Source organism: Falco biarmicus, chromosome 12 (genome assembly GCF_023638135.1).
Source record: "Falco biarmicus isolate bFalBia1 chromosome 12, bFalBia1.pri, whole genome shotgun sequence".
In the NCBI taxonomy this organism is placed as follows: Eukaryota; Metazoa; Chordata; class Aves; order Falconiformes; family Falconidae; genus Falco; species Falco biarmicus.
The window spans coordinates 598,737-840,045 of record NC_079299.1 but is presented as its reverse complement, the minus strand read 5'-3'; the positions used below and the strand labels follow the sequence as shown (position 1 = coordinate 840,045).

At 46.7% G+C, this 241,309-nt stretch overlaps 4 protein-coding genes across 13 annotated transcripts; 2 read left to right on the top strand and 2 right to left on the bottom strand.

Moving 5' to 3' along the window:
• The first annotated feature begins 35,590 nt into the window (after positions 1-35,590).
• On the top strand, positions 35,591-41,422 carry CST7 (cystatin F). 2 transcript variants are annotated; one of them, XM_056357169.1, is made up of 4 exons: positions 35,591-35,776; positions 40,029-40,201; positions 40,490-40,606; positions 41,091-41,422. In XM_056357169.1, the coding sequence occupies exons 1-4, from the start codon at positions 35,704-35,706 to the stop codon at positions 41,166-41,168; spliced, it is 441 nt and encodes a 146-aa protein (XP_056213144.1). In that variant the 5' UTR covers positions 35,591-35,703; the 3' UTR covers positions 41,169-41,422. The 2 variants fall into 2 exon arrangements, with proteins under 2 accessions (XP_056213144.1, XP_056213143.1); XM_056357168.1 differs by having other exon boundaries at positions 35,604-35,779.
• A 9,371-nt stretch (positions 41,423-50,793) lies between these two features.
• On the bottom strand, positions 50,794-66,245 carry APMAP (adipocyte plasma membrane associated protein). Of its 2 annotated transcripts, XM_056357167.1 has the most exons (10): positions 66,084-66,245; positions 62,247-62,363; positions 59,043-59,158; positions 57,174-57,266; positions 55,154-55,270; positions 53,998-54,172; positions 53,406-53,540; positions 52,836-53,028; positions 52,474-52,583; positions 51,603-51,745 (listed from the first exon to the last, which is right to left on the bottom strand). In XM_056357167.1, exons 1-10 carry the CDS (start codon positions 66,173-66,175, stop codon positions 51,739-51,741), a joined length of 1,155 nt encoding a protein of 384 aa, XP_056213142.1. In that variant the 5' UTR covers positions 66,176-66,245; the 3' UTR covers positions 51,603-51,738. The 2 variants fall into 2 exon arrangements, with proteins under 2 accessions (XP_056213141.1, XP_056213142.1); XM_056357166.1 differs by lacking the exon at positions 52,474-52,583 and having other exon boundaries at positions 50,794-51,745.
• A 4,360-nt stretch (positions 66,246-70,605) lies between these two features.
• ACSS1 (acyl-CoA synthetase short chain family member 1) lies at positions 70,606-109,245 on the bottom strand. Of its 2 annotated transcripts, XM_056357093.1 has the most exons (14): positions 108,914-109,244; positions 104,989-105,085; positions 94,252-94,451; positions 92,585-92,760; positions 89,766-89,918; positions 87,895-88,042; positions 87,462-87,599; positions 86,817-86,909; positions 82,212-82,324; positions 81,216-81,342; positions 79,112-79,239; positions 77,609-77,672; positions 76,912-77,030; positions 70,606-75,122 (listed from the first exon to the last, which is right to left on the bottom strand). In XM_056357093.1, exons 1-14 carry the CDS (start codon positions 109,203-109,205, stop codon positions 74,949-74,951), a joined length of 2,022 nt encoding a protein of 673 aa, XP_056213068.1. In that variant the 5' UTR covers positions 109,206-109,244; the 3' UTR covers positions 70,606-74,948. The 2 variants fall into 2 exon arrangements, with proteins under 2 accessions (XP_056213068.1, XP_056213069.1); XM_056357094.1 differs by lacking the exons at positions 81,216-81,342; positions 82,212-82,324 and having other exon boundaries at positions 108,914-109,245.
• Positions 109,246-117,639: 8,394 nt separating this feature from the next.
• TTBK1 (tau tubulin kinase 1) lies at positions 117,640-240,600 on the top strand. Of its 7 annotated transcripts, XM_056356924.1 has the most exons (17): positions 117,640-118,003; positions 130,180-130,448; positions 131,174-131,275; positions 135,916-136,074; positions 144,466-144,613; positions 159,613-159,686; positions 163,204-163,344; positions 164,615-164,719; positions 181,589-181,654; positions 183,185-183,277; positions 184,010-184,135; positions 195,023-195,177; positions 196,126-196,345; positions 200,001-200,176; positions 202,920-203,478; positions 230,013-231,619; positions 232,769-240,600. In XM_056356924.1, exons 3-17 carry the CDS (start codon positions 131,273-131,275, stop codon positions 233,193-233,195), a joined length of 4,059 nt encoding a protein of 1,352 aa, XP_056212899.1. In that variant the 5' UTR covers positions 117,640-118,003; positions 130,180-130,448; positions 131,174-131,272; the 3' UTR covers positions 233,196-240,600. The 7 variants fall into 7 exon arrangements, with proteins under 7 accessions (XP_056212899.1, XP_056212900.1, XP_056212901.1 ...); XM_056356925.1 differs by lacking the exons at positions 130,180-130,448; positions 131,174-131,275; XM_056356926.1 differs by lacking the exons at positions 117,640-118,003; positions 130,180-130,448; positions 131,174-131,275 and adding an exon at positions 118,343-118,403.
• The last annotated feature ends 709 nt before the right edge of the window (positions 240,601-241,309 follow it).

Genomic DNA, 241,309 nt, shown 5'->3' with positions numbered 1-241,309 from the left:
CTTCAGTCTTTGAGCCAAGGGTCAGAAGTTCCCAGCAGCCCCCATCTCTTGCTGTCTTCTCCTGTCCCTTGGAGTGCTGGCTGAGGGACAGCCCGGTCCAGGGGATGTGCACCACTTCACAAAGTGCTATCCCTGCTTTCTGCTCCCTTTGCTTCTGCTATTCCTGCCCTGAGCATTCGCTGTGCTACATGAGAAGAGCTCCTTCTCCTAGCAACTCCCTCTATGCAGCATGTTGTCTGTGCTGGGAAGTGCTGGAGCCCAGTATCACAAGTTGGGGACCTGCAGATATCAACAACTAACCCCAAATCCTCCCAAGGCAGCAGAAGGAGAGGTACCTCAGCTCTTCAATCCATCCGGCTCATAGCAGTGTTTCAGGATACTTCAGCATGCATCTGGATATTTGTTTTACTTATGCAAAGAAGTGAGAGGAAGAAACTTGATACTTTTGGAAAGAAACCAGTTTTAATCAGAGCTAGCAGGCACTATTGGAATCATCCAAATGAACTGCAAGCCATTAGACAATTAAAGTGAAGGTCACTAGAAGTACACACTAAGCAGCCATCCTGACAGAGCATTTAAGTACAGGAGAGCTGGATACCGCAATTAAAACAGTCTGTACAAACACAGCTCTGTTGGATTAGGGACTGACTTCTCTGAACCCTACAGGAACAAATCAACAAGGCAACAGGATTCACACTGGTCACACTCAAAAGACAGATTCCTTCCCCACTGTGGCTAACAGCAGGTCTAGAATTTAGTGGATTTGAGTGTCATCAGCTTCTGCCCCCTCAACACCACACCCCCAATTCCTGCACAGCTGGAACATCATTTCCTATCTGAGAACCCTGCCAGAGCAAGAGGGATTTTTCCTTTCTCAGTTAACCAGGCCTATTCTACCACGTGGAAGACCAAGGTGGCCTTTCAAAAAAGGGAAGATGTGGGCGTGGGATGCAGACGTTAAGGAGATGCTTCATGAAATCAAGGCGATGTCCCACACATAAGACTAGCCCAGGAAGGTCTCTCTTCTCATCCTGCTCCGAAGTGCGTGGCTTCATGCACTCCCTGGGAAGAGTGCAGCCTACTTGCCTCACATGCTGGGATTACGTGGAAAGACTGACATGTTGCAGGAGCGGGACTTTCGGCGTGTTCTGAGAGACACAATTTGTCCTGTCGTACTTGGGAGCTGTGCTACCGCACCGCTCACCCACACCACTGAAATGCTGCTGTGCACTGTGCAACATCCAGTTAGTCATGGCAGAAGGTTAACTGCAAGGGGCACTGAAAGGGCTTCATCCTCAGAAGGGGGATGAGCAAAGAAAACCTGAGAACTCATTTGACAGCAGAAAGGTGCCTAATTAGTCTGCAGTACCGACACTGGGAAAAGAGGCTGGGCTGCATTTTCTAGCCTTGTGTACCAGGGCTGCATGATAATCCTGATGGCTCGTTTAGCTGCTAGCCAAAAGCCAGACCATGCGGGAGCTGGTGGGTCAATACTTCCGCTCTCCACTCTCAATGGCTGTGGGACATACGATACTACCTGAGGGGTAGAAAACATCTCATTGTCATCCCATGCCTTTGCCTCCCGAGACTACTGGAGCCACTGCTGGGGGAGCAGGAAAGCAACATCTCGAGGACACTGCTGTCACTGTGGGATGGTAGGAAAAGTGTATTTCCACAGCTCCCACTAACTTCTGGACCCTGCATTGTCCACTTGAGCTGGACTTACCCAAATTACTAGAAACAAGTAATTCCTTCATCTTCTCAACGTCATGGAGAAATGCCCCTCCAGCCTCCACTCCTGCTGATGCCAGCCAGACCCTGAACTACCGCAGAGGATTTCGGACTGTAAGGGCACAAGTTGGGCTCCTTGCAGGAGGACCAACTTCTGTCAATTTTGTCCCAGCCCTGGCTCTCAGCAGCAGAAATAAGCATCTACTAAATCCCTCTCCTACACTGCTGTCAGGAGCTTCCTGTGTTCAAAAGGAAAAGTAAGACACTGAAAGAAAGGACAACAGGAAGATTAGGGAAGCTCTCATTCCAGCGTGACCTCAGTGTCTGAATCAAAGAGGCAAGGAGGAAAAGACCCCAGGATCCCTGGGCTGATTTTTTCAGCCTCTACATCCTGGAAAAATTGTGCATGATCACAGGCCAGTCTCAGAGGGCAATCCCAGGCCAGTGAAGTGGCTGCAGAACTGATTGCTATCACCAGGAGTGCAAAGTCAGGGCAAAAGTAAGGCCAACAACGTTGAGACTTTAGTAGCTTAAGTGTGGATGCTCTTGCTTTTCCTCAAGCTGTCTTACCCCTTCCATCCAAGCAAGCAGGATGTGGGGATTGCATTTTGTTAGGGCAGCAAGGCTGAGAGGTTGATCTGTTCTGATCAAGCCTGGGACACCTAGGGAGTGCGTTTGCTCCTGCTGCTGAGAATGTGAACTCCAAAGCTTATGGGTGCTTGGAGGCCAACCCTTGCTAACAGTGGGATCCCCAAAGGAAATAATCACAGCTAGTCCCTCCTGGCTTGCCCCAGGAGACAGCTATGGGTGGAAGCCTCTAAAGAAGTTCCCAACCACTACAACACATAAGAGGAACAACAGCAAAACCCAGTCTGACTTTTCACCCGAATATAAGGGGAAGGAGATAACACTCAGGCTGTAAAGCAGTAGAGGTGAGTAGAGCAACAAGTCCTAGGAGAGAGAAGAGAGCAATGCTGGATGATTGCTGGAGGAGCAGAACCAGCAAAGTGCTAGCATTGAAGAAACAGCCCCCAAAGCAAAAGGTTTGGAAGGGAGAGCAGTTTAGCACCACTGTCTGAGCCACACTTGGCAGCAACAGGCTCAGGGAGAGTCATTTTGGGAGGTTGTATCCGTTCTACCCCATGAAACCAGCCTAGCCCATGCCCACATCTCTGGTGTAAGGGCTGCAGTTCTGCCCTTTCACACCCGTGTACACCCCACACCCAGCTGAGGTGCAGGCAGACCCCAGCAGATGAGCTACTTGCCTTTGCTTGTGGTATCTCCTATCTCACAGCCTCTGTTCTTGCCAGCATCTCTTCCTTCGCCAGACCTTCCCCTTCTGCTCCAGACCCAGAAAGGTGACTCAGCTGACAAATTCAGCGCCGGCAGCCTGTTCTCCTGTACCCTTATGCTGCCCTGCACTGCTCTTTAAAAGGCCTTTTTTACTCTACAACTGAAGTATGAAAAAAGGGGCTCTCTAAACAGTGCAATAAGCATCTTTTCATCCAAGCTTTCCTGGTGAAACACCAAGCATAGCTCAAGCTACTGTGCCCAGTAATGACAACAGAACTGGCTTAGGTTTTAGGCCTTTCTGCAGTTTTTCTATCATATACCGTGTCCTGAACATTAGTATAAGTGGGTTTGTTAAAAAGTTGTCTTCAAAATCTGCATGTCAAAACCAATCTGTAATTCTTCCTCCTTCCCCACTTCTTGTTGTACTTCAGGCACCTTCCAAGTTTGCTTTTTGTTGCAGTGTCTTTTTTGCAGACCTGTGGTAACTGGAAGGGAGGGCAGTGTAAGGGGATTTCTGGGTAATTAAAGCTTTGATAACACACTATGTAACCAAACACTGAGCCACAGAAGAGAATAACAGACTAAAAAGGAATGCATTCATTGAATCTCAGGTAAAACTCAACCATTCAGTGGTGTGTGCACACGACAGGAGTACTTCAGAAAAACAAATTAAACAGGAGTCAGTGCAAAAACTATAGATTTGTTCCTTTCACAAAAATATATACCTTGGTTTCCCAAAGAAAAGTTCTCTTCACAGTTGCAAGTCACCCAGGCTAGCCTCAGGCACTGGGAGCATAAATCAGGTTTTCTCCACTTCCAGGGCCCACACTCTTGGAATAGCTGGATCTAGTGGCTAATCCTTAAAGCAACCTTATACATTTCTCTTGGGACACATCATCACAAATTACTTTGGAGCGAAAGAGAGAGCAACTAAAATAAGCAAAGCCCCACTTTGGTAAACTGCCAAATGCCATTACCATTACACTGATCTACGAACATGAGTTTCCAGCAGTACCACGACAGTAACCTCATCTTCACCTGTTTTGTTCCACCTCCTGGCTTTCAAGGACAACCCAAAGTAACTCACAGAAATGGTGATGGAGGAAGAAATACTGAGCTACAAACAGATGGTAGACAAGCAGGTTTTTCTGGGATGCTAAGACTCTTCAGCTCAACCGACTTGGGATACGACCCCAGTAAGACCTGCAGTCCACTTACTATGCAGACAAGTTTCACAACCTTGTTCCTTCATTGCCACACCTCCAAAGCTGCCCCCTGTGCTACAGCAGCTCCAGCCTTTCCTTACCCTTTCACCTTGCACACACACGAGTCTGTGTCAGGCACCGTGGACATGGACCCCATGCCCACCACACAGAGGGGACCACTCCCCAGGCTCCATGGAGGACCATGGTCTCCAACACGCACCGACACCAAGCCTCAGCTTTGGGACTCCTGCAAAAGGCTTTTACCGTTAACTTCTAGAGTTAACTGGGCATGAATTGTCCCTGCAGGAATCACCAAGGAGCAGATGTCAATGGAGAAGGATGAGGCCAGGCTTTGGCATACATTTGCACCTTTGCGCTCACTCTTAGGCACCACAAAGTGGAGATAACGAAGCTGTTGTCCCACTCCGGAGACCAAAGGAGAGGAAGAGTGTGATCATACGCTCACAGAAGCGTTGGTGGGAAGGACCTCTGCAGGTCCATCACCTCTCTCAAAGCAGCACTAGCACCAAAACTAGATTAGATCAGTTGCAGCTTTGCCTAGCAGGGTCTTGAGAACCTCCAAGGACGGAGATACTGCCCCCCTGCCCACAGTGACCTGCCCCAGGGCTGCCCCTCAAACTGACCAGCCTCCCACACCTCAGCCTGGGGACACTCCAGGTTTTCACGTTGGCTAGCACTGCCTGAACAATCTAGCCTCATCATCCACACAACAGCCCTTCAAGTGTCCAGTGGGGAAATAAAACAGCAATCAGAAACTGATGCATATTAATAATCCTTATTATCATCAATAAACCATTCTTCACCTGTCACAGGTGAAAGTAGGGCAGGGGTCAGGAAAAAAATTAGTCTTTAGTGACAACAATTTAAAGTAGCCAAATATTGTGACAGGCAATCTGCATACACACCAAGTATTTTGTATGTATGTATTCAAGCATCAACTGTTGGAAAACAGCAAAGTCTCATTTTCTACACAGGAGGAAGAAAAGGTAAAACCTGTGCAGTCTGTTAAGCACCTCCATTACAGCACGAAAACAGCACAGCAAGAAAGCTTGTTTATTTAAAACAGCTTAACTGTAACATAACACCCAAATCTTTTTAGCTGGTAATGGAAATGGTTTGAGCATGAATATCCATTTTAAACATGTTTATGTCACACTTCACAGAAAGGTCAAAATTAATGTTATACCAAAAGAATTTTTCAAAGTACAATTATCTTGACTCTTGGAGCAAAGAACATTCCTATTAGGTTTACCACCTGGGGTTTAAATTTCACATTTTTTATATTGCTTGTTTTTTTAAAACTAGGTACCTCCCAGATTATACTGGGAGCTGCATTAAAGACATCTTATAGCTACAAGCTATAATGCGCACTAGCTTCCTTTCCCCCACTAACCCATCAACCCTGACTCTCTGGGGGTTCACAGGTGATGGCTCCAGAGACTGGGGGGAAGCTATTTTCTTGCCTGATCAGCTTGCCAGTCTCATTGCCATGCTTCTCTCACTTCAACTCCAGGACTCATCTCTCCTCTTGTAGGCATTTCCCCAGAGACAGTGGGAAGGGAGCCGATTAAAAAAACAAACTAACCACTCTCATGAATGCAAGTCACACAGTAAAATCATCATTTTCCTACACCCTAGAGCTCACTATTTCCCTCCTCATTTTCACAAGCTCCTCAAGCCTATTTGTTGACATTCTTACAGCGATCCAATGCTCTCTGTGAGCAGATGGCATCCAGCTCTGGAATCTTATACATGCCATGTTACATTAGGCCCTGGCTGACTCGAAGCTATTCCCAGCGTGATATTATTGACTTTCTTGAAGTAAGTAGTAAACCCATCTTCAGAGTTTTTCAGGCCGTTGTACTAGCAAGAGCAAGCAGGCGCATAAGGCAGATTTTCTTAGATGCTTATCTGTTTACAGAGAACGTATCTCAACATCTTACTTCTTCAAAGTGTGGTTCAGAGGGAAAATAGTTTATCTGCTGATTCCAAGCCTGTTTTTCCATTCAGTCCTCTGCCCAAAGAGTACAGCTACAATCACGCTGTGCTGGACCTGATGAGCCCTGGCCAAGGCTTTGTATGACAGAGAAGCATCTAGGCCTGGGCTTTTATCAGCTGCACTGAAGTAGAAGTGATGCAAAGGTGGTGAAGCTCCATATAGAGGGATCTATGCAGCCAGGAGGAGGCTGGAGAAGCAGGAACCTGTGCTTTGCAGGTGTGCCCTTAGAGTCTTTCTCCTGCTCCACGATTGCCATGCTCCCGAACTTGGGAATAAGAAAGGCTTCGCATCTCCACCACTTGGAGTTTGCACTGGGTCACATAGTGCCAAAAATTGGTCTGTGCTGCTGTAACAGAAGGTGCAAACAGATGCACCAGTTTGCACAGAAGAGCACACAGAGGGGAGCCAGACGTGCTGCTGAGGATAGTGTCTGTGTGCTCAGCGTTGGTGGCGACACACCACAGGTCCCGGTCCAACATCAACAGCAGCAACTACTCCTGACACATCAGAGGCCTCAGCACAGGCTGAGCTCCTGAAGAAGGATGCAGCACTGCAGGACATGCCTGGGTCCCTCAGTGAGGCTGGGACAAGGGAAATGGTCTTTGTGCCTGCAGAAGGTGAGCGTTTGTTGAGGAGCTGCAGGAGGAGGTGGGAAGTCTGCACAGCATCAGAGGTTGATACGAAAAAGAGGACAGGTCCTTCTCCAAGACCCTACAAGAGCATGAATGCTCAACTGCACAGACAGAGGACCATTCAGGGTCTGTACTTGTTGGGTGAGGAAAAGGAGATTCCCACAGTGGAAAAGCCTGGAAGCTGGTGGTGACTTCTGGCACCAGGCAGAAGCCTGCTGCTCCACCTGCACATTGACAACTACAGATTAGATTTGGTGCCATGGTACGGATGAGGGGCTGGGAGCTCTGTTCAGAGCAGCATCAGAGGCGACTGAGCCTAAATCACATGGCAGCAGGAGAAAGTGGTAATAGCAATAGGAGACAGCTTGCTGTGTAGGAAAGAGACCCCCATCCGCCAGCCCGGTGCTACCTAGGGAGATCTGGTAGGACCCAGAACAGTGAGGATAGTCTGAAGGCTAGAAAAGCCTCAGAGGTCTGTTATCCCCAGCGGCTCATTCATGTGGCCACCAACAGAATCGCCTTTGGAGACTTGGAAAGCATCAAGCAGTACTACATAGGTTTGAGGATGATGGCCAAGGACATGGGTGCCCAAGTGGAATTGTCCTCAGTCTTGCCTCTAAAAGGGAATGGGAAGGCTGGGGCGGTGGGTGGGGGGGTGGGGGGGTGCGGGGAGAAGCTTGAGGAAGAATGGATTGATTTCTGCACATCAGCAGCTTGTTGCAAAGCTGGAGATGACAACAGGGCTGTTACCATCATGGACCCTCTCTGAAGATCAAGGGCTGCTAGAGGGAGCTTGAATCCACCTAAGTGCAAGAAAAGCAGCTGTGCCAACAGGTTGGCAACCTGGTGAGGAGAGCTTTAAACTAGGAAGGATCAGGGCAGAGAGGTGTGACAACCTCCAGCTGAGCAAGTGGTGTAGTGGATTGACAGCAAAGTCTGCGGGGCGATATGGAAAAGAAAGACCTCATCATCATCAACGGTGCAGGGCTGCACAGGGCCCAGCCCCAGAGTATGCACACAGTTACATATCTGCCTACAGGGTAGGAAATCATGGGGAAAGCTCTCACACATTCTTCCCTGAAATCAGCAGGGAAGAATCTTCTTCTCTGAAGTGCCTGGACACCAATCCAGGCAGCATGGGGAACAAACAGGAGGAACTGGAAGGCTGTGTGCCATTACAGGGCTATGGTCTCATCTGGATCATGGAGACATGGTGCCTCATGTGGTGCCTCCAGGCTGGAGGACTGTGATGGATGGGTACAGCTCCTTAGGCAGAACTCGCTGGAACAGCAAAGAAGGTTAATGGTTAGACTCGATGATCTTAAAGGTCTTTCCCAACATAAACAATTCTATGATTCTATCGTTCTGTGAGGGGGAGTTGCCTTTTGTATGAGAGAGAAGCAAGAATGTGTGAAGCTTTGCTTTGGGATGGATCATGAGTCAGCTGAGAGCTAATGGGTCGGGCCCTGAGCAGCATGCTCTGGCTGATGCTGTTCTGGAACTTGACCTAGGTAGTCTTCAGAGATGCCTTCTGTGACTCTCTGATCCATCAGCACAAATTCCTGTGTATTTGTCTAGGAGAAAGGCCATAAACAGAAAAGAAGACTTAGCTTCCCCAAAATACAGCACATGTGAACCTCAGCCTCCTCTTCTCCCCTTGTTCATATGCTTTTTCTTCTCTTCGACTCCTTTCTGCTCAGAAAGGGAGAAGATTAAAGAACATGCCATACCTGCTGGAAGAGAGGACTCCAAAGAACTCATCAACCACCCAAATATAGGCATCTCATATAGAGTTCTGCAAATGACAAAAGATGATGCATGTTCAATTAATTTGATCATAGTCTCAGAGTGTTCCAACACAACACAAAGGTGAGGGCAAACACATCATTCTTAACCATGTGCATGTGTAAACAATACTGTCTACTAGTTACACAAATCATGCACACACCTGCAATTTTACAGAAAGTTTTCAGAAGCCATATTTTGTGGTGTCTTCCAAGAGATCTTTGTAAGTGTATCCTTTACACACCAGCTGTTATTGTCTGGCTAATGGACCATAAGAGTTGTTTAAAGATTGTTCTTTGCTACTTCGGGCTTGGCTTTTACATGTACAGTATGTACATTTCCAATGTACATGGAGCATGTTACAGTAAAGCTAACTCTCCTTGTCAATAATGAAGCAGAGAAGTCAGCTAGCAAATCCTGTTCTCCAGAGGTATTCAAGTAAATTTCTTCCACCTGACAGCTTTTGGACAAAATAAACCAAAAGGAACAAAATCACCAACCCACAGTTCAGATCCAGAAACTTAGCACAGGTGGATATTTTAAGGAAAGCTTTTAAGATTTGGGGTTCAGTGAAAAACAACGATGCAATATTTGCTGTTTGGACCATTTAAGCTACTAGCCCAGCACACTCACCTCACATAGACTGGCAGGAAATCTGTCTGTGGAAAAAAATGAACCAAAATGAACCTTTAAATTCATGACAGAGGTGGGGAAGGGGACTTAGTTATTTGGCACACAAAGGTCTACTGTACTCACTGTGCTGAGAGAAGGTAGGCTCATGAATGCCTGCCTGATCAGCTGTACCTTCAGGCTCCCACCCTAACTGCCAGAAGCTGGGAAGGACCTCCAAAGACAAACAACCGCTTGTGCACCTCATTTCTTCTGGCCACTACCAGAAAGACAAATCCACAAGATCCTTTTTTTAACAACTAGGACAGTCCCACAGGACCTGAAGGAGGAGAGCAGCACACATCCAGTGAGAGCAGCCATGGACACCAGGCATGTCTGTAGTGATGGGAGAGGCTCAAGGTCAAGCAGGGATGCGAGGTCAGGATCGGCAAGGTACAGGACCAGGCGTGGGCATACCTACAGCACAGCTCAGGGAAGGGACAAGGCAAAGAGCCTGAGCTTAAATGCAACTGCTAGACCGCGGCTGCGATCCTAGCAGCGTGGCCCCAGGTTGCAGCCACACTGCACCGGAGCTGCCCTTCAGGACAGGCCGTCACGCTCCCAGGAGGGGCTGCAGAGTCTGCAGAGCCCATTTCTGTTTGGTCAGGTCCTGACAGCACCAGAAGCAACAGAAAGTTACAGGCAACATTATGCAGTGACAGGTAGGAGCCATTCTGCAGAGGTGCGAGTGAGCCCAGATCTCCCAAATCCTGATTCTGTGCCCTGCCCGGAGCCTCTCCCACAGCACGATCCTGGACATCTTGTATAGCTTAGAGAGAAAATAGTGATGGTTCTTAAGACAAAGAAGTCTGGGGAAAAAATTTGCCTCACATGTCTTGTCCCACCTCTTCCCAGGGGCGTGACGTTATCCCGATCTGAACAGGAGAAATGATACTTTGAGAATGCTTTGAGGTTCTTTTATTATTAATGTATCAAAAAAGAAGTGCAAGAACTTCAAAGAAAGAAGACTGCAGGGCTGAAGGAACTAATTGGAGACAGACGGTCAAACACAGGCTCTTAAAAACATGAAGATCAGTTAAGAACATCAGTCTTTCATCTGAAAAGATCCTGAAACACTGAAAGAAGGCAATCACACCTTCCACTGTCACTTCCTTGGACCCAGCTGCAATCTCCAGTCATAAAACGCAGTGCAGCCCAGTAAATACGAATTTGGTCCTAACTAGCACAGGACCACAGACTTCATGTTGACCTGCCAACACAGGGTCTCAGCAAGAAATCTATGAAAGATTCAGCTGCTGTTGCTATTCCCTGCTTCACCCCACCACTGCCACTTCTGCCTGTACACTTACAATACCCACCTAAGACTTTCACTTTTCTTTCACAGTTAGTTTTTTCATCCGGATCTGTTCAAAACAGCTTTAAAATCTTAAAAATCTTTAAAAAAAAAAAAACAAAAAACAAAACCAAACACAAAAAAAACCAACCAAAAGCTGCAGACTCCCACCTCCTCTGAGCCATGTCACAAGGTGGGGGGAGCAGGGGATGGGGGGAGTCACCTGAAAAAGCAGCCGGCCGTGAAGTAAGGCCCAGCCGCCTGGCGGTGCGTGGCAGCAAGGCTGCCTCCAGCATGCCTCACAATAGCCTTGGCACCAAATCTGGGCCTCCTCCGGCTCAGAGTTAACAGAAGGGCACTGCTTCAGGCCTCACATTCTTAATCTGCTGTCACATGAACTCGCTCTCTCCCAGGGATCCCAAAAACTTGCCCTCTTAGTTAAAGGCAGGGACAGCCAAAGGACATTGTGTGGCTTTCTGGGTCTTGGAAACCAGTTAGACACAACTCGGCACGCTGGCTTTTCATTTAGCTATAAATTCTCCATGCACTTCTGTTCTCCTGCATGTAACCCTTCTTATTGTGGGACTCAGTTAACAGAAATACTTCAGGACCATTTGGCAGAAGCACAGAAGACCAGTGTGAGATGTCCATGAGAAGTATTCAGCCACTGGGACTGTGGTGCTGAGCCTTTCAATCCCTGATGCTCTGTGCTTTCCCAGAGAGCCCAGCCCTGCAGCAGGTCACAGTTTTCTCTCTCTGTCCGTATCTCCTCCTCAGCAAAGCTGCACCCTGCTACATCCCACCACCACCCCCCTCATGGCCTGATCTGAGGGGTCTGCTCAGCCTTTACACGTGGGATGACACCAGGTCAGCGTTGACTCACCATCCACCAGCCAAGGGAAGGACTTCCCAGGTGGATGAAGACCCAGCCCCACAGGCAATACAGTGTTGTGTGGAGGCTGTGATAGCCCCCACCAGTGACCCCATCACCTCCCTGCCCCAGTTACCCTTCTGGTCCCAACCACGAGCAGAAGGCTAGTGCTGCATTGAGGCAGCCATGCAGTCTGGGAGATGACACGGACTCACTCCTCCAGAGAAAGGTCTGGACTGCGCCCTCCACCCCCAGCCCTGCTGCTGCTCCATGCAGACAACACCCGTACAGGACTGGGACTGCACAGCTGCCCACAAGGGATCCCAAACTGCGTGATTCTCACTTGCACTCAGTCACAGAGCCACAGGAGAGGGCTGCAAGTATCCCAGCAGGCAGCATGGGAGGCAGCGGGCTGCCCATGTCCCCAGCACGGTGCTCAGCTGCGGGAGAGCCGGCTCCCCACCAGCGTTTTGCTGTGCCAGCAGCTGCCTGACAAACCCATGCTGGCGGCAACCCCAGGCGGGGCAGACCTTCACTGCTGCAAATGGCACTGATCTTTCATGCTGTGAATAGGACAATCAATCTTGGGCTAATGCGGCTTGTTAAAGCAGCAGCCATCCCTTTGATGAAGCAGCACAGCTTGCATCCTGAAAGGCTCCCAGTGAGAATGTAGCTTCCTAGCTGCCGCGTTTAGGGGGATGAGCCCAGAGGTCCCAGATAACCCGCTATTATAGAAATCTTAGACAGGCCTTACCCCAGTATCCCTGCCGATTCCAAAGTGGTTTTTCCCTCTACCCTAAATTTCCTTAGCATGTTCTGTACACATGCTGTACTCCCTCCTTCCTTCTTGTGTTCCGTACAAAGGGCTTTGTACTCCATCCCAGAAGTTCAGAAGCAGCACACACATGTTAAGTTCACAAGTCAAATCCACCCTGGTGGAAATCCAGCTCTCTGTGGCACATCAGACATCCTATGCATAAAACTAACCCAGTTATCCCAAACCACTCCGAATTTAGGGAAGTGATGCTGATCCTTTGGAGCTGGGAGAGTGAAGACCCAAATATGAGAAAGACCACTTTCTGGGAGATACTACCGCAGCACAGGCAGGGGGTGAAGCCAGAGCAAAGGCTATTTCGACACACAGATAGATCTGCTCTTTCTTGGTAGGGACACTCTGCCTGCCTGGTGCCAATGCCTCTGCCATCCAAGATTTCTCTCCCCTCTCTCTCCTTCTTCAATGTTTTCCTTTTGTTTGAGATACGCTGCCATCAGATACAGCGTGAATTCCTTCCCAAACACTGCTTGTCATGCTTCTTTTTGAATCTGCTGTTAAGGCTGTGACACAGCTCTGAACTTCTTCTTTTCTTTTGGGGGTGGGGGTTAATCATCAGATTTCAGACCTTTGCTATTAAAATTCACCAGACAACAAAGGAATCTCAGTAATGAGACAAGACTGTCACTTTGTATGAAATCAATGTCATGGTTTTTCAGAAGCAAAATCCATTTACCATTACATTACAGGAAAGAACATACCTGGTCCGCTTATTTCAGTGTTGGCAATGCAAAACATTGCCTCCCTGAGATACACTGCGGGTATATGGCATGTGCAGAAGGTGGACATGAGCACACGTTTTAGGTTTGGAAGATATGGTGCTACAGTGCACTTCCCAAGATTTTCAGATGAAGGCTTCCTGTTTTTTGAAGTTTACCAATCACATTCAAAGTTCTAACTGGAAATGGTCCATGTTTAATCTGGTTCCACAGATTAGCTGGACTCGCTACTTTGTCCCATAACTACAGCAAGTTGCTGACTCCACCTTGGAAACGCCTGTTCTGCTGAAACCTGCAGTTCTTGCAACAAATCCTCCATGAAAGCCATTACGGTACCAGGCTGAAATACATTTCCCTAGGGAGCAACAGCATTTTCCAAAGCTGATTCTAAAAAGCATCACATTAGGAGAAGCTGAATCCAGTGGGCTTGAAGACCTAAGGAGTCTCTCCTCACCAGTCTGTTTGCCACTTTTCCGAATGTGTGGGTGTCTCCACACAGCAAGTCCTATGTCCCAAAGGATGCAGATGCACACAAAACACAAGCAACTGGGCAGACCAGCACGGACAAAGAGCAAGGCCTTTGCTGGCCCCCACAAAACCATCAGCAGCACTCAGATGAACATGAACAGCACGAGCAGCCCCACCTGTTCCCCCCCTTCCCCTCCAGCTGATCAGGACTGAAGGTCACCAGCAGACACACACAGTTCACCACGCTCCCCTTCCACAGACCTGCACACATGCACCAGCAGAAACCCCCACCCCAGGTACCCACTCCATCCGACCCCATGCCAAGACCGTGAGTCTCACTGACTCTGTGTCCAGCCTTGGGCTTTCACACTCTGGTCTGCCACCCACCCACTAGCTGGGCCTGAGCCTTGCCAGTGAACATACGCGAATTCACATGCACTGAGACAGAGGCAGAAAGAAAAAGACCATGAATCAGGTTTAATGCGAGGCCAGGCCAAGCTGATGCGCAGGCACGGGCTCACCCAGCTCAGCACCACCGCCAGCAGCCAGCTTACACACAGCAGGGCCCTCATCCCCTCTCCCACCCATTCTCCCATGCTGGCTCCTCCCCAATTCACTTTGATCCCCCCCTTCCCTGACTCTGGCCCTTCCATTAAAAATCCCATAAGGTTTTGTATATTCATACAATCCCCTTTAAACATCTGATAAGAAGCTTTACACAATCCCACAAGCCTCCTGACACGTCCCATCACAGGTTTGCTCTTTCCATCAGACCCATGATAATCTTCTTCCCCCTTTTTTTCAGTTACCAGGCTCACAACTGAGACTTAAGCATTAGGTTGGCCTTGGTCAAAAACCATATTGGGAATATTAAAAATGTAATAGTAACAGTGACGTGAGAGTGCCTGGAAGCATTCCCTTGCATTGTTTTGTTTATCACCCTGCCTAGGGTCCCTGTGCCTACAGCAGCATGGAGTTCCACCTCTCAGTTGAGCTGGGAGGCAGCGGGTGTGGATGGCCACCAGAGAACTTCCAGCACCACTGAGGGCGGCAGGCGCACTCCTGTGTCACCGTAAATCAGCGTAGCCCCACTGGAATCACGGAGCAAGCTCTGGAGCAAACTGGTGTGTCTGGGCACCAAGCCCTCAGCTGCTCTGTAGCCCAGCTTGCCCTCCTGCCAACGCTGCAAGCAGAGGTACCCCGGTGGGGGTGGCCATCCACAGCTGCCCCCTTCGCCCGGCCCTGCAGAAGGGCAAAGCATGTTCTCCTGTGTCACCAGCCACAAGGAGCAGAGTTCCCAAACCCACAATCCGCGAAAGGGCATGGTACAGCTCATTATTCCTAGGACACCCCACTATTTCCCTGCAGCACAATCTTTCTAGCTAGTAGGATGGTTTTGGCTGGAGTCCCCCATCCCAGTGGCTGGTGCAAGATGTTGTGCAATCTGGGATTCAAGAGGTGGTTGCAGACAGGCTGAGCAAAGGCAGAAGTGGTGGCTTTCAACCTGCTGGGCATCGGCTGCCTCTGTCACCCAAACAGACACAGTGTGCCAAGCAGAAAAAGTGTTTCTTTCCTTCCTGCCTTCATTCCCAAAAGTGACAACCACCTCGGGACATCCCCAGCTTCACGGCCCCTGGGCATCCATGGTTCAGCCAGCATGCTCCTCCAGCAAAGCTGCCTTGACCTCAGTACGCACCATGGAGAACACGAAGCCCAGAGACACACTCGGGACAGGCAAAAGTCCCAAATGCTGACACTAAATCTCCATCCTGACAATAAACCACAGTTCATCCACCTCTCCAGCAGCCTGCCTTGCTTTTCCAGTCTCACAGTACAGCCTGCTGTCTCCCATATCCATCAAATTTAACTGCTTGAAATTCAGCCACAGCTGACAGGAGGAGATGCTGTCTGTGCACATGGATCCCAGGCTTGCAGTTAATGGCAGAAATTGTTGCCACCTGTCCCTCTTGCTGAGCGAACCCAGTCAGAAAGCTGCAAAAGGGCTATAACTCTGCAGGCGTACCCTTCGCAGAGCCTGGCATTTGGGTTCTCCTGGTCTCCTCCTAGCAATGGTGGAATAGTAGTAGATGGCTTAGTTCAATGCCATACAAGTGCCCCACTGTTTGCTTAGCTCCCTGCCACCCATTTGCAGTCTTCTTTGGTAGCATGGAGTTCATGCCTGTTTTGCTACAGGAGCAACCAGAAAGAACCTTTGGCAGTCCAGAACAGGGCTCAGGGTCTTTTCCTCCTTTAGATTTATTGTTGCTGTCATTGCTTCGCTTGTTTTATTTTTCCAAGTCAAATATCCACTAAGAGATAATCTCAGTGCTTTGTGGCAGCATGTGGTTTTTTGCAAGCCACCTTTAAAGTTAAGCCTCTAGAGCTGGATGCCTACCCTCCACCTGCCTGCACACCTACAGCCAGGCTCACCAGATGGCCTGTGAAATGGCCTGAAAAAATGTGCAAAAGCTCTTTTGGTTATTAGCCACATTATGATGGGAGTCTAACAGCCGGGGTCAGGAACCGTTTGCCACTTCGGAGAGCAAAGACAACATTATTGCAATAGTCAGTAACTGCAGCAGCACCGAACATGAGGCTGTCTGTGCCCTGCATGCTGTGGCAACCAGGGAGGCTAAATCTTCGGATGCTGATGCAGACAAAATCCCAGCAAATGGCAGTGTGCAGGGAAGCATCCCATCTTTTCCCCAGCCTGGTCTGCTGCTGGGCTGAAGCCTGCAGGAGAAGATTGCCATTTCACAGAAGGGAAACTGAGGAAAAAAGTGCGATGGTCTCTCCCCCTCGAGGTACACACAGCAACTTTATCTTAGACCTTATTCACCAAGCACCCAGCATGCTCTGCCCAGCCGAGGTGACAGTGCTTGGTGGGTGCAGAGCAGCTGGGACCTGGCCGAGAGCAGCTCTGCATGTTTGATGTTTAAAACCAGCTTCTTCCTGAAAGTCCCAGTTACCCGGAGCCTCCTGTTAAGGAGGCTTTGCTTTTAGCAGCTTTTGGAAAAGACCCTGTTGACCTGAGCTACAGCCATCAGCCCAAAGAGCATACAACATTCAGAAGGACTGTACAACAGCTCTTTCTTGAGCCACACGGATTGACTTAGTGTAAGCACTAAGAAACACAGCTACTTCTCTGCAGCAGTATTTCGGACCCATGCTTTGGCTTAATCTCTTTGGAGAATGCACAGAATCATTAAAAACCCAGACACAAACCCCACAGCCAATGCAAAGAGTTCAGTATCTTTGATGTAGGTCAGGCTGAAGGAAACTTTCCCTGCTGAGACCTTCTGAGCATCCTCTGCCCAGGCACAGACAGTACGTAAGGGCATGTCATCAAGGTAGGTGTGTGCATTAGGATTAAACTCAGGATAGAGTCCCGACCCGTAAGCTGCCTCATACAGGCAGGCTGCTGACCCTGTCCAGAGCCCACTGCAGGATCGGGTCTTCCTTGCGCAGCCAGATGAACCAGTTCAGGAAGAAGACCCAGACCCGTTGTCACCACTCATGTCACTGTTTGAGGACCCAGAGGCTGTATGTCCTCCCTGTTCCAGCAAATTGCTCTCAGCAGCCCACGTCCAGCACACCCCATGCACCTTCTTAACTCTGAATGATGCTGTTTGTTTTTCTAGCAAACATTCACGGTCCTCACACTTCCCTCGCCCAGGGCTTTGCACCACAGCTGAAATTAGATCAACTGCCTGCCACGATCAATGAGTCAAACTAACCACTGCTGTCCCCCTGGACTTCCCTTCTGTCAGCCTGCTGGCTGCAAGGAAGTCTCTTCGGGCCAGATGCTGATGTGTTTATTCATGGCCATTTCCCCTCCCCACAGCTTGCTGCAGGCACAGTGTAATACCTGCTTCTGCTTCTGCACCTCCAACAGCATCTGACTCACTTACAGCCCAAATGAAACCTTGGGGTCTGCTCGTGCAGGGAAGTCCCCCAGAAAGCTGAGTAAAGCCCCGCACAGGCTCATGCAAGCAAGCTGCCCTTCTCCTGGAAGGTAATGGTAACGGGATCTGCCCCTCCCTGTGAATCATGTGTCCCCAGTGCCGAATCTGCCTGTATTTAACTTCCCAGAACTGTGTCATCATGCCCCCTGTCCTCAGAAGCTGCCTATATGTCACCTACAGGCACAGAACCGTTTAGATGCTAATGGAAGCAATTTCTGCCTCCCCGATGCCGACGTTCCCCCAGCCACAGGCAGCCCGAGGCTCTGACAAAGCCACGCTCCTTCACAACTGCCCCAACAGAGCAGCACCCACATGAACTGAAACACCCCCAGGAGTTTCCCAGATAAATTTAATTAGTGCAGAGCAATGACCCAGAATTATTGGCTGAGCTGAAGGTCTTCAAGGGTCAAAGACCTACCCCTGTCTACACAGACTGCTGTGTTTGCAGCAATGCCTCCATGCTCGGCTCCAGTCTGAATGTCCCCTGTACAAACATCTCCTGTCCATCCTCTTTCACACTCCTCCAGGGTGCTGTCTGCATTCATCCTAGCAATTTGTTCACCCCAGGAATGTCTAAATAAATAGCTGTGTCACCCTCACCTCACTAGCATGACTTCCAAATGCAATGTGGAAGCTGGAGATGCTCAACATGTGAGTGAGGAGGCTGGTTGCCTTTTCCATGCCCTCTCCAGGGAGGGAAAGGCAGGCACCTTTCAAGAACAAGCCACAGGAAAGGCACGAGTCTGGAGGGACCCCCCCTCTCCCCACCAGTGATAGCAGGATGCCTGGGGCAAGGCTTTGCAAATCGGCACTGGAACAGGTCTGGGTTTACCACTTTAGCATCAGTTGCACCATTGGCATTGTGGTCCCCTTCTGTTCCAGGAATTAAGAGTCTTTTCAGACCCACCATCCTAATGAGATGGAGTTGTCCAAGAACAATCACTATAGCCGTTCTCTCAGCCAGCAGAAACAGCAGCAATTCTCTGTGCACCCCACTTTACCCGTGCTAAAGGGCTCATTTATGGCCCAAGTGAGTTGGAAGAGACTTCATATTCTCCTCCCCTTGATTAAGTACTCCTCTTGAAAAGCAGGGTTAAGTGTTTATGAGCAGCACAGGACTTACTTAAACTATTTCTCACATTCTACTACACTTTACGGCTTCCTGGACACAGCCAGAAGCAGCAATAAAAGCAAGGACCCTATAGGAAGCATTCCTGCCAACAGCAGAGACCATACACAGAATATTGTGCCCAAACAGACAACGCACGCTCGCGCAGAGTCCAACTGGTAAATTGCTAGTGCTGTCCCCAGCTTTGGCATGAGGCAAGTGACGGTGCCAGACAACCCAGCGCATGGGGCTCGCAGGACCCTGCGTGTCCCTCTGTAGAAACCACTACCAGGGAACAGAGGTGGCAGGGAAATGTACGTGATTTGCAAATAAACACCTCTCTGAGATTCAGTGACCCCAATATGTACCTAACCACTGACATTTTAAGAGGCACTATATAACTAGTGAGTAAAAATAACTTCTTTTAGGTCTATTACCATGAAAAATGGTAACGGACTTTATTGACTGGTAATTAAAATCTTATCCCTTTTCGTAGCATATGGCAACCACGGAACAGGCATTTTTGTTAAGGGTATAGAAGCCAAACTGCACTAGCAATAACTGTGTTTTATCTTCCTGGGAATGCACAATAAAAGATTCTAATCTTATAGCTGAACTTTGTAAAAGGCACCAGTAATCAAAAGTCAGCAGAGAATCTTATCAAGCATTCATTTTAAAGCTGCTAATATTTAAAGACCTGCTTTTGTGTCTGTCATTTTTACTCTGAGATGTTTTACTTGTCTCATTTTAATGACCTGATGGTGAAATGGAGATGAAAATGGAGATGAAAATTACCCAGCGTTTCTCTTGAAGTTTGCTCAGAGAGACTATCACAAAGATGCTCTGTGCTGCATGGGCATGTGGGTCCAAGTGAGTTCGGGGCGTTTGTTTGTTCTTGATGTGGATAGATCAAAAGATGAGAAAGAAAACTGCGGCAGGGACAGAAAAATTACAATAATAACCAGTGCTCCCAGTGCCATGCTCAGTTTGAATGAGGAAATTTTACATCAGTAAGAGCCCACTCCAAAGGTCACCAGCGCAACGGCTCCCGCAGCACTGGAAGGGAAGTTCACAGCTGGGTTGGAGCAGCTGCTCATTGCAAGGCTGAAATAGCCACCACGTTTGGCCTTTCAGGCTCTGAGTCTCATTCCAGCTGTGCTTTTCGAGGCATCATTCAGCTGATCAGATGCCCTAAACCTTCACAGAGAGAAGGGTTTCATCCGGCTCTCCGTCCCCTACAGCCCCTCATGGCCTTATTGAGGAGTGAATTCTGACATGTCCAGCCAAAAAAGAGAGATCTCTGCTGCTAATTTAAATATTCCCAAATGCATTTTTACTGTTATTAAGCAAGCCTTTCCTAAGACACTGCCAGAAGAGTCCAGACCTTGCATTCGTAAACCTAAGATATTGCTACCAATAAAAATAAATAGATGGCAATTACTAAGGAATTACATTTAGACCAAAAATGACTGAATTTACCACCCTCTGAATGTGTGCAGCATAAAATGCAGCAATACAGAAGTTTAAGGAGAAGAGGTGGGCAAAGAAACTTCTCTTTATTTTTAATGGTGTAGCCAGGCACAAGCCAACTCTATAACTAAAATCCAAAGCTGTAAAGTGAAGAGCACCCCTAAGTGCAGAGCTCGTGTACAGGTAACAGAGCAGTTCAGCAAGCGGTGCAACACGAAGAGACCAGAGACAACTACCCATTAAATGAGGACACCAGGTTGGGAGAGATCCTGCTGGAGAGCTGCCTTCTCTTAAATGTTATGCTCTATAGCCAACAGGCTTTATCCAAAATCTTCTGATGCTCTTTCCACTAACGTACCCAGGCTTTGGCTATGAAGCCTCGTCACAGGTCAAAGCTCTGTGCTTTGCCTATTGCGTGTAATTCACGTGGGATGCCCTTGACGGGTGGACAAGGTTATCAAACCCACAAGCACTTCCAGGGGTATATGGGTCCCTCCACTTCAGGAGGCACTATCAGCCCGTCCTGGTGTAAAAGGACTCGTGCATTTTCACCACCACATTCCTGCCTGTGGGCACTGTGCTGTAACCAGCAACGTGAACCAGGCAGTGGGGTATGCTCCCACACAGCACATTCCTACAATACTGTAGACATAATTCTATGTCTTCTTCTAAAAGCTGGGACATTTTAGATGACACTTCCTATAGGTTCTCTCTGAATGTGTACTCTCTCAAAAGCCCATCTGACTACCATGGACATACAAGGTAAGATAAATATTCCTCTAAAATAAGAATGGTTTCCTGGTTGGAACTGGCAGTGGCAGTGCATTAGCTTACAAAAGACACTCTGAAACAGCTTCCAGTATGGAGATGTCCTTGAAAAATGAAGAACTGTCCAAAAACAAAGGTTGCACAGATTATCTTACATCTGCCCCTTTGACTGACCTTGCATCCACCCACCCTATGCAATGGCTACATTAAGCCATCTGCTGGATAATGGTGACTTTCAATGAATCTAGCAAACTCTGGCTCAGGCCCCCAGCTGGGAGTGGGAAATGCCATTATCTTCACTGCTCAGCAGGTTCAAGAAAAGTTTTCATTTTATCCAGAACGAAAATTATTTTCGTGCAATAAGGCATTCAGGCAAGGAGTTGGACAACCAATTCCTCACACTGCTCTGCTAACAGCCTCCTCTGCCCTTGCTCCCACTCAGCTTATCCAGGGAGATGGCCCTGGGGGAGCTTGGTGTGCAGGTCTTCGGCTGATTTATTAAATGCCCGCTGCTCAGCTTGCTCGCCAACTTGGTCCTGTCAGTCCTTTCTCTTCCAGATATATCCAACCCAAAATGAGCTCTGTCCTAGGAGCACTGCTGAAGAGATGCAGCACTCCCCACACATGCACGCAGCCTGACTCCTTGGTCCCCTTGTATCTAATGCCCTTGCACAAAGTCCTAAAATTCTTCTGCCATGGTGCCTGCAAGTTGTTAAAGTCATGTCCCCTTAATTTAAAGACTCGTAGTGATGGAGAATGCAGCCCATTGGCAATCAGTCTCAGTGGCTGGATTACTCTCACTTAAAAATCTACATTGTATCTCCAGGTTGATTTTTGCTTACTTCCATTTCCAGACACTGCCTATTTCATCTTTCCCTATTAAGAAGCCCTCTGAAATCTCCTCCCCCTGGGCAGTCATTTCATCAGACTTCTTTTTGACACAGTATTATGGGCTTGCAGTGCCACTTAGGCACCACAACGGAGCAGGGTCCCTGTCCTGGCCCTGCTGCTCCTGCCCCTGTAGCTCTCCCGTAGCTCCAGGAAAATATCTAGCTCCCATTTGGCAAGGACTAGCGCAGAAAAGGCCACGTGGAATACAAATTAACCACAAAAATATGCTTTGTAATCAGCCCGTTATTTCCCTAGAAGCGCCTGGTTTTATATGAATATTGTGAGTTCTACAGGAATCGTCTGTAAGGGAACAGCTCCCACTGTGGCAACGGGAACACAGCAGTATGGATGGCCTGGAAGTCACCTACAGACCTGACCTTCTCCCAGGGAGATCCTGGGGTTCTGTGGGTGGGTTGGGTATTTTTTTTAAGAGGGAGAGGGACCTACATGCGTTGTGACCATGGGTCTGTTTAGCTGATACAGAAGGCAGGTGAGAGCTGTGGTTTCCATGAAGGCAGCCTGTCTTGCCATGCGGATGCAGCCAAAGGTGCTCGGGTAGTGCAGTACTTACTTTGCCTCCAGCCCCCAAGGCAGAACTGCACACCTTGCCTTCCGCAGGCAGGGTGTGCAGTGTGTGTCTGGGGGGGGGGGGGGGGGGGCAGTCAGCTCCTCTGGCCACCACACCTCTAATGCCCTGTGCTGGGGACCTTTGCTCTGATGTCCTGTACACAGCCAGAGCCTTGAAGAAAGGCTTTCTTCAAGGCCTGTGGAGCTCTGGAACTCAAAAGGTATGACAAGTTCTTCATGCACCTAATGAAAAGTCAGTATTTGGCTTTGGCTACCTACCCACCATCTTAACCTGCTCTCCCCAAAAGTGCCTCAAGCCACCTAACTACCCTGACATCTCTATAAATGCAGATAACTCTAGCTCCTCCTGGACTGGACAGCTTGAGTCCCTGTTCCAGTACCCCCCATCATGCTGCAATGAAGTGGGGTTTGAGGGCAGCGTCTGCAATAGCATGATCAGGATGTGCTTACAGACAAGGACCAACACACGCAGCCAGTGAAAAATGCTTGCTGGGAACACCGTGCCCCATTGATTCAAGCTGCAGTGGTACTGCAGGCTCCAGATTTCCTCCCCTGTGGGCATCTCTGCACAAACTCAACCCATGTTCAGCCCCTCTGACTTTCCAAAGATTGTCAGAAAGACTTGTTCACCACAGGGTCAGGAGGGTGGAAAGTGTTATTAGAGGCTTGCATGGGTATTCACGGTGTCCCCACAGCCTGTGTCAGGGAGCAGCAAGAGGGGGGCTGTTCCCTGAGAGAAGGGGAGCTGGGACTCCAGGGTAAGACAGAGCAGTGTCTTCACCAAGCAGGGTGCGGTCCCACAGTGCCTGAACACAGAGAGCAGAGCAGGCACAGTGACATGACCCAAGGTAATGCCACAGTCCAGCACTCCCCGGAAAGGTGGGTGGTGAAGACGCAGGCTGGCAGTCAAGCTGGGAAGCCACATCACAAAGCAACACAAAGTTCAGCAAGGTACAGGGCCAGGCACAGGCACACCTACAGCACAGCCCAGGCAAGGACCAGAGTCAGGTCCACGGGAGGTCCACAGCCAAGGAGAGGAGACGCCAACAAGGCTTCTCACCATTCCTTCTCACACAGCCCTCTCTCACGTCTTGTTTCCTCAGCCTGACCCCAGGCTACAGCAGCACCAGATCCCATCTGGCCTCAGCACCGCAGCCAGAGCCCTCGGAGGGGCAGGGGATGAGGCTGCCCAGCCACAGTGAGGCCAAATGGCCAAATCCTGCTGAGGCAAGAGCCATGCAGCCCCACTGCTCCTGCGGCCACAGGCCAGCCTGTGCACCAAACCTTCCCGGCACGGTGCCGGACACACGCACTTACCAGACCCAGCGCTCTGGCTGCCCTCCCGTGATCCAGCAAGGCTCTGCTGGCCCCCTCCAGGACCACCAAGCTCAGAAGGCCCCCAGATACGCTCCAGCTCTTCCTTCAGCCATGACACCCTCTCTGTGGATCCAGCCTTCGACTTCTCTAAATCAGCGTGCTCCCCCATTCCCACTTACACTTCACGCAGATTTTCTGGGCTCACCTTGCAGCTGGGGTTTCTGCAGTCAGACCCGCTGCGGGCAGCGCCATCCCTGCGCTGGGGCACAGCTCACAGCCGGCCCGGCGGGAGCCCCTGGAATAGGGGGAGCTGGGGAGAGACCCCTCGCTGCCCTCCGCAGGGGGGGAGGGGCGGGCAGGAGACGCAGGCACGGCACGCGCTCGCCCTGCCTGCTCGGCGCGCTGGGCTGGCATCGCCTTCTCGGACGGACGGCCCCGGTGCGGCTCCCCGGCCGTGGGGGGGTCCCCAGCGGTGGGGGGGTCCCCGGCCGTGGGGCCGTGCCTCCCCTCCCGCTCCAGCGCGCAGCCCCTCCCGCCCGCCGGGGCCGCGCTGGCCGCGTTCCGGGTGGGTCTGGCCCCAGCGCCCCCCGCGCCCCCACCGGCCTTGCAGCCCTCCGGGCCGGAGCCGGCGTTTGCGCGGTCTCGGTGCTGCTCTGGGGCCCCTTTTCCCCTCTTGCTTGGCCCTTGGTGGTGACAGCGACCTGCAGCTCTGCCCAACCTCCCCCCACACCCCCCACACCACCCCCGACGGCGGAGAGCAGGCTTATCGCCACCCTTCCCAGCCCAGGCGGTGCTGCCTTGGCTTCACCCCTTCCAGGCGAGCACACCGGGGGACAGGGTGCACTGCCACCCCCAGAACCCACCCGCTCCAGCCCCACAGATACCCCTGACCCGCTGCCACCTGGGCATCTCTGCCCTGCCGGGGAGAAGGTTTTCAAGCCTCACCCAGTGCCAGGGCAATGGGCAGTTGCTGATGACGGGCTCAGGCTGTCTGCAACAGCTAGTAACAGAGCTCAGGGCCCTGGACGGGTTCTGTGTGTGGCAGGGCTGACACACCGGGCACCCCAGCACCCTGACTGCCACCTGCGCGATTCCCAAAAGCTCCTCAGTAACGGCTGCACTTTCTGCGTAGCAAAACGAAACAAATCCAAAGCAAAGCAAAAAGATTTCCTGTTCATGCATGCATGCAAGAGCATTTAGTGAACTCACTTTCAGTACTCAGTTGCTTCTCCCATTTAAGCTGATTACAGAAGACAGACAATAAAACAGAATTAAATAGGTGCTGACTTACAGGTCACAGGCCCGGTAAATCAGGAGGAAGCCCTCCTAGTTACTGGCTCGGGCTTTCTTGCAGGTCTGCAGAGTTCAACAGTGTGGTCCCAGAGCTGAGGTCAGGCAGACACACCAAGTTATCAATGATGATTTACCATTTTATGTTAATTAGATCTAAAGGAAGCTCTAGGATGGAAACTGCATTTGCATCAACCAGACTGCACCAAGCGCTTGCATGACTGATGCCGTTCCCATTCCATGCCCAGGAGTCCAGAGGGAGGGATATGGACCCTTTGGTTCTGGCTGAATCCAGAAAGGGTCTAGCCTTCTGTGCCAAGCTCTGCCTGCTCCAAGGTCAACGCACGTCATCTTTTATCATCCCCAAGAGGGACCCCCGTCTGCGGTGCACCATGGGGCACACAGGGTCCTGGACCCTCAGCCCCGTTCAGAGCAGGAGTGCAATTTACAGACTCTTGAGTTCAGGTCTGCTCCACCTTGTAGTTCTTACCCTGCTGTTTTACAAAGAAAAATATATTCACACAAAGGAAAAAAGATTAAATCTTCCCAGTTTTTCAGTGACACAACTGCTTCCCTGAGTTTTCACACAAACGCCTTGGTTCCTTGGCTTTCTGAATGATGTCTGCCCACAAGTAAGCAGCTCTTGGCAAGAGAGCATGTGTTCGAGTTCATTGACAAGGCCTTTCATTAGGCAAAGCCATGTACACCCTGTAGGCTGAGGGTACCTATGGCAAAAGACATTTATATTTCTGCAGGCCAAAGTTACTCTTTCCTAAGCCTCCTTAATCCTTGTAAACCTACCCTGTAAATCTCCAAGCTCGCTGGGTTTTTTTCTCCAAGGTATTGCTGGACAAATTGGTGGCTGCATCTTGCTGCCCTTCCAGTGGCAGATCCCTTAACTCTGCGGTCCCTCAGCTTCACAAGGTATTAATGATGGGCAAATCCTTTCCTCTGTCAAGATCTTCAGCTCAGGGGCCTTTCACCCAAATGTGTGCTGATCGCACCACGACACAACACTTGTTCAGTCCCTCAGACCCAGCTGGCACTCCCCTCACCTTTATCCCCGGTGCCCGCAGCCACAGCCATGACATTGTCCTGAGCCTGAGTTCCTTCTGGGCAGTGTAAGTCCCACTGGCTGCCCACCCATCCCCTTTGCCAGCTGAACACTGCTGGCACAAGCCTGGTGAGAAAGAGATGGGGACCAAACCACTGGTGTAAGGCTGAGAGAAACTGCTGCCTGGTGGAAGTGTCCCATGGCTGTTGTCCCCAGCTTCTCTGGCTCTTTAGGATGCTGAGGTGGAGATGCTGGGATGCCCAGCAGTAGCAGGGAGAAGAGCAGCAACCTCTCTGAGCATCTAGGGGATTTTTCTTACACCTCAGTGTTCACTTGAAATTCTCCAGCTCCTTCTGCCTCGCGCAGAAACTCTGCAGGGTCTCCATCTCACTTTGCCTCGCCACATCACTCATGCTGGCAACGGGTCTTCTCAGGCAGCTTGTGAGACAATAGTTAAGTTCTGCAGGGAGAAGCTGGTTTTGACAGAGAAAGCCACACAGTGATCTCTGCCGAAACTCTCTAAGCCTGACATCCCACTGTCTCAGAAAGGTCAGCAGTCTGGAGAAAGAAAGATAAGTCCTGATGCCCACAGCTGCTTAGAAGGTCAGAGAAGGTGAGCTTCAAGATCTGCTCCCCTCCTGCAGCTTTGCTCCCATTGCCAGGGGTGTCTCCTCACCTTTTAGCACCTTTCACTCTCAAACACAGCCCAGCAAAGCCAATTTGAAGGACCATAGGGCAACACACCCACTACCAACACACAGGTTCCCACCACATCGATCTTCTACAGGAGAGGCGTCCTTGAGCCAGGGGCTCTGGTCGTGGGCCTGGGAGGGAGCGATGGAGCTGGGATGCACCCAGGGCACACACTGCAAACCCAGTACTGCCGGTGTGCTGGGAAACTGAGACAGACCCAGAGGGATGTCAGTGTTAACACACAACTTTACCCCTTTCCCCATGCGCTGCTTTCTCCGCCGGCACGCACACGGCATGTCTTGTTGCAGCAGCCCTGTTTAACAGCAGCGCAACCCAAAGCACTCTGGTTTCCTCTGGGTTTATATTTCTGGGGGAAAACAGAAAAAAACCACCTAAGGTACCTGAAAGAGCTCAGTCCACAGGAATATATTCTGGCACTGCAAAGAACATTTTTCACAGACCATTCCCAACCAGTGTCTCCAGCATGGCTGAATTCATTTTGGCAGTCTACAACAGCAAGCAGCACTTGCTCCTTCTGAGAAAAGTGCAGAAATCCCACGGGACCTGGAGGTGGGGTAACCAAGCATCACATTGTCCCCTGACCATCACTGCTCAGCTCATATGTACCCTGAAGCACGGAGGCTAGGGCCATTTCTGGATTCTTTTATAAAACTTAAGCACAGTTATTCCATCCTTGTTAATTACCTGGGTTGCTTCATCAGCACTAATGAAGCTGTCATAACTGTCATCCCAGGTGGAGCGGTTTTTGAGAACTCCCTTTTGTCTGCAGACAAGGGCCTTGAAGATTTGGTTTGGCGCAAATGATCAAAAACTTCCTCAAACTCTCCTCCATCTCCCACTTCTAAAGGCAGTGGATGGCCCAGGCTGTACCAGCAGCCCCACAGCGCTCCTCTTTCCCGGGGAAGGATGCTGATGTTCATTCACACATCCTCCCCAGACTCTCCAAACACCACCAGTGCAGAACCAACAGTTTTGCTATATGTGAGCCACACTTTTTTTTTTCTTTCCCTTTTTCTTTTTCTTTTTTTTTTTTCCTCAAGGCAGATTTCTCCCCCTTAAGGCTCTGTTGTGTTGTAAGGACAATCTTTTCTTTATTAAGCTGATTATCTGGTGTTAAAGGGAAAGAAAAGCTGAATGCAGGAAAAGGCTTGTGCTACCTTTCAGACGGAGTGGAAGGGCAGGGATGTGAATTGCTGTGAAACTGCTGTTGTGTTCAGCTCTTGTTTCATTCCAGAAAGATAATTAAGCTCTGATTGATTCTTCACTTTTGTTGCTATAGAACTGGCTTAACCAAGTTTCTCAGTGATGGATTTCAGTAGGTAACACTTGTGTGGCTTTTTGGCCTCTGCCCAAACTGCAGGGAGATGCAGAGCAGCTGGGAAGGAAGGGAGGAGGACTTCATCTGCTGCCCAGAGCCTGGGCACCCCCAGGTACTGCTCACAGGAGAGGGGCAGCACAAAGCTGTCCCCCTGCCTAGGTCCATTATCGCTGTAATGGACACCTCTCTGCTTCCTTTAAATTAGATTCAATTTTCTGCTCTCTTTAGGAAAACACCTGCAACACTATCTTCCTAGCCCTGGGAGCATTTTGTACATGTTGGTGTTGCCACCTGCATATGAAATTATAGCTTAGCCCTGCCTCAAATCAGCTTATGGTTGCTCCTCAGGGTTGTGAAGCACCAGGTCAGAGCTGGCAGTGGTGGTAACAGGCGACACAGCAGAGCAGAGGCAGACTGGGGCTGTCAGATCCAAGTCTCAGCAGTGCTGAGTACCTGGGTACCTGCCAGATGGAGAAGCTCCACAGAGTTGTGAATGGGATTTTTAAACACAGCTAGAGAGCACAGATTTGTCTCCTTTCATACCGGGAGACCTGCAGCACGCACTGCATTGCAGACCCAGGCGTACATTGCAGCACCACCATGCCTCACCCATTCTTGCACTTGCTTTTTCATGGCTTGTGCCCAGACTGAATATAGAAAACGCGTTGTTTATCTGAAACGTATCCCTTGACCACTGCCAGCCTGAGACAGCCTCTCACTGCAAGCCCTGCTTTGGCTACCCAAACGGCTCCTCAGCAGCTCTGACCCTCTTCAGCTTCCCCACATCCCTGCCCGCAGGACACCATGGCAAATACTTTCAATGTACCCAGAGCTGTGAGGTCAGTCAATTTGCCCCACAGAAAAGAAGTGATCATCCTGTTTAAAAAGATGCAGTGAGTGTGGCACACGCTGTCTTTGGTGACCCCTCTGCCCCAGAGCAATCGCTCCCACCAGCCGTGTTTCTGAGCAGGGCATGCAGCACAGCACAGGGACCCCGCATTCCAGCACCCCGTCCCAACACCCTGTTCTTATCCCGATCACAACATTTGCTGTTCTCTTGTCAAAAGCATCTGCCCTGTCTAGAGAGAATTATTAAATATGAGAGTGAGCAGTAAGAATGCCAGCAGGTGGTAAAAGTGAGTGCAAACAGAGCGGGGAGCCCAGTGGTGTCCTGGACAAAGGACCAACTGGTCCCGAGTACCCAGCACATGCTGTATCGTTTCCACAGGTCCAGCGTAGGCTGGGCAAACACACAATGAATTAATTTGCAAGACATCTGGGAAAACAAATACCAAATTACTTGAGGCCACTCCTATCCTGAAATGACAAGAAGGGGCTTTCAGAGCCTCTTTGGGCCACTGCCTTTGAACAGGTTTATGGGCAAGACACAACAAATCTACATCTGCACTTGTGTGCATCGCCATGCAGATGCACCTGGATGCAAAACTCAAGCAGACCACATTTCCCTTTTCCAGCATTACCCACCCCTCTTGAGATTATATACCACCACCCAGCCTCCCCCCTCCCCCACCAAGACAGCCCCTTCTCGCTTTGCAGAGGAACAGGGGCTTGCTCCCTCCAGGGTGACAGGATGGGAGGAAAAGCAGCTGTAATCAGCAGCTGCGAGTGCTTGCATCGGTGACCTAGCCAGAGACTTGCTAACTAATTGCCCACTGTGGTAGCTGGTGTCTAACAGAAAGAGCTCACGAGTTCATTTGGTGGGTGCTTTCTATGGACCTCCTGCACGACAGACCCTTAGTCCACAGCAGGGACCTCCAGCACTACTGAAACACAATTAGCAACATTAAGCGTCTACCTAAGCCTGTGGCTATTCCCAGGGACTTTCCAAGATGATAAGAAAAAGATCTATTTGACCAGGTTGGTCTCCTCTGAACAGGTCCCCAGGCAGCTGGCTGAGCCAGCACTTCTCTCCGTCACATTTGCTAAGAGGTTTGCAGGGGCTTGCACTGGTGTCTGACCACACTCAGCACCATGCAGGGTGGGGGGGTTAGCAGAGTGGGGAGAGAAGCCGCTGTATGCAGGCTGACATTTGAGAAAGCAAGGTGCCACAGGGGCAAAAGCTGAACTGGCAGCGCTTCATTGTTACTCGTCTCAAGTTATGATCTTACCAAGAGGCTCTGTCACAAAGCAGGCTCTGATGAGGTGGCCACTGTAAAACCAGCAAAATATAGAAAAAGTCAGTGGGGGAAACTGAGGCAGGGAACATCTGCAGGGTCATCAGCCTCTCCCCATCAGTAGTTCCCAGCAAAAGCGTGGTCCCCAAATGGGATTGAGAACAAGGTGATTTGAAATACTTGCAAGGTAGTTTAGAACAGTAATGGTCCCCTCCAGGCTGTGCTCCAAGAGAAGGTTCAGGGCTAACAGGACCTTTGCCCTGGGCATCTGTATGTCATGTTACTGTTAGAAACGGAGGATTTGTTCTTACTGAGATAATGGGGCTCTAGCTGATTTTAAATTCAAGTAGCAAACCTTGGATGCTGTAGTGGGAACAGCACCGGGAACTCAGCAAAACATGTACCTCCTTCCTCACTGCAGCGGTTGTAGGGAGGAGCAGGTTTGTCCTAGGAGTGAACTAATTCAAATCTGCAGGTGGAGAGGGAGGGGGTACGAGGTTTCCTCATCTCAAAATTAACAGAATAGCCCCAAGGTAAAATATGGAGGGGTCTTTACATACAGCCATCCCTTATAAATATGCTCACAGTGCAATCTATAGGCAATCTCTGCACTCAGCTGACAGTGTGGCTGGCAGATAGGCTAAACATCACAGTTGCGCTCCCCAACCCCACCTCAGCCCACCCATCAGTTTGGTTCTTTCTTCTCTAGAAATGTGTGTTAACCAGATAATCCCCAGGTCTTCCAGCCTGCCTTTGTATTGGATTGAAATTCATCAGTTCAAAAGTTATAGCTGGTAGAAAAACAGATGCAACTGCATGAGCCTTGGAACTGCATGGCAAAATTAGTTTCGCAGTGGAGGCACAGGTGTGGTGTTGGAGCTACAGAGCATCTGACAGAAGACACAAGGGAGCACAAGGAGACACATACCTGGGGTGAGGCCAACCCATCCAGTGTCAAACCCAAGTTTCTCCTCTGCATCCTATTGCTACCAAGTACACAGACCCATAACCCCGACTGTGGCCACCATTGGTGACTTAATCCTACGTAGGCACACGTGCTGTGAACCATTTTCCTCCTTCCCTTGTACCTCATCAAACCTCAGCCACATGCCTGCTCCAAAGGGTGTCAGCATCCTGTAGCTTGTCCATGTGACCCTGTACCGCAAAGCTGCTGCTGTGAGCCGCATGGTTCTCCACTTACAAAAGACGGGCTGGGAAGGTGTCCCTGCTATAGGAAGGCAGAGGAGCAGCTGAGTCCTCACCTGAATTCTTTATCCTGGTCCTTCCTCCTCAGACCATCCTTTCTCTGCACCTCAGCGTATTTCAGCATCTGCAAAGTGCAGGTCTCCGGTGTGGAAGATGACATCGTGCCACCTCTTTCACCTCTGAGGCTCAAAGCCTGCTGTTGCCACTCTGCCAAAGGGACACATGTTTTCCCATGTACTATTCTACTAAATGGTGAAATACAGAGATTTCTTTATTCCAGCTGAGAGTCAAAAAAGCATCCTCTTGCTCATATCCTTCATTAAAGCAAAGCCAACTAAATTAGTTGCCCTGGGGATCAGATGAAGGCCTGGAAAATGTAAAAAAGTTTAAAGGGAAAAAAAAAATCACCCAACTATTGACACCAGTAAATATGTCTTAATTAAAACTTTTGAAAGCACGATTCAAACACACTCCAATCATCCTCCAAAAGTTAATGAGATAAATTTTTCTTACAGTTCCCCATTGATCCGTGAAGTGCCAAAAGGGAGTCAGAATGGATAATGAAATGCTGTGGGTGCAGGGCTAGATGCTGATTGCATTTATAGGTGTGTAATTCCAACTTGACCCCTTGCAGACCCCACTGGCATTATTCCAGGAAGCCACGGTAGCAACTGCTGGGTTATGCTACACAAAGGTCTGAGTTGAATGGCAGAAGCAAAAAAGCGATGCTGAAGAAGCCTACCTTGTTCATGAAATGCCAGGGGCGGGGGGGGGAAATCAAACTTCAGGTACTGTGGATTTTGCTTCTTCAATAGAAAAGGCGGATATAATTATATTTGATTTTTGTATAATAAAAGTTGTTTGGTTTCTTTTATTTTAATCAGAAACATCTCCACAGTTGCACTGTTTCCAAAGCCTCCAGTAACCCAGCCTGAGAGAAGAGACTCTGCAGATTCCCTCGCCGGGAAAAGCAGACAATGTCCCATGACTTGTGATAAACATCCTCTACTCACGCGAAGACGAACATGAGGATTCTTCACACGTGCAAGTCTTTTAAGATCTATTTAACCTGGCTTAATGCAGAAAGATCACAAGCTTGATTTAGACTGAGTCAGGGCTAGCTATTTGCTTAAAGCAAATGCTCTGTTTACCCTGGGATAATCAGCGAGCCTTTCCTTGCTCATGTACTCTCATCCCTGCTCAGGATTTCTGCTCACAAAGGAACAGCCACGTAGTGGGGAGTTTATAGAAAGTGTAAACTACCTCGCAGAGCATACTGCATGCCCGTGCTGGTGCAGCAGGTGGTCTGCACCTGCATCCCAGAGAAAGTGGGTGAAATTCCCATCAGTGACCGAGGGGGCTTCAACGAGAAGAGGATCTGACTTGTTTTCCAAGGTTGGATGTCAGACAAGACATCACACTGCTCCACTCGTCCCACAGAGGGATTTGGGGCACAGAGCAGTGTCCCGGGAGATGGCAGCTGCTTGGAATGACACATGGCAAAGGGGCAACAGTTCCAGTCCCAGGTTCCTTCATGGCACAAAAAAATCCCAAAGAAAAACATCATATATTTGCCTACTGGGGGCTTGGAGGAGTTTGATGTTGTTTGTCAGATACTGGGGGGAGGGAGTTTTTTGGTGAGGTTTTTGGCGTTCTGTTGTTCGGGGGTTTTTTTACATAACAGTACCTGGCACTATTAATATTAATGCTCGTTAGCACTCTGTTACTTCCTAGGGGAAAAGAAGTGGAAAAACTTCCTCACCAGAATCATAAAAGTTTTTAGAAAAAGGAAAACTGATTTGGAAGAGCTGTAAACAAGCAATTTTATGAAAAGGGGAGAGGGAAGAAGGCAAAAAAAAAAAAAAGGTGCCCTCTGCAAACACGCGCTGCTTGCTTTAAGTCACTGTCTGGCTTTACAGACCCTGTTCAGAGTGAAGGGTGCTCCTCAGCAAAGAGTGGGTGCTGAGCTCCCCAGGACAGATGCCACCGCAGTGGGATGGCAGAAGGTGGCACAAGCCAGGTTCGCACCAGACCACACGCATGTGCCCTCTGCCCCGGGGCACCCACCGGCCTCCCAGGGGCTGGTCCCTCAAAGCCACCCACCGCCTCCGAGGCATCGCTGGGTTTGGCTGAGACTGAAACAGGGCCACTGCCCCTGGGTCTGTCCCCACTCCGCTGGGGACAGCTCTGCCCTGAGGTCTGCACTCGCCTTTGGCTGCTGTGCGGAGGAAGGGGCTTCCAGGAGGGCCCCCCAGCCCCCCCAGCCCTCAGGTCAGAGGTAAGGCAGCAGCGGGGGCTCGGGATGCTCTGCGGGAGCCGGGACCACCGGGAGGGCCCCCCAGCCCCCCCAGCCCTCAGGTCAGAGGTAAGGCAGCAGCGGGGGCTCGGGATGCTCTGCGGGAGCCGGGACCACCGGGAGGGCCCCCCAGCCCCCCCAGCCCTCAGGCGCGGCGCGCGGCGGTTCAGGGGGCTCTGCTGGGGCCGGGACCGGGCACAGCCCGTTGCCTTCTGGCGCCCTCTAGTGGCAGCGGCCTTGCAGCTGCGGCACGCGCCGCCCTCCCACCCGGCTCGTGCACCTCCGCAGCCCCGCCAGCCAGTGTCCCCACTGCCACCAGACCCCTCCCGAGGGCTGCTGCTGCTGTCCCGGGGCGCTTGTGTTAAGTAAGGAAGGAATCTACACTCCAAGAAAGATCCCCCCGCCCCCCCCCAGTCGCTGACACTGGGGTCCCTTTCAGCTCGAATCCGGGGGCTGTGAGCTCACCAGGAAGCAGAGGGAGAACAGGTGGAGGTCCCGCAGGGAGGCTGAACCCCCTTCTGGTGCGTCATGTGGCAGGGTGACAAACAGGCTCTTGCAACACGCAGGAGATGTGTTGGGATCTGATGACGAGGGTCCCAGCCACCTCCTGCTTGAATGCTGGGGGGCTCGACTAGAGCCTTCCCAAGACGCTCCCCCAGAGCCTCTCAGTGAAGTGGGAACTGCAGAGCACAGTCCTCGAGAGAAAGGAAGAGCTGAAGATACCTGAATCAGCCTCTGCCTGTGCCTCTGTTGAGGGACAGGCCACTGTGTGAGCTCAAAAAAACCAACCAGCCAACCAAAAGAAAAAAAAAAAAAAAAAGGTGGCAGCACAGGGGCAAACCCCACCCAGCATAGTCCCTCTCATTCTCTCAGTGTTTTCCACAGGCTTTGGAATCTGATTCAGAAGCTCTGTGCACGTAGGACGGATGATAAATGCAACTTTCCATGCTTGCCTCATTCCTTCTTGGTGGGGATATTTCAACAGAGGATTTACCTAATCCCTTCCCACAAGGAAGCACTAAGATTATTTTCCTCTACCTTCTTACGCACCACCCACACTGCCCTGTTAGACCTTTCCTTCAGGCCATGAGATGTCTTTGCTCCAAAGGGAGCTCAGCTGGGTGCTGGGGCGAGTGCTCCACCAATGCCTTGCTCACCTGAACCAAATGCACAGACTGAGGGCCACCACTCCCGGCCCTCCAGTGAACGTCAGTTCATCTCCCACTCTCCTGAATCTGGCAGCTGCTTATTCCAGGTGCATCATAAGGTCTGGAGACCAAACCCTTTTCCCACACTTGTGAGGTCCTCGGCACAGGCCAGTGCTGCCCAGAGAGGAGCTCTTTGCAGGCTGCGTACTGACACGGGGGGACCTGACCCCAGAGCTGGAAAGCTCTGCGAACCACAGAGCGCCAAACCACCCCTTTCCACATGCTTCTGTTGCTCTTTGGAGAGCCCCTGGAGAAAACCTCTCCTCTGAGCCCAGTGCAGCCCTTTCCTCCTGTCAAAACACACAAACGTGGGGCATGGTTCTCCTCTGCCACCAAAACCAAAATCCTCTTCCCGTGGCTCTGCTCCACACAGCCCCCTAAACCCCCCGGAACCCCCTTGTCTCCCTCACCCGAGCCCCACATCTCCATGTCAGGGGAAGCATCGCCTCTGTCAGGCTTCTCCCCATGCAGACGCCCCCGTACAAGTCAGGAGCTGCCCCCCCATGGCTCACTGCCCCTTCCTTAGGGATTAATTTCCCCATGAACGTTAAAGCCCATGACTGTCACCCTCCTCGCGCCCACACCATGTCCCAGTGCCCACTGCACGCACCTGCCCGTGCTCCTGCAGGGCACAGCCCCCAGCCGAGGCAGGGCTGTGCCACCACCACCGAGGCAGAGCTCTGCAGATGGGCTTGCAGGCACGTGGCCATCAGCAGGAGAAGCCCGCATCAGTGTGACGTTCAGGGGTTTTCGGGTGACTTTTTTCTGCCCTGGCAGCCAATGAGCGCCCCGAGGGAGCGCATCTTCCCCCGCAGGAAGCGGGGCCCCGGCCGGCTCCTCGTTGGACGCGGTGGAGATGGCAGCCAACTTCACCTGCAGCTTCGCCACACTTTGCTGTTTAGCAGTCTGGGGCTTCTCCAGGACTTCAGGTGGTAAGAGCAGGAAATAATTTCCATCTTCCTTGTGCTTTGGGTCCTACAAGTGCTGCTTCCTAACGCGCTGGTAAATAACAGCCCTGCGGCTGCTGCCCGTGCTGGCTCAGCGCTGCAGGGTTCAGGCTGCAGCTGGAAATCAACTGCATAAAAGACTTTCTCCCCTTGCAGGGAACCACGTTATCCAGGGACATCATCTAAGGATTTTAAAGTCAGCTCACAGTTTTATTTGTCAGTGTTTAAACTCTGCATGACCTTGACTATTAAATCACAAGACTGTGGGTAACAATTTGACTGCTAACTACAGATGGGCGCTGCAGCACCGATTAACTGACTTTTACTCCATATAATTTCTTTCTTTGCTGAGCAAGGAGACTCTCTTGATTGCAGCTGGCCTTAAATCTTCGGAACGGGAGCTGCAGGCAGGGGTGTTTGCTCTCTGAAGGTTTTAGTTCTACTTCAGTTTTACTTTGGCTGCCGTGCGCAGTGCTAACGCGCCCAGGGACAGGGCTCGGCCAGTCAGCAGCTTTCTGCTTCAGCTGTGGTTTCCTTTGGGGGTTGCAGGGGCGTGCAGGAACTTTGGTGCATCTTACACGTAAAGATAAAGCCTAGTCTTGTTCCTAGTAATGGGGAGGAGTTTTTGAAAGCACTTTCTAAAAAAAAGGCAACTTGTTGCAATCTGCCTATTTGCTTCACTACAGGCTGGGAGAAAGGATCCATGGGATTGCTCTCTCATGCTGCAGGAACAGGGCTCCCAAATTATTCCTCAATGAGGAATGGGCAAGAGAGAGCTGCTTAATACAACATTCAGCTCTTTCCTGCAAGAACAGCCCTCTCTTGCTTAATAACGGCAGTTGCTTTTGAACTCGGAGCAAGAGAAGCCTGCTCTACTACTGCCCAACAGGATGAGGAGAAGGAAGGAAGAGGAGGAGGAGGAGGGCAGACGGGTTTTTCCCCTCTCCACATTTCCAAACGCAGAAACAAGGACAGAGTCTGAAATACAAACGCTCTGGCCCTAAGCATCTCCCTGTAGAGCAGAAAAAGGTTTTTCCCAGGCCATGAGATGACATCCTCCGGGACCCTGAGCATCGTCGGTGCCTGGCCAAGTCATGCGGTGCTACTGCTCCCAGCTGGCTCTCAATGAGGAGCCTTTCCCCAGTACCGCCATGCCCAGAGCCCTGCACCGTCCGGCCCTCTGGCCATTTTGCTTTGCTCCTGGCACGGGGCCATCACCTTACACATGTTCAGCTTTTTAGGGTGATTACTCTTAAGGGCCAAGCCAGGGAAGAAGCTGTCAGGAAACGTGGTGAATAACATCAGAACTACAAGTGCCTCACACCAGAGTTTCGAGGTTTTGGAAATGCAGTGGTGCTCACTATTCCAAACAGTGACGGCTGTTTCAGACCAGCATGTGTGCCATGCAGTGACCTGACTAAGAATCAAAGCACATAAAGGAAAAAAAATCCTAGCCTTGAGGAATCTGGGTCAACAGAGGAAAATGGGGGCAGGGGAGGGTAAAATTCTTCCAAAAAGACTCACTTTGCACCCACTTTGCTCTGGTATGAGCAATTTTCAACACCAAGCTGCAATGCGTAGAGATGAAGTGCCCAGTACCCCGGTGAAAACTGGAGTGAAAATATACTAGCCTGCCACCTGCCTACAACACATGGTGTAGTACCAGCCCGCTACTCATTCACAACACACAGTCCAGCTTGCCAGGCCATAATCCTACCTCCCCACATGCCACGTGTGACGCTGCTGGATCTGCCAGGCACTGGAGTCAGGAACAAAGGCACTTGGGGGCCTTGACTCTTGCTTTGAGCAACACACTTCATAGTTTTCTTCCCATACGCACAGTGTGACTCCAGCCAGCCTCCTCACCCTGCCACCCCATGCCTGGCAAAGACGTCAGCATGACTCAGGAGGTGTTGAGGCCTATTAAACCACAACAGGACCTGGTGCTAAGACAGAAAAAGCCTGCACTTACCTCCTACTACTACAAGGGACAGTATCGGCTGTCAAATCCCCATCACTGCCACATCTGACTTTCCAGCAGGCATAAGAGCACAGATTCAGGCAAGGTCCTGGAGAGCAGCCAGAGGAGCCCAAGCCAGTGACCTGCTCCCAGCCTGCTCGATTGGTAGGTGAGCTCAGGAAAGAGCTAGTTCCTATAAGCCATCGGGTTAGTGTTGATGGCACAGGAAAAGGCAGGGCATCCCCTAGGAGGGGGACAGCTGGCCTTATGGGCAAGACCCAACAAAGATCCTGCTCTGTACCAAACTTCCTTTCTGACTTCAGGCAGGTCCTGCATGACCCTCACATCATCCACGGGTCCCACCACCTTAACACCCAAGCAGAATCTCTGTTCAGGACAAGAGGACTAACAGATGCTTCAGAAAGTTTTGCCCATGAGCTGAGCACTGGATAAGATCTGCTGCCTGAGAAATAGCTTCAGCCCTAGGCTGCACGGTCGTGAGTTTCTGTGACTCTTGAATCCCACCCTTGCTGCCATGGGAAAGTATCACCACTGCCGAGAACAGTGTCAGGACCTACAGTGGATTCTGGGCTGTTAGGCAAAAAAACCACTGCCAGGTTGCCCAGCACTGGCTGCACACCCAGTCCCAACGCAGATCAGAGATGTGGGACAGGAAAGCTTGTCACCTCCACACTAGACAGAAAGCTGCTTACAGAACATCCGCTCCTCTCAGACATGTGGCCTGGGTCTCACAGCTCCCACCTGCAAGAAAATGTGATGGTCATTAAGGTAGCTGGGGTGTAAGACATGAATTTGGACATCCTTGGGTTGAGGAGGGACGTGGAACTGAGTCTCTCCTTTGCAGGTCAACACTTGAATCCCTAAGCAGTGTTACAAGGGGGTGCAGCAATTAGCACCTGCAGGGGAGGATGTGATAGTGTAACTAGGATGCACGTAATCAACCTGAAAGTTGAATTTTTGCAGCCTCCTGTGCAGATGATGGCATATAATGCTATTTATTTGTTGGGTTTTTTTAATATAGACTCTGGATCATCAAGTCGTCCCTCTCTCCCCTATTGGGGTTTCTCAGTACAAACTGGCTTAAATACAGAGTCTGCTCTGTGCTTGGCTGTGAGATCTAGCTGTGAAAAAAAAAGCTGGAGGTGATAAAAAGCATGACTTTCACAGCAAATTTGGTACAAGCTCTGTGTGCACATATTCGTGCACATGCACACGCAGGCTCACTGCCTACACACAGAACGCGAGCTCTGAGGGCCACCTCCTGCACTGACAGGTCTCAGCGTCAGCCCTGGCTGCATGGCAGCTTGCATGGGTTGAGGATTTTTTCCTTGTTTGTATTTCAGAAGCAGGAAAATGGAGGGGAAGGCAAATGTAAAAAGGGGAGGAAGTAATAACATCAACTGTAAGCTTTGAGCTGCTTTTAAATCACTGAAACAAAGAAGGATGTGGGGAAATGAGCTACACAACCAAGAATATATAGTAATAAAGGCTGCGTAGAAAGACGTGCTCAAATTTGAAAGCTGATGGGCTCCCCCTCCACCCCCCAGCCTCCACTTCCTACACACGTTTCTCCTCCATGGCTGTGAAAAAATGGTCCTTGGCATGTGGGCCAGGGCAGCAGCACTTCAGCAGCCAAAGCAGCCTGTTCTGCAGGACACCAGGGAGCTGGCTGAAGTTCTGCCCCTGCCCAGCTGAGAACATAGACACCCTCTCCTTGGTCAGCATCTGTCTTCCCCTCACCTTTATCACCACCTAAATCCCCCTAAAACAAAAACCTCAAGATGCCATCAAAGGATTAAAGGAGTGTGGGAAAGACGTCTACAAGTTAAACCTGGCGTGCCAACTAAGGGCAGCAGGACCCTGCAGCCAGTGTTTGACACGTTATCAAAATCATTCCGTAGTCTGAGCAGCACAATCTCCCTTTATGACTAGATTCAAAGTTGGGCCTTCTGTGAGCTGGGAATTGTAGCAGAGACATTCTAAATGATATTTGCGATGCCCTGGTTTCTTCTAAGTCAGTTTGAGCTCTGCTACTACACCTAGCCATGTCGTTTCACGTCACTTCTTTGCACAGGATTGTTTTCCTGTTTCAGACACACGAAGGACAATTTCTCTGTGTGGGTGCGAGCCAGGTCCTTCTGAAGCGCAGGTGCATGGACAAGCAGGAAGGTTCAGCACTGGTTCAGCGTGCTGAAGCTTCCACCGTTTCAGGCATCGGCCGTGTTTCTGCACTCACGTTTTGTGTTGTTTCAGCTGCCTACATACCACCACCACATTCAACCACGAAACCTGGCTTCCCTGTCCCGGTGAACACCAACAACCCTGGCGTGCGCAAGGCAGCTCGCTTCGGGGTTTACAGATACAACAACAGTTCCAACGACCTCTTTCTGTTCAAGGAATCACAAATAAACAAAGCCATGGTACAGGTAAGAGCAGCTCGGGCTCCTGATGGCCCTCCAAACCACTTACCAACAGACACCTCTACAGAGCACCCAAGACATGGGAGCCCGGATCCTCCTCAGGACTGCGATACACGTGATAAGTGGTATGGTCCCTCCAGCCCACCCAGCTGCCCCAACCCCAGTAACGCAACACAAAACACGTCAACCCACAACGCTGCACACAATTCACAGATGTAGCACTCTATGCCCAACCAAAATGTTGGCATCCCTGTCCCCTGCCCTTACTTTAAAGGAGGAAATTGCTTTCTCTAGATTGTCAGAGGGCTGAAATACATGCTGCACGTGGAAATTGGACGCACCGTGTGTGAGAAGAGGGAGCACTCCAGCCTGGACAGCTGTCACTTCCAGAGGAAAAAAAACCTGCAACGGGTACGTGTCCAATTCCTTTGGGGCACCCAGGAACTGCAGGTGATTCTTGGCCAGCTCTGGCTGTATAGTCACCTTCAGAGCAGCTCTGCCATCTTCCCATAGATGTACAAGCCTCCCCCGTGCAGAGCCCGCTGGGGTGCCGTGGGGTCACCAGTGTAAGCAGCACAGCACCTCTCATGCACCCAGCGCCAGCCCCTGCCTGCCAGGAGCCGAGCCAGGCACAGCCATCCAGCCTGTGTGCCCGGGTAACTGAGTGAAAGCATGCAGAAATAGAGCAGGTGCTAAACAGAGATTTCCTGGGTTAAAAAAAAAAGCCTTAACGGGTTTTCCCACTAAGATATGATTACTTAGCAAACAGTACTTTTCCTAGGATAAAGGGGGCAGACAAAGAGATGCTGTTCTCTCCAGCCCCATCACAGCCCACAATGCTGAGAGCAGCCAGCAGCCACCCAAACTTTGTCACCGATTCATCTTTTATTTGCAGATGCTGAGATGCTATTTTGAGGTCTGGATAATGCCTTGGTTACATAAAGCTTATGTCCCTGTTTCTCTTTGTCACTGACTCACCTTTCCCCACGAGAACCTCACTTACAGGGGATCTACCAGCATGAGTTTCTCCTTACCTGGACTATCAAGGCCAAAACTGAAGCGGGGAACGGCTGTACAGAACCACCACAGAGCTTTTCTCTCAAAGCACACCATTATTTTCCCCCTGAGAAAGATGCTTAAAAGTGACAAAGAAAAGACCCGCCTTCACCGACTTTATTGCTGTCCAAGTTTTGTATCTGTTTTTCCAAAACTAAACTGCAGACCAGAGCGTGTTGTCGTTCATTCTGTAGAGAGCCATCCATGCTCCAGCTGAATGCCCAGGCGGTGCGAACACACTCAGGAGGCTCGGTTGGACTTGCTTTATTGTGTGATGAAACTTCATACACCTATGATGTAAACCACAGCACATGTGACTACAGCACTGAGGAAAGGTTTACAATGATAGGATAGTTTGCATGGGGATACACACACACACACACACACACAAAAAGAATAGTCTGAAGAGTCTCCAGCGCTAGAGAACAAGTTAGATATAGCTGTCAGGAAGGTGTGAGGCCGTTGTTCTTTCTCCAAGAGAAGAGCATGGATAAAGCTGTCTGGAAACACACCCACAGCCCCGACACCTTCTACTTTAACCAAAAGCTAATCTATAGTGTGAAGGGGCATCATTGCAAATGCCAAGATTTATTCCGCATTATAATTCCAAATAAACCAAATTTATTCCATATTCCCAAAGCATATTTTGTCTGAGGCTGAACAATGTCGTTCCATTCAGGTTAATACCAGACATGCAATCTCTGGCTGACCACAGCTTATATTCAAGTTTAGTAGAAAGATGGTCTTCTTTACGTGGGCATCTACCATTCCTTCAGCCTTCATTCTTCATGCATGAGTAATCATTGCTTACACTAAAATTCAGAAGGATTTGGGTAACTGCAGCAATGAAGTCTGAGCCCATGTTCGTTCATGCATAGACCAGCACTTATAAATGCGTAGGGCCTGACCTAAGCTGCAAAGAACACTTCCTTCCCACAGACATCCCTTTGCTTCTGATGGCTGCTTGTCTTTCTGCAGCAGTATTAGCAGTGACACCCCCACATTCAGCCTTTATAACAAGCATTCGGCCAGGAAAGGCTAGTGAAGGGCTCCAGGCCAAGGTCCAGAGACCTTAAGACAGAGGTATCTTGTTAAGGAGCTGAGGTCTCTGCTCCAGGTAATCCCACAGCAAACATTTGCAGGCTGGGCGAGTCCCAAGCTCTGCTGCAGAAACATGGTTGTGATGAGCAGCTGCCCCAGCAGCAGCTCAGCCCCAGCACCCAGTGCTGGAGAAGCAGCTGGGCTGCACCTCATCTTTGGGGGCAGCAGTCTCATAGCTGGGAAAAGAAAAAGAAGTGCTCAGAAGAAACCTGCAGAAGGACCACAGATGGATGCAGTGTGCTGCTACACTCATCCATTGCACAAGCCACGGCTGCCAGCCTGATGCCAAAGGCAAGGAAAAAGAAAGGCAGCTATGCCGACTCGAGCTGTCCACAAAGCAGGAAAGCCAAGCCACAGCTAAGTTTGTAAGAGGACAAGAGGAGCCATCTCTGAACCACAAAAAGGTTAGAAATGGTTTCAATCCCTCTTCCACTCAGCTGGGTGCTTCACACAGTGCCAAGGGCTTCCAACTGGGCTGCCAGCTCCAGAGCAGGCCAGACAGATCCACATGTCTCCCTTCAGCTGGCAGGACAGCTTGGTGCTCAGCAACGCAAGCCTTCAGCCATTCCACACGCCACAATGGGGGCAAGGGGGCAGGACACAGCGTGCGCCTGTGCAGGGATGCAGGCAAGGGAGCACGCCACCGAGCAGCTGAGCCTCCTCACCCATCACTTCCCCCGTTTGTCAAAGGAAGGATGGTTAAAGCCCGGGAAGCTGGCTTTAGGCAGGCTGACAAACCCAACGTGCTCTTGCTGCTGCCTCAAGAAAAATGCAGCAAGACGGGTCAGACCTCTTTATCCAAACGGGCTTGTTTGGAGCGTGTTTTACATGGAACCGCTGCCAGAATTTACTGCAACACAGATGAGCTCACTGCACCCAACACAGTGGGAAAGGAGACAAGCACCTTCTGAGAAAGACAGATCAGCCTTATGTTTACAGCTGCAGCAAAGTGTTTACTGTAACATTACAACAGGAAGGCACACTGGAATAGCAGCATCCATCATCTCCCCAGGCAGATAAAAAGAGTTATCCATGAGCACCAAAGAAAGAAGCAGAGCTAAATTCAACTGTGCTGCTCGTACCACTCCAGAGCACTTCGCTCAGGAAGGATTTAGGCAATTAGAGTCCTGCATCAGGAGGACACTGCTAGCGCTGACCTAAGAACTGCACCCAAGTACCATTTAATCACGATTACACACAGCAGTCAAAAAGCCAATGTCTCTGCATCTTTGCTAGAATTTACAACAAGGTTCACCAATTCACTCCAGGGAGTTCATACCCTTGCAGAGCTTGCTGAGGCTCTGACATCTATTCCAGGCTACAAAGGCAATTAAATAAGTATTTCTAGTAAAAATTTAGGGCATAAGGAGAGAAGGGAAAGTTGTTCCTGCCAGCCCCAGATGCTGAAGAAAAAGAAACAATCCCAGCAGCGATGTCAAGAGCTTCTGGGACAACCAAAGTTGTTCAGGGGTACAGGTCCATGCAGGAGTGCTACAAACAAGCTGAAGGAGCAGCTTCCTTCAGGTTCAGATCTCTCTCCAGTATGCTGGAAGCACTGGGCTCAGTGCATGACATACCTTCTTGGCTCATCTGCTTATGAGGATAATCAGCCTCATCGGAACAAGAGTTCCCCAACAGTCAGCCACAGGGAGGGACTAGCTGGGGAGACCTGCATGCACACAGTGCTGCTCAAACCGAGCTTGCCTGAGCTTCACCATGCCCAGTGATCCCCCGACAGAGATCTGCATTTGCTCAAAAGCTTTGCTATGCAAATATTTCCTCTCACACTCCCACTTTTTAAATGCATAGGAAACAAGGGCCTGCCACCCAAACAAAGCATCGCTGCTCACTTTGCATTCTCTTCCCATCAGTAGCTCCATGTTAAGGACCTGGAAGGCCTTTCTACATCAGTTGTACCCAATTTCACAACCTGACTGACTTCCAGGACCCACTGACAGCTGGGGAAGTCATGCATGCAGCTGCACAGAACAAGACAAGGTTTAACTGGCAGCAGCTAGATAAGGAGACACGACTTCTGCTGGCTGGGAGGGGGAAAAAAAAAAAAAAACCAAACAAAAAACCACCAAAAAACCAACCCCCCAAAACCCCAGAAAGCCCAGCCTGTATATAGCTAACTTCAATCACTTACTGCTAAATTTTTCAGTCCCTACCTCAAAGCAAGCAGCAAAAAAGAGCAGCCCTGTGTGCTTATGCTTTTGCAGCATTCCGTTTTGTAAGCAAGCTAGATGAGAAGGTCCAAGGGTCAGCACCCTCAGATCTCTGTTGTGATCACCGAGCAGACAGACCCAGGAGCTTTAGGAGTTCATTAGTTCATCTACAAAGGCTACTGCCACAAAGCAGACGCAGATTTAAAGGAACCAGATTTACACTGAGGCTTTGCAGCCACTTTCATCGGCTGTTTATACTGAGATACCAACCTTTGCATAAAGGTGTCAGGGGCACGCAGGAGCTCTCTCCCAGCAGTTCTACTATAGAAGTTTGCTCCGGCAAAGGGAAAAGGCAGTTAGCTGTGGAGCAGCATTCTAGACAGCTTCAGCAAAATCTTCTTGGTACTTGTGCCCTTTAGAAACATGTGTTCCACCAACAAGGCAAAACAAAACCCATCTTTAAAGTGCACAGCTTAATTCCCTTTCCTTAAGCCATTTTACTTGCAGGGCTTTATGCTAAAGCAAAGATTTCCCCAAGCCCTTCAGGAGACAGCGCAGTATTCTCCCACGTGCCATAGTCTGTCCCAAAAGCAGCTTGTGTGAGGCATAGGCGTCACCCTCGGGCTCCTCTGGGAGCTGTGCACAGAGGGCTTCCTCCCCTTTTGGGGAACCCCAGCCCCTTTCTCCTGCCACCAAAACACAATCTTGCTCAGACAAGATACTGCTCCTGCTTCTTCCTATGTGTTCACACTGGAGAAAAGCCAGCCTCAGAGCTGCAAAGTGTCCTGTTGCCGCACCAATACCGTCAAGAGAGAAAATACACCTGCTTTTTTCCAAGCTTGACTTGTTCCAGCTTTCCTCGATGCTCCAGGCAGGTGTGTCATTGCCCACCTGGAACTGTAACATGCCATTGACATGTGCAAGGAGCCCGTAACAGCAGCAACAGTCTGCACAAGAGCTGCGGCCATTTACACCTGTTTGTGCATTCCACAGTGTATTGGGCTGGCGTGGCAAGGTTTTGGTAGCAGGGTGGGTGTGCTACGGGGGGAGGGGGCTTCTGTGAGAAGCTGCCAGAAGCTTCCCCCATGCCCAACGGAGCCAGTGCCAGCCGGCTCCAAGAGGGACCCCCCGCTGGCCAAGGCTGAGCCCACCACTGACAGTGTCTGGGACAGCACAGCTAAGAAGGGGGGGGAAAACCCAACCCTGTGCAACAATTACAGCAGAAGTGGGGAGTGAGACTGTGTGAGAGCAACAGCCCTGCAGCCCCCAGGTCAGTGCAGGAGGGGCACCGGGCACCAGAGCAGAAATTCCCCAGCAGCCTGGGAGGAAGACCATGGTGAGGCAGGCCATTCCCCACGGCCCTCATGGAGGTCCATGGTGGAGCAGATCTCCACCCACAGTCCAGGGAGGGCAACAGTAGAGGAGATACCCACCTGCAGCCTGTGAAGCCCACAGGGGAGCAGATCCCCACCACTCCCACCCCCAGCCCAGGAAGAACCCCACACCGGAGCAGGGGGATGCCCAGAGGAGGCTGTGACCTGTGGGCAGCCCACGCTGGAGCAGCTCCTGGCAGGACCCGTGGGGAGAGGAGCCCAGGCTGGGGCAGGGTTGCTGGCAGGGCTTGTGACCCTGTGGGGACCCAGGCTGGAGCCGGCTGTGCCTGAAGGACAGCACCCCGTGGGGGGGACCCATGCTGGAGCCGTTCATGAAGGCCTGCAGCTCGTGGGAAGGACTCATGCTGGAGAAGCTTGTGGAGAACTGTCTCCCATGGGAGGGACCCCACACTGGGCCAGGGGCAGAGTGTGAGGACCCTCCGCCTGAGAAGGAAGGAGTGGCAGAGACAGCATGGTGGTGGACTGACCACAGCCCCCGTTCCCCATCCCCTGCGCTGCTTGCTGCAGAAGAGGTAGAGAATTCAGGAGGGAAGTTGAGCCCGGGAAGAAGGGAGGGGTCAGGGGGAAGGTATTTCTAAGTTTTGGGTTTATTTCTCATTATTCTACTCAGATTTTAATAGTAATAAATTAATTTCCCCAAGTCAAGTCTGTTTGGCCATGACTGTAATTGCCAAGCAATCTCCCTCTCCTTATCTTGACCCATGAGCTTTTCATTATATTTTCTCTCCCCTGTCCAGGTGAGGAGGGGACTGACACAGCAGCTTTGGGGGGCACCTGGCATCCAGCCAAGGTCAACCCACCACACACAGGTATTTTAATGCTACTGCATTATTCTGGGAAGATCGCATTCTAGGAACAACCAGGGATTAAAATCACCTGAGCATCTATGAAAATACTGTTCTTAAGCAACCATTACACTGAGTAACGAAAGAGCTGTGTGTCAGTCAACCTGTTTCATCCGGATTCAACAACATACCACCCTACTTCTGCATATTAAGGATGGACTACCAGGATTCGGCACAGCACCAGGAATGGGAGCCACCACCACCTGAGCTCAGGAAAGGCACCCCTTCCAGCCTCTGCAGGCTTTGGGTCTCCTTGCACTGGAGGTGTGCAGACTCTGCATTCAGATACATGTCATAAGATCCTTCAACTGCACAATGACACCTCTACCTGGTACTGCGATTCCACGCTGGTCCCCCACCAACATAGCAGCCATCATAACAGTAATTGGCCTCCTTTCAATTTGAGTAGCCATGGAGGGATCAGCAGTCTTGGGCCAGACATCTCTCTCACCAGGAAGAGCCAAGCATACTGACTTTCTCCTAGACCTTGGTGCCTCACACGCCGCCATCCTGCTCTGCTTCAGGCTGAGCTCTTAACTTGCAGGGCCAAGCACGGTGCTGAGAAACCTTGCAGACAAGTTCCAGGCCACTATCAAGACACAGGAGACAGCCAGATCCCCTCTCTCTGAGGAAAAGACCAACCCATATTTACGTCCGTGAAGCTCCAGCTAAAATGAAATGTTAAGATTCTTATGACAAATGAAGTAGCAATGGCCTGGTTAAGCAGCCTGTGACCATACAAAGTTTGTTGCTTAGAACGATAAAGTTGTGCCACCTACCACAGTTTACATTCGGTGCTTTACAGACTTCAGGGGTCTTTATTTTATTTTTTTTTTAAAGGGAACTGCTGACTGACCAGACGTGTACCTGATGAACTCTATTTGTAGAGGCTGGACAGACAGGCTTTATTCATTCAGAAAAATTAAATTGAAAGAACTGCACATACTGTCCACAGGCTTAACCTTTAGACAAACCCATTTAGACTGACAGGTATTCAGCCACTTTCTAACAAAGCACAGACAAGAACAATGACAAATTTCTATTGCCCAGGGCATACAGGACAGGCAGGGCAAGACATCAGAAACTATAAAGACTTTTATGAGTACAAATTCCTGCTTGCCCCTGAACCCCAGAATTCACCTCCTGCCCTCAGTGCAGAGCCTACCTTTTGTCTGCCTGCAGTTATTTCTAATGCAGCTGTAGCTAAAAGGCCCACTCCTTACAGCTGGCGAGGTCTGGCCAGCAAAGAACCCGCACCACCAGCCAGAAAAAGTAGTCACCAAACTCTCATGAGATGCCAGGGTCAGGAAACCCAACTGCCCAAGGCATCAGCTCAGCTTCCTCCATGCTACAGCACCAGCCTTTACCACCGACTTGCTGCATTTTATAGGTAAATTGCTCCCCACAGGGTGACTCTTGCGCAGGCAGCTCCAGCATCTTCATGGTATGCAGCCTCCTTTCCTGACTGTGGCACCTGGCACAACAACTCTTCCTGCTAGCCTGCTACCACAGGATTAAGAGAAGAGCTCAGAAGCCAACAGCCCTGATGATTAAGGGCATTAGCAATCTTCGTTTAGAGGAAGCTGCTTCTGGCCTTCAGTTCTGCCATGAAGATTAACCATTTCTAGTGGTTTTGCACCTGCCCCGAGATACTTTTGCCCGGCCACTGTCTGACAGTATCCTGGCTTCAGCTGGGATAAAGTTAATTTTCTTCTTAGTGCTGTGGTTTGGATTTAGTATGAGAATAATGCTGATAACACACCGATGTTTTAATTAGTATAAATATTACTTAGCAACAAGTCAAGGACTTTTCAGTTTCCCGTGCGCTGCCAGTGAGCAGGTACACAAGAAGCTGGGCGGGAGCAGAGCCAGGACCTGAAGTAGCCAAAGGAATATTCCATACCATTGAGTGTCACGTTCAGTATATAAACCTGGGGGAGTTGGCTAGGAGCCACTGATCGCTGCCTGGGGACTGGCTGGGCATGGGTCAGCAGGTGCTGAACAGTCATACTATGCATCACTTGTTTCTTGGGTTTATTCCTCTTCTTCCCCCCTGCCCCTTACAATTATATTTTACTTTATTTCAATTATTATTCTTATTTCAATCTACAAGTTTTACCTTTTTCCAATTCTCTTCCTTATCCTACCAGGGCCGAGGGGGGGGGGGGGGGGGGGGGGGGGGAGTGAGCAAACGAGCGGCTGCGTGGTACTTAGTTGCCAGCTGGGGTTAAACCACAACAGATAGTTTGGACTAGACCACCCAAAAAAGTCACCCCAGACAAAGCCATACTCTGTTAGACACCTCTTATATTTGGCATTCTCTTTTCTCCTTCCCCAACAAAAGCAAGTTATTTGCATGGCCTTTGGGTCTTCTGTACTTGCCACTGAGCTCAAAGAGAACTGAAAAAGACTCAAGAACTTTTTGGTGGGGCCACAGGATCAGTGTACTAAGTCTCCAACAGTGGTCAGGAAGGAGTGAGAGGGTGGAAGAGCAGAAAAAGGATCAGAACAAAAAAAAAAACCCAAAAAAACACTTTCAAGAGAAACTCTTCATACATCTTACCTCCCCTCAGGCATCAGCAGTGCTACAACTAACTTACTTTCCCATTTCTTAACTTCAGGAACAGTGTCTTAAAAGGGAATTAGTCACACAAAAGCCATCACATTTGGCATGCCAAAACAGCCAAGGTCTACCACTTCATTACAAAAGACAGCACAAGTTATTCGGTCAGACACCTCGGCAAATGAATCGCTAGAGGTAACTACGCAGTAACAGGCAAAGCTGTGCTTGCCCCAAGGCTACCAAAGCACCAGAATGAAACAAGCCTTACAGCAGACTTGATTTTTCCACTCCAATTTATGATCCCAAGTTCAAATTTCGTATCCCACCAGAATGGGACAGACAGCTGCAAGGACCAGCAGAGCAACACGCACCAGCTGCTGTTCGAACTGCCTGCCCTCCTGCTTTCTCCCAGAACGAGACATTGCAAGCACGTCCCGTTCTCAGCCCTTCTTCAGTGTTCCCGCAGCAAGTCTGCCCACCCTGGGCAGGCCACACCACCCCAGCCTTTCAAGCTTACCACAGTATCACTCTCTCTCTGTCTCCAAACTGTTAAGATAGGGCTCAGCTGGACCAAAGGTCAGAGCCTGCAACAACTCACCCACTGGGCTTCTTTTGCCTCCTACTGAGCTCCCTCACAAATTCAGCAACCACCAGATCAAGCAAAGGGGCTTGCAGCCCCCGGCCTCTGCAGGAATAAGTCAGCCTGATTCAGCAGCCATCAGCTACCACGACTGCTGCAGCCTGGTAGTAACACAGCTGACAGAAGCACTGACAAAAAAGAATCACTTTTTTTGCATATCCCTCCATTAATAGTCAAGCGCAGAAGGCTAGTGAAAGCAGATCACATTTTAAACATCACCTTCCCCTTCTCTGGTGCTTTGCATTACCTATCAAGCAAATCTGGATTATTTCCTTTTCAAAGGTGAGGAAATTGAGCAATAGCAGAAGTTTATGTTTGACTATCACCCAGCGGCAGAAGAAGAGAGCAGCAAGGTCTTTAATCCCAAAGCACAAATCAATCCACTAAATCAGAGCTACTGAGGTAATTAATCCCTTCAACTCTTCAAGATGCAAAACTTCTTACTTAAAATGTAACACTGCAGCCTTTCCTTTATAGTAGTTGACAGAAAAGCATTCTCTGGATTTACCAAGCAGAATATCTGTTAACAGAAGTAAACCGGTTCCTTGGAAGACGTCAGAAAACATCCATGACCTACTATGGCATTCCAAAATTTTCCACCAAAGCATTCCTCATCCACTTTCACCAGATTCTACAGGGGCCCTTTCAGTCTACATCCATCTTCAGACCTCAGCCTTCCCCAAAGCCTTTACCAGTTCTCCATACAAAGCGTGCTGAGGAGGATTCCTGCAGCTGGCCCTCTTCCCTCCCGCATCTCACAGGAATAGCCACCTACATAACAAACAAGAGACTTACGGGACCTGGTAAACACAGAGGAAACACTACGAGTGACCCTTTTTAAACCCACTGGCACTAGTCTTTAATAACATAGAAAATACAACTTTCATTAATCATCTGACTGCAATGCTAAAAGAAACACAGGAGTCCATATTTAACGATCAAATTTGATTCTGCATGTTGATTAACAGTTAATTGTAGCATCTGATGTTGATTACACAGGCTGAAATTGAAGAAACCCAAATGGTGTAACTAGATTTCTAGGCATGTTCTGGATGTTGCTGCCTCTTACCACAGCACCATGGTATGACATTAGAATATGCACTGTAATCACTCCTAAACAGGAGGTTCTAAACCAGAAATAAACACATGCAAGACATCCTCTTCAATGCAAATCATACGCAATTAAATTCCATACATCACAAATCCTTCCAGTGTAAGGCAACACAGACTTGCATTAAAGGTAACAGATGATGTCTCTTTAAGATGACTCCAAACAGGGCTGGGCATGGAAAAGGAATGGATTTTCTTCGAGTAGCACACAGCCGTATGAAGATGCCCCACCATACTCCTCAGATACTAATAATTACACATGCCAACTCCAAAGCAAGAGCAGTCAAACCAAGGAAGAGGACAAGTACAGCAAGCTGTATGTTTTCCTGTGGCAACAGAACAGTGCTACTGCACATTAACAGACTTTCACGTTTTGTCTTTAGTCACACACTGCCTCAAACACATGTCTCCTTTGTACCTCTGGAGTATTATAGGACTGTGGCACTTTATCATGGATGGACAGTTAAACATGCTGAAGATTAAGTCTGCAAATAAACGGAGACCGGAAGGAGCCCAGGTAAAGATATCCATTGTGCTCGTGTGCCTCACTAACATAAGCTGCCGTCACTCCATTGGGATCATGAAAGCTTCTTCGGTAGGATCCTGTCTCACTAAGCTCAACAACAAGGCTATATTTGGGCACAAACTTTGTCACAGTTTCCTGACTCAGCAACTAGAAGAAAAGAAAAAAAAGAAAGTTAACAACAACAGATTTTGTCCTCCACAGCTAGATCTCAGACACTTACACAAAGACCACTCCACGCTCCTTGGAAGAAGCAGCTAAAAACACAAGCACACGTTTTGAGTAAACACTATTACATAGGCTTAACACATAAACATCCGAAAAGCCAACTTTTTTTTTTTTAAAAAAAAAAAGACCAGCAGAAGCATACTTTACTCCATCACTAGGCTGAAAGGATGTCCATGCAAGAGACATCAGCTTGTTCTGGTGCACATGATGCCAAGTAGCAGGCATCATGCTCTGCTCCCCATAGCATCAGTTTGTTCAGGCTGCTACGCTGCACCAGGAGAGATAACAGGTTTTGCAGGGACAGCCCAGTTTCCTTAGCTGAAATGGCACTTCCATCCTAAACATTACTTGTTGATTTTTTTTATTTGGGTTTTTGGTTTTTGGGGTTTTTTTTTTTTTTTGAGAACAGAAGTATTGTCAAGTCTTTGTACTGTTTAAGAAGCACCATGCCATTTCTTTAGCATCAGATATTCCTTACAAAATACATTATACTTGCTCATTCTCACCCTAAAGGGGTTACGACATAAAACCAGACATATTGAGTCAGAACAAAGTGTCACCTAGCAGCACACATAACATATACACTGCCTCCTAGGATGCCTAGGGTAGTCATTAGACCAGGTCAGACTTCCCAAATGCTCTCCAGACACCTGGCAATAAGGAGTTTAGGCACTTCAGGTACAAAGGTGAAGTCTTCACATATCCCAGTGTAGATCCTGTGTTGCTGCATGGCTAGAGCAGAGATAGTCTCTTTTTCTTTCTGAGGTTGAGATGGAAGACAAATTAAGAGATGTGTACCTGCTACTCAGAGAAGCAAATGTTAGTTTTACTACCTATGAATATATAAGGACTGTTCTCCCTGGGGAGGACCACATTTTTAACCACAGCACTAAAAAAATTTTAGAAATCTTCTTGTGAAGAGGAAGAAACAGGACAAACAAATATTTATCACTTCCATTCCTATACCAAAGGTGATTTTTGTTTTAATTTAATTTTTTTTTTTTTTTTTTACCTTAAATAACATCCTTTTAATCCATGGTTTTTCAGACAAGAAATCCAACAAAGAAAATCCAGGATTGGGCCGGACAGCTGACATAGCTACCCAATATCCTCCAGAGCTGCTTAACCTGATATTATCTGGAAGACCAGGCATATTCTCAACAAACATGTCTGCTCCACCTTTCATCAGCCCAGACACATAATACCTGGAAGTTACAGATAGTAGGATTAAACTACTTGAGTTAACATGTCCTAAGTAATAAATAAAAGTTCCAAAAGGAATTAACTTAAATAAAAATAATTATTTTTTTTCCTCATTTTCATAGAGGGAAACACAGCACAGCCACATACCTCTCCCCGGGCAAAAGGCAGCTTACCCACTATGCTCAAGGAGCCCATGATGGAAAGATTATGCAGTTCAGATGTTTACAGTGAAAGAAAAAAAATGAAGTATTGATGAAGGCCACCTTCTTTGCCATTGATAACTAGGCACAAATAGAGTGCAGGGTTTCTTTTGTCATTCGACTCATTTAAACTACCTCTAAATGGAGAGTAGTAATAATTTCAGAAAAGTCATACTCACCTCCTGATTCTAGCCATGGTTGTCTCCTGCACCAGAACAAAGTCTTCTGCAGGAGAGAGCTGGACACCATTAGGAAACCTCAGCCCCACCATTAAGACTTTCACTTCTTTTGTTACTGTGTCATATTCAAGCAGGCTAAAAAGAAAGCATTATATATGGTTTTGAGTGAAGATAAATTATTTATTCATCTTGGTTTAATACTCCAGGCATTCTATCATCTCTTACATGAACTTCACCTAAGTTAAAAAGGCACAAGAACCAGGAAGCATTTGTTTATGAACAAAGAGAAATACCAAGCCAACTTGAGACTGACAGCTTTCATGAAGGATTTAGGCTGAACATAAAGCTAACACCTCCCCTTTTAAGATACATGTTCCATGCAAGTCCTCTTGAAGGAAAAAGAGGAATCTCATTTATTTTACTGCAGGTCTCGTTAGCAACATCCACACATTTTCTCATCCTCTCTTGGACAGTGCAGCATTTACACAGGTGGTTTATAAAGAGAAAAAGCTTGAAGACCAAGGAAGTAGTGAAGTCCATTCCTACAGCTGAGCTTACAATAAATTAAATGCCTTGGGGAAGAGATACTTGCCGCCCATCATCTGTGCCTTCCATAATCAAGAATAAGTAGTCTCGTCTTTGCCATTTGCTACTGGAGTCAGTGAAGTAGATTTTCCTCCCATCCCGGGTCACTGTAAGATCATTCACAAATGACAACTTCTGACCTTCAATTAGTGTTTTGGTTGACACAAGCATTTTTGTTTCACCTGGTTACAAAAACAAGAAAGAAAGAAAAAAAAGCATACAAGACAAGCTTTTGCATGTCCTGCCTTGGAAATGAGTTAATGCTAACATGAAATTAGCAGGCACTTCACATTTTTTTTCCATTTGTGCCTCTTAAGTAATAAGGTTTTGTGATGTAATGGAACAACTCAATACAGTGTGAATGGCCAGGAGAAAATACTCTTCAGGGTTTACTAGTTTGCTTGTTTCTGTTATGACTGAGCTAATTTGGTAGCCATCTGCCATCAAAAGGGGAGACCTTGATTATACCTCCTAGAGCCACACAGTCTGAGCCCTTCGGTTACATTTCACATAGCATTTGGCTAGCCTCCCTCTCCCCACCTGAAGCCAATCTGAAGATGTAAACTGAAAGTCAACCCTACACAAAAGCAACTATGGCTTTATGACAGCACAGCTCCTAAAACTGAGATCTGGCTCAGTGACATACAATGAAGGGCGCGATGCAACAGTGCTTTTCTCAGCAGGAACAAGCCACTTGATCTTCAGCCACACCACAATACATCTTTCTTCACTTTCTATAGATTTGGGTTACAGGGAAGTTAAGAGCTCTTCACTTCCACACAGCGAGATCAAGGCAGAAATGAAAGTACAACAAGCATGACAAAAAGTTTTTGTAACAGCAATATTTTTCTTCCCCTGTATGAAAACTGAAGCAGCTACACAGAGCTTTATTCACGGATCCTGAGGTACCAAGTTTGACAAGCAAAAGCATATGTCACCACAAGATAAGCCACTGGTAACTCTGATCCACATAGACAGATAGAGGAAGTGATTGCTACAAGAAAATAAATATCAGGTTCTTGCATGGCATATTTCACCCAGACAACTCCAAACCACTTTAGAAAGAAGGCAGGCGCTGTTTTGCCTGCAGTGTCTGGCAAAACTGCAAATGAAGCCCAGATCTGTCAGTGGAAGAGAAGAACTTCTGAGCAGGAAAGTCATACCTGTACCGGGATTAACTTCATAGAGTCCATAATAAGCATCTGCCACAAAAAGGGTGTTATTTGGCCCCACTCTGATGCCAAGTGGTCTTCCACATGCTGGCTCATCTTCACGAGTTCCTTAGAAAACAATTTTAAATAGTTTTCCAAATAGAAATAAATACAAGACATTCAGGCTACCTATATAGGTCACACTGTAGCTTAACAAAACTCTGCAGCCAGCACCACACACATTCATTAAAGAAACTATTCTTGCTCTCCTAGGTGTGAGTGAAATAGATATCCCCATGTTTTTACCAGTCTAGAGATAATCATAGAATTTGCCAGGCTGGTAGCTAGGTAACAGCTGCCCCAAGTAGGGCTGAAATGTCAGAAAATTGGATTTAACTAAATGCTGCTTCTCAGAAGGAATCAGTTTTACTGCAAGTTTCTCTCTTTTTATATATATATATTAAAAAGAAAAAAAACCCCACACAACAAAAAAAGAAACACACACATGCACATCTTGGAACTTTCTTTTTCTGGAAGGGTCCAATGCTGTCATGAAACTGCTAAGACAGACACTGAAGACTTCTACATGAGGAGGAAGGGGAATACTGCAAGTCTGAAGAATTTATCTATTTGAGTCCTGAAGAACTGAGAACTTCAGGACATCCATGGTTTGAAAGATTAGCAAGAGAAACTCCTGGAGAAGAAGGCAGTCAACTACAGTCTTCCCACTTCCCTCCCCAACTTGAGGAGGGCAAAAACTGAAGTCTAGGCTCCCCACTACCTCTTTGGCCCCAAAGAAATACGGCAGCATAACCTTCCCACCTGTCCCAAGTTCAACGTAGGGCTCTCTGTACAAGTCCAGTGGAAAAGAGCAGTGAAAGGTGACTTCACACCCACCTCAACCCACATTCACCCCCACGCAGCCGCTGGGGGTCCAGCTTCCAATCAGCTGGCAGCAGACTTCATTGGCAGTGGGCGCCAAGGCTCTCCTACCTGTTAGGCAGCCATAAGAGGGCTTCCAAATCAATCCAGATCCTAACCACAGGAACACCCACGTAAAATTACAAAGCTAAAGTGATGAACGTGTCAATGCAAGCTACATAGAGACAGCAACAGTTCCTGTCCATAACTGTCTAACTGCCAACCAGCACCTCCTGTAAGGTTCTACATCATTACCACAAACAAAGCTACCCAAAGCCCTGAGCACACACCAGCCAGGCTTCTCAGACCGCCCAGACAGAACAAGATGGCCAACGTTAAGCTTCCCCACAGAAATGGTTCTGTTAATAAACAAGCCACCACCAGTTTTTCTCACTCAGTTCCAGAAATCTCACTAAATGAAGCAAGTAAGCGGTTCAGAAAGTGATGTGTGATGTGGTGTCAACAAGAAATAACTGCAATTCAGCAGTGAGAAAACAAATATCATGACCAATGGAAGATCTCTGCTAAAGTAGGTGCAGCCACCACAACCCCTCAATGTACTTACAAACAGAGGATGGGAAATTAGTACAGCAAAACACAAGGAAAAATTCCCTAGATGGGGAAGGTGGTATTTATTTTCAGAAATCTCTAAATAATTTGATCTTTCCCACTCACACATTATCTCAGAGTTCATTCCCTCACACTTGTTTAGGAGTCCTCATTTTATGGGGTGGTCCTTCATCTCAGAATCTTGCTGACTTCAGCTTCCATAAATATAAGGCCAGGTGGCTGCCCATTTTTTTCTTGTTTAGGATACATGCTTTTTCTAGACGGACTAAAAGACTAAAATTTTACTGCTGGGAACAGATGTCCTTTGTTATCAAGAGCACTCATTCCTGTTCTTTTGACCCTTTGTTCTGCTTTTCCTTCCAGTGCTTATATACATATTTGCACTCATACTTCATTCATACAGTGTGTTAGTACTTCTGCTAAAAACCTCTACAGAGGAAGACATGCACTTGCATGAGCAACCCAGGCAGAACACATTTCATCAACACAAGCTCTGACCCAGACATTTTCAGGTACATTATATTCAGAAGCTGTCACTCACCACAAGGACCATGGCCAATTCTGGCTATTGTTTGTATTTCCCCATCTTCAATCTTGATAATCTTCCCATCAGCTGTCCCAGTAAATAGCACATCTGCAGAAACAACCAGTGTGATTAGCTTGATCACACAGCAGCAGCGGCAAACATCCTTCCACATGATGCTTCTACCAGCACGAAGCAGAATTCATGTTTAAGACAAAGTGAACTAACAGTCTTCCTCAGTCATAGCAAAAGAATAAAGAAGAAAGGGGAAGATGAAGGCAAATAAAGAGTATTTGGTTAGATTTCTTGCAACTCAAAGAGAAGAGACAGGATTTAAGCCTTAGGAGTTATGAATATGGTATACAAAGCTTTTCATCCATTAGTGGTCCAAATCCTTGGTTAAAGGTGGACATATTGGGTAGATCCCTCTGGGAAAATTTCTACATCATCATAAAACGTAATCAGGCAGTGCATCCATCTTACCACTCTTCAATGAGAGAATGCCTAGATAAACCTTCTCATTCTGATACAGTCCCCATAGGCTACTGGACACCTGTCAATGCTCGTATTGTATCAGTTCTGGAGAAGAATTTCAAAAACCATAGCAATTAACAACCACTCAAATAAAAAGCATTGCCAAATGACTATATCCATGCCAAGCAATGTGATCGCACAAGACAGACTCACTGAACACAAACAACACACAAAACTTTTTGATACAACCAAATTAAATGAAAGACCATTGGATTAGTAGAGTCTATTACCTGGGCTTTTCCATCTCCAATTTAGCTGACATTTAAAGTTTGCTAATTACACTTCTAAAAGGGACTAAGACTTCAATGTTTATTCATACAAAACTTATTCCCAGTCAGTTTGATTATTTCACCCATAGTTCAGTTGTCCCTTGCAGAAAGGTTTCAGTAAGGAGTTTCCAATGAGATTGATGAAATTAGGTAACAGAAAAAAAAAAAAAAAAAGTAGCTTCAGGTAGTCACTTTAGCACACCGTTTACAGAGCTAGGTAGAAAAAGCATAATCTGAGGAAGGAATTTACAGTTGTTCCTTGCCAAGTAAAATAATTTTAAAATACTTTACTACTTTATTAGAAGCTATAGCAGAAGAAAATAAATGATACAGCTACTAAGCACCTCTTGTACTGAAGGATATTTCAGTAAAGGCATTGCTTGCAGCTCCCACACCCTTTCCTTTTCATATTAAAACAATCAAGGACTCCTGTCAAGAGTAGTTTCTAGCCTTACCCCCATTCAGGAGGCACAGGGGAACAACCCCTGCACAAAGCTGGTTTCCTATTACGTGGCTGTCATGCCATTGAGTCCAGCCACCTCATTAGAAACTGCTCAGAGGTGACATGGGTTTGTGATCTGGGGAGAACACATGTGCCAGAAGGATGGCACCTGTAACGCCTGCAGGCACACTAAAATATCAAATTGATAAACCAGCACATTTACATTTTTTCTGCCATGTAAAGCAAAAATGAACACCACAAAACTCAGCTCCCACAGAGGCAATAAGCATTCAAAGAGTAGGTAGTACCCTGTAAATATTATTTCCCAGTTAAGAACTAGCCAAATGAAAAAATGAGACCACTTCCTTCAAACATAAGTACCCCCCGACTACATTGCTGATACTTTCAGCCCTGGAAGACAGGGATTTTTAATCTGGCAACAAGATTTATTTTATACTGGGGAAAGAGGAGAAAAGCAGTACATAGCAGCCAGCTTTTGCTGCATAACACATGTTTTATAAAAACCTGAACATTTAAAATAACTTCCAGTTTGTTATGTAGGGCTATATTGCTGAACAAACCGTAGTCTATGGAGCAACATTTGAAGACCCTTCCTTAAAAGCTTATTTTGGCAGTGCTTACCCCCAATATTGACAATGGACTCGGGTCCGACCAGCTGATTTTCCCATAGCCGCTCGGCTTTACGTAGCTTGATATTGGGCTCTAGCACACCGGTCAGGAGGGGAGGCTCCTTCAAGCTACAAAACAGAACACAGACCTCATGATTCTTTGCACTAATCTCTGCAAACACTTTTGAGCAACGTATTGGATCATTTTTTTTCCTAGTTTGCCAACTCCTGCAAACCTGACCTATGCTTTACAAACAGTATATTTCAAAAAAGAAAACACAGCTAACAAGCTGAAAAATTTACTCTTGTTCATTAAGGATCATAATTCATTCTGATGATCAGAGAAGTTGGTGTTAATGTGTTCCTAAGATGTATCTGGGAAGCTATACAGTTTCAAGTCCAAAAACATGTTCCTAGTTAATCTGTCTTACACAAAGGCAAAGAATTTCTGCATTGCCACAACACAAAAGAGTAACTGCGCCCTTACTCAGCCAAATAGGTTGTTTGTACCCGAGTATCTTTCCTAAGTAGATATATGAAAACATCTGAGGAAAAAAGTTTTAAAATTTAAAAGCCTGGCATTTTAAAATACACCAAGATCTGACACTGTATAGTACGTTCATCACAGAGACAAAAAAATTTTTTAATTACTAACTAGCATACAACTAGGGAAAAAAAGTGTTCTGGTAGTTTGAACACTAGGAAACATGTGCTTTTGTACCACACTGAAGCATACATTCTCGTGCATGACTTGAATGCATTCTCATAGAGAAAGACCACCTCAAAGGAGTAAGTTACACAGAAACTTAAAGGGTATTGAACTGAAACCTCAAAATGACAAAATAAGGTCCAATCTTACAAGCCCTTTTTCACATAAATAACCAGGTTCAAGCTAACTGGATTTCCAACTAACTACAGAGATACGGAGAAGGAAATAGTAAGATGCCTATGCAGCTTCAACTTAAATATCAGGCTCCAAAGCCCTGTGCTTGAAATCCAGCCTTAATTGTGCTGACAAATTCGAGTACGTTTCAGTCTTAGGTTCTTAAAAACTCACACATAAGGCAGCTCAGTCTTCATGAGTTAAGGATTTAAAGTTATTACTAAAAGCTGCATACACGCCCAGGGTGCTAAGCTCATTAAGTGTTCATTCACAAGAGTAAGCTAAAGCTCCCTAGGCCTTTTTGAAAGAATTTTCAATTTTTGTTGTTGTTGTTAAGTAACTCCTTATATGACCATAAACAAATGCCTTCCACCTGTAGAATCTTAAAAATACAAGGTTTCACTCCAACACTTGCCCAGGTTCACAGGATCCAGAACATTTGTCACCAACCACATCGCAACTCTACTACTCACATGGTCAAAGTGACTACAATTTCCAGAGCTTCAGTGACTTGGGGGCGGGGGGGTAGTCAACTGAAATCGCAAGCTATAAAAGCCAGGACAATTGAGGAAAACAGGTTCACAACACAATTCAGGAGGAGAAAAAAGATACATACTTTTATCTGTCTGGTTACAGACAGCAAACTTTCCTTGAAGTATGTATTAGTGCAGTGGCAACACCAACTGAATTACTAACTCCTGCCCACAGGAGATTTAAAGCAGAGTTGTCTTTATAACGCTAACAAAGTCATTTCCCATCCCTTCTTCCAAGCATTACAGAGTTTCAGATAAGAATAACAGGCCTTCAGATAAGAACTCATTTGCGGGAACTTTGGACAGTTGCACTTGCAAGCAGAATATCCTCCCTGGGATCAATATTAACCAAGACAGGCTCATAGAGAAAGAACTTGAAATAAACCAGAGTTGCAGGAATTTCACATGGAGTTTCACAGATCACATCTGCTTCCCTCCCCCCTTTATTCCTCATTATATCCAGCAGCTTACAGGAATAGCACCACTGCTGGCAAACAAGATTTCTAAGCATTCTTTACCAAAGGGATTGATTCAGACAGCATCTACCTCCTCGAGCTTTTTCAAAACTTTTCACAAACATGACACAGAATCATCCTATCTAATGTACGGACCCGAACCACTTCTGGCAGTGCAGGTAAGAAGCTAATTAAGAATGTACAGCAATATAAGCCAGTGATCTGGGCAGGAAGAACAGTTCTCCTGGTCTTGTACAAGGGACTTAAAGTTTTAAGAAACGTAAGTGTGCAGAACACTGTTACCCTGGCCCACAATTAGACCAGGACTACATAATAGGAAAAGCATTCTAGACACATCCTGTTGGCTTTCAGAATTACTGTTCAGTTGCAATCCATTTCAGGGAATCGGGTTTTGTTAAACCCAGCCACAACAGAAAGGGTTTCGCTATGACTTGCAGTGATGTCTAACAGCCTATTGGAAGGACTTGCAAGTACTACCCAACCACATTAACAGTTTCCTTCAACTCCAGAGATATTTAAAGCGTTGTTGTTCCTTTACATTAAGAAATTAGCAAGCTGATCATAAATACCTATCAGATTAAGCATTTTCACTTACTTCAAAATGCCAGGAGCACTGAACAACCTGACTCCACCCTATGCTAACAAAGCATTTCACACACAACTTCTCCCAATACAGGTCACATCTCTCACAGCTGATTTGCTGTTACACTACACATTTGATACAGATCTCGATTCAGATGTTTATGAATCCAGACAGGGCAGAAATCACCTAGCTGCACTACTTTACGAGATCTGCATTTAAATATAACATCACCATATGGTTCCGCTGGTACAAAGCACCAAATCAACCCAGTCAGGTTATCCATTTCAATTTCCACCCTCAGAGAAATAGGCTGACAGAACTACAACAGCAAGGGGTACGGCTTGGTCCTTACGGAAAATGCAGTTCTCATCTCACAAGGCAACAGTGCACGTAAGTAAATCATAAGCTCCACTGACAGCCGCAACAACAGAAAATAATTTTCTAGTTTAATGATCAAAGAAAGTAATTCAGCTCCTCCAATGATCAGTAGTGACACAACTGCATAAGATAGCTCAGAAACAGACTGGGTATGTGAAGCAAGCCACAGCAATGGATAACTCTGCAATTACTCCCCAGTTTCTTAATTCAGTTAGAACCACTTTACACAGCTCACTCTGGTTTGCTGGGGAAAAACAAACAAACAAACCAATTAACCTCCAAAACACTACAGAACACATATGAGAAGTTATGCTTCAGTAACATTTATTTCAAATATTATGTTTATTTCAAAGCAACAGCTTACCTTATAGACTGAGGGTCTATAGGACAATCCAGTAGAACAGTTACTCCAAGCAGGGGCACAGTCAGAGATGCAGCCAAAGTCAAGAAGGTAACACGGAACACCTTGCTGCTGTAAGTACTGCCAAAACGAGACAAGAAATAGGATTAACAAGCTAAGCTGTTTTAAGATCCAATAACCTTTAAAAATTTTTTAAGAGCCTATTTTCTTCACAAAAGGAACCAGAAATACTATTGTTCAACCATCATCCTGAATGACCTTTAAGGTCCATTTTGAACTCCTTAGGAAAACAGGAAGGGGTATTTATTCAGTCTCAGCATCCCGGCATCATATGAGGCAGAGAATTCTCACCCACAGGTTTCATGCACGCTACAAGTCACAGCTAACTTAAGGAAAAGAAAAAAAAAGCCACCCAAGAAATGGCAGGGAGGTGTGGTTTGGTTAGGATTTTTTTAACTTGATCTTCAGTTTTGACAATGGTTTCCATCCCAGCACAAATTTTAGATGAAAAGTTCAACTAAAACAACAAACATTACATGCAGTTGGTTTGAAACCCAAGCCCCAGCACACAAAAGAAATTACGTATCTTCTATTTAACCATGAAAACACACAACAACAAAAAAAAAACCTGGAGAAAAACAGATTTTGTTCTTGACAATTTTAGAGGCATTTATCAGGCATTTACAGAGGAAAGCACAGTGCCACGCTCAACAAATCCTAGCCTTGAACTGGAAAAACAGCTCCCAGTTTTAGCTGCTCTGAATAATTCACTGTCACGGCCAGCCAGTCTCCTTGCAGGATCAATTAAATAAAGGCAAACAGTGCCTGATGGTTCTGCATTAATCCTTGGACCGCTTCCACCGTTTAGCCCTTCATTAGCCAATCATCCAGGCAGTAGGAAATATGAACTACTGCCCAGAGCCCAAATGTCGTAACTGGAGAGTTAATGACACATGCTTGCAGTACTGATATCACCATCAAGGTAACCTTTGGGATCATCGGCTAGAACAGCAAGGACAGAACTAGGCCTGCATTTGGTCACTGCTTGATTGCATGCACAATGTACAGAAGTTGGACGATTCATAATCCGTCCCATCTCTTCCGTGATGGCACAATCGCTGCTAGCCCCTCTCTTCTGGCACCAGACATAGGCAGTTAGGATGGAGGCCTGTCCCAAGCCACTGCCCAAAACACCAGGCTTTGCTGAGGTGACTGCTACAAGGATGCTGACAGTTTGCCACGACAAGAACTGCTGCTGCTGCTAGCCCAAAGCCACCGACAGTTCAGCTTGCTCCAAGAAGTGCTGTCAGCACAGCTGCTGTTGGCCACCAAACCTTCCCCATCTCCCCCAAGGCACTGACCACCTGAGCCTACTTCCTCTCCATCAGCATGCCAAAGTACTCCTGCTATCAGATATTTTAAAAAATAAGTTTTATTTATCACACTCAGGAATGCAGCATTCCCATCATGAACTTCAATAGTGTTACAGCACTAAGCCCATCTCCACCTGAGCTGCACCAGGCTGGGAAACTGCTTCAAACAAGGTTCCTCATCTACACTGTCCTCTTCATACTTCCCAAGAGTCAGACTGCCCTTGTAATTAATTAGAAGAATTCAGCACTTCCTACTCTAACAGCAGATGTCTCCAAGAAGCAACAACCTCCCAGTCTCTTTCCTTTTGGATGTGGAATTGAGAGTGGATGGTAGAGATACCAGGCGATCCCCAAGTTCACAAAGACAAAGACTTTGTCAGGCTTGTCCTTCCACTGTACTTCAAAAGATGAAGGCTCAAAACTAAGAGATTAAAAGTACTGTCAACAGACACCCGAGCATCTTTGTGACAGCTGAGAATAGCTCACACAAAAGGAAGCAGATAAAGATGAATGGGAACTCATCTGCCAAAGCTAACTTAATTAAGAGCTCCTGAAAGCATGATTTACGTAAAGGCCATATTCCTGATCCCCATTCAAACTTGCAAGAAATTGACAATAAAGGAAAAAGGCAGGAAGAATGAGGTGACAAGCAAACTCACACTTCAAGCCTGCAAAACATAAGACCTATTTTAGACAGTGATGAAACTACAAGAATTTAAATAAACACCAGCAAGTTTAAAAAAAGATGGCAATTAAAAAGTCAGCTGCTCAGAACCCTTATAAAAGTAAAGAAACAAAACATACCCAATATAAAATACTGACACCTAAGTCACTGACTGGTCACTGGAAAGAATCTGTGAAGTAATGGTTCACCAGCACTGATAAGCAAAACAGAAATCTTTTGCTAGTTGTGTCTCTGACAACTAATCCTACATGGACTCCAGCCACAAAACTCAATAATGCAACTTACCAGGACTCCAGGTATAACAACAGCAATTTAGTGGTCACCAAAAACTAAAAAGAGAAGCCATCGCACCAGGTCTTGAAGACACAGTAGGCATACAGAAGACACAGAGGATACTACGGGTCACCATAGCCAGAAGTCCAGGCTGCCTCATCCTCTTGGCAGAGGAACTACTGGGGGACCAAAGGGAAAGCAACTATCATCAAGATTTTCTGCCAAAGCTCTCAGCCAGAAAAAAGGCAGCCTCCGGAATTTCTTCCACTGGTTTCATGCAGGACAGTAGCATGAGAATACGGCCTGTGGATACTCTGGATCATTGCTGGAGTCCTAGAAATTAACTGATTTGAGCAAAGTTACCAAGAGAGGCTGAGGCCAGGAAGAGCTGTCTCTCAAGCTGAGAGATGCTGATGAGTCTTCTTCAAAAAGAGGCCTATGCGTGCAAGCCATCATACACAGCCTTTCATTCCGATGACCCTGAAGGGCAGAGATAAGAATCTGCAAGATACTCAGATCAGGAAAACACATAATAGTGAACCAAAGTATTACAAGTCATCAACTACCTTATTCTGTAGAAGGCAAAGCAAACATCACCACTTTCTTAGCGCAGCTATTGATTTTAGTTACAGCGAAGCTAGTTTTGTATAAAATCCCTACACAGAAAATTGTAAATGGAATGTTCTTGAACTCAGCCACAAACAAATGGACTGTTTATAAGGTTATTCTATTTCAGATACACAGAGACTAGTCGATAAGCTGCAGATTACTCTTTAAACTATTGCCAAATATAAACAGACTAACCAGAGCTGTACAGGATTTAATCACGTGCACAACAGATCTGTGCAAGCCACAATGGGATAACTGTTATTTCTTGACTAGCAAAAGACAAACAGTACTTAAACAGACTCATAGGAAAAAACAAACAAAACCAGCCACAAATTAAAACTTTTTTTTTTGGTCTTAAAGGAGGCGTCAGGCCCTGTCTAAAACCCTCCTCCCTCCGTCAGCCGTCTCCAGCAGAAGCGGGAGCACTTGGGAGAAAAGCCCCGGCTGGGGAGCGGGGAGGCCGGGGGTCCCCGCAGGCTGACACCCCCGGCTGCCCCAGCACCGACCTGCGCTGCCAGCCAAGCAAGGCGGCCGGCTCAGCGCCGGGGCAGCCAACCCCTCCCCCGCCAGCACAGCCTCCCCCGGGGCACCGACCCCCGCCAGGGCCGCCCGCTCCCAGCACCGGTGCCTCAGCCGGGCCCAACGCCACCCCACGGGCCCGGGTCAGGACGGGCCTCCCAGCCGCCCCCACAGCAACCCCCCAGCCGCCCCCCCCCTCCTCCACCCCCGGCCAGGCCAAGCCCTTCCCTCGGGCCAAGCCCAACTCCCCCTCACACCACCCAGGCCCGGCCCGGGCCCTCAGCGCCCCCCGGCCCGCATCAGGCCAGGCCTTACCCCCTCCCACAGCAGGCCCCTCCAGGCCCCCCCCGCCCACCGAGGAGGCGCCGCGCCGAGCCCCACCTGCCGTCCTTAGCCTCCTGCACCAGGCTGTCCTCGGTGATGACCTGCGGGCGACAGGACCGGCGCTGCCGCAGCCCCTCCGCCTCATTCATGCTGCCGCCGCCGCCGCCGCCGCGCACCGGGGCCGCCGGCCCCGCCCTCTCACACACACCCGCGGAGCCGCCCCTGGCCCCACCCCTTCAGCCACAAGCCCCGCCCCTACGCCCCGCCCCCGCTAGCCGCTCGGGCCTTCGCGCTACCGGCCGGCCTGAGGGCACATCGGCGCCTCTCCCGCTCCGCCCCGCCGGTGGGCAGCGCGGGCTAACGGCCACCGCGCCGCCACGGGGAGCTCGGCGAGCTCCAGCGCTGCCTCCTGGGGCTGCCGCAGCCGGCTCTCCGCCGGCCGAGGCCTGGGCGCGGCGGGCCCCGGCCGCAGGGCCCGCAAGGTGGCGCTAGCAAACCGCGGGGGAGGAGGCGCGTGTCCCCGCGGAGGGGGCGGGCAGGCAGAGGCTCTGCGGCCCGGGAAGCGGCGCTCTCGCTGGCTACCGGAGAGCCGATGTGAGAAAGGGAGCGGCCCGGCCCCGCCACCTGCCTGCGCCCCTCACGGCCCGTGCCCCCGGGGGTGACCCCCGCCTTTGCCCGCCGCCGGCTCCCCCAGCACCACCTTCGCTCCTCGGTGTTAACCAGGCGTGCCGGGGCTGCCTGGCTCCTCCGCCGCGGCGGCGTTCCGGGAGGGCCGAGGCCGGACCCACGGCTTTGCTAACGCCGCAGAACCCAGCGGTCAGCAAGCGCGCCGAGCCCCAGCTCAGGCTGCCGGCACCAAGCCCGGGTGGAAGCCCCGGAAAGGCTGTTCGGCACCCAGCCCGGGAGGGAAACGCGTGGGTTCTCCCACCGAGAGGGGCTTCGGCCAGGAAAGGGGGGGCGGGGGGGGATTTCTCTCTGCTGTGAGCACTCAGCAGCGCTGCTCCCTAAAGGCACCCGCCTGTCTGACCAGCCACCTCAGCCAGGACCCCCGAGGGCACCCAGCCCTGCTGCGAGGCTGCTGTCACCCCTGAGGGCACACAGGGCTGAGGCGCGGAGGAGTACAATGGCATCCCCAAGGTCCAATAGGTAGGAAAGAAACCGAGTTTTCTGCATGCCAGGTGCAGAATAAGCTCTAAAAAGCACTGGGTTTCCACTCTTCCAGCCTGCACAAACCAAAATGCCGAAGTCAGCTTTGTCACTGCAGACACAGGGAGTCCAGGCAGGTACACAACAGCTACAGAGGAATTGAAGCAAGAATGAGAAATCTGCTGTGGCAGATCATTTGTTACCAGTGTTTGTAGGCTGGTAATTTTGCATGGCTGTGACCATTTCCACCCCAGAAGGTGGTTACATCCCCAGATGCTTCTATCCAGGACAAAGCAGGGCTAAACTCACTGCCATGAAAAACATGGTGTGCCTCTAGACTCAGCCAGAAGACAATTTCCTGCCCCGAACTGTCTGTTTTCAAGCAGAAAAAGTCATCTGTTCCTGCCAAGTTTAAAACCAGAAGCTTGTTGTTGAAATCAGTTTATGTGACTTTAACTGGCCACAGAAACAGCCTCTGAATATAATTGTATTAGGCTAGGAAACAGTCTCCATTTTACCAACAAATTATCAGTAAATAAATCAGGGCAGCTGAAGTAGTGAAACATGAAGTGAGGAGATGGGCACCTGCCTTTCTATCTAGCCATTTCTGTAACTTGGGAGACACCTGCCAGAGGGTTGCAAGAACTAAGAGTGGCGCTGGAAGCTTTCCAGAAGCAGCTGCTGGAGGTAACTGGAGAAGTGGCTAATGAGGATGTTAGGTGCCTGTCCCTGCATTACAACTATAGAGTTATCCACATGGTATGCAGAGGGCAAAACACAATCTGCTTCTTAATGGACACGGCACCCTGCACAGGATGTGTTCTGGGCACTTACTGATCCATGGCACCTGGGAACAAATTTCTTCTCATCTGCTCCGCTCTGGGACAGCTACACACTCACTTTCTACATGCTGCTGTCTCTCATGTTCGCCACACACATCCCATTTTCACTCCTTTTCTACCTGTGCACAGTGTGCATAGGACAAGGAGTTTAGCAGCTGAACCATCCGTATCAACTAATGGTAACTAATTGTTCTAATTACTCTGTTTGCATCACACAAGAAAATCATAGAATTACAAAATGGTTTAGGTTGGAAGGGACCTTAAAGATGATCTAGTTCCAACCCCCCCGCCACGGGCAGGGACACTTTCCACTAGACCAGGCTGCTTTACCCATCCAGCCTGGCCTTGAACACTGCCAGGGATGGGGCATCCACAGCTTCCCCGACCAACCTGTGCCAGTGCCTCACCACCCTCGCAGTAAAGAATTTCTTCCTAACATCTCATCTCAGTCTCCCCTCTTTCAGTTTAAGGCCATTTCCCCCTTGTCCTATTGCTACATGTCCTTGTAAAAGGTCCCTCTCCAGCTTGCCTGTTGGCCCCTGTAGGTACTGGAAGCTGCTGTAAGGTCTCCCTGGAGCTGAGCAACCCCAACTCCCTCAGCCTGTCTTCACAGGAGAGGTGCTCCAGCGCTCTGAGCATCTTCATGGCCTCCTCTGAAGCCACTCCAGCAGGTCCGTGTCCTTCTGGTGTTGGGGGCCCCAGAGCTGAACGCAGTACTGCAGGTGGGGTCTCACCAGGGTGAGGTAGAGGGGGAGACTCCCCTCCCTCAACCTGCTGGCCATGCTTCTTGTGACGCAGCCCAGGATTCGGTTGGCTTTGTGGGCTGCAAGCGCACATTGTTGGGCCATGTTGAGTTTTTTGTCCACCAGACCCCCAAGTCCTTCTCCTCGGGGCTGCTCCCAATCCATTCCCTGCCCAGCCTGTATTTGTCCCTGGGATTGCCCCAACCCACGTGCAGGACCTTGCATTTGGCCTTGCTGAACTTCATAGAGGTTCACACAGGCCCACCTCACAAGCCTGTCCAGGTCCCTCTGGACAGCATCCCTTCCCTCCAGCATATCAACTGCACCACACAGCTTGGTGTTGTCAACAAACTTGCTGGGAGTGCACTTGATCTCATTGTCCATGTCACCAACAAAGATGTTGAACAGCACTGCTCCCAGTAGAGACACCTAAGGAACATCACTTATCACCAGTCTCCACCTGGACATTCAGCTGTTGACCACAACTCATCAAGTGCAATCACCCAGCCAATTCCTTATCCACCCAGTCATCTACCTATCAAATTCATGTCTCTCCAGTTTAGAGACAAGGATGTTATGAGGGACAGCATCAAAAGTTTTGCACAAGTCCAGGTAGATGACGTCAGTCACTCTTCCATGGATCCACCAACACTGTAACCCCATCATAAATGGCCACCAAATTTGTCAGGCATGATTTGCCCTTAGTGAAGCCCTGTTGGCTGTCACCAATCACCTTATTTTCATGTGCCTTAGCAAGCTTCCAGGAGGATCTGCTCCATGATCTTGCCAGGGTGAGACTGACTGGCTTGTATTTCCCCAGGTCCACCTTATTTCCCTTTTCAAAAATGGGAGTTAAGTTTTCCCTTTTCCAGTCCATGGCAACTTCACCCAGGCTGCCACAGCTTCTCAAATATGATGGACAGTGGCTTAGTCACTTAATCCACCGGTTACCTCAGGACCCACAGATGCATCCCATCAGGTCCCATGGACTTGTGCACCTTCAGATTCCTTAGACTGCCTCAAACCTGATCTCCTACCGTAGGCAGTTCTTCATTCTCCCAGTCACTGCCGTTGCCTTCTGCAACTTGGGCAGTGTGGCTGTAGCATCTGCCCATAAAGACCATAGCGAGAAGTCTTTGAGTACCTCAGCCTTCTCCACATTCAGGTAACCAGGTCTCCTGTTCCCTTCTGGAGAGGGCCCACATTTTCCCTAGTCTTCCTTTTATCACTAATGTACCTGTAGAAGCTTTTCTTGTTGCCCTTGATATCCCTGGCCAGATTTAATTCTATCAGGGCTTTCCTAACCCGATCCCTGGCTGCTTGGACAGTTTCTCTGTATTTTTCAAGCCTACTTGCCCTTGCTTCCACCCCCTGTAGGCTTCCTTTTTGTGTTTTATTTTGTCCAGGAGCTCCTTGTTCATCCACGCAGGCCTCCTGGAATTTTTGCCCAGCTTCATCTTTGTTGGGATGCATCGCTGCTGAGCTTGGAGAAGGCGATCCTTGAATACGAGTGTTGAGCAGTAGGACCTCAGGATTTACACAAGACATGCAGTTTACTGACACTGCAATGCTAGTTCTTCAACTTTTTGTGTTGTTTTGCAGTGGCAGTTTTCTGGCAGCAACTCATTTCCTGTGAGCTACTGCTTAGAGAAAAGCAGTAAAGCAAAACAGCAATTTGGGCCACACGATGATTCATCCTGATCTCAAACCCCTTTTGCTTTCCTTTGGTCTGTGCTGACAGACTAAAATAACCAGGACAGGCAGAAGCAAGTCCAAAGAACTGAAAAAGTCCCAGACGCTTTAGGGGATGGAGGGCAGGCACCCACAATACACAGCTAACCCATCACACAGAGAAAGACACTTCCTTTAATGAAAATAGGAATACAGAGATCACTGAAGAAATTGGTTTTGGTCAAGGACAATAAATGTGTTTAAAGCATGATTACAAGAAAACAAAATGAAATTAAAGGCTTAACATTAGACTGTACAACACACACCTCTACAAAGACAGATCTTCCCTTTCTAAAATTAAGAAAATCATGGTCTGTGTCTCCAGTGGGGGAAAAGGCACCATGGCTGGGTCTCACTGGCAAAACAGAGTAGGGGAAAAAAAGCAAGCACGTGCTCTTTGCAACAAACGGCAATAGGAAAAATTGGATCTCTTTTAACAAAGCTACAAAGGCGATCTGGCAAATAACCCACACGTTACTCATGGACACACAAAGGTGTAGAAGAATTCAACAGCTCTGCTTCTCCAAACAAAGCAATTGCCTCCAAGTCTGTCCCATGGCCCCACTCTAAGAATTCCATATATCATTACCGCCTTCACTGATTAGTGAAGATCAGCTCTTCAGCCTGCAGACCTGGGGTCTTTCACAAGCTACCTCCTTCCTAGCATTTCAAGAACTGAGGACATCGGTGCCAGTTCCGCAGGCTAAACTCACCTGAACCACAAGCCTGGGGCAGGTGCTGCATGTGAAACAGAAAGTACTGTCACCACGCACCAGTGCTGATATTCCTGACGTCCAGGAAACAACAAAAATACAAAGCTCATCTCAGGCTTGCACTGCAAATGCAACCACTGTGGTTAGCAGAGATCACGGGGGAAAAGAAGAAAAGGGGACTTCTCTGGCTGAAAAATTCCATGTTTGGCAAAGCCTTCTATGAGTAGCCTACCCAGTGAAGTGCAGTAGTATTCTTTTTTGTAAGAAGTACCACTTCCAAGCTCTGCCTAGCTCTGTTTCTACCAGCCTCAGGGTGCTATTAGATGAACTGAGCATGGGGTGTTAGTTCCAAGAGCTGATGCTGGTATACTCGCAGAAGTGCAGTTTCACTAGGAGAGGCAGGGGCTGAGGCCACCCAGCAGGAGCTGTGTCTACCACAGAACACGCCACATGCTCTCTATGAATACCCTGAGGGGTATCAAGTCATCTCTGAGCAGATGGACATCCCAAGGACCACAGCTCAGCTGTGGAAACATGCAAGGAAGAAACAGAGCAGACATCATGATACTGGGTGGCAGGCATGTGGCACCCTGACCTTGCACATGCTGGTGACACAATTTTAGCAAAGATGCTTCTAAGGCTTCTGAAGTTCACATTATGAAGCTTGTTTCTAACTACAGTCCGTCCACACCATGGCTGGCATGGCCTTGAATTTATTGGAGTGCTACAGCTACCTGGTCAGTCTGTAACCTCACTGGCAGCTGTGGTCCCTAAACCCAGGGGTTTAGGTTAAACTCAGGCACTGATGATGACAACAGGGATGCAGGTGAGGGTGCATGCCTGTCTCACGCTTTCCCTGAGCAGAGGAATTGTATGACGAACATCTCAATGCACCAGAGCACATGGTTCCTCATATAGCTAGTCTTTGTGAGACAGTTCAGATGAATTAGATCATTGGTCTGTGACCACTGGGTCACACGCTAGCACGGAAATTTCACGTCAATAGGACAAGGAAATGCTATATCCACAGTATAGGAAATGCTTTCTTGGCTAAAAGGAAAGTGTGTAACCTTGTTCAAAACTTTTTTTTTTTTTTCTCCACAGTGTATTTCAGACTACATGGAGACAACTTGTTCAAACAAGGGAGTCTACTTTTTTTCTGTCAAAACCATTAACTCCTGGTGGCTTCCGACTTGAAAATCACTTAAGGAAGTTGGGGGTGGGCGGTTGGTTTTGTTTTTTCTGGAGGTTTGGGGTTTTTTTTGCAATGACAAGAGGATATATATAGTGGTTGTCTCCTAAAATATTAACATTTCATCAACTCCATGAAACCTTTGGATCTCTGACTTCCCACAAAGTCCACAGGGTGTCTACTCAACTCAAGCAAAAATGGATTGCAGTCAGAAGGATGGGAATTTTAACAAAGCATGGTATTCCCTACTGTATTACCCAGTCCCTAGAGAGATACAAAATAAAAAATAAATTTAAGAAAAAGCAAATGCAGCTAGTGTACTCAGAAGAACTCTGGGTTCTAAGACACAGGCCTGTCTTTAAGAACACATCGTACTGTGAGCAGCCTTCTTCCCCATTTGGTACCAGCATCTCTGCTGGCCAAAAAACTCACTATTCTCCCAGCCCTACAGGGCAGCCTAGCCATTTCCTTCCTGCCACCAGTTAGGTGCACAGGTTGTCTTTCCAATACATGGTCCCACTGGAAAAGGCAGTGCTGCTCCTGTTAAATTCAGCAATAACTCACCCCTGGAAAACTAGGGTAAAAATTGGCAATTCTGCCAATTACTCAGGGGTTTGGCATGCCAAAACCCAGAGTTCCATGAAAATAAGTAGATTGTCATCTGAGAAAGACAGAGGCAGGACTGCAAGATGTGATGGCGTGACCCCAGCCACAGCACTGGAACGGTGGCTAGCAGTCACTTGACTTTGGCAGGTTAAGATGGAGGAGCTCTGCCTGAGCCCTTGTGGCACACACTCCCAGGATCAGCACAGTGCACGCTACACTGGCACATACCTTGAGCTTCTGCACCCAGGGAGAGGGGAGGAGTCCCTCCACCATGCCTTCCTGGCATGCTCGTTGGCCCCTCCAACCACTCTGAACCCCTCAGCCAGCTTAAACCAAATTTTGCAGTGGCAGAAGGCTCAAAGGCATTCGGCACCTACAGGCTTTTTCATGACCTTCAGTGGTATAGTGGAGGACAGGAGACCTACCAGCAAGTTCTTCCTAACAGCCCAAATATAAGGAGTGCTTCAGTCAAAACGTATTCGTGATGAGTCCAGAGATAAAATACTGAATATATTAGTTGCAGTTTTGAAAGCATATGAAAGACAAAGGCTATTGTTCCCTGCTATTCTGAGGCTGCTGGTCTGGAATGCTGCTATCACTTTCCAGACAGCATCCAAAAGGTACTTCCTTCTTCTTGGTGAATTTACACAATTTTCGGGTACCCACCTGGCACTTAATTCTTTGGAAGATCAGCACAGCAGCGTGTGGAGGGGGCAGATGTGGGAGGGCCCCACTTGAAATGACAAACATTAAGTCATAACTTCTGACACAAGAACCAACCTACCTCCAAACTGGGTGCCTGTCTTTGCTGAAGCAAACAAGATTACAGGTCATTTGGGAGTGGGCTAAACCAACCATTCCTTGGTCAGAAATCACACAGCCCGGGAAGTCACAGTGAGTCCTCCAGCATGTGTCTCAGCTTCAAACCTCTGCTGAGCACTTCAGGATTTTGTTTCCCAACGCTTCTCTGACAGACAGCAAGCAAACATCATCCTTTTTCACAGAGACTTCAAGAACAAAGGCACCTACACAAATCGCCAACTGGCAGCAGAGATCTACCAGCTGCAGACCCCCACTCCTGACAGGCAGAAGTGAACCACAATGGACAACACTGATTCAGTTGTCATCACCCATGAGGAAGAGGACAGCTACTTTAAAAGCCCAGTTAGTCATCTCAGTTTCTGAAGGCACAATAAAAACATATGGGACCAGACTCCTCCTACGCAACCAGCAATGCACTGAGGACACGTAGGAGGTCCAGCAGTAGGCTCTGTGGCTCAGTTTTGCAGCTGGAAGTGCTAGTGCTGGGTTGCCTAGGTGGGACATGAAGGGACACAGGCTTATCATCTCTGCCAAGTCCCAGGAGTTATAGGGGTAGGAACAAATCTTTATGAGGAAAGCTGAAGGAGGTATTAGAACAACGCAAGAATTATCAGACTAGGCATGTCCTTCTCATTTCCCTAATAACACAGGTGGAACATCTAATAGAATACCCAGTATTGCTGAGAAGGCACCACAGCTGCCGTGAAATACAGCTACTTGAACTCAGATATCCAAGCTAAAGGCAAAACTGAAGAAGTGTATTCCAGGGCTTCTTTTAAAACAGCAAAAGTGTTGTATAAAAACATTTCCCCGTACAATAACAATAAAATCAGAAACATTAACATCCGCATCTTGCTTCAGCTAGTATTAAATGTCATCATAGCTAACATAAACCACCAACAGCTGCTCTACAACAGCCCTAAAAGCAATGAAAGGGAGCCCACTGACTGTGCCAAACTGCAGATTGCTCCTAGCTCTATGCATCTCAAAATATGTTGCGGAGTGTAAAATCTTGTTCCCCTAGAAGGGAACCAAGTTTTTAAAAAAACACCAAGAGAACTATGTCATTTGCCTGGTTATTTGAGACCTTCCATGTTACCAGAGGACAGAGATTCCAGAGCAGCTGGTTATGAGGAACTCTTCTCCTTGTATTTCTGGTAAGCATCCAATATCTCTTTGACAACACTTGGATCATCAAGTGTGGTAACATCTCCCATGTTGCTTGATTGTTCAGTGACTACTTTCCTCAGCAGCCTTCTCATGATCTTCCCTGATCGGGTTTTAGGAAGACGTTTCACCACCTGCAGAGAAGGGAAAAACACACCTGTATTAGAACCTGGGTCCTGCTGGGAACTACAAGGACACTTGGCTGAACTGCCCTAAGCCTGGCACACTAGCTCAGGGCCACAGCTCACTTCAGGCTCCTGGAAAATACTAGGCCGTTCAGCACACTAGTTTATGTTCAAGAAAATTAGTGTCACTAGCATCGATCCCTTGCGCTATAGATTTTATTCTTCCTTAAGTGGACTCTGTTCCCCATTTACTCATTGCTGTGTATCCCCAGGCTGGGTGCTGCAGGACATACAGCTCTTTGGCACATCAGGTCCTGAATAAGCTGTTAACTATTGAACTAGAAAGCTAGTTACACTTGACAACTCAGGCACTGATGATGACACTGATCTCAACACATTACCAGAACAGACAGACATATTCCCCTTTACAGGGCAGGAATATCAAGCACACAGTACTGCACGCCAGCTACAGGGTCTCCTGCTCAAGGAGTAACTCCTGTCTCCTGATGTTTCTCTCTGCCCAATTATATCTGTCAGCCTAAATGCCTGCCTTCATAACCAGAAGCATGTTAAATGCCTTGGCTACACTTCTTGCAAAGGACTTAGCAGCAGATTCAAAGGCTTTAGTATAAACTTCAGCCTGGGGTTTCTAAAGTTCTCAGGCACCAGAGATGCTAGCAGGTCTCACATTTTGCTACATGATCAGGCCAGTAGACTACAAAACTCCAAAGCATTAACTAACATGCAAGGAAAGAGTTGTAGGGCTTCTCTCAGGACTACCCCCAAACACAGGGAAACAGGTGTTTCCTTGCAAACCTGAAAGTCCAATCCACTGAGGATGTGCTGGGCCGTTCCAAGTTGACCAAGCCACCCTTGCCTACTCTTGTTGCATTCTCTAACTTGTGGCTTGGTGTCCACCTTCCAAGCATGTGGCTAAAGCAGAGCCACTCAAAGAAGTGGTGTGGTCACTGCCTCCAAGCAGAGCATGGAAGGGATGGAGGCAGGCCTTGGGGAGCAGCTAATGGGCAGCTTTGTGCATTCTCCCCAGGCACACAAAGGCAACTAGCTGTTGGAAGGTGAGGCTTGAAACAGAGCCTGGAGTTCATCAGTGCTTCCAGGGTTAGGCTGGACAGCTGCCAGTTGCACAACAGATGCAGCCAGTGCTTTGAGATCCAGGGTAGATGCTAATTATCAACACAAAGTAGTTGGGCAATGGAAAGTATAATTCTGCCTCTCAGCGACACTGCAGGTCGTGACGTTTCTCTACAGTTTGGTGGGGTTTTATCCAATCCACTGCACAGCGCTGCATGGCTTCAGCAAGGGGTTAGCTGAGGGCAAGAGCCATACAGAGCAGTAATGCTGCTGCACAGTAAACAGGGACATCAAGCGCATCTTGAGGCACAGGGTGGGCCTGGGGTTCCCCTCCTTACCAAGCTCTTACCAAGCACGGTGCTCTCAACACTTTCTGTGCATCCCATTTAAAGGGTTGCTCAGCGCTTGGCCCAAATGGAGCAGCCTTGGGGTAACATTAAAACACACCAAGAGCCCCACCGAGAAGGCTGCTCTGCAGGCTGGAGCAGCTGTAATACCCCAGCTGCCCCCTGGGTCACTGCTGATGCTCAAGCATGGAGAAGGAGCACACACAGACCACAGCACCTGCCCTCCCCTACCTAGGGATTCCTCCAGCTGGTTCTGTTTTCCTGCCAGACAGGGACAACAGCAGCGCTGTGGGCACGAAGGTGAGGCTTGCTTGTGTGACCATTCCTGCTCCTGGTACCAGTTACAGTCTCCCACTTACCAGAATGTGGTCAGGCACAGCATATTTTGCTATCTTGGAAGCCACTATGGTTTTGAGCTCTTCTTTGACACGTTCTATATGAGCTGTCTGCTCCTTCAGCACTATGAAAGCAAAGGCACCTGGAAGACAAAGGAGCAGAAGCCACACACCTCATATTAGATCCTGGTTGGCAAGACCAGGGATGCTCATTCAACTGCCAAGGCAGGTTTCAAATCATTCCTGTGTGCAACCTAGTGACTGCCAAGAAAACCAGACTGCCAAGAAACTCCCAAAAGGGAATCAGACTCCAGCCCTCAAATGATGGCCCAGCCTTGTCTTGGCATCTATGGACCAGGCTGATCTCAGTAACAATGGCAACTCAACATAAATCACCAGTGCCACTGGGATGAAAACCTGGCCAGCACAACTCAGCTATTCCCATTCTGGTCAAAGGACATATCCGAGCATGATCCTTTTTAAGGAAGCTCTACTACACATACAAACATTATGTATGAAAATAGTTTAGGGAATAAAACCTGCACCCAGCTTCGGAACGTGCAGTTATTTCCACGGCTGTCTTTGCCTCTTGGGGCTGCAACACCAGCCAGCCTAAGGATAACTGCCCTCCTATGGCCCTAGGCACCTCCTAACACGCAGTCCAGGCTAGAAACGAAGGAAAGTACCTAGGTGTCACCTGAGGGCATCGATTTTCACATACCTTCTCCTTTGATCTTGTGTGGATACCCAATCACAGCTGTCTCGGGGACCTCAGGGTGATCAGCCTTCACAAAAAGTGAAAGAAAAACATGAAGAGCGTAACAATTGCTTCAAGCCCTACAGAGTTTGCACCAGTTGCTCTAGGAAAAAACCACTTTGCCATTATCTCAGGCTCCCCTTGGCAGATCCTGCTGAAAGCGCAATGGGAAAGGTGCGTGCTGCCTTCCTGCTGCATGGTCAGCTGGTGGCCACAGCCACACCTCTGGGAGTAGCATTTATGGGCTGGACCGCCCCTGCTTTAAACACACAAAGTAGTATTCTCACGTTCCCCGCTAATCCCACTGCACACCGAGCTGAATTTGTCCCAGCTGGAAACCTGCTTCCTCTTTATTTGTCTGTGCTCTGTGTGTGCATGACCACTGTCCCAGGTGGTGACGGTCCGTGGCCAAATCACAAGCAAAAATCAGGCTTCTTCATCTTCCCAGAAGGGGGGAAGGGTTGTTTTGCCAAATGCGTATTTTTATTATTATGTTACACAACAGTGATTTATTCTGTCACACTTCAGAGTTTAATTTAACATCCTTCTGCAGTAAGACAACAATTTGGCCATGCACACCGGAAGAAATCGCATATCTGAATCCCACAACAAAGACTGGATTATGCTATCTTAAATTATATTAAAATATGAAAGAAAACGTCACAGAGCAATTAAAGCAGATAAATATATGCATATACATATACACGAGTGGGAGAGGAACCAGATCCTGTGCCTATGATCAGAAACCCACCCAAACAAAAAAATTACAGAGGAGAAAGTAGGATCCTGTGTGCAATGTGAACACAGCTCAGGTTTATCAAGTATTATATTTAAGTGCCATTTGCAGGCAAGGCACATAATATAGAAATAAATATTCATGTCAAGCTTTGAAAATAAATGCCCTGAGGACTTTTTGTTTTCAATTCCCTGAGCTATAATATTATTTTCTCTCAAAATGACAGGCTAGCTTTGCAGCTGAGATGAATCAAGGTTGCTTCACATTCACCGCTACCAAATTCTCAGGCATACTCAGCTAGTTCAGATGAGCAAGTAGCACAGATTTGCGAAGGAGAGGTTAGGTGTTAGCAGAGGGGAAGGAACAAACAGGAGAAAGAATCCCTTATGGAGATTCCATAGCATCCTCCACCAGCACAGCACTAGAACTCCACTAGCATCCAAAATGCCAACTGCAACGGTACAACATCACTGAAACAGCTCTGACAGCTCAACTGCAGAGAGTGCCCACGCTGTGACTCCTCTCTCACTTGCCTCCTTTTCTCCTTAATAGGGGAGCTGTTTCCTTTTGCACTTTTGCTATTCATTATGCATCAAGCCATGTGTATGCAGGGGCAGGGGCTTGCAGGCAAGAGACTCCCTGCTTGTTTAAATTTATAAAGCTTCTTTGAAAGGGCCACCCTGCCCCACAGATATGCCCTGTCCAGGTTCCTCTACCTGCTTGGAACTTACCATTGCATCTTCTATCTCTGCTGTCCCAAGCCTGTGTCCACTGATGTTGATGACATCATCCATGCGCCCCGTTATCTGGTAATAGCCTTTCTTGGTCCTGTAAGCACCATCCCCTGTGAAGTAGTAACCTGCACCAAAGACACGTGGGTGGTCAGTAGCGGGAAGTGCGCCAGCCTGTTGCTTTGGGCTGCGATGCAGAACAGGCGATGCTCTAGAATGGCGAGTAGGGCAGGGTGGATCAGGCAGCTTGCAGGGCCTCCTAAGCCTGCAGCTGCATGACCTGCCAACCACCATGTCTCACTCCCCTCTGCCACCCCAGCCTTCCTCTGCTCTGCCTGGGCTGTGCCGGCTCCCAGTAAGCACCAGAGCTGCATCAAGACAGCGCAGCCCACAGCTCTGCCAAGAAAGGCAAAACCACTGCAGGCCACTAGCAGCAGCCAGTGGCTGATGCCCCTGTAGTGAAACCAAGTCCAGCAACACGACACAGCGATGCTTTGTTGGATTCACAAAACCAAGGGGAGCCCTCCGACCCCCTTAGGCTTTGCACACCCCCAGCTGCACAGCAGCGGTGCATACAGCACCGAGATAAAACCCCTTCAAATGCCTTTTGGCATCGTGCCATAGGCTACTTGGTCAGACTCAGGTCTGCTGCTAGCTGCACCTCAGCACTCGTAGAAAACACGCTGTTCAGCTGAAAGGCAGCAGCTCCATTACATTCTGTGCATGGGAACACTGCCAATTTTTTTTAATCACTTACACTGGGACAGATGAAAAGCCATCTTCCCTCCTGGCTAACGAAGATTCAGATCCCAGACAAAAGTTCCCCTCCAGCATACGAGCATGGTAGGCATGCTGCCATCAGATTAGCTGAATGCCCCCCCACCCCTGATAAGCTCAGTGTTTGGAGGGTCTAAAACATTTGATAGAAACTGAAGACAACCCAGTGGTTCCAGGAAACTCCAGTGTCACTCAGCACATCTGGTGACAGAGATTGTGTTGGCTTTTCATCAAAGCTATGTCCACATCTGAATTGTTCCTGTGGTGGTTCTGAGCAGCGCCAGACAGCTAGTGCTGTGAAATCTGAAGGTGGTTCTTGCCAGAACTTTCAGTCATGGCTCCTGCCTTTCCAAATCAACCAAACAACTATCAACTAAATATCAACAAGATTTCAGATGTGAACATGTAGTCAGTAACAAGGGACCATGTGATCATTCAGTTTCTTCTACCACTTTCCCATTCTTGCTTTCCAACACATTTTGTACAATTTGCAGGACTGTGTCTCTAATTATTGTCTACCTTGTAGCTTTCAAATCCTTTTCAGTTGCTCCTGAGTGAAGACATTGGTCTTGTCCAATCTCCTACAAAAAAAATAATGTTTCCCTGCCACTTCTAATTACTTGCCAGATACAGCTTGACCACGTTATACAAAGGAAGGATGTAACACAGCCTGTGAACCATCAGCGATGCGGACAGTACTTTCATCGAATCACAGAATCATTTAGGTTGGAAAAGACCTTTAACATCATCAAGTCCCACTGTTAATCCGGGACTGCCAAGTCCACCACTAAACCACGCCTCTCCATACCACATCTACACTTTGTTTTGAACTCTTCCAGGGATGGTGATCCACCACCTCCCTCTGGCCGTGAGGGGCCCAAAGCTGAACCCAGGATCCGAGGTGCAGCCTCACCGGTGCCCAGCACAGGGGGACGGTCACTGCCCCGGTCCTGCTGGCCACACTGTTTCTGATAGCAGGCCTTTTCAGCCACTCGGCCACGCTGCTGGCTTATGTTCAGCCAGCTGAACATGACGTGTTCCCATCCAGTATACCTGTTTCCAAGTGAGACATAAACGGCACCAAAGAAAAGGTAGTTGGACCTTTAAAATTTGGGCATTACGATTTTTTAAAAAATACATCCCCTTTTGCCAGCTAGAAAGCGCAACACTATCTCAGACCATTAGTGCATGCTTGTGACACGCGTGACACACAACCCCAAGCAACCAGGGTCTGGCTGGTACAGAAATATCACAAAGTGCTGCTGCTGAAAATATTCAGTGTGCTTATACTGCAGTGCAAACTGCCTTCCCTTGGCACTTTCCTTACCTGGGTAGGCTTTGAAATAGGCATCAACAAATCGCTGGTGATCTCCATAGATTGTTCTTGCCATGCCTGGCCATGGCTGGGCAATGCAGAGTGCACCGGACACATCATTGCCCTCTATAACCTTTCCCTGCAGGTTCAAGCACAGGAAGGAGGTTCAGGTGAACAAAAAAGGAATAGTAGTGGCTTTTCTGTCACTGATGTGGCCAGAGTCACCTTGTTGCCTACTGCAGACCGTCAGTGGAGGACCACAGGCACAGAAGACAAATCCACTGTGGAGCTGCTATGTACTGTTTCATGCCTTCCTCGCCTCTTGAGGCCAGCAGCACAGCAGATAAAAGAAAAGTGAGTCCTGTGATCCTCTGGAGGGTGATACCAGCAAAGGTGTGAACAGCCAAAGGATGCCTGGGATGACGCTAGCAGGGACCCCTGCCTTCCACTTTCACTTTTGTTAACTGCCACATTCCTTTACCAAACCGTATATGGAGGCGATTACATGCTTTGCTGTTTAACAGAGCACTGTAGCACAGATGGGGACCGCTCCGCAGAGCTTCACAGACCAGCACCAGTTTCTCGCAGACATGCCTTGCACTTCTCTTGGAAAACCCCACCAGTCCCATTGGCTGCTCCAGTCTGGCCATGTCACTGGATGCTGTGTGCACTGCTCCAACGGTTCAGCTCCCTGGTTCCCAGGAGCTGTGACTTCTGACTTCTCTCACAAATAGAGGTGGCAGCTCTTAAGCAGAAGCAGTAAGACCATAAAAGCAGTGCTGAAAACGCAAGCACTCTGCTAGAGATTTGCAGCCAGCTTGCAATGCCCAGCTGGCAACCTGTATGGACATTTGAGATACGCTCAATATATAAATTGCTCATCTATTCTACCATTTTAATGGAGGAACAAACATCCTTTCAAATCCTGTTCCTCTGCCATCAGAAAGATAATAAGGCAGAAACACACACTGGCTTCCCTTTTGGGCACCCAGCACAGCCTCAACTCACATTCGCGTCCATCAGCACGGGCACAATCCCAAAGAAAGGTCTCATAGCCATGGCGGGAACGATCTCAGCTTTCTCCTCTGAAGGCCGTGGGGCAATGCAGATGCCACCAGTTTCTGGAAGAATAATGAAAAACAAATATGTGGGGGCCATCCGATGCTGGATGAAAGCAAATGCCAGCTCATTTAGAGAATAGAATATTGAAGCCACGTTGCAAGAAAAAGCCACTGGGAAGGAATGATGCCACACCAGTAGCACAGCCAGCTGAAAGCAGCACAAACCTGATAAACCAAGAGCTCTTTGTGAATACAAGAAAGGCTTAAACACAGAAAAACATCTGGCAAGCCAGGATGACACCACCAAGGCCTGTTCTGTCTACAGAGGACATTGCAGCAGGTAGAGAGCAGAGAGCTGCAGGCAGGTCCCCCCTTGGTGAGCTTGGATCAAGAGCTACTCCTACTCCCTGTTTGCACGATGCTGCATTCAGTGCTGGCTGCAAAAATCACTGCCCCCTGTGTACAGCAGTGACAGACCAGAGTGTGGTCAGCAGCTGCCTCAGGGGAAAAGCAGCTCACCGCACCCCAGAGCATCAGGGTCGCTGACGTCCAACTTAGCCCTCCAAAGGCTCAGAGGAGAGCAGTACAGGGCTCTACAGCCACTGGCTTTGCAGCACGTGGTCCACGGACCCTGCAGCAGCAGCCACAACACGTGCAGTCGACAGCCTTCCCACTCCTGTCTGTGACAAATCCATCCGGCACAAGGAAGACCCACGGATTCAGCCCCATACTCTGCTCCCTACACCAAGTCAGCTCACAGACAAACCCATTTCTCCAGCCACTCACCAGCAACGAACACGGGCACCTCAGCGCGTGCCTGCGCCCTTACAGGTGCTGCCCCCCGCAACAGGGCTACCTGCTGGCGGGCGGCACTCACTAGCCCCATTCCTACCCCAGAAGTGATTTTATAGGGAGAGTATAAGCACGTCAGGGGATTTATCTCCCGGTGCTGTTCTCACAGCTGTCTAAGGGTAGCATGAAAAGCAGTTCAGGAGTCTGAATTACTATTATTACAGAGTATGAGATTAATGCAACCCTTACAGGTAGGTTGAGCTTATTTTCTATTCAAAAGTGAACCCTTTAATCATCGTTTATCATTCCTGCTGGGATGAACACTAAATCAGATTCCAACTGTAATCAGATCTTTTCTATTCTAAAACTAATTCAGAAACACAAGAGAGAAACAAAACCAAAGGAGCATTAGGCTTTAAAAATACAGCTCCATAAATAAAGGTATGTTCTGCCACTTGGAGAGTGCATTCCTCTACTAGCTTTGCTGAGGTTGTGAAAACTGAAACCAGTGGTTGAAATTGCTGAATTTGACCCTGAATTTGCATCCAGCTGCCCTGACATAGCGATGAGGAAGGCTCTGCTTGAGGAAGCCTAAGCTTCAGACCTGCAGAAAATAATTTCACATGTGGCTTACACATAAAATTATTTCACATTTCATTGATAGGCATGCACCCACTTCACATGGTTCTGTTCATTTTGAAAGGATCACCTTGAATTTTTCAGAAAAAGAAAAAAGCACCCCAAACACCTGCTGTTCTGTTTGCACAGACAGAATCTGCATCAGAGCAGGGAACCTGATCAAACTGAGGGTTGCTCTTCCTCAGCCAGTACTCATTCCAAATACAGCGCTGCAAGCCATGTTTCAGCATGGGTTCTGCCACATGCTACACATCCTGCAGCCAGCTGCACATCAGGCTGTAAAGTCACAATGCAAAGGGACCTGCATGGTGGCAAGCATGCTTTAACAATTATTTGTATGGTAAAGACCTATTTTAAACTGGTTTAAAAGTACCAATTTTAGCCACTGACAGATGACAGCTAGGAAGGCTTCTAGGCTCTACCCTGCCCTGGTGAAGTCTGTCTCTTTGGAGGCAGAGCTGGCAGAAGAAAAGCTGTGCTTCCACATTGCCTGTGCCCGTGCTGTCAGCACAGTGCAAATCCATGCAATCCTTCAGCAAGGACAGCAGAGTCTGAGCAGGGGGGGTGATGCATCAGAACAGGCTAACTTCTGCCCTGGGTAAGTCACCCCTGGCAGCAGCATCGAGTGTGTGCTCTGCCACCATTATCCTCACCGCCACAGACAGACTGGACCAACTGTTTTGGGGGGATCCACCTCAGGAGCACCAGCCCAGTCTAAATTGCTGTAAGATGATGCCAACAACAAAAGCTTCCAGGGCCTGTTCAGGGATGTCTTTCAAAACCACACTTTTGTTCACAGCTGTACCTTTTTTACAAAACCAATGACAGAAGTAAAAATACCTAGTGTCTCTTCTGCACTGTGAAGGGCTACACCTGAAACTCCAACACAGCTTTGTTTCTATTACTGTCGATCACAGCACAGCACTACCTAATATTTTAACAGTAAGAGCCACAGGAATTTTCACCACCCTCATCTGCACGTACCACACTACTTAAATTGCTTCTCATAATTGCTATCTCACTCATCTGCCCATCCAATGACTTTCAAGTGGATTCTTAAATCACCATTTGCTGATCTTTATGCCTACCAGCCTTTATTAGCTGGCAACGCATTGCTGCTTCAGAAAGCAATGTAACACAGAGGACACTGCATACAACAGCACAATTAACAAGCGATATTGAAATCTTATATGAGAGGTGACACCACAGGACCACAAGCAACATCCATCAAACTGTTTCTATGATCTTCCACGCTCCCTTCACGTTCAAATGGTGTATATATTATTTCCAAGGTTTATTTGGCTTCCTCTTCATTGGTAGCATCAGCTGTGGAGAAAGATTGATTCTGCTTTCTAACAAAATCCATTTAATGAATATTTATCATTGTATTATGCTTCCAGGAGCTGGTAACTATGCAAAACAGTGCCTGCTTCCAGGTAATACTGCAGTTACAGACTGTCCAGCAAATGTTCTTCAACCCCTCATCTGACAGTTGTTGCTCCAAAAACTCTGGAGAAATGATGTTTAATGAAGAGATCTAACCCTGTACCTTGGAGGAAACATTAAGCACTGCATGCACACTGCACGCACCAGTTAACCGAAGACAAACAAATGAAAAACCTTTGAGGCAAAAAGAGATTCTTCTCAACTCCACCACTGTGATCAACTGCTTCTCCATGGCATTTTATTTCAGAGCAGTGAGGAGGAAAGCATATAGGACCTAGCCAGTCAGCTCTCCTTCTGCTCAGCATGTGAGAACGCAGATGGTTTAAGAGATCGGTAGTTAAAGTAGACAGTAGTTAACGTTGCTGCTCTGAATTCTGAGGTTGTTTTATTTCAAATCTGGAAATTAAAAGAGTCTGCAAGTCTGGTCTGGATTAAAATGGAACTTGGTTGTGTGCCAGAAGCTAATTCATCACACTGAGATGGGCCACAGGGATCCTTGAAGAGAGAGCCTGCTAGCAGGAATAAGGATGAAATCAAGAGCAGGAAAGAAAGAAAGAAAATTGACTGGAAAGAGAATAAATATTCTGCCCAACGGCAGCTAGAAATTTAAGAGTTGGGGTGGCTTTTTTTCAGCTAAGGCAGAATGCCAGCAGCTGTGCTACATCCTTAGAGTCCATGGCTCTATCTATCTATCTAGATTGCTCTTTCTATCACGGCAAACCGTGGTTCACGACCCGAGGACATACTGCAGGACACCGTTAGCACCTCTTGGAGGCTGGTGCCCAGAAGAGAGGAGCAGGTGCTGAGGAAGGAGCCGGGAAGGAGCTGCAGTGGCCTGCCTCTGCTGCTGGCCAGGGAGGGCAGGAGGCAGGGACCAGCTCTGCTCCAGCTGGAAGGGGATTTATGAGAGCCGGTCTCTTGGTCCAGCAGGTTGTAAATGGAAAACAAGCCGTTACCGATGCACACAGCTGGGCCGAGCCTGCTGCCAAACCAGAAGCACGCTCCTTTTTGAGGCATCAAAGGTCCAGGGCCAAAGCAGCTATGGCATGCTGCTTTGCTCCTGAGAGAAGCTGCTCCCGGGCAGCCGGGTGGCACCACCGTCCCCTTCGCACCCGGCCCACTGCCAGCCAGCCCCCCAGCCCGCCCGAGCAGCCACGCCGCGTCCCTGCGGCTACGCTGCTTAGCCCTCCATCCTCCTCCAAGCATTCCCGGAGAGGGAAACAAAGCACATCTGAGTACAGATTGTGGCTGGATGGTGCTATAAATGCCTTTTCATGATAAGACCATACCAAGGTCGGTACAGTTGGGTAAACAGCTGAAAATGAGGTTTCCGATTCAAGCTGCCCACTCCCAGCTTTACCCAGAAATTCAGTCTGTGCCTCCTGTTTCTAAAACAAATTGAGATTTTCTGGCATTCAAAATATCAAAGAACATTTAGAGGGGAAAAGAAAAAAAGAAAAAAAACCCAAACACACACATACAAAAATCCCCAAACATTGCTTTTATAAGTCGTTACATGGCTGTTGTGGGCTGAAACTCCCCAGTGACTCTGACCAGAACGCCAGGAGGGGTTTCTCAGCAGACTCCTTGGATCAGATTGAAAGGCATGACATCCCCCCCACCCCCAGCCCCCAGCAGCAGCCAGGCCCCCCCGCGCCCCCCCCGCCGGCTTTACCTGTCTGCCACCACGTGTCCACGAGGGTGCAGCGCCCTTCTCCCACCACCCAGTAGAACCAGTGCCAGGCTTCGCTGTTGATGGGCTCTCCCACTAGACCAACACAAGAGAGGAAGCGGCCTCAGCCTCGGGGTTGAGGGCAGCTCGTTCTCCCTTTGGGGGAATTTTGCTGAATGCCCAATCTGTAAGCAGAATGCTTACAGCGTTTTGGCTGGGATGTGCAAAGGACTGCAATGCATTTACATAACCAAGGACTGACCCTTTTCCAGAAAGACCAAGTAACTAATCAATGCAGGTCACATATAACAACCTCTAGGACTGTATATAATGCAAGAAAATGCTGCTTGGGTCACCTATGCCAGTGAAATCCAAAGTGATATCATTTACCACTGGATAAATCTTTTTAGCAAAGAATGTGATTCTGCAAAATAAGCTAGGAAGTAGGGAATCACACTAAGGTTCAACAACCCCAGCTTCAGCTTGCTTCTCCTTCTGCTGAGAAAAATATATGAAAAGCCAGACTGGAGCCTGCTTTATTATCTATTTTTAACCACATCCCATCCGGTCAGCTGAGCTCTTCTGGTACCTTCATTTTACCAGCGAGAACTCCCTGTCTTTTTCAGATGAAGATTTCATGCCCACTACCTGATCCCAAGGTCTTCAAGGAAGATCTGTCGTATTTCTTCACCCACTCTTCTCCATAATTCAGCAGCAAACGTATAGCTGTAGGTGCTCCATAAAACTGATTAATTTTCAACCTTTGTACCACTTCCCAGTAACGACCTGCAAAACCACAAGAGATGTTCTACCTGCCCAGCACCGACACACCGCTGCCAGTGCTCTGCAGGAGGGTTAACAGCCAAAGCTACAGCTATGCCTGCTGTGAGTTCAGAGGAAAACCAATGGCAACTTCCCCACCACCACTATGGACACACAGATGTTCCTGAATGCCGTAGACACACATTCCAAAGAAATAGATCTTCCCTCCCCGGAGCAGGCAGGTCACACCGGCCAGGTTTCTAAATGCCCTTTATCACACTGCCATGTCTAGCCAAACCTTTGGCCACCACCTCTTCACCTGGGTCAGGGTACACCGGAGTGCTTTCAAAGAGGACGGAGGTGGCTCCGTTGCAGAGCGGTCCATACACAACGTAGCTGTGTCCCGTGATCCAGCCGATGTCAGCCACGCAGCCAAACACATCGCCTTGCTGGTAGTCAAAGACGTGCTGCAAAGACAAACGTAAGGCCACTCTGCTGGCAGGCAGCCAAGAGCTGAAAGGTGAGATGCTGGACTGGGCACCCAAGCGGGAGTGGGAAGGCAAACAGGGCAAGCGGAGGCAGGCACATGGGACAGCAGCAGAAAGGCCGGACCCAGGGGAAGAAGCCAGTCAGAGGGAGCAGCAGCAGGGCTCCCAGGTTCCTGGATGCTTTTGCAAACATATAGGGAGCACGGCTGTACCGGCAGCTGCTCGGATTGGAACAACAAAGCTACAACCAAAGCCCTGAGCCCTGGATACTTAAGGTCACCTACTCCAGGCAGCCCACATGGGAGGCATAACCCTGAACTGCAGGGAGCTGCAGACCTCGGAGGCTCAGACCCCTCACCAGTATCACCAGGTTTCCCTGAGAAAGCTGGAGTAACCAACAGGTGACCATAAAACATTTTCTGAGAAATTTTCTTAGCTGCTCAGCTTTTCTATCAGCGTACTGCTTTCCAGATGCCACCTGCAACCCGATGCCACCAGATGCAACCCTGCTGATCAAATTCAAGATAAAGATTGTTGAGAACTCATTATCTTATCCTGGTTATGGAAGATGCTTCCCACTGTAAATCTAACTCCTCTACATATGGTGAAGAGGTCCTGACTCACAAGGCAGAATCAGCTTTACGTTTTAACTGAAAGAAAGTGGATCAGAACTAAAAGAAAACCCCATGAGTGTGTGACCAGTGTCACACATGAGTGTGCAAAGACCACAGAGGCCACACATGTCAGCTGATCCCTCTACCCAGGAGAGCCATTCTCACCTTACTTTCACAAGTGCCTTTCCCTCTCAGGCTCTGAAGTTCCCCAAAGGGACCACAGCTGCATACAGTGCCTCCCTGCACGCCAGGGTCTACCTTCTGGACTAAGAAAGAGATGCCTTGGAGATTATGTTGTCACATAGAAAAGCTGATGTAACAAATACCCTTCATGCAGAGAAGTCTTGATACTTGCACATTCAGATCTTCTAAAAATTCTGCTGTGTCAGCTCAAGGAAAGAAAACCTCTGCCTGAATTCACAATTACAAACAGGGCGATACCACTACACCCAGGTAGAGATCTTTCACTACAGTCCTCTCCATATCTCACTGTTAGCTTTTCATAGGCAGAGCTCGGACCAGAAGCTTCAAGAAGCAGTCCCTTGACTTTTTTTTTTTTTTCCCATGAGAAAGGGAGTTAAAACATTTAGCCTAGATCACATAGAAAAGCAGCAGAAAGGTGCAACCACAGAGCATGAATGTAATCTTTGATCTTCAGACAAGTGCTACGCAAAGAGGTTGTTTTATGAGTTCACATCCTCTGAAATAAAAAAGGCCAGCATCCTACTGAAAAAAATACCACAGTAATATTCACACTACCCATGCCAGTAAGATACTTACCAGAATCTCCTCAGCCACATCACTTTAATGTCCCCAGATTCTGGCCTGCCACATTAGCACATTTTAAATGCAAAAGTGGCAGCACTGCAGTTTCCTTCCTTTTGTAACTCCAGCCTCTCATTTGCATAGTATTATATTCCCCAGAAACAAATCCTGAAGATTAATTACATGTTTTCAGACGTTTTTCTGTTTGTTCACACCCCATAAGCCAGCTGAGCAGTGAACACCGAATACAGCACCTCTCACCACACTCGTTAGTACTGTGGGAAGGTGAGTGAACCTTTTCCAGAGGATGCAGCTGAGTTTACCTTGTGCGTGACAGCAGCGTACAGCAGATATCCAGCCTGGGTGTGAACAATTCCTTTGGGCTTCCCAGTGCTGCCCGAGGTATACAGCATGAAAAGCACGTCTTCGCTGTCCATGCTCTCTGGAGTGCATACAGAAGCTGCCTTGGCCATCTCCTAAGAAAAAAAAAAGGTGGTAATGGCAGAAAGACTTAGGTTATATGGAGCCAACCAATACTCCCACACCTGTAAGCGCGTCAGTAGTGTCCAGAGACAAGAACCACCATTGCTGCTGCTCCCTCACAGACTTCCATGGGTGTATCATGGGTTATATGTGCTCACCTAGCAGAAAGGTCCCTGCGGACACACAGCACCCAGCCTTTCCACCGATACCTCTGCTGGGTCCAGAAGTCAAGGGGATTTGGCCAGATAAAATAACATTTCAGGAGAAAATGGTAGGTCATAGCTTACATCTCAAGCCTTTGCAAGCTGCTAGTAGAAAAAAAAAAAAAAAAAGACGGGACTGCAAACATGAACCACACTTGACAGCAGCAGCAAAGCTGGCTGGTACTGTTTAGGGCCTTCCCTTTCCCTCGAAAACTGCAGTGCAGCAGTTAAACTGAGCGTTCACCTCCCTTCTCTGGCCATCATCATTGAGGGACTGATCCTCAAATTCCAATTGCTTCTACTGGTGAGGAGGAGAGTGCTTTACGCTCCTGCCTCCGTCCCTCCTCTCATGCTCCATGGTTTGCTCAGGTGGGTGAGATCCTCTCCCTCACCGCTACGGTCAGAGCCACAGGAGGGAAGGATGTGATGTCCTACTAGGGCAGAGCCAACTTTTGGTCCGGCTTGTGTGCCCAGTCCAGCAGAGCAAGGGGAAATAACATGCTCTGAAAGAGATGCTTGTGGTCAATGAACCTTGTAGCAGCAGAGGGCTTCTCTGCCCAGACTGTAAGATTTTGCAGGACGAAGTTAAGGTTTTTTCTTATCCACATACAAACTTGCAATAATCGCTGTGTGTTCCAGATGCTCAACATATGGCTGTAAAAAAAGCACAGCTGGCTTGCTTCTCTCAGGCTCTGTACTGTCCTAGATGAATAATCATGCCTGCAAGGGTTATTAAGTAGCTCTTTGAAGGAATTTCTTAGGTAGAACCTTTTTACAAGGCTATGCCATAAACACGCTGTATTTACAAGTGAACACTACCAATGGCAGGCCCAGTTGTTTAAAAGTGTCTGACAAACAAAGCTTAATAAAATACGCAGAGTCGACAGTGTCAGATGTAATTCTTAGCCTCCGAGTTACAGCTGTCCTGCTCAGCTCAGGTATTTATTGTGACATTTCAGCACTGCCAATTCAGGCTGACTTGCCAGGTTTTGAAACTCAGATGGAGTTCTCATGCTCCATCACAACATGAACTCCAATTGTGCAGTAAGCCACTGCACAAGAGCTGGAAAGCACAATGGCTGTAAAGATCAGCAATGACAGTTAACAGCATTAATGGTTTAATTCTTGTGTTTCAGACACTGCAAACTGACCACGGGCTGAGCTCAGCTCTTGGGTCACCAAAGCCTCTCAGGCTGTTTGCACACTAAGGAAAATCATCAGAATGCGCTTTGTGGAGTAAGAAGGAGTAAAAGAGTTTCCGACTAAAACCTGCCTTCTCTGTCTAACTTGCCCTAGCAGTTGCTCCTATCTCATGTGACCAGCACAGGGACGCCTGAGTAATTATCTTAGCTGCAGATGGGTGACTTCCAGGCATTATTACGATGAGTAGTTTCTGTTTACTGCTGCCAGTGAACTGATAAAACTACTTCTGCGTTAGGCTGCAGTCCCATATGTACCAGCTACATACATTAAAGCAACAGCTGTTTTCTCCCCCAAGAAACACAGGTTCTAAACATACCCAGGCCACCACTGTCGTCCCATCACAGGGCAACCATGACACCGTCCATAGGCTGTACTAAAGCCTTGCCAGGAACTTAATTATTTCTGCACTGCCTTTCAATAGCGTCCAGTCTGAGTGTGCGTATGACAAACCATAACAGAGCGTCTGAACACAGTATGACCGCAGCAGCAGTGGCATTAGTGTGCTCAGTCTCAGGAAACACTCGCTCCTTAAATCTCAGCACTGTTTGCAAGATGACTAGAATGGAGCAGCATACCCGCTGCCCATGCTGAGAAGAATCAGATACAGACTAAGCCACTTCAACTCACAATCCTAGCAGACTGAAAATACAGGCAATCCATTTGAGGATGAAGATGCAGATGCCATAAGGGGCAGCTCCTTTTCATCTGCAGAACTCAGGTCTCAAAGTTGCAGATGAAGAGAAAGCTGACCTAGCCAACACTCAGACCTGAAAGGAGTTACCCAGAGTGGCAGTGGGTGTCTGCAGAGCTGGGTGACTGCAGGGACGTACAGATGCTGTCACTGCAACGCAGCTGTATCCATCAGCCCCCCGGGGTACAGTCATCGACGGCAGACCTGGTACGGCCACACGAGAGTGCCAAGCTGCAGTGCAGCCGCTGCTTCATAGACTTTTAGCTCGGCACACGTAGCAGGGAAAGCATGGAGACTGCCTGATCTTCCCTGGCTGCCAATTCCCAGCGTAGCCTACCGCGGATCAAAGGCCAAAGTATGCACGATCTACACATTCAGCAAGACTCTCACACACTTGTTCTGAGCAGCCCTGCATCAGGTCTCTCAGAGAGGTCTTACTCAGAGGTGTTAGCTGGTCCTTACATTTATTAGTGCACCATATTTTGCTCCCCCAGCAGAGTAAACATCACATACTTCAAGAAACATCAGGGGAAACAGGCAAGGTTTACCAACGTCAACATACCTCCTCAAGGGGAATATCAGAGTCACCCATCTGGACTTTGTTATCTGTCCTCTGAGCCACAAAGACGTGTTTGATGCTTGGGCAGTTCTTCACAGCTTCATCCACAGTCGTCTTCAGCTCTACAATCCGGCCTCCCCTGACTCCCTGGTTGTAGGTGATAACTGCTTTGCATCCAGCTAAAAAGAGAAAGCATTAGCAGACATACTACCCTGTCTCCCAGATTAGTATGTGCATCCTGCTTTCATTACTTTTGGGGATGATGTACAGGACAACATATGTGACAAATACTTAGAACTTCTATCAATCAGAAACAGTCAGTGACACTGACAAAAACACTTTAAAACCTGAGACCACAGAGTTTAGGGGCAGCTGGAAACTCCACTGGTTATCTGGTCCATCTCCCCTACCCCAAAGCAGGGTCCACTCCAGCTAAACCATTTCTGACAGCTGTCAGTCAAACCTTCCTAACATGCTCCCATGGTACCTGCTCTACCATCTCACCACCAGTCCACTCCAATGCCTATCGTGAACACCAGAAAGCCTTTCCCGATGTCTAGCCCAAGTACCACTCACTGCAATTTAAACGCCTCTGTTCCTCCTAGCAAAATTGACATGCAGAACAGTTTCTTCCCCATTACCCATGCTATGGTGAATCCTGCTGCGTTAGGCCAGCAGCTCACGTGCTGCAACCAGCACAAGGCTTCCTGCAACCGCAGCGAGCCAGCACCTCTGCCCCTTGCTCCTCCTCTCTCCAGGGCCACATGTAAGCGTCCACTGCAAACTGAACGGCACCAAACTCGGCAGCCTCCCGGAGGCATCACCCTGCTCCGGTACCCGCAGCCCTCTGAAACTCACCGGTCCCTCGAGGGGAAACCTCCGGCAGCCACCTCACACAGCAGCGCCCCAGCACAGCACTTTGAACTGTACCACGCCATGGTACTACAGAGCTGTGGTGGTGGAGGAATGGCTCTTTGACCCATCACCTCCGCACAAAGCGGCCAAAAGTGTGGGACAGCTAAAACCTGTACTTGCTCTCTATAGATTAACTCTACTAAAACAGGAAAAAAAGAAAAAAAGCGCATGAAAATTGCTTTAAGACTTACTCCCTCACACTAGCCATACAGAAACTGATGTGACTGCTAGGACGTGAGCCACTTGCTATTTTGTTCTTCTGCTGGTATTTTTAGCATTACTTTTTACATAATCACAGTACCAGTGCTTTGGGCTAAGAACAGCTCTGGCTGTTGGTACAGCGGCTAACAGAGCAGGGGCAGGCTGCCAGCACCTCCAGTGCTATACATAAATCAAAGTATCACAACCAAGACTGCAGAATTAGCACAGTGCAGCAGTATCAAAGAAACACTGCGATTACACTGCGAAAGAACAAATCAGGCCGTTCCTAAGCTCTGGTTTTCCCTCCAGCTTCACCGCTGTCTGGCAGTAACCCAGTGCAGACTGAACACTGAACAATTTATGAAGTATTTTAAGGGCAGAGAATACTGCATCTGCCACTACAGGAAAGCTCTCCACAGGACTCTGCAAGGAGAGCAAACTGTCCCACCAGCTGAGAATGAACCTTTTCTCTTTTTGCCAAGAAAACACGGAACTGGGATATGCCTCGGAGCAGTGTCCAGAGGGGTTTAGCTCCCCCGTCTGCATCTACTTACAGTCCATGATCCTCCCAGCTAAGGACTCTGCGCTGAATCCAGCGAAGACCACAGTGTGAATGGCACCGATCCTGGCGCAAGCCAGCATGGCTGCCACAGACAAGGGAGACACGGACATATAGATGGCCACCTTGTCCCCCTTCTGTATCCCATATTTCTTCAGGGTGTTGGCAAGACGGCAAGTCAGATCCAGAAGTTCCCTGCAGCACAGAAGCAATGTTATCATGCGACCGCCCAACCTGTTTTATGCGGGGGAGCAAAAAAAAAGGATGAACTTGAACCAAGCCAGGCATCACCATCACCTCTGGACCTTGTCAGCTCAGCAGTATCGGGCACGCCAGCTTTCACATCTTTAAAGAACGGTGGCCTGGGGTGCAGTGAGAGCCAGACTGCTCCTGCCACTGCGGAGAGAAGCAAAGGGGGGCAGAGAGCCACATGCTGCGGAGGGATGAGCAAGCACCACTGGTGCAGGCCCGGGCTCCGCTGTGGGCACAGCAGCCAGCAAGCCAGTGGCTACGCTGCTGCCTCCAGAAGTCAGCATCTTCTTTAGCCACCTTTGATGCCTTTTTTTATCTACGAGGCTCAGTCAGAAGCTACTGGGAACACACGTGCGATAAACTCCAGGTGCAATGGAAGCGTTGTCCAAAGCCTCCCAGCACTGTTTATGTTGGGGAACTGCTGGAAGTGCTGCACAGCTAGCAACTCTCTTTAAGCTGCAAGGGTAAACAATGCATTTGCATGCATAAGGATGAAAAGGAGAAGTCCTGAGACACTTGTGTAAGTAGCAGATTTTACAAGACTCAAAGCTGGATCACCCACAGCCCGAATTCGTCCCGTCACTTCACCCTGCTGTGCTGCAGAGTGCAACGGCCTCACAGAACAGAGATACGGCTCCAAGCAAAACTGCAGCCAGTCCCACACAGAGGAACTTGGGAACATTGAGAACAGCAATAAAAGGCTCTTTTCACCGGGCTTGCTGCTGCAACACACTGACTTAATGGCAGAAATGATCCTCTAAGGAACAAAAAAGCAGTTTGTGGGGAAGGACTTGAGCACTGCACACTTATTCTGATGCCCACACGGGGGAAAAACGCACCGGCAGGCGTGCCTGGACCAAGGTGTTGTCAGGAACTGAACAGCCCTGTGTGCCTGCAGTGGAAGGGCTTTGAGGAGGAGACAGGTAACTGCCAGGTGAGGAGTGGTGTCACAACAAGGAAGGAGGCAACCCTCACAAGGGGCATCCCTACTGGTGCCAGCCACCAGCTCAGAGAATGAGACTTGCAGAGTCCACCAGGAATGAAAATTGTCCTCTGGGTTCAGGAACTTGCTGAGTACCATGGCCTGGAGAAAACAGGTATCTTCTGCTCCCCAGCACAGCCATCTTCAGTCTGTCACCTGTGAACCCGGAAGGGGTCTGTAGGCTACACACCAGGGGCTCCAGAAACTGTTAACAAACAAATGAATTTTGGGGGTCTGCATTCCATAAAAAGCTGCAAAGCATGAATCTACCAATGTATCCTTATCTCCCAAAACTGACTGTAGCTGTGAAAAAACAACCAAACAAAACCACTTTTCAGCTGGTGGCTAAGCTGCAAAAAATAAAATGTTTCTGGTCCATCAAAAATGTTTCATTTATTTTTTGTAAACCAATTCCAGCTGGAAATAGGCAAAGCCCAAGTACTCCACTTCGGAGATGTCATAATGAAACCATGGGCTGAGAATAACTTGGCAAATTACTTCTTTAGGGTAAAACTCCATCTGCACTGGGAGGGCAGTGAAGTAACACAGCCATAAAGTACGAAGGCAGATACAGTGATGGCTGGAGGGATACCACTTCCCTATCACCTTCTGGAAAACGAGCCTCGAACCCCAACCACAGCACTTTCTGTTACTTATTTTAAGACTGTTCCTGTCGCATTAAGCAAACAGACCGCTCCTAGAGCACAGGAACCCCGAGCGGTGGCCGGCCGTGCTCAGTGCCTGCTCTCTGGTAGCAGCTGCCACCACAGAAAGACCACAACACTGCAGAACGCAGATACCAGGTGGCTTTACCGCAGAGCAAATGTCCTCCCAATTCCTTACAGCTGGAGATCAGCCTAAACCCTAAAGGCAGCATTCAGTACCTGCTCTTCATGGCTTCAGCCCTTCATGGCTGTTCCTGCCATCTGCGTACATGCAGTCTGTTAGATGCGTTACTTTGCTTACTTTTACAAAGTTCATGAACAGAGTGACTCTGGACAATAATGACTTCTTCCCACACAACGTTTGTTTTTGTGCCTTGTCCTAAAAGGTCACATCCTCTGGTCCAGAATTCATCTGATGCTGCCTTAGAGAGAAGTCTCTATGTGGATAAACATTAAAGAGCCAAACCAAAATGAAGTGGCTCAACTGCAGGGCACAGGAGGTGAAGCAAACCCCCGTGTGAGAAAGCAAAATAACCCCCACTTATCTGCGAAGGAAATCACTAAGTGCTTGCAGAGCTGCAGCCTCTTTCCTCTGAACAGAAACGCCCACCGAGCTCTGCCCAGGGTGCCCTGTCTGAGCAGCTCCATCGTGCGCTTGTTTATTCAGGACTCGGTGCCGTGACAGCAGAAGCTCCCATTGTGGTTTTTTTTTATTATTAACCCCGATTTAACATTTGCTTAAAGAGCGGGTGTGAGCAAGCTGATAGACAATAAGGACCAAGCCTTTAACCCCTGGATCTATTCCCTTTACCTTCTCCTTTGTGCTCTGAAAGGCCCCGGGGGTCCCTTGGTGGTGCAGCACATGGGGGAACAGACACAAAGGCAAAGAGAAGGTGAAGCCAAGAATTCCAGCAAAGAAATCCACAAAGCCCTGAGCATCAGGCGTGTCTTCTGGCTCCTGTCAGCAGCTCAGGCTTCCCCTCCAGTTCAAGAAAGGGAGTCATAGAAATGCTGTGCCCCTGTCCCCTTCACGCACGTTTCGCTATCTAACTGGCAGGAAACAAGCACATGCCAGCAGGTTACACATTCCTAGTACCTAACCTAGATGTGCCTCCAGGTGCAACAAGCACCCTGCAGGCTCGCTGCCCTGAAGAACTAGGTGGGACAGGCCACACTGATCCAAGTAGGAGGAAACGGTGGCCACTGCCCTCTGCACCTGTGCTCTGCCAAGCTCAGCATCGCTGTGCCATTGAACACTGGAGGGCTGCACACAGGGAGGGCTCTGCCTCCCATCCACACCCAGAAGGGGTGGCAGTGGCAAGGCGTATCTACTGAAAACATACATCAGAGCTAGATGCTGTCACCCTGGAACTGGTGAGACAGGGCGTAGGAAGGCACCCTCACTGAGCTTCTGCCCACTGCAACGTGGGGTACTGAGGAAGGGCAGAAACAGCAGAGGCTGAAAACATCTACCCTGAAAGGGCTCAGCCAGCGCCAGCAAAGGACAGAGGGTGGCCAGAGGCTCAGAGCAGATATGCACTGCTCCTGCAAACCACAAGAAGAGGGAGAAAGGCAAAATCAATCCCAAGCGATGCTCACTACCCTCCAAAGGATTTCAGCGCAGCTGCCCAAGCAGACAGTGCAGAGCAGGGCACGATGCTCAGCAGAGGCAGGCAGGACAGCCACTGGAGGCAGGTGAAGCCACGGGGCACACAGAGGGTGCCAGGGCACCCGGCCCCCTGCACACAAAGCAGGCAGACAGCAGCAGGATCTCAGCAGAGCCACTGCAGAAGGAAACGTGCCACGACAAAAGGAAGCGCCCGGCCCTGCTGGGCAGAGACAGCAGAGAAACTGCCAACTCAGTTCGTGGTGCAACAGCCTGCAGATCCTCTGCGAAAGCAGACTGTAAGAGCTGAGAGCAAGTAAGAGAGCAAACCAGGCAGCAGAACGCCACTGCAGTGGGTAAAGTATCAGGGTAAAGCTGAGAAACGGGGAAGCAGCAACGCGTTGGGCCTGGGAGGTGAGGGCGTTTACACAGGAGGAAGAACAGTACATACATATAGCATGTGCTTGTAAAACAAAGCAAGCTGGAGTGTAGGTGCATTACAGAACATAGGCAGGGAAGGTTATTATCACACGTGGAGGAGATTCTGGACTTGCTTTCAGAGAATGTCATCTTTCAGTTGAAAATGCAGACGAGCTCAAACCATTCACTGTACTGCATGTGAGGGTAGATCGCGGCTGAACATGGATTTCATGTGAATTTACCCATCCCACCCTGCACACCTCCAAACCCAGAGGGAAGGACTGACTGTCTTACCCCAGCGACACACCTGCTCGTGGTGCAAATGACACACTGACAGGCTTTAACCACCATGCACAAGAGCTCTGCAGAGCACCGGGTCTCCCCCCGGTGCCAGCACAAAACATGCACAGGGAGAGGCTGGGCTGCACAGAAATTCCCCTGCCAGGTTCCTAACGACCACCCTGTCGCAGAGCTCGTGGGTTTACTCTCCTGACCCACAGCCTGCTGGTTTCCCTCAGCTTTGGAGCAAGCCCTTTGCACAGCTGCTTCATGTCACAACCCGCTGGAAAACCATCTCCTCCAGGGACAGAGCAGGCTGCTCCCACTGCTTCCCAGCCGCCCTGTAACACAGTACTGCCGTGGCGAGCAACACGTCCCAAGTCCCAAATTTGCAAGGGCTCGGGAATGCAGCTTGCGATGCTTGCTCTGCCTGATCTCTTCCTGACCTACCTGCAGCCTTGTTTCACCTGCTCTAGCTGTAACAGCAATTCTTCTAATTGACCAGGTAACCACAGCCAATTTTTTTAATCTGTCTTTATGTTTTTATGCTACCATCATGGGTTAACAACCCTAATGTAAGGCAGGCAGGCCTGGTATGGTAAGAGGTCTTGAGAAGCGGAGACACAGGAGGTGGTACGAAGGACAACAGGCGTGGGACGGAGCACAGGCTCTGGCAGCCCCACGCTGCAAACAACAGTAAAAGAAATGTCAACGTGACGCTGGACAGAAGTGGCATCAGTGGTAACCAACAGGACCTCTTTCTTCCTTTTTCTGTAATAATTAGAACTTGAATAATATGATTAGAATGTTAAGGGTTCAGTTATACTAAGAATAGGCTCTTGGTGCTCTCCGTATAAGGTGTGCTTCCCTTTTTTGCCCATAAATGAGATGGTGAGTGTTAACACTCTTCTCTTCTAGAGACTCATCACCCCTGATGCAGGCATCTCCTCAGCTATCACAGCATCACTTCTGAGCACAAGACCTGCAAGGCTGGCCTGCCAGCAGAGCCAGCAGATCACTGTTCAGGCCAGAACTTCTGTTTAATCTAACAGACGGCAGCACTTCTCTCCCTTATCTTTACAACATCTCTGTTCAGTAACTACCAGACCGTATTTCTCCCAAAGGCCTCCCCCGGACAGCGCGGTGCCTGTGCTTCCAAAGCCCATTACAACAGCTCCTGTAAAGCCCATCACCAACACATGGTATTTCTCTGATGCATTTTAGGGATGCCTGGCAGAAACATTTTTCCAAGAATCTGATGCTATCTTTTGCCACAGCAAGACAGCCTGCAGCTTTCTAAACAAAGGAAGCTAGTTCTTTTTAAATCACACCAAGACTTTCTTTGGGAAACAGCCTTTTGCAAAGTGTTTCTAGACTTTTTCCTAATATATTCAGTGCTGTATATGGGCTTTACAGTGCCTGTTTGGGAGGCTCAGCACAAGCCACGTTCTCTGCTGTCTCAGTACACAGCTGGTTTAAGTATTTCTGGCAGTGACCATTTTATTTCCTGGAACCATAGTCGGGATCAGGCTGAAACTACTTGAAAATACCCCAAACAGGTTAGTGAAACAAACCAACCAAACAACCCACCCAAAACAACAACAAACAAAACAAACAAAAAAACCCCCCACCAAAATACAACCCACCCAGATCTGAGCATCTCTTAGCCCAATACCTTCATAGCTCACCTCCTAGCAGTTGCTCTACATGAATTATTGCGGAGCAGCAGAGTTCAGAGCATGCCTCTGTAGCCTGCAGTCACAGCACCGTGGGCATTGTCATTTGAGTTGTGGATTCAAGTTCCCTGAGACACAGTAGGTCATCATCCCCATCCCTTCTTCCTGGGTAAATGTTCTGGCCACAAGGATAATGCACAAACCTATTCTGCTTCTGTGACAGTGCTTCAGTTTCACCTTCTATTTCCCTCACTTTTTGCTAAATAGAGAAAACGTGTTTCCTTTTTTTCACCAGAAGGAAAAGTCAACATTTTTTTTCCATTTTCATGAAAATAACTGAAAAATATAAAGCTCAATGTGAGGCTTCTTGGCTGCACGTTCAATTGCTAAGCTGAACACGATTGTCCAGCCTTCCTGCAGACATCCTGAACCCAAGGCAAGGAAAAGCCCTTGTGACCTTTCTCAGGTGAGGAAGTGAAAAGTCCCTGAGCTGCCTTGGATGGGGAAATCCAAAAGCCTGGGCAAGATTTACTTGCAACTTCAGCTTAAGAAGCCAACACCAGAAAGAAGGAAAAGAGTTTGATGTCAATGAGAAACACCTTCCCCGCACAGCCCGGTAAGTCCCCACATGGCCTCCAGCTCCAGCCTGTACTGACATCTCTCACCAACACCACTTCACTGACATCTCTCACACAATTTTGACCATTTCAGCCCGGGCTGAGGAACCACCATCCGCCGCTTGTTGAAGGTATAGCTGCAAAGTAACTAATGAAGATGTCCAACCACTTCTCTCCCACCTGCCCTACAAAAAGCTACCAAGGACCCAAATTTCTGGCCCTTCAGCTTCTGCTTTCCTCTCTCCTTTGTGTTTTGCATTTTGAACATTCCCTCTGCCCGTGACATGTTCTGCACCAGAGCGAGCTCCTTTGTAAGTGAACCCTCTTCCACCGAGCCGCACCTGCAGCCCCCAGCCCGGGCAGGTCAGCTAACACGTGTTGCTGCCCGCTGCTTCACGCAGCTCCCTCCAGCAGGATCCACCGCATCCTGCAGTGCCAGGAAACACTGGCTCACAGGTGGCTAAACTGTAGGGACTGTGGCACACAAGGGAACACCAGAGAGAATAAATAACCCCATGTGAGACAGCGGGAGGTCTGGCATGGCTTTTAGCTGCTGTCTGTAACGTTCCCTGTTGCTAAGCTTACAGAGGCTGCAGCCACCAACTCCGCCTGCTTCTATAATGCACCTGATAATACAGTGCCCTTTAAAACCCAGGCTCAGTAGCGTGTTGGGGAATTCCTCTGCAATGTTTCAAAGTTCCTGGGTCCTGATAACATCCACAAAGCAGGACAGAACACTCCCAGCCTGGCTGGACCCAATAAATTCAGCCAGCTGCTCACAGCAGCACACTCCTGGGGGTTAACTGCTGCATCGCCACTGCCCTACCGATGTGCCCAGGGTGGACAGCCGGACCTCTTGATAACAGATTGGCAGGACCTGTCCCCACTTTGGTGACTACAGCCACCAGATCCCAGGAAGGTTGCGTGCCCCGTTGTCACAAAGCAGTAAAAAACCAAGCCTCCTGCCTAAACACTCAAAACTGGAGATAATTTGAAACTCAGCTGAGTTTCTACTTGATAAAAATGAGAGTGGGGAGGAAAGCACAAGAGGGACCATGGCACTTTTTTCCCCAAAAGGCTGAGCTGTGTTAGCTAGAGAGACAGGACAAAACTCAGCAGTGAGAGATCACTACAACTGAGCTTTTAAGGGCAGCCACCATAGTTCCAGCAAAACTGAAATGTTTCACCCATGGCTTTGGGTACCTTTGCCAACAAGGAGATGTCTGGATTCCTCTCCTAGCACAGAGCACTCGAACTCAGCTGCATAAGCACAGCCCACCTTGCTGACAAGTGTGCACAGGGATGCAGGCTGGCTCACAGCATGGCGCCCCAGCTCTTTGCCTGCTGCAAGCCAGGCAGTGAGTGGGGCAGCAAACGGAGTCTCTTACTTCTCCCAGTGATGAGCACGCTGGGACAGCACCTTCCAGCGTAGCTGCACTTCCTGCAGTGCATGGAGGAGGTCACTGATCCAGGCCTTCCCCTTCCTAAGGGAGGAGGAAGCCTGTTCCAGCCCTTTTCCTGCACAGCTACCTGCTTCCTTCGCCGGCAAGGGGCCAGCGCTCAGCTGTTTTCTTGCCCCTGACAGCTCCCCAGAGGCGAAGGCAGAGAACCCACGTCTGTCCCTGTGCCACCCAGGCCTTACCCATCAGGAGAGCAGCTCACAGCACCAAGCTTTGCAGAGTGGATAATGCAAAAAACTGGTGTCTTGTACCTCTCTGCACATAAGCCCTGGACACCTCCCAGCTGAGATTCCAGGACTTTCCTCAAAGCTGGTCCATAAGGCAGCAGCCAAATTAAGTCTTTACCTTCCTCACGCATGACTTTTAAGGCTGCTGTCCCATTAACAGCCACCCAGATCCTAAGGAGAGCGGCACAGCTCTGCCACAGACACCAGAGTTCGGATCCTCCTGATAGGCAGCATCCCTCCTGTTCCCTCTCCACGCTGGGACTGTCCTGCCCCAAGGCTGGCAGGCAGAGACCCCCCTGCTACAGAAGGCTCTCAGAGGATTACTCGGCCAGCATCAGCATCACCACTTCGGGGCCACCTCTTTTTCTGATATACTTTCCTTCTTCTAGCTGAACTTCTTCTAGCAAAACTTCAAGCTAAAACAAGACAGTACTGCAAAGTTTTCAGCTAAGCTCAGCCTCAAAGGGAGGTCAGTGCCAGCACACCTTGGAAAACCTTACTGCCCCACTTAAAACCTTTAAAAAGGCAGCCCAAAGATCACAGAGCAGGCAAAACTTCTGATTGTCTCCTTGCATACACACCCATATATCACCGTTTTCAACAAAGCTATTCCTGACTTAATGAGATAAGCAGAGAATCAAGTGACCTGTTTTACCACGTCACAGGACCAAAGACTCCTGAGAAATCGGTCACATCTCACCAAGAGTTTCAGGCAGGAGGAGGAACAAGGCTCTCAAATACAAGCAGTACTTGGAAAACAGAGTTTGTCAACTTGTCTCCCACTTGGATGTTCTTCCATCTGGTTGCTAGTTACCGTACCTCTGTAAGGCTGCACAAAGAGGGATTCAGAGGTGGGTTACTTGTCTTCAAGCCACAGCAACCACCAATCCACAGGCTGAAAATATGCTTTCTTCCAAACACATTTTGGCATGGCCAGTTAAAAAACAATCCTGTTGCTGTTCAGAAAGGTGTTCTGATATCTCCAGGGGTCCCAAGAAGATGGTTTGAGGGTCTGGAGCAGCTCAGAACATTTCAGGTAGCGCAGTGTATGGGGGAGGCCAGCGATGCCTTGCATGAGGCTGTGCTATCTGATGGGCTGCTCTCCTCCTCAGGTTGATCGGAGCGGAACTGCTGCCTCTCACCTATCCCCAGTTTCACGTCTGGGGCATGAAGAGTGTGACAGAAGTACATACACCACCCCGAACCCTGGAAGAAATCTTCCATTCCATCTCCTTTACTACCACCACAGCAGCAAAAGCAAAAGCCAAAGCATTTAGCCAAGCTACCCAGCCGGTTACAACACGTTTGGAGCCACGTAAATGCCCTCACCACCTGTCAAATAAAAATACCAAGTCTAAAACCAATTCAATTCTTCCATAACTTTATATCAGAGAGTGTTTTTTTTCTGTTGAATGGAGCATTAACCTCTCAAAGCTATTTGTACACCCACTCCTCCCTGCTGACCAGCTTCCTCGCTCCAACAAATAATGTTTTCAGGAGCTTTAATTCTGGAGGTGAACCAGACCACCGGAACCTATTCAGACTCAAGTTGAACCAGGCATCCCAACTTCCAACAAGCTACAGAAAACATTTTGTAAAAGAGCCAGATGCCAGGACTTCCTGGGTGTCCTCTGCTTTCTGATCCAGCAGAACGAGCAGGTGGCACCCTGAGATCCAGCAGATCAAACATCTGGCTCCCTAAAATACGCACTGAGGAACATACAAGTCTGAGAACCCTTTAACTCTGAGTAGAGACACAGATGATGTAAAAGGCATTCCTGCCAGGCAGGCCTGTCTCCTAAAAGAGGGCACAAAGCAAGGAGAACAGAAACATACTTGAAAACCGCCGTATTCCAACAAACACTGCGATCTATAGCAGCAATTACAAGCAGGTGTCATGCAGAGCAGCCTCAAGGTTGCTCTAAACTGCACTGAGGATGGGGAAGGACACAGGGAGCTTCAAATTCCCTCCAGCCAGGACTCGGCATCATGCTGTTGGCCATCAAGACAAGATGTCTGCGCCAAGACATCTGCTGCTGTGCTGAAACCAAAAGCTGCTCACAGAAATCTTCCCATGAACATTTCTAACAAGCAAAAAGAGAACTGGCAGATGAGAACCTGAGCCAGGGAGAAAAACCCAAGCCTTTCTCTTCTAAAAGCCTCCACTCAGAGGGAGGGGATCTACAGGCAGACCTGATTAATGCCATAACCAGAAGATGATGCAGATCTCAATCTGAAATTTTCAGTAGCTGTCACTGACATCCACTGTACTCTCACCCTGTAACACATTTATTAGGCAGGTGTTTTAGATCAGGGAGCCCTCTCCATGAAGAATGTAATTTCTTCGTGGGAACGTGCCTCCCTTTGTCAGGAGCTATCTCGTGGTGACACCACCAGCTAGCCACCATGCCGTGACCACGTGTCCTACGTGCCGGGGTACCCTGGAAGAAAGCCAAGATCCGCGGAGGTCGGATACAGAGCAGCAGCCCTTCCCGCCACCTCCCCCACCCCCCCCAGGCATCACCAGGCGAGCGAGAAGGTGCCATACCTGTATGTGACATGCACTGCAGTGCCGGGCTCATCTCTCTCCCAGATCAAAGCCACTCTGTTTGGAGACCTTTCGACATGTTGATCCAAGCAATTGACTGTAAGAAAACAGAGGTTTGAACAAAGCCTGGCCACATGCAAGGTGCTCTGTAAACGTGGCTTGGCCGAGCGTCACAGCGAGCCAGCGTAACACGAAGCACCGTTAGCTGGCTAGCCAGCCACGCATGCGTTTGTAACGCTGGAGGCGACAGCGTTTGCAGCACCGGTGAAGCTGTCCTTTGCCGTATCTGTAGCCTGCAAATACCACATTTAATTGGTAAAGCTACCTGAGAGGGCACCCCCACAAGAGGCCTCAGCTGATTCAGTTCAGCTCAGACCCACCAGCTCAGCTTCAACCAGCCCAAACCTCCCCCCTGCTCCCAGCAGCACAAAGACAAGATACTCTTTTGCTGGTTTTGCTCCTCAGAGCAGAGGTTCACTATATAAATCTGACAGACTGTCTTCCCCAGCTTGCATGTTTAGCACTGCTTCATCTGAATCTTCTAATTAAAGCTCACTTGAAACATTTTTTTCCCAGGTATAACAAAAGAGCTGAATCTCAGCTAACTGAAAACATCTAAAACTTTAGGTTCGTAAAGGCACAGAGACCTACGCATTACCATGCATCTGGGAAAGATGAATTTGTCTCAAGCTGTGTACTACACCTCCTACAGCTTTAAGGTATAAAATCACCTTCTGAAGGTGCACCTCTCCCCCCCAGCAACTTGAGGTAGAGGAAACCTAAACAAACTACGTGAGATGCTCAAGTGGGCACAGGGGAAAGCACCCACCCTGAAGAAGCTTATAGAAAATCCACCCAAGAAATCTGCCTGCATGGTCAGCAGCAACTTGCATGATGGTTAGAGATTAACCTTGTAATGCATTAATTCCAAGTCTAAACGACGCTTACTTACTTCATTATAATCTCCCAAAGGCGGTTACTTTATTTCAACAGACAACTATCGAAAACTAGTCAGGCACACTGCTGTATAACTCAAAGAAAACCCTTAAAAACATTTGCTGAGCTTCATATCATATTTCCTGGAAACATTAATACTGGTGGGAAAGGATTGCCTTTTTCCTGACAAATTACGTGCAACAGAAGCTGCCTATTGCTGTCGCAATTTGTGAAGTTAAGTACACGGCAGCCCAGGAGTCAGCTTCAGCTGCTCCATGATCACAGCTGATTTACACCACCACATGGAGGGCAGGAATGAACCCCCAAGGTGCAAAGAGAGAGAAATCCTGCAGAATTCAGGATATTTCATTACACGAACGACTGTCAATCTCAAAAAAATGAAGTGCTCTTCAGCTCTTGATTTATTTTTAAATGTAAATTCCTGCAGCAATACTATAAAAATAGAGGAGGTAAAGCCATTTCTTGGGCCATCCCAACACTATACAGGAGGACAACAGCTCTAAGGGGGAATGCTTTCAGCAGTTACATGCTGGTTTGCCCTGCTGTCCATCCATAGGTAACTGGAACTCCGGCAGCTCGGTCCACCACGCTCAGCAACTCCCACCTCCGAGCTCATTGCAGCAACACCCTCACGTATTGTGCCACACTACAGTAAATCACATTAACGGGGATTCACTGCCCAAGCAGCATTTCTTACTCCTGAGCAGCCATACGAGCCTTCCAAGGGAATTTTTGTTGCTGCAAACCCCAAAGCTGAGCCAAGTGAGAGCCTTAGCTCTTTGTTCAGTAAGAACCAGCAGGTGAACCAGGGCCAAATGCTATTATTTCCTTCCTGATCTGAGGCTTACAAGAACTTTCTGCTTGTTTTACAAAATAGAATTCGGTGACCTTCCACTTACTATTATACTCTAATGGTTTCTCCATAAATCCTGACACACAGAAGCTCACAGTTCCCCCAGACCCTGCTGCAAGGTCTCCCCAAGCGAGAAGCAGCAGGTGATGGAGATGCCTGCGGTGCCGCCGTGCTGGGACATGGGCGCACAGGGCGCCCCTCAGCAGGGACCTCAACTGTTGCCCTGTTTCCGTAACCAGGGTTCAAATCAAGAGACCAAGGGACAGAGCCAGAGCCTCCCAGCAGAAAACCAGCTGTGGCCGAGTACCATCTTCATTGTGTTATAAAGGAAGAAAACCAGCAACAGCAAAACTTTAATTCTGTGCATCTATGTTTCAGAGGCCTACCGTTTCTTTTTACCTGCGCAAAGAAAATTAAGCAGCATTTAGTGCCTGCTGAAGAACCAGACCTAAGACATGACCTAAAATCAGGCCCAGCAATGTCTGCATTTCAGACACCTGCCCCTGTGGGATCTAGAAGAAGGTGTGGGTCCCACTCTGCAAGGGGAAAGAAACAGATCCCTGGAAGTCTCTGTGCTCAGCCAAGCTCTTCCTTTCAACAGGAATCAATGAAAACTGAAGTCTGGCTAAAGTCCCTTTGAATGCTAGGTGTTGGAAGCAGGGCTGTACACATACCTCTAACTCTGATCCACTGCTAGGAATCATCTCCTGCGAGAAGATGCTCCCCTACATCCTCTGGAAGGCCCGAGGAGGGTTTTGCTGGGAAAAAAAGGTGGCCAGACATGGCTCCTGCACTACTGAACGAGTGACTCAAGCACTCTCCCAGGAATGGGAAACGAAGGTAACAAACATACATCCCTGTTAAAAGCCATCACCACGAAGTTATACCCCAGACAGGGCTGGGGTTTACCCTGCCGGGTGAAGCGGGGCCGCAGCACTGAACAGCCTTCAGGGCAGGTAGGGCCAGGAGGGAACTCGGAGGTAGGCAGCACCGTCACGGCAAATTTTTCTCTACCTATATGTCAGTGGTGAACTTGGAGGAAAAGGCCAAGCTCCTCATTCAAGAGAGAAAAGAATCATCGAATCACAGAATCGTTTTAGTTGGAAAAGACCTTTGAGATCACCAAGTCCAACCGTTAAGCCAGCACTGCCACATCCACTGCCAACCCATGTCCCCAAGCACCACATGTACGCGGTTTTTGAACACCTCCAGGGATGGTGATTCCACCACCTCCCTGGGCAGCCTGTCCCAGTGCTTGGCCACCCCTTCCATGAAAAAGTTTTTCCTAATACCCAACCTAAACCTGCCCTGGTGCAACTTGAGGCTGTTTCCTCCTGTCCTGTCACTTGTTATCTGGGAGAAGAGACTGACAGACACCCCCTGCCCACAGCCCCTGTCAGGCAGCTGCAGGGAGCGATCAGGTCCCCCCTGAGCCCCCTCCTCTCCAAGCTAAGCATCGCCAGCTCCCCCCCACCAGCCTTGTGCCCCAGCCCCCTGCGCGGCTCTGGACACGCTCCAGCCCCTCCGTGTCCCTCTGGCCGTGAGGGGCCCAGAACTGAACCCAGGATCCGAGGTGCAGCATCACCGGTGCCCAGCGCAGGGGGACGGTCACTGCCGCGGCCCTGCTGGCCACACTGTTTCTGACACAAGCCAGGGTGCTGCTGGCCCCCTCGGCCACCCGGGCACACGGGGGGCTCATGCCCAGCCGGCCCAGCCAGCCCCCCCGGCCCCTTCCCCCGGGCAGCTCCCCAGCCCCCTGCCCCCCGCCCGCAGGACTCGGCGCTCAGCCCCGCCGAACCTCACACCGGGGGTCGCACCGTGCCCGCGGCGGGGGCGCCGGGTAGGGGGGGCTGCCGTGCCCGGGGACGCTGCACGCCGCTGCGGCGGAGTTCCTGCAGCAGCAGCCGCGGGGGGAGCAGCACGGGGCAAGAGCCTTGCCCCCCGGGTTTTCCCCCCTGCGCCCCAGCATTTCGCAACCCCCGGCAAACTTTCCCCGAGCGCCCCCCAGCCGAGCCCCCCGGGGCGCTTCCCCAGAGCGGGGCGCTGGCGGAAACACGTCCCGGGCGGCCCGCAGGTGACGCGGGGGGGCGGCGGGGGGTCCCGGGGACACCTTACCGGAGACGTTGAGGCGGCCGCCGAGGAACCAGCGAGCGGCCGCCGGCCCGGGCTGGCAGGCTGTGTGGAAGGGGCTGTCCCAGCGCAGCGTCCCCCGGGCCACCTCGGCCCAAAACGCGGCGGGGTCCCGGGCCGCCCGCTCCTGCCAGAGCCGGTACCCGCCGGGCGGGAGCGCCGCCGGGTCCCCCGCGTCGCTGCGGCAGCGGCGGCCGGAGCCCGGCACCCGCCGCGGAGAGAGCGGGCGGCGCAGGGCGCCCAGCACCCGCGCTCGGGCCACCGCCGCCAACTCCATGGGGCACGGCCCTGCTGCCTCGGGGGCCGGCCCCGACCTCGGCCCCGGCCCGGCCCGGCCCCGGGCCCGGCCCCGCCCGCCCGCAGCGGCCGCCTCGGGGAGGGGCTGCCCCCGGCGGCGGCTCCCGGAGCGGCCACCGGCACCCCCAGGGGGCCTGCGGCGGGCCCGGGGCGGCCCTGCAGCCACAGGGCCCCGGAGCGCCCCAGGAGGCCCCCCTGTGCCCCCACGGCCTCGGGAGCACCCCGCAGAGCCAGGGACAGCCCTGCACCCCCGCCACCCCAGGGTCACGCTGACGTGCGGAATTAAACTCTGTAACTCAGGACAGGTTATAAAGCAGGTATGTTTAATTCACCGGTGGGCATCAGGGTGGATAATTCCAAAAGCACCTGCTGCCCCGACTTCTTTCTGCACGTGTGATTTTAACTATACATTCATACATATTCAATAGATGCCCGAGAATAGGTTGGGTTAGGATAATTAGTCTACTGAGAAGTCATTAAGGTAAGTTTCCTCCCATTTGCGCTTGTGCTCCGTCTCCTGGTGGGGGTCGTTGCCTCGAGTTTCTTCGAAACCAAAACCCAGGACAGATCGCATACCAGTGTCCTCTTATTGGCACACAGCGCATCCCAGGTCCGTCTTACCAGTACAAAGGGCCCCAGGACCGGGCCTAATTTGCAAAGTCACACTGTGAAGCTCTTCTTAGTACATACAATGAGAGTTTTAATTATTCTAAGTTTTCCATATCCTATTAATCTAGTTATTTCTAAGCTTTCTCTCAATGCCACACCCAGGGACACCCTTGCACCCCTGGGAGCACCCCACACCCATGGACATCCCTGCACCCGCATGGCCCTAGAGCACCCCAGGAGACACCCCTGCACTCACATGGCCCCAGGATGGCCACCACCCAGGATACCCTGCACCCCTGGGAGCACCCCACACCCATGGACATCCCTGCACCCGCATGGCCCTGAAGCACCCCAGGAGACACCCCTGCACCCACATGGCCTCAAGAGCACCCCAGGGTCACCCCTGGGAGCATCCCACACCCAGAGACAACCCTGCACCTACAGGGCCTCGGGAGCACCCCACACCCAGAGAGATACCCCTGCACCCTCACAGTCTTGGGAACACCCACAGCACCCACACAGGTACACTCCATTCAGAGACACCTACCCAAATACACCCCCATGTCCAGACAGCCCAGGGAGGACCCCCCCTGCACCCCCAGAGCCACCTGCAGAGATACCCCTGTACCCACCCTGGGAAGATCACCCGCAGGCAGGCAGGGGTACACCCCTGCACACCCCGGCATGCCCAGGGACAGCCATGGGCTTTAACACACACAGCACCAGGTGGTGCCTAAGCCTCTTGTCCTGTCAAACAGCTGATGCCCCTCACAGCACTTCTGGGCACCCAGCACCGCCTCTGCACAGCAGCATCACAGTGCAAGCTGTGGTGCACCTGGGCAGGCAGCCGACACACCATGCCCTCCCACACTGCCACGTGTCCCACCCCTGTCCCTTCTCTCGAAGTGGGGTAAATCCCTCATCCACTCTTTGCCTGGCAGCCCTGCAAGCATCGCATCGTCACTGCCACAGCACGTCGCTCCTGGCTTCGCTCTCACCACGCTTCTTCCTCCGTCTGGATCTCAGGACCAGATCTGACCTTGACTTTCCAGTGCAAACCCCAACAGCAGCAGCGAGGTTTCCCAGCAGGTATCTCAGAGCTTCATCCCTGCGCACAGCAGGTGCCTCTTTGCTGGCATGAGCAAACCAATGCTTTTAGGCGCTGTGGTCCAGCCTCCCAGCACAGAGTTTGATGAATCCCATTAGAGCGGGAGGGTCTGGGCATCCTTAAGAAGTGCCCGATTTACCCGAGCGCCAGATTAACTCACTCCCAGTGTCTGGGCAGAGAAAGCACGTTCATGTCCAGGATTAAAAACTTGAACCTACTCTTTATGCTAAGCTGAAGCTTGTTCTGGCAGTGCTAAAGTTGTAAAGTTATATAAATCTATATATAATTATATATTTTATATAAAACCATCATTGTTCCCTGTCCTAGAAATATCACCAGACACTTTATCGAGGTAAATAATACAGATTTTACCAGGATTTGGGTTTCTAGCACTTCTGACGTTTGCAGCTGTGGTTTATAGGTAGTGCACAAGAATAAATGTGCTCTTCACTTCCTTGTAAGGTTGGCATCGCTGCTCGTACCGCTCGGGACTCCTCACCCGGGTCCTCAACCAGGTGTCCGGGCTTGCCCAGGAGCTAAAGGACAACAGCAGATGTGTGCCACCTGGCGCCGGACCGCGGCATGGAGCGCTCCTTGCCTTTCACTCGCGTTGCTGAAGGGTTGCTCATTAGTTTTCTATCAAATATTATTTATATGCAAACCATTCCCCTCCCCCCGCCCCCCAGGATTTCAGAGGAATGCTTTTCACAAAACAAGCAAATGAGCTGTCAAAAAAACCTGAACATGAATTTAAATTCCTTGGCCTGAAAACCTAGCTGCTTCATTTGCAGACCTTGACATCTTCTGGGAATGGTGCCCTTCTCTGGTTTTCTTCCACATGAGACTGATTTTCCTTTTCCACCACCAAGCTGGGGTTTTTTTCATGCTTTAACAGACCACCATCTCCAGCCCCCACCCCCCTCCCCACCCCCCACCAAGTTTTGACTGTCTTTTTCCTCAAAGCAAGCCATGACCATCATCAACACAACTCGGCTGTAATCCAGCCTGGAGGCCACCCCATCACCCCATTCAGCTGGGCAGCTGAGCAGGAGAAGCACAACCCCAGATCGCCTTCCTTGCCTCCAAGAGAGCTGAGGAGAGGGGAGATGAGTTCCCTGAGATTTTTGCGATACCTCCTTCTCCTTTCTGGCAGTGAAGGCTGGCATCAGGCTGTTGACTTTTGAGAACCAAGGGGTATTATGGCAATTCTCATTGAGTACGGTGCTTGAGTATGCCGGGAAAGGCTGGTGCTGGATAAAGGACAGGTTATGGAATCGCTTCCTGCATTCGCTGTGTCTCCATTTGGAAGACCCTCTGGCATTATGGAGTCCAAACAGCAACGCTGGTCTTACCAGCTCCGGAGAAGTCCCATTACTGTGACCTGCAGAGGCCACCTCTACAGAAGCTCCCAACAGCTTGTGGCTGCCTGGGCAGAAGCTGTCATTCCCTGCCACAGGCAAGTCCCCTGGCACGGCCTCCCAGTCTGGCCAGGCAGCCTCACTGCCCTGCAAGAGGTTTTAGCAGCGAACAGGCTCACCTGCTGACTAGCCGCAGCCCTCGGCATGTGTGAAGGGTTTTCTGCACTGGTATCGTAGCAGGCACTGATGAACCAAGCCAGCAGTGGTTTGAGTAGGGGGTGAGTTTGGCTGTAGGTATCTGTTGATCAGAGTCATAGAAAAAAAATATCAAAACCAAAACCAAAATCCCCAACATCCCACATCTTTCTATTCCTATTCTTATTGCTCCCAGCAGTTATTTATTGGCCTCATATTCGATTCCTGCCAACATATACCAGATTTACTCAACACGGTGTGCAAGCCCTAAAAGTGCCAGCATAAAACTGAGCACAGCCAGAGGTGTCTGCTGGGTGGGGACCTTCGGCTGGAAGCACTTGGGCACAGGATTTTCATCCCTGCCAGGTTAAGAAGCCTCTGGCATCCTAGCAAGACTGGCTGGCTTTTCCACATCCACCTCTGGAGACAATCTGAAGCCTCAGCCCTGGGCTGCAGCAGGCAGGCTGGTCCCAGCCACAGCCTCTGTGCCGCAGGAACTCCATGGGCTTGTCCCACATTTACCCTGCAGTCCACCGCTTCCCCTCTCCGGTGTGACAGCCTGGAAAGCACCCGTCCTGTCCCACCAGGGAGAGGGACAGTATTGGGGGATTTCTGCTTGTGCCCCTCTCCCAGGCACAGCCACGCCCCCGGCGTGCACACAGATGCCCTCTGACTGCCTTTCTACCCGTTCTATCAAAGCAGCTCTTTGACATGAGTTATGCTTCCCAATCGCTTGTCCCTCTATTTTTCCCTTAATGGCCTAAAAAGGAGAGTAAGATGATGGTGAAACCCATGACTGCCACTTGGTCATCACCATTCTGCTCCTAACTATTTTCCAGTGGTCTTCCCTCATGGTATGCACACAGCTGGTATCTGGCCCCACAAAGAAAGGCAGGGCCCAGGAAAAACATCATCATAGAGTCATGTATATGCTGGTCTGCGTTAGAAATCTTCCCAAGTCACAATTAACTCAGATTTTAATGAAATCTTTTGATCATTTTCAGCTACATTTGGGCCTGCAGATGAAATTGGACAGGTTCCCAGGTGGCTGTGCCAGTGGATTGGTGGGCCCATTCAGCTCCATCTGCAGAGGAGAAGGCTCAGAGGGAGGTTTAAAGCAGGGATGAAATGAAGCTAAAATGCAGTTGCTCACGTACCACTTTAACTCAGCAGCACAGATCAGCACGGACCTTGGGTCCAAAGCAATAGCAACTACAGTGGATTTGAAGGAGCAGAGTACTCGGCTAATCGGGGATGTGAATCTTTGCCAGGTCAGCTCACACCCAGCCACACCTGAAATAAAGGTCTACACAGCATAAAAAACATTTGCTGCACTCCCATTTATGAATGTGTAATAAATGCCCTGCAACTGGCAAGGGAGAAAAACAATACTTGGAAAATCCAGATAACTAAAATGCTTTTAGGCAGGTGTAAAGAGACTAAAAAACCATCTCTGACATTATAGCACCTTTTTCCAAAGATCTAACTCATGAGATTGCACATATTTCCCTTAAATTGTCTGCAAGGTTTGCATTTGCTGTACACAGTACAAAAACCACTTAAAAGTGTTAAAAAAATCATGAACATAAATGCATTTCTCCCCCAAGAATGTTTCAAGATGCACGATTTAAATCTGTGATAAGGCTTCTGGAGACCCAGCACCCAGCTGAGCCCAGAGGCAGCTGCAGCACACTGTGCCTGCCCGGGAGCAGTGTGTAGCACTGGACCAAGGTGCAAACCCAGCAAATGACAGAGGTGAGTGCAGGTGTCTGCCATGCGAGGTCTGGCTGCAATGCCTGGCACAGGGCATGGCTGCCACACGCATGGTGGTGCTGCGTGGTGCAGGAGCAACCCCCAGGGTGCGGGCACAGGGGCACCTGGTGCTCCTCCAGGCTGTCTGTCCAGAGGCCATAGAGGGCATGTCATGTTTGGCAGCAGAGAACCGATGCCCCAGTGGCACTGCTCAGAGCCCAGTACCTAGCACAGTGTCAGTACTGGAGACTCCTTGCCACTGCCAGTGCAGTAATACACTGAAGCAGTCAGTACCAAAAAAGATCCCTGCTTTTTCTGGGTATCCTTCTCTGCTAGTGCCCATACCCTCCATCACACTCATCCTTAACCCGACCAGGTCATCAGCTATCCTACCCTCAAGAGCTTCCTGCTCAAGGATGGATTTCAGACCAAAGGGATTCAGTGCTGCTGTTGATACTGATCAACACTGAACTGTCCTTGCCATGTGGCTCCTCTCCTGCACCAGCACAGTCTGCACTGGTTTTGCTATGTGCTTTGCTCCAGAAAATCATTGCTGATGAACCTCTTCATCCTGCTGGCTTCCTCTTGGGCAGCGCTTGGGGTTGCCCACCCGGAGGAGGGACCGAAGGTTTCGGCACCAAATTCTTCCATCCTCTCCAGCTTGGTACTGGTGCTCTGGGCCCAGTGTCCACATATGGCAGAGGCCCACTGATGGGCAGACAGTTGCCTGGTAGAAACAACTGAGGAAGTTAGGAAGCCTCCAGCTCTCGCTTGACTTCCACTTCAGCTGATCAAGTAGTGTGGCCTTCCCCTGTCAATGTTAAAGAGACATAAGTTGCAACTAGTTGCGTGAAAAACTTCTTTCCCAGGAGGGGGGTGGAGGAACCCAGAGAGGCTGTGGTCTTTCCATCCCTGGAAATCTTGTAAAGTGTCCTGGACAAGTCCCTGCTCTAATCTTGAAGCTCTCTCCCTAGCCAGCACCCAGCACCGCAGTACCCAAGCAAGGTGGATGCAGTGGTGGTTGCCAGGTTCAACCAAGAGCTCAAGTCATCAGGCAAGTTTGTGGTGCTGAAGCAGGTGTGCGGTCAAGCCAGGCAGTCAAGCTACAGACCAGGATCAGGTCCCATGCTGGCAGCCTGGCACAGACACTGTCCAGCGACTCCTGCCCATACTGACAAGACAGACCCAAGCTCAAGCCAGGAAGTCCCACCACAGGTCAGGGTCCACGGACAGGTACATCTGTGGCTGAGCTGGAGATCAGCACAGCATCGCTCAGGCAGGGATGGAAGGCTGAGCTGAAATGGAGCTCACGGTCCTGTGGGCAAGGTGTGGGCAGAGCCCCCGCTGAGGCCAGTGAGGGCCATTAAGGACATCAGTGCACTCAGAACCACCACAGCCTCTTCCAGTTCAACTCTGCTTCTGGGTCTATGCTTGGTGCTCCACCAGCCTGCTGAGAAAGGGATCTGAAGGGCACGGAGAGGACCTTTGCAGAGGAAGATAGCTCCCTCACCATCTCCTTTTGTTTTGCCCTCTCAAACCCAGCACCAGGAGCCAGTGAGTGGGGATACAAGTGATGGGGACTTGACTTGCAGCACAGAGAGCTCATGCCGCAACTGCCAATCATCTGTCAATCATCGACCTAGAATGACAGGGGCCTGGGCATAAGTATGTAACTGCCTTTGAAGGGTTGTGTCACACCCTGGGACCTGTGGGATGAGCTGCTGCAGGGCTGAAGACTCCCTGGAGTCTCTGCAGGATGCTTCCACTGAGCAAGTCCTCAGTGCAGGGGACCCAGGGCCACCTCCAGCCAGGAGAGGAATTGGCCTGGTAGCCCTGGACTCCCTGGTCTGAGTGGCTGGTGGTGGCCACAGCTGTGGTAGATCTACCTTTGCACGGGCATGTCTGCAAGGATCTTCATAACGTATCCCCCTCGTTACCACCCTGGCCCCAAGGGACTGCTTTGGGAGTCCTGGGTATATGTATATGAGTGCAGATATATATATATGAGTGAGATACAACCCACAAGGGACTGGGGAGCACCACAGCTCCATGGGACCTGGTGTGACATCCCACACATGAGATCAGATGAGAACCTCCAACAAGGGATGGACAACGGGTTGGGTCACTCTGGTGGGGGCAGGAAGAAGGCACAGGCGTGTAGCAAGTCTGTGGGGAGGGTCTGGCGCAGCACCCCTTGCAACGTGTTGCATGAGCATCTATAGGGCACAGGACGGGTGCACATCCACAGTCTGGAGCACAGGTATGAGGTACAACTGGGGGTGTGGGCAATTTGCAGCACACATCTGGGGCGAAAGGGAACAAGAAAGCCCAGCCATGTGTACCACACTGTACATCTGTAGGAGCTGCACACTTACCTGTACTCTGAGTACACCATGAGTAGCGGTGAGCTGGAGTGTGTGGAATGGCATGTGGAGCAGGGGCACAGTTGTGTACCTCGGGGTGGGGGAGCAGGGGAATGCCCAGGGACAGGCGCCCCACTCAGCTGCCTGCAGGGAGAAGCTCACTTGCGTGAGACATTCCTGTGTGTGCTGCAGTGCTGGTAGCACTGGTGCTGCGCCCAGCTGCAGGCTGCTGTTCCCAGGCAGGGCAGGGGGGCAGGATCTGGCCCTGTGAAGCTGGGGACGGTGCTGGTTCTGGAAGTGCAGTGTCCAGCCCAATGCTGGTGGTGCTGGTCCTGGTCCCAGTGTGGTGTCCAGCTCAGACTCTGGCACTAGCAGCACAGCACAGCGCACCAGTCCCTTGCCAGGGGTGTTAGAGCTAGTCCTGGTCCCAGAGCACTGGAGTAAAACCCCCAGGCCAGCAGCACCAGCCCCACACTGGGACTGACCCCCTGCCAGCCCAGGGCAGCACCAGCCCCATGTTGGTGGTGCTGCCAGTGCAACACAGCACCCAGCCCCAGGCAACGCGCTGACCCTGGCCTTGGTCCCAACAGCGCAGTGCCCAGCTCTGCCCTGAAGGTGCTGGTGACAGTCCCAGGCACAGTGGGACAGTCCTGGTGAGATGGTTCCAGGCATAGTGGGATAGTCCTGCTGACAGTCCCAGGATCAGTGAGGCAGCCCTGGTGACACAGTCCCAGGATCAGTGGGGCAGCCCTGGTGACACAGTGCCAGGCCCAGTGCTGGTCCCAGTCAAAGCACAGCAGCACCTGGCCCAGTGTGGGCAGCGCTGGTGCCTGTCGCCGGGCCGTGCGGTGCCCAGCCGCATGGCGCCGATGCCAGCGCAGCTGCCAGCAGCGCGGAGCCCAGCCTTGCCCCAGTCCCCGTCCCGACAGTGCCCGTGCCGCTGCCGGCGGTCCCGGTCGCGGTGGCAGGGCGGGGCGGTACCCTGCCCTGCCCAGCTCCCGCCGGCCCGGTGCCAGCCCCTCGCGTCCCGGCGCCCCGCAGTGCCCAGCCCCGCTGTGCCGGCAGTGCGGTGCCCGGTGGCGGCGCGGCGCCCAGACCCCCGCCGGGACCGGGTGCCGGTGACGGCGGGGCGGGCCCGGGGCGGGCCCGGCGGGGCGGGGGCGGCCCGCGGGTGATGTCAGGCTGATGCTGTCGGTGCGGTGCGCGGTGCATTGTGGGCGAATCCCGCCGCCCGCCGCGGCTCCGAGGGGGAGGATGCACCCGGGGCCGGCCCGCCCTACAGCCGCAGCGAGCCGGGCCGGCGGCACCGAGCCCGGCGGGCCGCATTGAGGGGCGCGGGGCATGCGCTGCCCGCGCCGGCCGCAGCGGGAGGCGCCGGCGGCGGCGGGGCCAGGTGAGCCGGGCCGGGCTGGGTCGCGGCGGCCGCTGCGGTCGTTGCCGGGGGAGGGGGCGTCCTGCCGGCGGCTGGGGAGATGCGGGCTGCCGGGTCGGGCCGGGCCGCGCCGGGCCGCGCCGGGGCTGTGCGGGGCGCTGTTGGGGCTGTAGTTCTCCGCTCCGCCCGGTGCCGGCTGCAGCGGTGGAAGGGCCGGGCTCTGAGGACTCGGTCTCCCAGCATGCCCGCGGGTCTGGGCGGGCTCATAGCAGAGTGACGGGATCCTTGGCCAATGAGAAGACGGGACGGGGTGGGGCGAACCATCTGCCGAGAGGGGTGGGGGGGCCGCGGCGTGCCGGCAGCTGCAGTGCAGGGGCGGACGCGGCCACCTCCTTGGCGGGGGGAGGCGGGGCGGCCTGAGGTGAGGGGCAGGACCGGGGTGGGGGCGCTCCCCCTGGCCCGTAGCCCGCCGCCTCCTGCCCGGGTCGGCAGCGGGCCGGGGGGAGCCGGGGCTGGGGGCTGGTCCCGGGGGATGCCCGTCCCGGGGGTGGGGGGGCGGGCGGTGTCTTGGCAGGGGCGCGGGCGGCAGCAGCGCCGTGGGGGGCGGGGGGGCGGCCTCAGGCGGGGTGCCCCGGCTCCCCGCGCCCTGACAGGCTCCGCGGGCAGTTCCAATGCCTGCCCGGCCCCCGGTGGCAAGGTGGGGGCTGAGGTGCGAAGCGGGCGGCCTTGTGCTGGGCCAGGGCCTGCGGGGTACCTCAGGTGAGGGCCGGGCAGGGGTGAGCTCCCTCAGCCAGGCCAGGCCGGCGCCAGGAGCCGAGCATGCTTCCAGGTGTCAATGGGTGCCCGTTCATCCGAATGGTGGCAAACCAGCCCATCTGGCAGGGGCCTCTGGGGAGGGAGCCTTCTCGTTGCATTATTATGGGATAACTCTTTGGTGCTTGGGTTTGAGGCAGGAGGCTGAGAGTTTCTCCTCATTAGCTGTCACGGGGTGGGAGGTTTTACTCCTGTGTGCGTTGCCGTGTCTGCTGCAGCTTTTTAGCTTGACGTTTTCCTGCTGTTGTGTCTTTATTGCTCATGGTGCCCAAGTTTGCCGTGGTGAATGTGACTGTAGTCATTGTGCTCTCCCTGCGTGCCAGGAGGGCAGGTATCCGGTAACCTAGGTCTGACCCACTGAGAACTTTCAAGATGAACAGCATGACCTTGAAGTGCATTGTGTATCTAATGAGGAACCAGTATGCTATATGAAGCACTGGAATGACACTGCCACTCCATCAGTGTTGCTGAACTACTTGCATGCCAAGTTCAAGACCCGCAGTGGTTTTTGAGGGGCGAGGATTTCAGTACCTGTTGGTATCATGTTTCTGAGCAGTCGAAACCAGCTGCGTATTAAATTTTTTCTTCTGTGTTTTTGAATTGCCTTAGGCTTGCAGGAAGGAAGTATAGACAATTTGATTGATAGAAGGAAAGGTTTCCTAATTTTACCATTGCACATAAATTTCTTTGTATTCCTTGCACTGTCACTGAAAATGCCACCTTTTAGCGACAAACTTCTCAGTGAGTCACAACAGAGACTTTCAGCCTGAGACAGCCTGAGAACTTTTGCTTTGTATAAGTGAAATTTACCTCATGTTGTGCATGAGTTAAGGTGTGCTAATGCTGTGCCTATACAGATGCTATGACTACAGGGCAGTGTGTATCAGTACTGTCTCACTAGTGGATATTCATCACATTTCAATCTATCAGCTTCTCTTGTGACTATCTCTCAGTATAAGAGGGGCAGGTTAGGAATGATGTGTTAATGTTTTGGGGTTTTTTTCCTTTGTGTGCCAGTGATCATCCAACTCATAGCAAGAATTCTCGTGCTGCTGTGTGTGGGACCAGAAACTTTCGAGATGTGATGCTCATGAATGGTATATGTGGTGTCCACCCTGTTACTTCTGTGTTCTGTGTGGTTTTGCATGCTTTATGATAATCTCCTTCCTTCAGGAATGGGCAAAGTTCCACTTCTCTGACAGGCAAAGAAAACCACTGGAATTATCATTCTCTCTGTCATGGTTTAACCCCAGCTGGCAAATAAGCCCCATGCAGCCACTTGCTCACTCCCCCCACCCTGGTGGAATGGAGAGGAGAATTGGAAAAAAAGGTAAAACTCGTGGGTTGAGATAAAGACAGTTTAATAGGCAAAGCAAAAGCCACACACACAAGCAAAGCAAAACAAGGAATTCATTCACCACTTCCCATCGCAGGCAGGTGTTCAACCATCCCCAGGATAGCAGGGCTCTGTTGTGTGTAACAGTTACTTGGGTAGACAAAGCACCATCACTTTGAATGTCCCCCTCTTCCTTCTTCTTCCCCTAGTTTGGCTGCTGAGCATGACATCATATGGTATGGAATATTCTCCTGATCAGTGGGTGTCAGCTGTCCTGGCTGTGTCTCCTCTCAAGCTTCTTGTGCACCCCCAACCTGCTCGCTGGTGGGGCAGTCAGAGGAGCAGAAAGGCCCTTGGCGCTGTGTAAGCCTGCTCAGCAATAACTAGAACATCTCGGTATTACAAACACTGTTTCCAGCACAGAAACAAAACACAGCCCCCCCCCCCAGCCAAAACCAGCACACCCTCATAGGACAGTTTTGTCAGGATCAGTCTTGGGGATGCCTGCCTAACCTTTTTTTTCTTGGAATAGTTAGCAAGAGGAAAGTTGAATCCCCATCAGTGCTCTTGGTCCTCCAGAAAGGAGCGTCTCTGGTGTTAAGAAATCTACTTCACCAGCTCCCAGGGCTGATGCTAGTAAAGTGGCGCTCATGGCCCATGTGTGGATTTCCTCCCCCTTCCCTCTCCATCCCCAATGTTTGGTGGCAAAAGCAAGTGTATCTCTACATTGCAGTAGGCAGCATGGAGCTCTCCTCTGATGGAATCAGTTGGTACTCATTGTTTTCCGAAGCAGGAGTGATCGGACAGATCTAGGAAGAGTCACATCCCTCTTTATCTTTGGTGCTGGGATCTCTTTATGCTGTTTCTTCCCCTCTCTTACAGAAAGATTGCCACGTGACTTTAATAGCTTATTAAGTAGCCCACTTAAGACTCTTGTGGGTCTTGCTGTGGGCTCACCTCTTCAGCTGTGTCCTGTCAGTCTTGTGCTTTGGTCTTATTTGTGTATGTATTGACGTGCAGGGTCTGGATAAACTCTGCAGGAATGGCTTCCCATCCTGGGAAGGTCCTAGATGAGATTCATTTGCCAGAGCTCCATAATGACCTTCCAGTAACATTGGTTCACTTTGAAAACAGAGCAGAGGACAAAAACCAGGGCCTTATAGAAGAATATGTCTCTATAAAGTCCTTAAGGGCTTCATAAACTGGTCCTTCATTTTTAAGGGCTTGTTGGCTTTGTTAATATCTCCTTCTTTGAACATTGCAAGGTACAGCCCAGTATTTGCTGAAGTGATTGTGGAGTCATTTCCTAAAAGGATCTTTAAGCTCTGCTAGTTTACTGAATAAGACACAGGATAGGCATGACTAGTTCTTCTGTCCCCTTCCTCCATCAAAAATAGCCAAAAAGTGGGTATTCCTCTGAAACATCCTGAAATGTCATTTTAGGGCACCGTTCAGTTGGAGTAAATATTAAGATTGCTTTGGAAGAGGAATAAGGAAAGCTAGCTATGAGGCCTCCCTACCTAGGGCAGAGGAAGAACAGGAGAATCTGTTGGACATTTATTGAAGCGTTAGGAGGGGGAGGTAGGAGGTGAGGGAAATTATGTGATTTTTACACTGTGCATCTGAAACCAAACTGAGACTCCCTTGCCTGCAGGAGTCTCACCAGCTACAAGCTGGGAAATGGCGATCCTATCTGGCATACAGGACCAGCTCTTGGTCTTCTCCACAACAGTACTCACATACATCCTGTGTATCCCACTGTTGAGACCCACAGCAGTTACACCAGAAATTATGGGAAATAATCTAGCAATATCAATGTATCTTAGAACTCAGTGTATCAAGTGTTTTTTCACATGAACTTTTCTGGGTTTTTAGAGACCAGCAGATACCTCAATATATTAGACTTGATAGGGGGGGAAAAAGATAATTGCCACCTTACATTTTTTTCATCAGTTTTACAATCCCTTTTGGTCTTGCCCAGTTCCACACTATTTTTCATTAAGTCATCTTCACTACTCAAGAGCTGTTTATATGGGAAAGGGTCTTGTTGTAGTTGAGAAGGAAGATGTTGGCAGCGTGATGGACTGTAGTTGTAATCAAGTAAGATGTGCTTGGATACCCTTTCCTTTTGGTGTCAAGCTGTGTCATCTTTAATTTGGTGAACAATATGAAAGGAACAAACTGCAGATCATGGCTGACTCCAGCTGTATAGGTGCAATGGGGAACAGAGAGAATGCCTGTGGGTGCAGATTTCCTCTTCTCTGGAGAAATGGGGCAACCTAGCCTTAAGAAAGAAGATTTAGTGTCAGCCGTGACAGATGAAAATGGATTCTTTGCAGTCCGTGCGACAGTAAATGTTAGGAGGCTTACCGTCAGCCCGGAGGCTCTACGTGTAGAAAGCCTTAGTGGCCTACCAATCAGATATGAAAAGATTGCAAAAGGGATACGGAGAAGTTGATGTCTAGTGAAAAGGTTTTGATTATAGGATTATAAACCCAACTGCTCAGGCCAAAACCCCGTATTGCTCCAGTCCTTTTTCTACCAATGACCAAGAGACGATGATTAAAGAAAAGCTAAGAGGACACATATAACATGCTTGCCCTAGTTACACTCTTATTGGTTGCAGTCTGCAGTTTTTCAGTCTTTATTTGTTAGCCTGAATAATTTTGTATGTATGCAAGGTGTGTCATTCCACTGGTAACAGCACTCCATTGGGAAACCTAGCTATGCATTCCTCTGTGTTTTCCTCTCTTAGCCAGTTATGAGTTTTAGAGAAACTTCAATTTTATCCTGGGAAATCTCTAATTTTTGAGGCGTTTTGTCTGATGCCATACCAGAAGGTTTTGGCTGTCCAGAGGCATTGTTACTGAGATGGCCTGATCTGTGTGCTTGTTGAGTCTTACTAAAAGCACCTGGCCTTTAGTAATAATCTCTAAATTATAACTTCTCCCCACTGCCTGCCAGTTAGTTTTATTTTTCAATTTCTGAACAAGTCTGGTGCAGAAGTAAGACTGATTTTCCAGATCCGCTGCAGAGTTCTTTGAAATAAACAACAACCAAAAATACTTGGCATCTTCTTTCTCATCGTCTCTCTATTCAGCCTTCTTTCTTGTCTGTCTGTGATCCAGCAGACTGGCTGGCAGGCCTCTGGTCGGTATGGGTGCAAAATACATAGTTTTTATTTGTAGAAATTTGCATGATCTCTTTAAAACCATCAAGAAAAAATGTCATATTTAACTTGGAAGAATTTGTTCTGTTTTCTTCCTTTGTACATATCTTCTGTTTTTTAAAGACTTTTTGTTTGTATGGTAAGTCAATTGGGATTGAAATCAAGCAATTTAAAGGACCAAGCAGAAATTGCACTGGACAAAGAATTTTTTTTTTCTTAAGTGACGTATTTTTATTCTCACTCAACAAAGAGTTGAGTTACTGTTGAGTTACAAAGTTACTATTTAAAATTTCCTCTTGGTGACATGGCCTGATCTCCATGAGGAAATGGAAGTTCCCCATTGCTGCCTGTTTCCTAAAGGCACAGCCTGTCTGTTCACCGATGGCAAATCACCGATACTGTTTATTCTGGTTCGATGGGGCAGTTCTACATCTTTTCCGTTCACATTTGATACAATTCATTTATATATCTCCTTTAAGTCTATTTTTTAGTTCAGTATGTAGTACTCTTCCTCCCCTTGTGTGACCTGACCTTCTGCTGTGTACCTTGTTCCTTGGAGCACTAGAGAATGACACCCTGTTAACAGTTTCCTGGGGTACATCTTATCTCCACGTTCTCCCTTGAATCCTTATGTCCTAGTTCCCCACCTTACTTTTAAGACTTATTTCATCTATTTGGTTTTTTGGGTACCATTTAAATATCAATACCCCTGAAACTGCTCTTTGGGAGGGGGCTGTTTCTTATAAAATTATGCCAATTTTTTTCCTTACCCAGCATCAGAAGTTATGGAACTTGGGATTTCATCCAGGCTATCACTCTTGGCCTTTATACCATTGAAAGCCATATGGATCATGCTTGCCAGCTTCTCCCTGGCGTGATACAGAAGTGACTGTTCTGGATTAGCCCACCCAGCATATTACCTGTGGGTAACTGTGACTGTGACGGATGCTGAATGCCCCAGGGGGAGGCAGAGGTTGGAGCTGCTGGGCAGTTGCATTTTCCTGGAGTGCTCTCTCAGTGCTCAGTCACCATCAGTTAAGAAATCTTTTTGGGCTGAGATTTTTATCATCGTATTCAATTGTTCTGGGCTGGCCGGTTTTGGTTGGTTGGTTGGTTCGTTTTTTCTTAGTTGTTTTTTCTATTAATATGTCCAGTTCTTTGGACTCAATGGAAATGCTAACCTCAAGTGTGTCTTGCAGCAGGGTGTTGCACAACTCCTCTGTGCTTTGTATTTGTTTCAAACATGCCACCTGCTAGAGTTGCCTGCTGCTGCTTCCTTAATGCATTGAAAAAAGTGGTGCATAGTCATTTCTTGTTCACCTTCTCCACATAGAACTACATTGTGTAAACCTCAATCATACCATACCTCAACTTGTTCTTTGTAAGAATCTGCCTCCCAGCACCTGATATGCCATTCTTGCACCTGACTGGCAGGTTGCCGTACTGTCCTTTTGCCTGACAAATTCAGCTGTCTGCCTGCCAGATATCTGAGCTGCCTCTGCAGCCTTCCTTTTCCTCTGCTCAGTGGGTGGGTGTTTGTGGTGCAAGAGGATAGGATACCACCATCGAGTGAGGAGATCTCACCAACAGGATCATTGCTCGTCACCCTAAGGTCTATTGCCACAAGGTGTTTTCCCCTCCTTGTAGTCTGAAGGTAGGAACATATCTGAAGTTCTTCCCCCTTGCCAAACCCTGATTTGTGCATTTCGTCCACCCCTGACATCAAAAAGCAATACGCAGATTCTGAGGACCATAAGGCGCACACGCTTCTGTTCAGAGGTGCATGCGGCACTTGAAGCAGACTCTAGCAATCTCACCTTAGTGCTGCCTGTGTCCCAGCTTCCAGCCTTCTTAGAGGTAGTGGAGAGCAGTCAGTAGGTAGTTTTGTTGTTTCCCTCTTCTTTTAACGTAACCTTTTTTTTTTTTTTTGCTTCTACAGTTACTTCATGGTCTTCACATGCAGCTTAAATTCTTGATGCATATTCTGCTCACTCAGACAAGGGGACAGTGTAGCTGTTTTATACTTTTACCCTCACATAGGCATCAGTGTGATGCTTTTGATTAGACATTCCATTAAATTGCATGTTGTTTCCCAGATTTCATGAAGAAGAGAAAGGTGCTTATTGCTTGCTTGCTGAAGTACCTCAGTCAGAGAATAGAAGTCACCTTTGTGGTGATACAGTGTTAGGAGACTTAGAGCTTTGTGATTTCATTATGTCTTGAATTATTTTAACATAACCTAGCTGCATTAGACTCTAGAATTTACTAGTTTAGGGGTTATGCAAGTAAGGTATCAAAACTAACTGGTTTATTTTGCTTTCCTTGGGGGGGGCGGAATTGGCATCAAGCAGAGTTACTCCACTGCTTTTAAGCAGAAGTGGCTGAATCTTGTGATCCCATGGAAGGCTGAGGGCTTCCCACTGCAGACATGAACATGGAGCGCACTTGACTGAGGCTGAAATGGATCTGAGGTACCACTCCTCCATCGTGCTGGCACTTGCGTTTGACTGACCCTACAATGAACCAGTTCAAGGAGCTCTAAGCCAAGGAAGTAAGGTTATTATTAGGAAGAGGAATTCTGCTGGTACAAGTCACTGAACTGGCCGATGGTAGAATCCTGCGTGCAGGAGTTCAGAGCTGGCAGGAGAGAGGGCAACTATTTCTCTTCATTGCAGGTAGGGTTTTAGATTGGTTAACCAGGAACCTGAAGCTGTGGATCCAGGATCAGCATCTGTTTGTAGGCTTTATGGAGGAGGGAATGTAGGTAATGTGGTGTAACAGTGCTTCCATTGATTCTCAACTTTCATTCGGTAGTGTCTAAGCACCCAAAACCATGAATTTTGGTTTTGGTTTTTTTTGTTGTTCTTGTTTTTAGTAAAATTTGCAGTAGCTATAGCATGCCTTTTTTAAAGGTGTCAGGCCTTGATCACAGAAGAGCAAGAGGTGCCTAGCCTTGGTTTGAAAAGAGCAAGAGATCTAGAATCCACTGTCTCCCTTGTTCTAGGTCCTGTCTGTAACAGAAACTTCCATGAAAAACTAAGTCTGTAACAGAAACTTCCATGAAAAACTAATTTGCAATTGTCAGGCTTTAGCTTCTAGCAGAAGGGTAGCTGGAATGGGAGATCCCTTCAGTTTCTTAAATTTTCATCATAAAGAGATACTTCTGCAATATATTAATTTGCTTTCCAGTGTGCCTTTTGGATAGGATACATGCATTTTAAAGTGTTTAGTTTTCAGGTGGCTGGAAGGCATCTTTCAGCCTTTTTTTCAGCTCCAGCTTTTTTAGTGACTCTGAGGCATGGATGCTGACCTTTTATTGGACTTCACTGTCTCTCCCCAGTTGTAGGCAAGAACAGAATTGCCTCCCTTTTTTTTCTGTTCCTGTCTGTAGCAGTGCAGTGCTCTGTATGCATGAGCTGTATGACTTATTCATAGATGTCTGAGCATGAGTTTGGTTGTATTAAGAAGCATTTTGTGGAAGGCACACTTTTTCTTTCTGCTGTTCTCCATGTCTGGAAAGAAATGAGGAGCGGTTGCTTGTCAAGCAGAGATGAGGCTTTAGGCATTGAGCTAACAGGAAAGAAAACAAAATGTAAAAGGTGCAGATGCAAAGGGCAGGTGGTCAAGTATTTTCTCACTTGTGACAGCTGATGTGGGGGAATTGGCAGGAGACACTTGGGTTCTAGGGCTCAGGGTATCTGGTCATGTAGGTGTCTGCAGCCAATTTTGAGGTTGGATGGCAAATTAGAAGCTTGTATTTTTAGTGTGGTTGTTGCTTCTTTTGCAAAACATTTTCTTTAACCTTGCTACCTGTGTTTCTGATTGTTGTGAAATTATACACACACACGCATACCCCCCACCCTCCAAAAAGCCTGGGCTGGGCTTGAACCAGTAATTGTTCTGCCTGTGGAGTATTATTACAAGCATTCACCAGCAGCCAGCTTACTCTGGCAAGCTGAGCACAGAATGCACAATTACCCATTTCAGGTCGAGATCAGTTTGAAAAATTGTTATGAGCTTTGGCCAGCTCACGTACAAAATCTAGTTTTCCATTACTTCCTTACAGCTATGAATAGAAATAAAATGATTTTTACATTCAGGTATGACATAAGGTTTATGATGCTTTTTTATAGAAACAAATTGTGACCATCTGTATTGTGTAAAAGCAATTTGTCAGGATCCAGTTACCTGGCATAGCACTGGCAATTTAAGGAGCAAAGTACAAATATGGTTTTATTACAGAATCTGCCCTAAAGAACACATTTTGAAGTTTTGGTTGGGTTTTGGTTTTCTTTTTTTTTTTTTTTTCCCTCTGAGAATAATATTCAAGGGATTTTTCTGTTGAGCACAACAAGCTGGTGTAAGATCTGATAGCAGAATGAGAAGACACATGCCTAAGTCATAGAACTGCTTAACTCAACAGGTAGGAAAACTTATGGATGGGAAATCATTATTTGCACGGGCTGGGAGAATGCAAGCGGGTACTAACAGTTGTGGACTAGATGGCATCATATGTGGAAACGGCTTATGCAGAGGCAGTCCAGACCAGCTTGTAAAACTCTTCCATAATCTTAGTAATAGAATTTCTCCTTGGAAACTGACTCACAGCAGTGCAGGAATAAATTAAACAGACTGTGCTTGCACATACAAGAGTGTTCGTATGTCTTTCTAGGATGTTCAGGCATAGAGAGAAATAGGTGCAGGCCACAGCTAGTATCTGCCTTGGTGTTATTGTTTTCTTTGTTAATATTGTCTTTAGATAATAACTTCAAAGGAAACAAATTCTCTAGAACTGTAGATCTTTCAAATAACAATGAAATTTCAGCTTCCAATCTAAAACCAGGGTTTACACCTCTGGGGACTTTTGTCTTTGAGAAAAAAAGCGCAAGGAACCATTGAATATGGTTGAGAATGCACTGGGATTTCCCAAGGGTAGAAGAAAAAGTGGGTCAGCCATGAGGACATCACCTTCGGGCAAGTCACCAGCTGTCTGCAAACTAAAAAATGGTGAGGCTGCAGATCAGAGAATGAAATGGTAGATTTGCAAGGGGCAGAGGAAGGTTGAACATGCTTTCCTGAGCATCCTCCTAACAGGGGGGAGAGTTCCCTAAAAAAAAGTGGAAAATGTTTACAGAAGGGCTGTAGAGAGAGAATTTAAGTTCGCATGATAAAACATTTCTGTCAGTCCCAGGAAATCTCTTCTGTGTAATTACAAACAGAATCTCTATTGTGATCAGCAATGGGCTTGAAAACCACAAAAATTTTGTCCCACTTAGTCTTATTTATTCTGATATGATGTATCAGTGCAGCAAGAGGCAGTTGCTTCACTTACACTAATTTTTATTAAATTTTAGAAAGTGCTTGGCAGTGTGAAGTCTATGTGGCAAATGTATAAATACATTAATTTTCCCTGCAAAAGACCCTGTCTTCCAGAATTTGTATCAAAATACCAAATCTCTGATCAGGAACTTACTGTTACGTTCCTAACCTCAAAATACTTTTTTTGAAAAGTTTATTTAATCCCTGATAATTATGGTGACTGCGTCTATCAAACCATAAAATGTTTTGAATGGGTAAGATGAGCACCATTTTCGTTGGAATGGAGGTTCAAAATGTTTGCTCTCAGGCTGCGGGCCTTTTGATAACAATATAATAGGCTGTGTACAAGACCATTGAGCAACAGATGTTATGTTTGCTGTATGGCTGAGTTGGTTATTCAAGGTAAAATACTGTTCTCCAAGAGTAAGGACTCAAGGAAGGTACACAAGAAAGGACCACAGCTCCGAAAAGCGAGTTGGGAGTGGCCACATTTGAAGGAAGATAAATACCAGGTGCCCCACAAAAGCACTCTGCAGGGAGACGGGACAGGACTTTTCAGAGAGGGACACATTACCTGAGGAACAATTAAACAAACTGGCTCAGGTTCAGGTGATGAAAACATCCCTCTGTGTAGTGTTTCTGGTGGTGTCAGGTGTGGATTGAGTCTGATACCATTAAGTATAACCTCTGCATAGTTCTTGCTTTTTTTATTCAGATGTATTTGCTTTGACTACCAGCAGACCACTCAAGTTTTGCAGGTTGTGATCTGTATTGACTTTGCAGGTAGATATGCTTAAGCTGCAGTTAAATGTTTATTGTAAGCAGACCATAATGTTTGTCTGATAAATTAGTAGAGATTAAGCTGGTTATGATATTAGAGGGATTTCCTGTTGTTGGAATTAATTTTCTGCTTGTATCAGAAGCTGGAGCAACTCTGTCAGGGAGATAGGTGGAAGGCAGTAAGACTTTTCTCTCAAACCTCCTGCTCCCCAGTTTTTTAGCTTTGCTGCTGGGATGTAGTTGGAGAGGGTTAGGATCACGTAAACTGCCAGCAGTGCAGGCATGCTTATCGGGGGGTGCATTCCTAATGATTTGTTGTCATAATTAACTGTGCTGATTCTCCCTGTAGATAGGTGGTTTTGGCACAGGAATCACTGGTGTGTCTGACCGTTCTGTAATGTATGTGAATACAGTCTCTGGCAGTATGAAATTATGTGCTTTGGGGGTTTTGTTTGTTTTGCTTAGGTCCTATGCTGTTACATGTAAGTCACTGTGCAGGCAATAATACGTGCAGTTGGCTGCGCAACCAGGTAGCCATAATAATGCTGTCAACGTCCATCTGTTATACTAAATATATTTTATGTATGTTCTGTTCAGCGCAGCCTTGTGTTAGCAGAGAATCTGGACCTGTCTGTCTTGATTGCAGTTTTTTTGAGGGGTGGTTTCTTGTTTTTTTTTTTTTATTTTCCCAGTCACAGCTTAATGGTCATAAACCTTTCAAAGGTGAAAAACAGTCTCAGTATCTTGCAACCTCACCTTTAGATGTTTTGTTTTTTACAGAAATGAAATGCTGTGAATAGCAAATCCAGAATTTCTAAGGCTGATGCCCTTGCATGCCTATGAGAAGAATATGTCACAGAGGAGACTTTAAGCCGCAGCTGCTAGGAGTTGAGCCTGCTCTCTAAGCAGGGTTTGCTACAGCAGAGGCAGGCAATGAAGGAAGATATGTGTCTTCAAGGAACAATTCAGAACCTTGCAAGCTCCTGCTGTCAGACCTACCCTAACAGCGTATGACTTGTTTTTAGTTGCTGTTTCAAGTTCAGCAGGAGGTATGATGTATTCCAGGGCTGAGGGGCTGTTAGTCCAGTGTGTTGTATTTTTTTTTTATCAATTTGTTTCCTGTACTGTCATATGCATTTCTACCCTAATAACAGAATGCTAGTGCATGGTATAACTTACTTATACAAAGATTGAAGGTGGTTTTTTGTTTGTTTTAATGTGAGGGATTTCATTTTTATAATTGGTATCGTGTTGGAAGCAGGTGACATGTAAAACAGTGAGGGATCCTGAGTGTGTGCAGTTAATGCTGCCATTAACTGAGCCCCAGTTCTGCTGCTCAGTTGCACTTGGAAACTCTGCTGTTTTTCTTTCTTGCTTCTAAGCACTCTCAATCCCATTTGTTATATTCTCTTCTCATTCCCCACCCGATCTGTTTCATTTTGGCTTAATGCCAGTAAAGTTCATGTTGGGAACAGCAAAATTATGTTTAAATTCTATTTTTTTGTTTGTTTGTTTCTTCCTCCCTTGCAAGTACTGGACAGGGAGATTGATCTGATTTCTAGACTGCATTTTACTGGCCTTACTTCTTTTGCTTTTGCAGTTGTCCAGCCTTGTCTCACCTAAAAATCTGTAGTTTGCATCAGCTTTTTAAAACACCATTGGAATCTGCTCTTAAGGTGGATCCCATGTTCATGGTGGAGAATTTGATCAAGAGGGTCATGGGCTTACAGCAGTCTAAATAAACTTTACTTGTTCTAATTGTTCTAATTTGTAGGCTTCCGGAGTTGAGGATGTGTCCTGAAATAAAGTGGGATATTGCAGTTTCTCCACAGTGAGATTAAGCCACTTAAGATTATCCAGGACCTTTAGTAAGATGGTGAGAGACAGACCTCCATAGCTCTGTTCTGCTGTATAATAACCACCTTGCGTCTGATGAGTTTTCAATTTGATGTTTGTTTGAGTTTGGCTGTATTTTGAGCATTGCTACCACAGTGTATTAAAACTGAAGTAAGATAACACTTAGGAAAGATCTCGTATATATGTCAGGAATTTCGACAGGGAATGCTCCATATTTATAAGTTTAAGAATGCTATGATCCTCTAAAATTAGGAAATAATTTTTCCAGTAAAGATGTTTAAAATGTTGCTTGCATGAAAGAGAATGCTGTAAGATAGGTAATTGAGTTGTGTATATGAGACTTGCTGATTTATTCTTTATTTTTTGGTCTCTGACCTCCTTAAAGGAATTAAGGAGACATATATACAATACTTCCTCTGAACGTAAACAACAAAACCACAGGTCTGGCCATACTGAGTCATATTACAGGTCCACCTAGGCCAGTATCCTGTCCTAAGTTTGCCAAGAGTGGATATCTAGGGTAGAGAATAAGAACAGGGAAAGCATATAAAATAACTCCACAGAATGCTCTTGTCACCTTCAGTGATTTGTGCATTGAAGGCTTCCTAAGGTATAGATGGAATATTTGTATGTAACTGTTTAATTGATTTTTTTATTATTATTTTTAGTGAATTTGTCAAGTCGCTTTTTGAATCTATGTAAGCTTTTAGCATCTGCAGCGAAGAGTTCTTCAGCTTAACAACTTGTATGAAGTTACTTTTGCTTGGTCTAGTTTGTCTCCTGATGAACACACGTGTGAACAAGGCAGATGCGTTTGATGTAAGACTCTGCCACACTAATTGCAACATCAGGCCTTGCACTGAAATTCTTGCAGACTTTTCCTCCTAAGTTTGTTCCTGTTGCCTATCCCAGTCATGCTTCCCTGCCGGGTCTTGATTTTCATGTCAGCTAAGTAATTGCTGCTATAGTGCATCAGATTTTTGTAAGCTGCCTTAAAAATAAGACCATTTACCTGCAAGTGCTATTGACACGAACTGCCTCAATGCCAAATAGAAGGAATAGCTAGCAGAGCAGCGTGTCAGAATATATTGTTAGGCTTATTAGCCTGTTTAAGCATGTGTTTTCCTTTTTTAAAGGCCAAGACTAAATTTATAAAACTATAAAGATTCTCTGGTGTAGGCTGGAAGAGACAGCAATATGCAAGAGCTGATTTCACACTTCTTCATGCTGAGGTTGGCCAAGAGATGGGATTTGGTCCTTTTGTTGTCACTGTTTCTTTCTCACAGCTGCTTTCATTTCTGCTTCACTTGCTATTTCTAGGAAGCCAGTTTTACAGTATCCAGGTTTGCTGTGCTCTTTTGCCTGTCTGTCTTCATGGGAAAGGGGTACAATAATTTCTTGACATCCTGTACATTTCCTATGGGAAAAGACAGTCTAAAAGTTCTTGTCTTCTCTAGTGAAGTGACTATCTTCAAAATCACGTATCTTTACATTCTGTGGTCTGTAGATTTTAAAGCGAAAAGTCATGCAGATATGTCAAAGTTCATCTGCTTTGTCACCCTTTGAATCAGGAACAGCTTTACCAGAGTTCAAGAGATACATAATCCTCCCATCTCTCCTCCAGTTGCCCTTAACTCCACTTAATGTTTAACATGCAGAAATGATGCTCTTTGCTGTGTGTTGGGGAAGAGATGGTAGAGCCTTACTTCTACCCCACTGACCATCCTTTGCCACCTGTCTTCTGTAGCTATATTAGCAAATTCAGCTCCAGCAGGGCTTTGATTCAGCTGCAGGCTTTGATGCTAGTCAAACAATATTTTTACTATATTTTATTGATTTAGAAGGAATTAAAATAATGCATGAGTTAAAAGTGTAATTTAAATGTGCTTGTTTTCTGCCCAAAGGTAGCTTCATCCCTTTTTTTGCCCTTTCTTTGTGACATTTCTAGAGGACTAAGTTAACATGCGTTATGTCTTGCCATGGGTGTAGGCAGCACTTCAGCATTACTCTGGTAAACCCTTGGTTCATAGGCCTGAGCATGTTTCTGCAGTATTGGTACTACCTCAGGAAAAAAATTTGATATGTTAACACTGCATTGTGCTGCTGCTGTATTCTAAAACAGTTTGAAATTTGTCTCAGGCTGTAATTAAATTGCCTTTTGGTTTGGCTGCATCACTCTGGCTATACCAGAGTAAACTTAGTTCTGTAATTCTGTGTTGCCAAATGGCTGCTATTCATGGTGGTGCCCAGGAGGATTTTGTTGTGTTTCAAAGCCAGTGAAGATTTATGTGACTCCTTTAAATAGCAAACATGTTATCTCTGTACGCATGTATTATAACATTGATAAAGGAAAGTGGAATAGGGCACTAGGGAAAGCAGTTCTACCTTGCCTACCTTTGTGTGCTCACAGACCCTCATGTTCTGTCTCTCTTGTAAAATTATTCCTTGAGAATACTTTCCACCACTCGTCACTAGACCAAAATCTTATATTATGCTAATGCAAACATCATGTACCGTACTTTTTAGGTATTTTGCTTCAAAGCGCAAAATAGTGCATGGCTGACTTCTCTGGAAAACACCTAAACTTCTTTCTACCTGTCTTCGTTGCTGCCACCACCCCCCTATGTCCTGGATCTTTAGTTGCCTTTGCATCCCCTGCAGTCCAGAGCCTGCACTGAGCTGCACTTGTCTTTGTGAAGTGATGCCAAAGACCTTCAAGAGTAGGGGGGAGATACCTGCCTCTATACTTGTGTGTTAATGTTGAGGCGTTTATGTTTTTGTAATACTGGGGGTTTGGGACAGTCTATAATTTTTCTTTTTCTTAAATACAACTTTTCTTTAAATAACAGAAGAAAAGCTAGCCCATAAAGATATTTTTGTGGGGATGCTCTTTCCCATGCAGTCTGTAGTGATGTGCAGGAAGGCTGGGTGCACAGCATATGCAGAGCTCACTGGTAGGGTTGGATGGTCAGTTCAGATGTTCTGGTGAGCATGAAGGAGCCTGGGAATGGCATTAGACTTGCTCATTAGTTAAGAAGGAGCACAAACATGCAGCCAAACACAGCATGTACTTTCTCCTTGGAGAGCTTTGCAGTTTGTTGCTTCAGTACCTGGTGACTGAAAAAGCTGCTACCCCATACAGATGCAAGACTCTTTCTATGAGAATTTGGAGCATTTTGAAACACGTTTCTTCTGAATTTCTTTAATATTCAGTTTCTTATTTCTCTTCTATCATTTTGATTGTCCTTTAGCAGATGTCAGATTGTATGAACATTTCTCAGCAGTTCTCTTACTGCATTAGTCTGCTGCTCCTTTTTTCCATGTAGTTATCGTCTGTATCTAGAATGAAGTCTTCTTTTGTGAAGATCTTTTGAGAAGATCTCTTTGAGATCTTTTGTTCATGTTTTGTTTGATCATCCTCTATGTCTTGCACTTTTGACATACTTCTGTCTGCTGCTTCCTTGTGCACACTACACACTGATCACTTCCTATCCTTCCTTCTCAGTCCTTTTATTGCTAGGGAATGAGCTCTTTTCTCTGCTTCAGCTCATAATTCATTGGTAACTTTTCCCTTGTTTTGGGCCTGAAGAAGTGTGATGGTTGAATGACCAGCTCTAGTCTTTCTTTCTAATTCTGTATTTATATTGTTAATTGTATTAAGTCTGCAGTCAGAGTGCTATAGTAACACTCATTTTTAGGAAGAAAAATATTTCATATTTTGGGGGAAGGACTATAAAACTGCAAAGGAAGCATGGTAAAAGATCCATGGGTAATAAGAGATCCAGCCTACTTCTAAAGCCAGAAAAATATCCTACAGGAAGAGATTAAATGCATTAGGAAAATCTTCTATTAGTCCTGTTTCAATTAATTTTCTTCCAGGAAAGTGGAGTTAATGTGTATCTGAAAGTCATTTTTATAAAAGAATTATAGCAAAGAAACTTCAAAACAAAATTAATTTCAGCACAGGCTATCTGGAGCTCCCTATAAAAGCAGGAAAAAGGGGCATGAGGTAGAATGCAAACATCATAGGAGCAAGATATCTCTCTGTATTTTAATTGGATCATTTTTAGCACTGTATGTATGCTATGAGGAGGACTAATTTATACATGGCTGAAGCCCTTTCTAACCATCCCCATCTTCTTTGCTTGGCTGTTCATCATGGTGATAGTGTCTGTAATCCTGGCTCTGTAAAGGCCCTTCTACCCTATTCAGATGCTTTTAGGCTCATTGAATGCAATACCTGGCAAACCTTTCTGATTTGTGTTGGATGTTGTGCAGTGAAAGCCATAAAAACTGCCTATGTAGCAGCTGCTCTGTTAAAGCAAGACCTTTTTGCCTGGTAACAATAACAGCTCTTGCAGCATTTGGCATTGGATTCTCGTTAACTTGTTGGCTGTCAGGCCCAAGAGCACTGGACTCCTGCATGATATAGCCGGTAATTGTCACCCTTTTAATTTGTGCTGCTGACTTGAAGCATGGTTGCGTCTGCCAAGTTTATGCATGGAGTGAGCTCAGGTGTTTGCAAGGTGAGTTTGCCTTCTTTCCTAAGAGACCAGTTCTGATTTAGTCATAAGCAAAACCTGTGGAAATGTAGCATGTACTTCTGCTGTGACCTGTACTAATTTTGTCATTCCTTCCCCCCACCCCTTTTTTCCCCAGATAAATGGCTCATTTAAATTGGGAGCTACTAAAATACTCTCTGGCTGGCAAATGCAGTGCCTAGCAGCAGTCATCAAGGACGAACCAAACATGAGTGGAGGAGGGGAACAGGTCGACATTCTTCCGGCCAATTATGTGGTCAAAGATCGCTGGAAAGTGGTGAGTAGTTCCTGCTTTGTGCTTCCTTTGGTGGCCCAAACAGATCTCCTCCTCCTGTAGTAGTGTAGAAACTTGCCCAGTTAATCCTGGACTCCAGCAAGGAGCCGTGGAGTGCTGTAGTTTCACATGTTAGTAAGATACTGCAAGAAGATGGTTAATACTGCTCTAGTGTTTGACTGTCTGGTATTTTTAGAAGACTAAACCTGCCAAGGATTTTTAGGTAGGATTGAACTGTTGCAGCAGGCTGAGTCATCTTCTAGTAAGAAACTTAGATTTCAAATTACTGTAGCACAAGAATACTACAGACATGCATATAAATACATTGCATTACAATAAAATAATTTAAAAGCAAATGTTTAAGACTGGAATGTCAGCTACCTCAAAAGTCAGAAATTCTGTAATTAGCTTGTTGGTACAACTTCTGTATAAATTTATTAGGATAGTTCTTAAAATGATATCATCCTATTAAGAGTTTGAGTTCTTCATGGGACAACTGTCTCATCTGTTGTGCAAGCTGGATGGGGTACACTGAATTAGCAGCCATTTCATCTTTTGTGTATTCATTGCATGGCTGCATATCTCACTATCCATTTACATTAACGGCATGAGTTTGCCATTTAAATTCAGTTCTTCATGTTTCTTATTGCTGTAGTGTCTCTGCCAGATATACAGATAGATAGATGTATTTTAATCATGCTTTTACCAGGTGATACAAGAGAGAACTATTAGCTTGCTTTTACAGATTGGGTTTCAAATTTAGTTACATCTTGATTTTTATTATTTCTTACAGACTACTTAATACTAATGACAAAAGCACAACTCTGCTAGACACTATGGGTATCTAGGTACGCTCCTCACTTTTATAGATTGGACCTGGCTGTCCTGCCTTAGACACTCAGCAGATGAGCATGTGATTAATGGTAGTTTGTGTGCTGAGACTTCAGTAGCTTGACCAGAATCTTGCAAGAATGCTGTGTTACAGACATGGGGAGAATCTCATTCTCTTAGACATGTGTTTCATTGCCACCAGATTTGTTCAGCGGATGCAGTTCCTCTTACATATAAGGCTTTCTCTTTAGTCATAAAGTGAGGTCTCTGGGATGGTGGGGGAAGTAGCATTATGTTACCACCTCAGTTAAATAAACTAGAATATAACATGTGAAAGGATCGTGTACCATTCATACTTCCTGAAATTCTGTATTTTCTGCGAATTTTTGTTTTCTGGCTTTTAAAGCTTTGCTTTAAAGCAGAACTTTTAAAAAGCTGAAAAAAAATTAAATCTCATGTGTGCCATTGTGTCCATTTTTAACTTGAATTACGAGCAGTGTCTGAATCATTAAACTCACAGCAGAAGCCTTGCTAGCTTGAGCTACAAGTGATTTGTAGTAATAGCACTAAGTAGTTTGCGCTAACTAGCTATGGTAGAGCTGCCTTGTGAGTTTTGCAGTGGGCTGTGAGGAGCAGAGGGCTGAAGAGACTCAGGACCCTGAACTCACTTCAGTTCCAGGCTGTGGATAGGTTATTTCCAACAGCCCACTTCAGACAACATATTATCCTTTCATTAGCCTTGCCTTATGCCTGTATCTCTTATTGCCCTGCACAGTTCTGCCTTGCTTTGTTCTCGTTACTCCCCCGTTGCCTGCCTCTCTTCATCCTAGCACTTTGCTCCTGCTTTCTCCACAGCCTTCAGTTTTCTGTCTGGCCTATCCCCGAATAGTCAATTTATATTTAAGCAATTCAAACTGCTCTTCATTCTCCATGCTTCCTGAGAGCAGATGGAGAATCTCAATTTTCTCTGTGATTAGATACCAAAATGGAGACAACCCCTATCCCCCTCCCAAAGCTTTCTGGCATAGCTGAAGGAAAGTCTTGCTGTGCTCTTACAGCTCTGGGCTGAAGCACGTATACTTGTTTTGGCAGGATGATACGTGTGCAGGTTAACTGACATACAGGACTTGAAACATGCTCTGTGCTTACAGACTTCTCAGCAAATACTGCTTGCAGCTTTTATCTGACCCTCGAAATTTCCTCAGAGCCTACTTTTTGGTCAGATCAGTTCACATTCTTTGCAGAGCTGCATTTAGATGCTAAGCCAGGGCTTCAGTTGTAGAGTTGCAAATACTCATTCTTCCTCATTCTCCTTTACCCTAGCTGGCTTTGGCTTGTACCATTCCTACTGTTCATCAGTCTTTGAGTTTCTCCTTCATAGACAGGAGTGCTAGAATTTCTGTAAATGATGTATTTTTTTAACACAGTCTAAACAAAGTAACTTTGATCTTGGAAACAGCAGGACTTTTAAAAGCACCAAAACTTCCAAATAAAGCCTAAAATGTACTCAGCTGTGTTCATAGGGGAATATTTCAAACTAATTTTAGGCTTGAGAGAGGCACTAAATGGGGATTTAGTGACTTTGCTGTTGCATGAATCTGTGACTGGGGAGTGCTAGAAGCTCTACCCAGTAAGTCTGCCTTAGAAAATATACAAATGTGCAGCTATATTGTCAACAACAACAACTACTTGTAACTACAGAAATAGCCTGTTTTATAATGTTGGCTGACGGTAGTCTTCAATACCACAGTGAGGTCATTACCCCACTTGAAAGGCCAGAGAAATTATATAACTTGCTAAAGGGTGTAAATGAGAAATTCTAATTCCCAGCTCTACTCAGAGTGGGAATTTGCCCTTGTGCTAGCTGAGTTGTGTGTGTTGTGAGTCTCACTGAACAGTCATTTCTGCCGCCAACAAAGTGCATACCCTTTAGGCAGGCTTGTGCTGTTTCCTAGGTATGCTTGATGTTGGTGTGGGACCAGTCAGAAATCCAAGCTGTATGGTGCTCAAAGTAATCTGGAAAAAGTATTAAAATACCTCTGTTGGTCCAAGGAAATGGATAGCATAGGATCGAGTGACAGATGAAAAAGGAAGTGTAACTTAAAGTGAGCATACAGTAGTAACATCAGTAGTAGCTTGCTTTCCTTTATCATAGGCCTTTCTGAATCTAACCCATAGGATGCAAGCCAGACAGTCCAAGCTTTGCTGTGAGTGATGGGTCCTGCTCAGGCAGGTGTGTGGCATATTTATGTGATCCTGGGGTTCAGCTGCCAGAAGGTTTTTTGTGTAATTTGTCCTCCCATTGTGACTGTCTCTGGCCGGGCATCTGCTTGAACCTTGTAGTTCTTAGTGCTGGCATATTTCCAGTATTGAACCAATTTCTAATTTTAGATCTGTGTAATGTATTCCTTGAATTCCTTTCCTCCTCCTATATGCTGGCTGACAAAGTTTTGACAAATGAAGATGTAGTTCTCTGCAGTTAGCCTGTTGATAGTTCATTTTCCTGTCGCTCTAAGTCAGTAAGGTTTGGCTGTCCGACAGCAATTATATTTTTGTTCTTATTTTTGGAGAAAGGCATGACAAGGCTTGTTTATGCTTTTTATCAAACCTTTCGGACTTGAAGAAGTGTTATTTTGAGTCATCATTCTTTACTTGCAGATATTTTTGATGCTTTTACTGGATGAGATTTGAACAGTACTGGAACCATGTGACTTTTGCTCAGACCACAGAGGGTGACTAGATCCACATGTGCTCTGAATGATGTGAACTGCTTTGTTCAGGGGAGGGAACAAAGTCAAACTTAACTTGTGTATGCTTTGAACTAGATGTAGGTGTTAAAGCTGAATGGGTGTATCTCTTTATTTCACCTAAACACTTTGTTTTGGGGATTCACAACTGAGACTCATTAGCAAGACAGAGCTGGCAGCTCCTGTGAGCTTTCAATACAAAATGGGGACTCTTGTACATGTGTACACTCTTTGTCAGGTGTGATCTATGCATTGGTTTCTTCCAGGTTTCTGAGGTTCTTGAACAGAAGCTTTGGTTATACTTGTCCTTCCTCTGTTTATTTTGTAAGCCTTGCTGGAAGAAGCCCCACAAACTTTTGTGAACTCTTCACCTTGTCTTGGTCACAAAGGCCATTTACGGTTCCAAGAGGGAACTTAACACAAGGAAAGTGCTTTGTCAGTCTTGGGGCCTGTTTTGGTCTCACTCTGTGCAGAATGGCTGTAAGTGGGCTTTGGCTGGTCTTCAGATAATTTAGAATGTGGCTAGTTGACTTCTCCTTGATTGGCTTCTCAGTTCATGCCTGTTTTATGTAAGTTGGTTTTCCCTTCATCGGTGTAACTCCAGTCTTCCTAAGCAAGCTGAGTGGACTCTGAGAGTTTGGTAAAAGTAGGTCCACTCTTCCTGTTGTTAAGTCAGATGAGGCCTGCTAATCATTATCAAGTAGCCCATTGAGTTGGGCTGCAGGAGTTGCAAGCTTGACTATACAAGTGCTCCTAAAAAGCAGTCACAGTTAGTCACTGTTTACCTTATCAGCACTTGAAGCCTTTGGGTGGCAACCTTGACCCTGGCTGAATTCAGCATAGGTTGTCGGCTCTCAGTTCGGTCCTTCACTCTGGATTCAGGGCACATACTCTTGTTCCTGACCTTGCCACCAATCCCAAGACTGAACCACTTGTGCCTTGGTCCTGGAGCATTTTTTCTGGGAAAGCCTGGTATTTATGTAATATCCTTGGAATGCAAACTTTGTTTAGAGCAGCGGTGTCTTATATGCTTTCTGAATAAGAGATGAAATTTGGAATTGAAGGCTGTTTCTGGTAGGGTGGGGTGTGTTGCCTTTGGGTATTGAACTGTGCCTTTGAGAGTACTGATTTGTGCTTAATGGAAAGGCTGTGTGGTTTATTTGGTGATTTTTTTAATAGGTTCTGGAGCATTGTGCTGCAAGAGTCTTGTCAAGATAAATCCAAAATATTTCAGGATATTTAAAGGACACTTCAAAGGGAGCCATCTGTATCCTGTGTAACTACTGATGCATCTACAGGGGCTTTTGGGAGTGGCTTTCCCCAACAGGGCATGACTGTTTTGTGTTGGTAATCCTGAGGGACAGGATTGAATTCCAGCTTGGGGACTTCCTGGAACCCCCTGACTGGACACTGCCACACTGAGGGGTTGAGTAGGGTGGTCTTTTTGTTAACAGTTTACTCCAAGGGCCTAATGTGGCATGAAACCTCTTAGAATATGGAAGAAGCACTGCAATGAGCTGTATGGTCATGTGGCCATTAGTGGGATGCTGAAAGGACTGAAATCATGTCTGAGATGCAGCTTGCTTAGTTTTGTTGTCTGTGTGCAAGTCCAAATAGATACCTGTGTTTGGTCAGATGAATTGTTCACCTGATTCCACAGGCTGTAATGGAAACCTGAACACCCAGCTCACATATAGGCTCATGCATTTATGTAGACTGAATCCTGCTGGTGTTGTCAGCCTGTGTCCCAGTCTTAACAGTAAATGGACTAGTGGAATGTAGGAAACAGGATCAGAAGATAATATTCCCAGAGCAGTGAGACTTAGTATGGGCTGGTGACTCATGATTACCACTTAAGTGATTCTTGTTAGATGTTCCCTTTTCTTTCTTGACTTTGTGTTTAGCAGTTTCATTATTGGTTTATTTTCCTGAGTGGTATACGCCTGTCTCTCGTTCATGTCCAGCAGAAGGCTGTGCTGAGTTCACCTTAGACAGTGAACTCCCACAGAGAACCCAAGCAATGAGGAAATGCCTGTGTGGTAAACCCCTGACCTCAGCCAAGACCCTGAGTTGCAATATAGCAACTAGCTCTGCAAAACAGAAAAGGAAATGGCTGCTGATGGCCTATGAATGTTGCTGAAAAATCAAGGAGGATGGCAGTGCTGGTAATGATGAATAGGACCATCTGGTGTGCTGGGAAAAGTATGCCAGAGAATAATTTCCATAAGAGGATGACAAAGGATGTGAGGAAGCAGAGGCAGCTTGAGAGCTCTTGGACGGTGAGGTACATCCATTGGCTGTAATGTGTGTATAAAATCAATTTTCTGATTCAGCAGAAGCTCTGGTGTTGGTCTTATGTGATCTTGGATTTGTTGCTCTGTAGATTTATATGGGTCCTCCAATTTGGCTGTTTTCACAGGTGAGCAGTCTCAATACCTGTACCTACCTTCCTGAACCTGCTTCTTGGATGCGCATATTCTTTTGCTTTTTTTTGAAGTAGCAGTCCTAGTCTGTCCTCTGTTTTTCCAGGCTCCTGATCATTTCCTTCATCCTGAAATGAACTACTCTTAACTCAGTGAGAGCCTCGAGTAACAAGGTGATTGATATTGTGCATTGTACATGACTAGACCTTTCTCAGAACCTTATAGGGCTGCTATCATAATCATATTGCTGTGCTGTTCCATTTATATTGTAGTAGCTTTGCATTTTGACAACTGTTGGGCGTGGGAGCTGTCTCTGTTAAGGCCAGTGAATGGAAAAGGATCATTGTGTGTGACTGTGCTGGCTCAGCAATATTTCTCCTCAGATCCATTTCTTGAATTTGCAGCCCAGAGAGATGTTTGGGTAGCCTATGTTTCTTTTCTATCCCAGATATGTTGTTATATTTATTACTGTTCACTTCTGCTTGTTATGTTACCCATTTTTCCCACTGAGACTTTTTTAATCTTCTTCAAAGTCCTTCAGATCCTGACTAAACTTCTTGCCTTCTGCAGCTTTTACTGGCCCTTTCCCTTCTGTGTTATTAGTGTGTCAGGCAACAGAAGATCTTGTGTACTGAATCCTGAGGTATTAGCTGGCATGTTGTTGCTATGCAGAATGTACAATTGTATTGACAGAAAGATTTTTAATAGCCAGCTCACTTAGTGTGAATTTCCAAGTAGAAGTAGGGCTGCACTGTAATAATTTATGAATAATATGTGCTGACCTAGTTATTGGGCTGTTTGCTGTATGAATATGCCTGTTTAGCCCAGTGGAAGTTTGTGAGGAAAACTAACAAGTAAAAGGAGAAGAATGGCTCCAGACAGCAACTTGCAAAGGGTTATCAAGAAATAGCTTCAGAGACAATAGTCAGGCTGTTAATACAGAAGGTAGTACATTCTTCATGCAGAGCTCTTTTTCTTGACCTGAGAGCCAGAAAAGCAAATGGTTTGTGTCATCTTAAGACGGGAAAAACCCCTGCCCTTGAGAGGCAAACTGGACAGATGCACAGGACAGGCCTTCCGTGGTGCAGAAGACACTAAAATATCATCTAAACCTCATTAAATGTTGTGTAAGATATGTGTCACTGTCTGCCTGATTTAGACTACTTTTTCTCTTGAAGTGTTATTGCTACCTTTGGAAAGAAGCAGCACTCGGGGCTTGCTGAGCAATTGTGAACAGAGGGAACACAAAATGCTGAAGGGAAGGGCTGCAGCTAGGTTCAATGAACAAGTGCTAAGCAGATCAAAGGAGCCTTGATCTAGCTCTGCTGTAAAACTGAATTTGTTCCTGGGCAATGTAGTGTGCTTTAAATATATCTAACATAAACAAATATAGAATAATTTTCCTGGCATAGACATTGACACTTACAACACGTTAGGAGTCTGTCTTATACATACGTATGTATAACTATATGTGCATATGCTGTCAAGTCTCAGCAGAAAGAGAGTCAAGGAATCACCTTCTAGGATAGGCAGGAGATCCTGTCTTGCTCTCTCAGTGGGTGGCTACTCCAGAACAGGCAGATGATCTATCTCTAGTAGGTGCATAACAAATATGCTGAAACTTAGACTTTGAGTTTATGTCAATTGAAACTTTTGATTTCCAAGTAGTGATATCCTTCTATTGTGAAACAGTCTTCAATTTTGCTCAGAGAGACAAAAAGGATCATTTGGTGGGGTTTAAAAGGAAAAAGGAAAAAAAGAGAAAGAGAGAATGAGAAACATTGGAGTTGTACTTGTGGCTTGTACGTATCTTTTGAAGTAATGCAGTTGGCAATTCTCTGAAACATGACATTGAAGTAACCTCACTAACAGAGCAGGTCAAGCACCTTGTAAAATATTCCAGTGGATTTTTTGTTCTGTATTTACAATCTTGTGAATGAGATGTAAACTTCATTTAACTTACTTCTTGAAAGCACTAGTTCCAACTACCATGGTTGAGTTTTACTGCAGAGATGTGTTTGTTGAGAGGGAATGACAGTTCTTATCTACAGTGGTCTGGATAGTGGTTCCACTATCTCCTTGAAGGGTCTTTCCTTGAACAGCCAAGAACATTATTGAGGTAATAGGCGTTATCATTTGCTTTTAAATGTATTACATGTCATCACTTGCTAGGCTTGTTCTTTGTTGTTACAGCAAAGAATTTATACATAGCACAGTCAAGTGGGTAGCTGGACTTTTGCCTAGCTGTGCAGTGAAGGGATTTGGGCACAGTACAGATTAGGAGCTGAGTTTGTTCTCCCTATGCAGTAAAGAAGCTAGTGCCTGACTCTGTGAGAGCCAATTTGATATTGTCTCTCTCGCACAATGTATCAAACCTCTTTGTACTTTTTTAGTTGAAGAAGATTGGTGGTGGTGGCTTTGGGGAGATCTATGAGGCGATGGATCTGTTGACCCGTGAGAATGTGGCCTTGAAGGTGGAATCAGCCCAGCAGCCCAAGCAAGTTCTCAAGATGGAAGTGGCTGTCCTGAAAAAGCTTCAAGGTAAGGGAGAAAGCTCTTCGGAAGTGCCGAAGGTCACTGCGCACGTTAACAGTTAGAATCTGAAGTTGCCAATGTTTTTTCCATCTATACATGGTGTTATGTTACGTCATTCAGCTCAGAAAGTTATTGCATTCTGCAAAGCATCCTACTTACGTGAGTTCCAGCTACAGGGACCGTTTATGGCCACCAGGCTATAAGAATAATGAGGAGCCTTAAACTGAACTATTGGTACGTTAGTCTGTGCAGCCTAGTGATACTGATTAGACAGTAAGGAATAGAGCAAACATGTCTGACTAAGAAATTAGGTTAGCTGATTGCCTCCCAGAGGAGTGGGACAATGTTTGTGAATATAGCACTGTGAGAATGTCAGAATCTCCAAGTAAAATGGTTGACTAGTAGATGAGTGCAAAAAATAGGTAACATGAAGTATAGGGAAACTGGCAATTAGTTAATTTTTCATGTACCTGACTGTCCTGAAAGCAAAGTGTGAAGTGACTTTAGGTCTTTTAGTTTTGGGAGCAGTGGTTTTGAATTATGTTATTTTGAATAATATGCCTATTCTTAATTTTGCCTAACACAGCTTTATATTGGTTTGGATGTGAAAGTCAGCCCTGGGACCATCGATTTCTATAGCTGAACCTGACAAAGCTTATAAGCAGGTCTCAAACAGATTGGGAAGCACAAAATTGGAGCCTTCCTTGACTGATGTCCAACTTAAAAAATAACACTGAAGGGGGTCTTGCCTTATGCCAGGATGCTGTTTTCTGTTTGCTCAGATGAAACTATAAATAAGGGTAAAAGTAAAAACTTCCTGTGCTGATCTTTAAAGTTGCAGTCATTCCCAGGAGAGAACTAGCAGAACAGGGTGAAAGATGCCAGCCGGTATGGCAGAGGCTGACGAGATAACACTTTAACACCAAAGGGTGCAAGGGAGCAGTCTTGCTGCAGTTGTTCGTGGCTGAAGGAACAGTGAAGGGAGGATGTTAACAAGTGATTTCCAAATCTGCCTTTGAGGAACTGAGAAGTGCTCTTTGCTGAAGTGCATTGTGCATGGATTTCCTTGTGAAGGCAAGGCCAGCTGTTGACTGGTACGGTTTACATGTTCTAGTATAATATGCCTTTGAAGGGATGTTCCTCTTCACAGGATTCCCACTTGGGCAGAGGAAACCCGTTCCCATGAAGCAGTGAGTAGTATCCTTATCACCAGGGCTCATGCTTCAGAAGTAGCGTTGAGGCCTTATGTCCATGTCTACACCTCTGCCCTCATATGAAATCTCCAGAGATAGGATTGAATTAGAGGGTGAGACTGTTGCAGGTCTTAAGAGGCAGGGGCTACTCAAGGTTTGTGACAGATTGCCTCTAGGTAAAAGTCAGTGAATTCTTTTCAAAACTCAAATAGTTTTCCACAGTTCAGCTCTTCTAAGAGGACTGATAAGGCCTTTTTGAATACACTGCATTGTAACAGATGCAGCTAAGCTGTGTAAAGAGAATCAGAACAAAGGAGAAATTAACGCAGGTCATTAGGAGAAAGCTTGCTGTGGATCTGTGAAAGGCCTGGATACACAGAGCTCCCAGAGAACAGCAGAGCAGGTGGCTGAGGGCTGAAAGCAATGTAGTGAGGGCAAGCAAGGCAGAGATTTAGATTTTTGCATTTAATTGTACACTTGGAACTGCTGTGAATTGAGTGAGGGTGTGACTGTGTAGAAAGGTGGATTGTTAGAATACCAAGAGACGACGCTATCGTGCTGGGTAGTGTCAATATGTGTTACATCCAGGGCAGGGAATACTTGAAAAGTATGACCTGAAGTCACCAAATCAGAACTAGCATCAGAAAATGTGCAAGGTGTTAACTAAATCTTGTGCTTTGTCATCAGTGTTTATTTCTGGAAAATAGTTGAGAATACCAAGTGCTTGAAAAAACACCCACAGTTGTACACAGCATGATCCTGGCAATTGGGGAGAGGGAGGGGTGGTGTGTGGATTGGGAAAATCCTTTGGCAAAGCAGTTAGCAAATATTAAGGGACAGAAAAGAGAAGCAGCAGAATTGGCTATGCATCATCTGTCCGCATTTAAGAATGACAAATTACTTCAGCCATATTTTTACAAATCAAGCTGTTCTGTGAAGAATTTAGCTTTTTTGGTTCAAGGTTAATCCCCAAATGCCTTTCTGAAATAAATGATAAAGTTAAAATAAGAAATTAGGTTGTGAGAGTTGGGAATCATGTATTGTGTATGTTTTCACTGTAAGCTGTGGTGAAGAGGTGAGAAACATTTCAGAAAGGGAGACACTGACTTTAACCAAACAGTTGGCGGATGGAGTAAGTTGCTGGTATTACCATAGGTGATATCACCGGTTCATGGTTTTCCAGGTGAAAAGCAAAGGAGCAGTGTTGTCTGAAATGCCTCTGTGCTTTTCTGGTGGAATTGAACATTGCAGTCCCTCTTAAGTAGTACAGCTTTACTGTTTTCTATTTAAGTATCACACCAACATTAAAGCACTAATGAGCTGCTGCTCTTTTCAGAGCTTCTGATCAGGGTCTTCCAAGTTGCTACAGCTTCACCAAGCTTGGGATAGAGAAGGCTGACCATTAGCCCACAGTGCAGACCTGCTTCAGGACCTGATGTGCGTGCAGCTTGACCTCTTAAGTGCAGTAGCTCCTGAGTGGTTTGAACTGCAGGCTGTTGCCAACAGTAAGACTTTCTGAGACACTTTCTGGAATAGCCACATAAGGAACACAGCTGCAGGTCCCTCACCATTTCCTTCCTGCACTGGTAGTCCACACAGAACAACTGGGGAACTGGTCAGTTAATGACTCTTCTAGAGAGTATACCTTCTAATAAGCAGCGTGTGTAGTTTTCTACTGTGAGGGTGGTCACTTGTTTTACTGTGAGGGTGATCAAACACTAGCACAGGTTGCCCTGAGAGGTTGTGGGGTCCCTGTCCTTGGAGATACTCAAAACCCAATGGGATGTGGCCCTGGACAACCTGCTCTAGCTGACCCTGCTTGAGCGAGGCAGGTGGACTAGGTCGTTTCAAGAGGTCCCTTCCAGCATAATGATTCTGTGATACTTGTGCTGGGCTATGTGAGATCACTGCCACTTCAGTATCTCTCAACAGTCTTGCAGAGTCATACTGTCCTCCTCTTAACTTGATTTTATTTTTCTTGTTGTATAATGCCTTTTCTTTATCTGTTTAAATATTAATGTCTTTGTATTCTTACTTGCAAGGATCATAGATCATCTTCTGACCAACCTTCCAAATCTTTGTACTGTCTTGGGGCTATGAGCTGCCAGCAGTGGTGCCCTTTTAGGCTTTGGGTGAAACATACTTGAGACGTCAGCTTGTAGATTTTATTGCTCAAGCAGGTGATGAGCTGAAGCTTTCAGTTGTCCTGTTGTTACACATTTACCCAAAAAGTTTCTAGCAAAATTTCTGTCTTTATCTTGCCTTTCTTGGACTATTTTAGTGAAAATCAAAACCTCTTTGTCCCACAGAGTTGCTGTAGTATTTCCTTGTTCAGGCTGGGCTTGCAGGGCTCAGGACATTCTCTCTGGTGCTACTCTATCTGGCCAATTTTAATCAGAGCACCACAAGATAACATTTTTTTTTCATCTTTGTCAAACACTGTTTGGCTTACGTTATCCTGTTGTTTCACTCTTCTGACACGGCCATTTTCTCAGTGTGTGTTGGTAAGCTTGCTTGGGGAGCAGAGAAACTGCATTCTCTTTTTGCTACAATTAGGAATGTTGACCTCAGTAACACAATGTGTATTACCACCCTTGCTGCTCAAGGAGGCCTGCACCCTCCACAGTGCCTGATTTTACCTGTATCATCATTGCAGCATGAGCAGATGGGATTTTCCATGATGCCAGGCCTCTTCCATGAGGAGTCACCATTGAAAACAAGGCAGTCTTTCCAAATCCTTACCATGTGGTGGCATTCTGGCAATAATACCTTGTTGTAGAAGCAGTGTGACCACAACAAATTATGACCTTGGACCTCTCTCTTACTTGAGATTGTACCATGTGTTTGTCTACTGTCTGCTGTAGGTGAAGTCCTTTGCTGTTTATCAGTACCTGTCACGTGAAAGGGTGGGGGGGAAATCCTCTCAACCCCAGGTGTTTGATCTGTCTATCAGCGCCCCAGGAAAGCTGAGAGCCTTGTGCCCGACCAGTCTGTCAGCGTCCCATTACAGGGACCCTTCACTGACCAGTCCTGCTGGATCGGAGGGCAATTCAGCTGCCATTCAGGGAAACATGCCAACAGCATCAGGGGGACCCCTCAGCGGGTCTGCCCACTTTGATTGAATGTGTTACCCGCTGCTGGCAACTGCCAGCGCCCAAAAAGGGCTCACACTAACAGTTCACAGAATAACACTCTTCATTATAAAATCGTGACAAGTTAACATTTGTGATTGCTGGTGACAGGAACTGTCTGCAAAAACAAGCTTGAAGTGATATACAACCAAACTATATACAACCAAAACCTTAATTACTAATGACAGCTAGAATTAATTAGTAGTGTGCATAAGTCAAAGTTCTTACCCAACAGGCATCCCTATGGGGGAGAAGACAGGTTTAGCCTGTCAACTAATCCCAGAAGTTATGATGGAGTCTTCCTTAACTTCTCCCCTCATTCATTCACTTTTTATACTTTTCTTTACGCTCAGGTGGAGGTTGAGTGACTTTAGTCATACGTTCTTTCATTATTAATTGGTGTAAATTTCTCTCATTTAAAGACATAGTTGATAAGAAATAGAAAGTGCATGCTTGGTGAGAGGTGGTCATACCTTGGAGGTGGGTAACTTTGGGATGGAGGTGCGTGTTAGTATCATAACGAGATTATAATGAGCAAGGTTCATCTAAGGAGAATAGTTGTGCCACAGTTGTTGGCCCAGCAACAGACATCTCACATATTTTCCGTCTGACAGCTGCTATGCAGCTTATCGGCTGTATGGTACCATCAAGTTTCCAGCCTTGCACGGAGCAGAGCAGAGCCTGGCTGAGGTGTCTCCACTCCACTCCACCCTCCACTGCTCCTCTAGGATAGCAGGTTGTGTTGCCTAGGGAATCATGGTGGAGTAGATTCCATGCCTGCCAACCATCCCAAAGCAGCAACTGTATTTTTCCCTAAAAAGGTTGTTATAATTCTACAACTTGTATTAGGTCCCGATTTTCTATAATTTCCCCCCTCCAAGCGGTTTTCCCACAGTACCCTTTCAGCCTGACTGGAGGGGTTGCTCACCACTTCTGTCGGGCTTGATTATCTCTGGCTCATCTGTCCCTTCCATGGATGAAGGAGTAAACAGGACTAAGTTTACCTGGAGGATCAGAAAATTTTCCATCCTTGAAGAAGGCTGCTGTGCAGTTCCCAGCTACTGGGTGTCATGGAGAGTCCTAGTAACCATATCAGAGAGTAGACTTCTGCAGTAATAAATTCTTACATACATATTTATTTCTAACATGCAGTAAGCAACAAACAATATGGAAGTGATATGAAAAATTAATGGTGTGCAGCAATAAGAAAGGTGTGTATGTAGTTGGCAAGTGTAGAGATAATAAATCAAAGTAATAGTATAAAAAAAGATAATAAAAATTATCTTATAGATTGCTAATAGAGAATTGTCCTACTAGGGATGAAAATCTTGCCTGTAACAAATTCATAAACTGTTTCAGGGGTGGTTTGGCACATCTGTACAGGGAACTTCTGCACGAATACAACTTCCCTGTCAGAAGAATACTATTTTAGTATCAAGCCATCATTTTATTATCTTAATCACTACTGTAAAACTACCTTTAAATGAGATAATTGTATATGATTGCAATGTGGTCTACTGGAAGGTGTCCCCACCCATGGCAGGGGGGTTGGAACTAGATAATCTTTAAGGTCCTTTCCAACCCAAACCATTCTATGATTGTACCATTTGCATATACTTTTAAGCTACTGGGCTTTTCTACTTTGCAGTCAAGCATTCTGAAACCAAGCCTAAGCTGCATTGGCAAAGTACTTCTTGCAGATACAACTTGCCTTCAGCAGAAAAGGTTGCTGGTTTAGTTGTATCTGCACTTGTCTTGCTGTTTAGACAAGCCTTTTGATGACATATGTTGAAAAGCAAATGGAAATAAGACCTGTGTTGTTAAATAAATTATCAACTTGCTTATCCAGAGCAAGAAGGGCCTTTTCTTCACCCTCTTAAGCTATGTCTGCGCTAATGAGCAGTATAGTACCAGCAGATCAGTGTATAGAAGTAGTGACTCAGGACTATACATCTCCAGCATATATGGCTTGGGGATTTAACACTAAACAGCATTTGTTTTGGGAATTTGGCTTTATGTTAGTTTTAATCTGGTCCCTGTGTCTGAGGGACTAGTTGTTGGTTTGGGCTGTCTCCTTTAGGATTTGGGGACTATTTGGTGTGCATCTGGAATGGAGCTTCTGGGTCTGTTTGCTCAGAAAAGTTTACAATGACCCAAAGCCACTCTGTGAACAACACCTGATGTGGTAACTGTGATTTAAGGCAGTATGGGGGCTTGCTTTAACACCTCATTTCTATTATAAAACAGGGCTCTGAGACTCCTGCTCTCTGGAGTCATGGGGAAGAAAAATGGGATAGTTTCCTGTGATTGAACATGTGGAAGGAGGAGTCCTGTCACTTCTAGAAGAGCAGGTGTTTTCCCACAACTTCAGTGCTTTTCTAACCCTTTGGAAAACAGACAGATGGAAACCTACCTGCTCGCTTTGTGACCTTTTTTTCCCCCACCCTGGATTTGCTGTGGAGCAGCATTCAGGAGGCAAAGGAGCATCTGTGAAATACTATCCAGACTGTGTTTCCCATCTCTGAGGTCTTTGAGGTTAATCAAAACACAATGGCTCTGTTGGAACAGCTCTTGCACAGCTTTTGAGGTGCTTGGCTTCGGCTATCTCAGTGTCAGTCTGCCTTTCCAACATCAGTTTTAATTGCAGAAATAGTGAACTAGTATCCCTGATTAAATCCAGTGGATTATTTTCCATAGCTTTCAGGCTGCTGCAGAGCAGGGTATGGAAACCATCTTTACATGCCAAACCAGGCACTGTGTCTGCTCTAGGTGCTCAGCTGGGGCTATGTGAGGCCTAGCAGCAGATGCTTTAAATTCAAAAGAATTCACCCGGTCCTTACCCACTTCTTGATAGGTCTCTCTGGGAGCACTCTGAGGGCTTGTGAGACTAGGACTGTGAAAGAGGATCTTTCATGAGGCGTTTACTTCAGATGCCTTCTGGTCCACAGGCTCCCAAAATTACGGATGTGGCCACAGCATTCAGTTTCCTTTGCTGGGATTCTCCTTGGAGCAACCTAATAGTCAGATTGTCAGTTAAAATGGCCAGATTATTTTGGTCCTGAGCACTGTTTTCTGTTCATCTGTGGTGGCAATTTTGCCCTGGTGTGAGGCTATGAGGCCCCAGGTACTTGCCTTTGACCTCACTTGGCAGCCAGATATTCCTAAGCTCTCTTCAGTGTGTCATTCTCTTTGTAAATGCCTTCTTTTCAGCATAACCAATCTCATTGCGTAGGACTGATTAATTTTATTCTGCAGTGCAGAGATCTTCTGCATATTGAGTAGTTGTGCAAGATGCAGCCTGGTCACAGGCATTGTAGTTTTTGAGTACTTGATTTTATTACAGCAGGTAGTGAAGTAGGTCTGTGTTGCTTGTTCCCCGTTTACTGCCAGGGATTGGACAGGTAAGAGTTCCCTAAAAGAGTAAGGGAAGAAAAGGGATCTTGCTTGCTTTTTATCATTTGCCAGTCCTAGTCTTTTCTTTTTGCATATATGAGTTTTTCGTGTTAAAGTGGTGCCTTAAATCTCTGTGGTTCAGTTTCTGTTACTTTTGTACACACATTTATATGTTTCTATAGGATTTTGCTAGGTTGATGTAAGCAAGCTGTCTGCAAAGGCTGGAAGGCTGGGTAAATGACCCTTGGCAGGTTTTTAGGCTGTTAGAGAGTGGCACATTCAGGCATTTGATGCAGCTCTAGCCTCTCTGCCCAGCACTGCATTTTTCCATGTGGAATAGTCCTATGGGTGTTTGAATAAACTGGCATTTGGGCCACATATTTGCTGTGTCAACCATGGTGTCATGGGATGGGGGAAGGACGTAGGATGGATGAAAGAGGATTTAAAACGCTCCTTTTTTTAAGGCAGTGTTGAATTCTTGCTCCTTCACTATTCTGCCTTGCCCTGTGTGGGATCTGGTATCAGTTGCTCATCTTAAAGTTTTTAGTGGTCTTGGGAAACAAGAAGAGGAAATTATGCCATGCAAAGTCAGACAGTTTTACCTTTTACTGTTCATTTAGGAGGTGATGACCAGCCTTTTGTTTTTATGCCCATTAGTTCATTCATTTATTACAGAAGCACTAGCCAGGTTAACGCAGTTGATTAAATCCTAGTTGATTACTATTGGGTAATGTAGTTATTTAAGCCTTACTTCCAGCATAGAATTTTTTTCTTTCATGTTGAAAACTGCTCGTCTCCAGCTGAGTTGACGAGGCCCTGAAGTCAGCTAGTTTGTCTGGCCAGAGATGAAACTTGCTAACTGCAAATGAAAGAAAACTGTATCCTAGTCAGCTTTGCAAGCTACAGACGCTATTTTCAAGTAAAGTTGGAAGATGATGAAAATAACACTCATTTTCTGGTCCTGATGGATCCTCCATTTCTTTAGAATATTTGTACAGCAGTGAATTCAATATGCTCACAATACAAAATCTGTGATAAGCTGGTAAACCTGATACCAATGTTAACAGGTGAATAAAATAGACAATAGCTGTAAAATGTATCTGATGTCTGTAATGCAGAGCATGAGAAACAGCTGCAGCTTTCCAAATGCTGATGAGACAACTGTATAGCTAAATGTCCACAACTGGGCATGTAATAGAGACCTTGGCAGTGCCAAGTCAAGCAAGTTATGTCACTAAGCACTTGGGCTTTTCCTATGCAGTTGTCTTCAGGGCTGAGCTGCTGTGTTGTGCTGTATGTGCCACGCTGGTTATTTTGGGCCAGCAGTATACCATAAGTTTTGATACTTCATGTATTACCTGAATAAAACCAAACTTGACTGATCATTCTGGAATTAAGCTGAATTTGTGATTATAGAGGTCAGAGGTCACTGCTGATGCAAAAGCAGGTTTTAAAGAAAAATGAGTATTTGACACAGTGGGGCACCTCTTGGGGTCTCTAGTACAGCCTCCTGCTCCAAGGAGAAGGAAATAGATCAGGTTGCTCTCTGTCTTTTCCAGTGAAGTTCTGAATGATCTCCAAGGGTGGAGATCCCACAGCCTCTCTGGGCCACTGTTCTAAGGTTTGGCCATCCTCCCACGTAATTTGCCATGTTGCAGCTCATGTCCAATGCCTCTCTATACACCTCTGAGAAAAGTCAGGCTCCATCCTCTCAGCACTCTTCTGTTAGGTGGCTCTGACCAGCAGTTCGATCCCCCTCTGCTGTTTTCCTAAGGCTGAACAAACCCAGTTCTCTGACGCTTTCTTTGAATGTCACATTCTCCTTTTCCTGCAACCAGTCTGGTGGCCACTGCTGGACTCGCACAGTTATGCCAGTGTTGGTCTTGTACTGCAGAGGAAATTGTATGGTTTGGGTTGGAAGGGACCTTAAAGATGATCTAGTTCCAACCCCCCTGCCACGGGCAGGGACACTTTCCACTAGACCAGGCTGCTTTACCCATCCAGCCTGGCCTTGAACACTGCCAGGGATGGGGCATCCACAGCTTCCCCGACCAACCTGTGCCAGTGCCTCACCACCCTCGCAGTAAAGAATTTCTTCCTAACATCTCATCTCAGTCTCCCTTCTTTCAGTTTAAGGCCATTTCCCCCTTGTCCTATTGCTACATGTCCTTGTAAAAGGTCCCTCTCCAGCTTGCCTGTTGGCCCCTGTAGGTACTGGAAGCTGCTGTAAGGTCTCCCTGGAGCTGAGCAACCCCAACTCCCTCAGCCTGTCTTCACAGGAGAGGTGCTCCAGCGCTCTGAGCATCTTCATGGCCTCCTCTGAAGCCACTCCAGCAGGTCCGTGTCCTTCTGGTGTTGGGGGCCCCAGAGCTGAACGCAGTACTGCAGGTGGGGTCTCACCAGGGTGAGGTAGAGGGGGAGACTCCCCTCCCTCAACCTGCTGGCCATGCTTCTTGTGATGCAGCCCAGGATTCGGTTGGCTTTGTGGGCTGCAAGCGCACATTGTTGGGCCATGTTGAGTTTTTTGTCCACCAGACCCCCAAGTCCTTCTCCTCGGGGCTGCTCCCAATCCATTCCCTGCCCAGCCTGTATTTGTCCCTGGGATTGCCCCAACCCACGTGCAGGACCTTACACTTGGCTTTTTTGAACTTCATGCAAGAATTGGTAAGGTAATAGTTAGAAGTATAATAATAATTGCCATGAGAATTATGATAATCTATGCAGTAAAAGTGTCTTCAGTGTTTTGGGTGGACTGTTAGCAGTAAGACAGCTCATCTATGAAGATGAATCACAAAATAATTTTAGCATAAATTTAAAATACTAAAATCTTGAACTCCTTTGGGGAGAAGAGTGGTTATTTGTTTTCTGCAGGTGAAAATACTGGGAATATGGAATCTATTAACAAATAAAAGATACTTCTAATTGCAAAGATAATGTCACGTATTTCTTTCTTAGTATTTATTTGACTAGTTTCATTGCTGTATTGAAAATACATTAGGAATGTTTAAGAGCTTAAACGAGTTGAAGATTGGAATGAGTATTGGTTTCTAGCAGTTTGAAATTGATCTATGTGGAAAAATACACAAAAGGATCATCATTTAATTTTTTAAGTGCTGTGTAATAGAAGTTTTTCATGTAATGAAATTTTTAAGTATTAACATGGGGGTTTTAATCATATCTCTACAAGTGATGAGTATCTATCCTACGATGGAAGGGTTTTCCAGTTACTTGAAGTTATTTCTATACATGAGGACATGGGTATTGACTGTAATTTTTAAGTTCCTTCAGAACAAGGATGGCAAAGATCCTTTTGGTAATGAAGCATTTGTATTGCTTACCCAGGATTATATGGGAGATTATTATGTGCATTGTAGTTTAAAGGCAACTATAGAAAGAAAAATTTTCTATGGGTGAACATTAAAACATTGCCTTAACTAAATGCATAGAAAAATGAAAAAATGAATACATGTGAAACAAAATAAAACACATGTTCTCTGAAACTTTTCTCAGGTTAGTGTTAGTGAACATCAGGCTAATTTATTCCCCCAACCTATGTTAGTTAGTTAACAGACCAAAACTCTTCATGATCTCTTGCTCTGTTCCTTTACTTTGTTGGAAGACAGGTGCTTTTTTCTTTAGTAATAAACAAATACACATGGAGGACTTACTTGCTAAAGTATGAGCTTGTGACCCTCTGTAATATCAGAGTGGCTGTTCAGTGGAACAGTCTAGACAACAAGCAAGTGTGATTTGGCAGTTAGTGCAGTAGAACAGTTGTGAGGCTCCCCATACTAAATATACCTTGAAAAACAAAACTTCCCCCCCACACCCATATTTTTCTGGATTAAAATACAATTTTCTGCTCTCTGTACTATGATCTTCATGCCTGGGGAGGGCGTGTGCAAGGAAAGAGGGCTATCTCCTCTTCCTTAAAGGAAAGTATGATGGCTCCCTCATCCTGGCTGCACAGGATGTTATTAACATGATTGTCCTTGTGGGCTTCATAATTCTAATCAGCCTCAGGACTGATCTGCAGGAATCCCAAAGTCACACTTGACTGTCAGCCTCCATCTGCTACTTCAGCATGGCATGAAGTCCTCCAGGAGAGCAAACAGCTATAATCTGGTGACTTCTTTATTTGAAAAATGGGTAAAAGCCTTGGAAGCCCAGAGGCACTGATGCTGCAAGCATTTATCCCATACATATTACCAGCTGGCTGGACATACACCACCTCTAAATACGGCCTGCTTTCTCTACACTCTGTCACATTCTTTTTGTTTCATGCAGGAATTTACAGTCTTCCCTTTCCCCTTTTCTTCTTCTTCTTTTCCTGGTGTTGCTTGTTTGCAGAATAGTGCATGGGAGAGCTGTTCTAGGGAGAGTCTGAATTCCCAAGACCAACTGGTCAGGTAGGAACCCATTTTAGCCTGAAAAGGAGGATTCAGTATAAAATTGAGTCAGTTTGGGGATGTGGGTCATCAAGATGTAAGTCAGTTCATATTTTTCAAAAATTATAGTAAGCAGAAACGTTGTTGGCCTAAACGTGCATACAGTTCTCAAAGATAATACATTAAAAATGTAAATGTTTTTTCTTTCTGTAAAATGTTGTGATCCAGAAACAAAAATGTAATGGAGGAAACTGATTTAAAAAAATAAAGTCTCAGGAATATACTCTAAATCACAAAAGGCAGTACCAAATTAGCAGGGGTGTATCTTCAGTCACAATCAAGTGTATTGGACACTACAACTTCTGTTTTGCTGAAATGATTGATTTAGGTGGCCTAGTTCTCCCTGTCAGAGGATTGGTTTTAATGTTCTTGTCTGTAGTTCTACAGCAATAAAAAGCACATGGTGTCCTGCCTATTGCAATTGTTTAGAACAATAAAAGCAAGTAAAAATTGGAGTATTTTACCCTTTTTACCACACAGTAGCTCTCATTGCCAGTAGAAGAGTCATTGTTTTGGTTGTTGCCTCAATATCTATCTCCTGGTGCTTTGAAAGGCAAAACAAAGCAAAGTGTGTCTGTAAGTAAGCCAGGCTGGTCTGTGAGAATCTGTACAGACTTAAAGGAGTCAGGTCTGAGATGAGTGTGGACCTGCACTGCCCTGTCCACCCTGCCTGAGACCTGTGCAGGCTGCCAGTTTGATGAAGCACGTGGGTATCATAATCTCTTGAAGCAGCATAACTTGTTCTTGCTGAGGTTATCCAGATATATCTGTGACTTTGCAGCCACAAATCTGGTGGTCCATATTGGGACCCATAGCAGGAAGATGCTGAGGCAGTAGGGCAGTTGAGGCTTGCTGGCCGGTCCCTTCTGGGTTATGCCCAGGCCAGGACATGTGCTACATCCAGACAATGTCTCAAGGAATTCCCTCAGAAAACCAAAACACTGTGTTTTGAAATCAACACTTGAACTTGCAATGATTTTGCAGGTAGTATGAAACCAGTGGCACCCAGTACTCATGGCCACCCACAGGATATGTGCTTGATATGTGAGAAAAAGGACCAAGGAAGAGTGTGCAAGCTGCCCTGTTATATACTGAACAGGGTAATTTCCTGATCTCTGAATATCTTTTCCTGAAATACGGTGGTTTGTGACATTCCTTGATGGTTTCAGCATGGTCTTGCACACCCAGTCCTGAAACTGGACAATGTCCTTAAGTTTGTGCCAGAGCCATGAATGATCTGCGGCCTTATAACCTTGCTGCTTATCTAACCAGTTATAGGTGGATACTAGGGTGGATGAGTGGGTGGGCAGGCTGGCTGGTTGGTTGGTTTATTAGGTTTAGTATTTTTAGGATTGCTCTTCCAAAGGGAGCAAGGGATAGCCAAGGCCTCTGTCCCTCCAGTTCTGGTTGCCAGCAGCTCTGTTATCTCCTTGTGGTAGGAGAGAAAGTGTGGGTGCCCTGCAGTGGGATGCTGCTGGGCCCTGGAGGGCAGGCTCTTGATGCTTTTACTGAAAGGCCTGTGATGGAGCTCCATATTCCACAGCTATATGTATTGCTCTGGTCAAAGCTCTGGTTTTCTAGTGAGAAAGCTGCTGCTTTGTCTCCTGCTGCCCTCCAGGTCTCTATTCTGTCACGTCTTGCTGTCCCAAACAGTTTTTGATGCCCTAGGTCTGTTGTGTGCATGATGAGAGCAATAGCAGGGTCTCAGGGTTATTGCAGGCAAAAGCAATTACTGATTACTGTATACATTCATGTTCTTTTTTTATCTTAAAACTGGGAAGTATCAAACAATAAGCTTCGGGTTAAAAACTAATTAAAATCACCATTGTTCAAGTGCTACAAAGAAATGCAGGGCAAAGCTATGCAATGATACTCGCCCATTTCCCTGCTTAGAAACCCCACCAGGAACCAAATGTTCATCATTGTGGTGCGCATCAACCTTTACTCTGTTATCAGTGGTCTGCTATTAGAGGAATGCATGCATCATACCTCCCCTTTTGCTAATACAGAGAGCACACCATCACAAATCCATTACAGGTCAGGATCTGAAACCAGTCTCCATTCCGTCTTTTTTTTTTTTTTTTTTTTTTTTTAAAGGTAGGTTCTGCCTAGTGCCATGTGATGAAATGTAGGTGTTGGAGCAGCACTTTTGTACCACAGAGAAGGAACCTAGAGGACTAGCAGAATGTTGCAGGGTGGTTGGTTGGTTCTAACACCATGCCAGAAATTGTCCAGCCTTATTTCTTTTTTTTATTATAAAATTGCTTTAATGTTTCAATGGAGTTTTTCCATAAGCATCTTTATGCTTCTGACTATTAAAATCAGGGTTTGTCCATGTTGAAGTAGCATTAGTTTAGCTGTTTCAGGGTAAGAAATGCTAATAGGTAACTGCAGTGGTGATTGTGTAAAAGCATTTATGGAGCGAAGTTGGTGTAGTGAGCATAAGCATGCTGCCAGTGAACCTGTGAAATCATGTGGTCATGTGTGCTACCCATGGTTTAGTTCAGGGATAGTGGCAGCTGTAGTGGTGTTACATGCACATGGTGATAGGATAAACTGCAGTTTGTCACACTCTTACTTGTGCCCTGTGTCAGTTTGGGGTTTCGAGGATCCCTGACACTGATTTCCACTCAAGGCTGTTTCACAGGCAGTTTTATTGTTGAATGTCATTACTCTCTTGAGCTATGAGACTGGGAAGTAGAAACAAAATCAGTCTGCAAAACTCCCTGCCTGATGCCACTTACGGTTACAAGCCCTTGATCAGAAACCATTTTTCTAAAAATTGTGATCACAGAGTTGTTATCTTACATTCCATTCTGTATGTTGCTGTTTCGTTTCAGGGAAGGATCATGTTTGCAGATTTATTGGCTGTGGAAGGAATGAAAAATTTAATTATGTGGTCATGCAGCTTCAGGTGAGTTCTGTACTTCCCCTCTCCCCCCCTCCCATGGAGATGGCATAACAGGGAAGGATTTACAGTGAGAGAATAAGGCCAAGCATTGGTGTAGAGACTTTGTTGTACATAGAAAGTGGGTGGAGTGGGAAACTGTGAGAAGGGTGATGTTGCTCTGATATCCCTTGGGATAGCTCCAGTTATCAAGAGGAGCAAAGATACTCAGTAGCTCTGCTTTTCTGTTTAAGATAGCTTTCTGTCAATTTGTTGGGAAAAGCACTCAATTCGGAGCTTGCAGGAGCTACCCACAGTATTGTGCAGCAGTGCCACCTGTTTGAAATATCTCCTGCTGAGCTGGTGATGCAACATTCGAAATACATGTCTTGTATCAGAGCTCAGAGTGCAGTGGGAGCCAGGGGTCACACCAGCAGCACAGTCTTCTTTATGAAAGGAAGTGATCTCTGGCTCCCCCATCTCTACCAAGCTCAGCCGTAGCTTGGCTTCAGCTTTGAAAGTGTTTTCTCCTGTTTGAACACTGCTGATATTAAGTCAATATGAGTAAATACTTGGGTAGCCAGCACATGGTGACTGTCCAGCTAGACAGCCAGCTACTCCTATCAGGGTTAGCCAGCTGAGGTCTTGCATTGGTGTCTACACAAGCCACAATAACAGCAGGAGCTGCAGGGATCTCTGCATGGTTTAGCATGAAACCAAGAAAACATAAGTAGGTAGATGTTCAGAGCCCAAAAATGGTGGTACTGTCATGAAAACAGCTTTCTTTTTCCTGAAAGCAGCTTTCTTTTACAGCATACAGTCACAGGAGAAAGAGTTGGAGGGGAACAAGTGGGAAGAGATGTCAGAGTCAAAAACACATAGAAGAAAGGCCTTTAAGGAGAGGGAGTTTGTCCCTGGCTTGAGAGGAATACTTTCAAAATAAAGGTGCTTCTTTCTGACACAGTTGCCTTGGAAGCTGACCTGTTTCAGCACCTGACATAAGAGTTGACAGGGAGAATTGTCCTATCTCTCTCACAGCTTGTATGATCAGGGCTTTGCTGTGCAAAGCTCTGTATGATTGTACAATACAAGCCTACCCTTGCCCTGATGAGCTTACAGCCCATGTCATGTTTCTTTATATATCATTCGGGTGATAGGACATGCTGAAGAAAAGCAAGAAGGTTGAAGTACTGAGTAATGAGAAGTAAGCTGCTGCATAAACTGGAAGGAAGATCACAATACTTTAAAATAAACTTCTGATTCTTTTGAAGCGATAGTTCTACTTGGAAGGCAGATGTATAAAACCAGTAAATTCCTGGTGCTTGGGTTTGCCTTTCACACACCGTTGGCATCCCTTCTGCTGTTATGGGTAGGAAAAAAACATTTGCTCTCTAACCAGCTCTGGCTATTGACGCTGCTGCAGTGTGGGTGTGAATATGAGTCTTGAAAGGGCTAATCTGGAGCTCATGGAACAAGGCTCCTAAATCACCAGTCCTGTCCTTAACAAACCTGATGAAGATGACTATACCTTGGAAAAAGCTCTGCACAAAATCTCTTACTTTCTAGCCTGTTCTTGACTATGTAGCTGAGCACGTAGAGTAGGCAGAGCTAAAAATCATTTCATTATTTGCAAATGAAGACTTAGACACTTAAAGCATTAGTTTTGCACCTTTACTCTTCAGGCTAAAATTTTCCTTCAACTTCAAGGTCTGCTGAGACATGTTTTTTTATGTGTCCCTCTGACTTGTGTAATGCAATCCTTCCTTCCTTTTCAGTCACTGGGACTGAGGCTTCCACTCTAACCTTTGCAACTCATTGCATCTGCTCTGTGTCTTAGCCAGCCTGATGGTGTTTATTTGGAAAATAATGCTCTTTTTTTGTGTGTGTGTCTTTTCCTGGGGGCAGTGTTGGCTATTCACATGTCTTGGGTTGTTTCTGGAGAGCAGGTGTCCTGAGGCAGTATCCCAGACCAGCTGGGGAAAATTATGGCACAGTGTGCAGCTCTGAAAAAAATCTGCCTTTCCCTGTTACCATTGGGTAAGAGAGTTGGTGTCCAAGGAACCACTTTACAGTGGAAAGAAAGATCTGCCGTCTATTCAGTAACTTGGATCTTTCAGGATAGCGATGACAAATCTGTACTGCTTCTAAGTAAGCTGTCACAGAAATAAAAAAAAGATAAGCACTAGAGAAGTAGCTTAGTCTTATTTTGTTCATGCTAAGGAGAAGACCTTGGCCAGTTGCTGTGGCTTGGCTGTGTCTGTATTAGCTGACCTGTGTCGAGTGTGGTTGTTCAAGGGACCAGAGTCCTGAAGTGAAGCTTGGGTCAAACTGATTCGAGAGATTAGTCACACGCTAAAAGAGCCAGTTCAGTTGACCCTTTAATGTCTGTAAATAACTTGAGAACTAGAAACGGATGGATGAATAGATGGCATTTCACTGGTTTGGAGAGCAATCTGTGTTTTCTCATCAAATGTTTGGAATCTTTCATATATCTTCTGTTGTGAATTTTGTTTGACTTGTATTATAAGCATGTATGTCTTTGCAGAAGCAGCATCAAGAGATTCTATAGTATATTGATAATCAGCATGCCCCTATAACTTTTCTTCTTGATGCATGTTCTCTGAAACAGTGGACTCTTATTCTTAATGTTATCAGTTGATAAATGCATTAGTTCTGTGCATTAAGGGGTACTCTGCCATGGCTTATACTCATTTTAACACCTTTCCCTTTACAAATCTAACAAATCTAAAGAGGTGTAGGCAAAACTGAGATGGCAGGGATCAAAGAACACTTGTGATTCTTCTGTTGTTTAGTCTGTCTTCTTCCCCTCCCACCCCCCCGCCTCCCCAAACTGTCTTTTTTTCATGCCTAGCTGGTAGATTTCCTCCACCCCACCCCACCCCCCCCCAATGTCATTACCTGGAAGTAAATTACCAATTTTTGTAATAAGTATTTTTTAAGTCAGTGGAAAAATCCTCCTCTCCTGATTTTGGGTATAATTTTCTTGATAATCAGCTTTCCCCATTGTGGCATTGTCACAGCAATGCTGATTTGAGCTTGAGCCAGACAGTTGTGTGCTAGAGAGTTTCTGATGAAACTTCTATGAGGTGTAATAGATAGTGAGTTCATGATCTGCTTATCATATTTGTACTCCTTTAATCTTTAGAACTGCTTTAATCTTTAGACAGCTCAGAGAACAATCAAAAGTTGTTCTTAGATCAGCTTTTATATAGTCAGGGCTTAGCAGTAAGGAGATGCTGGGCTCACACAGTCTGAGGCACTGCTGTCTGTGCCGAACCTATTTCCCAAACAGTTCATCAGCTGACTTCCCAAGATAATGCTCTGGTATGTTCTTATCAGCAAGTACATAACTTAAAAGTTAAAATGAAGTATTGTAGGATCTTATACAAGAAATAAAGCAGACATAAGGTGAGCACCTGCCTGATTAGCCTTTCTTCATTTTTTGGGAATGCACGTTAGAACTTGCAGCTGTGAAATGCTGTGCTTTTGTGTGATGGTTTAAGCATTTTATTGATTGTTTCAGGGCCGAAATCTTGCAGATCTCAGAAGGAGTCAGCCTCGAGGGACTTTCACGCTGAGCACAACGCTAAGATTAGGCAAACAGATCCTGGAATCAATAGAAGCCATTCATTCTGTGGGATTTCTGCATCGTGACATCAAGCCTGTATGTTGTTTTGGAAATTTTCCTTTTCGTTTTATGTCTGTCTGGTCTACTTGGGTCAATAAAGACAATCTGAATATGGGTAGATTGCAGTGGAGGCATTTAGGCCTCCTTGCCCACTCCTACTCTCTGACACATTGGCTATTTTCTGTAAGTACAGAACAGTAGTATAGTTTTGTCATTCCTGTAAGTGCACAGCAAACTAGGTTTTATCGGCAGAGGCTGCTCCATGGTGGGTTAGTAGCTGTCAATCATACTTGTACCAGTCAAGATCCCATGATGAAGCAATCTGATTTTGAACAATCTTTTGGATTTCAACCAATTATTACTATAAAAGGGGTTCAGAAGGGATGTCTTTCTCTATGACCCATCACTTGAATAAATGCCATTTCATGTATTTGACTTAGCTAAATAATACTCTTGATCTTTTCTGAGCAATTGACAAAAAAAATGGAGCACAGTTTCCAGTGTCAGAAACATAGTCACAGTGTTGGTCACCTGTTTCGGTGAGGCACAATAATTCCACGCCTCACTGTAGGAGTCAGTCTTTTTCCTGCAGCTCTTCACTGCTTGGCCTGAACACTTGCTGCTACACCATCCCTGAGACCATCTTCCTTCCAGAAAAATCATTTGCTGCTTTTAAAATCAGCTGGTTTTGGCTGATCAGATTCAGCTGAAAATCAGTCAGTGATGTGACTGGCCACAAATCCTTCAGCAACCATCCATTATGGTAAAGGATATAACTTTAAGATAGGGGTTAAAAACAAGCTGCTCCATTTGCTTGTTGTGAGTTTATTTACTAAGAACCGAACCCAGTGTTTTTCAGATGTCTGAATGTTCAGATAAAATTAGGTAACACAATACAGTGGTTGGAGATTCTGGGAGTTAGGGCAGAATAATGTGCACTAGCAGCTGAGCCACAAACAGAAGAATTTGTCTACAATAACTACAGCCTGTTACGCAAGTGATGGAGCTCTCACTGCAGAGCTAGTGGTGTTAAACTTAGCTCTTTCTCATATCAGCTGAAATTTAGCTAAGCTAATGTGAATTTTAGTTATTTTGAGACCACAGTCACTTATCTGCAAAGTGAACTTCTTGACATGGCAGTGATTCTCTAATCATGATGTTTAAGATGCATCTGAAAATTCTTCTCTTTGACTTATGTTTCTGCCAGGGGCATATGGGGCTACATGACAAAGTTTTGTTAAGAAATGGCCACTCTTATCCAACTTGCTGGTATCAAATTGATTTTTTTCTTTCTATCTTTGTCTAGTCCAATTTTGCCATGGGCCGCTTACCTTCAACATACAGGAAGTGCTACATGTTAGATTTTGGTCTGGCCCGTCAGTATACCAACACTACCGGTGAAGTCCGGCCAGTAAGTAAATTTTAAGTGATTTTTTTTTCCACTTCTGCCACTGCTTAGGCATGGAAAGATTTTGTGATTGGTTTGTGTTTGTTGTACTTGGTCATTATATTGGACTACATTTTCTGCAAGGTGAGAGGCAGCAGGTGACTTCAACTGAGTTGGGAATCTAAGAAGGGGTGCTCGTTTTGTCTTACAAAATATGTGGCTCCTCCCCACCCCCCCCACCCCCGCCCTCCTCCCTTTAGGATAATCATGTTTTCCACAGGTTTGGAATACTTATTGAGTACATTATGGTCAAGCAAAGAGGGTGAGCCCAGTGCTGACCATGTGATTTCTGTAGTCCCAGAGGGCTGGTCTAGTTCAGTTCTCTGCAATCTGGGGAACCAGGTTGGTGCGTTCTTAAAGCTTTTTATGAAAAAACTGCTAGAACTTAGAGGCTGACCTGATCTCTAAGGCCAAGCTTACTGTGAACTGCAGCCTGTAATGCTGTTCTCAGCCTTGCCTCGCTTAGTTTTGTGTATATTGCCCTCTGTCCAAATTTCTTAGCAGGAGTATTAGAGGGAAGGTAAGGGCAGGGGGCATAACTTACACCATGTGGTATGTATGTTATCTTCAGTGCTTTTACCAGTCCTGTGTTATCTGGGGTCACTCATAAGGATACGTTAAGTTTCAGATGGTCTAGTATTAGTCAGGCATTCCTAGATTTATTTTCCAATGCAGTGCAAGCAGGGTGGGCTCAGACAGTCTCTCTGTTTCTCATCCTAGGCTTATACCTTTTGGTCTGCACATCTTTTCCATCTGCAAGATAATTGTTGTTCTGGAAAATGTTGACAATGTGAGAGCTAAATTCGGAGACTCTGTAGTGCAGGATATGGTTGGGGAGTGGGAAGAAAACAAAGACCAGTGAGCAGATTTTGTGTCTTTAGTAGATGAACACAGCTGGGGGATTCTATTTTTTTCTTCTTTTTTTGTAAGTCTTTTCAGTTGGACATTGCAAACCTTTTCTTTTTAGTTGTAGATGGGAGCAGCTGCAAAGGTTGTGTCTGCACCTTATTCTTAAAAAGACACACACTATGTGCTGCTGATCTTCCTTGTCAATGCTGTTTAGTTTGGGGATAACCCTTCTCCATATTGCCCTTTTCAAAATGCAGCCACACTCCTTTCCTCTTTCTGCAATCAGAATTCAAGCCCATTATGGATTGAAACTGGCATTTGGTTTTCTGCAAAATCTCTTCGTTGCTTCAGTGAAGCAACTATGTTTTATGTCTGTCTTTCAAGTCCCATTGTTTGAACACTGTTCTTTCTTTACAATTGAAGAAACTAATTACTCCAGATGTCTCTTCTTTTGGATCCTCTCTTTTCTTCCTTTCTCCCACTAAGGTAAAGTTACTTTACTTTTGTTTTGCTACATCCTTAGAGAATACTCCCAGGCCCTGTTTTTGGAAACAACATTAGTATTTTTCAGGGCAAAAGATTCTTCAGCTGTGTCTCGCAAGCTGTGTCCTGCTTGGGTTGGTGTGGGTGAGGTGGGGCTTTATTAGGATGCAGGACTCTGAGAAGGTTGGTCTTAATTCTGATTATTCTGGTGGCTGGTTGCTTGCTTGCCACAGATGGGTCTTATAGAAGGGCTAATGACACATAATCTTTTCCTGAAAAAAGACAGCAGGATCCCCAGAGGGATGGGAGCATAGTGTGCTGAAAATGGTGAAAAGTCTCAGTTTGTTTGGGATGTGGGGGGATCGTATGGGGTAGAGTCTCATATACCTAATGTACCTATTCTCCCATGCTGCACCTCAGGTGGTGAGGCATTTTGACAGAAGTGATACAATAAAAAATACAGAAATATTTACTTCAACCCATTTTAGCATTGTTATAGTCACTGGGTTGTTTGATCCTTTTGTGTCCCTGCTCTCTGATACCACTCTTGAGTCCCACTTACCAGACTGAGACATTTGCCTGAAGAAACATGGTGTGACTGCTGCCCAAATAATGCACTGAGGATTAGGAAGGAGATGGGGTTGAAGGGCAGTATGAAGACAATTGAAATGAGATTTTTTGGTGGGTTTTTTTTTCCTTTTTTTAATTAAGAACTTTCTTTTGTTTTGCCAAAGAGATTATTTCAAGCCAATAAGGTACATTCTTCTTTCTCCATTCTCCTTCAGTTCCTTTATCCATGAAGAATACAATTCCCAGATTTATAACATGATCATCCTGAGCCTAGGTTTTTTGTGATTTGGTTCTGAGGTACAATACACAAGATAGATGGGGGAAGGACCTCACTTTCTCTTTTTCTGCAAGCATGTCTGCATTTTGCTTTTAATTGTATTCATTTATTAACAGACTTTTTCTGCTCAAGTAGGTTCCCTGCAGTTTCCTACGGTTTCAGAAGCATTGTCATAATTTATGAATGATACGTTAAAAAGTATTAGCTGATTTTCACATTCTCCGAAATTCATAATCTTAGTCCTGCTTGTCAGCTTTTCAGAAAGACTCTGAATGACTTGCTGGTAGTACAGATAATGGGCCTGGCTGTTAGGATGATGTGGTTTTGTTATGGATTTTTAACTTACCTTTTGCCTTTTTGTTTTTGGTCACTTTTTAAAAAGGGAAAAGCCAGTGATTCTGTGGAGCAAAAAACCTCTAGAAATCTGTGTTGGCACTGACTTTACATATTTACTTTTTAATGTGCAATTCACTGATGTCAAACAGTACTAATTTTTTTATATGAAAAGGCAGATAGCATAGACTATCACTAAAAAAGGTCTCACTTTGATTTCCTAGAGATTGAACAAAGCTCTGAGGTGGGGTCATTTCTACCCTCCATGATCTTCATTGAGCATTAGTTCTTTCATCCTCAGCTGTTCCCACTCTGGCTTTCCAGACTCCTGAATTTCAAGGGCTACCTCAGTAGCTTTTACCTAGGGAGCTGTTAATTTGCTAAGATTCTGATGAGTCATGCATATTTGGTTTGTATGTTTTTGCACCTTGATTGCTTGGCATTTGTTAAGTTGTGGGCCACTTGGCTTAGCTATATCCAAATTTATTCTGAATGTGAATTTATTCTGTGCTTCTAGGGAAACAAAACTGATCTACCTTATGTGGGATGCTAATATTAGCACAAATGTTACTCTTTGGAGAAAAGCTGTTGTCATGCAGATTTGCTTCCACAGGAATGGTCTCACCCCTCTACCTCTTGCCCCTTGTCAGATGTTAAAAAATCTCCTGGATAACAATCTGTAGGAACTCAGCTTGCACTATAAAGACAGAAGATGGCTGGAGCCAGAAGATGTGTAAGGAAGCATCAGCAACAATTTTCCCCTCTGTTACCAATCAGGGGAACTCAGCTGTTCTCAACAGTCTCATTGCTTCCTATTTCTCCAAGGGCTGTAGAAGTCAGTCTTTGACAGTTACTCCTTTGGACAGGTAGAGCAGATGTGCATCAGTTACGTAACCATTTGGTGTCTGCTGTGTGTTGCAAACTGCTTAGGGCCTGGCTGAAGGCTGTTACTTTGGCTACCATCAGCATTTCTGGCGTTTGGATCAGAACCAACATCTAGCTAGCAGGAGGGACTCGGGCTATTATGATAAACAGGACAGGCTGCTAGTGCAAAAAATTTACTCTTTCCAGAGGGTTTTGTTTCCAAACACTTTTGAAGACAGGGAAATGAAGGAAAAGACAGGCAGCTGACAAAACTGCTAGAGGAGATGCTGATTCTTGTACTGCTCCTCCCTGCCCTTCCAAGCCTCACTCTCCTTTTTGAAAGGTGTCAAATACCAGTTAAGATCTGTGATCTGTACTCAGCAGAGTGTGTTTGACCTGGGATTTCCCCTTTCTCAAGGGAGCAGTGTCAGTGATAATTCATAAAGTGTTCCTTGTCCATTACCCTTAATAACATCTGTTTGTGCTCAATACTTACACCTTTATGGAAACAGAGTGGAAAAATTAGTCACAGTAAACAGGGCCATCTCCAGGGCTGACAGACTCCTGAGGTCCATTTTCTAGGGAGTATGTCTTAATTTTGTGCAAGGGTGTAAAGCTTCAATGAAAGACATTACAATACACCTGTTTCTGTTCTGCCTGTGGCTTAAATACATGATGTTTGTGGTACTCTGCTGTCAGGAGAGATAGAAGACGAGGTTATTGAACCTAAGACTTCCAGACTTTGGGCAAATGATCTAATCCTGGAGAGAAGAAACTCTGCTCCTGTTCCTTGTTGTCCTTTTGTCCTTTTCACACACACACCCCCATGTCTGTGTGTGACTCTGAACCTTCATGTCTTGTTTTTCTGGTTCTGCTCAATGCTCAGTGCTCACCAGAAAACTCCTGGGTTGCTTCACCCCACCATATTGCCTCTCTGGGCAGATGCAGGAGTTATTCAAGCCTGCTGTGTTGCAAGCCTTCCTTCAGTTGTCTAAAGAAGGATTCATCTACTTTCCCTTCTTGATCAGGTAGTCAGTAGCAGGTGCTTACCTGTGTTAGTTGGTGCTGATCACTTACACATCAGTAGTGACTGTCTCATCACCTGCTCCAAGGAAAGCTTCATACATTCAAGCCACTCCTGTGCAAATGCACCTTCTTGCCTTCTCAGTCCTTTCCATTCATTGCAGCACTCAAGACATGTGAGCTGTCCCACCAAGTCTTTGTAATCCCAGTGAGATAATAGTTTTGTAATCACACATGGACCACTAATTACTCCTGTTTGTTTCATGTGTATATATGTTTGTGGACAGGGACTTGAGGTGGGCTGCCAGCTGTGCTGCTTTCTCAGGGGAGGCATGAGAGCTTCTATCATCATCTCCCGGGGCACCTCCTCACAGCCTCTGTTTTTCCATTTCTCTTCAGATTCTGTTGTACCTGCTTGAAGCCCTTCTCACTAGGTTAGCAAGCCTAGATGCAAAGCTATCACAAAAGTTGGTCTTGCCACTCTGTCACACGGGTCCCTTCTTTCACCAACAGTCCTTTTTCCTCAAGAGAGACACATGGCTGTAGAAGCCAAAGCCTTGTCTTTCATAGCTAGGTGCTGAATTATAGGATGCATGCACTTCTACCTAAGTCTTTCCCACTCATTGGCAGGATTTAGGAGGACAGCACGTGGGCCCCCATGCCCACACATCAGTCACAATTAGTATACTCAAAGTCATCCCTTGGAAAACAGGTGCTTTTGGTGCTCCCATGAATGAGCAGCAATGACAAATAGTCAGAGGGCCACACAAACCTTGGCAATCTGTCCTTATCATCCCATATGTAGGCCCTCAACAAGCCACAAAGCTCTTGAGACATCAAGTCAGGCCATTAGATGGGGCTTCCATTTCCTGCAGGAAGAAGTCTTCAGTGACCATCATTCACCTTTTGCTTCTTGGTAGGGATTTTTGATTCAGGCTCAGCTGGCTCTCCTGGCAGGTCTTGTTCCTCCTCACCAGTTCCCAGGTTACTAAATCAATTCTGCAACTGCAGGTCTGCATGTGGAGCTGGAGCCTTCCTTCTGCTGCTAGCTTCCCTCCTCTTCAGATTCTCCATCTGTTGCTCCTTTAAGCACAACTACTAGTTGTCCCTTTTTACTTGTATAACAAGGGTTATGATTTTCAGAGGCTCTGCAGAGATTCTGTTGATCTCTTGTTCACCCTCCCTGATGCTACACAGTCTGCTCACCTTCTTTCCCACCTCACCACAGTTCCTTCACCTGGCAACTTTGCACCTCAACCAAAGTACTTCTAGAAATGAGGCCACTGCAGAGGCAGCAGGTGCTCTCTGCAGCCCATTGTGGATGACCACATTCTTTCTTTGGGGCTTTTTCTGGGCTGAGGTCTCCAGTGTGCTAAACATAGTTGCATCAGCCCATGCTGGGGACCAGGCCCTGTGGCCCAACACCACCACCATTGCAGACTCCATCAGGTCCACACTGTCTGGAGCGAAGTTTCTGGGCCCCTTTGTAGCCTTGTTTTGCTTGCTGCTGTCACAACTGCTATGGCTCTGTTAGTTGCCTCTTTACTGTGCTGCTTATAAATACCATAAATAGAGGGGGAAACGAAATCAAAATTTTCATGCTTTTCGTGCCAAAGTTTTTGTTAAACATCAAGAATATCACAGTTAAACTTTGATCTAAAGGAAATCAAATTCTGAAGTTGGCTGATCTCAAAACTTTCTTGTCTCACTGTATGATAAATAATGTAACAGGAGAGGGGAAATTGAAAACATAACTTTGACCAGGTTGCATCATGAAGCTCTTGTGTGCAGGTCTTTGAGTTTGTTGCCTCTTTAAAGGACAACCGTAATTGCTACCTCTCAAATGAGAGAGAAACATTGTCATTTGCGCTATAATTTCTTGAAGTGTGGACTTTCTCAAGAGCTGATGTTTTTTAAAACTTAGATGTACTGTATGAACTAGGTTTCCCTTGTCTATATACACAAATCATGCAGAGAACACTTATGGTGATATGCTGCTTTCCCTTAGAAAAGCTGTGTAGACTTTTCCTCATTACATCCCAGCTAACCACATTTCTACTGATCTTGTTCTTTAGGAGACTTTCAAGTATTCATTCTGGTACATGGGGTCTGAACCAACATTATACCTTTTAAAAATTAGTATTGCACATGCCCAATTAAACAGAATGCAAAGGGACTGCATCTGCCCAACTACGTGTACCCTACCTGTAGGATATCCAGAAGCACCTTCTGGAGGGCTGGAGGCAGGTTACTAGCTGAGACGCATCGAGCCAGTGATGCAGTTGTTATAGTCCACATGGAACAGGATGATGAAAGCTACAAAATCTTTTTTAGTGCCTTTATACAAATCTAGATGAGATAACAGTTGATGGTGCGTAAGATACCACCCATCCAGTTTCAGAGAAGGTATTGCAGAGCTAGACAGTATTCAGAAGACAGTAATGACAAACTCGCATGAAGAGGGATCGAAAAGCTTGTGATTATAACTTGAACAAGAAAGTGAGTAAAAGGAATTTCATAAAGTCTGTAAAATACTGTAAAGTCTTGAGAGGCGAATGAGAGAGCCTCTGTTCTCTTTGGTTAATGTAGGAACAAGATATTCAGTGAAGCAGGTGATAAATTTAGACAAATAAAGGGATGCATTTATTCCTGAGGCACCACTTGCTGCCACAGGTAGTCAATGCATTGGGAAGAGTAATAGAGCACGTGTGTGCAGGTCAGAGACTGGTCTAAATAGCAGTGATGGGACAGAGTGTGCTGTGGGAAAAGTAAGGGGCAGCTATAGAAAATGGGGGGGGGGGGGGCTATAAACTGGCAGGTGAAATTCTGTGTAAATAAAAGGTGATGCTCATGGTGTGAGAGAGCAGTTCTGATTTCACATATGTGATAGTGGCTTCTGAGCTGGCACAGGTATCACTGATAAGTGAGAATGATGTTATGGAATAACTTCATGAAAACACGGGTTTGATACTCAACAGCTTTCAAGAAGGTGCTCAAACGTTAAAATTCACCAGGACAAATCAGAGATCACTGCTGTGACCCTTGACGAGATGGTGGATATTCAGAGTTCTCACAGCATACCTGAGAGAAAACTTTAGACTCATCTGAGGTGGACTGAGTATCTGTTGGCCTCGTCCTTACAAAAGAGGCTTTCTCCTTGTGTTGGTCACAATGTGATGCTAGCAGCAGTTATGGATGCAGGCCATCTTTGCCATCTACTGTTAAAAGAGCTGGCTTTAGCATGCTTTGCTTTTTAGCTGCTTTCCTCAGACATTTTTGCAGTGGCCTCACTTTGTGGTTGCCTGCAGACAAAGTAGCCCAGCAGCTGGGAAGTGGGTAAATATAAAATCTGTTTAGAAACATTTTAAAAAGACCTAAAAGAAAGAACTGGTGTTCTCTTCCATATCAGAGGTATTCCTGCAGAACATTTGCTCCCCATTTTTGCCTCGTTGGAGAAGAAAATTGGGAAATATGAGTAGTTTGGGGGCAGTGCTATCATAGACCACCCTGACCTTTGTCCAGACTACTGATATATAGAAAGCAGTTTTTCCTTCCCTTAATACCTAAAGCAATCCCATTGCCTCATCTAAGGCTACTGTCCTTGTTTTTCAAGCTTATGTTCTGCATCCTCCCACATTCCACAACACCTGGGATCTCCTCATGGGATCTTCCCAGTATTTGTGCTGGTTTGTACCTTTAGCGGCAAGGAAGCATAGTTTTTTATATGGTTATACTAATGCATTATTTACTTTGTTATCAGCATGAGGGTTCCCATCCAAGTGAGTTTGAAGTGAGCAGTAGTTCAAGCCATGTGTTTCTCAGTCCTGGAAAGCTCGGAGATCTGCTTAAGAAGAGATGACTCGTGGAGAGTATCTGTTAGATCAGCTCTAGTTAGTAAGTACTTTCAGATACAGAGGGTACTGTTCTGAGAAAAAAGTCTAGTTTTCTATTCGTAATTCCACCGCCCCCACCCCCACCCCGCCCCCCCCCAGAAAAAAAAAAAAAGTAGTCCATTTTGGGGTGAATCCCAAAACTTTCCATTACAAATTTGGTATTACAGGATGGAGAGAGCTTTTTTAGGGATTTAAATGTTGTTTCCTCTAGATGCAACTTTCTGCCATAGTTCAGATAGAGACACGAGCAGTTTTATTCACTGTGATGTCCTGGTTGTACAACCCACCTGTGCAGCAGTATAAGCAGTCAGTGCTGATGCACTTCTTAGGACAACAGAGGTAAGCAACTGGGGAATGAATGAATGAATGAATGAAAAGTTGATTTGGTTTGTTTTTTTTTAATTTGAGAAAGTATCTTCTATGGAAACCACACAAGTCAAAATTTGCATCTTGCATTAACTTTTATAGAAGAGAGCAGGACTAGCAGAATGTGTTCAATATGGAGAAGTAAGACTTGAGAAGAAAATTTAAACTTGGAAGGGAAAATAGACATAAATGTTGTTATACAGATAATACGATGAACAACATATGCTTGTTTAGTGGAAGTGTTCTGAGTCATGAAGGTCGTCTGTGCTAATGTAGGTCAGGTTTTGGGCAATAACTCCTTAATCATTACTGGTCTTTGTTCAGGTCTGCTAGTTTTGTCACTGATGTGCAGTATAGAAAGCATTATACTTTTCCTCTGTCTTTGACACCCAGCCTTCAGAAATATATTCACTGTGGCTCCGCAGTTATTAATTGAAAGCGGTTGAGGGTGTAGCAGCACGGTCTTAATTATTTATTTGAAAATATAGGAGAGGCTATGTTTTTCCTGGAGTCTACCCCCCGTTGCAGGATCTGACGCTGGGCTGTTATGCTCAGCAAGCATTTTTTTAGCTTAGTCAGCTGCAGCCCATTGATTAGATCTCGATCTCCTCGTGGCTCAGACTGCACTGCAGTAGTTTGCAGTGCATTGCTGAAGATACTGCACATGTGCGAGGGTGGCTCTGTGAGCCAGTGGGCAGAAAGCTGATGTTGTAGGCAGGACAGTGCATAGCCTGTTTAGACGAGCATGATGAAGGCTGCAGAAATGTGTCAGCTAAAGGAAAAAAAGTATTTATTTTCCAAATGTGCATAGTGGTAAAAATAAACTTTGCTGCAGTGAACAAGGTATGAGAAGAGTATGGTACTTTTTTCCACTAAAGTAGGTTTTTTCCCCCCCAGTGGAAAATGAGCTATAAAATAACACAAAGGGTATTAACTCCTACATCCCAAGACCCCAAATATTCCAACAGAGCAGCCCAGTAGCTTTTATGCTTACTTTGCACTTGAAATGTATGTAAAGCTGTAATGTTATCTAGGAGATAAACATTTTGCAGGAAAATAAACAGATTTGTGGAGCTGTAGTACTCAGAGTACTACATTAGCTTAGGAAGGGATATAATTTTTGTCTTGAACTTCGTATTGTAAAAAGGTCATCAGGTAAAAGGCTGAAAGCACAGCATAGCCACATTGGTTCACACAGAGATGTGGGAAAGGGGAGAAAAAAAAAGGACCTATGTCTTTAAAAATATTGCACATTTGATATATTTATAGAAATGCCATTTCTGTGGGCATGGGTTAGTTATAAAGCAGATCACTGTGAAAATTATGTAAAGGTTCTCATTGATACTTCCATTGTTGGAGTAGCAAATTCGGACTTGAGAAAAGAGTTCTTGTTCTGGTTTAAAACATTACAACTACAGAAAGCTAGTGCAGTTGAAATTAAGTGTATGAAAAGCAGACTAGCTGATGGATTTGAAAAATCTAATAGCAAGCAGGGGCTCTCGTATCTTGTATAACTAGCTGCTTCTCTCTTTTCCTCCCCTGGAAGCCCTGGTTCAGTGAGGGTGACCTCAAATCATCTACATCAGGTGTTGATGGTTTTATTTATGTAGCAACTCTCTGGCTAGAGCTCTTATGCTACAGGAGTGGGGCAAAAGGAAGGACAACTCAGGCTCAAATCCCATATATGTTTGCAGGGAACCAAGCTCCCGTTATCCGTTTCTGAGTGCCTTTATTGCCAAGCTGCAGGGGGGGTACAGCACTTCTGAATGTGTCGTTCCTTCTGGTTGATGCTGTTCTACTTGAAGCTCTGATTCTTCTTCCCACTGGACTACAGAGAGAGGAACAGAAAGCTGTTACTGTGTCTGGTGGTAAAGGAAACAGGGGCTTCACTCCCTGGGTGAGTGAACGTTGAGTTGGGTTGCAGGTCAAATCTCCCCTCCAGCAGGTAAGTGCATTTGCTGCAGGTTACACAGTGCCTATCATACCCTTTCTCTCTCTTGATAATAAATATTCAGTTATTCTATGCAAAAGGAATCCTTTCCAACATGGATGTTCTTAGACCTGCATCTCAAAGCACGCTGTGGCTTAGGGGGGAGGGTGTACTCTGGAAGGAGGGAGATGTGGTTTTCATGTCTGACCAAGGGTTGGAGAGATTTGAGCTTAGCTCTGCTGCATCTTAGTGCTTGTCATGACTGTCTTTTGTCTTCTTCCTTCTGGTAGAAAAGGACCATCTTCTCCATCTGATTCCAGGAAGGCATTGTGATCTGTAAATCTCAAATAAGAATGACTAATACTCCAAAATGCTCTCCAAAACATTTCCTTTTCAGTGGTTCCCCTGCTCTGTATTACAGTGCATGACAAACTTCTCTTCCTCACTTAGTGCTCCCTGTGCTTTTCATGGGAGTGTTCTGTGCTACTTATTCCCCTGGGGGACCATGCATGTAAGAAGCAAGTGCAGCTCTGAGGCCAAAATTCTCTTGTTAAAAATTGAATGATAATTGAGTAATAGGATTACACCTGGAATAAGCTTATGATTAAAAAAATGCTCATTCTTAGCCCTGTTTCTGATGTGAGAAAGGCATCCTTATCTTCAGCACAAGTTCTGGCTCAGGAATCACATGATAAGATGGTTGGCGCATGCTATTCAGAAAGACAAGATTATTCCCTTTGTCTTTGCTGATGTTAAAGTCCATTGGAAACTTTGAATTCTCCTAAAGTAAAAAAGGAAAGATGGCATTTTAATTCATCTCCTTTGGGCCTTTTGCTTTGGAAGGAATAGTAGGAGACTATTAAGCAACTTTGTTAAAAGTGCAAAAACTGTGGAATTCTTAGAACTTGCACATTTTTAGAGAAGACAAATACTGACACTCAAATAAGAAACTCCGTTGGGTTGATTGCTTTGGATTAGTTGATTTCTGTTGGACTAAGTATCTCCCAGCCAAGGTCTATTCTCATTTTACTGAACTGAGTTTTAAGGTTATATGTTAGATTATAATATGAGCTCTTGCCTCTGATCAGGGTGTCCCTCATGTTTCTGTACTGTGCAGTTCATATCTTAAGATACAGTGACTGCTCGCGTGGCCTGGAAGCAGCACTGACCTTCATTCTGCTCTCTTTCAAACCACCATGCAGCACCCCACCAGACAGCGGAGACCCCGCTATTTCTAGGTGGAGCACTGCAGCAATCATCAGGGAAGGGGAAGATGCCTGAAGCTGGCAGCTGTGAAGCATGTAAAGTTGGCAAGCCAGTGACTGTATGGAGATTGCTGGTGAGAAAGCAAGGTGCTGGTTGCATAAAAAGCCAAATATCTTGGGTGGGAACCCATGACAATTCAAACGGGGAAGGGGACAGCTCTGTTGGGATTTAGAAACTTACACGCTAACTTTGGAACTCGCTATGGGTGAAAAGGCCAAAAGACAAGGAAGAGCAAATCCACTTGCTGGTTATTAGATCAATTTGATTGGGGGAAGAAGGGAGGTGTACATATCAGAGAATTTTAGGACGGAAAACCACGGCAGAACCATGCGACTGACCTGTGGTTAGGCTGTACCCATCTGCTCTCAACTTTGGTTTTTGTATTAGGTGTGATGTGTGAGCAGGGGGAAGTTAGTCCCTAGAGGGACCCCTCTCACCACTTTACAGCGCACTCACAAGTCTCACAGGCCACTCAATGCTTTTTGTCTGAATGAAACTAAGTATAGCCCAGGCCAAGACACCTCAGGAGGATGCTGGGAGATGGCAACAGCTAAGCAAGAGACCCAGGTTTCTGGAGGGATACAATATTGAATTGGTTTTTAATTCATTTCTGTTTAATTTTTTTCTCATTTTGTTGTTTTTTATCATGTTTTTCTTTGGGTTTCTCTCTGTTTTACAGTTCTTTTGGGCTCTTCTTTTGAGGCTGTGTTTGATGCGTTGGCTTCCCATCCGCTGCTCGTAACCATCTCTGCTATGAGTTGTGAGTGAGCCATCACCATGCTTCTGGGTTTTCATTTTATTTTGTGCTTTTGTTATATATGGAAGTCCAAATTACACCTGGTTTTCTTTTTTCCCTCATGATATGTTCGCTTTTCAGCAGGATCATGACAGCTACCTAAATGTATGTGATGCCAGAGGCCTAGAACACTTGGGATTCTGCCTGAGGGGCTGGCAGAGATTTGGGTGGTGCCAGTGACTGTGGTTTTGACAATTCTGGGGTTTCAGAGGCAATGGGAGGGGAGTTCTCTTATCTTACATTTTTGGCTCCAGCTTCCTTCTATTCATTTGTGACTCCCCTTTGGGATAAAGTATGCTGCTGTCATTAATGATTCTACAAAGTGCTGCTGTTTAAGTTAGCAAGTCAAAACACATACAAGAGGTGCAGAATTTGTCTCCACAGAAGATGTGGAGATACATATCCCTGCATATACCCCATCAGTCTAACTGATGGAAGCAGAAGATTCCTAGAAGTCACAGAGATATTTCCTTCTACTTTATTTAAAGCTTCCTTTCACTTTTCCTTCTTATCACAACTTTTCAAGCAGGTAATTTCAATCCAAGATATATCTCCAAGTGCTTCCCATGATCTATAGCATTTCCTCTCTCCCCTTACCACCTTCTCTTCAATCTACACTCTCTTTTCCTTTTCTTAGTGCTGGAAATCCTTCCTCTGTTTCCAGGAGAGGTGGGTTAATGGTCCTAGATGACAGCAGACCTGTCAGGTGCAAAGGTGGTGGATCTCATGAGGTGTTTGCGCAGGCTTCCAGAAAGTTAGGGATAAACCAGTGGTCATGTTCCATGAGAATACCACAGGCATAAGAAATGTCAGGAGGAAAGTACTGGCATCCAAATAGAAGTTTTGAGGATGGAAGCTGGAAACCAGGACATCCGAAATATCAATCTAGGGACAAGTGAGGCAAGAGGAATAATGTCTACTTATGAATGTGGTGTAAGGAGCAGGGATTCAGATTAATCTGGAAATACAAGCACTCCTGAAATACATACAAGAAAGACAGACTTCATGTGAATCTAAGGGAGACACTGCTGGCACGTAAAATACAAATGATCATGAGTGTTTGAACTGGAGAATGATGAAAAGCTGATGGGTGCAAAAGAGGACAGTTTGGAACAATGCATCCACTATGTATAGGATTTTGTTACCTAATTCTTTGTGAGGTAGTAAACATTGCTAATATATTGAAAGGAACACATAGCATAATTTTTGCTCTGTGGTAGTGATTTAACAGATTCTCCCAAGGTAAAACTCATTTTAAACCAAGCTTCTAACACAATGCAATATACTTCATATCTCTGCCATCTCCCTGACAGCGCTGTGTAATAAATTACTTTAGCTTTGTGCTAGACACAATCTGAATGCAGGAAGAGATATACTTTACTGTGAGTAACATTTTGGATAGTAATACTGATGTGGAAAAATTAAAAAATAAATCATGTATGGTTTAAAATTGTATTTCAGCTTGCTAGCGTATTACCTTCATCTCATTCTGTGTATTCAAATCAGTTGGCTTATATAAGATTCCATAGTCTGAAGCTCCTAACTGTTACAAGTCCAGTTCTGTGTCAAATGTGGACCAGTTTGGACAGCAAGTACACTTTATCCAGGCTCTTTTCCACTACTGGGCAGTGCAGTGATGGGATGAAATTTATTAACTGGAAGAAATGAAGTGTGTAAAGAAATCATCTGGAAAATTAATCTTGATGAATTCAGAAGAAAGGTCAATAACAGTTGGGTATACAGTATGTGCTACAATAAATGCCCAGGCAGGAGCTGCTTGTTTGTTTGGATGAAAAACAAGGTATCTCCACAGCCATGGCAATATTTGATTGCAATGATAAGTGACACAGTCAAAAGGCATGACTAATTGCCTTGTGACTGGCAGGGCAGTCAAATATAGTTAGAAGAGGTGAAAACTTTATGAGGGAAAGATGCTGTTAACACAGTTAGCATCTGCCTGTTCTGTTCAAAGCTTTAAACATCCTGTCAAAACAATTGCAAAGACTTGCTCAGTTGCAGTGCTCTCCTTTTGCTGTGGTACCACGTGAGAAAGGACTGGAGAGAGAGCCCTTTGGGTTCAGCTGCAGGACTGGCTTGGTTTTGGGACAGGTGCACAGCTGAAAGATGGCTGGGCTTTTGGCTTGCTTCTAAAAGAGGAGGGGAGTACATTTGCAAACTGCCTAGAGTTCATTTCAGAATAAATCTAATTAAAGACTGCAAAGATAGCCTCTCTGTCGGAAATACTAAGTATTATAGTAATTATTAATCTAAAGAGATTTTCAGAGACATTGCCCATCATACTGAAACCAGCACATGTGGTACTTGGTTCAGTACATTCACAGTTGATAACTGAAGACACTGAAATAGGGAAAGAACGTGAAAGAGAGACTCCCATGGACTGCAAACACTGAACAATATTGGTTTTGAAAAGATTACAGGTTACACACTAGAATTGTTCACAGTATGTTCTTATTTTACGGCTCATTAAAAGTATCCAAACACACTAGCTTCCATTCATAATGGAAAAGAGGAACATCCTCTTACTTTTGAATACGTAGAGCACATATGTGATGGCTTATTCCAACAGATAAATTCCAGTGGCCAGTATTCTGCTTTTCAGGAATTCACATCAGTGAATTCACTGGAATTCTGAAAAATACTTTGCAGTCATTTGTCAGTGGGAATCCTAAATGTATGCTCCAGGAGGAATGAGGTACATGATCATGAATCAGCTATTACCTGCTGCTAAATGAGTAGCTTTTAGCTCAGGCTGGTGTACTGCAAGATTAAGTGCTGCATTAAGTGCATGGGATACACATACGTGTTCTCCTTGTGGAGTATTTGATTAACATAAGGGAGTTGTAAGACAGACTTGTAGCTTTGGGGTTTTTTGGTTAGAGTCACTATAACTTAAGAGCTGAATTATACACTATTCACGTGTGTATTAGGGGCACGGTGTTGGTGAACTTGTTTAAAAAACATTTGAAGTTTTATTCTTTCGGAGAGTATTGAAACTCACAGCAACTTCCCTGTACCTAAAAGGAAGCAACTGAATTGTATGTATTTAAACTGACAGAAGGGTGCCCTAGAATAAAAATACAGAGTTTTAGGCTTACTTCTGAAAGCATAGGCACAGCTGAAAGAAGAAACATGAATTGACTGACCTAAGTGGGACAAGTTAGGCAATTAGAGTTGTTGTTAATGTGCTTAAATTTCTGCAAGAGGAGGATCTTAATTATGAGTATGTTTAGCTCTTTGCCCAAGCTTCACCTTGTGATGGAAGGTGTCTGGGCCTGAACCTGGTTTTGCCATGTGAATTTTGAAAGCACTGCTGTTAACTCTGGTGCTTCTAGCTAAGCTGAAAGGATTTGACAGATGTCATTATTTAAATGCAATTTTTTCAGAACGATGACATCTTCAGTAAGTGGACTCACACAGTCTAATGTTCTTGTGGAGGCAGCAGTGGCAAGAGTTGGAAGTGTTGCTCAGCCCCCAGAGCAGAGAGAGCCTGCAGCTCGGATGAATAGTTACAGGAGGACCACCTTCTTCCCAAGGCCACTATATCAAGCCTTCACTTCCCAAAGACACAAAGAACAACAGAATCGGAGAAAGAGAAAATAAAAAATACATAGTTAAATAAAGATAATGGATATACTGGGAAGAATCTGGAAAAAAGCAAGAAGTCTGAAAGTCATAAGTTCTTAATTTGTTTCATCTTACAAAGGATGTGGACAGGCAGTGTCAGCAAATGCATATGGTCATCTGCCCTGGGTCAGAGTAGGGGATCCCTGTTCTTGCCCTGACCAGGCTGCCCTCAGGCTTTGCTTAGCTTGTGACTCAGTTTTGCACTTGCACTTGTTTACTAGCTTTTCCTTCGACCTGGAGTTTAAAAAGGAAAATATGATCTTGGAATAATGTTCTTAGCTCTATGTCTAGACCATTACTATTCTAACCTATCACTGTAACCACCTTGCCCTCTCTGTAAAATACGCTTTTCAAGAAATGCAGAATTGGAGAATGCTGTCTGTTTAGCTGGCTGCTAGAGCAGATGAAGACAGTAAGAGCTTTGTATCCCTTGGGTACCTACGAAATAGCAGTGTAGGTGAGAAGTTCTCAGGAGTTAGCTGCACAGGGGATTTAATAATCTGCTTTGTCTCTGAGATTTTCTGTTGTCTCCCTTCAGCCTCGCAATGTTGCTGGTTTTCGAGGAACAGTCCGCTACGCTTCCGTGAATGCACATAAAAACCGAGTGAGTATTTTTGGGTTATAAGGAGTTAACAGCAAGGTTATTTCTCTTCAGAAACCTGTTTTCAGGAGCAGAGGAGTCAGAGGTGTAAGTTCTGGTTTGTTCCCTACAGGAGTTGGCATATTAGATCAGTTCTATGAGGTGGTCAAGGCTGTTGACTGCAAAATCAAAATTATGATTCAGATATTCGATCCTCTCTAGTTGGCAGCCTTAATAATTGTAATTACTGCATTATCAGATGCTTTTTAAGAGAAAAATAAACAACCCATGCTAAAGTGGAAATCAGGTCAAGTGCCAGGCTGCTTGCTGGTAGTTTCTAGCATAACTTGGCTGTGAATTACCAAGTGCCCGATCCCCAAATCCATTCTCCACCTGGAATTTTTAATACTAACATCAAGCCATCAGGTGAAAAGCCACCTAATGAAAGCTCCGCTTTTTTTCCCCTGAAAAGAGCCATCATTTTCATAGTGTCTGGCCTGTTTCATTCTAAATGCTCCCAGAAGTCTCATCCCACATTCTTCAGTAACATTGCTGTGTGGACAGTAAACCATAAGTTCTCTGGTTCTGCTGCTAAGTGCTTGCCACATGGAAGCTGTCAGGCCTCCTGCATTACCTCCAGGTTTCTGGCCTTACTTGGGATGAGTCTTTAGGGTGACCTGTTACATATGAGGAATTTTCAGGGTTTTTAGGAAAAGAAGTTATTGTCTACAGAAGGTGGAAAGTGTGATGTGGGGAGAGCATTTGACTTCCACCATGAATTCATTCTATTTCCTAGCAGACACTGAGACACGTGAGGTAAAATTTTTGGAAGAGCTGAATAGTGCCAGCTATAGCTGGCATCAGCTGAAGGTATATTTGGACACAAAAATTGCTGTGTAATGCATGCTATTCTGAGAAATCATGTTCTAGACATTGAATGTTGAGCACCAAAAACAACTTCATGTGCTTTGGCAATTTCAGCCTTAATGCCCATGATTTGATTTCCCATTTGCTAGGCCAGGAGGAGAGTGGTGTGTGGAAACATAAATCTGTAAATTGTTGTGGTGCTTGATGATGAGTGTTTTGCAAAAACCCTTGAGTAAATGTTGTCGTGTGAAAAGTGTTTGAATGATATTTAGCTTAAAAATAATAATAAAAAAGACTTTCTACACAGAGTTTGGGTTTTTTCCTTTTTCTAGGTTATTCCTAGAAATATTTTGTTTTATATTAATAAATACTCCACTCCTGTATACTCAGTGAGGGAATATCCTATGGAAAACTTGTGCTTTGTTGTATAGCTGAAAACCTCTTTCCTAATATATTCACAGAAAGGAATAAAAATGATGCTATTCAGGTGGCTGTATTGACTTTACCAAGTTGAATAAATGCTTGAGTTGGCATCTTTAGCCTTTAATCTGGCTTCTTTAATCATTGAGTGGGAAATACGACTTCTCTGCCTGCTTTTTAAAATGAGGTAGCTCATCTGGAAAGCACACCTGGACTGCTGAGCAGCATGGAACTTTGCTCCTCAGTCTTTGTCTCTCTTCTCTCCAGGAGATGGGTAGACATGATGATCTGTGGTCCCTCTTTTACATGTTGGTGGAGTTTGCCGTTGGTCAGCTTCCGTGGCGAAAGATCAAAGATAAGGTAGGAAACCTAGTGTCCATGCTTAAGATAGGGTGCTACATTTTTATTATTATGACTTATTATTCCTCCTTTAGCTCAGTGCAGCTTTTTGCTGAAATAAAGCCAGAACCTGATTTTCATCAGGTCTTACTGCAAGATGCTAGCCTGCTTTTGTGTATTCTGATGTACAGTGTGGAGCTTGTCTTATTTGGAGTAGCTAGACATTTTTCTTATGTACGTTATTAATCATATTTGATCAAGTAACTTTGACTTCGTTCTTACAAAGCAAACAGCAAAAGCAGAAAGACTGAGCTGTCCTTTTGACAAATATAACTTTTGGAAAGGCGGGAGGATAACGGTTTGCTGTGCCAAACAAGCCAAATGGGAATCACAACTGGAAAGTTAAATGGAATAAAGCTACCTGGTCATGTTGTCTTGGAAATAGTTTGTACTACAGAATAAAATCCCTGGAAAGAAACAGGTCAGCTGTGCAGAAAGCCCCGCTAAAGGGGCAGCTGCTGAAGAGTGTTTCCAACTCAGCATTCCCCTTTGACCTTTGACCTTTGCCTGCAGTGGTCAACGTCACTTTGCTAGGAACACCAAACAGGAGAAGTGTGTAGACACAGTGCTGGTCAAAGAAGAGGCCATGTTCCAGGAATGTTAAGACTAGATGGTATTTCAGGAATGATAAGACTGCACGAATATGAAGCAACAGAGGAGATTCTTGGCTCTGAGATACTTTCTTTTTTCCAGGAGCAGGTTGGCATGATAAAAGAAAAGTACGAACATCGAATGCTGCTAAAACACATGCCTTCAGAGTTCCACCTTTTTCTGGATCATATTGCAAGCCTAGACTACTTCACCAAGCCAGACTATCAGGTAGGAGCCTTTCTTTGTTATCAGTCTGATGCATGGCACTTTGGATTGGCATTTGGATTTTCTAACTTTTCCATGCATGTATTCATATCTGCCTGAGGAATACCTTTACTAGCACCAGGAGAAAGTGGTTGGACTGTACCATTCTACAACCTCTGAAAAGTTTTTTCTTCTCCTACCACCACAAAAATAATCCTGTACTCCAGACCAGAAATCTCTTTCCAAGCAGCAGAGTACTTTTGGCTTTCATTAAAACGCAGAAGTTTTGAGATAGTCCAAAGTGACAGAATTTTAGCACAGCTTGCCAAAGTCTACAAAGAGCCTAGGCCAATAGCCCAACATGCACATCAACCCCTCTGTTTTCTTGTAGACTTATATGGGCTTTAGCTGTCATTATCTGTTTCTTTAACATTCATCTTAACAATTTTTTTCTTCCATTCACTGTTTACTATCAGCATATGTGATCAGTTGCAGTAGCTCAATTAACACAATATAACAGAGGCAATTTGATTCTGTGTCCCTGTTTTTATCACAGTGGGTTGCTCTGTACATTAAAGACAGAGTGATGAAACCAACATCTTACTGGCAGATCAGTGCAGTCTTATACGTGTGCCTGCCCCTGTTGATAGTGCATCGAATGAGTGGGAAAATGGTAGGAGGGTGTTCCAGCAAACTCCAACAGTGCTTTTGTATTTTAGCCATGTATGTGTTGCAGCATAGCAACCACTCCTTTTTAAAAAAAGAGAAAAAGGCAAATACTTTCTGGGTAGTACAGTGGAAAAACAACATATTTGTCCCTAAGATGGAGGGCTATAGGGGGATGGAGGGGGGACTGAGAAGATGGAGAGGGAGCTGGATTTGTTTAGCCTGGAGAAGAAAAGTCAAAGAGGGAATCTGATTGCTGTCTTCCACTGCCTCAAGGATGGTTGTGGGGAGAACAGAGGCAGACTTTTCTCAGAGGCAGAAAGGGAAATTGCAACTAAATCTAGGGGAGAAAAAAATCAGAATGAGTGTTCTTAAGTACAGAACAGGTACTCAGAGAAGCTGTGGAATTTTCATCCTGGGGGATTTCCAGATGTCAGCTGAATGAAGAACCTGATCTGACTTTCCAATTAGCCCTAGTTTGAGCAGGTGGTTGGATTAGTGCTCTCCAAAACTCCTTTTGAACCTACATCCTCCTATATTCTATTCCATCTTAAAATAATTGTGCCCTAACAGTACTGAAAAGCCATCTTTGAGGTGGAAATAAAAGGAGTTGTTTCCAGACAATTCTAGTGCAGTACGAATCACAAGCAGATCTTTCACAGTAGGGGATTTGTCTGAAGCTGTGAATTGCCTCTTTGCCTTCAGTTTCTTGCAGGTGCAGCTCTGGGAAGAAGCCTCCAAAAGGGAACTCCCCACAAATGTCTGGCACCTGCAGCTTGCCACCAAATACTGATTCTCTTCTAGCTCGACTTGGAGGTCTATTCCAGCCAGCAAATTCTCCAAACATCTCAGTTCCAGAGATGTCTTTGTATTGATTGATTACAGTGAAAGATTAAAAAATATATCAGATGGCATTTCAATTTGTCACCAGTACCGTTCCCTCAGCGAAATTAAGGAAATTGGGGAAGTATGTCTATATATGAAGTCATGGTTTATTTAAAAATTGGAATTACAAGATTAGAAATAAGGAAACAGAATAAAACATATCAATATAATTTGAAGTTACAGTTCACCAATTCCTTTCTTAGCTCTTTAATATGTTTCAATTTAAGATATACACTCCTCACCAGGTGAGGATTATGACTGCAAATGCTGTCCTGTAGCTGGGCAGGTTTGGTGTTTCATATAGCTATCCAGCTTGAGTTGACCTCCATGTTCTCTTTGAGAGAAATGATGAAAGGGGCAGCTTCACTGGGCTGAAGAAAAGGTTTGTCTGGCCTTGTAGCATGTGTTGGCTGTGGGAAGATTATAAAAGCGTTCATTAACATTTTCTCAACAAGTTCTCAAAGCTTGAGGATCAAGGTTCCTTGAGGCTCAAGAAACTCCTAAACCAAAAATATCTCTGAATTTCGTAGCTCTCAATGAACTTGTCTTCCATGAACTTGTCCAGTCTCCTACTGAATTCATATAAAACTTTAGGATCCACCATGTAACAGGAAGGCACAGCAGCTTCGTGTTTGCTGTGAGAAGAAATACCTTCTTCTTTTTCTTCTAAACCTGCCACCTGCCAGTTTGTTTAATGCCCCTTACATCTCGGACACAACTGTGAACATTGGTCCCTAGCCCCTCTCCTGCTTCCCAGCCACACAGAATCTTACAGACCTCCATGGTATTGCTCTTCAGTTACTCTTTTGCCCAGAGCAAGGGATCCTAGTCCACTTACTTGCTTTTTTCTCAGAAGGAAAGCTTTCCACACCTTTGGTTTGTGTCCCCCTCTGAACCTTGTCTAGTTGTACCTTTGTGAGGTGAGGACTTGCCAGCATTGCATGTTCAAGATGTATGTAGCCCATGAAGTGATAAACTGCAAGTACAATGTTCTGTTCCATTCATAAGACTTTCCAATATTCTACCTGTTTTATCCAGTGGCAAGGCAGTTTGGATTGCTCCTATCTCAGTGTACCAAGTAAAGCTTTGGCTTCTTTTGCAGTGGCATGAAGTTTTAGTAAAATCCTTCCTCTCCCACCTCCATCATTTTGAAGTGGGGAATGATGCATAAATGCTGCATGTGAGCATCTGATAGTAAGATCATTCTGACTGGTCCCTCCTCCCTCACTGTCTGAATTCTGATGTATTATCTCTCTAACTTCTCCTGATATCTGTCTTCTGGCTTTGCAGGCTGCTGGATATCATAAGATGCTTTTGACTTTAGAAAGAGGCCAGAAATGAATGTAAGAAGAGCCGTACTGAGTCAGCCTCTCCTTTCTTGCTCTTTTTTAAATGGAGACAGACAATAGGGGCCTGGCCACTGCTGCTGTCCTCCTTGCTCCAAGTGGTCCATCCCCTGAAGTTTGCAATCTTTTTCTTCAGCTTTGCCACCATCAGCATCTGCAATTGTCCATCTAAGCAGATATGTTAGTGTGAAGGATGGGAAAGGAGGAGGGGTGAAACACACCTATAGCCTTCACCACCATTGTGCAGCACACCTTAACTGTTGCATGAAGGAAAAAGGAACTGCATCTGCTATCTTTAGACTTGGTTTATCACTGTCACAGGAAAAAAGTTTTAGGGATGGAATGCAATGCAGATACTTCATCTCAGTGACTCCATGACTTTCTCCCTTTCCCCCATCCTTCCTTCTCCATATTGTTTAAAAAACCAAAAACAACCTGAAAAAACAACCACACACAAAAAAACCCCCAGTCCTCTCCCACCACTCAGAGCTGTATTTTTCTCTTTCTCTCTCTTTCTCCATCCACCCTGGCTTATGGATTTTTCTCTCTTTGTGTGAATTCTCTCTTCTGTGTCTCCTAGTTTTCAAGTTCTCCTACTCACACCCTTGCCCCTCTGTGATTAGTTTTTTCTTTTTTACACTTGTTAGCCACCATGATTATCTCTTGTTTGCCTCAATTAAGTAATCACGCTACTGTCATTTCCCCTACTGTCATTTCCGCTACCAGCTCTGATTGGAAAGACCATAATCCTCCGTAATGCATGAAAATAACATTGCTGACACTCAGGACTACAGCTGACACTCTGCAGCATCCAAGTAGTCACCTTGGATTTTCCCTCCACCTTGCGGAGGAAAAGGGGATTACTCCACCGTGTGTCTGCAGCAGGTTCACTCTTAATTAGCCAGCGATCTTAGCTGGGCCCAGAAGCTGATGGGATAGCGAGCTTGTTCTTCCTTGACCTTCTCCCCATGGTAGTGAAAGTTGCCAAGATCATACTTGGTCACAGACGGTGGCTCTAGATCCATGGGAATTGTCTAGTTCTGGACCATTGACACCTATGCCCCAAGGCCAAGCCATCAAAAGGTGTTGGTAGTCATCTGCCTTCCCTTGGCATTTTAGATCTTCCAAAGCACACTTCGTGCTGAGTGGCAGTTTCATCGCAGTGCTGAGCCCCTGAGATCGTGTCAGAAGAGAGGTACCAGGCTGTAACTGAAGAATAAGTGTGACTGGAGACCATTACTCTGTTGGATAGATGGCACAAGCTTTGCCTAGGCATAGGTGAAGAAAATGATGGTAGAATAAAACAGAGTTGAGCTGTCACGTGGTGGACCTTGCTTGCACCTTGTGTTTATGCACTTCTTGGGCTCACGGCCTCTGACATCAGACCTGTCCCTTTAATGGATCGTTGTCAGTGTTGATTCATGATCAGCATTGAACTTCTAGCACTTTCACAGCAGGAGGATGTGGGCTTTAGAGCAGCATTTTTGGGTTTTCTGGCTCATTTGACAGCAAGAGACATGCTTTTTCCCTGGCATAATGAAGATAGGGTATTAGAAAGGTGCATGAAAATCTTTGCTACTACAGTTGCATGCTGAGCCCAACTGGTAGAGGGGTGGTTTCAGATATGGTTGAGGAGGTGGCTGGCTTCTCTCCCCAAAGATCCATCTTTTTGCGGTGAGTATTAGAAAATGAATAGTGACCTTTGGTTCTGGAAGGTTATAGAAATTGAGGTACCTTTGCCTGGGAGCCCATCAGATCCTCTCAGCTGGTGGATTGTGACTTGCACTTAGCCCAAGAAAATGTGATCACATCACCTGTGATTGTGTAAGAGACTGACTGTCTTGTACTCATCCAGAGCAGGTGCGGGACGTTAAGAGCATTGTACATGGACCTCTCCCTTTCAGAGCCAGTCAATACCAGATATTGTCAGAGCATTTGGGAAAGACACCCTGTGGACAACCAGTGCCAGTTTGAGCTGGCATTGGAAGTCTTCCCTCATAAGCTTAAGTTTTCTTCCCAGGCATCCCTCTAGGGCTTACAAACACATATCATGAACATTCCCTTGTCAAAAGAGAACCCCTGCCACTGAAGAGATGTGCCAAATACTTATTCTTCAATACTGTGTTGGGGATTATAGCGCAGATTAGAAACTTGAGCCAGAGCAATTTGCCACGCCTGAAGATTACATCTTCGTAGATGAGCCCCAGAGAATTCAAGGCTGGAGCATCTGGACAATCCGTAACTGTTTTGGGAACTTTTTTCACCTGATATTTCAGGGTTGACTGTGATTCATTTCCTGAACCTTGTCCAGGAGAAGGCATTTAACAAGATATATCATGACAATTTATTGGGTAGTTTTTGCACAATTGGCTGCTTCCCCCTCATTCTATTAGGCGTCAGCCCAGAACATGTTGCGCTACTACAAAATGTGCAATTAAGCTTTATGTCCTCGTGGACATTAACATCATTAATAGAGAAACATGTTGAGCCTCTTCTTTATCCCACCAGTGGTTTTGGTACTCAGTGAGTTGGAATTGCACGTTGTCTGGTGGAAGCTGACAGGCTCTGATGTGACGTGGTCTAGACCTGGCACATGGTCTGACAAGCCATGCCCTCAGCAGCCTGCACCTATCGATTCAGGAGTCCTTGTCCAGTGCTGGGCGGGAAAAGATGCCACAAGGGTTCCCTAGTTCCCATTGCTGTACCACAGTTTGATTTATCTGATGTATTTTCTTTACTGCTTACCCCTTTCTGTTGGTAACTCTGCACCAATAAGAGCCGCAGGAGTCTGAACAGCCCTAAAGGGCCAAAGCTGATCCAGTCCATGCTCTGCCCCTGTTTCAATAACATTCTCCCGTGACTCTGATAACCTTCCAAGAGAAAATTCTCTGTTTCTTCTCACTGAGGTGCTATGAATCTCTGCTTACCCTGTAGATGGGGAAGAGGATCTGATCTGCATATGTTGTCATTGCCTCCTTCCTCTTTCTGGACCCTGGAGAGGTGGAGTGCTTGCTGTACAGTGCAGCTAGTCTGAATGAAAGATACTGCCTTGTGCCTTTCCTGCTGCCTCCCAGCATTCCAGAACAGCCAGCATTTCCTTTGTATATGAGGAATTCACAGTGAGACCTATCCAAACTATTTTCCACCACAACTTCCCTGTGACTTAGAAGCTCTTTTCCAAGTAAGGCCAACTACAGGCACTGTGATAACAGTAGGTCCCCGTCTGCATATGGTGTAGACCTGCTGGGTGTACTGGAGGTTAGTCCTGTCTGGTAGCTTCATGATTTGAGCCTAATTTTTAGATTACAAATAGGTGTATGTAACTTTTTTTTACCTAATGCATGGATGACAGACATATGCGTTATTCTCAGCCAGTAGAGAGAAACTGGAATATCTTCCTGCATCAAGGAAGTCTTATGAAACAATGTTACTTGGTCATCTACTACTTTTTCCTACATTCCCTTACCACCTGAGCTCAGCCTTCACCTAAGCCTCCAACCCCATCAAGTGATTACTCATGATTTTTTTGAAAAAAAACAAACAATAATATTGTTCATGTATACACATGCTTTATATTCACTTCCTTTGTTTTTGTGTTCTGTCCAGACACCAAAAGGCTAGGTCTGTTACTGCCAAGAAAATAGGGCAAGCTAGGTCCATAGTATACAAACTAAAGAATTCTTAATAGAGTGGTGTATACAGGCATAGCTATGGTGGGCACAATATTCTTGCTGAAGAGGGATCCTGGGTTCATTATGAAATAACTACATTTGGAAAACATGACCAGCTATATGAAAGATTAGCAGGGGACTGGAAAGAGCCGGCATGGATTTATCCAGGACAGAGCATACCTGACCAACCTGAGCAGCCTTCTGTGAGGAAATGACTTCCATGGATGCAGAGAGAGAGCAGTGAACGTTATCTGCACAGTCTCTCATAATGTCTTTGTGGCCAAATTGGAAAGAGATGGTTTGAATAAGTAGACCACAAGGTTAGTGGCAGATTGTCTGGATTGCTGGGTGTCAAAAGGTTGTGATCAGCAATGTAAAGTTCAGTTGGTGGCTAACCACTAGTGATACCGCTCAGGAAACAGTACTGGACTAACAGTGTTCAGTGTCTCCATGAAAGACCTGAGTGATGGGACAGAGCACACTCTCAGCCAGTTCACAGAAGATACCAATTTGGGAAAAGCAGCTGGTTTGTTGAAGGGTAGTACTGATATGCAGAGAGACCTCACAAGGCTCAGCAAAGGCAAGTACAAAGCGCTTCACTTGGGATGGAATAAACATATAGAACAGTACAGGCTGGGATCAACTGACTGGCAAGGGAGGAGCTTTGCTTCTGCAGAGCTGTACATCTTAGGGGTGACTGAAACAGTAGTGTATCCTTGTATCAAAGCAAGCTAACAGCATGCTGGGCTATATTAGGAAGAGCATAGCCAGCACGTCGCAGCACTCTCCAAACTAGCTGGCTGCAGCAAGGCCTTTTACCATCTCATACCAACATACTCTTCATGCCAGTCCCTCTGCTGCCTTCTCCTAGCCTCTCCTCATCCCAGACATGTTCTCTGCTTCTTCCTCCCCTCTCTTCCTTGGCTGCTTGGCCTCTTAACAGAACCAGTCACAGCTGCACCTTATCTGCATTGGCCAACCCACCGCCCCTGAAGCCAGCCCACAGCTGTATATTATCAATGTTAATAAACCCAGCTTCATTCCTCTGCACCAGCAGTGTAATAGAAATGGTTATTCCCTTCTGTTAGGCACTTATTAAATCACATCAGGAAAGCTGCATCTAGTACAAGAAAGACATACAAACTGGAGTGAGTCCAGTGGAAGGCCACCAAGATGACTGGGAGCCAGAGCACATGGCATAAGGGGAGAGGCTGAGAGAAGTGGGTTTCTTTGACCTTAAGAAGGGAAGGATCAAAGGGGATCCTAGTTTTGCCTTCTGCTACCTGTAAGGCAGACTGAGCTAGACCCTTCTGAGGGGCACAGTGAAAGGATGAGATGCAATTGATGCAATCCACAACAAAGGAAACTGCAATTAGCTATACTGGGAAAAGTTATCACCAGGAGGATGTCAAGCAGTAGTGGGATCTTCCCATCCTTGGAGATAGTCAGGGCATGCCCTTGACAGGGCATTGAGCAAGCTGATCTGACTTTGAAACTGGATCTGACTTGAAGGTAAGCCCTGCTTTGAGTAGGGGGTGAGCTAGGTCATTGCCTGAGTTCCCTTGCAACTTAAAGATCTTTTGAGTTCCAGCCTTCTGCATCTGTAGCACCTCCTGCCAAGGCTCTTGCTGTACTCCTTATCTGACATCCTGTGTAAGTGAGGGATGTCTTGTCATCTTCCTCCTGGCTCTGCCAAGTTAGCTGTGCTTGGGCCCAGCGGAAGGAAACTCGGCATGGGAGGCTTACAGTGACTGTGGAAACTCTTCTGGTCCCTAGTAATACTGTGTCTCAGGCAGAGGATCCCCAGACAGGATCCAGTAAGTCTTTGCATGACTTCTGAGAGCAATGGTTGGTGATGGGACCATGGTGCAGTTTCCCACTCCAATTTCCTCCTTTAAAAACTTTGACCTTTCATCAGAAGTATCAAGGGTTCAGAGAAGACCTCAGTAAGACCATGGAACAGCTTGAGAATAATGGCAGCTGAGGACACTTCAGCCTGCAAAAAAGGACCTTACGGGGAATACAATAGATGTCTGTAAAATCCCGAATGGCCTGCAATGTCAAATGCAAGCATTACAGAAATTATAGAAGAAGGTAAAAGTCGTTTTGACTGAGTGGGTCCTTGATGGCATGAAGGATTGCTAAGAATAAGACAGCTGAACTTCTAATTTTAGCAGGTGGTTTCTTACTTCAGACTGCTTCAGAATCAAAGGAATGGAAGGTGGCAGAAGCAGTACTAATTTTTAAATGGCTTCAGAAGATACCAGTTTCTGACACACATGTATACATCACAAAGAATCAGAAACCATGATAAAGATTGGAATTAGTGGACAGGTGGATGAGGGTGATCTAATGAGCAGAAGTCCGTATCGCTTTTGTAAGGGCATGAGTCTACAAATGTAAGGAGGCTTTGAGGATGTGGGGGTATTAATTTCTAGAAGACATTTGACAGCAATCCTTGCCAAAGTAGCAGTCAGAAAGCAAATATAATCCTAAGAGTAATTAGAGTAGTATTAAAGGGTAAACAAAATATCCTTATACTATCATGTAAATCTGTACAAAACATACTCTTACAGACTGTGTGTAGTTCCATTCTTGCATCTCAAAAAGGATATCTTGAAATCTGAGAAGTTGACAGGAAGGGTGACAAGGGGGCTAGAGACAGATTCACTTCCAGATACAGAAAGACTAATTGGACTAGGACAGTACACTCTGAGAAAAAGAGGATTGGCATGTACATGACATCTTTAAAATCAAAGGCAGAGTGGCAAGAAGGGAATGTTTTCTGCTTCTTCTGATATGAAAATGAGCTGCCAAGTGGAATTAGCAGGTGACAGGTTTGTACGAACAAAGATTATTCACATAATTTGGTACATTCTTTGCCATAAGATATGTGTAGTCCAAAAGCTTATGTACTCAATGTAATCAGGCAGATTAATGAGAAAATATCCATCTAAGGTTACTAAATACCAGAAATACATTTACTAAAAGCAAGACTGTGACCCTTTAGTTACTCCTGTTCAGTTTTGAGCAAGAAATTCCCTGCCAACAGCAGCAGCACGACATGTTTCCATCAGAGGTGAAAGGGGGCATGGTGACATGAGGCTAACAAGCAGAAACACAATACTATCGTATTAAATTGTCACAACAGTAAATTCCCTTTCGAGTCAAAGAAGCTGCTACCACTGTCATGTCATGTCCACTCTGGAGAGGTTTTACCTGTTCCTTGGTCTGACCAACAGTCAACTCTGGGGATTCTTTTCATCAATCATAGTGCCACTGCAGTAGTGGAGCACCAAATTCTAGGATTCTAGGTCACAAAAAAGGAGGAGAAAGATGGCTTAACTGAAAGTTGCAAATAGGCATTTTACTGCAGTTTGGTGGTAGGTAGTAGGAAATGGCAGGTGTGCCAGCCTTCTGATCATGCTGATAAACAGATCTAGGATATAAATGCAAACAAGTAGGGCGTTTGTTCATGGTAATTTTGAGTCATAACTTAGTGCTAATTCTATGCCATAAGCCAAATGTATCTGTCACTATATTCTTTCTTCATACAAACTTTAGGCTGAATCCTCTCAGATCTGCATTGTTTAGCTGAATAATTCTATTAGAAATACAGGACCTCACACATGGCTGTGTTGGCCTACAGCATCCATCTTCCCTTTGACAGTAGAACATCAGATTTCCCTGGGTAACGCATTGATGCACAGAGCACTGTTGCCAGTAGTTTCATTCTTCCCTGAAGAATATCTGTTCTTAGAAAGCAACAAGCATAAACCACATCAGCATGAGCATTTGTACCTGCTGTCTTCTAAAGAAAAATGTATCATCCCTTTTGCAGTTTTATTTTCTTCCACAGCCAAATGTGGCAGGCCACGCTGTGGATAAGCATATCATAGGGCTCCTGACCAAGCTGTGTTGGAGCCAGACACTGCAGCGAGTCTCCATCCTAGGACCATGTTTTCCTGTTGTGTTTACGTCTTCTGGCAGCCCTTGAAATCTACATAGCAAATGTACTATTCTGTATATGTCTAATCCACAGGAAAGCTGAGCTGAAGTTAAGGCTTTAGAGTTAGAGTAACAAGCCAACTGCAAGATTTCATCATATCAGTGTCAAAATGCTGCATGCACTTCTTTTGTAGATTTAAAGAAATTTCCGTTACCGAGCCAAACCCAGCCTGAGAAACAACTGATACCATTTTGTAACGTTTGCTTCCATTTCTTGGTACCTTTCATAGGCAAGATGGAGGTTGTAAGCTACGCTTGGTCCTCATGCTCATACTTCAGATTATCTGTGAGAGCCACCCCCAGCTATTAACGTTGTTTTTGTAAATTTATTCCAGCTAATCATGTCCGTTTTCGAGAACAGCATGAAAGAAAGAGGCATCACTGAAAATGAAGCCTTTGACTGGGAGAAGGCTGGTACAGACATCCTGTTGTCCACTAGTACCTCTACTCCACCACAGCAAAACACCAGGCAAACAGCAGCCATGTTTGGGTGAGTATTGCAGTTGCGCCAGTCAGAATATGGACATCCTCAATAACAAGTTCATTTTGGAAAGATTTCAAGGCATTATGATCCTGGGAAGTTGGAGCTGCACGGCGGCTACTACTTGATTTGACTTTATAGGTATTACCATGTGTCTGAGGCGATGGAACCCGGTTTTAGAACCTTGCTACTGTCCTGTAAACACATTTTCTACTAGGCATGAGTGTGTGGGTTGGACTCACATTGAGGGATGTCTGGAGACTTTCAGCCAGGATTGATGGAGGCCATATGCTTGTATATTTTGCATATTATATGGCACACATGGCTGGAGCTTCTGTGAGAGTGCCTGCTGTGAGGCAGTTGCTGCCTTGCTGTGGGGTGGGTTTGTGATTGATAGTGAGGTGAATCCAGCAGAATGCACGCACTGGTCACGCCTCAGCACCAGTCCCTTGACCTTTACAGGGTGTTGTGTGTGCTGGTGCAAAGGTACGCAGAGCTTGGTGCTCAGAGATGGAAATGAGTCCAAACAAAAATTGATAAAGCTTAGTTCACTGGTCTGTCTTGGTGCTTTTGAAGGGGTTGGCATTAAGGGATAACTAATTCTTAGTAATATTATAGAAAAGCTGTAAGGCCTATTAAGCCTTATTTGCTCATGTGAAGAGGGAAAGTTTCTTCTTAGCTAAATACTGTGTAATAGGTGCTTCTGAAGAAGTTTGCAGCTTGTGTATCAAGGGCCCCAAGATGCTTTCATGGATCCATCCCACTGTCTTTGTGACTATATGTTAGGTGGAATCCTCCCATTCTGTTTCAGGATGTCATATCTGGGATAATGCTGGACTGCCTGTTTTTTCAACATGGTAATACCCTAAAAGCTGCAAAGAAGTTTCTGTGGGGCAGTGTAATAGGCCTCCTTCTTTAAGTACTAATAATTTAACTTTCTTCTTGTCTCTTCCATAGGGTGGTTAATGTCACTCCAGTACCTGGGGACTTACTTCGTGAGAACACTGAGGATGTCCTACAGGGTGAACATCTGAGTGATCAAGAGAATGCTCCCCCCATCCTGTCAGGCCGGCCAGCGGAAGGTCTCGGTCAGGCTCCAAACACGGCTTTCAATGAGGCTGAAGTTTGGGAAGAGACAGATGTGAATCGCAACAAACTCAGGATCAGCATCAGCAAAGTAAAGAACATTTATTTGTCTCCTGTGGCTGTTGGATTTAGGGTAATGGATTCATAGACTGCTAGAAGCCATTCAGATCTACTTGTGTAGCATCCTACATAGCGCAGACCAAAAAGCACTGGAATTTCCCTGTGGTAATGGGAAATTGCAAACAATTTTTTTACAGAGTAAAAGCCATTGGGATTAATTTGGATCTTTATGCAAATGACATTTTGGGGGCCAATAATGCTAGAGTAAATCTTTTGTACAATCATACTGTTATCTAGGACCTTGATACTTCAAGCAATGGAATTCTTGTCCTTGCATAGCTGAAACAATATCAGAAATGTCCCAGGTTTGGAAATTGTACACCAAAATTTTATTGTGTCCTAACGTCTTGGGTAAATAAATTTCTTCAGAGATGTCTTCATAAGCTGTATTTTTCCACGTGTTGAATTATCATTGATTTTTCTCTTCCAGTTCTTAACTTTCCTTTCTAAGGGCAGCACAATCTATAAAGAGCATCTACTAATGGTTTCACCCCTGTGAAGAATGAAAGAAGCTATCACTTAATATTGTCATATTTCTGCATTCCAAGATCATATTAGATTTTTTAGCTTGCATGAAGTGTGTACTTCTGTTGGTGTTCCTCATAATCCCCAAGCTGTTTCTCAGTCTTTTCTTGTAAATATTACCTAATTTCTTGGAGGCATCCCCACTGAATGGTGATTCCATAGAAAATGTTAAGTATGAGAATCTATCAGTTATTTATTAGATCCACTTAGATATTGTGAGTAAATTAGTATTTGTTGTGTTGATCTCAAGTCTTGCTTAAAAATCAGAATGTCACCTGGCGTGACATCAGATACATGATACAGATAAAAAATCTGTTAGCAGAGAAACCTTCATCAAACAGACTTAAAATATTATCAGGGCATATCGGATTCACTTCACAAACTTGTCTTTAATGGACATTTGTGGACTAGCCTGTTAAATCTGCCGGTCTTCTGGGTCTGACCAGAGTTCACTTCAGTCTATACTGGCACAGAGTTAGTCCTTTCAGCCTTATAGGTATCTCCACTATTCTTAGTCTTATTAGAAAACATTATTCATAGACAAGAAATAATCTCATCTAACTTGCTTAAAATTCACTGGTGCAGATCATTTGGATCAATGTGTTATCTGTATGGAACATTGCCAGCAGCATTCCCCAATACAGAAAGTTGTAAACCAAGTTCAAATCACTTTCTCGTCTCCCACTGGTAAACTGTCTGCATTCCCAGAAGTTCTCATTTGAAAATTTGAAAAATGAAATAAGAAAAGCCTGGTAGAGTGGAACAGTTCTGTTTCTACAAAGTACAAGGAAAAAAAGAGTATTACAGAAAAATCCTGGTAACTCCTATGTGTTTTTCTGTTCCTTTGAACCACCAGGTGACTCGATGCTCTTCAGTCATACTGAGATGGGCACAAGGGAGTCGTAAATGTCCTTTCTGCCTGTTAGTTGTGCATCATGTCTTAGGTACTCAGTGCTGTCATTCACAAGCCCTGTCATATAACAGCAGTTAGAGGCAGGAGAGGTTTCTGCAAGATCTACAGCATGACCAGGTGACTCTCCTGCCAAGGGATATGCTGTTTCTTGTCAGTTTACTGGCAAAGGAGCTTAGGGAATTAGCATGGCAATGCGCACTTCAGTCCTGACAAGCTCTGTAGCTACACAGCAGTCTATGAAATAGAGCCCAGGGCATCATGCTCTCCAAAGCTAAAGAAGTCTGTCCTTTCTCTCTGTGAGGGTTGTTATCTTTAGTCTGACTCTTGCCTGTCCTTTCATTCTGCTAGGCTTATTATCTTTAGTCTGACTGTTCTCTGAGAAAGAATCAGTTTTTAAGTCACCGTCACCACATGGAGAAAAAAAGGAGGCTGCGGATTTGATATGTAAGGGCATAGCTTCACCTCTGCTTGTAATCTCAGGCATCTCTTGTGTCTTTCAGAACTGCGGGGGCAGCAGCACCCTTCTGCTAGTCACAGCTTCACTATCCTTCATCTTCCAGTCTTGTAGCACTAGAAGGACTCTGGCTCTCCCCGTCTTGCTCTTTGTATTTAGGTGATGCGTAGATCTTGCCTTTTTTTTTCTCTCCGATACCTAAGGTCATCCTTATTTCTCTGTTCACACAGTTCAGATCTCCTTCTGTCCCACTTCTCCCATTTCGATGCTAAGGACAGTTTACTTGACTAATGTCACTGTCCTCTCTAAATCCTTCTTCTGGTTCTCCTTCCTCTACTGGATCAAAGTTCTAATTCTGTGTTTTTCCAGAAGCCTCTTCCTGCTCTCCTGCACACTCCCCCAGTTCTCTGCTCTTGAACCTTACCAAGCTGCCTGTTACCCTATGGTTACATCAGCACTTTGCTCCTTTCACAAACACATTCAGCCTTCCTTTGTCACTAAACTTCTCCTGGCTTGAATGGATTATACATTAAATCATTATTATCTATTGTGCTTTCATTGTAATGCTGGAAATTTCTCCTCCACTCTCCCTAGCTGCAAAGGCTCCTTAGTTATGCATTCCAAACCCTGCCTAGACAGTTTAGATCTGCTAATTTATGGACACTGACTGACTTGCCATATACACAGTACATGCACAAAGGCAGCTGTCTTGATCAGCAGCATTTTACTGAGAATCCTGCTCACATTCAGAGCCTCTGGCATTAACAGAGAGCAAGTGAATGTAGGGCATGCTGCAAAGAAGGGTGAACACTCTCCGTGCTAGGAACTGGCACTGGCACCTCAATGCACATTCCCACACAGAGGCGGTGTGTAGCAGCTGACATTGCATGGCTGGCAGCACAACAGGGCTGAAAGCAAATCCTAGACTGCTGCTGTAGTCCTTGGACCATTCTGCCTCTATACTTTTGTCTAAGCAGGTCTTCTCTTCCAAGGGGAAGCAGCACAGTGGAAGGCAGAAGGCAGCTGTGTTACAGGCACCTACTTTTGCTCTTTTGTCTGCTGCTAAATGTAAAAAAACAAAAAATCCCACACAAGTTCACTGAGGCCATTTGAAAACAGAAAATATGTACTGGTAAAGTATGAACACTCAATGCTCACAAGTGTCCACAGGCATGTTCAGGTCCCTGGGTGACCTTGGATCTGTGGAAAGCTCTTACAGATGTTGCAATTGAGTATATGTCCTTGGGGACTTATTTAGAGGACCAAGAATTTAAAAACCAAAAAAATGCCAAACCATCTTGGGAATTAGGATAGCTTAGTCATATCAAGTTCATCAGAAGTAAAAGTATATATATACTACAATATAATGCACGGACTTTGCACAGACAAATATTGACAAACAAGGGCTCTTAGACATCTTGGATAAGCAGTTAGGGTTTGTGTATGTAGGTTAGCCCATGATAACTCCTTTGGATCAACTATTCAGGGTAATTGCAATGCAAAGGCCACCTTGTAAAGGTGTGTGCATATTTGAATTGATTTAAAATCTATACTTTGTTTTAATACTAGAGAATTGCCAGGGCATATAGGCCCTTGCATTCATTCAAACATTGCATGTGTAGATTGTGAAAATGCAGCTGAAACTGTATCCTGGGAGAAAGCACAGAACAGTGAAGGATGGGAAATCAGCATCTTTGGTCAGATTTTGAGGTTCTCTGTGTTTACACCCTACAGACTCAGTGCATGGTGGAAGAGGAGCAGAGAAATGGCGTCTGCCCCAGTTCCCCTGTCCGAGTGCCTCCAGAGTCCCCTACTGCACAAGTGCGCTCCCTAAGATACCGCCGTGTGAACAGCCCTGAGTCAGAACGCCTCTCCACAGCTGATGGCAAAGCAGATCTACATGAAAGAAGGTTTGCTCACCCTCTGTAGTCTCCTGCTGCTTTTAGCAGTGTCTTGAGGATTGACTGTTGAGACCAACATAATCATTAGATTAGCAAGCACTGGAAGTTCATTTCTGGGTGGAGGTGTTCATGGGCTTTATGATCTTTCTGATGAGACACTCATGTCTGTTAATAAAGAGAGTAAGTGGGAATGAATCTCATCCTGTCCCTGGATGGGCTGAACTCCACAGACAGAAGGATGGATATTTGTCAGAGGGAAGTCAAATCATCAAATCAGAGATAATGTAAACAGTCAAAAAGCTTTTGGCTGGCCTGAGGTGGGAGGGAAGAATGGATCTTTTTAGTGTACATACAGGGATGCATGTATTCTGGGAGCTAGCTGGTAGATCCTGATCTCGTGGGTTTCATTGTTTCATTATTTTTCATTAATAGTAATAATAGTATTCCATTTTCAGCATATAGCATTGCACTTGTTTGCATGTGAGAAGTACACATTACACCATGATTTTGAGGGTAATAGGAATACCTTCTCTCAGATCCACAGCAAAGAAATAAACAAAACCCCCAGAATTATAAAAATAATGAAAAGAAACTTTTTAAACTATTGTGTGCTGTAGAACACATTACCAGACATAAGTCCTTGGTGCTGGTAACCTCCTTCACATCCTTTGTTACTCTGCCGTCCTTTTCCCATTGCAAGTCAGGGCATGGACTGTGGCTCTAGGATGTTCTGGTGGGGTGGCTTCTCTGAAAGAGGTGGAGGAGAGACAAGCCACCTTCTCAAAGAAAATCTGACAGACTTCAGCCAAGCAGAACAGTCACAAGGAGACGGTAGCTGGAAATGAAGGAGGGTCAGAAAGAGCTAGAGAGAGGATGATCCCCTAACACTACCCCCAGTTTGTTAGGTACTGGTTTATTCTGGGTGACTGAGGGAAGCTTTAATGCTGTAAAGCTGCAATTCAGGAAAGATTGATTGTGTTGCTATTAATAATTTAGAGTTTGAATAACAAATCTTGGGTCTTGCTACATCTTCTTTTTCTTGCCCAGAAGAAAGGGTCTTTAAAGTAGGAAGGAGAAAAAAACCCCCGCATTTATAACAGTCAGCAACATTAGTCCTGTATGTTCATTGAATGCTTTTAACTTCTTCCTTTATTTCTCCCGCTCTTTTTGTCTACTCAGCATCATGCTAACTTAGTATAGAAAATGGGTATCATCCAAAAGGTGTCTCTTTCTCCTGCCTTCTTCCTTCAGCTCCTGTTTTTAAAATCAAGATCTTTTTTTCATCTTCCAAGCAGCCTGCACCAAATATGGTGCAAAAACAATCCCCCTCTGGCACACAGTCTTCTCTTTATTCTGTTTTTGTCTTTTCACAACATAGACCTGACTCCCAGCACTGGGAAATTCTTCTGGCTTTCTGGAGTAAAATCTTTTACTCCAGGTGTCTCTCCTCTGCTGGGGAATGAATGAAGACATTGACTAAATCCTTTTAGCAACAGCTTTTTAAAATCCAGTTGCTCTTCACACACAGAGTGTAGACCATTTTTAATTCTTACTTTGCATACTTAGTGTTCCCTATTCACAATAATAAGTTTTTAAGACTTTAACAAATACAGGCTTGCTTCTTTCAGATCCATCAGATGGCTTTTGCTGAGATCTTTGTTCTCTACATCAAACTTTGGTTCACCTCTTTCTCTAATTCCCCTTTCTTCACCAAAAATTTTTCGATTTTGCTTGTAATTCGTTCCATCTCAGCTCTGACCTTCCACTGTGTTAAAGATACCTAGTATTGCTTAGCAGCCCTCACCTGATGGTCAGTCATTTCTCTTTCTCCTCATGCTTTCTCACACATGGAAGGCTTTTCCCAGAAGAGTCTGCAAGGCTCCTGTATGGTCCTTGTCGAAATCCTTTTGTAAAACACACTGCAGCTGTCTTTCACTGGGCAGCAGACACTCTGGCTTTGTGCAGCAAGCTGCTAGCCTCGGTGGTAGACAGAGAAGCAAAGGAAGCAGCAGGTGCAGGCCCAATGAGAAGCACGGATCATAACACTGTGGAGCAGAAAGACAGAATTGCCACAGGATTTTCCAGCTGAGTTGCTGCCAGGGCTGTTGGGGCACAGGGAGCTTCCAGGGCATCTTTGAAAGGTGTTTCTGCACAGCTGCAGAAGCTGCTGCTATTTAGACCGTGAGCCACTGAACATTATACCACCCTTTGTAAAAGAATATTTGCCATATTTCCTTCCTGTTCCTCCAAAGTATTTTGAGGTCATCTATGCACAGTGGGATCAATGGTTCTTGCTGTCTTTGAAGAACTCATGTGGTCACCTTAGAGGCCTCAGTGGCCACCATAGAGATAGCACAGTGCAGCTGAAAAGGTTATAGAAGCCCAGCAGAGATGCTGTTAAATCAAACAGTAGATTTAGGATTTAGGGGTGGTTTGGGTTGGTGCTCCCCCCTCCCCTGCCAAAGCAGTAGAACTTACCAAAGGGGAAAGAATATATTGGTGTTGTTGGGGGAAACTGGTTACCATCCTGTCATCAAGGAAGGATTGACTGTCATACTGAAGCACTTTAGGGGGAATATCTTTATGCCATTGTAGATTCTAAACAAGTATTTTTCCTTAAGCCTATCTTTCTGATGTGTACCAAGAAATGTGTGAGAAGGACTATACGTGTTTTCTCTCACATCTTATGATCCCTAACTTTAACCACAAACAAACCTCATGTATTTTTAATGGCTTCCTGTTCTGTCTTTAGATCTCGAATGGATTTACCTGGCTCTCCGTCACGGCTTGTATGCTCCTCCCAGCCAGCCCAGATGCTGTCCATTGATACTGCCCAGGCTGACCGGCAGGCAAGTGGTAGGATGGATGTATCTGCTTCAGTGGAACATGAAGCCCTCAGCAATGCTTTCCGCTCAGTGCCACTTGCAGAGGAGGAGGACTTTGATAGCAAGGAATGGGTTATCATTGATAAGGAGACAGAGCTGAAGGACTTTCACCCAGGTGCTGAGCCAAGCACCTCTGGAACCACGGATGAGGAGCCTGAGGAACTAAGACCTATTGAAGAGGGTGAGGAGAGAAGGCGCCTGGGGACAGATGCTGCAGTCAGGCCGAAGACGCATGATGGGCGAAGTCGGGGTATGCAGCCTGTGACTGAGGAGGACAGTTCCCACAGACATGAAGGACCTTCTCAAACAGTATCTGACAGTAAACATGAACAGCAGACAGGAAGTCCAGCCCACTCCCCCCTACATTCAGCACCAGCTATCCGACAAAGGAGACGAGAATCTGAACCTACTGGTCCTCAGAGACAGGTAAGATCCCTGGGTCTGTACCTTGTTGCCTAGGTTAGCATCACCTTAGGGAACCTCAGCTGTGCTGGAGAAGTCTGTGATTCCAAGCATGGACGCTCTTGCAAAACTCCTCCTGACAGTGCTTGCAACTGTTGTGAACACCTTAGAACTGCTCCCTATAGCTAGTAACATTGTCCCCTACTAAGGACACACTGTTACCAAGATCTTTCAGTTATTTTGGCACAGGGGTAAGAGGGGAGTACAGCTGTGGTTGTGGGTGCCTTTTAATCAGTCTCTTATTGCTCTCCCACAGTGTTTTGTTAACGACCACTTAGTTGTATGAAGGTGTCACTAGCAAATCTTCTCCACAAAGTTTCTCAGCAGCAACAGCAGTGTATGGCAACAGAATGCTCACTAATCTAACCATACATCAGCACTGGGAAGGCCTGCAGCAATGAAAATCATAAAGTAACTCCCTGAAATTAAACTTTCTTCTAAATACCTAATAAAAACCTCAGAGTAACCAGCAATCAGATCCTGTCAACCTTACTTTAGTGACTGGTATTGTTGCTACCAGGTGTTTACTCATAGAAAAGTTCTTTACCTACTGTGTTTTTTCCAGATAGTTGTAGAGGTCTGTTTTTCTTTCAGTCTGCTTTTTTCTGTGGTACTCTGAAGGTATAAAGAAGATCAGTTTTTAGTGGGAAGTAATTTATTAGATTAGCTGGAAAAACATGATGTATTGTTAGGCTCAGAGCTCCTCTGTCATATCTAATCTTCATTTCTCAGACATTCAGAAGAAGGCTGTCCCAGAGTGTTCATGCAAGAGACAATAAAATTGTTCTCCTGAGGGCTTTTTGTATTTGTATGTTAATGAGAATCTCATACATGTGGGGTCCAAAAGTGCAGTGAAGAGCAGCAAAGAGCAGGCAAGTCTCAGGGTCAGGTACACGGTGATACCTTTCCTAGGGCAGGCGTTCATGCAGTCTGCTCTGGAAGACCATTAACTCCACCTCCCATTCCCTCTTGAGCATATTTTCTAAGGGAGCGTTCACTGAACTGGAGCATGTTAAAAGAACATTCTTCTGTTCAGGCCTTGCCCAGATTCTTCTCTTGTGTGGCTTTCAAAGAGGTACAAGAAAAAAAGGACTGTTAGTTTTGGCAACAAAAATGAATGACACAAGAAACAACGTAAAGAGAATCAAACCAAATCCTTGCCTGCCAGGCCAGGTGTTCCTTGATAGGGTGCGTGAGGCTACAGCATTTAAAGGAAGGACAGAAATACTGACAGCAGGCACAAGTAGGACAGTCCGCTGAGCATGGAGTAATAGCAGTACAGGCTTGTCGTGGAGTCTGTGTCCAGTTGTAAGGGTCCACGTGGAGGTGTTTGCTGTATAAAGGCAGTATGCTGAAGCCCCAGGTATCTAGAGATTGTGTAGGCAAGATTGGCAGGTTTAGAAGGGTGTGTGTGTATTTGTTCTGTCTGTACACTTATTAGGCTGGTCAGTGCAAGATGTGCAAGATGTGATGAACATGGCAAGGGCTGGCTGGTAAGAACCAGCTGTGAGAACCAGCAGGGACACTTCATTGACATGTTTAGCATAGCTAAGGAAGGCTGGAGGTGCCTTCTTGGCCGTAGCACATAGTACTGCTGTGTGAAATGACTGGGGGAGTTGAGTGTGATGCAGTATGAAGGCTGCTTATCACTGCATAGTGATACTTAAAAAGCAGGCAACAAAAGTAAATTAATGGGATTGTGGGTGATAACTACTAATGTATTAGACAGCCTTGGTTCTCCAGCAGACCGCACATTTTTGGTCCCTGTGTTCTGAAATATCCTCTAGTTACTCCTGGGCCTAGCTTTGTACATATAGGCCAACACTAGACTTCTTTGGCTGGCTGTGATTCAGTTGTGCTTCTGTTGATGTTTGGAACCTTCAGTTGCCTCTATATTCACAGCTTTGCAGTGACATCCATATTTTTCCATTTGCTGTCACAAAAAGAACTGTTAACTCTCAAAGGAAAAATTACTTGGTGCCTAAAGGAAAGCAGAAGCCTGTTCTCCATAGGTACAGCAGAGATGGAGGGACTGTTGGTTGGGACACTAATAAGAATTTCACCGAGGATTTAACTAATGAGAACACTGAAGGCCTCACTGCCAATGACAGGTGTTTCCTGTAGCTGAGGCTTGGGCTTCCTCTGGGTTGTATTGAAACTGTGATTAGACAGTGTGTGTGTGTGAGTAAATATTCCTTAACTTTTAATATGAACTGAGCCTTTAAGATAGGCAAAGATGTCACTAAATGTAGAACTGCCATGAATGAGATTATAGGGTTTGTTGTACCCATTTGGGACCTTGTTCTCATCTCCCAAAAACTGGTGATCATCCATTGGTGTCCATAGACTAGTAACTGAGAGCAAACGGGTAATCCCTGCTCTAATGGTTTTTTTTGTTCCTCCATTCTCTGTCTCCAATATATAAGCCATTATTTGTTAGTTTCTGGCAAAAAAACAGTATGGGAGAAACACAGCATGGTTGAGGTTGGAAGGGATCTCTGAAGATCATCTGATCCCACTATCTGCTCCAAGGTGGATCAACCAGAGCAGGTTGCTCAGGACAGTGTTCAATCAGAGTATCTCTGAGGATGGAGACTCCACAATCTCTCTGGGCAACCTCTTCCAGTGTTCAATTGCCTTTATTGTAAAAACCCTTTTTCTTATGTTTAAGTGGAATTTCCTGTATTTCAGTCTCTGCGGATTTCTTCTTGTCCTTTCACGGGGCACCACTAAGAAGAGTCTGAATCCACCTTCTTTTTCCCATCAGGTATTTATAAGTGTTGATGAGAACACCCCCCTCCCCGATCCTTCTCTTCTCCAAACTAAACAGTCCCAGCTCTCACAGCCTTCCCTCAAATGAGAGGTGCTCCAGTCCCTTCATCATCCTTGTGACCCTTTGCTGGACCATCTCCTGTATGTCCTTGTCTCCTTTGTACTGGGCAGACCAGAACTGGAACACAGCACTCCAGCTGCAGCCTCACCAGTGCTGAGTAGAGGGGAACGATCACCTTCCTCAGCCTGCTGGCAGCACTCCTCCTCATGCAGTCCAGGAGGCCATTAGCCCTTTTTTGCCACCAGGGCACCTTGCTGGCTTGTGTTCAGCTTAGTGTCCTCCAGGACCTCCAGGTACTTCTCTTGTCAAACTGCTTTCCAGACAGTTGGTGCCCAGCATGTACTGTTCCCCCCCAGGTGCAGGACTTTGCACTTCCCTGTGTTGAACTTCATGAAATTCCTTTTTGCCCATTTCACTGGCCTATCCAGGCACCTCTGAATATCAGCACAGCCTTCTGGTGTGTCAGCCACTCCTCCCAGTTTTGTATCATCTGTGAACCCGCTGAGGGTACACTCTGTCCCATGACCCAAGTGATTAATGAAGTTGTCAAACAGTAATGGCCCCGGTGTCAACCCCTGGCTACACCACTGGTGGCTGACCTCCAGCTGGACTTTGTTTCCCTAAGCACAATGCTTTGAGCCCAGCAGCTCAGCCAGTTTTCAGTCCAACTCACTGTCTACTTATCTAGCCCATATTTCATCATTTTTTCTATGAGGATGTTACAGAAGACAGTGTCAAAACCCGAGGTAAACAACCTCCCACCCATTCATCTCATCTCAGAAAGATATCAGGCTCTGCAGGCATGGTTTCCCCTTCATATATCCATGCTGACTGCTCTCAGTCACCTTCTTCTCCTTCTGGTTTCCAGGAGGATTTGCTCCATGCCCTTTCCAGGCTGACCACCAGCCTGTAGTTCCTGGAGTTATCCTAATTTAGAGCTCAGGTGTTTGTTCAAATACATGAATCTGTTGGCAGAAGGACACTGTAGTGCAAGTGTGAGGTGGGGGGGTGTCCTTATGAAAGTGCGTGGGTGTAAGAGGGAGCACGGTGTGAGCAGATGCTGCTGTGGGGCAAGTCAAGTACAGAGGAGGCTCTGAATAGCCTGGGGGAATTTCTGACACAAATATTCTGACATACTGGATATCTCCCAGTTTCAGCTGACAAGAAGGCAGCTGCAGTGGAGTGTAGACCTCATGGGAGGTGCTGGTATAGAGAGGGAGAACAGGTCTGTCATGAAATGATGTCTTGCCCAAGCCCTTCTCTCTGTGCACCACCCAGTGCAGCACCAAGCACCAAGAAAGCTGTTTAACAGAGCTCTTAGGGTTTACTTTAATGTATGCATTTCAGGAATGTTCTAATAAATCCCTGCTTATTTTTATGCACTAAGGTTCAGATAAGGCTATAGTAATAGCTAAAAACGAGTGGGAAAAAAAGATCGATGCTGCACTTTTGTATACATATTAATTCTGACATAGGATTGCTATTATTGTTGGAAATCATCTATATCCACACCTAGCAATGTAATTTAAAAATCTGTCAAGGTCTTAAATATGCTGAGTAAATTCACTGACACTTGACAGAGATGACAACTTACTGCTGCCTTCTGTGTTGGAAAGAAATACAAACATTCATGCATTTATGATTTTTAGCAATTACTTCTGACTGTAGGTGTGTGATCATAGGTATTTTTTGACTGTGAATCTCCCTTATCACTAGTGCAGTTGGCATTGTACAAAATATTCCGAGACTTGCCTGCCTAAAATATGCCTGTCCAAATGATGTTGTACTGAAAAAACACAAGAAAAGTTAAGCAATAGTGGGAGCTCATATTAACTCTTCCTTACCTGTTCTTGGATGTATTCTGCAGAGTTCAGAGAGCATTTTGCTTACACTGTCTCTTACATTCCCATCTCCCAGAACCAAGAGTTTGTCTTTTAGAAAAGGTCTCAATGTAAAGAGGCAGTGGTGTATTTCCTCACCAATTTAGCCGTGTAGTTAGAATCACTCAGAAAATCTCCCTTGGTGCTATATTAGGCCACTTTTCTCCCACAGCCAGGAGAATGCCACAAATGAACTTAAAATTGTCCATGTGTTGACCCTGAGAGGGCAGCAGCTATGGAGCTTATGAGTCCTTCCCAGCCATACCCCACTGCTGGCATCTTTGCTGAGAGATCACTCAAGGGTGCTCAGTGTGAAGACCTGTGTTGATAACACTGTAGGTAAGACAGGAGGCAGTTGGAAGCACATTGCACAGGCTGCCTGGGCCAGCTTCACCTGGGAGTCCAACTTTACCTATAATCCCTTGTTTTCTGCTGTAAAAAACTGTGCTGAGACCCTCACTGAGCCAAGAAAATACTCTCTGTTCTGGTGCTGAGCCTACGGGTGCCCCCATGCTCCTGAACGTCATCAGTGCCTCATCTGAGGGATGCTAGAGTTGTGACATTGCCTGATACCCTCAGGAGCAGCACAGCTGGTCAGGGGACAGCCACTTCAGCGACTCCAGTGTGCTGGAGTACGCTTCCTCCACTGATTTGAGTTGGTGATATAAAATACTCCTTGGAAAGGGACACAGAGACACAGGAGAGGGCTGCCTCACAGCAAAGACAGGACGTTTTGGGTGATCTGTACTGTGTCTTCTGGTTCATGTGGTGCAGAGCTCTGGGTTGCCTCAGGTCTGTTACCTGCAGGAACTCTGATCTGCACTGAGGACTGAAAGCTGAGCAGGGCTTGCTCTGGGTTATATTTTGGGCTTCTGTGGCCTCAGACCCTGGGGTAGTGATGAGGGAAATCCTTGTCACTCCCAGAGGGTGCCTACAGGCAGCAGGAGGAGAGGACAGAAACTACAACTTCACTGGCTCTGAGGCAGAAAGAAGAAAAGCCAGGCTGAAACAATCAAGCAATAGGTAGAAGCAAAACACAGCAAGCTCTCAGGGTTGGCTATAACCCTGGGCAGAGAGGTAGGCTGGGGAAGAAAGCAGCAGGGAAAATTTGATGTGAAAAGGTGGTGTGTGTCTTGGTTTATTTTCCCTTCTACAGCATCATCTGTGGCTGCTCTGAGGGGACCTGAGGGACCATTTCTCAGCGATGAGAAATGGACATTTGCAGAAGAGGGGCAGACTCTCACTGCCCCTCACTCAGTGTTGAGCTGCACTTGCTGCCTATCGTAGATGATGCAATTCTTTGACATTCAGCTCTTCTGGCTTCCCTCCACAGGGGAAGAACTTGCCAGGTGATGGAGAAGGATGTATGTAGAGTTGGCCTCTGTCCCTCACACTCTTTAGATTCAAGGTTCCTGTCCTGTGCTAGGAATAAAGGATGAGCAGAAGGGTGATACTATAAGAGAAGTAATGCTCATGTGTGCTCGTTATATATACATATATACAGGTCATAACAATCAAAACCCTAAGCCCAGCAGAAATTCCAAATTACTTTTTATATTTTTAAAATATATCGAGCTCTATCAACGTATTTTTCTGGAACTTCACATTAGAGGTGTTAAACTGCTCCTGTCCAAACAGCAGAATAGGCCTGATGGAAGGTGATCCAGCCTTGATTGCTGCCAAGGGCAAAGGGATAAAAGGGGGCAGCACCTCCAGCATTGACAGTGTAATTTATGCATTAGAGCATCAGCGAAGAAAAGTGGTGTGTCTGTAACCTCAGCTTCAGCCAGGAGGTAGCAACAGCTAAGTGCGCTTGCTGGTGGGGTGTTGCAGTTTGTCCTGTTGTGGCCTGGGCAAGGTCCTTGGTCCTGTGCTGTAAAGGAGGTCCATCTGGGTAGCTAGAGTGATCCTTTTTGATGGGAGAAGTATTTTACCACGTTGGGATGATACATACATTGGAAATTGTACAATATGCTGAGCCCAAACATGGAGCAAAAATAATTCCAGTATACTTAGTTGTGCAGCCTACAAACAGTACACCCAGGACTGAATTTCTACACCATCTACGCACAGAAGAGATGGTTGTCTTTATGAGAAATTAGAGCTGCTGGCTAGAATTTCTTTCTCTCTCAAGTACTCTGTATGACAGCATTACATCTGAGAGTCTGATCTATGCAGTACCTTCAGGACTGTGAGTAATTGCTTTTCACATTTAATGCCCACCACAAGCTGAGTAGTTCTCAGACATATGAAGATAAGCTACCCACCTCAAAGCACTGCAAAGACACTGAAGGTGACAGGAAAGAGATGAGACTGAAGTTCAGCTCTTTTTTTTTCATATCATTGGCAAGGGCAACATCTCTAGTAAGGTAAGAAGAGCAGTGTTGGCTTAATAAAATACAATATTGCCTTTTCACATTTCCCAATTACATTTTGAAACCTGCAGAGACTTCCTGAAAAGAAATGCAGCACAAGGAAGGGAATGGATTTGAAAGGAAAAATGTAATTCTAGGGATGATGATCTGGTTTTGGAAACTGAGGTTGTTAACCCCTGTGAAAGCACTAGTTTCATAGCAGAGGTAGAAAGGGGAGGAACAGCTTAGCATTTTCACGGTGAAGAATCTGAAGTCATTCCTGTTAATGCATTGCGTAAAGGGAGCGTAGGAGCTGCGATCTCATCCTGGCACAAGCTGCCCTCTGTGTATGCTTTCCTACCTCTCCTGGCCATCCCAGGATCACAGAAGCAGAAAAGGGACCTAAATGTGCATCTTCTCCTCACGTCCTCCCACGGCTCTGTGTTTTGAATTTCTCACTGAAAGGAGAATTACACTCTGCCTGCCTTTCCAGCTGCTGCCAGTCCTCCGCTTACCAAAACTACAAGTATTAATGCTCCCCCTGCAGGTACTCAATATAGAAGTGTATTGGGAGGCCAGCAGTGCAAGTGTGAGAAAAGGAAAGTCCACTAACAGCCCCCAAAGTTGCCTTTGCAAATCCCTGCAGCAGTTTTAATAAGACTAATTGAAAGAGCCCTTAAGAATCCCTCATTTTTAAATCCATAGGATCATTTTGGTACCAGGTGTTTCACCTTTTCTCATACACATGGTTTCCAAGTGTGTTCAGAGTTTGACTGTTTCTATATGCAAGATGTATGGATAGCCTAATGACATGTCAAGATGAGTGATGCCAGAGGAACAGAGGTGAGGCGTGTGGCCTGAAGAGCCAGAGGAGGGGACTGACGTAGCAGAGCCTGACACTGCTGCTGTCACTCATGTCCGCGTGTGGCTGGGGAGAGCATGGCAGGCCCTCTGTAATGGCAGGCTCCCATGGTGCCTGTAGGATCCCCGGGAATTTGTAGACACAGAGCAGTAGGTAAGCCCCACGTAGAGCAAAAGCATTTTTCATCCGCCAGTGAAGATGTCTGCAGCATGCGCATCACAAACCAGGGGCGAGTCAAGTCTTTGCCTGACACCTTTTCCTCCACTCTTCTTGGTCTTTTTCAGTTGGAGGAGGACAGGCCTTCTCAGCACTCCCTCCCGAGGTACAGCCCCCTGAGAAGACTGGCGTCCTCCGTTTTCTCCTCCTCAACCCTGGAGACAGAACACTACCCTCACGTTGGTGGCACTTTCATACAGCGCAGCCGTTCAGCGGAGAGCAGCCCTGTGCGCATGCCCCACCGCAGGCATATGCCCCTCACGGCAGGAAACCACAGACTCATGCCTTCCGTCCTCCGCATTTCCAGGTCCCAGCTCCAGCAGGTGTGGGCCCGCTTCACACACAAAACATAGCCTGTTCAGGGAAGCAGCAGCCTCCATAATGCAATAATAGATCCCACCTGCCCACAATGTGTCACTACATAATGCAATATTGAATCCCAGACAACTGGCCTAAGGTACTGTAACTTCCAAAGCCCCTGCAACCAGACCCCACAGAGACTGAAAACATCTGCCTTTCTAAACCTCCCAGCAGCCTGGGTGAGGGGTGGCAGCATGGCCGAAGATGAGAGCGCAGATGGTGAACGTGTGATGTGTGAAAGAGGTGGATGCCAGGGCTCATCTCAGAGACTCGCTCGCGTAACCTGCAGCCTTGGGGTAGGAAGTGCAGGGCTGCCTCGCTGAACACATGCAATCAAGCCACAAACATTGTCAAATTATGACTGGAGTGGAGAGACCGTGGAGGTATCAGCAAGCGTTACCTTCCCCAGGCAAATCAGTTCAAGCATCTTTGTTGGTATCTTACACTGGGCCAAATCTGTAGGCAGTTTTTACTCCATCTAGATATAGGCAGACTCCCACTGGAAGCTCACCTGAGGCAGGACCTCAGGATTTGTCCCTCTTGTGGAGTTACGATCATGTATCTTTGTTGCTTTGGCTTTGGAAATCCCCTTGGTTTTGTTGCAGTTTTGTTTCCATGCAGTGACCACATATTTCCGTCTCTCTGGCTTTGCCTCTGTTACATGGCAGTGGACCTGTTTGTCTGCTCTGCACTCCTAAGCTGCTCCAAATCTACCTGCCTTCCCCCAGAGGCGCTGACTGTCAAGAGTTGGATAGCAAGGATTTTCTTACTAATCCAGCTGTTTCTAAATTCCAGAAAATTTAGGCATCTGCAGCTTTTCAGTGGCAGAGCAGCCCTGCTTCCTGGCCTTGCTTGGAAACGCCTGTGATAACAGATCTCACTTGAGAAATAAACTGGTCTCAGCACTTGGTATACAGAGCTCCTGGAGCCCTTGTCTAAAACTTGACTTGAATTTCAGATGAAAAGGGAAATCGCGATTAATTTAAATTGTCACAAGTATCCTTATTTCTGGGGTTTGCAACGATGTATTGCCCTTCTCAGGATAGCTGCAATGTAGAATGCCGGCTGTATGAAGACCACCTGTAGTTAAGTGAATGTGGTAGCTGTCTTCTATTGAAATGAGCCTTTGGTCCAGTGTTCTGGGAGAAGAGGCAGTATGGATGTTAAGATTAAAGAAGAAGGGGTCATTGCTGGTGCTCAGGGCTTTAGGAAAGTGCAAGTCCAAAGTAAAATGCTCAGCAGAAAGTACATAAGCACAGGATACAGACAAGAATAACATCTAGAAAGCTCAGGCAGATGTGATAATGGTGTGGGATAAGTATGGGTGCGGGAAGAAAGTTGTGACACGGAGGTATTATGCATAGGTAAGGTGTTTCCAGTGGAGTTACAGTGAATGCTTCCTTCCAAATACTGATTTCTGTAGGTATACGTGCCCTGCCTGAGGCTCCCTCAATATCAGATTCACCCTTCTATAAGCAATCCCAGGTAGTTCAACCCCAGACTGGGTGGGCAGTGCTTTCTGAAGCTTGTAGGGCCTGGCCGGGTGGGTCTGCACGCCACAGGACTCGCTCAGGCAGGCTGGGCATGCGCTGCATCCCGCCTGCCCACAGAGCATCCCGGTGAGTGCAGGGATGGCCATGGGGAGGGCAGCACACCTTCCTTGGGAAGGCATGACCAGTCTCTTCCCACAGTCATTCTTGAATCAATGACATCAATTTCTGTTGATTTGCCGCAAGAAAATGAGTTTACAGGACATTTCACTGCTCAGACAAAATTTTTATTTGCAATTTATTGATCAGTTTTATTTTCAAAAAAGACACTGGATATTGCCAGAAATCCTCAGTCTGAATTAACCAGTAGCGTAATCCTATTTGGCAGTTCTTCTCTTGTTGAGCACAGAAACCAGAAAGAACAAGACTTTGCTTTTCTCAAAGTGACATAAGAAGGGATGATTTCCTTAAGTAGCCTCTACTTTGATGTTACTTTTTCCATGTTCAGGAGACTTCAATGGAAAAGCAGATTCCGGAGAAAATGGAATTTGTGAAAGAAGTAGATTTAAAATCAGTAGCTCTTAATAATTTTTTAGTTCATCACCTCCAAAATACTGATGTTCATTTTTCAAGGTCGATTTTAGGAATGAAAATTTCTGTTGTTCTAATTTTTTAAAAAACAATTTTTAGTTTTGCCAGTGAAAAAAGGGAACAAACAGAATAATTGTTTAATTAAATTAAATTAAATTAAATTAAATTAAATTAAATTAAATTAAATTAAAAAATAATAGGGTATTTATAAACCCTAACCTGCCCATTTCAGACAAAAACAATGACTAGGTGATCCATACATAAAATTTGAAGTGTACTAATGGATATAATGCTGCTCATCATGGTTATATATAGAAACTGTTCTTGCCAAGTAAACTTGATACTGTTCTTTTTCTAAGTCTGAAAGTCTGATCGATAAAGGTAGTTGATTTATATAGACTTCAGTAAGACTTTCTTCTAATTAAAATAATTCATAAATTTTAAACCAACTAACCAAACAAAATATGTTTATATGTTGGTATCTCTTACAAGTGGGGATGTTTCTCATTAGGACTCCTGATCTTCTGCCCTTAGCTCAGCACTATTCCATACCTTTAGTGGCTGTCAAGAGGAGAAAAGAAATGACTGAGGAGAAAGTTTGTAGTGAGAGGAATATGGTTGGCTTGATAAAATAATACCGGCAGGCCAGCTCTGCAGAAAGATCTGGATTACTTGATAAGTGGCTTGCATTCAGACTAATTCTTACATTCAGCCAGGGACAAGGTCATGTTTCAAGTACGAAGAATATAGGTCACGTGCACAGAGTGTGAGAAACTGTGCCCTGGGGGGAGGTGCTGTCTCCCAAAATGAGATGTGAGTTAGAGGGAATAATTAGCTGCATGTAAGTTCTCATTATGCTGCTACAGCAAAACAAAAATTTAAAAAGTCTTCTTTGATGTATCAGCAGGAAAATGAAGATGTGAGCAGAGGAGAGATCTTTTGTAATGGTGAGACCACTACCAGACATCGAATCCAAATCTTGTCTGGAATTTTTAAAAAATGTTTTCAAAACCTAAAAAAGGAGAAATAATACAAGAATCATTTGATTCTGTAAAACCTGCCTTGTAGAATGAGCTTGAAGAAATGCAGTCTGTCATTAAAGACCAGACTAAGAGGTGACATGATTGCTGTTAGGAGTACCTGCCTGGAGAGAGCAAAAGAGGTTTTTAATCTGCCAGGCAAAGATATGGGTCGAGGTGCTGGAAGGTAAAGTAACAGAGGTCAAACTAGAAGAAAGATGCTCATTTTAAAGACATGGGTGGTAAACTGCTGAAATACATCATTGAAAGACACTGAATTATTCGCTGTTCAGATTCTGTAAGGTGGGATATTGATTTCTAAACCAATCCTGTTAAACCATTGAATTTGGGCTCTATACCAGAATAATTGGACATGTTGCTGTCACCTGGGTTTTATGGGAAGTTTTATTTTATGATCAATATGTCTTTTACAATTTAATTCTAAACAAATTAATTGGTGCTAATGGCTGGAATCCTGATGTTACAGTAGTATGCAGAGAGTATTAAAAATAGTCAAGTTGCAGATTTTTGTAACATCTTCATCTAAGGCTGTAATAATTACTGTGGAATCCACATATTGTTGAGGAACACTGGCAAATTAAAGAAATGTGAAAATAGCTCTCTTTTTATATATATGGAAATGTAATAAATTAATATTAAAACTAGTTACAGTGCGATTCTAAAAAACAAATCTGTAGATTACATTTATATTGCATTTATTTATTGTGTTTCATTTATAATGACTGCAATTATAAATGTAAATATGTCCCAAATCAGTTGTCAAAAAACCCCAAACAACTAGAAAGCTCAAAGGCAGTGGCAAGCAGCCATTCCCCACTGCAGGCTGCCCTTTCATGGTCAAGTTAGGGGAACAGAAGTGTCGGTTCTCCAAGAGGTACCCTCCTACCCCCACCCCAGTCCACCTGGCCCTTTCAGCCCTTTCCCCTGTGCCAATGCCGGTGTTCATGTGGCTGCACAGACCTGCACGGGGAGAAGGAAAGATGTTTGCAGCTTTGGCTCATTTCCCACGTTGGTTCACTGTCCACGTGCACAACTGACAGCACTGGCAAGCCAGGGTCAGCAGGGGAAAAAACAGCTGATGGAGGGCTGTCAACACAAAAAGTGATCATGGGGCTACAGGCTGAAAAGTTAGTGGCACTAGTTATTTTTCCTCTTATGTTTGATAAGGTTCCTCAAATTCGTCAGCTGCAGTAAGTCAGTGTAAATCAATACTAGTGAAATAAGATTCCCTTTCAGCATCAGACTCTTTAGGCAAATTGTGTTCATTAGAAGGGCCCAAACCCAGGGTTTGCATCCTGAAAGAGGTGTTCTTTTTTTTTTACTTCCCACTATACATAGTGCTTGTTCTTCTCAGAATCCAAAATGAGGATTGAAATGAGTATTTGCCACTCCTTTACAGTACAGAGATCATTAGCATCAGAAGGAGAGGTAGCTGTTGCTAGGATCTCATGCTCTACTTCTGTGAGCAACTGCACATCAGTCGTACATACATACAAAAGCCATCTTTTTATATCTTAGTCTCTTGGATCCTTTCACTTTCTTTCTATGCAGAATGGGAGACGTTTCCTATTTATCACTCTCTCCCCAGACTCCTTCCCATAGGAAGGAGCTAATGAGACGTGATTTCTCTGAAAATGTTACTGTAAATGCTTGGGTTAACCTAGCACGAATTGGGTAAATGTAGTTATGCCTGCACACATTCACTTTCAGTGGAGGTTTTAGGGGGGAGGGGCTGGCTGAACATAAACTCTGCTGACAAAGGAGCAGCTTTGCAGATGCCAGTGTATCTGCGTAGGAGCAACCTGCTGATATACCCGTTCTGAGGAAGTCCCCCTTGTGGACCTGACTTTGTCCACCATTCCCATACTTTTTTGCCAGTGTTGAGGGGCAGGTAAGTGGAAGAGTTATGTCGCATCACCTCTTTCACTGAAGTCTCTTTTGTTACAGTGATGACAGAATGTAAGATAGAAATGTCCTGTGAGACAGCCGTATAGGTGATATAATCCTATCCCTGTGCAACCTCTTCATGAAGAAAAGTATCTCTTGCTCTTCCACTCCTTCTCTTTGTTGTGGGTCTGAACCTGGACATTGTGGTGGTCAAGGCTGCTGCAAGACTGTTGCTCCAAAAAGGACAAACCGGTTCAGAGGTTGTGTTTGCTGGGCTAAGTGTCTTTCTGCTTCCTAGAGACTTCCAGCCTGGACCTATGCTTTCCTTTCCACATGGAGATGTTGACTCCAAGACCTTTCCTTCAGCTTTTTTCCTGTAGTTCATGTGGTGATTCTCTTAGGGTCCCCAAGGACAGAGGCAGATCAGCTCACCTCTCAAATCCTATGTCCAGATGACTTTTGAGGAGTGCATAGGAAGCTGTTCTAGCTGCCTTTCATTTCCTAGGTACTCAGCTGAGGGTGAGGGCTGGAGCACACCTTCTCCCTTCCAGTGCTGGGAGGCAGCAGGCACCACCTGGCTGTGAAGGATGTTGGCAGTTGACACCTCCCAGCCCAGGATGAAGAAGCTCTACTTGGATGTTGTCCTGCAGACTGGGTTGAGATAAGGCAGCTGACTCGAGGACTGGCTGACATTCTCCTCTGGGATCTCGTCCACTGCTCCATAAGCAGAGATATCACTGCTCAGCTGCCACCCAATTAGTTTATTTTTAAACCTCAATCTGGATGCAAGAACAACAGGAGTCAGCTGTAACCCAGAGCTGTTGGTAGGCTTCACATACAAAGTCTTGAGGAGGCAGAGCCCCCCTCGTCTTCGCCTCACTGCTTGAGAAGCTGTCTTAGATCTAGTTGCCTTTTCATTCACCCTTGCCTATCCCATCTCTTCCCCATGTGACAAACATTTTTTACTCCGCCCCGGTTGCGATTGCGTTTCCCACTACACACATTCACCTGCCCCTGTGGTTTGCCTCTGTTGCCATTCATGCAATCTCCCGCATACTACGAGGCATCCCTCTCATCCTTACTGCATCCCTGGGCACCTGCACTGCCTCCTACCTTTGCCATTCCCAAGAGTATGCAAGGCTTGCCTCCTGCACCAGTTACCTCTGCGTTGCCTGTCTCATGTTGCACCATGTAGTCCCTGTAGCGCTTTGATCAGCCTCTTGCCTTCCCTCCCTCTGATTTCCTGGGAGGAAACCGTGGAAAATGGCATATTGTGGCACTTGGGGCAGTCTTGGCCCGGCACAGAGTCTCTGTGAGGAGTAGTGATCATGTTGTTTAAAGACAGTTTGATGTCAAAGATGATGATGGAAGATACCCTCCATTTTCAGGACATTTTCACAAGTTTCAGGTCATGGTATCCTTAGGACTTGGCAATCTCCCCAAAATTATTGTGTACATGAACAGCTAATTTTAGAGAGCCAGCAACGCCCTCTCCCTTGAGACAGAGCTACCATCTGTGATTGCAAACCACATAGATCACCAGTTAAACACCACTTCTGTTGTTGTGAGTTTGTCCCTAAGTTCCATTTAAATTAGTGCCTGATCTCAGTGAGTGAGAAAATGTCTTTAACTCCATTTGCAGGTTGTAGAAGCTCTTCCAACTGCATGTTTTCTGGACTGGCAAAAGTGCCTGTCCCCATTGTCCAGCCTGGGAGTTGTAGGGAAGGAGTCCAAATAAAAATAGAAATAAATAGGTTATTTCAAACAGCCAGGCCAGGGCAATTTGAAGTGCAACAGAGCTGATGCTTTGTCCATTGATTCTAAACTTTAATTCACACTGGTGTTTCCTCACTGCCTGTCTTACCTGGAGGTACCACAGGGTGGTGGATTTTTTCCATGAGGATTGGTGTTCTTGGCTTTGGCACAAATAATGACAGTTCTTCCCTCACCTGGGCTGTGCCACTGGCATTAGGCCATCAAATTATCTTGTTTTAAACAAGCTCTGTGTTTCTTCTGCAATCTCATTTGGCACTTAGCTCTCCCCAGCTGCTCCTGCGGCACTCAAACCCGGGTGTTCTATGAGAAGGCAAAGTGCCTTTAAGAACCAGTCAATCTTTTTTCCTTTTTGAAGTGAAAAAAATCAGATTTTGGTATATTTTTTGCACATAGGACTTCTGGAAAGAGGTCTATTGTTTCAAGTGGATCAGTGATAATAAGCAAAGGTGCCCTCATCACCTTTCTCAGCCTGCTCACGAGGCAGAGAGGTTGAGTGACTCTTCAGTAGCTGGGCTGCATTTCTTTTCCAAAGGTGACTGAAGCCCATTAACATACACCTTCTTTTCTAACTCCTCTAAGGCTGTGGGCACTTTGAGATGAGAAACAAAACAAATGTCGTTTGGGACATTGCTCTGTGCTTCAGCCTTTCCTCCAGAGGGTTCACTTGGGAGTGTTGAACTACCTCATCGGTACCTCATTAACTACCTTTTGTTTTGGTAGCATCACCAGGCTTCAGTTCCATCTTCATCACTTGCCACACTACCCCAAAGCGTACGGCCTCTTCTGAGAGACTTGGTCATTTGTTTTTTAGTAGGCGACTTCTGCAATCAGATGGGAAACAAGCGCAAACACCTCAGTTTAGCCTTTCCAGAGTGTATTCAGAAACAAAACCAATAGTCCCAGTGCTGTACCTTCCTGTGGCCTCTGAACCCAAGGGATCCCCAAGTGCTTTATTTCTCCTGTGAGCTGCTTCCCTGCTGTTTGGCGTGCCGGACCACTGGAGGAAGTCAGCAGCAAATAAATCCTTTTCAGAACATGTCAGGGTGAAGCCAGATGCGAGAGTTTGACTGCACAGAGAGAATTTCAGGAGGCAGAATATTATTTCATGATCTGGAAATTGTGAGGACAGAGGGTGGGACTTATATACCAAATACGACAAATATCATTGAAGCATTTCTTTGACTGCAAGTCACCAGGAAGTTAACTTGCTGTCTCATGTAAAAATGCACTATTTGAATCTGGTGCTGTGATCCTATGTAAATAAATTAAGGCAAGAAAATATAGCCATTGCTAGTTTAGTCCTGTATTGTAAAATAGCTCAACAATAGGGCACACTGTGAGACTGAAGAGCAGAAAGCATGGAAAGACGTCTTTCAGTCCTTTTCCTGGTTTCTAACGTCCTTCCCTCTCACACTTCCATCAATTAATCTTCCGTGATGTGTATATGTGGATCTTTTTTAAGTGCTTGGCAGCGGCACAAGACTATTCTTGAAAATAGGGGGCAATTTTCTAACTGCTGCTCTGGAGGGATTGGTGACAGATACCCACCAAGTTTGCCCAGCAGGTCGAGCATCTCTTCCTTAGGCTACATGGAGTCTTGGGAGTCTCTGTGGTATCCAGTCACATTTCGTATTACATCCACAGAACACTGCGTCAATGACCTGATTTATTTTTATTGTAAACCGCTGGGTTAGATGAATGACACATTTTATTAATGGTTGTCAGTGGAGATTTATTCTCACCACTCTCAGAACTTTACCTGGAGCTGAGACCATTTCGCAACTTTCACATTGAATAAGAAAGGGCTCTTTTATCCCAGTCTAGTCAAAAGAGAAGCTTTTATTTTTTCCTTTTCCCTTTTTCCTTTGGTGACAAATGGGAAAGAACTATTTGGAGATAGTTATTGTGTGTTTGTCTAGCTCTCCTTGGCAGTAAACAGATGGGCTTCAGGAGGCTAGCTGAAGAAAATAAAACTGCTTTTCCTAGCAGACAAGGTCTGAAGCCTTGAAAATCCGTAAACTCCTGTTAGTGTTTATAGTGATTAAATTGCCCCAGGTATTTCTCAGCTGGGAACATGGGGTGCTTTTCTTCTTGACCTGCTTCCCCTTGTAGTTGCCAGCCCTCCCCAAAGTGACTGGAGGAGACAACAGTTTCTGGAGAGGCTGACCAAAGTAAGCCAGATGTGCTTCCTGATGTCACTCTGGTCCCCAGGGTGCTGTTGGGTGCATTTTGCTGGAGCTTCCATTTCTGATTGTATGCATGTTTGTCTATGTTCCTGACACACACGTGGAGTGTGAATGGCCACGCATGGTCATGCCTTACAGAAGCATTTCTGTGCCGGGGTGGGCCACTTTGCACACATCCAAGTGCTCAAAAGGCTGTTGCAAAGAAAGGATCTCAGTCGGTTACAGAAAGTATCCTTGTGGTGTCAGGTTCAGATGGCACACCTGGCCTCCTTTGCGCTTTGCAGATCTGATTTCAGCAGCCTGGCACAGTCCAGTTTTCTTCATTCAGTGTCTTGTAGCATACACATCCCTTTGCCATCAGTTGGTGGCAGAGTGTTCTGGTGACAGGAACTGCTGCCACCTGGGACGTAATTTATTAGTATGCAAACACCTATTCTGGGTAATGTTAAAATACTAAATAAAATGCATAAAGGCTGATCACTGCGGTACTACCTTCCTTTTTGTTTCATTTTTATACCATGTGTTTTGTGTTTGGGTTGCTATAACACACAGACCTGCATTTGCAGTTCCATGGGACAGTGCAAAGATTTAATTTCTGGGAAATGTTTCTAAGTGTTATTTGATGTATTGCAACTCCTTTGTATTACAGCCGCCATTGAAAAAAATGATGTTGCAATGAATGTACATTTTAAACAAGCTGCTAACCATGTAACCTGGGGATTGGAAGCAATCCCCATTTTACATTTACTTGCATGTCTTTTAGTGTTTGAAAAGAAAATGGCTTTATGTTTGGAGGTTTTATTTTTTCATATGCAAAGTGTTTCAAGTTGGTTACCTCATCTAGTGCACTTGCCTCATAAGAATCCCCAGGGCTTCCTCCAACAACTCCAACAAGTTTCTCAGTTTTATTGAGTGCAATTAATTGATCTGGCAGCATGAAACACAGTAATGGCAAATTTCCTCTGAATAAGTGAAACAAGGAAGATTTCCATGGGGCTCTTGCCCCTTCAGCTTGGTCCTTCCTGAAAAAAAAGCCAGATCAGGTTCTTACTCAGCACTGCTGACTTCTGGTTATTTTCATGACTAAGGAAGATGTTTAACTTTCATAATATCCTTCTTCTTCTTCTTTCTTGCTGCTATTAAGTTGGGACTAGAATAATTTTTGGATTATCATTTCCTTCCACTTTGCTCACCATTTCTTGAGTCTCTGATAAAAATGAGGTGGTCCCAGACAGGGAGCTCTGCCTTGACTCTTGCTGAGACACTGGTGGGTGCAGGGGTGGGAAGCTAAGTGGCAGGCGTACCACCTTTACAGAGCTGTTGCTTCTGTCCAAGACGCTAGGAAAACTGGCACAAACCTAACAACATACGAAAGCACAAATAGGGAGGAGCAGAGCACTCACCCAGCATAGGACTGGACTGTCCTAGTCACCATGGTGAAGAAAAGAAAAAAAAAAAAAAGAGAAAGGCTGTGGAGCATTTGATGGTCAGATGCTGGAAAGAAGAATATCTCTCTGACACTTATGGTGCTGATTCTTGGAATGCGGAGATCCTGCAAGCAAGCGTGGCAGCTCTAAGACCCCTGCTACTTTTACCTCATCTGATGCTGGTTTGAAGAAAGCTGCTTCAGAAACTCAGATTCTATTTTTTTTCCACTCACTGTTGTCAATCCTGCCAGATCTCCCAGTCCCAAACAAGCTTAGTCTATGTTGGCAGAGGATAATGTCACTTCCAGGATATGCTAAGGTCCTGATAGTATCCAAATCAAAGCTGTTACGGAGAAGACCGGACTATGGCTCTTGCTGTCTGTGTGCCATCTGCATCTCTCAGGACTAAGGCCTCTTCCCATTCCCAATGGAACAATTAGCGTCATGTCGGGAACTTGATTTCTGCTTCTTGGACTTTCCAGCTCCCATGAAGAATCTCAGGGACCAGCATATCCTTCCTTTGCATTACCTTGTGTCACCTGTTAGACTTCAGTTGCTGTTAAGCAGGAGAGAGTCCAGACCACATTTAACCAACTGCTTATTCAAGTAGGAGGTAGATGTAGTCATTTCTACTGAGAGGAGACAAAAGCTGTAGGTAACCTGTTGTGCTTCCTGGTTTGCTTGAGAAACTTCATCTGCTGAGGCTTGAGCTTGCTTGAAGCAGTGGATCTCAGGGAAGTCCCCTTCAAGCAGATCTCCAGCAGCTGGAGGCACAGCAGAAGGGCTTCCTCAAGTTGCCAGAAGTTCTCATGGATTGCTAGGAACAGAAGGTTTGAAGAAGCTGGGGAAGTTTGTCTCAGGGGGAGGGCAGCAGGGAGATCATGGGGAAGCAGCCTGCTGTAGCTTTAAAGGCAGTACTGAGCAGGGATCTATTTGGAAGGACGTAGTTGACTAAAGGGATCCAAAGCTTGTTTTCCTTGAGTCTTTTTATTCTTCCTGTATCTAATCCCTTTAGAGCCTAAGGTCAACCCCTTTTTGTACTGCAATAACACTGTAATATATGCTTGCACTAATTCTTCTGGCACACCGAGCATGCAAGACCGATTTAAAGCTTTTTTCAGAAGAAAAACACTGTATTATTGTGTATATAGAAATACTGAGAGAGAATTTGAATTCTGTCTCCTGTATAAAAGCATGCATTGATTACCTGTATGTAGACCATGCTGTAAATGCTGCAGAGTACTGTAAAATCCTACACTTGAAACCACAACAAACAGGCAATGTCATCAAAAACAAAACAAAAAAGAAGCTGTGCAATGGATTTTGTGCCTTTTTTAAATCCATGTATGTTAATCCAGACAATCGGGGGGGGGGGGGGAGGGGGGGGCGGGGGGGGGAGGGGGAGGAGAAAAAAAAGCTTGTATACTACCAAAACCTTATTAAAGAATCAAAGGCAGCAGCTTGGTGATGGCTGGGTTTTTTTGTTTGCTTTCTTGCTTTGTTTTTCTACTCCCTTTGCTTTCCGGCTCTGGGAAGGTTGTCCCCTGCTCGTCCTTGGGTACGGGGGAGCACTGGGCAGGGAGATGAAGGACTTCTGGTAGAACAGTGAGCGTTTAATTATCTTTTACTAATGTGATCACTGAAAACTTTCAGTTAAGACGGATCTGGGAACAGAAATGAAGTTCCATGACTGCTGGAGATGTGTTTCACATACTGTGGAAAAGCCACACTGCGAGTTCGATGTGCATCAATTTAGGCTAGTACCAATGCCACTGACTTGAACCCGGTCATATTGCTGCAGCAGAATACAGCTAGCCCCAACTTCTGTAAGTTTTTAGAGCTCTGTCTTAATGATTCCCACCATCCAAACTGGCTAAACTTAAGCTGGTACAATTCAACACCCACAAACACAGCAGAAACGTTTTATCACATTTGTCTTTGTTTCTTACACTGGGCATCTTCCCCTGGCTGGCAGCGTGGTGTGCATAGGGCAGGTGGATGGCTGTCTCCCAGCAGACATTTGACAAGGTGTTTAAGAACACCTGGTAAACTTCCAGACCCTCCAGGCCCCAAAACCCCATGGAGGTGGATGCAAAATTGTGGCTGTCCTACAAGTAATGCGCTCCTGCCTGGGCTGCTCAATGGATCCGACCATGCTTGCCTTGCACCGTGACCCCCTGTGACAGCAGACTCTGCTGTAGAGTGACATGTGGCTCAGCCCCAGTGGCTGTTGGGCTGTTGGATATCAGGCTGGAGGAGGGAACACGGCGGTAGACCCTGTCTGCTTTGGTGAGAAGTGCACAGTTACTAATCTGGTGGTTTTCTGGAAGTGGCTGGAGAGGGATGCTGCAGGCAGTAGGTGCCTACAAAGGCTCTGATGCCTGTGGAAAGGGTGGTGGAAACTGTCCCCCTTGCAGGAGAAGCACAAGACCACAAGTCCTCCAAAGCAGACAGCAGCTTGTGCCAACAGTGATGGTCTGGGAGGATTAGGCTGTGGTCTCTGATTTACAGGGTAGTACAGTGTCTGAGTCCCTTTTTCCCCTGGGAATTGTGTGGAGGGTCAGGATTCTTCTGAGTCAGCCTGCAGGCAGGGTCCAAAGCCCATCTGCTCCATGACGAATGCTTCCAAGTGTGTTTTGCTTTGCCTCTGTAGGGATGTTGGTGTGTGGCAGATGCGTACATCTGTCAACACTGCAGAAGGACGCACTGATACCATAGCAGTAACCATGGTCTGAGACATGGTTCAGAGCATCGTCTGAAACAGAACAGTAAATGAGAGAGATACAGCATTCCCTAGGCTTGTGTTAGGCAACTGTGATTTTTTCCTGTACTTGGTGGGGTTTGGGTTGTTTGGGGGGTTTTTTGGTGGTTTGTTGTTTTTTTTTTATTTCACTAATTATTGCATTTAAAATGTTTAAAACCAAGAGATGGAAGAGGAAAAAAAATAATTCTACAGTCTAAGGGAAAATTGATTAGGCTTATGTGGGAAACTGTTCCCTTTCCCTGACATCAGTGCAGAGCCACTTGGGAGAGCAGGCTTTTTAGGTGGCTGCTGGGCCCGGTCTCTGCCATGCCACAGACTGCTCTGCTGCGGGGGCACAGGCACAGGGGGAGCTGTAAGCTCTCTTCTCTATGCCCTCATGAGTCCTGAGGTCACTAGAAAGCCATCCAGGCAGAGCAGGCACTGCCATCGCCTTTCATTGCTGTAGCGACCTGGGCAGGACATGCACAAGCACGTTAACAAGCTGGATGCCAGTACTGCTCCTGAACAGACCAGCGTGAGACTGCTGCGTGCTGCTGCCTGAGAAGAGCACGCCTAGCTACATTCCTGTTACAGGGCAACCTGGGAACTTACAACGCACAGTTGGAAACTTGCTGTAGCGAAGTGGAGTCTGCATCTTTGTTGATTGTTGCAGTATTTGCAGCATCACTGGGATGCAGGAACTTTACTGCCACCCATACTGGGCAATGCAAGTCTCCTCTGAGGATGTCTTAGTGCCAATGATCCTGCTAATTGGAAATCCCACCAGTTTACAGTGAAGACAAACCCCCCAGACTCCACTTAGCTGTTCATGAGCACAGGGGCAGAGATGGGCTTGAAGGGGCAGGTTTCTGCCTCTGCCAAATATGAACAAATAGGTATTTTTCTTTCCTTCCTTTCTATAACCTTACTCTGGCCTCTGTGCAAAGCAGGGACATTTACTGCCTTCCAAATACTTATTGTCACCCAAAGGAGTTACCAGCCAAATGGAGTTTAAACGCAGTCTCCATTTAAATGGAGAGATGGAGTGTTGAAGAGGTGAAATGCAAGGACTTTGTGGGGAACACACGCTCAGACACAAATACTGCCATACACATTCCTGGGCAACTGACTGGCAAGTCAAGAGAGAGTCAGGAGTGAAGATCTGAGCCCAGGTGGGTGGGAAATAAATGGTTCATTGTCCAAGGAGCTGTGACTCTGCAGGCAGAGGTCAGAGCTTGCTGGAGGTGGAGGAATTCCTTTTGACTCAGATCCAGCCAGCTCCAGTGTGGCTCTGCTCTCCTCACTCATGGTCTTGGTAGCTTTTTAAAACTTGGTGGCTGCCTCAGCTCATGGCATAGTTCCTGCTCCCAGTGGCATGAGCCTAGCATAGGGCTGCCGAGGTGATCTGGAACTAGAAACTTAAGACATGAGGAGAGGCTGAGAGAGCTGGGTTTGTTCCACCTGAAATAAAGGTTGAGGTAGGATCTTATTTCTTCCTTGAACTACCGGATGATGCCAGACCCTTCTCAGAGGGGCACAGTGAAAGGATGAGACGTGATGGACACAAACTGCATGAAAGGAAAATTAGATATAGGAATTAGATATAAAGAAATACTTTCTCACCAGGAAGAGCCTCAAACACTAGAACAGAGTCCCAAAGAAGTTGTGGGATCTTGGAGATCCTCAAAACTCATCTGGACAGAGCTTGGAGCAGCCAGATCTGAGTTGGTCCTGCTTTGAGCAGTGGTTGGAGCAGAGACCTCCAGAGATCCCTTACGTCTTTGTTATTCTACAGTTTTAAGATACAGGCTAAGCCTCTCCACTCCAGATCTTAGGGCATCTTCCCACAGTTCCTCCCCATTGGTACAGCACAGCAGGAAAGTTCTTCTCCAGCCCTTGGGGAATAGCCCTGGAGCAGCTGAGTGTGCTGTAGTACAAAAGGCACATGATGACTGTCAGAAGAGGGGACAAACATCTCTAGTGAGGGGCTTGCACTGGGAACACCTTGTTCAGCAGGGCAGCCACTTGCAGCCAGCTGCTGATCACATCAGCTCAACAGCGAAGACAGTCTCAGACTTTGATGCCCTAGGACAGCCTTCCTTGTTAACAGCTTCAGGTGATGATAGTAATGAAGGTAAGAAAACCTGTGTTAAAATAATCTTTGACCCAAGAGGCATTTCAATGGAGTTTCTTTTAGTTAGGTTTGTAAGTAACTTCTGTCCTCCATATTTTTTGGCATATTCATGTTCTTTGGGTTTTCTGTGGTGTGCATTTACAGTGGCAAAACAACCACAGTCTCGGGCTGCTTTAAGGAATGCATTCTGGCAATGTTGGGGTTGTACAACAGATCAAGCAGTCCAAGTCTCCCAAAGGTGGGTAGAAGCCAAGCAATCACTGTTGTGCTTAGGGTGCAGTGTCCATGCAAGGAAGTAGGAAATACATGGGGAAAATGAAATGACAGACAGAAAGGCAGTCCATTTGCTAAATACTGCAAGGAATTTGTACAGCCAGATGTGGAAGTGTGTGAAGGCTAGAAAGGTATTTACAGCACGACTCAGTGACAGCAGAGGGCGACCAGAGCAGAAGGAGGAAACAACAGCTGGGTTTATTGCAACAACGTCATGCTGTCCAGCTCCATGTCACACCTTATTGCTTAGTGCAGTCTCACCTGAGAAAAAGCTTGACGTCTTGCAAGGGAAAGAGGTTTGATGAAAGAGGGGTTGCTGGAAACAGGGTTGCTGGTGGGACAGACTGCAGGACACAGAAACCATGTCTCTGGCTTATATAGAATGTGCACTGCATGGCTGGATTCAGTTCTCCTTGACCAGAAAGCAGATGAGATGACACAAGCTCCTCAGAGCTGAGAGGAGATTTGAAGGTTTATATATGCAAAAAGCAACCAGCAATCTGCCAGCTGTGCCATCAACCACAGCATCTAGAAAATGGGGTGAAGTAGAGCAGCAGGGGAACTGTTGTTGGGGATGGGGAACTCTCTTTCCCTTGGGAGGCTCAGCACGAGGCATGGTGTTGGGCAAGGCTTCTGTATCGGTCCCAGTCCCACTGGGGAAGCATTTGTTTGATCAGACTGCAGGGGTAGCACTGTGGGTGTATTTCTTGAGAAAACCAAATCCAGCCAACAGGCAGAATCCAGTCTTGGCTGCCGAATGGACTAATTTCCAAGAAATGCCTGAGGGAAGAAGCTGAGTGGGTAATTTCCTTTGCAAAGGGTGGTAAGCCCCTCTTACCACTTGAAGTGGCACTCTGTCATCCTGATAGAAAGAGTGGGTCAGTGAAAGCCCAGATCAGGCTGATACAGGGCCAGGCTTCAGCTTTTATGAAGAGAAGCAGCTTTGGACTCCAGAGGGATTGCCCAAACCAGCTTGTGTTTTAATTTGTAAGATATAAAAAAAAAATAAAACGGATAACAAGTTATCACCATGCATAACAGCTTGATGCTGCCCAACAGTCTATTTGAAATGTCCCTGTTACACATGAGGATGAAGATCTTACATTTTTCAGGCATACCAATAGTAGTTGCTCTGCACAGAGTAAGATGCAGATTTGCAGCACAATTTCAAACTGTGTCATTGGACTGAAAAGGTGTTGAGGGCTTCTCCCTGCCCTGCAAGAGACAAAAAGGTCCGTTCCCATAGCCAGGTGAGCGTGCTAGCTGTTGGCAGCTCTGTAGCCCACGCAGCTAAATAGGTGCTTGTTTAGCCATGTAGCCAAAACATCATCTGATGCTGTTAATGCTGCTTGGAAACGCAGATGTTTGGAGCCCTTCTGTTCGTGATTAGACATTTCAAGGGCAACATGTGATGCATTATTGACTGGTTGCATTTGTGGAGAGGCTTTTGCTTTCCAGCCCTCTTTATAGAAGGGTGACCTAAATGATTTTTTTAAAGTTCATTTTGCAGAGTGGTGCTGCTGGGGCTTTCATTTACAACCAGTTGTTAATTAGGCCAAACTTCGGTGGGCATTTCCTATTTATTTTGCCCTTTTTTGCTTGTTTGGTCAAGTGTGTGCATGTATGTGTGAGCTGCTGCTTTTCTGTTAGTATTATTTGCAGTCATTTCACAGCCTGGCACCTTACGGGCAGTATCTGTGCCACAGGCTACTGCTGGAGAAGCACTGCCTCCACCAACTGTCCTGTCCTCCCCTTGCCTTTCATGGTTGGACACCCCAACATCTTTGATAATGATACTTTTCATGTCAGTTTTTGTGACTGACTTGCCAATCATTTTCGTGAAAGCAGAAGCCTGTAGAAGACAAAATTAGGAGTTGCTGGAGGGATGTGGGAGCAGAAGGGGGGACAAATGGCATGCCGGGGGAACACAGGAGTGCTACAAGTGTTATTGCCCCAGGGACAGTGGTGGATGGACCTGGAAAGTGATCGATCAGGAAACTACCTAGCCCAGAGGGGCTCCTTGGGTTCACTGTGACCTAGGCATAAAAGAGAGTTGCTGAATGGTTCCAATAAGGAAAGAGCGATTATGTAAATGTATTAGCACAGAAATAAATGTATAAATACTGCAGAAGATTGGGAAACATGAAAAAATCCTGAGGAACTGCTTGTAAACAGCTCTCTTAGGTCCAGGTTAAAGACTGCTAACAAAGAAACTCCTTTGGCACGTTTTTTTGCCTTTGTTGATAAGTATTTGTGAATCTCTCCTTTCTAAGATTGGCACGAATCGAATGACGGAGCAATCGCTGCTTAGGCATGTATTTTGGAAGCGTGATGGACCAGATGCCTCCCACTGACACTTCCTGCTGCTGCTGATCCTGATGTCTTCTGTGTCAATGCTGTGTCTGAATACTAACCCTTTTCTTCTGTCACATCTGTCTCCTTGCAGGCATATATGCTGAAGTCATTTGAAATGAATGGTCTGCCCAAGGCGGTGCCTTTAAGTTTGCCTTATCAAGACTTCAGAAAAGATGTGTCAGACTACTGGGAAAAGCCTAAGGTATCCCAGAGGATAAAGAAAGTTGATTTCTCAAATGTTGTCTTGACTGCCCCTTGCAAACCTCTGGAACCTTATCTGGAAATGAATGGGAAAGAGGACGAGGAAGAAGTTGAGGAAGAAGAGGAGGAGGAGGACGACGACGAGGAGGAGGAGGAGGAGGAGGCAGAGGAGGAAGGGGATGAGATTGACATGCACAGTGATTCCAGCAGCGACCTGAGTCAAAAAAGCACAGAGCGCAGCCAGGAGTGCGCACCATCCACACTCCTGGCTGATGACCAGAAAGGATCCAAGGGTCGAGCGTCCACTGCTGATGGGGACCTGGAGCTGGAGGAAGGCTCAAAAACACTCGTGCTGTTTTCACCAGGTGATCTGAAAAAGTCTCCGGTCACCGCAGACTTAGCTCCAGAAGTCGACCTGGGCACTCTTGCTGCACTGACACCGCAGAGCGAGCGGCCACAGCCTATGGGTAGCCAGCTGGATGTGTCTGAGCCAGGGACCCTGTCCTCAATCCTTAAATCTGAACCAAAGCCTCCCATGGCAGTGGCTACAGCTTCCTCCCCCTTTACCAAAGTTGAGCGCACATTTGTTCACATTGCTGAAAAGACCCACTTAAATGTCATGTCTTCCAGTGGCCAGCTGATGAGGCATGAGGAATACTGCCCGCCGGGCCAGTTTGAGGAGGTCATTATCGAGGAAGAGCTGGAGGACAACCTGGTGCTGGTAGAGAATGGAAGCATACATTCAGGGCTAGAAGGAGCAGAGACGGAGAGCTGTGCACTTTCGGCTAATCACATTGAAACCACCTCAGAGACAGTGGGGGAGCAGCTGGCACTTCCTAATGGTATGGCGAAGCCTTCCGACACCAAGCCAGAGCTCTCTGACAAAGTGGTGCTCTCACTGGAGTTGGGAGAGCCTGGCAAGATGGTTACAAAGGAGCCTGAGCTTGAGAAGTTGGCATCAGTGGCAGAGCACCTTAAGCGAGCAGAGACCCTCCTTGACACACCGCAGCAGGGCCCCAGGAGACCTCTGGCCTCCAGGTACAGAAGTCGGATCCCCATTTTGTTCTCTGAGGAGGACACCGGCTCAGACCTTTCAACTTCACTCTCGGCCAAAGAGAGGCTTTATAAGAGGGCAAAGCAACCTGACTTGGCTCGCCTAGTGATGGAGAAGAGGCAAAACCGCCTCCTTCAGCTGGCTTCGGGGGCTTCCTCCTCAGCATCCTCCAGCGATGAGAGGCGGCGAGCCTCAGAAACCCTGTCGGCCACTGGTTCTGAGGAGGACACGCACGACTCTGATGACTCCATCCCAAGGAAGGCAGGGAAGGAGAGGGCTGCCCTTCTTGGGAAACACGAGAGACCCACAAGCACAAAAAGCAGAATTCCTCGGCCCATCACCCCGGTGAAAACACCTCTAGAGGTGGCAAAGATCGAGAGCCCGGTGGCCGGTGCGATGTCAGCACTGTGTGGCTCCCCGCAGGACGCGGCTGTCGCGTACAGGTAAGACCAAACAGTGAGTGGGCAGTGCAGAAGGTTGGCCCTGGTAAGGAGGCACAGCCAGGGCTTTGCTCACCCCCAATTGCTTTCCCCTCGGCTTGTCTCGAATGCATGGCCCATCCCTGTTCCCTGCAGTCATTTCAGCCCCCCCAGTGTGTGAGATTCCCACCTCTCTGTCTTCTTTGCCTCAGTCTGGCCAAAGGGTCAAGCCTCTCTTCACCTGCCCTGGCTTTGAGGCCACCTTCCCTTCCACAAGTTCTTTCATTTGGCCTGATCCTGCTAGTAGCAGACCCCTGCGGTGCTGAGCTCCCAGTTTTGCAGCCTGCCAGGCACAGCCGCGACTGCAGGGAGGCCTGGCCTGGCTGTGGCCATCAGAGCAGCATGGGCTGCCAGGCTGCCGGTTGCGGTTGCCTCAGAAGATGCCCAGCACAGGAAGAGCTGGAGAGAAGGAAGTGCACACGCGTGGGCTTTGGCAGTGACCTGAAACAGCCTGGGCCACCTCCACATGGTCTGACTTCCCTACATATCCCTGCGCCCTAAGTTTTTTGGAGGTACCTGGCTCCCTATCAAATAAGCACAGAGATGTAAGTGAAGGCAGACCGTCTGAATTTGCCAGTTTTTGGCTTTTCTGCCTGGCCTTGGGGCTGGAGGTCCAGCCCAGGAGCAGAGCTGCTACTGTGGCTCTGCCCCAGGTCCAGAAAATTCTGCTTTAGAGGTGTGGGGTGAAAGGAGGGGATCCCTGTAGGTTGGCTTATCTTCCAGCACAGTTGCCATCAGAGGCCAGAGGGTGCAATCCAGCTCATGCTCACATTCCCAGACTGTATCTCCTGCCTTGAAAGAGGTTGCTGCATCCATGCTGCATGTTAAGAAGAGTCCCAGATATGTGGTTAAGAAGAGCCCCAGATATGTGGTATCGGCCAAAAGGTGTTGTCCCAGGGGGTGCTGGAGGATCAGGGCAGGCATTAGTTAACAGCACTGAGAGTTAAGGATGGAGTTCACACCAGTGCCCTATCTTGTTCACAGCACAGCTCCTGTCCTCCTGGTGCTGGAGACCCTTTGTAATTGCCCAGCCACGTTCATGCCAAACCTGCCAGGAGCCTGCAGCCCCTTGCAGAAATTCCCCTTCATCCTCCCTCTTCTCTTCCCCTGCAGGCTTCAGGCACAGAGACCAGCTGGAAGCCTCCCTAATGAGTGCCGAACAGCGCAAATACAAAGTCGGCTTCCTCCTTCATCGAGCTCCACTTCTCTTCCTCCACGGAGCAGCTCACAGAGGTCCAGCTGTGCATCCCCTCGGAGCCCTGTCCTTCCTTCAAGAAACCCCAGTGCTTCCCCCAGAAGCCAGCTGCCGCCCCGGAGGGAAAGCCCTTCTCCCTGCCGACAGCATAAACCAGGGACTGCTCCTCAGCGAGTTCCTCCTTCCCCCCGACCTCAGCCCCCAGCTCAGGCCCAGGGGCCGACAGGAGAGCCCCTGCCCTCTCCTGGTGTGGCCAAAAAACGACAAAGGGGAAAAACCCAGACTCAGAGTCCAGCAACCAAAGGAAAGCAGGTGTCCCTGGAAAGTAAGGCAGCTGCCAGATAATGATCTTCTGCCAGCCCAACGGACTGGGTAACTTCTGCATATAGTATACACTCGAGATGCTGCAGCACAGCCTTCCACACTGGACCCACGAGTGTATAGCAGTAGCTGTACTTCAATGCTTCACTCACTCTCACCCCACACCATCGCAATCAGCTCCCACGGGCCTGAGAGCCTCTGAGCCACGGAGCCTTCTGCAAGGGAGACATCCAGCCCGCAGCTCACGCTTGCTAACGCACAGCACCAAGCAGTGACCCAGGCAGCCTGCCTAGTGCCTGATCCTGCCCCCTCCCCCGGCATTCCCCTCTCTCTGTCAGCAATACCGGTCGCCAACACCCACCCTGGCTTTGGAAGGAGGAGCGGAGGTGAGGAGAGCCAGGGCTGCTGGAGGGGAAGGCTCCTGTCCTGCAGGCAGCTCCCTCCTCTCTCCTTGGTGGGAAATGCCAGCCTTGGCCGCCACCATCCACCTATGTGTTGGCTCGCCTCCTGCCCCCCTGCTAGCAAGGGACTGTCACCAGCTGAGCCGAGAGGGATGGATGCACCCTTCTGTGCTGAGATCAGAGCAGGCGTGGGGTGGAGGGGACTCTTCTCTCCTGTCCGGAGATGCCTTTGCAGGTGGGACCGGGAGTCAGGCAGGTCTTGCTGGGTGCTTCTACCTGCTCCAGCATGTCCCACAGAGGAGGCCACCTGGTGTGGGTGCTCAGTGACACTGCTGCTCTTCCAGCAGATGCCTGTGTGGTGGGTATTTAGATGGAAGTAGGAATGTATTGGCAGCTTTCTGGGAAATCAAGAGTGCTTGCTAATTGGCGCAGGAGGGAGCACACTGAAGCTGCTTCTGTCTCAAATACCAAACCGTGATCTGTGGAGACCACATCTCCCAACATAGGCAGTGGGGTTCCTCTCAACCTGCGTGTGGTTGGTGCCACAGACCCGTAGCCCACCCAACACAGCTCCATCCTGAAGATGTGAATAGTCACTGGATGCCTTTAGCTTGGGTGCCTCTTGCACCTGAATTCCTTGTGCTTTATTGTCACGCTCTTGGTGTTTATGAATTTTGGCACTGTGGTAGAAAGTTCCCCTCCATGGCAGGGTGAGAAAATATTATCCTGTAGTATACTCAAAAGCTGCTGCTTTGCGAGGAGAGGTTTGCTGGTGCGCTGTGGGCACCTTGTGCATTTCAATCCGAGGGTAGGTGGGTTGGCTTGCGGAGGTTCGGAGGTTGGGTTTGTGTTTCTCAGGTCTCACTACTTCCACACATTGCGTGAGAACCAACAATGTGAACGTAAAAGCAAGGGCTATGCTCTTCAAGTAATATTATCAGAGCAGAAGCTTAGTGCTCAGCTAGAACTAAATCAATCAACTTTTTAGCTCCCAGACTAATTAGGAAGGCTTGAAAGTGAAAGCCAGGAGGACTGATGCCTGTCTGAGCCTGGCAAGATCTTGAGGTAGTCCACAAGATTTTCCCCACACCTCACGGGGGAAAACACTCCAGACCCAAATACTCTGGGTTTCACACCACTGTCATGCCTAAAAGAGGCTTTGCATGAGGCAGAACAAAAATACGGCTGCTCTGTACACCCCCTCTGGCAGCTGCAACGAGCTGCAAATATTGTACTGTTTGCAGACAAAAAAAGCTTGATAGAGGAATCTGGACAGTAGTAACCTTGATTCATTTGAACATCGATACAGTCACACTGAGTGCCATCAGGTCTGAGGAATCCTGAAGGTGTTTCACTCATACTCTTCTGGAAAGGAGCCTGAGAGCTGTGACAGGGTGCCTGGGAGAACAGGGTACTGCTTGGACAACTGAACAGGGAAATGTCCAGAAACACACGACGGGAATTACCTCTTTATACAACAGTCTCAAGTGTTGCCAATGCTAAGAATTTACTTCATCTAGCTCAAAGTGTTTGCTGTTTTCCATCGATGCTGATCACCCCAGTAGAGTAAGAAGCATAGCTTCTAGCCTAAACCCATGCCCTCATCTTTGCAGAGAAGCACTGGAAACTCCAAGGTCAGGTTGTGATTTGATGGATGGAGCTGATGCTGCCACCAAAAAATAAATGTCCCTCCAACTTCCAGCTGCTTCGTTGCACTGTCCCACCCCCTTACACTGGGGCAGCTGTTTGGGGAAGTGGCTGGAAGTGCTGATCCAGTGTGGCACTGAGCACTCTGGTTTGGTTTTCAGCTGGTTCGTTCATCAGGTTTGGTCACAACAGAAATGGGGCAAGGAGAGGACAGAGGGTGTGACCACTTCTGGTGGCACTAGAACTTCAGGTAATTTTGAAGTGTGGGTCAAACTACAACCTAAATATGCCCTGCATGTTTAGAAACTAGAAAACAGAATAAACACAAACACAGATTCTTTCCAGAAATATAAACCGTAATGGCACTCCTGTTCATTTGTTGGGGGACTATTCATTTGAGATGGTAAGGCTTTGTCGTGATGAGGTCTTTACCAGGTGCTCCATCCAGGTCTTAGGTGCATGTGCCAAAAAATGACACTGAAAGAGCCTGGAAAGAGGGCTGCAGGACTACTGACAGGGTTAGCAAACCTGCCTTATCATGAGAGGCCAACAAAGCACAACCAATGTATTTGTTCAAGGGGGAGTTTAAAGGAGACTTTTCCATGGCCCAGCTATACCCATGTCAGGAGGGAAGCTCCAGGGCAGAGATCTTCCATGTGGCACATGAAAGCAGGGAAGATGGTGTAGCCAAGAATGGTGAATGAAGAAATCAGGCAGGCTTTTAGTTGTGAAACGACTGTCCAGTAAAAACTTTCACAGGAATGTGGGGACTTTTTTCTGATCAGAAGATTTTCTGAGAAGCCTAGTCATCTTCTAAGAGGTCTTCCTACCATGACCTATCCACAAGTAGCAGGCAGGATGGTGGTGACACCAAAGTATCGTCTCTCTTTTCGGTGCAATAGATTCCTGGTTCTGGCAGACACATGCCAAAGCCGTCAGGTGTTGGAGAGCCACCAGGTTTCAGAAAGCCACTGAAAGATTTCCAGCATGGAAAATAACAGCCATTTGCCAGGGCTGGTCTGAGGGTGCAGCTGGGTCCAGGGAGGTCTGGGACTGGCACCAGTTGTATCTCCTTGGCGCTGTGCTGCCAGGCTCCCTGCCCCAGCACAGCCCTGCTTCCCTGCTGTCCCTGGCTGCTCCCCCAGTTATTCCGGGTGGGAGTGGGCTGTGCCATCGGGAGCGCTGGCAGCGAGACCGGCTGACTGCTGGCTGCCCAGGGAGCCCGCTCAGCACCTGCCCTGCACTGGCACCGAGAAGTTTCTAAGGGTCGTTCCTGCAAGGCCTGACTGTCCCCATGTATCCCGCAGGTTTGGGTCTCTGGACCTGCTCCCCTTCCCAGTGGCCAGTGATGCTGTGATCTTGGCTAGGTGTCACGTTGCCTCCTTCATGGAGCTTCTTTACAGGAGCTTCAGTGCTGGGCTTTCCCAGTTGCATGGCTATCGTGAGCTTGCTAATGGGTGGTCCCCAGAGCTGTGTTTTGCTGGCAGAGCCAGTCACAGGGCACTGCCATGCCAGGGCCTGCTGACAAGCCCCTGTCGGCAGGCTGCATGCTGCAGGTGATGTTTTGATCCCTCTCTCAGGTGTCAGAGGGCTCAGAAAAGCCCCTGCCATATGGGTGCTGCTCTGGATCTCCTCCCTGGCTCTGATTTTCGAGGTTATGCCCTTCAGTTGCTCAATGGTGAGCATGACCCCAGGGTACCCCACTGCTGCGGTGCTCAGCACACCCCGGTTACAGTTCCCGTTCCTCTTACGTGTCCCTCTGGAGGGGCTTTCTGGCAGGCAGGCGGACCAGCAGTGATGCTCCCTGCTAGTGTTACTGTGAAAACAGCCCCGCAGAAGGCTCATCAGCTCCTCTGGGTCCTCTCTCCTTCCTCTGCCCTGCAGGGAGGTTGGAAGGGCACCTGCCATGGTTGGAATAAACATGGGAGATCTTGTTTGGGGTCGGGAGGGGATGAGGCCCTGTGACATTGGGGAGAAGATAGGTGGCTAAGGGATGCCAGACGATCCAGTCTGGCATCGCAGGACATGGTAGGCTGTCACATCCGAGGAGGTGGGGAGGGGCAAGACCCTGCTGTTCTCTGCCACAAACCATAGTGTGCAAGCTCTGTCAAGCCTCAAGGACAACACAGGGCTGCTCAGACATTGCTGGTGTTGTGTGGCTGCATCTGTGCTTCACCACAAAGAATAGAAGATCAAAGAGATCAAGCTGAAACAGGGCAGAGGAAATGGCTAGGAAGAATAAAAACTGTTTGGGGTGAGGAGAGGAGAAGCAGACCTCCCAGAACTTTCCCACATTTAGGTATTTCTGGGAACAGGCTGACACTATGTAGTTCCCTGCCAGTGTCCTTGCTGCAGAGTCTGTCCTGGCCAGCTGCAGGTGGTTGTGCCCTCGTGTGTTTCAAGGGGCCTCCTGCTGCCACCATGCCTGCATCGCTGCGTGCATGTGCATGGGAGGTAGGAAAGGGTAGGTCTTGTTCAGGGGAGCATTGTGGGGTCCTGTTTGTGTCGGGACCAGAAGTGTCTTTGGGACTGCCTAGTATCTTGAGATAAAGCAAACACTCTGCTGAGAGTCTTCACTTTGCTGGGGTCTGCGAAGGTCCCACCTCCTTCTTATCAGCCAGCTGAGAAGACAGCACACTGGCTAGTAAAAATGAGTCAGTGGCTGCTGTCTGGCCAGGAGATGCTTGTGAAGGAAGAGGGATACAGGGGAGAGTGCCAAGTGACAAATATGAAAGACAGATCTCAGCACTAAGCCAGTGTGACGACAGATTATATGAGCAGAGGGAGCAAAAGGACTGATGGCACCGGTCAGACTAATGCCACGGAGGGGCATGGACACATGGATGGAGCTGCTTAACTGCTTTGCCGGGTTGGCAGGACAAACACTTCTGCTTGTCTAGGTGCAAAAGGTGTTTCAGTAGCAGACATCCCTGAGTCAGTTGTGCTTGGAATCTGTGAGAGGCAGGAGACTTTGCTTGCCCTTTCTAAGTAAAGAATATTATAAAATATATATATATTATTATAACAATATAATACAAGTAGTGCCCATTATATATAGTGGCTAAAGGTTGAAAAGGATCCTGCTACCTTCAAAGACGTGCCCCGATACTGTGTGACTTCTCATGTGTGCGGGACTGACTGCTGTGCGCAGTGAGTGTGGATGGAGGAGCAGGGTACCACGCATGCAAGCTGTGGGGCTCCACTCTCCTAAGCATGAAACGGGGGCAAAACACCCCAGCTTGGCTAGCTGGCAGCTGTCATGCTTGCCATCAGAGTTGTAATGACTGCCACGTGTCTGTGTGGCATGGGTCAGGGCCTGGGGAGTCCCTGCTCACGTGTCTGCCCTTGCCTACCACAAGCATGGTTTGTTCGCTAGTGAAATGCTTCAAAGCAAAGCAAGTTGTGTTGAGGCAAGAAAATCTTTGATGTTTCTCCTTTCCAACAGAGAGATATTTTCTCAGCGTAGATCCTCTATAAGAAGATGGCTAAGTACCTATTGATAGCCTGACCAGCTCCGGTAGCAGCTCGACGGTCCCTTAGCGCACTTCTTCCTTCTCTGTATAGTTTACTGACCCATGGCATGATCCTACCAGTATCCCATGTGCACAGACACCAACAGCCACCTAAGGCCTTGCCCCACACATCAATCAACTGCAGTTAAATTCATCTTGTGAACACAGTAGCAGTCCCATTGTAGACATGAGTTCGATATCGAATGAGTTTCTTCTGGCTTAGCTGAAACGTGCCCGTGCTGGAGCAGTGCACGGCTGGCTTCACAAAGCACACGGGCACCGCCTGGGAGGTTGCAACCACTTTTGATTCCATCTGCCAGCCAGCTGGGCACGAGGGAGAGAGCTTGGGCTCCATTCAGGCCCCTTCCTCCCACAGTGTGTGCCTGTGCCACCGATGCTGGGCAGGAGCCCGTAGGCTCATGGTGTGCTGGCTCCTGAGGTCCTCTGCAGAACCCTGAAGGGTTGTTTTCCTCTTCCTCAGCCCATCACTGTGCTCTGAGGGGCTGGGACCATCCAGACAGTGACAGCAGAGCCAGCTGACATTGAGACAGGTTGACAGCATCTCCCTGAGCCTTGGGATTGGCCTCCTTGTGAGGCTGGTGGCAGGCTGTGGTGAGCTGTGACCCTGAATACAGCCAGAATCCCATGGAATAACAGCAGTTCATACACCGTAACTCTCCTGTCCCCTTGTTCCTAATTTACCTCCTCTAGGGAATCTTGTCTTTGAAGCCACTGTATACTCCCTGCAGTCCCTCTCTGGCCGGGGAACTGAAGCCCCCCTGGATTCCTGCAAAGCTTTGAGGCAGATTTTGCCCCCCACCCATGCAGCAAGCCCTGCGCTGCACGGGCTGGTGCTCCGGGTTATAAGGAGGATCGTCATCCCACAGTTTCTGGAGCTGCAAACATCGGAAAGCAGGTTTAAAGTATGTGTAGATGCCCCCTGGGCTAAAAGGAGCTACTGCAGTGAACCTAGAGGTGGGGTCCTGGTAGGGACCAAGGTGAGAACTCCTCCTGCCCTCAGCTCCGAAGCCAGAGGGGGCTGCAGGGGTGAGGTCTCCGCATTGGTGGGGGTGCTGCTGGGCTGGTATCGGCGTGGGGCTGGTATTGGCGTGGGGCTGCTCCGCCTCTGGCTCACCTCCTGCCTCCTCTGCCCCGAGCACACGGGGGCTGGCATGGGGTCGCTGGAGGAGGCAGGGGCTGGCACGTACCCAGTGCTTGGGGGAGTGCTGCAGAACATGGGGGGCTAGGCAGGGGGTCCAGGACAAACTGTGTGTATGAACACCAGTGTCGGTGACACTGCTGTGCTCTGGGACCTGGGCTGCTTCTTCTGCGGACAGGAATTGGAGCTGAAAATGCAGATGATTTTGTATATCTCCTTTTAACACGACAGCATGTAACTGTACACTCAGACACTGTACCTGGCACACCAAGGCAGTGTCCCTTTGCCTCTGGCACAGTCTGATGAAGTCTTTTGGCCTGGAGACGGGACTTCTGCTCCTTGGTACTGCCTGGCTGGAAATGCAACTGGGTCCCAAGGCTAAATCTCTCTACATATCTTCTTTGCGTCCTTTAGGAAAGCAGCTGGAGAATGTTTACACACTGCAACAGAATGTACAATTCCAACCAAGGAACCACAGTCTGGTTCAACTGCATGGCAAATTTCTTGGCCATAAAATCTGGCATGCATCACAGAGGCCCTGTCTGTGTACAGATCCACCTGGCAATTTGTCGTAACTTCAGATCACATCTTAAAAAAAAAAAAAATAAATGATGATGCCATTTCTTGTTCATATCAGACACAGTTGTTATTAGATTTGTTATTAAAAGGGGATTCTTGATCATGCCATTAAAAGCCTGTCTACCTTTTCATTGCTGTCTTCTCCCTTTTATTGGTGTTGCCACATGTGAAGCAGAAATACTACCTGAATTGCTGGCAAGGAACCTTGGCTATGGCTGCGCTTGGGTTCCATCCCAGCTGTGTGGCAGCTGTGGCCCCCGTGCCTTCCCTGCAACCTCCTGCAGAGCTGTGGCCCAACTTGCCGTAAAATCTCCCCACAGGGTACATTATTTTTTCCTGCATCATGACAACTCAGTTGGCTGCAACCACCCGCAAAACGCATGCTGGGAAGGACCAGGAGCATTCCCTTGTTTTAATATGAGCATCTGTGATGTGGCTCCTGCCTTGTGCATGTGAACAGGTGCACCAAAGCTGAGGGCTGTCCGATTGCTGGGAGCCTTTCGCTGTGCCGCAGTGGTAAGGCTGGCTGGCTGGCTCTCCTCCGGTGGTTTGCGGTTCATGCCAGTAGGCAGCGTCGGAGGGGCAGCTTGGAAGCACGCACCAGAGTGGGGCTGTTGGTGCTCGTGCATTTCTGCACTGTAGACATGCCCCTTCCCCATGAACCTTGCTCACAACACACTGCAGACAGCAGGCTCAGCTGTCCGCTTCCAAACAGCATCTGTTGGAGAGCAAAGCCTGCTTTTTTAACAAAACAAACAAGCAAAAAAGGTGCTGTTAGGGTAGAAAGCTAGGTGCCACAGCTGAATACCATCTGTGCAGCTGTTTGCGGGACCCACGCCT

Coding starts and splice junctions, on each gene's coding strand:
- CST7 (XM_056357168.1), top strand. CDS start 35,704: ATGGCAGCCAACTTCACCTGCAGCTTCGCCACACTTTGCTGTTTAGCA. Junction 35,780..40,028: donor CTTCTCCAGGACTTCAGGTG/GTAAGAGCAGGA, acceptor GTGTTGTTTCAG/CTGCCTACATACCACCACCA. Junction 40,202..40,489: donor TAAACAAAGCCATGGTACAG/GTAAGAGCAGCT, acceptor TGCTTTCTCTAG/ATTGTCAGAGGGCTGAAATA.
- APMAP (XM_056357166.1), bottom strand. CDS start 66,175: ATGAATGAGGCGGAGGGGCTGCGGCAGCGCCGGTCCTGTCGCCCGCAG. Junction 62,364..66,083: donor CAGGAGGCTAAGGACGGCAG/GTGGGGCTCGGC, acceptor TCGTTTTGGCAG/TACTTACAGCAGCAAGGTGT. Junction 57,267..59,042: donor GTCCATTGTCAATATTGGGG/GTAAGCACTGCC, acceptor TTGTTTCTGCAG/ATGTGCTATTTACTGGGACA.
- ACSS1 (XM_056357093.1), bottom strand. CDS start 109,205: ATGGAGTTGGCGGCGGTGGCCCGAGCGCGGGTGCTGGGCGCCCTGCGC. Junction 92,761..94,251: donor AGCTGGGAGGATCATGGACT/GTAAGTAGATGC, acceptor TTCTCTTTTTAG/CTGGATGCAAAGCAGTTATC. Junction 86,910..87,461: donor CTTGAAGACCTTGGGATCAG/GTAGTGGGCATG, acceptor GTGTTGGTCTAG/TGGGAGAGCCCATCAACAGC.
- TTBK1 (XM_056356923.1), top strand. CDS start 135,732: ATGGTTGCGTCTGCCAAGTTTATGCATGGAGTGAGCTCAGGTGTTTGC. Junction 144,614..159,612: donor TGTCCTGAAAAAGCTTCAAG/GTAAGGGAGAAA, acceptor GTTTCGTTTCAG/GGAAGGATCATGTTTGCAGA. Junction 196,346..200,000: donor TCAGGATCAGCATCAGCAAA/GTAAAGAACATT, acceptor TACACCCTACAG/ACTCAGTGCATGGTGGAAGA.